Source organism: Podarcis liolepis (genome assembly GCF_965112155.1).
Source record: "Podarcis liolepis genome assembly, chromosome: 3".
NCBI classification, from domain to species: domain Eukaryota; kingdom Metazoa; phylum Chordata; class Lepidosauria; order Squamata; family Lacertidae; genus Podarcis; species Podarcis liolepis.
The window spans coordinates 31,259,571-31,505,152 of record NC_139557.1 but is presented as its reverse complement, the minus strand read 5'-3'; the positions used below and the strand labels follow the sequence as shown (position 1 = coordinate 31,505,152).

The following is a 245,582-nucleotide window of genomic DNA, read 5'->3' as shown; positions in this document are numbered from 1 at the left end:
CTCAGTACATAACAAATGGCATGAAAGGGAGGAGGAGGAGGAGAGGCAGAGGCAAGGGGCATTTAAGGTAACAGATAGGGGATCTTTGCCCAGATTAGCACTAGTGCAACAGGACTTTACCTCCTTCTCATGCCCCCACAGAGGCCTCATGCCATGCCCAGAAGACATTAAGGGGGTCTCCAGGGCGGGGGGGGGGCAGGCGGGAGACAGAAGGAAATAATGTTTTATAGCACAAGTAGAAATTCTTGCACTGACAGAACATTCTCCTTAGCAATCCTGATCTCACAGTGGCCAACTAGATGGTCTATGGGAAGCCCGAAAGAAGGACCAGAGCACTTGGGAAATGCTGTTTGTGGGCTTCCTGTGATCACCTGGCCTCATCCAGAATGGCTTTATTTATGCATACCTCCCAAGTGCCTGAAAAAACATCCCATTTTTTTGTGTGTGAGATTGTGGCAGCCATTTTGGGTGACATGATCTCGCATGCTGTTCTGCCGTACAACACTTGCCTCCCAAAAGCACTTTTTCGGGGTTGTGATCTCACACGGGAAAAAAATATATGCCCCCCAAATAAAGATGCGCTTCCCAGTTTTGGCTCTGGAGAAGTTGGAATATACGCTTATGTACTTACCGATGCCCCATACATATGCCTTCTCCCTATAGGCCCAATTAGGACCAATGCCTAGAAGGAGAGGGCAAAACAAGTGGCGGCAGCTTCTACATGAGAACTTAAGAAGGGCTTGCAGGATCAGGACAAAGGCCCATATAGCCCAGCACTTTGTCCACACAGTGGTCGAAAATGTTCATTCACTTCGCTCCTCTCATACTTCGAGAGGGCAGGTGGCAACAGCAAAAAAGAGACCGCAGTCAGGTCAGCAATGGACCCCTTGTTGGAGTTTGGGCCTCAGCAGCGACCCAGTGATGCCAAGAGCAACCCTCTGTAACACTAGCCATGAGTAGATTTTCAAGAAGCACGGAGCTACAGCCACGCTGTCTCCTTCTCCCGCCCTAGTGTCAGGGTGCTGTCAGTGGCTCCCGGCCAGTTGCCCAGGAAAGTATAAGGACAAGGAAAAGTTTCTTACAGTCCCTTTTTATTTCAAACTTTACAGAGAGAGGCTATAGTCCCCAGCCTCTTGGATAATGGCGTTCTCCCAAGTGAATCTCCACCCCTCCTTCTCTTCCACTTCCTCATTCATCATCATATGGGTGCTGCTAAGTGCCCTCTAGGGACGTGGGTGGTGCTGTGGGTTAAACCACAGAGCCTAGGACTTGCCGATCAGAAGGTCGGCGGTTCAAATCCCCGCGACGGGGTGAGCTCCTGTTGCTCAGTCCCTGCTCCTGCCAACCTAGCAGTTCGAAAGCATGTCAAAGTGTAAGTAGATAAATAGGTACCACTCTGGTGGGAAGGTAAACAGCGTTTCCGTGCACTGCTCTGATTCGCCAGAAGCGGCTTGGTCATGCTGGCCACATGACCCGGAAGCTGTACGCCGGCTCCCTCAGCCAATAAAGCGAGATGAACGCCACAACCCCAGAGTCGGTCACGACTGGACCTAATGGTCAGGGGTCCTTTTACCTTTAAGTGCCCTCTATCTTGAAGTTCTTTGCTCTCCTACTTTCAAGGTTTGCCAGGTTCTGGGAGATGGTGGGTCTGGAATGCTTTCTATTGACAATGTGTCAGCCAGCTGCTGCTCTGGCTCTGCCTGCTCCTCCTCTCCCATTATTTCCCAATTTCCCCCCTCTGAGTTGTGACCTCCCGCAAACCACTGTTGTAAATCTATCCTTTCTTCCTCTACCTCCTCCCTGGAAGTGTCAGGATGGGGAGGCAAGTCTATACCACTCCTCTTCCTCCTCTGCCCAGCTCCTGGCATCTAGTGACGTATAGGAAAACTTTAGATGTGTCATCATCACACTGTGTGCTGCTGCCAACAGGGAGACACAAGAATGTGTTTGTGCGTACGGATATCGCAGCACACACTGCGATATCAGTGAAGAGGAAAGGGAGAGGCACAGTGTGGTGACGTCTCTGAGTATCTCTTCCAACCTCTAGTGAAGCCCTCAGAGATCTCACTAAATGAGAGGAGGAGGAGAAAAGCACAACGGAGATCAGGGGGGTAATTTAATATAGCATAGCCTGCAACAGGAAAGCTGAGATAAGAAACACACACTTATACAGAAGCCAGCATATGGCATCACAGTTGAAACCCAGCTGCATGAGGAATTGCAGCCAATGTTATTGTGGTGCTTCATTCTTTCATGTGTTTATGGTTTTATTGTGCTGGCTGCTGTTATTTAATGAGTGCAGCGTTATTGTGTGTCTTTAATTGTGTTGCCTCATATATTGCCGTTAATTTTTGGTGACTTGCCTTGTAAGGAATTTTGGGGTTTTTTTGAAAGGCAGTTTACAAAACTACAAACTAAAACAAGAAATCTGTGTGTACAAATGTATTCAGAAGGTACACTGTAGAAACAGATAGCTAAACTTCAGAAGAACGGATGAAATACAACTGCATGAATAGTGGACACAACGGATGACTAGGGTAAAAGATGACTGGAAAACTTGATTGCAGCATTCGATCATGGGCCAGTTTCTGGAATCCATGACTGAACTAGTTTTCTTAGCATCTGAAAATGCCAATTTTACTTATAGTATCTGCCTCAGTGCTTAAGCAACCTTTGGAACTCCTAAAGGCAGTAAAGTTGCCAGCAGATGTAGGTCTTGTGGGGATCTCAGTGGCACCCACTGAATACACACTGACTGATTAGCAAGGTACAGTTTGTTGTGTAGAGTTACATAATGTGTGTTAGGAAGGAGTGTTGAGTCATACATCTGTAGTCAAAATTACTGGAGAGCTTGCAGTTGATTACAAAAGTTTAAACTAGGACATCGGTGATTCACTAAGCCTCACTCTTAAAAAAAAAAAAAAGACACAGCCACACACACCTGCCAGTATATTATTAGTCTGCATTTGCTTACGGTCTTCTTTCCGTCAAAGAGATCAGTCAAAGCCAATTCAGTTCCTTTTACCAGGTGCCAAAGTGCTGTGCAACTAAACAACAAAGCATTTCCGTTTCAGCGGATGATGTGTTCAAGAAAATAAAGGTGGCTGTTGTGAGGCTTTTCGTTGGCCTTTCGTTTTTCATTTATTTATTTATTTAAAACATTTCTACCCTGCTTTTCCTAGTGTCTCAAGATGTATTAAAAGAATGAGGAACAATACTAAAAACAAGCCCTTATAAAGCCTCAAATGACACACAACAGAAGCAATAAAACCATCCAGCATTACCCGCGCTCCCTTGAAATTATTCAAGCCTGAAAGGCTCTCCTAAATGACCATGGCCATCTAAAATCAGGAGTGCAGTACACGGTTCCAATTCCTAAAGGAGGCATATCCACAGTGCTGGGACCATCCCCGAAAAGGCCCTGTTCCTAAGTTCCCATGTCCTTAATGTGGAAATGTTCCAACTAGTTAGTGTTGAGTCAAAGATGCCGCCCCACTTTTGCAGCCCAGTTTCACAGGCCACAAAAATGGAGCAGCATTTTTAGCAATATTGCCAAGAAGAGGAGAAATTCTTTAAAAACGTCATTCTGTAGGATAGGGGTGTGGCTACAGTGGCTTTTTATCTGGATTATTTATTTAACCACAGCCACCTTGATGACGTCACCTCCAGCCAGGGAGCACGGTAGTCTGCGGGAAGCCTGCTCCCTTCCCAAAGGAACTCTGGCTATTAGGAGGATCTTCTATGGCCAAACCCCTCACTTCTAACAAATCTGCCTGGCTAAGCTTGTACAAATGACTAGACCTCTTTAGCAATGCTTCCCTCTCAAAAGAGGATGGCGGCGTTACAGATATTCTAAATATTGTACATTTATTTATTTTCTTTCTTCTGCCATGGGACTGGATCCTGTCCCAGGAGGTCTCTCATCCAAGCACTGACCAAGCTCAAACCTGCTTAACTTTTAGCAAAGTGATAGGCTCCTTTGCCTTCAGATAATACCTGGGGTCCACCTGTCATATCACATTATGTCAGACGTACGCTGGAGATGCATAAACCCAGAGATCTATCTCTTGTGCAGTTATTTCCACATTTGAGATGTTAGGAACTGGCCCTTAAGTATGCTAAGCTTGGTTCAGCTCATGGATATAGGACAACAATTTTCTGAACAGTGCCAGCCAATCATTTGAGGATGCTCTGCCCATTTAACCGGTGAAGGAGAAGAGTGCAAGATTTCTGCCAATGGAATGAATCCAGTTGTCGTCTAAATAATTTATAGCAACAGGTGATGTGGATGATCTTGCATGTCTTTGATCCTTCACAAGTCAATAATGAGTGGAAGTGATCGGGAAACATCATAACCACTTCCAATTTGGAATGCTCTTGGAGGTGGTGGTGGAAATCAGTGACTGCACATATAATGGAGATACTGTAGTAGGGGCAATTATGCCATCCAAAGCTTTTTGAGTCCTCAGGCATTTTTCATTTCCATAGCAGGCAACGGGGAAGGCCCTATCTGCACATACATATGGATGCCTCACTGGATTGCAGTCACATCTAGCAAATTAGCTCATACAACTGTTATTCACGCTCTGCTTGTGAAATTTCCCAGGGGAATTGGGCTCCCACTGTTATAAACAGGAGACTGCGCTAGACAGATTGTTGGGCTGATCTAGCGAAGCTCTTTTTTCATCCTTATGTCATTCAAGTATAGGTACTGCACGGACTGTGAAGTGAAACTAGGTATCTAAAGAAAAGAGAAACCTAATCTCTGTTGGCTCTAGACCCGAGCTCAGGTTTCACCAGTATCTCTCTCTTTTATTATTTATGAGTTCATTTGCATTTAATGACAGGCTTTTATATTTATAGTCTCTTTTTATTTTATGACCATTTGCTCGCATGAATTAATAGCCTGTTAATGTCTTCTATTTTTAAAAGTTATGGGCACCATTAAATAAGTTAATAAGCTGTGTTTGACGCTCTTGGGTGTGTGTCATTCAGCAGGTCTATGCGTACCTTGGGTGTGTTAAGTTCCAGACGTATGCATGCTGAAGGGCACTTCTTGCTGACAAGGTATATTTTTCACCTTTCTGTGCCAGGTGAGATCTTTCTGTCTTGGGCGAAACCTGCCCTCATTTTGCTGTCCACCGTCATAGCAGGCACATGGGATTTGGTATAGCACTGCCACAATTAAACCACCCTTCTCCCAACAGTAATGGCCTTGAACCTTTGTGCAATCTGTGCATGTGCGTCTTCATTCTCTTTCTTGGAAGGTGTAGCTCCCCTTGCATAGAATGTGCCCACAAACATTTTACACGATTAAAAATTGGGGCATGTCTGTGGAACTGTAGGAAGAGATTTAAAAAAGGAAAGAGAGTGCCCAAATATAAGTTAACAAATTGGTGTAAGGAGGGAAAAGTGCTCATCTCTTTGAATGCAAACCTGAAGCACACAACTTGTGCGTTATGGGGAGCAACTATATCATGGGTAGGCAAACTAAGGCCTGGGGCCGGATCTGGTCCAATCGCCTTCTAAATCCAGCTGGGAATCGGCGTGTTTTTACATGAGTCAAATGTGTGCTTTTATTTAAAATGCAGCTCTGGGTTATTTGTGGGGCATAGGAATTCGTTCTTAAAAATAAAAAAATAGTCCAGCCCCCCACAAGGTCTGAGGGACAGTGGACCGGCCCCCTGATGAAAAAGTTTGCTGACCCCTGAACTATATTAAGCACAAAGCTCCATATAGCTATCAAGATAACAGAAGACCAGAAACTGCAAAGTTGTATCATGACCACTGTTTGATGGGAGTACTGCTGATTAATGCTCTGGAAACAAAGTAGCTCAAAAGAAAAACCCACTGCCTCAGTTTTGGAGTTATTAAATTGCTATCTACTATCCACAAGAACCTCATTTTTAATGCACAAGCAACTAATCTTTACTTGAAAGTAATGCCTGCTCCAGGCAAAGAGCCTTCTCAGTAGTGGCGCCCTCCCTGTGAAACACCCTCTCTTCAGATGTCAAGGAAATAAACAACTACCAGATTTTAGAAGACATCTGAAGGCAGCCCCGTTTAGGGACATTTTTAAGGATGTTTTTAGATATGTTGTAAGCCTCCCAGAGTGGCTGGGGAAACCCAGCCAGATGGGCAGGTTATAAATAATAAAATTGTTGTTGTTGTTGTTCCAGACTGTTGCTATTTTCGGGTGGAATTTATTCATATATGGGTAAAACTCAGGTTATGCAATAAAAATTGATTTGGAGCCCTGGCAAAACTTCAGCAGTATGAGCTTGTTTCAAGATAAAAATAATAAATACCTAGTAATGGTGAATTCGTGCCCAGATAATGTTGAAAGTGTACCTACAGTCACAGACTACAAAATAAATAGGATTTGGGGTGATCCACTTGGAACAAAAATCACCCTTTACACAGGATCACCTGCAGTGAATCTAGCACACTGACTGTCCGGAAAACTCATTCCCTGATACTTCCACCACACACCTGTCTGTTTAGGGTGTGAATGGTGGACTTTTGGTAATGTGACAAACCTTTCCTTAGAAGCAAGTTATACTGAAACCAGTGATATTTGCTTTGACGTACATAGATATGTTCCGGAGAAGCCTGTTGTATAAGCAATAGCTTACCATGTGCTAACTTGCTCCTGCTTCCTTCTAATGTTCACCTCAGCTGCTCTCACTACTAAACCATTGACCTGCTTTTTAAAGTAAAAGTAATTTGATATGTCAGCACTGGGAATTACTGTTAAGGAAATTAAGAACAAACCTTGGGTGTTCCGGTGGATGAGATGTATACTGTCAAGGGCCTTGTGGCCACAATATTTACGCTTGTGCTCATGCCTTGTCCTACAGGAGTTTCAGATGTCAGCACAAATCTCTCTCTCTCTTTCTTTGTGCCACGTTTTGTAGTGCAAAAATGCCTAAGATTTTCATTTAAAGAAATGGAAGTGAGAACACCCAAGACGTCTGAGTATCGCCCAACTGTGGATTTTGCAATTATTCTCATGGGCCTAAAAACAACCTTTGCTTTTTCTGTGAAGGAAGTTAGTCTGCTAGTGCGTAAGGCCTTTTTGTAGGCTTCATAGTGCTCTGAACTTGCAGTTGTATATATCAGCACCATAATTGATTCTCTTATTTTTTGTGTGTGGAGGGGTGGGGGAGTTAAATTGAATTATTGAGTTTAGGGAAAATTCTATTTAATAAGCAGCAACAAACTGGACACCGGTAAGGAAGTCCTGTGTGGAAAATACCACACTGACTGGAAATGTGATACACCCATTGCAAGAGAGCTGCGACATTTTAACATCAATATTGCAGCGCTTCAAGAGACTTGAAGAGCAGGCGAGGGACAACTGAAGGAAGAAAAAGGAGGCTACACATTCTTCTGGAAAGGTCTATCTGAACAAGAGCATCGAATACATGGGGTAGGCTTCGCTATTGAAAACGGCCTTGTGAAGCTTCCAGAATTGGCCTCCACAGTCACTTACGGACTCACTGTTAAAACCGTGTTTATGGAAGACAATCTTACTCAGCTACGAGTAATCGCCAAAGAAGAAGACACCCATTGAGAAGAACTTACAGAAATCTGGTGGGAAAATCCTCTTTAGGGAAAAATATCGGGGCATTTCAGCCCCTTCCAATCAGGATGGAGCCTGAAGGCTCAAAGCCCTGTTCCATAACATTCTGAATCAAATCTAATTCTGATCCACATGCCCTTTTGGGGTTTCTAGACACAAGTTTACCTGTTGCTTGAGCTCTAGAATAATGCTGTACTTCATGATACAAGCAACACACAGTAGTAGTAGTAATAATAATAATAATAATAATAATAATAATAATAATAATAATAATTTATTTATACCCCCGTCCAGAATTCAGTATGATTTCAGGACAGCTTGGGAGTCATATTTATTCTGTCCTAGATTTCCCCCCTCATCTGTTTTGCTATACGAGAGTCTTCTACCATCTGATGCATGCCACCTCCTTATAACATCAGAACAAAACAAAACAAAAAATCAGTTGACAACAATTTCCTACATCACGAGACAAAGGTTCATCATATCGCAAGGCAGTTGCCATGGCAAAAGCTTTGTGCTATTGCGAACCCTCTGATGGTGATAACAGGAAATGATGTCAGCAACATACCTACCTAGAGCCCTTTATCAACAAGTATGTGCAGCTTGAGCTCCTTCAGGGCATCTTTCAAGCTTGCTTGAAAATGAAGAGAAAGAGCCTGCCTTACGACAGGACTACACATGTGAAATGTAAAGTGCTGAATCAAGCTTGACAAATAAAGGAGAGGGAAATGCAAAGCTATAGAAAGTACTGGGTTTTTTTGCTCTATAAGACTCACTTTTTCCTTCCTAAAAAGGGGAAATGTGTGTGCGTCTTATGGAGCGAATGCAGGCTGCGCAGCTATCCCAGAAGCCAAAACAGCAAGAGGGATTGCTGCTTTCACTGAGCAGTGATCCCTCTTGCTGTTCTGGCTTCTGAGATTCAGAATATTTTTTTTCTTGTTTTCCTCCTCCAAAAACTAGGTGCGTCTTGTAGTCTGGTGCGTCTTATAGAGCGAAAAATACGGTAGCTTCAAACGTATCTCCTTAATAATCCCTGCTTATTCAACTTTGCAGAGGTGTGGGGGAGTTGAATCAATCAGAATTTTATAAAGTCCTCTGAACTACAATATTTTTTAATCAACTTAAAAAAAAAACTTCCTACAATAGAAGACTATAAAGGTAAAGGGACCCCTGACAATTAAGTCCAGTCGCGAATGACTCTGGGGTTGTAGCGCTCATCTCGCTTTAAAGGCCAAGGGAGCCGGGTTTGTCCGCAGACAGTTTTTCCGGGTCATGTGGCCAGCATGACTAAGCCGCTTCTAGCGAAACCAGAGCAGCACACGGAAACACTGTTTAGCTTCCTGCCAGAGCAGTACCTATTTATCTACTTGCACTGTGTGCTTTCGAACAGCTAGGTTGGCAGGAGCTGGGACCGAACAACGGGAGCTCACCCTGTTGCGGGGATTCGAACCACGGCCTTTCGATCGGCAAGCCCAAGCAGCACAGTGGTTTAACCCACAGCGCCACCTGCATCCTAGAAGACTATAGAGATGCAAATATTCATTCGTAGTTGTTAATCACCCAAGATCAGCTACTGGGTTTTGCTTCAAAGTGTGCTGTGCTGTAAATCACCAAATTAAGATGGGCTGGGAACCCTTGTTTTCCCACCCACAAAACCTCCACTGGTTTAAAACAAGATGAGTAAATAAGATGGGTAACTAAGTACATCTGTTCAAAACAACTCCAATCCAGTTAGGGGTAGGGGAGTTCTCACTGTGAAAATGTTTTTTGAAAAACAAACAAGCGAACATCTACATCCATGTCCCCATGACGCTGCATAAAATGTTGCATGTCATACTTCATAAAGCTGTTTATTACCTTTCTCCTCCTCCTCCTCATCATACCAAGTCAAACCTGTGCATCTTTTCTCAGAAGATACAGGACATTTCCAGGTGACCTATTTATTGAGTAGTCATCCTGTTTCGTATGCTCAAAGTCTGGGGAGAGGTGAGGCAACTGTTTATCGAGCATCCATTCTGAAGTGTTTGCAAGGAGGTGATACTTGATATTCCAGGCTTTCTAGAACATTTTTTTGGGACTTTCCTTATCACGAAACGTCTGATTTTGGGGAAAGGAGGTGTACCCTGTGCACCAAATCAACTTTAATTGCGTGACCTTAATTTGCCAGTATGTGGCTGTGTGCACACTACACAGCTTCAAAGCACATTTCCCCCTCAAAGAATTCTGGTCACTGTAGTTTGTTAGCAGTTTATGGAAATTGGAGGAGTAAAGTACGGTGCCCAGAATTCTTTGGAGGCGAGAATGTGCTTTGACATGTACTTTAAAGAGTGTGTATACAATCCGAAAACAGCAGCTCTCTGGAAGCTGTATATATTTTTCCCCATGGGCAAAAGAAAGCTGGGAGGCAAGTGTGACTGGAAACACAGCAAAAGGGGAAAGGTGAAGCAGCTGGGTTGCCCCCCCCCCCATCAATGAAAATTTCTGCTTCAGATTCAGTCATCTCTCTGTTATTTGATCTCTTACAGACTTCCAGTCACCCTCTGGCAGCTTTGACTTTCAGACACCAAAAATTGCATTTGTTTCAAAGGGAATGGAAAAAAAACCCAACAACCAGGTTTCAAAACTTTATGGAAAGCACATGAGGTTAGTGGAATAAATATTTGTTTCTGGATGGATCTGAGCACTTTAAAACAGAAAGGGCAACCCCATACATGTTTAGTCAGAAGCAACTCCCACTATGTTTGATGGACACGCTTCCCCTAGGGAGTGTATTTAAAATGGCAGCTGCCTGACGTTCCTCACTGCAATATGCACAGAGCCAGGTATTTCCTTTTCGAAAAAAGAGAAGTAACTAAATAGCAAACAATGGCAATTTGTTTGACACTCTTCTCATACTTTGTCCCAGCAACAACAATCTTGTGGAGCAGATTGGAATTACTGACTTATTGCAGATATGAGGGAGAGAACTCAGGCTGAGAGATCTTACCTGAGGACATTTTTGGCATCCGTCTTGTCTCGAGAGACAATGGAGTGCTCCTCCAGGGGTGAAGTCAAACCACTGCATTAGCAGTGCTCTCTTCCACCATGTGAATCTGACCAGAGAAGACATCTGGGCTAATCACTCCAAGCCCAGACTGTGTATTTAGAAACATGACTAACCTTTTTTGCCTGTGTTTTCTTGCTGCTGTATGAAAAAGCACATGAATGTGACCTTTGAAAGGTTTGAAAGTAAACCATTTTTTTTAACTTACCAAACTATTCAGTTTTTTCTATGCTAAAGTTGCTTTGAAAGAGTCTTTAAAGAAGGTGGCTCAGTTGGGTAGAGCATGGTGCTGATAATGCCAAGGTCATGGGTTTGATCCCCATATGGGCCAGCTGCATATTCCTGCATTACAGAGGGTTGGACTAGATGACCCTCAAGGTCCCTTCCCACTCTACGATTCTATGATTCTAAAAACTGGATTTTTAAAGGTATTTGTTGTTGTTTAGTCGTTTAGTCATGTCCGACTCTTCGTGACCCCATGGACCAGAGCACGCCAGGCACTCCTGTCTTCCACTGCCTCCTGCAGTTTGGTCAAACTCATGTTAGCAGCAGACTATATTTCCACACTTTACTTCGCTGCATGTTTTGTGATTTTAAACTTCTGCTTGAGCTCTCTTATTGGAGAGTGCATGCCCCACGTCTGGATCCAGGGAATTCTTCTTCAAACCAATCATAACCAACAATAGCTGAGTGAGATTCGAAGCAGAGATATTCTTCATACTCCTAGTCCCTACACTACACCAACTCTGTACCTAACAGTTCCTGTGTGGTACAGAGGTTAAAGCAAGAGTCAAGTTCAACCCCCCCCCCCCAGCCATAGCTGGGTAACCCTGGGCAAGTTGGTACAATTTCTCAGCCTAACCTACCACACAGAGTTGTGAGGATAAAGCAAGGCAGCGGCAGGGGGATGGGGAGAGAGGATCAGTGTATGCTGCTGTGAGATTCTCGGAGGATGGATGGGATCAGATACAGATGGACTAAAGGAATAAATTGGTGAGAAAGTTCTTTCCAAAAGTGTTACGTGACACACTGAATTCCTGTGCGGACTGCTCCACATGAGGATGTTCGACACAACTTTTGCCAAAGGAACTGGGCCAGTAATATGTGTCTCACCTGCGTTGCCTCTCGTCTCGCCTAACAAAGAAGCAGCCTGTCCTCTGAAACTCCTCTGTAATGAAGGGCTGGATCAGGTAGCACTGGAAAGGCACACAAAGGGCAACTGATAACCAGGACTCCATGCAACCTGCACCACTCTCTTGCTCAGACCCCCATTTTAATTCTACTTCTGGGAAATCCAGTCACTACAAATGGTAAAACGGGAATTAAACACACTGGGCCGCATTTGTGCATTTCGTGTTACTTAGACTACTTCTAAGAGCCAGAAATTTACAGGAAAGATAACTTCATCAAATTTGGATCTCCGTGCCAGTTTTCTCATTAGCTGGACTTGCTTCTTGCCTCAAAGAGGATGTTTTGGTTCCAGTCACAGAGTTCAAAAGGCTTGATTCAGGCTGCAAGTGGGCATCCTCTGTTGTCAGGATTGTAAAGCAGAATGGGTAGCAGGGCGGGTTCAGTCCACACTCACCCACCTTCCTAGGACTCATTTTCTTATCTTTTCCACCCACGCCAGTAGCGATTATTTCTGATCACCCAGCCTCGTGGGGAGAAAAATGGCTGACAAACCTTGTTTCATAGGGGGGAGAGTTCCACAGTGGCTAGTGTCTTTGGGACTGGTAGGGCGGAAAGGCAGGTAGACCAACAGTAGGCAGGGGCCAGAGTGAATGACAGGTAGAGCCAATTCATTCAGGTTTTGTCTCAATCCTACCACTTGCTGAGTTCTACTACGAGAATGCAAACCCTAAGGACACTCGCCAGCTAATCGCAGTTCCTCTTGCTTCATGGGAATCACAGATAGATTACCGTAAATTGTGGCCTGCCATGGCACGTAAACCTAGATATATTTAAAGTAAGATCCTCACGCTTATAATAGGATGCTTCAAATGTATCATCTAGTCATCACTTGCATCCGTGCCCCCAGACTGCCTGGTGAAAATAAGAGGCCCACTGTACTGTGGGTGCGAAAGCCCACATCTGATGTGTTCTATGATTAGAAACTGGATTTGTTTGGCTTGACTATAAAAACCATGAAGCTCTGCGCCTCGGGTCTTAATTTTTGATCCACCACAGTACCATGAAACACTAAATCTGATTTTCACGGTGAAATCGCCTCCATCTATGTTTTTGTACGGTAGAAGCATCATGAAATGTTGGATCCATGCTATATATATATATATATATATATATATATATATATATATATAATTTGCCTTGAATTTCATGGGTATGCATGTGAGTCGTGGGTAGACAGCAGATCTGTATTGTCTGATCACATTGCCTCTGGAAAGTCGGTGGAGATACTGCTAGGCCCAAAAGCAAATTTCTGTTTAGTGCTTCAGATGCACTTTTATACAGTGCCTTTTAATTCTTCTTTTTTTAAAAAAGGTGCTGGTACTCACCATGAATGTGTTACTGTAAGTGCCACACTTTTAACATAGGCGGCGGGCGGGGGGGGGGGGGAGAGGTGCCAGTACTGCATATCGTTGAGTACCTCCAGTAAAAGTGCTGCTTTCGTAGAATCATTGAATTGTAGAACTGTAGAATTGGAAAGGACCCTGAGAATAAACTAGTCCAGCCCCCTGCAATGCAGGAATATGCAGCTGTCCCATACGGGGATCAAACCTGCAACCTTGGCGCTTAGACAAATAATATGTTAGCAGTCTTGTGAGCTTTCAAGTTACACAGAAGCCTTTTAAAATTTCCTGTCTGAAGAAATTATTATTTGTAACTCTGTGGAATGCGACACCAATGTTTGCACAGAATGCTTTCTCTGGTACAATTTTTAAAAAATTATTCTTAAAAAAGAATTCTGTGTAACTCTTCTTAGAAATCAACCAGCATCTTAGGTGAGGACGATAAAACACAGTATATCGCCCACAATGATCTGGAGAATTTCTTGTTCAAAGCCTGACTTCAGGCCAAGGCTATATATACAGTAAGTCTAAAAAAGACAGAGAGCGCAGATTCTTCAAAGTCCATCAACTCCTCCTCCTGCCAATTTTAGCTTGAAGTGGTTGGCTTTGCTTTAGGCCCAAACCAATGACCCTGTTTCCTGCATTTGGAGCATGACTAACCTTGTAGCTGAGGAAGCTGAAAGGAGGCTGTTGCACAAACACATTCAAAACTGTGTTGAAATACTATATTCTTCTTGGATTGTAGAAATGTAAAAGTCATAGGAAGGGCAACAGCAGGGGTCGACTTGTGTAATCTTTCGTAATATGGAATCTGCTGTGAGGCCAAAATTTTGCACCCCGAAATGGATCTTCAGAGTTATGGATCTTCTCAATTTTGCACCTGTCAGCTTGGTGACCTGTGCAGGGTTATGCCAACCTAGCAGTTCAAAAGCATACCAGCAAGAGCAGATTAGTAGGTACCATTGCGGCGGGAAGGTAAATGGTGTTTCCATGCGCTCTGGCACTCGTCACGGTCCTCCTTGCGCCAATAGCTACAGTGGTGCCCTGCAAGATGAATGCCTTGCAAGACGGAAAACTCGCTAGACGAAAGAGTTTTCCGTTTTGGAGGTGCTTCGCAAAACGAATCTCCTATGGGCTTGCTTCGCAAGACGAAAATGTCTTGCGAGTTCCTGCGGGGTTTTTTTCCTCCCCCCTTTTTTTAAGCCGCTAAGCCGCTTATCAGCTGATCCGATAAGCTGATAAGCCGCTAAAAGCCGCTAATAGCGCTAATCCTCTAATCCGTCAATGGGCTTGCTTCGCAAGACGAAAAAACCGCTAGACGAAGAGAATCACGGAACGGATTCTTTTCGTCTTGCGAGGCACCACTGTATTTAGTCATGATGGTCACACGACCCGGAAAGCTGTCTGTGGACAAATGCTGGCTCCCTCGGCCTGAAAGCAAGATGAGCGCCACACACCATAGTCGCCTTTGACTGGACTTAACAGTCCAGGGGTCCTTTACCATTTTACCTGTGTGGGGAACTGCCACACCGCCCTAAATATGGCCCTGGCAGCAGCTTGAATTATTACTAAGGAGGAGAAAGGCAGGTGGTAGAATTGTGTAGGGTGGCTCCAGAAGGCATCCAGTCAATTCCTTTGTTATTTGCCCCACAAACAGGATCATATATTTCCCCCCACAAAAACTATATAGGCTTTAAATTTGGAGAAGGAGGCGGACTTCTGTGCTGTTCTAGGCTGTGTATTATGTTAGTCAAAAAATGCAGCCCAGCTACCAGTCAAATTTCTGCCTCTTCTGCCATTATCCAGCTAAGTCCCCTTTTCTAAAGGTAAAGGTAAAGGGATCCCTGACTATTAGGTCCAGTCGTGACCAACTCTGGGGTTGCGGTGCTCATCTCACTTTATTGGCCGAGGGACCCGGAGTGCAGCTTCCGGGTCATGTGGCCAGCATGACGAAGCTGCTTCTGGCGAACCAGAGCAGCGCACGGAAACGCCGTTTACCTTCCCGCCAGAGCGGTACCTATTTATCTACTTGCACTTTGACGTGCTTTCAAACTGCTAGGTTGGCAGGAGCAGGGACTGAGCAACAGGAGCTCACCCCGTTGCGGGGATTTGAACCGCCGACCTTCTGATCAGCAAGCCCTAGGCTCTGTGGTTTAACCCACAGCGCCACCCCCGTTCTTTCTCCTTTGTACAGTGGTACCTCAGGTTACATATGCTTCAGGTTACAGACTCCACTAACCCAGAAATAGTTCCTCGGGTTAAGAACTTTACTTCAGGATGAGAACAGAAATCGTGCTCCAGCCGCGCGGTGGCAGCAGGACGCCCCATTAACTAAAGTGGTGCTTCAGGTTAAGAACAGTTTAAGGTTAAGAACGGACCTCTGGAACGAATTAAGTACTTAACCCGAGGTACCACTGTAACTGTCCCTCTTACAAACAGTAGAATCCCAAGTAAGAAGTGATGTGTTGTTTTAATCATGTTGCCAGCTGGACACTACTTACCCCATAGCTGTCAACCTTCAGATTTGAAAATAAGTGATCAGCAGCCTCACCTGTCCTGGGGACAGTCTACGGGATATCTAACAATCCGGGATAGCAGGAAACGGCACTGGAATAAGGGACTTTCCCGCAAAAAAAGGGAAGGTTGACAGCTATGACTTACCCTGATTGAACTTAATGGCCCAAGAAATGATTGTTTCAAAGCACTCAGTGCCTTTCCTTATTTTATTGACAGCACTGTATTTAAAAGATTTCAACTGCCCTCCTTTACACAGCTGCGGGGGGGGGGGGGTTGCAGTAACAAAAGTAGGCTATAAATGAAACATAGTGTGTGTATGTGGGAAAATATTATTAGCATTTCATTAATACATTAATTTAAACGTCTACACTGATCCTTAATACTGTACTGTATATTGATCCTCCCACTACTCTTGCACCGCATATGAAGGATTAGAATGCGAACGTGGAAGTGAAGCTTTCCTCCCCCCCCCCCCGCCCCACCTACACTTTCCCCTCCCCTTTGAAGATGGGCGGGGATGACCGCCGCATGTCTCCTGGCATGCCACGCTCGCCTTCGCCACCTCTTGCCTGACGTCATAATAGCGGTTGGCGAATGCCTTTGGCCCGGTCGCAGCCGAACGCGGCTGGTTTGAGCTGGTGCGTCGTCATGGCGACACCGCCGGGCCTATAAATACAGGCTCTGCGGGGCTGGCGGGGCTTTGTCAGTGAGGCGGCCACAGAAGCAGCAGCAGCAGCCGCTATCCTGCGCGGCGGGCGAGCGGGCTCCGGCTCCTTCTCTCCTCCACAGCGGCCGGTTCTTCCCCCAAGTCCCGCAGGGTGCGACTGGGTAGACTCGACCCGCCCGTCGTCGTCCCCCCGCCACCGGCTGCCGCGCAGGGTAGGAGAGGCTGCTGCTGCTGAAGGACAAGAAACCGCCGCCGCCGCCGCCGCCGCCGCCGTCTGAGGTAAGGCCGGCCTAAGCAGGCAAGCCGGCCACGTGGATGGTGGGGTGGGCGGAAGAGCAGCCGCCGAGCAGGCCGGGCCGCCCTGTGGATGGCGGAGGAAGGGGGGTCCGCGTGGGGCCGAATCGAGGGGTGAATGTGGAGGATTTTGGCGAAACAACGTGGCGTAGCCCACCGCGCTCCCGTAAATAGGGGCTTCGGTGATTATTATGATTATTATTAGTAATTATTATCATTATTAGTATTCGTTATGGGGCTTATTAAATTAAATGCTCGCACGCACATTTAATTAAGAACGATTGTTTATGGTTCCCCCAAATTCTGGTACATAATGGCCGTCTCCCAATTAACTTTATTAGCAGATTCGTCCCGTTGAGATTCTAAGCTGGCCTTAAAGTATTTCTTTTCTCTCCCACCCCATATTTTTTCTAACTTGCCCCCTCCCCCGGTGAGATTAGTAATGTATTGGAAGTTCCACTTTAAACCCCCCCCCCCTTTTGCCTGTCTCTTCCCCTCCCCCACCCATCTCCCTAATATCCTTGATTGTCGTTGCGGTAAAGAGGATGACTTACTGTTCCTGGTAGGGTAACTACCATTCCGAGGTTGGCCTTGTGGGGAGACGGTGTGTATACGGAACTGCGGGCTCTTATTCCTTCCTTGTGCCGGGTAGGGAGGGAGAGAGGAAATACTGCAGTGCTTTTCCCTCTTCGGCCTCACTGCAGTATGATAGTTCAGCACTGGTACGAGGGGGTAGTGGGGATAATGGGGTGAGAGAAACCTTTGGAAATGGAAATATTAATAGGGGTAGGTGCTAGCCTGAGCAGCTGCCGTTCAGGTGGGGTCTGGGGTGGAGGTTGAGAAGCTGGTTTGTTGCATGTTTCTGTCCTGAAAGCTAGCATTAAGGATGGCATGGTTTCAAGAAGTCAGTTTGAACTGGGTTACAGAGCCCCAGACTTGGGCCAACCCATTCTCATTCTCTTTCTCTCTCTCTCCCCACCCCCCTGCAATATAAAGGGCGACTGCAGATGCGGCTCTATTCTTCTTGATCTCTCTGCTCCACCCCCTTCACATGTTGGAGCTGGTGTGTGCTTCACCCTGCCACAGTTACCTTATCAGTTAGGGGAGGAGGAGAGAGGTAGCACTTAGTCATTCTTGGCTGCCACACATGCAAAAGACAAAGCCTGACCCTCCTCAACAGAATTTGCGAGGAGATCTGGCAAAGTGGTGACAGCTAGACATATGTTTAAGGCAAGAGGGAGGAGGAGCTGCTTGGGTTGTAGGAATTGTCTGCCGGGTGTACAGCTGAAGTTGAGTGCTGGAAAGGAGATGGCTTGTTATGTCTGGTGCTTAAGAGTAAACAGCATTTTTCAAATGCGAGCCAGTAAAGCTTATGGGCTGGCCTTCCTCCTCTGTTCCAAAGAAGGGACTCTTTGCCATCTTGATGGTGGTAAATAGTGACTGCTACAATCCTAGGAACAGTTAGTATTTAAACTAAAATGTGTATGCTGTTACTTAAAGCTGTTGAACAAGTATAAATGATACTATTGTGTGTTGGGTTACTTGGAAGAATTCTCCATAAAATGATGTATGGATTTATTTGGAAAGTTTTATGCACAGGGTTTGCTTCTGTGGAATTTGAAGTGGCATGTGAGCATGTACTCCTGAATTTCTGTTGATTTATATTTCTTAAGCAGGATCTATAGCAAAAAGATATGTTCAGTTTACTATGGGTTTGCCCACCATAAGAATTTAAGAGTTCAAATTCTATTGTTATACAATTGGAAGGCCATTGGTATTAGTGAAATAGCTTCCATTTATGCCCAAGGTTCAATGTTATTAGTGGAGCATAAGCATAAGGCTATAAAAGATATTGTATAATTGATGAAAGGGCATAGAAAGATTGAGCCAGTAGGGACATGCTAAAAAAAAAATTGCTTACCTTGCTCCTTCAGTAAAATTACTGCTTTTCAACATACTTAGTTGGTTGCTAAGATACACTTTCAAAATATGGGTCAAACATTGGAAAAGCACGGTGTATTTTAGAATCTTGTGTTCTAAAATCATTTGTGCAGGCTGTAATGTACCACATTAGTGACATCTCAGACATTTTCTCATTTGTTCTTTCCCTCCAAATCTTTTAATGGTGATTTCAGAGATGGAAAGTAGACTGAACTGAATGCAAATTAGGAATTCAAACACAATTAGTCATTTTAATGGCATCCATCTTGTTCCTTGATAATAAATTGAAATTTGAGTTAAATTTCAGGCCTGTACATTTTGCTCTGTTTAAATTATTTTTATGCTGTTTTTCAGAATTGTAGATCCTCCCTAAGCAACTTATAATGAAAGAATAAAAGATTATTAATTACATAATTAAAATCAATGCATATTAAATGCTTATTAAATATAAAAATTGATATCACCTTGTGAATTTTATTTGTATTTGTTAAGTCTAAAACTTTTACATCACTTTTCTCTGTTTCCTGTGGCTGTTTACAAAAGGCATGGTGGAATGTGCCAGTGAATTCAAGCACAAATTGTTTCTTGTCTGTCTTTGAAGCAAGTTGGACTGCAGAACTGCAGAGATTGTGCTAGCACAACAGCAGATTGTTTCTATGTTGCATTAGCTGCCTTGTCCCCAATTATGCCATTCATTCCCCTAGGATCTCTACATCTGCCAATTGTTTTACTGTTAAGGGCCTGGAGGTGGCAGGAATGTTTTGACATTATGCCCTGCAGGCATTCATGCAGGAGTCTGGCATCAAGCCAAACCAGAGTGGGTCAAGCTGTTTAATGCCATAATTCAGCTTTTTATTGCTTTTTATCACCAAGTTGTGTGAAAATGTGTGCTGTTATTCACTAGGAGTGACAGCAGAATTACAGTATAGGCAGCATGTTCCCACTGTCTTTAATGGAACTTACTCCAAGGATTTCAGCCTTAAATCTGTAGTGATATTAGAGCAAAGAAACAGGCTGTTTTCTCTAATGTTATACAGATTTTGTGTACACAGCTGCTGGTTCTTGACCCTTAATCTGTAGCTACCAGCTACTGCATTTTTCCATTTTTCTGCATTCTCCATTTTTCTGCCAACCAGTTTTCCCCCCTCTTGTCTGGGCTCCTGCCAGGAGTATATTTAAACTCCTTCTGAGTGACCAGCATGGACTGTGTATTTGGCAGTTGTATTTGCAATTCCTCACAAACACTTTTTCCGTACTCTAGGCTCCTCCTTTTAGTTGAGTCAAAGCAATACTACATGAAATTCTCAAGTATGACAACTCACTTGGCTTTTTGTAGTAGCTTAATTAAACTCCATGGAGAACTTGAGTTTTCGGAAAGCTGTGGAAGAAAATGGACACTTAAATTGTAGCAACTACATGCACCTGTAGACAGACTTCTTCTTTTATGAGTAAAACAGAAACAAACACAGGAAGCTCTGTCTGTCTTCTTATTGTTTGCCTCTTCTAATTTCAATGTTCACTGCAAGAAAGTTTGTTTGTCTCTTGGTACTGGTTTACTCAGGAAGCTCCTAGATCCAATTTCTTTAAAAGACACATTTTGGCATAAATGTTGCTGCCTAAAAGCCTTTTATAATCCAGAACAGTTCATGTAACTCTCATATGAAAATTGCTTAGGGAGCATAAAGGTTACTTTCCTGTTTCAGGATCTTCCTTTCCTGGAGAGACTTCCTTGGAGCACAACTAAAAGTAGTTGCCTTCAAAATTGCACCTTGAACTGTGAGAGATGGCTTTTTAAGTTGCTGTACAGTGGTACCTCAGGTTACAGATGCTTCAGGTTAAGACTCCGCTAACCCAGAAATAGTACCTCGGGTTAAGAACCATGCTTCAGGATAAGAACAGAAATCGCGCGGTGACAGCGGGGAGCCCCACTCGCTAAAGTGGTACCTCAGGTTAAGAACAGTTTCAGGTTAAGAACGGACCTCTAGAACAAATTAAGTGGTACAAGAACAGTTTCAGGTTAAGAACGGACCTCCAGAATGAATTAAGTTCTTAACCCGACGTACCACTGTATTTTCCATTTCCCTTGTCTCACTGTGACGGGTGGGAGAACTAATAAACTCTTTCCTGTGTCTTTGCAGTTTTTCACTGAAAATCACTTTGGTATAACAACATCAAGCAAGATGAATGACTTCTGTGGTGAGGAATTCAATTTTTCTTTCCTTGACGAAGGCTTTACTGCAAAGGATATCCTAGACCAAAAAATAAATGAAGTTTCTTCCTCGGTGAGTATGGTAGATAGATTGAATATTTTTTTAAAATGTTTTATACTAAACGTAGGGTTGTTCCTATTGTAATATACACTAGTAGGCAACTGCATATTGACAGATGAATGTTTTCTTTGTTTCCAGGATGATAAAGATGCATTCTATGTTGCTGACCTTGGGGATGTTCTCAAAAAACATTTGCGGTGGTACAAGGCCCTCCCTAGGGTATCTCCTTTCTATGCCGTCAAATGTAATGATAGCATAGCTCTAGTGAAAACTCTGGCTGCTCTTGGGGCAGGATTTGATTGTGCCAGTAAAGTAAGTGACTGCTTTTAAATGTTTTGATTAAATACTGTGTATTAGAAATGAAAATATGTCTGCCTTTGATTTAAATTGTCTTATTTCCAGAGAAACCATTTCTAGTAACTAATGTGCAAACTAAAAAAATGGATTTTTTCCCCAGACTGAAATACAGCTGGTCCAGAGTGTTGGTGTGCCTCCAGAGCGTATAATATATGCAAATCCATGCAAGCAAGTCTCTCAAATTAAGCATGCTGCAAACAATGGTGTGCAGATGATGACATTTGATAGTGAAGTTGAGCTGATGAAAGTTGCAAGAGCCCATCCAAAAGCAAAGTAAGAAACATTTACAATTTATTTTAGTACAATCTATATGTTCTCTCTAGGTAAATGTGAGGCCTCAGATAACAGACGGTGACCATTTAGGCAGATCTGTGCAAAAAACAGGTGGCTTTGCTGTTTTTGACAGAATAAAGGTAGCTCCCCACCCCCAACTATTAAGCTACTTTTTCTCAGAGCAACTACAAATGTGTGTTCTGAAATACATGTGCATGTGCTTATATGTTCTAAAATGTTTTCTAGGCTGGTCTTGCGCATTGCAACAGATGATTCAAAGGCTGTTTGTCGCCTAAGTGTTAAGTTTGGAGCTACACTAAAAACCAGCAGGTTGCTGCTTGAACGAGCAAAAGAACTTGATATCGACATAATTGGAGTGAGGTGAGCAGCCGGGTTGTGTGGAAGAAATTGCACACTTGCTACTTAAAAATTCTGCTTTTGTTAAGAAGGATGAGCAAAACTCCCACTAAATCAACCCATCTTTTCTAGTTTCCATGTTGGAAGTGGCTGTACAGATCCTGAGACGTTTGTGCAAGCTATTTCTGATGCCCGTTGTGTCTTTGATATGGGAGTAAGTACATTTTAAGAGCATTTCCTATAGCACTAACGAGTCATAGTACTGTGAGATTGCCAGAATGTGTCTGAAATACAAAATATTTAAAGTAAACTTGGGAAACCTACATTTTTGTGCTGTTGGTCTAAGATGCTAATTCAGATTAGTTAAAATTCTTGTTTGTGTCATTAGTTCAGATGGTGAAACTGATCAATACTATCAATAAAAGTATGATTTGAATCACATTTCAATATTTCTGCCTTTTAGGTTGAGCTTGGTTTCAACATGTACCTGCTTGACATTGGTGGTGGTTTTCCTGGCTCCGAAGATGTGAAACTTAAGTTTGAAGAGGTACATAACCTTAAGTGCTTTGTTTGTGAAGAGCATTCTTCAAACTTTGCTCCCCAGATCATATTAAACAACTCCCAGCATCTGCTTCCAATTGACATGGAGGGGATTTCACTATTATAGGCAAAAGATGTTTGTATAAGTTTCTTGAAGTACCAACAAGCACATGAGTCTATGGCGGCTGCAGGTTTCCTTCTCCCACTGAAGCGAGACTTGAAAGAGGCCTTTTGTTGTAGCCAATAGATTAGGTTGTAGCATGTGTGGTGCCCATGACGGCTTCTCCAGTTTGCAAATGTGCCTGTGAGTCAAAAAAGGTTTGTCAGCCTAAATTTAAGAGTATTGCTTAGAGTGAAGCCACCAGTTCAATTATTTCTAATATATATATTTACTTCATTACTTATACTACATAATAGATGTAGCTTATAGGCAGTTTACAAGTATAAAACAACTTGTACTAAGTAATAGCTTTACCTACATGAATAACTTTTACCTTGCCTCTGTGGAAGAGAAATCTGCATCATGATTTTCAAGTTGAAATACTTTGCTATACAGCAACATCAATTTCTGGGCTACACCGTGATACATTTTACAGCATAGTAGAAATTTACTTGCTATGTTGCATAGCCTCCATACTGCTAAAGTGGCAATACGGCCTGTGTTAAGCTTGAAAAAAATGCTTACAGGAACTCTTCCATATATGGCTATTTCAGTTCTGCTGCAAAACATTGAACCTTCAGTCTTAAATTAGACAGCTAGTATAAGTGAATACACTCTAGAATGAGTTAACAGTAGCTAAAGTGGGCAGGGTGAATGGAGGGATGGGATAACAATGGAAGGAGATAGCCGCTGCCACATCTCTCAACTCCATTGTTCACACTGAAGTGAGGGGGAGGCAAATTGCTATGCTAGCCTGGAGCTGATGCAGACAGTGGGGCTGACTGCCTGTCCCTGCCACCAAAACACCCGATATTGGGGCACAGTACAAACCACTGTGAAAATAATGTGATGCTGGTGTCGCTCTGGGTAGAGGGGACATCTCTGTCCCATTCTCACCCCCAACAGTGCAAAGGGAGTTTGGATTGCAGCCAAAGTCCTTCACATTCTAGTTCATTTGAGCAATCCAGATGTGCATAGCTGAAAGTTCACAAAAACTTTCTGTTGGCTTTAAATCAAGTTGAGATTGTTTGGGAAATCATGAACTGATTTTCCAAGTCATAACTTTTTTTAGAGCACTGTTGTGAATGATTTATCAAATTCAAAGCAAATTCAAAGCAACCTCCTTTCCCTAGTGTGGAAGTTCTATGTTTCTGTTCTAAATCATATCCAAGTTTTTAGTATATCCAAGTTTTTAGTAGATTATTCAACAAAGAGCCAATAGTTTGTTGCTGGGTTCCAACCCATCAGTCTCTTGCATTGAGAATGTAGTGCAAGCTAATTGTTTATTGGATATCCATGTTGCTTAACAACTCTATTAAACCCATTTCTCTCTCTCTCTCTCTCTCTCTCTCTTTAAAAAGATAACTAACGTAATCAATCCTGCCTTGGACAAGTATTTTCCTTCTGATTCTGGAGTGAGAATTATTGCAGAGCCTGGCAGATACTATGTTGCATCAGCTTTTACACTTGCTGTTAATATCATTGCAAAGAAAGTAGTAATAAAAGAACACACTGGATCAGATGGTATGTACTACTTAAATAACATCCTGGACCTTATATGTTAACTGCCCAAATACTCACAATTTATTTTTTTAAAAAATAATTTTATTGATTTTTACAATTTTTATCATCATTACAATCATTATTTCAAAAACAAAATACATTATAAATCCTCTGCTTCCCCCTCCCTCCTGTGACTTCCCTCAACTTCCTTTTCTGGTTCTTTTGGCATATTATCTCATCCTGTTTATTGGGTAATTCTTATTATTCTTCACTTATCATTTTAACATCTTGTTTCTAGTTCTACATTTATTTTGTAAATTGCAAGTGTTTAATCAAACCCTGCAAGTGAGTCAATTTTTTTATATTGATTCTGTATATATAATATAAATGGTTCCCAGTCCTTAAAATCTCTACTGTCTTTATCTTGAAGTCTTTCCACTAGTTTTGCAAATACTCATAATTGATGGTGGGATCAGAGGAGAGGTCCTTAGAGGGGGCTGGGCCACCCAGTGTAGGAGTGAAAGTCAGTGTTTTGTTTTCTTCGTAAGAATTTCAAAAGCAGGGGCTAGGCGGGCAATTTTTCCTGATGACAGTAACAATGCACAGCACTATCCCAGGTTTCTGTTGCTTGGTAATGGCATAGCATGACAAAGTTGGGAACTGTCTTTTAAATATCTAGCCAATTGCTCTATTCTAATATTGTTTTTTCCACTCTCCCCCAAATAGATGAAGAAGAAGCAAATGACAAAACTCTTATGTACTATGTAAATGATGGGGTTTATGGCTCTTTTAACTGCATCCTGTATGATCATGCACATGTCAAACCAGTTTTGCAAAAGGTACTATGTGTATATTTTATATTGTATTGTATTATATAGTGTATTTCTGTATAAAAGTATACTGTTAAACTTAAGCCCATTTGTGCTGTAGGTAACTGTTACTTGTCATTTATCTATGCCAGATACTTAAAACAGGAAAAACAAAAGGGCATCGGTTCTTGCAGAACTGGTATAATGTAGATCTAACTCAGCGACTGACTCCCCACATCCCCCAGGACCTTTTGAAAAATACTATGGGTCTTGGTGGAGCTCAGTTGTTGTTCTGCTTGTTGTAACAGCTGCAATTCCATAGAATTCACATTGTGATGAAATAAGATACAATATAAGAAATAAAAGCAATAAAATACAATTTAAACATCAGCATGACTATTCAGTGTGATGGATGTGCCTCCTCCCATCTTCAGCTAAAAACCCACAGATGACACAAACCACAGTTTGAGCAATCCTATTCTAACTCATCTCAGCATTATGTAGTAATGGAGCACATTCTAAATACCATATTATTCGTGATTGTCATATTGTTGACTGCTGTGGCAGTATGTATACAATAACTAAAATTTTAAATTATTTCCAGAGACCTAAGCCAGATGAGAGGTACTATTCTTGCAGCATATGGGGACCAACCTGTGATGGCCTAGATCGCATTGTTGAGCGCTGTGGCTTGCCAGAGTTGCAGGTTGGAGACTGGATGTTGTTTGAAAACATGGGTGCCTACACAGTGGCAGCTGCTTCTACTTTCAATGGATTCCAGAGGCCAACAATACACTATGTAATGTCAAGACCAGCATGGTTAGTAGTTCTGCTTTTAATGAAAGTACACTCTTAAGTTTGACTTAAGTGTGAGTAAACTCTTGTTTGAGAAAGGTTATGTAGATTATTATGATAGGATAGAATATAAGTAGACTGTGCACTCCACCCTGAGTGCACAGAACACATTCAGATTCTTTGGTTGACTTACTTAATAGCCTGCCTCACTAGCCAGTTGCCTGGTTTGCATGCAGTTTTAATCCATAGTTCATTTTAACAGTCATGGCTGGGGAAACCCAGCCAGATGGGTGGGGTATTAAAATTATTATTATTATTATTATTATTATTATTATTATTATTATTATTATTATTAATTAACACCACCACCACTCCTGACTGCCTTGGGAGGGAACAAGCCGGTTTGGTTTGTTACAAGTTGTGACTGTGGGCTTGTGTCTTTCAAACAGCATGAGGGGTAAGCTAAGAACAAACCTTGACTTCTGTTTGTAGAAGAAAATTAAACGCAAGCCAGGGTTCATATCTCACAACAAACAAGATAGGCTTGTTTCCTCCCACACATAGCAGGGGAGGAACAAAACCCTCATGCATGTTAAACCATAGTTTAACGTGAGAGAACTGGACAGCCAATTTTGCTGTCATGTTTTCTCTAGTTCAGGGGGGCTGCTGTTAGGAAGGCTAGCTTTATCATTATGACTTCTTCACAGTTCTATGAAAGTGCAGAAGCTCATGTTGAGTGCAGAATTCACCTGTTTGAGAATCTCAGCATAATCTTAAAAATAAATCCTCAAGGGTGTGAGTGCAGTGCTTGGCTAAAACTCAGAAGGCAGAGCATTTTCAAAATAAGGTTTGTGGTACATAGTTTTCACTTTCCCATAGCTAGGAAGTGCAGTGATTTGTACTGTTCGCAATCCTTTTTGGTGCAGAATCTAGCAAGAGATTAGTAGAGGGTACACACAATCATGGTTATCTAGGCCATCTAGGTTACTTACTCTATTTCTTTCTTTCTCTCCCCCTTATTAGGCAATTGATGCAGCGGATAAAGGAGCAAGGTTTTCAAGCTGAAGTGGAAGAGCAAGATGTCACTTTGCCACTCTCATGTGCCTGGGAAAGTGGGATTGAACACTATCCAGCAGCTTGTGCTTCAGCTAGCATTAATGTATAGATACAGTTTTGGCTAACATGCAAGTTTAGGAATGGATTTTTAGGGCTTTTGGGACCATTAACTTAATTCTTGCTAGAATTTTTAAATGTTTTTGAATGGCTAGGGTGGCGTAAATGTAACTTGAATAGACAACTAGGAGATGGGGAGGTCACATTTATCTGTGTTCCTATGGAAACTATTTGAATATTGTTTTATATGGATTTTTATTCACTTCTCAAGTATACTACTAAAACTGATCCTTTCTGCCTGTCAAGCATTGTAGCTTGCATATCTGGCAGAATGGTCTGGACGTAGTATTGTGACCTGACTGTTTTACAATAAAGTCTATTGAAATAACTGGGTAGCTGTTCCTTGTCTGTATATGAACAAAAATCTGGGCTGAATAGATTTTAAGATTTTGCGTTGTCACCAGCTCTGGACTTGAACATTATTTTGATATTTCTACATAATTAGGCCTTCCCAGAAAGCAACTAAGGTGGTTCCCCTCAAGCTGGCTTTCACTGTGTGCTGCTTTTCTTTTTTGCCTTTGATTTTTTTAACTACTTGATGATAAGACACACCCAAAATGAAGGGAAGAGACTCTTGAGATAAGGCTTGCATGTTGTAATTATGTATATACCTGTAGCATCCCATTTAAAGTATATGAAGTATCTTTTAGTTCTTGGCTATCTGAATTTTAATCCAATACAAGCCTGCTTCTCTCAAATTACAGAAATGCCAGTCAACGATACTTTGCATACAGAACTTTTGTAAATTGCCCAGGCATATAAGCTTGTATGGTTTCTTTGGTTTATTCTGTTGAACAATAAAAATGTTCTCTGCAAAGCATTTGTGTGGGAAAATGGCCCGTATGTAGCATTTAGCTAATGAGAACACTTTAAGAATCTGCTGAACTGCTTTTTCAAGGCAGGCATTTTAAAAAAAGTTTAGTATGAATCGTAGCTCAGAATTGGATTCCACTATAAAACATAGTCTTGAAAGTAAATGCATCTTGTTTCAGTGGGACTGATTTCAAAGTAAGACTTGGAAGCACAACAGCACGTTTGCAATCCTCATGAGAATGAGTTTTGGTTTTGACCGCTTAAGTGTAAATGAAATGCTGCTTTTGCCTTTGCCACATCAGAATCTGACTTTTCTTGTATGTCTCACCCTTTCGTGGTGGTGTTAGCATCACAAAGGGGGGGGAGTTGAGAGAGCTTTGCACAAGCGTCATCTTGATCAGCAGGAACTTACAAATTAATACTTGATTCAGATTCTATGATTCCTGGTGTTCTGAATGGTGCATATTAGCTATAAAACAAAATAACTAAAGCATGTTTTATAAAAACCAGGATGTAAATCAAACATTTTGAAAAGCAAGCTTTTTGCAACACAGTTTTTCCTTAATTTCAGCTATGAATGATGGGTTAAAGCCCAAAAGTACTTAGAGAGCATACTTAGGACAGCTATTAAGCTGGTAGAGAAGTAGCTTTACCTGTACTCCTGAGGATGAGCAGGTAGTATTGAGGAGCTGGGTGTCCTGCAGGGAAAGAGCTCACTAGAGCTGGCACTAGTATTCAAGTTCTGATTTTCCTTGGATCTCTAGGCAATGGAGTTCTGCAGTAGTTAGTCATGCATAGCTTTGCTGGTCAATTGAGTATAAATTACACGAGAAGAGGTTATTTCAGTTTTAAAATACAATGGAACAGGAAAAGCAGACAGATAACCTAAAACTGGAGATATTAAGGGTCAAAGTCACTACACCTTGATTAGAACTTGGAGCATAATAGCGTATTGTCCCACATGGTGCATTCTGTTCCTTGGACTTACAAAGTGAGCTATGATTATCCAAAAACTCTATCCAGCTGCCAAAAGCAGTTGCTTCCTACTTTATGCAGCACTGCAGTTACCTAAACATTTGGGGCTCTGCACTGGACAAGGTTAATTAAAAATGCATTCCATCTTCCATAGGTGTTATCTGCTATAGATATGCAGACGTTAAAAATATCAGTGGGTGCTCTCTCCCTTGCTCTATCTGCTACATTTGCACAATTACTGTTGTGGAGGGAAGGGGGCTATTTCCATACTTAATAAGAAAACCCAACTTCCATGCCAATGTTTTTTCTAAACCATACCACTGCTATCATTTAATATCACTTATACCCTAGGCTTATTATATTATTACTAAGTCTAGACAGTTTTAAAGAACTTTATTAAAACTCTGTTGCCACTTACCCCATCCCAGTTAAGCCTAACCAACACTATAACTGAGGACTTGTGTTAAAATCTGTTTCAACCCCTACTGACCTATTTAAGCACAGGTCTGCTTCTGCTGTACTATCCTGAAATCTTGTTCTGGCTCTACTACTACACACCAGAGCCTTGTCGGGTAAACAGCCTCAGAAAACCAGTATGCTTGACTCTTAATTAGTGCATGAAGGGGTTAAAACCATAGAGCAAGCTGCCCTGTGAGGCTTAGCCTATGTCACTTCCCCTCACCTTGGGAGGAAATAGGTAATCAAGCCTTTTTTTATCCCACTTCACCTGTGGAATTCAACATGTGAGGAGGTCTGAGGCAGCCAGCCTTAATGATTTTTCAACCAGCTTCTTTTGTTTCAGACAAGAATGGAGCTTGAAACTAGTATTTTTTCTATACCAATAGTTTAGAAACTTTTACCTTTTGTAACTAAGCAACGTTTTACAGCTGCATGGAAAAACACATGGATCTGACCTTAGAAGAATTTTGTAAGTAAACCATTTTATGACTTGCCAAGTGGGTGGTCTACCTCTGTACCAGGGCACATTTTAAAGGTTTTGCAGCCTCTATTTCCACACTTAGTTCTTTGCTGCATGTTTTGCAAAGTTAAATATCTGTTGTGGTTCTCTCACCAAACAGTTCTTGCCCCAAACTTGGCTTTCAGGATCTCAACAAGCCTAGCCTTCCAAACTGAGGCTCCCTCTCTTCTCCCTCGGTGCTGGAGGCTGGTTCTCCCATTATTTCTGAGCCAAGCGATTTGTCTACCTTTGTAAGTCTTTGGCCACCAAGCCACTTTTGCTCCCTTTCAGGTCTGCTTCCTCATTCCCCTTTCTCTGCTGCCGTCTATTTTTGGCTGCCCACTACAAACACCAAGCACCTACCAACACAGACTGACCCGCACTGAGTTGCTCTCAGGCTTTTATTATCTTCTTCTGGTTCTCATTGTCTACCCTCAGCCAATCACACTGTCGAACTGAAAATTCTAAACCTGCCGTTAACCAACCAGAGTGTGTCTTGCCTTCTGTCCTTTTGCATATGGAGAGTTCTATCTCCAAGGTCACCTCAGTTGTCAGTTGAGGTTCCTCAGCGGCAGTTAATTTACTCGGCTTTCCCCGTCAAACACATGACAATACAAATGACAGAATACGTGGCAATGCCCATTAGCCGTTTCAGCTAAACGGGGTTTCTTCACAAATACCACTATGTATGAAAACGGGGATGGACCGTAGTTAGCTCAATGGGGATAAAGAAAAGCGAGTGAGGCAAACAAATTAAATGAATAAATAAATAAACTAAACAAGGGCCTGAGGGAAAGGGGTGCAGGCGGAGAGACAGGGGAGGCTAGGAAAGGTGGGAAGATGGAGGGAGGAGGACGTAGGAAAGGAAGGGAAAGATGGGGCAATGGAAAGGGGATAGAGGAAGGTTTCTGTGAACCGTCCTGAGACCTCTGGGTATAGGGCGGTATATAAATTCAATAAATAATAATAATAAAGTAGGTGCCTGAGAGGAAGGGTGCAATAAAGCTAGTGGAGGAGAGATGGAGGAAGCATACTAAGGGGAAAAAGTCGAGGAAGGATACTGGAGTGCTAAAGGGGGTGGGGGGAGTGGAGCAATTGTTATCCTCAGCAATTGTTATATTGTTGCATCAGCTGTTTTGTAATATTTGTATTTATAACTTTTTCTTTTTGCCAAACCTGTCCTAGGAATGGTAATTGGCCATTTAAGGACTGGGTATACATTTCAGAAACAAAACCATAAATAATTATCAGGCTCCAACATTAAATCCTTAATTTCATCTGTGTTGGTTATATTACATGGCCAGAAACTTTTATTTTATTACATGGCCAGAAACTTTAGATACGCTCAAAAGTTACACCTGGGTCTGAGGGTGAACACCAGGAAGAGTAGACTTAACATACAAAATCGGTCTTAGGGCAGGAAAATATTGAGAACCCTTGAATTTAAAATAAAAAACTTTATTTTATGCAGTTTTGACGTCATTTGCCAGTAGGTGGCAGCAGTGCTACATGCAGTACTTATTTCTGTCTGCTCCTTGCTTAGCTATGGGCTACATTTTTGGAATCACAAACATGTTTTCCCACGGTTCATATCTTCAGCCAGATAAGCTCACCAATGATGGGAGATGAGAAGGCAAGAGCTTTAACATAGCTGAAGAAGTTCAATTTTGGGTGATTCCAGATGGGTGTTTTTATCATAGAATCATAGAATTGTAGGGTTGGATGGGACACTGTGGGATGCGAGTGGTGCTGTGGTCTAAACTACTGAGCCTCTTGGGTTTGCCGATCAGAAGGTCAGCGGTTTGAATCCTTGCGATGGGGTGAGCTCCTGTTGCTCTGTCCCAGCTCCTGCCAACCTAGCAGTTTGAAAGCACGTCAAAGTGCAAGTAGATAAATAGGTACCGTTCCGGCGGGAAGGTAAATGTTGTTTCCATGTGCTCTGGCTTCCGTCACGGTGTCCTGTTGCACCAGAAGTGGTTTAGTCATGCTGCCCCCATGACCCGGAAACCTGTCTGTGGACAAACGCTGGCTCTCTCGGTCTGAAAAGTTAGATGAGCATTGCAACCCCATAGCTGCTTTTGACTGGACTTAACTGTTTGACTGGACTTAATTCTTTATCTTTTACCTGTGGGTCCTCTAATCCAACTCCCTGCAAAGTCAGATGGCTTCATCTTACACATACAATTTTTTGGCAGCATCTACATGACACTGTTGTCATTAAAGTGCCACTTTGTATTTTCTCCCATTTTATCCTTTCAGGATGTAAATCAATAATGATGCCTCCAGACAACCTGTTTATTGAGCATTTATTCTGATTGGTTTGTAGGGAGATAAACTGACATTTCATTTCACTTTTAATTTGTATACCGCTTTTCTACATTACTATATGCAAGGTGGTTTATAAGCTGAAGAAACAAGACAGCAAAGTTAACACACGTAATTACAAAAAAGTCACAATAGCTGCCCCCTACAAAAACACATTTTAAAAGGGCATAGTTTTAATTTTATATCAAATAAATCAACATTCAATAATCCATTAAAATATAATAGTAAAAAGTAAAATTAAATATCTGCAAATTATTAAACAGTTTACACTTATCAATGATAATAAAAAATTAGTAAACTATAATCAATAAAAATAACAGCAAGTCACAGTGCATAAAATAACACAAAAAATTCAAAACCATGTAAATAGATCAAACTGAGAAACAAGGGCACACAACTTACAAAATTATTATTATTATTTATGTCCCTGTACTCCTTTCTTCCCAGCTGTTTCTGCTGTTCTCAAAGTAATGGCATGAGAAAGGTTCCTAGGCCTGGAGGGTGGGGCAAGGCAGGTGGAAAAAGCCATTGCCTGATGAGCAGCAGAAAGTCTCTCCCTTCACAGTTCTTCCTCTGGAGCAGCTCCTTCAGGGCTGGAGGGCAAATGTTACCCTACACTTTCCAGTGATTTTGAGGGGATGGAGCTACAAAGGAGGAGGAGGAGGAGGAGGAAGTAAAGTCTGTTGTGTAAGTGGAATGGCAACATTGGCTCTGTGTTGGAAGTTTCATTGTGAGGTATTATCAGTATGCTAATGACACCTGCTTCTTTTTCTCTTTTTCATTAAATACAGATGAAGCTGTGGAAATTCTGAATTGTCTGTGATCAGCATGGAGACCAGAAAACAGAAGCTCAATCCAGACCAGATAAGGTAGAGGTTCTGTGGGTTGGTGGTTCATCTAGTATTCAACCTGTTTTTGGATTACTTTGCACACCGCCTGTTACCTTCAGCCTTATCTACAGAAACTAGTGGGTTTGTCTGCAGCATAAAATATCTTTCAGAGGTCTGCATAGAACAGGTCCTTTTAGATAGAGATAGCCTAGTCCCAGTTATCTATGCCGTGGTAAATCTTGTTCAGATTATTACAATGTGTTGCACTTGGGACAACGTGCTGTACTTAGGACTATTGCTAAGGACCCTTTATTAACTACAATTTGTGCAAAACACAGTATGTACAGGGCATATCTCACCTGTTCTCAGGTCAGGGAGCTGCACACTGGTTTCTGGTCCACTATTCAATAAGCAAAGTAACCGTATACAAAAAACTCTTGCCAGGTTAGTCCCAGAAAACTGCGAAGAGATAAAATAGCTAAGGTGACACCTTTCAAGGGACCAATTTTCTGCATCTGTAATGGCATATAAATTGAACTAGCGTTACATCGATAAAAGCTGACCCACTGAAAGAGATGTGTGATATTATCTGAATTTCTAGCTTGGCTCATCACCTCTACAAACCAGAATGGGAAAATACTCTGATTCCAAACAAATAAAATGAACAGAAGCCTAGGAAACTATCTAGTTCAGTATTGTCTGAACTGAATAGCAGTAGCTTTCCTTTATTTTAGGCAAAAGCCTTTCCCAGCCCACCCTAGAGATGCTTGGGATTGAACCTGTGATCTCTGGAATATAAAGCACCCTACCAGTGAACTATAGCTGCTCCCTAAACCACTGTGAGAAACAAGACTGTAAAATGCTACTTTTCAGATGGCCTTTGAGACCTAAACCAAACGCAAAACAAGACTGTCTTACAAAATGTCCCTTACACTTCAGCATGTCAGAATGCAGGGGGTAGATTCAGAGGACCGCTTGAACTCTCATAACTCAGAGCTGCGTAGAGGGAGAAAGAATAAAATGTATTGGCTCTCATCCTTAGGGCACCAGCATGCCTGTTCATAGCAGCCGTGTGTGTCGGACTTTTAGAAAACAATGCAAGATTATCCAAATCCCCAGATAATCTGTAGAATGAATGTGGAGTCCACAGTAGGATTTCTAGATGCACAGCTGAATCCTAATATTAAAGCAGAAATCCTTTCAGTCCTGGGTAAGAGCACCATCTCCTACTAGAGTTCATTGGAAGCTGCTGTTTCAAATGGAAGGTCCAGTTCACTGAATGTGATGTAGTAAACCAGGGGCAGCCAATGTGGTGCCCTTCAGATGCTGTTCACATCAGTCCCAGTCCAATGATGAGGTGTGTTGTAGTCAGAGCTGTAGGAAGGTCAGGTGGTATCTGGTGCAGAAAATTTATTGTCACCCCCCCACATTGATTTTTTTTTTTTTTTTTGGCCTACAAAAATGGTTTTACGTTATTTCATATGTTCTTACAAAGGAATGTGGATTCTGGGCCTCTGATAATAAGTAGGCGACTATGGACAGATACTTAAATCTACAGGATGGATTGTGTTTTGGCTTGTGTTATTTTATTTACATTTATTGTTTGTTTATTTAATAAAATTTATTTTTTTAAAAAACCTGCAAAGTGGTTTACAAACAAAACAAAACAAAACAAAACAAAAACCACAGCAATAAAATCAAGAAAAATCAACTGTGTGCAGAGGCTGGGGCAAAGGCAAGGCAAGGCCTAATCTTCACATAGGCCGACTTTCCAGGACCCGGGAAGCCCAGTGGAGGGTAGGGCAGTAGGGTGATTCATAAAAAAACTTGTTTTAAAAAAGATGCCTGCTCCGAAGGTCTTATCTTACTAAACTAGGGATTATATAGCTATATCTGAAATTTCATGCATATCAGTTAACATCTTGACCCTGCTCCACTGAATTGAAATTTCAGCCTTCACGACATAGGAAAACGGCCATGTAAACAGCTATTTTCGTAGAGGAGGGTCAAGATATTAACTGATGTGCATGAAATTTCAGATATAGCTATATAATCCCTAGTGTAGTAAGATAAGACCTTTGGAGCAGGCATTTTCAAAAAAAGGTTTTTTATGAACTGCCCTAGTAGGGCAGTAATTGTTCCTTGATAATTTGTCACCCCCCTCCATGATGGCACCTGGGGCAGACCACCCACCCCCTTTCCTACGCCTCTGGTTGTAGTTCAGCAACATCTGGAAGGCACCATGTCAGCCAACCCTGTAGTAAACAGTAGCATAAAGTGCATACATGGGAGATGACAATTAGACTCTAAATCTTTTAAGATTCCAGCCTAAACCTAAGGCATTGAAAGTATGTTCATTAAACATTTCAAGTGATTCATATGTTGTTTGCCAACTGCTTGTCTGGAGACTGTTCCATCCATCTGTAAATGTGATTCTGTGAGAAAGAAAGAAAATTGCATTCATGCAGAAACACACAGGATGCAACGATCCCATTAATATGCAATGTATATACCATCCTGTGTTTGGTAAAGGTGAAAGCTGTTTGCTGGGGGGTTTTTTTAGGGGGGTGGTTGCATATAAAAAATGCAGAAGGTAAGTTGTGCACTCCATTATTCCACAGTCTCACACGGAAGCCTTAGCTTTGTCCTAAGCAAAATACTGGAGTGCACATTCCATAGCTCTGCATCAGAGCTAATGGATAATATTCAGACATCTTACTTTTTTATGTGTGTGTTATGTTTTTATTGTGGTCCCCTCCAGATGTTGTCATCCCTGACGATTGGCCATACTGGCTATGGCTGATGAAAACAAGAACATCTGGAAAGCACCCTATTGGTTACTCCAGTATTAGAAAGTTCAAACTGAAGCGTCTCACTCATATCCCCAAACCTCTTTCTTGCCCTTTCTTGATGTACTAACAATCTTGCTAATCTGTCCAGGTACACACTGAGCCAGGCAGAAAAGTCTGTTCTTTGTGGGGCCTTTCCGTCTGCCTCACTAACTCCACGCATATGCAACAGGAAAAAGAATTTTTCATGGGTACATCAAAGTGTTCATATTTAGTATGTCAAAAAGAAGGCTTGGCCAGCATTTTACTCCCTGGAATTTTTGAGATGGGGTTACACACATCATATATAAAAATGTTTTTACAGGAGTGAGCATTCAATCATAGGACCTCCCACCTGTGCTCTGAATGGTTTAGCGCTGCCTTTGACAACCTGGTGGTTTGGACTACAACTCTCATCTGCCACAGCCTACACAGCTGGAGCTGATGGGAGCTGTAGTACAAAAGAGCTGAAGGCAAAGAGTGGTTCAATACAATGAAGAAGACTATGTGCTATTTGTTCACATTTGCAAAAAAACAAAACAAAAAAGTCACTTCTTACTGAAGGCACTGTGAAGAGGTGGTTAAAGTTAGTGGTTTACTAAAGTGAAAGAACAACAAGAAGAGCAGAGACCCAGTTGCAATGTTTGAATTGTCTGGCAGGGCTAGAAATGGCGTACATGTGTGCGTGCATTCACAGGCCCCGAGTAAACGTAAAGCTCTGAGCAAGCACTATACAGCCCACTGACCAGTGAAATGCAATCAGCACTGGAGCAAAAAGCATTCATTATTTAACCATGTATAATGACACTATGCCGCTACATAGCAAGGAATTAAGTATATATTCTGGAGTATTTGGCTAGGGTACCTGGAACAAGAGTATTTAAATATATACATTTCAACCAGATAATATATATCTTACTCTTATAAAAGGATGCTAGCTAGCTGGCACTACGTTAAGATGTGTATTTCAAGTTGAATAGCAGTCTGGTTACCACAATTTGTTACGGACTAGAAGGACCTTTGGTCTGATCCGGCAGGTGTCTTCTATGTTCTTAGAACATGAAATCTCTCCATTCCCAGACCTATATTGGAGCCAGGATTATATGTGTCCTTTTCACTTGTATCTGGCCTCAAATGTTGCCCCGCAGAAGAAGACCTATTGTAGCATGATGAGCAAAGGTGGCTACTGAATGAGCTTTTGGTTGGAAGAGTTCAGGAAAAAACCATCTAAATGATACATTATGCATTGTGTATTTTACAGATGCGTACAATGAATATTTTAAAATCCATAGTATCCAGGCATTTGGGCATGGATGAACACACACAGGGCTCCTGTGCTGAATCATTCATGGAGCTTTTTGCATCGTTGACCCATAAGTTCCATAGGGTTGCGCCCACTGCACTGAAGGCACTTGTGTTTCTGGTCTTGAGGGACCACTCACAGTCCTCTCCCTAATTCAGGGATTGATCTGGGGCATACGAGTAAGGTGTTCCTTAAGGTATTCAGGGCTTAAGATATTCTGGACTAGTACAAAAACTTTGAACCTAGTCTGGTAGCAGATGGGAAGGTCTTTTAACACTGATGTAATGTGTTGGAGGCAATCTGTTACCATCACCGGTCTAGTTGCAGTGTTCTGCACTAGCTAAAGCTCTGGACCAGACCCAAGGACAGCCCAACAAAGAACACATTGCAGTAATCCAGTTGAGGTTATTGATGCATAGACTACAATGGTCAGGTTGTCCTTGTGTCCTACTTTATAGGGGATAATTCTCTATTTGAAAAGCTCCTCTGCTTGAAGAGTCTTAAGGAACTATAAAAACAGTGAGGAATAGGGGCCTAGAAGTTGCACATCAACAGTTAGCACCTAAACACCAGACCGAGTAGATTTACAGATCAGCTGATCACTGTCTTGCCCAGTATATAGTGAATTATATTTCTGTTTTAATTAGAGTATTTCTCCTTCAACTTGCTGCTATGCACAAACATCAGCATATGCAAATCTGAATCCACCTTTGCCCCCCTTTTTTGTATTGTATTTCCCTTTTTTGGGTGATGTGTTAATGGTCACACTATTTTGGGCTCCTGGACTTGGCTACCTCAACCAGTCATCTTATTCTTAGTAATATCATGTACAAAACAAATATTCTATTAGTGAACCATGCAGCATTGCATAGGACCGATCTGCAGAGAGAAACTTGCCTGGTGGTCTATGGCAAATAAGTATTGCTGAGCTTGGAAGATTTTGTTAATTAAAGAGATGTAAGGCCACCAATGCAGGTGCATTTCAAATTTTAGCGGCACCCTGTGCAAGGCCAAAATTCAGGGCCCCCTGCCTCTCGCCTTCTGTTCTGCATGTGCACTATGTCATAGTTGTGATGCCCTGCAGCGTGTCCCTTGGCTTGGGAACCTGTTGTGCTGCCCTAAATCTACCTCTGACCAAAGCATCACAGTTCATATATGATTATAATTTACTGCATTGGCAGTAAATCTAGATAACATTTTAGTAAGCCGGTAACTTTTATAGGCCTATTTGCAATGTTAGCATTGGTAGATTTTGTATGATATGCACTTAATTTAATGGATTTCACAATATTGGCTATAATCTGACACTAGTTGATGTTGCAGAGGGTACGGGGTTGACTCTCCTTACGTCATGGTGGGGTGTGTGTGCCCAAAGTCTGCAGCCTTTAAAGAGACTGTGGACCCAGAGGTGCATGACATCTACCACTAAGTTGCAAATAACCCCTTAGAATCATAGGATTGTAGAGTTGGAAGGGACCCCAAGGGTCATCTACTCCAACCCCTTGCAATGCAGGAATCTCAACTAAAGCATCCTTGACAGATGGCCATCCAACCTCTGCTTAAAACCTCCAAGGAAAGAGATTCCACAGCCTCCCAAAAGAGACCATTCCATTGTCAAACAGCTCTTACTGTTAGAAAGCCTTTCCTGCTGTTTTGTTGGAATCTCATTTCTTGTAACTTTGAGTCCTACCCTCCAGAGCAGAGGAAAACAAACTTATTCCCTCTTCCACAGGACAGCCCTTGAGATATGTGAAGATGGCTATCATATCTCCTGTCAGTCTCCTCTTTTCCAGGCTAAACATATCAAGCTCCTTCAATCATTCCTCATAATGCTTGGTTTCTTGGAGGAAATGGATTATCTAGTCTCATTCCATTCTGGTTTCAGGCTTGGGTTTGTGACAGAAACAGGTCCTAACTGAGGACCTTATGTGGAAGAAAGACTGTGACTCTATTGATTTTCCTAGTTCTCTCTGAAGATTTAGATATGGTTGACCATGGTATCTTACTGGACAGACTCTGCAGGATGGGAGTTGGGAGCACAGCCTACCTCTAGGATCTCTTCTAGAAAGTGGCACAGCAAGTGATTAAATGCTGAGGCAAATGCATAAAAAATATAGCATCAGGCTGTGGGCTGACTTTGTTGGATGCGGCCAGAGGAAGCTACAAGCTTTTGCTATTTTAACTGGCAAAGCTTCTGTAATCAAGACCCTATATGCTAAAAAGTACCAGGGCACTTATGAGTGAGCCTTCTCTTTGGGTATGTTCTGGTTGTTCCCAAACACGCTGTGCCTTCTGGGCTGTTATATGGCAATATTATCTGTTTATCTATGACTGTAGGCTGGTTCACACTTGGTGACTCAGGGATGATGAATGTGTGACCCAGCTCAGTTGTAAAACATTGTACTTGAGGCAAAATGAAGATTATTTCTGTTGCTTTTGTTCTAAGATGGCTGATTCATTCATTCTCTCTTTCACACACAAACACACACACACACATTACACAATACTGCAGCCATCTGGACATGAATGAGTAAATCAGACTCTAAAGACCTGATTTGTAGTAGTTTATTCAGTGGTGCCCACCATTTTCCTAAAACAAGCTTACTTTCCTACATAGCCCACTATTTGGGGAAAACAGCAGGCTAAAACAGCATTTCCCAAACTTGGGTCTCCACCTGTTTTTGGACTGCAGTTCCCATCAACCCTGACTACTGATCCTGCTAGCTAGAACAGGACCCTGTGCTGGGATGGATAGCCCACAATTTGATAAACGCCTGGTGCGACGCTAGTAAGAATAGTCCTAGTGAAAAACCCTAACCCTGAACAAACTGTATGTCCACACATCTCATTAGTTTTCCATGGTATAAAATGTTGGGACCATGGCCTATTTATGCTTCTTGGCCGAGCCATTTATCCAATTATGTATGCTCAGAGTACAGCCAAGTGAGCAGTTTCATCTAAATATACAGTATGCTGCATCTCCCATGTATTTCCGACATCTTTTCTTATGAACAATAGCTTTTATATCAACCAAAAACATTTGCCTGCAGGTGGTCCTCCTGTTCGATGCCAATATTTGCACAGGGAGCACTATGTCAATTGTTCCATCTGCACAAGTTTTCAGCTTGCCAGATGGAACGAGCCCTTCTCTTCCCCCTGTTCTGGGAAGTCTCCCTACCCCCTGAGGAAATTGGGGTCGGGTACCGAATGGGAAGTCCCATTGCCCCAGCCTAAGTCTTTGTGTGGGCTTCCACTAGCAGGACTATCTAGCTGATTCCTGCCCTCAGCATCACTCCCAAGAATGGAGAGAATAGGTTGACCTTGGAATATGAAGTATGGAGGAGAGTACTACGAAGTTACCTACAAAATCTGTCATCTCTTCTGCCTGTGGGAAATTGCAGTGATTTATGCAGAGATTTTATTGTGGTGAGTTTTGTTCATACAACTTCAGTGGTTGCATCTCTTGGATTTCCAACTGCACTGTGTGGGTGATGAGGCATAACAACAAATAAGTCTTCCTAGTTCTAATAATAATAATAATAATAATAATAATAATAATAATAATAAATTTATTATTTATACCCCACCCATCTGGCTGAGTTTCCCCAGCCACTCTGGGAGGCTCCCAATCAGTGTTAAAAACAGTACAGCGTTACATATTAAAAACTGCCTTAAGATGTCTTCTGAATGTCAGGTAATTATTTATCTCTTTGACATCTGATGGGAGGGCGTTCCACAGGGCGGGCGCCACTACTGAGAAGGCCCTCTGTCTGGTTCCCTGTAGCCTCACTTCTCGCAATGAGGGAACCTCCAGAAGGCCCTCGGCGCTGGATCTCAGTGTCCGGGCTGAACGATGGGGGTGGAGACGCTCCTTCAGGTATACAGGACTGAGGCCGTTTAGGGCTTTAAAGGTTAGCACCAACACTTTGAATCGTGCTCGGAAACGTACTGGGAGCCAATGCAGATCTCTCAGAACCGGTGTTATGTGGTCCCGGCGGCCACTCCCAGTCACCAGTCTAGCTGCCGCATTCTGGATTAATTGCAGTTTCCGGGTCACCTTCAAAGGTAGCCCCACGTAGAGCGCGTTGCAGTAGTCCAAGCGTGAGATAACTAGAGCATGCACCACTCTGGCAAGACAGTTCGCGGGCAGGTAGGGTCTTAGCCTGCGTACCAGGTGGAGCTGGTAGACAGCTGCCCCGGACACAGAGTTAACCTGCGCCTCCATGGACAGCTGTGAGTCCAAAATGACTCCCAGGCTGCGCACCTGCTCCTTCAGGGGCACAGTTACCCCATTCAAGACCAGGGAATCACCCACACCAACCCGCTCCCTGTCCCCCCAAAATAGTACTTCTGTCTTGTCAGGATTCAACCTCAATCTGTTAGCCGCCATCCATTCTTCCTAGTTCACTGGCATTACTAGCAGCTTTGTTTTTCCTTTTAGCCCCTTTGCTGTTATTTGCACATTTGCAGCAACTCAGAGGCATGTTGTTAGATTTTTTCAACTAGACATTAGTGCCTGTTTAAAAATGTGTACCCTTTTTGCTCAAACGGTCTCCAAACAGCTTACAACAGATTATAAACAAATACAATGCAAACAGTGTTTGACACTCCCATTGTTCTAGACACATTTTGTGACAGGGAATTTCATTGGCACGAGCTGCTTCTGAGCAGTTTCTGTCTGTGCCTGCACATGGAAGCTGCTATATAGGCAGACCAGTTCTCTGCACTAAATGTGTCTGACAGCAGCTGAGAATGTCATTGCTGTTTCCATCTTTTGCATAATGTATGTACAGAGTTTTCTGTCAGCGTCGCGTGGATAGGTTCTCCATTCATTTATTTTTGTTGGCTCTGTGGGAAATTGGGGAGCCCAGAACATGGTTGGTTACATTTGGTTGGTTGCAGCAAATTTTGTTTGTGTGTAAGGGGGTGGGAGTTGTTGAGTCAAATTAGCCATATCAATCTGTATACTGCCAGGGGAGTTATGCTGTTGTATTGCTGGGCTTTGTTGTATATGTAATAAAAGGAAGCCACACCAGGGTGAAGGCATCCTCTTGTCCCTGTGCTAATTTCAATTGATTGGTTAGCTTTTCTAGTATGGCTGTTTCCCATATAGTTTGGTACCAGTGGTCTATGTTCATTCTTGACAGGTCCCTCCAATGTCTAGTTAGGACACTTCTAGCAGCTGAGAGTAGGTGGCTCATGAGTTCTTTATAGCATGTGTGTGCATTGTTGTCTTGAAACACTGGTTTAGGCCAGAGTTTAGACCATTGGGTTTGTGGGGTCTTGGAGTAGTATTTTGTATATTGTTGATGCTAACCCCTTACTATGTCCCTCTGTTGTGTCAGAAGTTTTTCTAAGGTGGTTGGGGGTCTGGTGGCTGCTGCTTTTATTGCTGGATTATTTAAGAAGGCATATAGTTGGCGATGTATCAGCCAGAATGCCCCCTAGTTTGTCTTGTATTTCTTGTGTCGGCAAGGGTTTGTCATTTTTGTAGAAGTCTGTTAGGTGGTGTAAGCCTTTGGCTTGCCATGTTTTTATTTGGAAGCTCAGGCTTCATGGTGGACTAATGGGTGGTGGGCTGAGGGGATTAGTGGGAATGGGTTTGGGGACATTTTCTCTACTTTTTCTGTCCATGGACTGTGTGAACCTGTTTAATGTTGTGGGAATTTTCCTTCGTTTGTTTTGGAGGAGTGGGTGCACTTAGCTGGCGATGTAGTATAGTTCTATACTGGGAATTCCCCATCCTCCTTCTAAGGGAGCTTATTCATAGCTTTCTGTGTGAGAAGATAAATGTTTTTTCTGCCACCTAGAGTTGGGTTGGGAGAATCCAGATTGGAAGGGTTTGTTATAAGCAGGTCACTTTTGGGGAAATTATCATTTTGATCATGGCTATTGTGTCTGAGAGGTTGGTTTTGTTCCATTTATTTAAGTCTTTGTTGATTTCCTGCCCTAGGGAGTGGTATAGTTTGATGAGGTTTCTGGTTATTTGTACCCCAAGGTATTGAATTAGGAGCAGCACAGTTTATCTTTCTGGTGTCGGTGAATTCTTTTGGGATATGCAGGTGAAGGGTGTTGAAACACATAGCCTCAGATTTTGCGAAATTCACTTGTAGGCCCAACAACGTTGTGAAGATGTTGAGTTCTTTGGTTAAGGTGGTTGCTGTGTTTATGGGGTCTGGTGTTGTGACCATCAGGTTTTGTCTTTTATTCCCACTCCCTTGATGTCAGGGGCTGCTCTGAGTCAGAATGCTAAGGGTTCAAGGGTTAGGATGAATAGAAAGGGAGATAGTGGACATTCCTGTTTTGTGCCTCTTTGGATTGCTATGGTATTGGAGTCCATTCTGTTAATCCTGATTTTTGCTGAAGCTTTAGAGTAAAATTGTTTAGGGATTTGTAAGTTGGGGCCAAATTTCATATTGGTTAATACCTCCAATAGGTATTTCCATTCCAAACAAGCAAAGGCTTTAAGGAAGCCCAGGGACACGATCATCAGTGGGGATTTGGTTGTTTTGCTGTGTTCAAGCAAATCCACTAATTTCCTAATTTGCAACCGGGGACAAAGCCAGGCTGGTCTGGGGTTATTAAGTTTGTGTAGGAAGCATTTTAAACGGTAGGCCAGGATTGATGTGAATATTTTATAGTCTTGATTTATCAGTGAGATTGGGTAGTATGATTCTACTTTGAGACTATCTTTGAATGGCTTTGGGATAGAGACTGTTTCTGGGGACATGCAAGTTTTAGGGATGGGGACCCCTTTATGATGTTGTTAAACATGTGGATCATGTAGAGCACCAGGATTTCTTTGAATTTCTTGTAGATTTCTGCTGTAAAGCCATCTGTGCCTGGGGCTTTGTGTGGCTTTAGGTTTTTGAGGACCGTCTCCATTTCCTCTGTGGTATTAGGACTGTCCAGGAATTCTTGTTTCTCTGCAGATAGGGTTAAGATGGTCAGTCCTAACCCTAACTGCAGTTCATTTCCTGTTTGGTCAGGTTGTGGGAGGTATATAGGTTAGAGTAGAATCTAGCAAAACCTGATATTATTTATTGGAGGAGAATGTTACATTGCATCACCAAAAAGGATGGTAATGTACAGTGGTACCTCGGGTTAAGAACTTAATTCGTTCCGGAGGTCTGTTCTTAACCTGAAGCACCACTTTCGCTAATGGGGCCTCCTGCTGCTGCTGCGCTGCTGCTGCATGATTTCTGTTCTCATCCTGAAGCAAAGTTCTTAACCCGAGGTAATATTTTTGGGTTAGCGGAGTCTGTAACCTGAAGCGTATGTAACCCGAGGTACCACTGTATTCATGCTTGGAGTGATTTGCCCCCCTGCACCTGTTTGCTTATAGTCTGGAGTTCCCCCCTCCATATTTGTAAAAGCATTGTTTCAAGTATAGGATGTTGATCATTGTTTTATTAATTTCTAATGTGTCAATCTCCCTTCTTTTCTGTTCTATGAGTTTAATGAGGTTGTTTTGGTTTTTTTTGCTCCTGTTTGTTTGGTGCATGTTGAGAGGGCCATGATACCCTGTTGTAATTATTGCTAATTATGCAGGAGGTTTGTTTGTTTTTAAGGGATGCCTTTTCTTTTATACAGGCTCCTCTGGCAACTGCTTTCACTGCATCCCAGAGGGGGGGGGGTTGTTATGCTGGCTACACCATTGTTTTGGAGGGTCTTTGAAACTCTCTCTTGTTATTTGATTTGTGAGCAGTATGGGGCTAAAGAACCATGATGGGGTGGTTTGTATTTCCTCCCCTATTTTGAGGGTAGCTTCTACTGTGACATGGTCTGTGATTTTAACGTTAGTGATGTTTGTTGCTTCAACCAGGGGGATCAGACCTGGTGTGAGCAAAATGCTATCCAGTCTGGACATTGTGCCATGGTGCCCAGATTGGAATGTGTGGCTGGTGTTGCCTGGGTTCTTTGATCTCATATATCATATAGGTCTTCTATTTTTAAAAGCATTTTTAGTAGTCTATAGGGTTTTTTGATGGGGAGGTTTCTCAGAGGAATGTTGCCCATGGGGATGTGTAGTGGATGTCTCTCAGGGAGATGCCTCTCCCATCTAAGTTGAGGTTGCCTCTTAGAATTGCTTCCCTTCAGATAAGGAATTGAAGTCTATCTGTTTTGAGTTTGGAGCATATACAGAACCAATTGTCAGTTTGTTTTTTTCCACCTAGTGATCCCTTGGCAAAAATGAATCTGCCTTTTCCCCCCTTTTAATATTGTGGCTTTAAAATGTAGGTCTCTGCTGAGCACTATGGCTATCCCCCCACACTTTTCCTAAACTGGGAGAACGATATTTTAAACCAAGCATTTAGCTCCTCACAACTGGCCCTTTTATTGCTTTTCAGAGAAACCTTGCCATGCACAATCCTGAAACATTGAAGTATGACACAGAGAGACAAGAAAATCAAGTCTTTATTTTAATTAACATTTCTTGGCATTAGGCAGATATTAAATAACACTGGAATGCACAAGACTATTAACAGAGATGGACTGTAACAAGGTAGGACGGCCATAGCAAGTGTGTGTCAAATCACCTCACTTCACTCAAATGCCATTTTAAAAACGCTGCAGCCACAGTAAAGTGGCACTTCACTGATAAACACGTAAGGAAAAATATTCCTTTTAAATTTCATTAACACAGTAAAACGCTTGAACAATCAACAGTAAAAATGAACAAAGTGTTGCAATTGGTAATTAAACAGTGTTATTATCCACAAACAGCTAGTCATGCAGTGCCTTAATGGCAACCTTGCTATGCATAAATATCACTTAAAAAAAAAGATTTGAATAATCACAGACAACTAGAAGAAATGAAGCATGGATTCTACTTGATATATTAAATATGACCTAAATATTAAAAAATTTACTTCACCATATATATATATATATATATATATATATATATATATGAATGGAAAGACCATTAAGTAAGTGCAAGCAATTTTCCTCATAGCAGGAAACTGGTATCATGCTCTTTTAGAAAATTCTATTCAATTTATTCCACATTTTATATCCATTTTCTGGGAAGCAAATTAAAATGCCTGCCATTTGTGTTGGTCAAAAGGAACACATGGCATCTCTTTCTTAGGCGCTAACTAGAAAGTCATCTGTTCATATTAACCAAGTGATGTGCAATAAACCCCTCTTTAACCTGCCATTGTAAACATACCCTTCAATTATGTTAGATGTGTAGAGTGACTCATAAGGGGAAGAAACAAAGGACGGGATAGTGGAAGGAGGAATTTGCATCAATGTTGGTGAGAGGAGTGAGGCTCTTTTTCACTTGGATACACAGACAATCTGGCAGTGGAATCTCATCCACTAGCCACTGAGGAATGGTTGAGAAGGCATCCATTTACGAGTAAAGCTTGAACAAGCCAGTAATTTTCTTTGCAAACTGTCCAGAGTTTAATTAGAACTGACTTGCACTGCTTGGATCACATTGTAACAACCGCACGATAGAGGGATCACTCTTGGCACCTTTAATAAACTCTTCGAGAGATAGTTTACCTTGAAGGGAAACAAGAGAAAGATACAAAATCAAATCATTTTCTCTGCCAGTAAATGGCAGCCAAAAGTAACTTACAAAAATAAACTTAGCCTCTCAATTATTGGCTTTTAATATATCTAATTAGTTGCCAATGTGTTTAAAGATGAAATATATAATCTTGAAAAGATGACCCAGGCAATTATTGCAACAGATCTAACATTTCCCAGTTCAGGGTGCATTTAGATAGGATTGTGAACTTTGCATTCCAAATGATGGTAAACAATAATCCTAGTTCCTCCTAATAATCCTTATTCCAAAGATCCTAGCACACTGTTCTTGGGATGGGCTGTGTAAGGAAATCTTGATATGATGTAGACAAAAGAAGAATAATCAAGAGTGTGAACCAGATAAGATTTTCACATCTGTTTGTGTATCCCAAACACTCAAGACAAATGCAGATATTTTTAATGGAACTGACATGAAAAGCATATTTAATCTCAGTAGTGATTCACTGCTTCCTTGAACTGACACCTTGTAGAGGTGTGAACCTGAATAAATCCAGACAGCAGCTGAATCTCACTCAGACATATATGTTTTGGAAACAAATGTAGAACACCTCCCTTGCTCTTGGACTATGGCATACAAACCAGTGATGTTGATAATAATAATAAATTTTATTTATATTCCGCCCTCCCCAGCCGAAGCCAGGCTCAGGGCGGCTAACAACAACAAGACAGTACAACAGTACAACACAACACAACACAACACTCTAAAATCATTCATTATAAAATTAATTCAAATCAAACCAATGGCAACCATTGGGCCAGAGCTCCGCGAAGATTGCCAAAGGAGGGAGTCAGGCTGTGCCCTGACCAAAGGCCTGGTGGAACAACTCTGTCTTGCAGGCCTTGCGGAAAGATGTCAAATCACACATAGCCCTAGTCTCTTGGGACAGAGCGTTCCACCAGATCGGAGCCACAGCCGAAAAAGCCCTGGCTCTAGTTGAGGCCAGCCTAACCTCTCTTTGGCCTGGGACCTTCAAGATGTTTTTATTTGCAGACCGTAAGTTCCTCTGTGGGACGTACCAGGAGAGGCGGTCCTATAGGTACGAGGGTCCTAGGCTGGATAGGGTTTAAAGGTTAAAACCAGCACCTTAAACTTGATCCCGTACTCCACCGGGAGCCAGTGCAGCTGGTATAGCACCGGGTGAATGTGATCTCGCAGCGAAGACCTCGTAAGGAGTCTCGCTGCAGCATTCTGCACCCGCTGGAGTTTCTGGGTCAGTCTCAAGGGCAGCCCCACGTAGAGCGAGTTACAATAATCCAGTCTGGAGGTGACCGTCGCGTGGATCACAGTGGCTAGGTCAGGGCGAGAGAGGTAAGGAGCCAACTGTTTAGCTTGGCGGAGATGAAAAAATGCCGCCTTTGTTATAGCTGCAATCTGCGCCTCCATGGAAAGGGAGGTGTCAAAGATTACACCCAAACTCTTAACGGACGGTGCTGGCACTAATTGCGCCCCCACAAGAGATGGGATCTATTTGAAACTAAGTAGACATAAAAACTAAGTACTCTAGTTTAGCTTATTTGCATGCTTGGCTATCTGCATCAATGGAAATATTTGTGCTTCAGTAAATGGCTTACATTAATTCCAAATTAGAGCAGAACTACACATTATGAGAAACACAGGGCAACCTCTGAAAGTGACACCCTTGCTGCAGGCCCAGATTATTTGAATTCACTATGACTCATTGCCATACTTTGGATTGTCCTGAATACCACTATTTTGTAGCCAAGCCCCAAACCAAAAGTCCTGTTGGGTGCATTTTGGCTTGCCTGCTGATGAAATTGTGTGGTGATTGATAATATTGTCATTTATCTGTTTTAGACCCCTAAGCAGTAGCAGTTGCCAGGACATTAGCTTGTTCGCCTCTGCATAGTTCAATCCTTATTTCAGACATTATGGTAGATTACAACGTTCAGCTGGTGATGTAGTGCGATGTGGAAAACCAGGTATCACCTAACCATCACATGCATTGTGGTTCATGATATATTGCCAGGTCAAATATTATGAAGCTTATCACGATGTGAACTTCAAACTGGTTTTGGACAATATATCGCCCAGCCCTAGAAGTGATACAGTTATTTCTAGGATGATTTGGTTGAACACAGATATAACCTCCACAGACATCACATACTGTGGAGGCCATCTGTGCTTGATCAAATCATCCTAGAAATCCCAGGGATACAGCAGGACAGAAGTTACACAATGGAAACATGCATCTATTTCTCTCTCTTTTATAGCCTTTCAGAAAATCACAATTAAAAGTAGCAGGATCTCTGACTTAAAATTGTTATACTTGCCACAGTGCATCTTTCTCTCTCTAGTAGCATCAAGTTGTGGGAGAAATTAATTGATTTCTCCCACAACTTGATGCTACTAGAGAGAGAAAGATGCACTGTGCTTACTCCAAAATGCACTGGCGCCAGAAGTGTTAATGAAATGCTTGTAAACCTTGAGGAAGCTCTCTGAGCATTCAAAGAGTACAAATACGGTGCATCCAACAACTGTTACCCCACCTCTCCTAGGGTAGATGTTCTTCTAAGAGTACCAGCCAGCAGAGGGCTTCAGTGAAAACTGGGGAGTCAGCAAATGAAAGGTATAGCATAACTGCCAGCCAGGAAATCATAGAGCCTGTAATTCATCCCATGATTTCCTAGCGGGGAAAAGAAAAGACATTCTAGGCATAATTACTACTCTCCTGATTTTGGTGAAGTTATCCAATAACTGCTACCGTGTTCTCTCCTTCCAATTGAAGTTGGGGTTTTTGTTGTTGAGGAACAGGGTAGGAGCTGGGAGGACTGGGACGAAGCAGAAAAGTTGGGGAGGCTGCTTGAGATAGGTTGTATCTTGTTTTAATTCAGCTCACAGTGATTTGAGCAGGGGTGGTCTCATAGTTGAGCGCCTCAGTTTAATATTCTCACCCCTTCTCGAAATATGACTGTTTCTTAACAATGTCTACGTACTGCATAAGGTAGGGTTCTTCATTTTCCAAAGCTGTTTGAACACTTTACTAATAGGTACAATTTATTTTTAAAATTCACTTTGAATCATTGATGTACATTTGCATTTGGTGTTCTGGGGACAATTTTTAATTTATTTTTTTAAAACCCTACTAAGTAAAAAAAAAAAACAAATTTTAAGGCAATTTTTATCCCAGTTTTGATTGTTCCTATTATGAGAATAACTTCCATCACATTTATTTTGCCAGAGGGGAGGTTATTAATGTTGGAAGTCATGTAATACCTAGCATGAAGGGGCTTTGTTCATGCCATTGTTATCAACTGAGATGTTAAATCTTTGCAAGGCTAGGACACTTCTACCCTTGTGGGATTTTACCCTTCCCCCCCATTAAATATACTCACAGTTAGGTTTATGTTCTTCCTGCATTATAAATATTACTTCTTATTTTGATAACTACTATATTTTTATGCATTCTCTTATGCCATTAGAGAGGTAACATTTCATGGAATGAAAATCTTAGGTATTCTTAAGTCCTGCTGCAACAGTTATAATTCAGCGATTGCTGCATTAGCCACATGCTCATGTTATGAGCTACACTGGTGATTTATACCCAAATATGTCTTTCTTTATGGTTACAATCTCCCTGAAGGCACCACCAGTATTTGAGAATGGCTCCACAGTTTGGGATATGAGTCATGGGATGGAGAAACCCAATTTGGAGATATATTTTGAGATCCCACTGTCTGTAATTAAATACCGTATTTTTCGCCCTATAGGACGCACCGGCCCATAGGATGCACCTAGATTTTGGGGGGTGAAATAAAGGGGAAAAAATTATTTCCCCCCCCCCAGGCGCGGGACTGGGGCGGGGGAAGCTTGGGCTTCCCCCGACGCCAGCCCCCAGAACAGGGCCCAGAGCCATGCCGAAGCTGCGTGCAGCTTTGGCATCGCTCTGGGAGCTTGCGGGGCTGGAGGAGGGGCTTCCCCCTTCCCCCAGCCCCCAGAACGGGACCCAGAGCCATGCCGAAGCTGCGTGCAGCTTTGGCATCGCACTGGGAGCTTGCGGGGCTGGAGGAGGGGCTTCCCCCTCCCCCCTCCCCCAGCCCCCAGAACAGGACTCAGAGCCATGCCGAAGCTGCGTGCGACTTTGGCATCGCTCTGGGAGCTTGCAGGGCTGGCGAAGGGGAGGAGCATGCTTCTCCCCTCCGCCAGCCTTCTAACCAAGTCGGGGGGCAGTAGGAAAGGCCCGCTGCGCCTCCCGCTGTCCCCCGAGTTTGCGGGGCTGGCGGTGGGGCTCTCCTGAAGCCTGGAGAGCGAGAGGGGTTGGCACCGACCCCCCTCTCTCTCCAGGCTTCAGCGAAAGCCTGTATTCGCCCCATAGGACGCACACACATTTCCCCTTCATTTTTGGAGGGGAAAAAGTGCGTCCTATAGGGCGAAAAATACGGTACTGATTCCAAATCCCCTGAGGTTAGGCTGGTCTCAAACTGCGGTCTCAGAGCAGTCACACCCACTGTCCTATCAAATTTCAGTTCACTTCTTTATAGATGGGTAAGAATCCAACTAAGTGGCAACTGTCAAATAACATCTTGGTCCTTCCCCTTTTTCTTCAGGTCATTAACAAAACACCTGGAAGAAGACTGTCCCACTTCTTAATCAGAATCGGAGTCCTCCACCACAGCAGTTTGTAAAAGCAAAAAAAAGAGACACTTGGTGATGCAGTTGGGCTCTCCTGGGTAATGTATTGTTTGACTCGAAGTTATGACTGAATTGTTACCCTTTTCATATGATGCAGCACACTGACAGTTTTAACTGAGCTGCACTGGGTAAAATGGATTTGACACAATATTTTAACCTGTACAAGTGCTGTGTTATGCAAAAGAGTGGCTAACTAAATATATGTGCTAAAATGCTCAAAATACTGCAGTGAGAATAAACTGTACAAACGAGGTTAAAAGTACTAAAGGTAAAGGGACCCCTGACCATTAGGTCCAGTTGTGGACGACTCTGGGGTTGTGGCGCTCATCTCGCTTTATGGGCCGAGGAAGCCGGCGTACAGGTTCCGGGTCAAGTGGCCAGCATGACTAAGCCGCTTCTGGCGAACCAGAGCAGCGCACGGAAACGCTGTTTACCTTCCCGCCAGAGCGGTACCTATTTATCTACTTGCACTTTGACGTGCTTTCGAACTGCTAGGTTGGCACTTATGCCCTAAATTTATTTCAGTTGCAAAGCATTGCTTGGCAGGGACTGTGGTCCTGGAGGAGAAAAGTTAGGGCATGGAGAAAGGGTTAAAAGTGCATGCCCAGGCGTCACTCCTCACAAATGCTGCTTTAAGAAGACTACATTTCCTGCAGCCAAAGGGCTAGAACATGGTTTGGTTGTAAAAAATGGAAATGTAAGATTTTCAGGGGGTTTTTTTGTGTGTTTTTTTAATGTATTTGTCACAGATTGTGGCCATGTACCGTATTTTTCGCCCTATAAGACACAATTTTCCCCCTCCAAAAATGAAGGGGAAATGTGTGTGCGTCTTATGGGGCGAATGCAGACTCCTTGGCTTCAGCGATAGCAACGCGAAGCCTCCGAACCCTGCGCTCCGGAGGCTTTGCGTTGTTTCCGCTGAAGCCAGGAGAGTCTGCTCTTTGAGGCTGGCGGTGGGGAAAGCATCGCTTCCCCCATTGCCAGCCCCAGAGGATGGGGGGGAGCAGGAAGGCGCGCGACGCCTTGCCGCTACTCTCCAACCCGGCTTTGATGCTGGCGGTGGGGAAAGCATCGCTTCCCCCATCGCCAGCCCCAGAGGATGGGGGGCAGCAGGAAGGCGTGCGACGCCTTGCCGCTACTCTCCAACCCGGCTTCGAGGCTGGCGGTGGGGAAAGCATCGCTTCCCCCATCGCCAGCCCCAGAGGATGGGGGGCAGCAGGAAGGCGTGCGACGCCTTGCCGCTACTCTCCAACCCGGCTTCGAGGCTGGCGGTGGGGAAAGCATCGCTTCCCCCATCGCCAGCCCCAGAGGATGGGGGGCAGCAGGAAGGCGCGCGACGCCTTGCCGCTACTCTCCAACCCGGCTTCGAGGCTGGCGGTGGGGAAAGCATCGCTTCCCCCATCGCCAGCCCCAGAGGATGGGGGGCAGCAGGAAGGCGCGCGACGCCTTGCCGCTACTCTCCAACCCGGCTTCGAGGCTGGCGGTGGGGAAAGCATCGCTTCCCCCATCGCCAGCCCCAGAGGATGGGGGGCAGCAGGAAGGCGCGCGACGCCTTGCCGCTACTCTCCAACCCGGCTTCGAGGCTGGCGGTGGGGAAAGCATCGCTTCCCCCATCGCCAGCCCCAGAGGATGGGGGGCAGCAGGAAGGTGCGCGACGCCTTGCCGCTACTCTCCAACCCGGCTTCGAGGCTGGCGGTGGGGAAAGCATCGCTTCCCCCATCGCCAGCCCCAGAGGATGGGGGGCAGCGGGAAGGCGTGCGACACCTTCCCACTGCTCTCCAACCCTCCTTTGGGCTTTTGCGGGAGATGGGGGAATTCCCCCACCTCCCGCAAAAGCAGGCAAAAGCCGCTTGCTCTTTAAAGGGGCTCCGCGGCTTCTGCTGGCTTTTCTACAAGGGGGATTCCCCCACCTCCTAGAAAACCCCGCAGGAGCCGCGCACCCTTTAAAGAGCAAGCAGCTCTTGGGGGCTTTTCCCCGAGGAGGGAGAAGGGACTGACTGGCCGTTTCAGTCCCTTCTCCCTCCTGCGGGCTTTTGGGGGAGATGGGGGAATTCCCCCACCTCCCACAAAAGCTGTGCGCTCTTTAAAGGGGCTCTGCGGCTTTTCTAGGAGGTGGGGGAATTCCCCCACCTCCTAGAAAAGCCCACAGGAGCCACGCACCCTTTAAAGAGCGTGCCGCTCTTGGGGGCTTTTCCCCGAGGAGGGAGAAGGGACTGACTGGCCGTTTCAGTCCCTTCTCCCTCCTGGTCGAAAAGCCCGCAGGAGTCACGTGGGGCTCCTGTGGGCTTTTGCAGGAGGTGGGGGAATTCCGCCACCTCCCGCAAAAGCAGGGAGAAGGTCTTGGAGTAGCGCACAGGTTGCGTGCAGCCTGTCCGCTGCTCCCAGAGCTGCAGGGGGGGGGGAATCATATTTTCCCCTTGATTTCCCCCCCTGAAAACTAGGTGCGTCCTATGGGCCGGTGCGTCCTATAGGATGAAAAATACGGTAGATCTCTAGACCCTAGAGATTAAGGAGTGATGAGTACATGCATACACGTACCAGTGTTCCAATTGTGTTTGTTATAGTAACTTGCCGCAAAAAAACATACCATCATTGTTTGTGTCCATCTGTCTGAATATTTTGTCTGTTCGTTTCTCTGGAGTTGATTCATCCTCTGGCATTTTCATTACCGAAGACACCATTTTGTAGATTGCCTACAGGAACAGCAAAATACTGGAAGTCAGTTTTGCATCCTTGAAGGTAGTGGTGGAAGCTTATTTTGCAAGTTATGGGAAATAAGTGATAAACAAAAAGCAGAACATGTTGGTCGTTGTTTATGCTGTTGCAAAAAAAATCAGGACACTCACTATGATATGTACATAATGTATTCTCCAGATACTGCATTTGCTTGTTTATATGCCAACTTACATTTTTAGGCATAACAAATACACAGCCCTTATGTTTTCCTAGAAAATGCCCATCATTTTGATAGATTGTGTGTGTGTTTTGTTTACTCATTGGGAGGAATGATGCGTGAATGCAGAGGGCTGCACATTTGGAACTGGTTCTAAGATTTGTGTCTGTAAAATATATAATAAGTACCTAAATGTTTTCTGTTTGGTAGTCTGGTACAAGATGACAAGAATTTAATCTGGAATGTGCTTCAGGCATGTGGCACACTGATCAGGATTATGCACACCTTTAAGTGTTAAAATATGTAGTATGTATGTTTGTTAACAAAAGATACCATATATACTCACGTATAAGCCGAGGCACCTAATTTTAGAACAAAAAACCGGGAAAACTTATTGACTCGAGTATAAGCTGGTTCACCACACCACAAACCTGGTGGTGGCGGCAGTGGCGGAGGAAGCTGGCTGCTGGTTCCTCCTCCACCGCTGGTGATAGCGGCAAAGGCGGTGGTGGAGGAAGGAGCAGCTTGAAAGGGCGCCTTTCTCGCTGCTCGTCCCTCCACCATTGCCCACCTCTGCCGCTTATAAGAGCAGGCATAGCAGCTGCGATTGGGAGAGGCACAGCACAGCACAGCGCCTCTCCCAACTGTGGCTCCTGTGCCTGCCCTTGTGAGAGGCGGGTGGCGGCGGCGGGACCAGTGGTGAGAAAGGGCTCCTTTCGGGCCGCTTGTCCCGCTGCAGCTGCCTCACTCAAGTATAAGCTGAGGGGGGCATTTTCAGCATAAAAAATGTGCTGAAAAAGTCGGCTTATACTCGAGTATATACGGTAAATGAATTACACTGTACTGGGTGAACTTCCTGTGCCCTTCCTGTATCGATTTACTTACCTGCACTATCTCAAGCATTTCTGCACGGCTGATGTAGCCATTGCCATCAAGGTCATACATGCTAAATGCCCATTTCAGCTTCTGCTCAAGTTTCCCCCGCGAAGTGACACTCAATGCGATTATAAATTCCCGAAAGTCAATCGTCCCATCGCCATTGGTATCAAAAGTGCGGAACACATGCTCTGCAAATTTTGAGGCGTCGCCGTAGGGGAAGAAGTTAGCATATATCTTTTTGAACTCTTCAACAGTCAAATGGCCAGTCGGGCAATCTTTTAGGAAGCCTTTGTACCACTCTTGCAGTTCATGGTCTGTGAATTCTGTGTTCTCTCGGAGGTCCTGGAGCACTTCGGGTCTCAGTTTACTGTTCTGTTTCCCCATTTTGTTCTTGGTTAATGCCTAAGAGCTGCAACAACAACAAAAATCCGGTCATTCTTAAAGCCCCTGGTGACATACAAAACACTGTGTTTTAAACACAGATATTAAACATATGGGATGGCAGGAAAGGGTGATGCATATATACTGAATTTAAGAGAAAATGGATTATTTCATGCAAAGAGAGGGCACGTTTGATTTAAAAAAAAATTCAGAAGAAACAGCCAACATCCTTTCCACTTTTGCCCAAGTTTAGTTCTGCTGACTGTATCTCCTTCATATTCCACAGTGGCACAATGTGGATCACTATGCAATAGTTTCTTTCTCTTCCATTTTGATTGCGGGTGGTCTAAACCACAGAGCCTAGGGCTTGCCAATAAGAAGGTCGGCAGTTCAAATCCCCGCGAAGGGGTGAGTTCCCGTTGCTTGGTCCCAGCTCCTGCCAACCTAGCAGTTCAAAAGCACGTCAAAGTGCAAGTAGATAAATAGGTACGGCATTTCCATGCACTGCTCTGGTTTGCCAGAAGCGGCTTAGTCATGCTGGCCACATGACCCGGAAGCTGTCTGCGGATGCTGGCTCCCTCATCCTTTAAAGTGAGATGAGCGCCGCAACCCCAGAGTCGTCCACGTCTGGACTTAATGGTCAGGGGTCCCTTTACGTTTACTTGTACTGAACATAAAGAGTTCTGAGTCCACCCCCTCCATTGTGAGTTGCTTCCATAAAAATAAAAGAATCCTCCTCTGCTACTTTGATTTAGTGAGGTTCTTTTTTGCTACTTTCCACACTCCCACACTTTTCTGGAAAGTTTCCTAAACTCTCTGGAGCAGGTTTTTTTTTGGGGGGGGCCTATGAGTATTTCTCCAGCTGTTGTTGAACTACAACTCCCATTATACCTGACCACTGGTACTGCTAGCTAGGGATGATGAGAGTTTTAGTCCAACAACAGCTGGAGATTCAAGTTTGAGAAACACATGGAAGGAGGGGGAAATCAGCAAAAATCACCCTCCCACAACTTCCACTGGTGGAAGGCTTCAATGGGTCAAAAGTCTTTTCACAAACAGAAGAGCACAATTGGACATACAAACTTATTTTTTGTGTAACAAGTTACAAAAACCATTATGACAAACTATTCCTCAAGCATAGAATTTTGTTCTCCCAAAACTTTGTGTACCCAATCATGATGATTACAGTCCTACTGCTACTACTTCATTTGCCACCTCCTAAGAAGACCTATTATTTTTATTGCTTTTAACACTCTTGGGACAGTATTTCTAGACATACTTACTGCAGCTTCATCAGATCTGTCCTGAAATCATTTCCCATGTTTGTCATTATATTCAAGCCCAATTTCATATCTACATGTACATCTTTATCACCTCAGGTGTATGAACAAAGTGGCAATATACAGTATTTTACAGGAATTTCTAATACCCAAAGGTATCAACCAATACTGTCAATGTGGTGCCCATTTTAGCATATAAGTTTCTTCCTCCCATCATAAAAATATTGTCTAATATAGACATTGAACGTTGGGCTTTCTTTTCGCTCAACCTTCTGTTCTAGCTAAACAAGCACACAGTTGGAAGGCCAAAGATTTTAGAAATGTTTTGAAAGTTGATTGAAGAATTCCAAAACAAATAAGCAGGATACAGGAAGAACAGAAGGAAATATGATAAATTCACTGGGAGGCCTGGGCTAACAGCCACCCCTATGTTTAATGGGATTACTCTAGAGGAGCACTTCTCTCACACTCACTATCACATTACACAGAAGTTCTCAAGGAAAATTCATGTGTGAGTATTCAGAGCGATTAACCTGATTTAACATGTATTTAACAAGCCAGGATAATAAACCCAGGACCTGATCTATCCATCCTGCTTCAGTGCGACCACTAGCATTCTTTACAGTTTGAAAAGGAAACAGTAACTCTCTGTACTATCATCCATTGCAGGATGACAGTGTCAATTTGCGAAGACCATGCATCAAAACCCCTCTGAAAAGGATCTGTGAGAAACCAAACTCTGCCTGCTTCCAGGTTTTGGGGGGGTGTTCATGGCAGTGGGCCAATCTGAAGAGTCATAACAACAGACTGAGAGTGCAAAATAAACTTTTAGTAGCTTGCTACACTGAACAAGCATTTTTCCTAAGGATTAACTTGATTCATACATATCTACAAAAGGAAAACGCCACTCTCATTAAATAGGATTACAAATAGATACAAACACCTCTTTCTCTCTTAGCTGTGAAAATTTGCTATGTTCCTCTCATTCCCAAATCCAGTCCATTCAGCAACATCAAGGGGATTTGTGATTGGCAAAACCATCATACACGAATCATTTGTTTAAAAACCCCAATAAATATAGATTGGAGTAGCACTGAGTGCAGTACTCTTGAGCTACATTTGGAGAGGGGAAAATAAAGAGAGCTTTAATGCACACACTGGAATCATTGGAAATAATTACGGAGTGGTCTGTATGGACTCTGGTCATGAGTTGTCAAAGCAGCTAAATACTTTAGGATGCTAAGAGCAACTGTTCTTCCCAATGTCACGAGAGCCACAGTATTTACAGTGTATGCAAGCAGAGATTTGAAAAAAGACATTACATAAAGTTTGCATACACATTAGCTAGCAGCCACGGTAATATGCAAACTGAATGTTGGGGAAACATTACCTGCATGAAGAAATAATTAACAATAATAAGTCACCGCAATCTGAATGCAACCCATTATTTCAAAAGGGATGTGTACAAATGGGCTAGTTTGTCTGTGAAGTAGAATGTTTCAATCATAAGATAATGGCAGCCAGTGCAGTCAGGCTGGGAATAGGTTCAAAGCGACCTGGCCACCAAATTCTGAACCATCTTCAGAGGCAGCTCTATGTATAACGCGTTGCAGTAATCTAACCTAGAGGTTACCAGAGCATAAACAACAGCAGTCCCTGTCCAGATAGGGGCACAGCTGGAACACTAGCCAAAGCTGATGGAAGGCACTTCGTGACACCGTGGCCACCTGAGCCTCAAGCAACAACAAAGGATACCTTCCTTCAGATATAAGAATTCATGTACACAAGTGAACACATGTACAATCATATTTGAAATATAAAGCCTCATGAGAAACAAGTCTTTAAACAAAAGCAAGCTGCCTGTAAATTCTTTTCCTGCAGTCAAAATTTTGATTTATACTCCATTCCATGGGGCGAATGGGGAGTGTATGGGAAACACATTACATACTTTTAACCTGGATCTCTTTTTAAGGTTTATCATTATTTCAAAGAACTTTTCAGGTTCTTTGAAATTCAAGTAATTCAGCTATCAAGAAGGAATACATTTTGTGCCTGGTGCAACATTATGCTTGTAAAGCATCCAACTATTACATATACAGTGGTACCTCTAGATGCAAACGGGATCTGTTCCGGAGCCCCGTTCGCATCCTGAAGCAAACATAACACGCGACTGTGCGTCTGTGCATACGCAGGATGTCATTTTGAGCATCTGCGCATGTGCAAGCAGCAAAACCCGTTACTTCCGGGTCGCCGTGGAGCAGAACCCAAAAATATTCATCCCGAAGCTACTTCAACCCCGAGGTATGACTGTACCTTCTCGACAGTGGCACCTGCCCTGTGGAATGCCCTCCCACCAGATGTCAAAGAGATGAACAACTACCAGACCTTTAGAAGACATCTGAAGGCATCCCTGTTTAGGGAAGCTTTTAATGTTTGATGTATTACTGTATTTGAATACTTTGTTGGAAGCCACCCAGAGTGGCTGGGGAAACCCAGCCAGATGGGCGGGGTATAAATAAATAAATATAATAATAATAATAATACAGTGGTGCCCCGCAAGACGAATGCCTCGCAAGACAAAAAACTCGCTAGACGAAAGGTTTTTTCGTTCGTGATTTGCCTCGCAAGACGAATTCCCCTATGGGCTTGCTTCGCAAGACGAAAACGTCTTGCGACTTTGTTAAACCGTTTAAACCGTGCTTCGCAAGACGAAAAATTCGCTAGACGGCAAAAATTGCGGAACGAATTAATTTCGTCTTGCGGGGCACCACTGTAATTAGAAACCCGAGAAAAGCCTTAAAAGCAGGAAAAGCAAGTTGGGAAGTGTGATCTCTCTTTTTTAAACAGTCCATGTCTTCTCCTGATGGAACAGAATCACTTCCCCCAACACTTATCTCCAGTGTTGTGCTCTTTGTTACAATCACAGCCAAATCATAAAAAATAATCTAGATAACCACTCCATGGATATTGATATTGTTAGAACTGGGTTATCAGTGCAACACTAGCGACCCAAGTGCAAAAGAGTGCAAACTCACTCTCACATACTACCACACCATTACCGGTATTTACATACAGTTTAATACAATTTAAAAGACTATTTCAGCACCTTTTCTAAAAACCATCCTACACAGCTTTTCATCATAAACACCACAGAAAACACAAGCTTAAATTACACTATTAAAAATACCACAATTCTGTACACAACAGAACACAATATGCAGCTTCAGCATATTGTGATGGAACTGATTATTTCTCCACAATTTCCCACAAAATCTACTCTCCATTTATACTTCAAAGCCCAAGCTGTCTACTGAAATATTTATTTGTAAACATTTATATGCCACTTTTTGTTGGGTTCAGAATCCAAGGACATTAGTAAAGAAACAGCAATTTGAATGTGCTAAAAACATGCAGCACTAGATGGCGCCAGAGAGCAGAAAATGTTAAAACACAATTTTCCATAAAGAATTTTTTCTTTTGGTATAACAATCTAATTTCTGACTTATTTATAGCAGGTTTTTCCATTGTCTAGATCAGGCAACCTAAGGTCCACGGGCCGGATGCGGCCCAATCGCCTTCTCAATCTGGTCCGGGAATCAGTGTGTTTTTACATAAGTAGAATTTGTGGGGCATAGGAATTCGTTCATTTTTTCTTTTCTTTCAAAATATAGTCCAGCCCACCACATGGTCTGAAGGACGATAGACCGGCCCACGGCTGAAAAAGGTTGTTGACCCCTGGTCTCGATCCACCCTATGACAGTGTACAACAAAAACTAATAATACATAATTTATCCGCAACAAATATGAGAAAAGGCAGCAATTAAAACTGTTATGTAAGCTAAACCTTAGACCAGAGGTGGCTAATCTGTGGCTCTTTAGGTTTTAATGGACTACAACTCGCCTTATCCCCGACTACTAGCCATGATAGCTAGGGATGATGGGAATCAGAATCCATCATCTGGAGGGCCACTGGGTTAGTCGCTCCTGTCTTAAACAACATAACTGGGTAAATAAAGTCTTTTAACCTGGCAGCCAAAGGATTGTCGTGTGGGTGCCTGGCTAGCAAAGCCAGTGTCGTCACTGAAAAACAACAACAACCCTCTTTTATGGCTGGATAACATAGTCTGGATAGGGGAGGCAACTGGGTTTCCTGTAGAAGATCTTAAGACATGGCCAGGATGGTCTGGAAGAAGCTCCCAGGTTGGCAAGCAGTAAGCCACTCTTCTGCTTGACTCTTGGCCATCTGAAAGCTTGCACCTGTGTGCTCTTCTGCTGCCAACATTTGGAAGAAGCATTTTGGCAGTGCTACTGTGCTTCACTGGGATTTGGGGCAGGGGGGGGAGGGCAGAGAGAGAATGTTTTTAGATTACATACACATCACGTGAATTTGCTTGTATAGTCTGGGGCTCTCTACTATACAGAAACACATTCCTGGGTTTATTTCTGATTTCCTCACCACACCCTGAGTTTCTCTTGACTAACGGAGGGATTGACAACAGACTATGGGCCTGACAATCTCACAAACATGGACAAAACAAGCAACCCAAGACCGATGCGCATGTAGTTTCTTAGGCCAAGTTGCATATGAGCATCAAAAGTGGGGGGTGGGGCAGGACTGTTATCAAGAAATGGTGACATAACCAGAGTTCTCAGAAATGACACACTCTGGTATGCTATTAATACTCCATTTATTTTCTACCCAGCATTGGCGATACAAAATCTTTATCCTGCTCAGAAACAGAAAAAAAAAGAAAAAGTAGCCAGCTGCTCATTAATAAAACACATCAGGTTTAAACAGAAACCTGTGTTTATATCATTAGCTACTTCTGCACTGAAGGAAACCATAAACATCCCAGCCTCCTAGCTTTATTTCTATTCACTGTTTGCTCTAATGGAGCCCTGCTTGCTTCCCAAATGTTGAAATGTTTAAACTAAGCTCCCAGCTGGTAGAGCCATAAGCCATGTAAAGAGCACAGAGGAACTCTCCAGCTAATTGCACACATTGACATCTAGGCAAATACCTGGCTCTCTATCCTTTTTTCAGAATGCTACATAAGATGTACTGCTTGCGCAAAAGGGTGGGGAGAAGAAAGAAAGAAGCCAAACCCTTTCCATTCTCGAGTATGCTAAAGGGCAGTTGTAATTACCAGCCTCACTATGGAAACAAGGACAAACTTTGCATGAATGGGACTATCAGAGAGGCTACTTTAAAAAGACAAATAATTGGCATCTTGTATTTCCACACTCCCCCCCAGCATTTACTTTCTGAAGAAAACGGCCGTTTTTTTCTTTGTCCCTTATGCAGCATAAAACCCTGGGTCAGCGAAGTCAACAGCAACGCCTCACATTGGCCTGCCAACAGGCTCTATTGCTACCAATGCCACTGACTTCCACACTAGGCTGATCAGATTTGGCCCAGAGGCCATCAGTTGCTCAGAGCAAAAATGCCCTATGTCAGAGGTGGGGAAGTTGGGGCTCTCCAGACATTGCTTGGCTACACTCCCATCATTTCTGAAGGGAAAGGTCTTTGTGGATGCGATTCAATGGGATATGGATGTGGTTGTAAGGGACATGGCAGAGGCAAAGAGTGTGGCCACATGAGGGGTCCAATAGAGGGCAAATTGGGTGTGTGTGTAACAATGGCAAAAGAGGCACTAGAACTCATGCTTGTTTTTCCACAAGTATGGTGGAACAAGCCATTTAAGACATGCCTCCAAACAAATCTTTAGATCCAAAGAGCAACACTCTGTGAAAGATGTCCACTGTGTGCATTAGCAACTTGTAAACCACACTGAAATTAATCCATCTACCTATGTATCTATCTATATTACATGTCCAATGAAACTGAAATCATGGAACAGAAATGGGAAAGGAAGAAGAAACTCACCCAGCTTAATGTTCTCTGTTTGAAGCAATGGAAAACTGAAATGGGCAGCTGTCTATGAGAAAGACTTTTTCCGCTGCAGGATATCCCCTTTATTTTGTTCCAATTTTGCCTCACATTGTTAAAACACATTGGTCTTATATTGTCTGCTTTTCCCACGCTCCCTTTCCCAACACAGGGGTTAGTCAAAATAACTTAGGATATTCCTCATAGATCATACATACAAACATTTTCCAAATTGGCTTTTGTAATCATTTTTAACCTCTTGCAGTGGTTGCACTGTGTGGCACACTCATGCAATTCCAACACCTGCACTAAGTATGCACTGTGCATGTGTGATGTTGCACACCTAACATCCCCCACTGCCGTATTTTAGTTTGGAAAGAAATCACATGTTCAAGAAGGCAACTTCTAACGCTTCATTTTCAAAAACCTCACTACCTGGCAATAGTAATGTCAGTCCTTACATGGAAGTGTGTTTCTGCTAGATCGTTTCGATCAATTCACGAAATAGGTAAGAGCCACTACCTGAATATCAAAGGGCTGCTCCCCATTTTAAATATTGACTCAGCTGCAGTCACAAGTTCAGACACAGTTCGTGTTAATGGAAAAAAGAAGAATTCTGCATAGCTTGTTAAGAACATCTTCTTGCAACCTTACCTGAGCAGTATGCTTCCAATGACCTTACAGAATATTTAAAGTGCTCCCTGATTGGTCACAGGAAGACTCTGTAATCTAAAGAAACAGGAATAACACCCAGTGTACTTTTCATTGTTTAGATCAGGGGCCTATGGTCATTTAGATATTGCTGGATTCCAGCTCCCATCATCCCTGTCTGTTTGCCACGCTGGCTGAGGCTGATGGGAACTGGAGCCCAACAACATCTGATGCCACAGGTTCCCTATCCCTGGTGAGGAAAATGCCTAACAACTGAATTGTTTCAGTTGTTAACTTTGTACTCAGTGTTTTGTTTAAAAAGCCCTGGTTCTTTGAGTGTGATGGGCTTTAGTATTAAGCCTTCTGTTGTATAATCAATTTATTAAGAGAAATTAACCCATAACTGTTATTTAAATTAATTTATTAAGGCACATGTCATGCCCTTGAGCATAACTTGTGCTTCAGATAGTTCCTACGAAATTAAATGCCCCCAAATCTCATTAATTGTGACGAAGAAAAGAAGTCTTGCTGCTGGCATCCAAGTTAACATTTCCTTCAATAGCTCTAAAAGGCTTTTATCAAATCACTTCCCAGAGTTTCATTCTCTGACTTTGCCATAGCAACCCTTGGAAGAACACACCTATCCCTGCCCTGAAGTACAATTTATACAAATGTTCGGTGAACATACATGAAGATTGCAAAATACTTCCATTTTTCATGTAATGCATTTACTTAAAAACAAGGTTAAGGTTTTTTGTTTTATTTTGTGAGCTACACAGTTACCAAAAGGAAAGAAATGCATGTTAGCTGGGGGAGCAGGCTTACCACTGAGTATATTTTGAGGACAGAATCAAATACGCCAAGGATTTGTCCCAAGCTTTAAGTGCCATTCAAAAATATATAATTTTGTTTGAAAGATTTCAAGAAAGTGACAAGTTCACAATGCGAACTGGGCAGAAATATTTGATCCTCCTATCGCTTTTTTGTTTGCCTTTGACGTTATTGAAAAGAGCATGAAAAGGAGCATTAGCTAAAAGTAAATGCACAATAAAAGAAAGTGAATCAAAATCAAAGTTCCGTTGTTTGCTTCTCAGTTATGTTCAGTACAAGTTATCCATTAGATCATGGCAGTGTTCATATTCTTTCCATGCCAGATGTCCTTTAACTGTCAGAACCAAAGCCTCTTTAGGGCTTAGCATTCTTGTGTACAGGGTCAGTGGAAGAGCTCTGCTCACTGTGTATTTTGTATCTATGAGTTGCCAGCAACACACATCAAAATACACTGTGCATTAGTAAGAGATTTTCTGTGCTGTGCCACGCCATCTAGTACCATGGAGCATGAAGATATATAAAACGCATTAGTTCTCCTCCCTGCTTTGTTCTAAGAGGCACATTTCATATTTTATATTTAAAGACTTCCAAGTGTGTTCACTGTGATAAAATAACTACGACACATTCCTCCCCAGAACTACTTGTTACATGTGTACACAGTCTTATCATCAGCCGTCAGTTACCATTTTCCCCTTGCCTTTTAAAATTCCTCTGTCTTAAAAGAGAGTCTTCCTAGCTAAGGGAGCCAAGTTGCATGTTGTTACACTTTTAGCGGTGTTTACAGTTATTTGTTTCATTGCATAAAGCAGGGGTAGTCAACCTTTTTATACCCACCGCCCACTAATGCATCTTTCTTGATGGTAAAATTTCCTTACCGCCCACCAGTGCTCAATGGAAGGAGGATTCAGTTTGTGCCGTAGAACCCCCTACTGCCCACCTAGAATCCTGAAACGGCCACTAGTGGGCGGTAGGGACCAGGCTGACAACCCCTGGCATAAAGTCACACAGGTGAATTCACCTTGATCACATCAGAGCATGGCTACGTTTGCACTATACCCTATGTATAACAATTAATAAAAAACTTTGCAAAATCTTCCATTAGGATTGGAAACGGACTGGAAGCCAGTGAAGCTGGCAAAGCACGGGTGTGATGTGCTTATATCACCCAGTCCCAGTTAACAGTCCTGCCACTATATCCCCAACTGAAGTTTCTAGATCATTTTCAAAAACAGCTCCATCTACAACACATTGCATAACGTGACAACATCTTGAGAAGGGTTTAGGAAAAACATGACAAACCGAGTAGCAACCTCCAATGAGCTTTCCCCATGTCAAATGTGTATCAACTTCTCTACCAACTTCAGGCACAGAATAACTGTACTGTGTAGACCAGGGGGGCAGCATATCTAGTTCATAGGCCACACTTTGCCTGCTCAGGGTAACAATTGGCCCTTGAGGTCATTTCCCCAAAACCACAGCACTCAAAAGGCAACACAGGGCTGTTTGCAAAAGGACGTTGCAACTGCCTTGCCCTGTGCTTTGTGCTGTTTAGTCCCAACAAACAGGGCTTCAATGTGCAGCAGCATCCAATGACATCATGGCATCAGATGACAGCTGGATGGCCCTGCTCACTTGTCAAACTTGGTCTGCCAAAGGCTGGGCCAGGGGTTGAGCCTTTTGGCCAAAAGAGGTTCCCAAGAAATGTTCAAAATGACCAGTGGTGTGTCTGACTGTATCTCAACTCTTTAAGTTGCTGGTTATAAATAGAGAAATTAAATCCAGAGAAAATGGGGGAAATTGATGGCCGAAGGTGGTTAGAATCAGAAGCAGATCAATCACACTTCATTCCTCAGGCTAGTTCAACACACAGGTCTAGAAGAGGGCAGAACTTGGTCTAACTTATAACTTACATTTGAAAATGGCAGACTCTGCTATCCATATTATCCAAATATGTAAAAGGCAAATTCAGTAGAAAATAATGAGGACAATCAAGTGAATACTTGAGACATTTTATGATAATGCACATGCAGATGTTTTCAGAGGGGTTCATGCATATATGTGTTCACATATTCAACAGGTCTTTGTACTAATTTTTAGCAGTGCTAGTAGAATAAAAAATGTGAATTGGAAATTTCAGATCAAATGCTAAGAGATCTTGTCTTGTGTGTAGGACCTGACATTCTAGTTAACAAGACTCCTATAAATTAAGTTGCAGTGAGTCCATTTGCAACGGGGAAAAAGTCATTGTCTGTTATTATTTCCTTTTAAAATGAAAATACCAGCAAATCATAGCACCCATTGCCTTCTCAAGGAGATTAAGTAATGAGAGATATTCTTGCTACATTTCGCTGACAAAAATATTAATCTGTAGCTATCCCTATGGTTTCCAAGAACATTCCACAAGGAGCTCCGAAAACGTAGCCTAAATACCAGCCTGAAACCATTACTAGTTATCACAATATAGGAGTTCAATGGCCTGATGGTCGATGTTGATGATTGTTGTTATTATAGAAAACATGCAAAGAAAACAAAGAACCAGAAATAGAGACTCCGCGGAAGCTGAACATTTCCCTTCCAGAATGGCAGCACTCCAATGCACACAAGGTAATGTAGGGAAATTCCAAACGAGTGGCAGCTCCTTAATTTCAAAAGGGAAGAAAGAAGCAAGAGAATTGGGGTGGAAATTACACAGTTGTTCAAAATAGCTAAGCCCAATGCTCCAATAGGCATTATAAAACATTTTGTTTTAGACAAGAGAAGATATAAATCTTAGGACAAACTATGTACCCGTTGGAGCTTCTGTAGAGACTGGGATTGGAAAAGTTCCAAGCAGGGCTGGAGGAGGCAGGGAAGGGGGGGGCGCGGAATCAATGGAATTTGGGCAGAAAAACCTGCTGGAAGGAAATAGTTCATACTTCCCTTGTTACTTGAATGGAATAAAGAATTTTAAATAAGTCTCAATCTTCAGTGCTTTATGCCACCATGTCCTTCTGTTGCTTTGCCTTGAAAGATATGTGATATACAGGTACTTTCTGACGGGTTGCGGGGAGAAGAAGCTTCTCACAATTTCTACTTTATGCAGGGAACAGTAATACATCACACATGATCAGGGGCTTTTGAGCTCTTCTATCTTTCCTTTTCCTGCACTCCATTCACAATAAACAGAGCAAACACACACAACGCCCAGAGTTTCTCACTGAGAACGAAGTCATGATTTTATTATGCCAGAAGCATACAAAGGAATTTGAAGAAACAATTATAATCTACAACAGGCAAAGGCAAACTTGGCCCTCCAGATGTTTTGGGACTACAACTCCCATCATCCCTGACCACCGATCCTCTTAGCTAGGGATGGTGGGAGTTGTAGTCCCAAAACATCTGGAGGACTGAGTTTGCCTATGCCTGATCTACAAGGTCATGGATGTGAATGATACCCAATACACCACACCACCCTCCAACTATATATAAGGTCTGGTGACTTCTGTTTCAGTATACCTTGGTACCTTGGGTTACAGGCGCTTCAGGTTACAGACTCCACTAACCCAGAAATAGTACCTTGGGTTAAGAACTTTGCTTCAGGGTGAGAACAGAAATCGCGCATTGGCGGCACAGCGGCAGCTGTGGCCCCATTAGCTAAAGTGATACCTCAGGTTAAGAACAGTTTCAGATTAACAACGGACCCCCAGAACGAATTAAGTTCTTAACCCGAGGTACCACTGTATCTGAAGAAGTGTCCATGCGCACGAAAGCTTATAGAGACTTAGTTGGTCTCTAACGTGCTACTGGACAATTTTTTAATTTTTTAATTTATTTTGACCCATTACACCTGTAAGTAATACTATAAGATGAAAAGAGCCAGTTAAAAACACATCTTTGGTTTTGTTTCATTGTAAATATCTACATTATGTACCCTTCCTTCCTCACTAATTGTAACAAACATAAGCCATGTGGTTTCATCTTGAGTTACTCATATGCATCCAAGGACAAACGAATGTGCATCTCTTTACCTCCCTTTAGGCTGTTTTGCCTAAATGTACGTTATCTGGAATAGGCCAGGCACACGTTTGTTGCAAAATATGTCATCCTTCAATATTAGTATTCCTCCCCCCCCCCCCAATATTTTAAGTATTTTTTCCAACACATGTATAAACTACCATCCCTTGGTACTGAAATGAGAATGCTGAAGGGAATAAAAAAAGCTGTAAATGCATTACAATAAAGCCATTGTTAATTAGCCATTGCCTCTTTTATCTGCATAAATCAAAACTAGTTTTCTGCAATGATTTACAACCCAGTTCCGCAGAGAGTGCTTCAAAGCAAGGAATATAAAACAAAACTAAGAAATCATTTACTGTATATCTGGCAATTAGCATAAAATCCTGAGCAATTAACTAATAGGAGCTATATACAACCTAATGCACAAAGTCGTCCTGAAGAGCAGATGAGGGTATGCAGTCACAGTGAGTTGCCATTCATGTTTATGTACCAACAGTGAAATTATTCTGCTGTCTTGCTGAAGAGGGGGCGAAACTGACAAAGAAGAGAATATTTTCCAATAGTAATGACCTCAAGATTAAATTAAGCTAAAATATAAAAGAGACCATCTGGCAGCCAGCTTTCTAAAAGGAAGCTAATTTCTAAAAAGCCTGCTGAAGGCAAATAAAGATTACCAAGAGCATCACTGGAAAAGACTTGCAGCGAGAGAACACTTAAAATGGCGTGGAAAAGCACAATAGACACTGTGCCTTGTTTGGGTGACGATGAGAGAGATGGTGTTATGAAAGGGAGGCACACTTGGATGTATCTAGAGGCCGTGGATATTTCTTTACATATCTCCATGCTCAGTCATCTGTGATCTTGTCAGTACAGGGAGATCCAGCTGATCTGCTGACAGATCCTTTGGCTCAGATGACATAGGACATCTTTTTATGAGGCAACTTCCTGAGGTTACACTGACCTGGAATACACCACAGCCTCCAAGACAAATGTTCTCAATCTCACAATGGTTGTTTTCAAACAGATAGAGAAAATGGCGAGGGAGAGGTCAGCGTGGGGGACAAGTGCAAAAAAGGAGAATTCCTTTTAACAGACATAAAAGTTTACAGTTGGGATATAGAAAAAATGCTAACAGGTTGAGAGGGCTATGCCTTACAATTAGTATGTTCAACACACTTCAGCCTAACTGTGCTCTTAGACAAGAACAGCCATTTTACATCTTTGGGTAGACCTGCATACCGTGGTACCTCTGGTACATACTTAATTCGTTCCGGAGGTCCATTCTTAACCTGAAACTGTTCTTAACCTGAAGCACCACTTTAGCTAATGGGGCCTCCTGCTGCTGCCGCGCAATTTCTGTTCTCATTCTGAAGCAAAGTTCTTAACCTGTGGTACTATTTCTGGGTTAGCGGACTCTGTAACCTGAAGCGTCTGTAACCTGAGGTACCACTGTACAGGAGTTTGACAAATACATGTCTGTAAGCTTGTGTTTGCAGAGATAACAGTAACAGGATAGGAGATGCTTGCAGGTGAGAATCAGAAGGCAGGAAAGAGAGATGCTCAACCCTTTCCCTCCACCACAACTTCTCGCCTTGAGCAGTTTCTCCCCCTTGTGCTCTATGTGGCCAAGCTCTCTTTTGGTTTTGGAGTGCCGATGGCGGAAAAGAAAGTCTGATCATGGCCAGGAGGGGCATTTGCAGGACATAATTGACAGGCAGTAGGGGAAGCACCTCTCCTGACTTGCCAGTCCTCTCCTGCAAGTCCCCCGCCCCAACCATCATTCTCCACAGTTGTTTGTAATGTCTGCACTGGAAACAAATTCATTACAAAAATGTACATGCGTGCCACTTGCCAAACACCACAACACTAATACAACCGTGCTGGGCTCGTCTCAATTTGTTTCCCAGGAGATGGACCCAAGCATTGGCTGGTTGGGACCGCCCCCTGGGGAATCCCCGGACCCAGGCCTGCTGCTGGATCGTTGACCAGGCCGCAATGCTGCCTGACCGTAAGTAAATTTATACAACACTCAATAGTCTTCAAAGACCTGAATTATTTTTTGAGGCACTCAGAACCACCACCAACACTTGATTTCAGCTTAAGCCAGGTAGATACGAGATCCAACAAAATATTTAAAGATAAAAATTCCATTTAAAAAGCAACAAGATCTCCCCCCCCCCCAAACCAATCTTTATTGAAATTTTCTAAACTACCTCTGGCAAATATGCACCAGATGCACCAACAGTACTTGTTACCACAAAATATATATATATATATAAAATAAAAGAAGAGCAGAGATAAGAAAGCACATTTGATTTGAACATCTTTGTTTATGCTACAATACAGATAAGCAGAAAGAATTTACACTGAAACATCCTTTTATATTGCAATGCAGATCACTTCATCAGAAGACATTAGTATTAGTTTTAAAAAGGTAGATAAACTTAGGATTTACTTTTTTTTTTAAAAAAAAAGCTTTTCTGGCCTTTTATGTGGAAAAAAAAAGAATCACAGCATGAAAATTAATTGTTCTGGCAAGGTTTGATTTAATACTTAGCCAGGCCAAATCCACAAGATGTTCCTGAGACATCGCAGACCTTAAATAATTCTTAATTAGCTTAAGTTTGCTAAATGACCTCTCTCCAGAAGCTACTGTTGCTGGAATTGTTAACAGTATTCTTAAGCTAACACAAACATTTGGAAACAGGTCGGCAAGTTCTTGTACTCTGTTAACAAGTTCAACAGATCTAATGGCTTTAACTGTGCATTTACAAATGTGTGTTATGTGCTGTGGGTAAAATGTTTCATTTCTTTCCAAAATCATCTCCATTAAGGTCAGCAGGATATTGCTGTGATAGAGCTTTTCTCTCCACATCATTTACGGACATTGTGAGACATTTCCACAAGAAATCAATTTTTTCGGTCAACTGCTTAACAGCATTGAAATGAACGGTTAATCCTGCTATAACATGGTCTATCAAAATGTCAAACACACGTTTTCGGAAGCAGGCCTCTTCTGGAGTATCATCTGTGTCATTTCTTTCTTCCAAGTGAGCATCAGGTGTGCCGTAGTATACGGTAGAGTTTTATTTCTTGTTTCCAAGAGCTCTGTGAGAAGAGCTTCTATGTTTGCTACTTCAATATCCAGTGTGGCATCTCTAGCTTGAATGACCTTGTTGCATTTATGCCAGCTATTTTTTTTTGGGGGGGGGGTTGTTTGTGTGTTTTGTTATGCCAGCTAATATTTTGTACCACACGGCTGACATTAACACACAGGCAAAAGATGTCACATATAATAAAACTTCATGGACTTCATTTATTGTTTTGTCCATCAAATTTAGTTCTAGGGGGTATTCCAGTGCCAATTTCATGCCAAGCAAGTGAGTTGCAAAAGGTTTTACACATTCAACACAATCTGGTCAACATGTTTCAGACATACAATGAAAAGAACTGAACAATTTGAATTGTTCCAAAAAACATTTGCTTCATGTATGTCTTCAGCATCAGCATTTCCAGATAAGTTTAATGTGAGACAACTGCAAGGTTAAAAAAAATGCTGTTGAAATGCTGTTCTTGTCTCCTTGCTTGTGCTGTGTTGTATTTTCTGGCCATATTTGCCCCGTTATTGTAGGCTTGAGCTCTACAATCACAGAGAGGAACAACATGTTCTTCCAATGAATCAGTTATCAACTGAGCAATTTCTTCCCCTCTTTTGTTGCTACAATCTGCAAACCTGAGAAATTTTCCTTCAATCTCATACTGTGTTTCTTTTAAAAGTATACATCTGAAAAGAAATGCTGTTTGTTCAATATGGGTGGAATCTGGTGTGTGGAATATATACTATTACTGCAAAGTACTTTGCTGATTGCCTCTCAAGCCAAAATGTGTTGTTTTACAAGATTCAGGCATTCTGCAATAAATTCATTTTGTGAGCCAGGGGACAGATAATGAACTTCAAGCTGCTCACTCCTTTTCTTCTACACTTAGCAAGTTTTCTTGAAGGATGGGTCCCACCTAGAAAGCAGTTTAATGAGTCTAAAAAGTTGCTATTGTTTGAATCTCCAATTCTAGGGGATGAAACCAGTAAATGCTAGACCACGTTCTCTCAAGAATAGAACAACATTGATGATGCACTTTAAAACTTTCTACCATTTCAGTTTCAGTTTTGATTGATGCTTCTAAGATGATGTAAACACCTGTCTCAGACAGCAGGCACCTTTTTAGCACTCATCAAGCTAGGTAACATTCTCTGTGACTTATCTTTTTCATGTTTTTGGATCCTGTAGGGAAGTTTCTGCCACTTCCCACTAGAATCCCAGCCTTCAGCAGATACCAGTGCAGACTTAGACACAGAGGTCCTAATCTCAACTGTCTAAAACTGCCCTTTACCTGATCTCCCTCTGTTCCAGCTTTTAAAATGTTTTCTAGTCTTCACCATTCTTTCAGTCAGTTTCAGATTTGTAAGCAATATTATAAATATAAGTAAAAATTGCAGCTCCCAGCTGTGCTCGTTTGATCAAAATGACAACAATGCAGCAAGAGCTCCCCTGCAAACTTTGAAATAACTTGAGTTGTACTCAGCTGTAAAAGAGACTTCACATTTCCTTGTGTATTATATCTGAGCAACACTGTTTCTTAATTTAACCAATAATTCCAAATTAATACTCCTTTTGCCAGAGAAAGTCCAAATTAAAATACAGTGGTACCTTGGGTTACGTACGCTTCAGGTTACATACACTTCAGGTTACAGACTCCGCTAACCCAGAAATAGTACCTCGGGTTAAGAACTTTGCTTCAGGATGAGAACAGAAATCGCGCGGCGGCGGCAGCAGGAGGCCCCACTAGCTAAAGTGGCGCTTCAGGTTAAGAACAGTTTCAGGGTAAGAATGGACCTCCGGAATGAATTAAGTACTTAACCCGAGGTACCACTGTACACAGAGATGAATAATTATCCAGTCTTCTATTCATAGTATTAATGAAGCAGAGCACTATGAAATATCCTGGGTGGGTTTCTTTTCTTATTTTGAGTGGCCCCCCCCCTTTTATTATACCTTAACAAATATAACTTGAAACAATGCAACAACAACAACAACAACAACAATTTATTTATACCCCACCCATCTCCTGGGAGCCAGCGTACAGCTTCCAGGTCATGTGGCCAGCATGACTAAGCTGTTTCTGGTGAAACCAGAAGCAGCGCATGGAAACGCCGTTTTCCTTCCCGCCGGAGCGGTACCTATTTATCTACTTGCACTTTGATGTGCTTTCGAACTGCTAGGTTGTCAGGAGCAGGGACCGAGCAACAGGAGCTCACCCAGTTGCGGGGATTCAAACTGCCTACCTTCTGATTGGCAAGTCCTAGGCTCTGTGGTTTAACCCACAGCACCACCCGCTCTTTATGTAGTCTTACACAAAATGCAAATGCTAGTCTTCACACAATATATGCAAACGTTTTCTGAGGTCCCAGAAAACCTCTGGCTCCCCTCCTTCAGTTCCCTGGTCTCCTTTCGACCCCAGGCAGCGGTATGGTGAACCCCCTGCACATGCCTATGCCGGGCCCTGTAATTAAGTGCATAACTTCATTCTCATAAAACAGCATTTTAATTACATCCACACAGACAGAGTACTGATTCAACAACAATGAAATAAAGAGATCAAGTGCAAAATGTCTCCGACTGATGCAATGCATGGCTTAAGTCGCTTATGTAACTAAGAAGCTGCAGGGTGAAAGGGCAGGAGAACCACCACAGCACATATCTGAACAACAGCTAAAGTGTGAGCTGTGAAAAGCTCATAAAGAGCTTTTACTGGAACCAGAGGAGTCTTGCAAAAATAAGACTGAAAGTGAAGCCATGCTCACAGTCTGTGGTGGGGAGGACCTTGCTGTAATTATCATGTGCGGCAGCGAGATAAGGTTGCTGGCAACTGTACAAATAGTACATTAATGCCTTAAAATAACAGAGCATCAAAAACTGGCTTTGGCTTATCTTTTCACACATGAAACTATTAGGAGCCGCCAGCATATAGTGTTGTTGCGTACTTTCAAATGCTCAGCGTGCACTCATGCTTGCTGTATACTGTATTCATTCTACATAGGAGAGGCTTTTCTGTTTGTTCTGTGCTTTGCTATTATGTATTTTACTCATTATTTTAGGTCCTCCACACAGAAAATGATTAAGTATTTGTAGTAGGACCTCATTGAATACAGCGTCAACCTAAGTCATATGTCCAGCGTACATATAAATTCATAACTGCTGCCTCCTGAGTTGTTTTTGCTGCATTTGTAGCACCAAAGTGACCTCACCAGGGCGCAAGCCAAGATCGTGTGTTTGGAGGTTGTGGGCTGCCCAGACAACACCACACCCGCCTCACTGGAGTCCTTCTTTCCTGTAGACGGTCTCAGCACCAGCCTTATAAAATTTCAGCCCTGGTGCGCAAATTTCTTATTTGTTGGACAGCCACCACCTGCTGCCACTATAACCGACCCAGACCCTGCACTTGTCTTCTGAGGCCCTTCTCTTTGTCCCCCATCCGGGAAAGGTTTGGAGGGTGTCAACAAGTGAACGGGGCTTTTCTGTGTGTGGTGGCTCCCGACTGTGGAATGCTCTCCCCAGAGAGGCTCACCTGGTGCCATCATTACATGTCTTACATGTGTTTAGGCAAAAACATTCCTCTTTACCCAGGCCTATGGCTATTAAATCATCTATGGCCTGTGAAAATTTGGGGGGAAAGGACTGTTATTATGATGACTATTTTATTATTAGCCTGTCTGTCAGTATGCTTTTTATTATGTTGCTATTATGTTTATATCATTGATATTCTGCAATGTGTTTTTGATGTTGTACACTGCCCTGGGATCTTCTGAGAAAGGGTGGTATATAAATTGAAACAACAACAATAACAGTTCAGCACTAGCCCTGCTACAGCTTCTTCCTCTGGCTGCTTCATTTTAGCTCCTGCAATGCTGTGTCTGCCTTTTTATTCTCTTCAGCCAGTCTTTCAACCAAAGGTTATGCTCGGATAATGCAGTATCTCATTGGTTTGTAACTAAGGACCAATTATTTCAAATGGAATGTGCACTGAAGGATCTATCGCAGCCTGATCTTCCTGATTCCACTAACCCAGGTTAAAACAATGGTCTGTGATGCCTAACGATATAACAAAAAACCCAGAAACAAAGCTACCTCTTAACATCTGCACCAGTACACTTATTTCTTGGCAGACTGCTAAGTGAAGACACACAGGTACCATTATCCAGTTAGAAATAAAACAGCTACAGAGATGTGGCCATGTTTGGAAGGCTGTTTCTTGGCTTGGGTCATACGACACAAGGCCTGCTTGCATCTTGACTTGTAAGATACAATTGTCCAAGCAAGGCTATTCATTGAGCACCATGGCATTGGGTAGGAACTCTTAAGGCACAAATGCCATTTAACTTCACAAACTGCCCTATGGTGGATTATAGCCTTGAAACAACAGGTTTCCATCCTGTCTGCTTCCTGAAGATGATGAAGTACCAAAACCTGGATAAAGTAAAAGCAGTTCAACCCTTTTCAGATCTTTGCTTTGTGTGTCCATGATTCATTAAAATTTGAGCCAACGTCCATGATTCATTCAAGCTGGAGCCACTAAGTATACCACCACACCCATGTTTTCAGGGAAATTTTGAGTCTGAACAGTTAACCTGATTTATTTATGAAAGGTTCCCTTCCAGTTTGGCTTTAACTGAGATTTCACATAAAGATTCTGTTTAGGGGAAGGAGGGAAGAAAATATAGATTCAGTCCTCTTATAGTCAGGCCCTGTTTAACAACTTGTCTTAAATTTTACTCTGTCAGGTTAATTATGCACACGACACATATTACACAGAGCCCATCTGTCTTAGGGAGGCCAGCTGCCAAATTCAGCAGCAGCAGCAGCAGCAGTGACACATAGAGCAAACTACAGTGCTAAATCAGTTACTGCAAACAGAAGGGAAGTGGTTACTGTCCTTCACAGACTACAGTATTTGACAGATTTTGTTGCGGATACCCTATTATTATACCACTTTGCTTATTTGCATGGGCACAGAGATCAATCTAGTGTTTAAACTTCAAATGGAGAATCAAAAGCAGGCTAGAAGTTTCATTTATATCTTTTATTTTTTCAAGGCAAATATGGCAATGCACTTTGTGAGTTTTTTAAAGTATCTTTCCTGGCCGCCTTGGAAAATGGGTAGGTCATGGCTGAGGCTCAAGCATGAAATGCAGAATTCTATCCTAAACACACACATATCAGGTAAATTGCATTTGGATACTGACGTTAACTGGAGTCATAGTACAAACAGAATGACAAAACAGAAACAATACCTCAGCATTCATACCTTGCTCAGTCAACACACAGCAGAACAGGGTATCTAGCTTGCAATAAATTTTACTCTGAGAGCCAGTGTGGTGTAGTGGTTAAGAGTCACGTAATCTGGGAAACCGGGTTCGTGTCTCCACTCCTCCACATGCAGCTGCTGGGTGACCTTGGGCCAGTCGCACTTCTGTGAAGTCTCTCAGCCCCACTCAGCTCACAGAGTGTTTGTTGTGGGGGAGGAAGGGAAAGGAGAATCTTAGCCACTTTGAGACTCCTGAAGGGGAGTGAAAGGCGGGATATCAAATCCAAACTCTTCTTCTTCTTCAATAACACCCAAAGTAAAAAATTTCAAACTTACCCTATCTTTTGTCTTAATTTTGTACTTTTTATTGTACTATTAGTAAGACAAGGAGGGCCAGCATGCCTTAGCATGAGTGGTTTGTGGCTCTCAGCCACTTTAGTCCATTGATTCCCAAACTTTTAAGCTTATGGACCACTGGAAAATTACTGAGGGTCTGGGTGGACCACTTATTGATGTTTTTGCCTGTTGTAGCAATTGTTATGTGCTGTTGTGATCCATGGATGACAGTTTGGGAACCCTTGCTTTAGTCTAAAAGGACATAATTCTTAAAGCACCAAATTTCACCAGCTGTGCACTCTGCTTGTGCTGGGCAATGACAAAATATTTTGTGGGTATCATCTGAATGTCCATATCTATCCCACCTTGACAGATTATCATTATGGCTAGCAGTTTCATGGAGATTAAGACAGCCCCCATGTTACTATTTGACTCCAATTGTTTTATTGAATTCTCACAGAGGTAGCCAATGTGGTGTTTTCCAGATGCTGGTGCACTACAACTCCCATCAGCCCCAGTCAGGATGGCCAATGGATGATGGGTGGGTGTTGTAGTCCAACAACATCTAGAGGGCACCAGGTTCGCTATCCCCAGATTAATACATTTTCTTTACATCTTCTATAGTCTTCTTCACTCAAATGAGTAGGAAGCCAGTGTCAGTAAGCCAACTAATAATAAAAGTTGGCGAATAAGCCCTGTGAATCAAGATTATTAGCTGGAAAGTAAAGACTACTGAACTGCTTACCAAGATTACTGAACTTACCTTCTCACTCTCTCCTGAAAGAGACTAATAACATGGGGACTACTGAGCAATCAGTTTCCAAAGATGAGTCACCTGGCTACTGTATAGTAAAAGTACTTGTTTAAAAAACTTAATACCCTACCTTTTTTTCAAAAGTGAACTCAACAAGGTTTATAGCATAAACATAACTACATAAAGCCATACCCCAGAAACATTACAAAAAAACCCAAACAAAACATGGATGAACAAAAATAGAACAACAAAGCCAAGAGAATAAACTAAAAGCCTTCTGGTACAGACATGTTTGGGCAAGATATGCAAAACAATTAGGAGGGCATTCCACTAAAGTGAGGGCTACTACTCAAACCATCCTACTTATGGTGGGTACCCACTATATCTTGTAAAGCTGTGGAACCTGGAGTAAGCCTTCAGATGCTGAACACATTATGCAGGGAGAAACGTTTGTTAAGAAAGTGGCCTTGGAATACACAGCTCTCAGCCATTCAGGACCTAACACTTAAAGCCAGCACCTTGAATTGAGCCTGGACACAAATTGTCAGCCAGTGTGGAGTGAGCAAAGTGGTGTAATATGTTCTGGATACCTAGCCCCAAGTCAGCAACCTGGCTGAAATATTTTGTGTATTTTGAGAAACCAGCAGCTGCAAAATCCACATTAAACTCTGCTTTGGATGAGTCCTCTGCCAGGAAAGGTCATTGCTAGTTTACTAGGAAAAAGCACGCAGTTAAGGATGAGAAGGGCAGTTCTTGTGACCTCTCATACCTGAGCCATTTGCCCTTTTAACTACAGAATGAACTGCCAGGAAGTCTTTTTAGATCTACAGAAAGAAAATTAAATAGGTAAAAGGTAAAAGTACATAGGATAGATATGCAGAAGAAATAAAACAATGCAATAGGAGCTTGCAGGGCTTCAGGCTCACATCTCTCTCTCTCTCTCTCTCTCTCTCTCTCATGTGTGTGTGTGTGTTGTGTGTGTAGGTAGAATAGTGTTCAATGCAAGAAAGAAACAGCTTCCTCAGGAAGCTCTATGTTTGGCTATAACAGATTATTTTGTAACATATCTACTGTCATGCAGGGCTGCAAGTAGATACTTCGCTCCTCGTACCAATACCGTAAGGAAACATAATCTTTAATTACAGTATGTGTTGTGTGACTCAATTCTATATTTTTATCTGTCCTGAATCCAGTGCCAAACAATTTTATGGGATAACTCTTAGTTTCTAGCTTTACAAGGAGGAGATTCTTTTAATATAAAAAACTATCCTTTTAATAATTTTATCAAACTCCATCATGTCTCCCAAAGCTTTAACCTTTTCTCATAAGGGAAGATGTTCCAACCAATGAATTGTTTTCTGTTCTTTACTGTAGCCCTTTTATCCTTTTGGATATGAGGTGACCGAATTGTACACAGTATTCCAAATGTGTCTGTGCTCTAAGTAATGGAAAAAGGATTGTGATACTGGAAATTTTATTATCAATCCTTTCCCTAATAACTTCTGACATGCAGTTTGCCTTTTTCATTGCCACTGGTTATTAACATTTACGCGAGTGAGCTGTCCACCACAACCCCAGGAACTTTTTCTTGGGTGACTGACAGATTGATTCTTATGCCCTCCTGGAACGAAATCATAGGCGTAATTCTGAAATGGAGGGGAGCTAGATTTTTCAGATGTCAATTAGTGACAATCTGACAGAGAAGCATGGATTATGGAACTCTCCCTGAACGCAAGACAGAAAAAGATGGTGAGATGTGTTCTCCTAGGTAAACAACTAAGGTGCATGCCACTCTTGAATATTTTGAAACTGGATGAAATGATGTCTTGTCTTTGAAAGACCTTCTACTCTACCTTGAGATATTACACAGCAAGGAGAAGGGACAGAAGCATTCAGTTCACAGGGTGTGTCTATTATTTGGCATGGCTGGTTTCTCAAGAATGTTCATAAAGTGCTGCTGCTAGGATGGGGGGGTCATTGCCAGAATGGGATATTTAAAAGGTCTAACAGCCTATATTGGGCTTCACTGTGCTGCATGATTTTGTACTTTTAAACTCTGCCGGGGGCTCTCTCTGGGTGAAGAGCATGTTTAGTCACTGGAAAGACAGATCCTGAAGCTGAGGCTCCAATACTTTGGCCACCTCATGAGAAGAAAAGACACCCTGGAAAAGACCTGATGTTGGGAAAGATGGAGGGCACAAGGAGAAGGGGGCGACAGAGGACGAGATGGTTGGATAGTGTTCTCGAAGCTACTAACATGAGTTTGACTAAACTGTGGGAGGCAGTGGAAGGCAGAAGTGCCTGGTGTACTCTGGTCCATGGGGTCACGAAGAGTCGGACATGACTAAACAACAACAACTAGGATCTAGGGATCCAGTCAGTTCTTTTATTGTCCCACATGGGCGATATATTATCTATCCCCCCCCATCCCACAACTAGGACCTCCTGGTGTTCTGAAACCCTGGCCTGGGAATGGGGAGCCTGTGGCTCTTAAAAGGTTGCTGTGTTGCAGTTCCCACTGGTCATGCTGGTTGCAGTTGACTGGAGTTGTAATCCAACAATATCTAGAGTGAGGCAGGTTCCTCCTCCCTGCCCTAGACACTGTGTTAGAAGCAGAAATAAAATGCAAGGGATATTGCCGGCCAGAAACATTTTAAGATATGAAGCTAGAGTTGGTTTTTACCACAAGCAAGCTACAAGGGAGACAGATCGGCATATGTAGCTATTTAGGCTAAGTGGGTGTGGGAAGAAGCTTCCTGACTCCAGCACCATTCACTTCATACCAAATTGTATGCATGAAACCTAATCAGGTTTCTGTATGTGTCCTATCCTATCTTTTATATAAAAAGTAAAATACGTAACACTATCATAGCAGTAAACTTTATACGAGCTAATATAATTCTTCAAAGAAGTAATGCTATTTAACTTTTATATTTATAGCCAGTTAAGAACACCTTTACCCAGGAGGCAAACCGTGTAAGAGGACATGATCCAGTGTTAATATTGAGCATGCCAAGCACCATAAAGTGCCCTTCAGCAAGAACAGTTGGCTCCCAACATACTTTTACACAACTCTCTGGCATTTTTGTAGTGAAAAAGCCATGTAAACAAATTATATAAGTAGAAATGCTTCCAAATATTCAGACGTGGCAAATACAGTGGTGCCTCAGGCTACATACGCTTCAGGTTACATACGCTTCAGGTTACAGACTCTGCTAACCCAGAAATAGTACCTCGGGTTAAGAACTTTGCTTCAGGATGAGAACAGAAATCGTGCTCCAGCGGCGCGGCGGCAGCAGGAGGCCCCATTAGGTAAAGTGGTGCTTCAGGTTAAGAACAGTTTCAGGTTAAGAATGGACCTCCGGAATGAATTAAGTACTTAACCCGAGGTACCACTTTACACCAGTAAAGAAACTCACTTAACACTTTGATCCTAATTATTTTGCCCTGGGAATATATCCCACTGGGGATGCATCCATACATGGCTGATTTAGCCACACCCACTCATCATTCTGCTTTAAGCTGAAAGAGGAACAGCAACTCTATTTTCAGACTACCAACTCTCTGTTGCCAAGTGGATAGTCCCCCTTTCTTCAGCCCCAAATGTTGGAGGAGGGCAATGGGTGGGGGAAAGAATTAAACAGTCCCTCTCCCCACCACCAACTACACTCCCAGTTTTGACTGCACGGTGCAAACAAATTTAGAGTGACTGGTTTTCTGATCAGTATATTTACGACTGCAATCCTAACCATCCTCAGTTTTATCTAAACAGAAGCAGCACCCAGGCCAGTCCAAAGGCTTCCCACCTCTCCTCCGCCAATGTGTGCCCTGTGCCATTCCCAAATCTGACCCTGAGGTTTGGGGGAATCCCCAGAACAGATTTAGGGGGCATGTGTGGGAGGGTAATGAAAAAACGATCTGTTGCGCAGGGGAAATCCTTGCCCTGACAGAATCTTGGCTGTAGCGCTATGTTACATACAACCCAGTGTTCAAAATAAAAGCAATGCCCTCACAACCAAATTGTTCTCCCTCCAATTTCGGTCATGCTGCCCCCCCTAAAAACACCCTGGAAATTATTATTCTCATGTACAGATGAGGAATTGACACTGAGAAAAAAAGCGACTTGCCCCAGGCAACATATAGCAAGTCAATGTCAGAAAAAAACTTTTTCACTACATCCAGTATTATTTAACCAAGCTAAGAAAAGGCAGAACTCTACATCCATCAAAACTCAAAAGTGGGTTAAACTGTCAATTCCTGGGAAGTTATTCAAAACAAAAATCACAAAATTTGGAGAAACTAACATGTCTGTTCTGACTGGGTCTTCCTCACATTCTGCCCCAATGGAATAGACTGCTACTCTTCCACCACCGCCGATGGAGGAGGCTTTATAGAAGACTCCATAAAACTTTAGAACTTTGACTAGGCATGCCCACCAATAGTATAAAGTCTCTTCATGAAGCGGAACACTCTGGATAATTCAGCAAATGTTTGAGAAGGTTGCCATAAGAAAATCTCCCTCCCCCTTTCATCACAATGAAGAAACATGAAGGGAAAGAAAGATGTTCCCGCCATTCAATCACAGCAGTAATTTCCTCAAGTTTTCAGTAGCGTTTCAAAAGTAAGAACAAAACTATTGTTTGCAGAGATGTCTACAAACTTAAAATCCGCAAGGAGGCCCTTTAGGCAGAAAGCAATTTATAGAAAGTGTCTCTTCTCTCAGCCGCTCCTGCTATGCTATTGACCCAAAAGTGAACTCCTTAGGAAGAAGATAATTGCTGCCACAGATGGCAATATACAGCTGAATTTTTTAAAAAAGAAAGGGCATGACTTTCAGAATTGAGATTACAAGAATGAGGAAATGGACATACTATCTGCATGCTGCAGATTCTGTGGAAGCAGGAAGTTTACACACATCTTGCTTCTGTGTTGAACTCTGTGTGTGTTGGTGGGAAGACTGCTCAACGCTGGCATTCAGAAAGGTTTCCTTTTGGTCTCTTTATCCTCTTTCGATAAAACTGGCACTATATTTACATTACTAGTACCATTTTTATTATAGCTTATAGCTGAAGCAGACAATCCATCTGCTGCATCATTTGGGTGCTTTGCTGTACTACCTTCGTGACAGCAGTGGAAGAGGAGGAGTTTGGAAGATGGTCCAGACAAGTGAACCTCAGGCCTGGGTGTCAATTTTTTTGACCTAGGGATCCTCTCTAGGTCACAGCCATTCCTGGCCCTGCTCTGCAACCTCCTTGCACGTTTTGTTGCCTGGCTGGAATGTGAGTGTGCGTGGAAACTGCTCACTTCAGTGTCCAGCCCCACCTACCGAGGGCATGTGGAGCTCAGGATGTTGCACAAAAGGGAATGCATCCCTTGGGCTGCAAGAGGCCCCCCACCCCTCCCCAAGTTAGCCCCCCAGCAGCTCCATGGACATGCACAACCTATGAGAGATGCTGGCTCCCCATATTTCATATCAACATATCAAAGAGAAGGACAAAGGACTTGGCTCTTAACATCTGTTTTCAATTATCATTTCTAGGGTTTTTCCATTTAGGGTTATGATGGTATCCTTGTCCGTAAGTCTGCTGTGTGAGTATGGACTCTTGTGCAGTACAGTCGTACCTTGGATCCCCAACGCCTTGCGAGTCAAATGTTTTGGCTCCCGAACCCGCCACAAACCCGGAAGTGAGTGTTTCGGTTTGCGAACATTCTTTGGCACCCGAATGTCTGACACAACTTCTGTGGCTTCCGATTGGCTGCAGGAGATTCCTGCAGCCAGTTGGAAGCTGCACCTTGGTTTCTGAACGTTTTGGAAGTCGAGTGGACTTCCGAAACGGATTGCGTTCGATTTCCGAGGTACCACTGTATTTCAGAGAAAGCTGCCATCAAAATATCAGCCTTAAAAATATTAAAGTGGAATGTTACTAGGCTTTGTGGGTAGGGAGGCAAGTGTGTTGGAATTATTTGCATGTTCTTTATCAAACCTCAGAAGTGAGAGGTTATCTGGGAAGGCTTGCTGAGTTCAGCTGGTGTGGCTACTGTTATATCAATGCTTATCGACTCCTTCCATTTATAGCTTCTCCCTGACTTTTAATTATACTAGCTCTTCCTTTTAAATACTCTATGTTCTTTGAAAATCCATGCAAAATATTACGTTTTCTGCTTTAAAATGCAAAGCACACATTTATGAAGTTCAAAATTAGTAAGAACAATTGGTCCTCACCCCCATTTTTTTTGCAGAGTACATCCACTACCTTCATTATAATTCACAAATCACGTTAGAGGTAGCCCAAACCCAGACTTGTTAAAAGGACAAGACTCCAAATGCCCTAGGCCGCGTAGGTGTATATAAGGGGAAGCTGTGTGTCTGCAATACTCTTAATACCAGGGCTAAAAATAGACCCATCTGAACTGAAGTTTTATACACATTGTATTAAAGACGCTTCAGACATAATAGGATTTGCTGGGTAGCCCAAACCAGTTACAGCAGATTTCAGGTTGGCCTCTGTTCAAGGAAGGAAACAAGGCAGGAGAATGCCACGCCATTTACACGCCACTTCAGCACAGCAGCACTTTCCTGACTGATAATAAAATTATCTGTATTGTATACTAAGAGAATTCGTGCTCCAGGAAGGCCAATGAGTCATATCGCCCATCAAAACAAGTATTTTTTTTATAAATAAGACAAAGAGGTACAGGAATTAAGTAGTCTTTCAACTAGGGACTATTAAGAGACACAAGAAGCTCAATGTTTATCTTAAAAAGTATTTATATACTGTCATGTCATAAAATATCAAGGTGGTGTACAACAATGTGTATTCAATAAAACATAAAACACCCTTAAAAAACAGTACAGTAAAGGATAGCATGATGGTGAGAAGCCTAACCTTGATTCCAGCCTGCTGCAAGGAAGCAATAAGGTTCTCTGCTCTTGCACATAAAAGAAGGAACAGAAACTCCTGAGCCTTATTGCTTTCTTGGAACCTCTTTCCCCTATGGGCTAATAGGATCCAATATTTGTTTCTTATTAAGCATACTTTTCTTCAGGACTTGAGACAACAAAACAATCTAACCAGTGTCCCTTGGACCTTGCATGCTAGGAACATTTATATTACTCATACAGTTTCACATAAAGAGAAATACATGGTTACAGACGCTTCAGGTTACAGACGCTTCAGGTTACAGACTCCACTAACCCAGAAATAGTACCTCGGGTTAAGAACTTTGCTTTAGGATGAGAACAGAAATCGTGCTCTGGCGGTGCGGCGGCAGCGGGAGGCCCCATTAGCTAAAGTGGTACCTCATGTTAAGAACAGTTTCAGGTTAAGAACGGACCTCCAGAACGAATTAAGTTCTTAACCCGAGGTACCACTGTAGGGGGAAACTTGAGCAAAATATGGACTGAAGCTATGGCCTAAACAATTAGAGTAATTAAAAAATTTTTTATTAATAAATTGAGAATTATATAGTGCTTTAGAAAGTTCAAAGCACTCCCTCCCAGGAATTATCATAGTAATCCAAAGAACTCTGAAGTAAGCCAACATGATTATCATCACCATATTGTAGACGGTTAGCTGCAGCTTTTTAAGGCCATTGAGTGAATTTATGCTAGAGACAAAATACTTGCAAAACTGGATTACTACATCAACTCTTTATTCCTCTAATTTCCAATCACTCAACATTACAGTGTCAAATCGACAGCCAGTTCTGGGCTGGGAATATTTCTTGCAGGACTAGATATTCAGCAGCAGGGAATATCTAAGGACTGGAGGTAAACCTGTGATCACATTTCCCCCTTCCCAATTAACTGTTCTCTGCTTTGTTGCATTTTATAGAGAATGCAAGCCAACTCAAGAACTCTAGTTCAGGGGTCGGCAACCTAAGGCCCATGGGCCACAAGCGGTCCACGGGGGTTGTTTTACTGGCCCATGAGCCACCCCCGAACCGAGCCGCCCACTTAGCGAGTCCCTGCGCACTGCGCTAAACCGGCACAGCACAGCGCAGCACAGGGACTTGCTTTCGTGGCGCTAGAAATTGCGGGTGTGCACACTCGCGCGCACCCACAATCCGGCCCACAGAACCAGCCCAGGTAAGGTAAGCCTTGCCAACCACTGCTCTAGTTAGTAGGTGTGGTATAAATACTCCAAGACAAACCAAAAGGGCAAGATAAAATCAGCACCCTACAGAGAACATTAGTGATAACATATCCATTAAATATTAAATGAAATGTGAAGAATAAAGGCTGCTTCATGCACTGTGGTAGTAGTATATACATTACAAAACACACACACACACACACACACACACACTTCTGCATGGCAACGCCTCCACCCAAGGTGTCATGACATACAGGCAATGACCAATTAATGCACATCTGAAAGACAATTGATGGCGCATGTGCGCATGGCGCTAAACTCGGAAGTGACCAAAAAGTCACTCAACACATCACAAAAATGGTGTAATGGGGGCATAACAGGGCAGGGCACACTTATATGTGTTCTGCTGATGCACGCAGGGGCCAGGAACAGAACTCCCATACGAGTCCTTAACTGTATATTAAGAGGCTAACCAGTTGAATGGCACTACTGCAGAGAAATTCTACGCCACACCACCTTCCTGGGACTATTGTGGGGGCTTTTTTCAGTGGTAATCCCTTCACATGGGTTTAAAAGTTTTATTTGCAGACATGCTCTGTCTACTATGATGACTGATCGCCTCTTTGAAAGACATGCAACCTCTGTCACTAGAGCTATACATGGATGTACATTAGCCAATTATTTTATAAAGCAAACTGACTGGAACAGAATACCAGCTGGAATAGAATACAATTCAGACAATTAAGCATTTTGCATACATGCTTTTATTGTAGTACTGCAAAGACGTTCCCTGCCCTGTCCTCTTCGGCTCTGTAGCCTGATAAGGTTGTTTATGAAGAACATCACAATACTTTTAGCAAAGTTTGGTCTCCAGTGAATGGCTCTGTGAATGAATTATATAGATCCAACAGAATATTTCCCTCAATGAAAAGATTATCTCTATTCATAATTAGCTGGCATACCAATATGCTAAATCCACACACTGCAGGTTTAAGCATCTTTGGCATGGTTACCTCAAAGCATATTTAACTCAACAGGGTTCTTTCGTTTTTAAACACATCCATGTGTGCTTAGGAGCTATTTTGCTTCTAAACAAAAAGAAACATATGAGTGAACAAGCTGCAATTCATCATAATTCAAGCTAATTAGCTATGCAGAAAACCAGACTCCCATCTGTCAATTCTGTAGGGCTGGAAAAAAAAACACTTCATCAAATCCCTTCCACTGAAGCGCAATTCCCATTCACTCAAGGAAACCAAGTTTATCCTTTCTCTCTCATTTAATTTAACTTTATTAACAAACAAAATATGTACAACAATAAAAGAGGAAAATCTTTTTTTATAATACAACAAGTTACCCTCAAACACATCTCAAATGCTAACATTTTATTTGCATTTTCCTACCCTTGCCTTGCTCTCTATTTTTTTTTATAAAATCAAGCAGTCCACTCCAACACTGGAAATACCCAATTCTCTTTTTACATAAGTAGTTAGCTGACTCCATTTATTTAATTCTTCTTGCTAATTAACTGCATACTTTAGCATTGCTGACAATTTCATCAAGCTCAGCTGCTCCCAGATATTTTTGATGATATTCTGCTTTGTTGGTTGTATGCCATGCTTTGGCATATAACAACCTTGCAACAGTCAAAACATGTAGACTCTGGATCTTATATAAATATTGGGACTGTCTTTTTACAAAATTGTATAAGCAGACTAGGGGACTTAACAGGAGATCAATTTGCAGGTATTTTCTTATAATTTCAGCTACTGTACACAGTTCTAAAACACTTTGCTTTAATTCACTCATACCATAAATGGAAGAACTCTCTCGGTAATCTCTGCAGATTATTTTTTCCTCTGTTATTATTTTGTAGAGTTTAGAAAACATTTTCTTCCCCTCTCCTTACTAAATTTTCAAATTTTCCTGGTTCTCAATTTAAATTATACCTTTGTTCAGTATGTTCTTATTTGTACCAATGAAATAGGTAGATTAGATGCAACATCACCATACTTCCCCACAAACAAAACAACTGAAGACTTTGAATGCATTTCTTTTTCCCAACAATATTCTTTTAGCCCAAATAGTGTAAAAATAGAAAGAATACCCTAGACCAGTAGATATTATTGTGCCACACCTTGTTTTCAGATGTGCTGCGTGCTTCATGCACTTCTGTAATGTGCTGCATGCTCAAAGTATATATACAGTAAGTAGAAATAAAATTTTGCATCTCAGTTTCAATAGAAAGTAATAATGCTGTAGGCTTAGCTGTCTCAACTTGTTCTTCTAACACTGACAAATGCTGAAAATATATTTCATACCATAAAGGTCACATATTGGAAAGAGAATTGGTTCTCCTTTGATAGAATTGGTTCTCCTTTGATATAGGGTCTGATCCTATTTCAATTCTCTCCAAGCCTATAGAATAATAGGGGTGTATTTTAACATAGAAGGTAGGGAATTTTTTCCTTAAAACAGCAATGCTGAAGGATGCTATTTAGGTGCACTTTTAACTATCTGATTAAAAAAATGTAAATACATATAATATCTCTTTTTAAACTCCTGTTGACTTCCCAATTGCTGACTGGAAACTTAATTTATGGAGACTTATTGCACACAACTGGAAAGTTGACTGAACTGACAATCGTAAATGTTATAAAGTAACTATTTAATGGTTGTGTATTAACTTATTTCTTTGGCTGAGAAGGAGGGTAAACAAATTAGTATTGTTTTATTTGCGGAATTAAGCCATATATTACAAACAGATGTGACATTATATAATTTGTTTTTAATGCATCAAGTACACTTAACAATGGAACAGTTGGGTCTTGGAACCACACACGTGAACATCCCTCAGCACCTTGGCAACTGCAAACTTGCAGATGGGCATGGGAACTGGTTCCCTTGTGCTTGATCCAGAAGTTGCAGTTACTGCAGAATACTGCAGCGCAACTGCTGACGGGAGTGAGACCTGGTCAACATATAACACCTGTGCTTAGAGATCTGCACTGGTGGCCGATTTGCTGCTGGGCGAAGTTCAAAGTGACTGCTGGGCGAAGTTCAAAGTGTTACTATTAGCATGTAAAGCCCTTGGCAACTTGGGACCAGTTTACCTACAAGATTGCTTTATCCAGGCCCATGCAGAGTTTGCCTGAGGCCTGGGGCAGGAGTCTTGACAAGGCCACACTGAGAAGGTCTGGTAGAACTTGACAAACTGACTGGGAAGATCAGATATCTACGAGATCAAAAGTTCATCGAGGACTGGGGAAAATTAGTTGAATACTGGGAATGTATAAGTGATAATGGAATAACGCTAGTGGCATTTAGAGAAGCTCTGTAACAGTATAAGAAATATTGTAAAAAGGCAAAATAGAAGTGGGGAGGGGTAGGTATAAAGGCAATAGCAAAATTTGGAAATGCGTAATCAAAGAAGTTAGAATTCGGATGATTGGCAGAGAAGCCGAAGGAAGTCAAAAATGGAAAATTTAATAGAAATTGTAATGTGGTATGAATGTATGGAAAATTAATAAAATATAATTAAAAAAAAGAGAGAGAGAAGGTCTGGCAGGCACCTGGTGCCCTCCCCAGCCAGCGTAGCCCTCCAAGGGTCAAGGAAAGTGGCTCTCCACCCTGCATGGGCCGACTCAACCACTCTGATCAGCAGAATTGGCACTACTACAGGTGCCACATAATAATACCCATTCCGCCCTTGTAAAAATTTGATTGTTTTACTGTGGCAGCACTTGCACTTCGGAATTCCCCAACCACTGGAATCAAGCAGGCACCTTCACTCTACTCTTTTTGGCGCCTGTTTAAGCATTCTTGTTCAGACAAGTTTACCCAGGTGCTTACAAAGTTGAAGTAATTTTAATTTGTTTTAGCATTTTAACTTTCGCATGTTTTAAGGTAAGGTTGTGAATCTGTCTGTATTTTGTTGTTCTACCTTTCTGCTGTAAAGCGCTTTGATGTATTTATTTTATTTTTTACAATAAAGCGCTGTATAAATTTTATAAAATAAATAAATGAAGTGTTTGAGGAATTCCCAGGGGGCTCTGAAAGCTCTGATTGCTGCGTTTGATCTGTAAGCTTACTCACAAACGAGTCACTGCTCAATGTCAAATTGAGCTATGGATATAGTAAGGGGGAACTGACCTTAGATTTCTTTAGATGCATATGAAATAAAAAAAAATAAAAAATAAAATTGTCCAGTAGCACCTTAGAGACCAACTAAGTTTATTCTTGGTATAAGCTTGGTATGTGAAGAAGTGTGCATGCACACGAAAGCTCATACCAAAAACAAACTTAGTTGGTCTCTAAGGTGCTACTGGACAATTTTTATATATTTTTAAATATATTTCTACTGCGTCAGACCAACACGGCTACCTACCTGAATTTAGATGCATATGTTAATTTATGCCAGCCTTCCCCAACCTGGTGCCCTTCACATGTTATGTGGAACTACAACTAACATGATCCCTGGCTATTGGACATGCTTACTGGGGCAGATGGAAATTGAAACCTAACAACAGCAACAATTGGAGAGTACTGAGCAAGAGAGGGAGCTCCTGCAGCTTGTTCCTGATTGGAAAAACCATGGGTGCTTCAATCAAATAGTTTCTTAAAGTCTTTAGAGATCGAAACAGACAGGCTCTGTCAACACAGCAAGGTGGCAACATGAGACGGCAGGAATAGGTGATGAAAGGAAGTTGTGTCTGAATGGTGCATGTCTGCAAACATGACATGAAGGCTGGATGCCTTCATCTGCCCCAGCTCAACAAAACATGTCACTCCCATATCAGTCTCTACAGCCACAGCAGGCGCTGTAAGTCTCCAGTGGTTTGATTTCACCCCCAAAGACGGACTCCTCCATTGTCTCCCAAGACAGATGGATGCCAACAACAGCATATTACAACCACACACAAAAACCTTCCCTTTTTAATGTTTTCTTCATCCATGCTATCAGGGCCATCAACAAACATCCAAGTTATTTTCACTGAAGATTTCTAGAAGCCAACGTGGTGGGGTTGTTTCCAGGCAAAATTAATAAGGCAACAGAAGAATCTAGTACAAGGTCCTCAAAAGAGCAGGATATTTACAGTAAATGAGATTGATGACTATTCTTTTTCAGATCATGCCTCAACTATCCTCCAAGATGTGCTAAAATTAAATTCTAGTTCAACACAAAAGATCAACCATCTGTTGAAACAGGTATGTCACTGTTAACTTTGCTGTGTGATAATTGTGCATCAGTTACTCATTCGTCAAAGAGGGGATGGTTGAAACATCCTTCCCTAAAAATATTCCTGCTGTGGCAACATCATATTCCCCCAGTACCCAAACCACAATGTTTTGTTTGAGGGAAGATTACTTTTGAGTGCTATGTAGAATGCGGCTGCATGAATGTCACAGGCACCTCCCACTGAACGACTGTAACATGACTGACGATGCTTTGATCCCTTCTAAATATTTTTTAGAATGAGCATTCTTCAGTGTATCACCTCCCCCTACTAGCTTTTTGGGGCAAGGATGGACCAGAGTTGTTGCACTTTTTGGGGGGAAGGTGGACAAAAAAATTGGATTGGTTGGACATGCCTGATATACTGCATCCATGGCAATTTGAAATTGTGCTACTAGTGCTGGATGTGTGGCAATGCCAGTATGAATAGAAAACAGTGTAGGTTTTGGTTGTTTGAATGATTTTCATTCTACAGTGGTTGAGAGCTCATAGAACTCTGGCACATCATCACACTGAAAGTCTTTTCCATGGCTGTGTTCATTCTGCCCTGTTGTACCACACAAGCATGTATTTTATTTTGGGCAGACAATCTAGCATATAAAATAAAGTATCTCAGCCCCCCGCCACTGCACAGACAAAGGTTTAAAAATGTATGGGAACCAGAGCAAAGCTTAAGCAGAAATTCTTCAGATTGTGAGACGGAAATCAGGACTTAATACAGTGTTCTCCCTTATAATTAAAAGCAGATTTACTAAATAAATAGGTTTTCTTAATTCACAGAATTTATATGTAAATCTACAGATCTTTTATGCAGACCGAAAGATTGGCATGTGACTGGGAGGATTCCCTCCCCCCCCCCAAAAGTAGGACAGGACATTACATTTCCCCATCTCTTCCAAGTGAGATGGTCTTGGGAACATTGTTTGAAGGTCAGAGAAGAGAATATCAATGCAAAAAAGAAAGGATGGATGGAAGGAAGGAAGGAATGTTATAAGATATTTTATTACTGCCTTCATCATCCAGGGGTTTCAGAAGGCAACCAAATCTTATCAATTTATCAAGACTTTATGAATTTGATCAGCCTATCTACAAGACTTTGAAACATGCTCAAGGCCCCAGGCCACGAAACTTCAAACACTTCAAAGCGAACTCCCACAAGAGTTGTAGGTTCAATAGCTCCAACTCCTGCGAAATTCAGGAGTCTTGGAGGACTGAGTCTACTGAGCTAAGAAAGAGAACTGTCTTTTTATTTTTTTAAATAATATTTAGTATTTCTTCTTGACCAGCAGATCAAGAGTATCACCCCAAGTTGTCTACATGAGCAACGTTTGCATGATCCAAATCCCACGTTGTGAAATGGGTGCTGAGTAGCAGGAGGAAGTTCCCATAGCTGGATTATTTGTATTCCAGCATAACTTGCACATGGGGCATTCCTTATAATGTGGTTCCTTCCGGTAATCATCAGTGGTAGAGGAATTAAATGATTGTTCTATTGCCGTTTTACTTATTGACTAAAAATTCTTTGAAATGAAGCTTCGATAGGGCATTACTGGAAGAATGCTTGTGAGATAGTTGGCATATAACTGGGATGAATCCTGTCATGTGTTCATTCAAGTGCTGCAATACTAATGTACTTTTCCATTTATCACTTGGAGAGAGGAGAAAGAACCACTGACAAAAATCATTATCAGAAGCATTACACTATCTTCAATATAACCTACTCTAAAATCTCTATGAGATAGTTGTAGAGGCTGAAGATCCCTGCCTTCCCAGAGTTGCCTAAATCTCCTTCTCAAGCAATCTGAGACTATGCCAACGTGTCAATCTCTGCTACTCTCTCTTCATACATCTCATGGTCCTGGGAGACCAGGGTGGAGGGGAGTTTGTCACGACAGCAGGGGAAGACACCCTCACCAGCCTGACTCATCCCTGCCTCTTGGCCTCTCTCCTCTCCTGCTTCTGGACTTCTGTTCCATAGACTCTCCCTCCTCACTAAACCCTGTTACCTCCTCAGCTTCTGCCACCTCCTCCTCCTCGGCTTCTCCTCCTTCTCCCTCAGACTACTCAGCATTGTCCCACCACTAATTCCCGGGCTCTGGGCCTTCTTCCTTTGGAGGTTGCCTAGCTGGTGCCTCCCACCATTCCTCTGTGCCCAGCTAGTCCATGACACTCAACAACGCCCCTTCTCTAATCCATATTCCCTGTCTATTACCTAGCAAAATGAAGCATGAATCTCCACCCATTCCTAAGCCATTGCTGAACATGAAAGCATAGGAACACAGGAAGCTGTCTTAATAGAGTGAAGTTATTGGTTCATCTAGCTCAGCATTGTCTACACTGAATGGTAATGACTTGTCAGGGTTTCAGATGGAGTTTTCCCCAGCCCTACCTGGATATATACGGGATGAGTCAGAGACATTCTGTGTGCAAAGCAGATGTTCTAATGAGCTATGGGCCCTTCTCAGGTATACTATCAAAAACTATCCCCTGGTTTTACCAAGTGTGCATTTCATTTCTTAAATGCTGTTAAAGAACAATGGAACCCAAACACTTGCAAGGTGATTGGCTGAAAGCAACTCAGTTCTCATTAGAATTCTCAAAGCCGAGTTTCCTTTGTGAATTAACTATTCCGCCACACTTAAAATATGGGGAAGGGGGGGAATAAACTGGCCAAAGCAGCATTTTTACTTAATAACACAAACATAAAGCAATCTTAACTGGGGTGGTTGAGCAGCATTAACAGACAAAATGAATAAATTATGAGAGCAACTTAAAATCCAGTTGGCACTGCTGTTCCCACTATCACACACCAGATGAGCACTGAGCACCCCATGAACCGGCAGGTGCAAAGGCAGACAACTTGGCAGAGCATAGCTCAGTAAAACTAGCAACAAATGTGCAAGCATCCTTTGAATTGTTAATGAAATACTGCTTCCACTTAAGCTGGAAGAGACTTTTAAAAATATGCATCAAGTTGTTGAAATCTCTCTAGCATGGATCAACTCAGGTCCAGGACCCTTTCATTAGTACCATGGGAGAAAGGCAGCATTGTTATATTTATGCCTTCCTTAAGGATAGACATTTACTTACTGACAGAATTCGTACCCTAGTCTTCAGCCAAAAGGGGTCTCAGAGCAGCTCACGTTAGATAAAAACAAGCCACTCCTTACCCACAGGCTTACAATCTAAAAACCACAACACACAAGGGAAAAGGAACGAGGAAAGAGGACAAACAAAAGCAAAACTCAAGACACCAATTTGTTCCAGAAAATACCTCTTCACCGTAGCCTGATGAGTGATGCTATGTCATCAAGCTTCAGTTATTGTGAATGATAAACATTTGGGCCAGAATTCAGTGCAAATTTTAGTGTAGGACTGGGGGCAGCCAGACATCAGATTCCATTCCATTTTAGGACACCTGGATAAAATTGTTAAAATCCATTCTGACTTGGATGCTGTGCTTATTTATAATGGCTTGCTTCTCCTTTATTATTATTATTTTTTTATTATAATTATTAAGTAGCATCGAACTGGATGTCAATGGCATCATTCTATTAGAACTGCTTGAGTTTCAATTGCTGCACCTTGTCCATCCACAATCTTTGTTTTAGGCCCTTGTACAAACCGTTCAATTATAACAAGCCAAGAGAAGGCTCAGTGAAGGGGTGGTTCCACAGTTTAGGAAGCTTAATTTGAATTTTTCATAATCTGTATCGTTTGTATTTCATTGTGTGTGTTTATCCTTTGTGAACTGCCTTGGGGGTCTCTTTGGTGGAAAGGCGGCTTACAAATAAACAGTAGCGGAAGCAGACATAAAACCCAGTTTGAAGAAACCCCCCTTGGATTTTCTATAAGAACTTGGAAATTAAATGTGGGCTCAAAACATTTCATTCACGAGCAAGGTGATAAAGTGGATCAACTGCAATTTCTCTTGGGTGAAATGGATTATTTAGATCCATTTCAATCTTGGGTACATACAATTTAAACTTTAATACACTGAAAAAGATATCCATGTAGGAAAGTCCTTGGGGTCTTATAACCAGAGGGTTTACATTATCCTTTTTTCTTGCTCAGAGTTCATTTAAGCAAGAAATAAAGACGGATGGAACATTGAACACAATGCAAACCTATACTTAAAGGATACAGTTCAAGAGGTCAGTTAAGGCTGTCATGCTGCAAAGACATGCACAGTACTTACCTCTCTTTACCTAATGCAAATAAATGAATACTTGCAATGGATGTTAAGCAGTTTTGCACTGCCTAAAAACCATGCATTTATATCTATGCAATGGTAAGAAAATTTTCATTTTCATGCATTTCAAAAATTATATACACATGTTTGGGTATCTTAAGGAGTTTTCACTTCCGGTAGGAGGAAATGTTGCACCACAATTTCATAAAGGGATCTAGCAGTTCTCAACCTGTGGGTCCCCAGATGTCGTTGGACTACAACTCCCATCATCCCTGAGCTCTGGCCTTGCTAGCTAGAGGTGATGGGAGTTGTAGTCCAACGAGTTGGATCTGGGGACCCAAAGGTTGAGAAAGGCTGGATTAGACCATTGGCAGGCAAACTAAGGCCTGGGGGCCAGATCCGGCCCAATTGTCTTTTCAATCTGGTCAGTGGACGGTCCGGGAATCAGCGTGTTTTGACATGAGTAGAATGTGTCCTTTTATTTAAAATGCACCTCTGGGTGATTTATGGTGCCTGTCTGTTGTTTTGACATGAGTAGAATGTGTCCTTTTATTTAAAATGCATCTCTGGATTATTTGTGGGGCATAGGAATTTGTCCATCCCCCCCCCAAAAAAATCTAGTCCAGCCCCCCACAAGTTCCAAGGTAGAGTGGATTGGCCGAAAAAGTTTGCTGACCCCTGGGTTAGACTGTTCTGAGACCGTCCATCAGTGTTTTAATTGTAAACAAAAATAAAAGAGTGCAACTTCTCACCAACAGAAAGAAACTGAAAGCCCTAAATTCATGCCTATAATCTTCTCAGTTCTTGGTAGTGGCTGGATTTATTCAGCCATGTTCACTTTTATAAAAATAGCAAATCGCATTACCACTACACTGCAAGACCAAAGATGCCCAGCGATACCTTAATACAGATTAAATAAAAATAGTGCCACCTGAGTCAATCTGAAGATGATAATACGGTGTAATCCCATGCTATTAAAGGATGAGCATTGTAATAGCAGTGAAACAGCAGCACAGGCCTGTAGGAGGACAGAGTTCATCCTTTTCTTCCTTCTCATACACTCAATTTTGAAAATGTTCAGTATATGGCAAAAGGCAATCCCATATATTTGGTTTTAGCCAAACTTAGAGCATTTATAACAAGAGTGAACAACCAGAAGTTTATGTTCTAAACAGCCTTCATTTTTATTTTAAACTATTCCCATGAGGAGCAATGGGAACTGCTTTCAAGTAGACAAGTTTAGGATAATGGTACGAAGATAGAAACCTTCTATATACACAAATATGTTGATTAAAAGATCCCAAAGCCTTAGTTGTCACCTTTGCTTGTAAACATCTCCTGAAAAACACCAGTGTCCAAGAGATGTAAAATTTCCTCAGAAATGTTCAGGTTATATGAAATCATGTCTTTTAAAAGGGGGGGGGTTGGAGAGAAATGAGAGAACCCAAAATACATTGTGAGCACAATAAATGCTCTGTTTAGTATATTTATAAACCTTGTAATGACAATGATCCTGAGAATCCCGCAAGTATTTCTGTGCCTACAAGGGAACTTTGGGCTACATTCTGAAACAGTAGTTCCCCCTCTCACATGGAAAACTGCTTTTTGAAACTCGGAGACTTTCCAAAGCAATTTGTGATATATTTATTGCACAATTAACTTTGGAGACCAGAAAAAGTCAATAAAATTATGGAGTACAATAAAGCAATCTGGGTAAGTACAAAATTGCCTATAAAAAGATGCAACATTTAAACACACACGAAAAAGCAAGCTGGGTAAATACAAAACTACCAATATAAAAGATGCTGCAATTAAAACATGTACAAATTGCTCTATTTATCCACTATATTACTTTATTTTGAAACCTCAGAGGGGCTGAAAAATCACAATGGAACTGGTCGTGACTGTTCGTTCCAGGAAGTTTGAATATAATAAATGCACTGGAGCATCAGCTACACTTTATTGTATGGTATGCATGAGATCCAGAAAGACTAAGGCTGCTGGAGAAAGTGCAAGTTTTGCTCTACAGACACCCTGAATAGCTCAGAACCTATAGGACTTAAGAAACTGCTATCTACTCTATGGCTTGCTGCCATCTCCATAATGTGCCAGGAGCCCCTTCTTAAAATACACGTTCCTAAACTTGCAGCTATGGAATTGCTTCCACCTGGGAAAAGACCAGACATGCATTTCTAGCAAGTGGAATGGTCCAATGTTTTCTTTTGCAACTAACTTTGAGTAACTGGGGTTAAGTGGAAAGGAGACTCTCTCAAGTCTTCAGAGGTCTACATTTAGTTGCTATATTAGCCCTATTTTAAGAAGTACTGTTAGCAGCATTCACTAATAATAAACACTGAAAATGCTCTACAGGCATAAACCCACCACTGAAACTGGTGCATAAATGATACGCAGACAGGTAGAGCAGCAAACAAGAATTGCGACAGTAGAGTTGTGTGAAACGCACAGGCTTCCAAACTTTGCTGCAGTGAGTCAGCTTAAATACTCCAGTAGGGAGTGTTATGGGGGGTGTGTGAAATTTAATTTTTACAAATTTCTTCAGGGAGGAGGGGGTCTTTAAAAATATGTTTTTGGGTGTGAGAAATGCAGATCTGCTATTATTTTTGTGACTGGACAATATCCTGGTAAGTCTATGTCTGATGAAGAAACACATAAACTCCTTTCGGAAAAGCAAAGAATTTTAATTTTACCTTTTTGAAAATGCCAGGTAATGCTAAATAATAAAAAGTGCACATAAAAGAAAATAACAAAAAGTGCACATAAAAGAAAAATGCCCTAACTGCCAATTCCTGCATAGCAGGGGTTAAATGAGATGACCCTCAGGGTCCCTTTCAACTTTGCAATTCTATGACTCTATGCCACAATTCCTAATGCAGCAATGTGATGAAACAGCCATTATGCATGCACTTGAGGACCCCAAACATATATATGTATAAAAGCTAAAATTAAAGCTAGAAATCATCCTGTAGAATAGCAATAAAGACACATCATCATGGTCTTTCCTCACCATACTTCCCTGTTACAACATAAGCCCCTGTGGGACAGACATCCCTCACTGAAGATGGGTGCTGGCCAATATTTTGGGTGTGTTGATAGATAAAACTTCCCCTGTATTCACAAAGCAGAGTTCATTTAACTGTTTGTGGTAGCATTTACGATTTCACAGCAGAAACATTATAAACTTCTGTGAAGGATGCCCAGCATCCACTCCCCAGGGGCCAAAGGCTCAAAGTATGAGGAGGCACTTCTGGAACAGAACTGGATCATGGCGCACCGGACCATAGGAGGGGGAGAACAGGGGGGGGGGAACCTTTTTTTCTTGTTCTCCCCCTCTAAACAAGGTGCGTTCTGTGCATTCAAGGTGCGTTCACCCGAAGCCTCTGGGGCACAGCGGGAGTTCCCGCTGGGCTCTGGAGGCTTTGGGTTCCTTTCGACCTGCTCTTTGGGGCTGGCGGGGGGGGGAGTGCTGCTCTCCCCCACCGCCAGCCCCAAAGACCAGGTCGGGGAACAGCGGGAAGGCGGCGCTCCGCCTCCCCGCTTTCTCTCGAGCTTGTGGGGCTGGTGGTGGGGAGAAGCAATGCTTTCCCCACCGCCAGCCTCCAAACAAGGTCGGGGAACAGCGGGAAGGCAGCGCTCCACCTCCCCACTGTCCCCCGAGCTTGTGGGGCTGGCGGTGGGGAGAAGTGCTGCTTCGGGATGCAGGCTGCTATCCGCAAGTCTTGGGAGCCCGGCGGGAATTCCCGCCCAGCTCCCAAGGCTTGCGGATATCTGCCCGAAGCCTAGGGCGCGCTGCGCAGCGCTTCCCAGGCTTCAGGCTGCTATCCTCAAGCACTCCCGCCGCGCTCCGAAGGCTTGTGGATAGCTTCCTGAAACCTGGAGAGCGAGAGGGGTCGGTGCGCACCGACCCCTCTCGCTCTCCAGGCTTCAGCGAAAGCCTGCAGTCGCTCCATAGGACGCACACACATTTCCCCTTCATTTTTGGAGGGGAAAAGTGTGTCCTATAGAGCGAAAAATACGGTACCTAAAATCCTGTAGCCTCCAAGGAGTCATTAAATGACAGTGCAATGGTCTGTCATACTTTACACCCCCTTTTCCATTGCTATATAAAATTCTATAGGAAGTTTAGGCAATGTGAAGTCACAAGTAGCTCAAGATACCTGGTTCCAAGGCAGCAGAGATCTTACCTGTGCAGCATTCCCCACACCCAATGCCTTACTTAAGTTGGGCTCTACAATGTTCACAGACATGGTGCCCACCTAAGCACTTTATCTCTGACAAACTAAACTATCTACACCCAGAAGAAGTCACTTGGTTCAAAACAGAATCTTGTTTTGATGCAGAGGATCTCACACTGTTCAGATTATTACACAATCTATCTCACATTTAAACAACAGGCCTTGGGTTTCTTCAACCATTTGTTACTTGTAAGACACTGCTCTCATTATAATGACTTTCTCTTTCTTCAACCTGGCCAGTCCAATTTCCCATGTATGAAAATTATTCAGGGTTTTTGAAAAAACAAACAAACTCTCTTCTCTTTTCCAAGCCTTCAACTTTGTTCACATACCCCAAGTTTCCAAGTTATTTCTTTTATTTCTAGTACTTACTTTAGTTTTTGCTTGTCAGCCTCCTCATCTACCCTGTTAGCAGTAGTCTCAAATACAAACTATTTCAAGAGCCAAGCGTAAACCTGCAGAGCAGCTTAAAATCCATCTTGAGACTTATTTCTCATCACAGTGACAACTGAAATGTTGTAGACTTTTTTTTAAACCCTTGTCAGTTTTTATCATTACTTTATGCTGCTTGTTCTGGTCCCCTCAAATTCCCCTCTCTCCAATCTACTCATACCATTTCACATTACGTGCTTATTGCAATGGCTGAACATTATTATGTGCTACCTGAATGAATGACACTACAAAGTGCTTCCCTGAAACACATTACAAATACCCAAAGGGCACACTCTAATTGCACTTCTTGTTTGCAGCCAGCTACACAAAGAAAATCCGCAAAGAAAACTATGTAGGGAAGAAATCTCTTAGCCACAAAAGCTTCATTATGTATTATTTTAAAATGCAATAATCTAGGACACTACAAAACAATTTGTCAGGCGTGACTGTGTAAACATGAATAGTATAAACAAAACAAATAGGTTTGCTAAAAATTCCTATAACCTAATAATTAACAAGCCATATTCATGTTACGTTACAGCAGTGCACCTGTCAGTTTCACTGACCCCCCCACCCCAATTATTATTAATTGCATTTAGTGACTGCTTTCTACATAACATGCCTCAAAGCAACACAAATATAAAAAATACCAAACAACATGCCAACCATTTAAAATCAAATACTGTACACAGAATAAATACAACAGAACAATAACAACCTTCACAGAAAAGTGTGTCCTATTAACACACTTTACTGCCGGGGAATTAAATAAATTCTGGTATTTTAAACCCACCTCCATGGACATAGACATCAATAGGGACACGGGTGGCACTGTGGTGTAAACTAAGGTTACCAGATTTTTTTCAATGAATCCGGAGACACTTTTCAACTTCAATGGATTTTGTCAGGGGACTGATTTGTAAACCCGGTGACTGTCCCTGGGAAATGAGGACGTCTAGTAACCTTAGTCTAAACCACTCAGCCTCTTGGGCTTGCCGATCAGAAGGTTGGCAGTTCGACTCCACGTGTGACAGGGTGCGCTCCCGTTGCTCTGTCCCAGCCTAGCAGTTTGAAAGCATACTAGTTCAAGCAGATAAATACATACCACTGTGGTGGGAAGGTAAACATTTCACTTTAGATATCAATATCAATGAATTAAGTATATTGTTCTTGAAATCAGGGGGATATGAAGGCACAACACACATCTCATGTGTACAAACGCAATACAATTTTAACTAATTCATCATGGGGCAGGCACACAAAATCAAGAAAACGCAGTCTTTCCAACAGCAACAAATAATGCAAGTGATATAATTTGTTCCTTTAAAATGATTATTTAACATCAAATGACAGTACCAATTTGCATGGGATTGAAACAGCTTGTTATTTCTCCAGAGCAGATGCCATAGGAAAACAAAACTTCTTGAAAAGGGTAGTGTTAGTATTTCACTGACTTCCAGTAAGATAAACCGGCTATTAAGGCTTGGGTACAGAGTCTACCATGGCACCTTTGGAATATACAATATTCCCATAACAAAGGAGTAATTTTTCTGTAGTTTTTGACAGTTGTGTAGAAGAGGAAATCTAAAAGGTATCAGGCATGTGACTACTTTATGTTTCTCTCTGTGTGTGCACATGCTTAAAGAAAGACAGACAATAGTATGATTCACACGGTATTTCAGCAACACCAAATCTTGTTATTAAATATCCCATCTAATATACCTCATTTCAAGTCTGTTTGCTCTTCGAAAGCAAAAGTACAGTGTTAATGAATTTTAAACCAAAGCTTCTGAAAATGATTCATTAACTGTCTCCAGGCTGCAAATGCTCCAGGATGCAGAGACTCTAAGAAAATATCAAAAGCTAGTCTACTACACAGAAAGTTTAATAATTAGACTAAGACCCTTCCTGCAAAAATGTGCCCTCCAGCAGAAGTGTCGCACTTGAGGACACAAGAAGGGGATCCTTGGATGTGGAAAGTTTTTCCCAAAGAGGCCTTCTTGGCCCCATCTTTGCCACCATCTCAGCACCAGCACCAATATCTTCTCTCAGGCATTTAATTGTTGATTTTATTGCTGCAACTTTGAGGACATTTGTTGGCACTGTTATTTTTACAGTGATCACGCTGGGATTGTGGAGCTTAACTGTTTTTTGTTTTAGTGCACAGCCATTTGCAATTTTATTTTGCCTCTAGCTTTCGATTTTTGCTAATAAGACATTATGGCGTCTTCTTAGCGAACAATAATAAAATACTGCAAATCAATGGTCAATCAAACATTGATAAAAATTAAACAAGCCTTGGCTTTCAACTGTACCGTCCAAATACTGCTATAAAAACACAGAACCTCCCCCATCTTTGACAAGTTCATATAACATGCAGCTACAAGGAAAAGAGGGGTGGCTTCAAAGAGAAGTACCAGCAACATTCCTGCTTGGTCAGGCTCAAATTTAAGTGCGTTGAAGTAAAGCAGTGGAGGCCATATTGATGCTTATCCACGTTTAGCTTCATGAACTTGGGCAGGAAGCCCTTCAAGTTAGAAGGGGAGGATTGCTTCTTTAAGCTACTGTAAGATAACTTGAGTCAACACTACTAACAGATGCTTTATGAAGAAGAAAAGGTTAGCACGTAACGGCCCTTTTATGCTCAATGTGTTACAGCCACCCAGTGAAAAGATTTCTTGTACAGGTCATTTAGCCCCTAATCTAAAATTAACATTACATACTTAGGAAAAACCATCCATTTTTAAATAAGCACGTTATTAAAATGTTTACCAATTACAAAAATCCTGCGGCAAACATTTATTTGGAAGTATGGCCCAAGGATTTATTGGAGCTCTCTTTGAAGAGTGCATTCATAAGATTACACAGCTTTATGGAACTACTCCCATAAGAAACAGCAACAAATCCTTTAAGACAGACATGTGGATTTAGGCAAGCTTTATTCACTGCATAACTCATGACTGTTGAATTGTATAATCAGACATTCCACAGCAGCATTTTAAATAGACATGCTCTGACATCAGATACAGTTTTCTTATGCTCCAGAAGGGTAGGCTGACTTGTTGTTTACCATGGAACCGATCTTACCCCACAAGAGGAGGGGGGGAACCTGATGCATTCTAGATGTTGCTTGGCTGCAGCAGCATCCCTGACCACTGGTCATGCTAGCAAGCGCTGATGGGAATTTGAGTCCAGCGCCTACAAGGCCATGGGTTCCTCAACCTTGCATTATGTAATAAAATTCTGTGCTGCTGAATTCATCATCACAGCAAGACGAAATATTCAGGAGATTCAGGATGAAGAAACTCTGTCAACCTCTCCCGCTTCCTTCAAATTCCTCCTCAAAACCACATTTTTTGTGTGACCTTTGGCTTATCTTTCGGGACAGGTTTCAACTACATGTACAGTGGTGCCTCGCAAGACGAAAAGAATTCGTTCCGCGAGTCTTTTCGTCTTGCGATGTTTTTCGTCTTGCGAAGCACGGTCCGTCGCAACTGCGCCTCTTCAAGCGGCTTTAAAAAAAAGCGCAAGACGTTTTCGTCTTGCGAAGCAAGCCCATAGGGAAATTTGTCTAGCGAAGCAACGCAAAAACGGAAAACCCTTTCGTCTAGCGAGTTTTTCGTCTTGCGAGGCATTCGTCTTGCAGGGCACCACTGTAATGGAATTTGCACACGTTTTCCTGCCCCTGTCCATCTCTTCCTCCCAACCCCTCTTGTTTTCCTGTTGTTTAGAATGTAAACTCCTTGCGAATGAGGAGCCCTCCAGGTAACTTGAACTTGCATATACATTAACTGGCATGGTTCTAACATTGTGCAATACCACCATGGTCAGCAAACTCGGCCAATGGAATGCATTACATAGATTTCATAGTCTTCAAACATGTTCATCGGGGAAACAGGTGCTTGTACCTCTTTCTGCTCTTCTTGGGCGCTTAGCTCCATGATGTAGAGCACAAGCATTGCATATATAAATGCAGGTACAATCCCTAGCATCTCAGGGAACAGTGCAGGGGAAGATCTCTCTGAATGAGACCTCAGAGAGCTGCTGTCAGAGTAGAACGCTGGGGCTTGCTGAACCAACAGTCTGACTTGGAGTAAGCCCACTTCATATATTCATATGTCAAGCAGAGCGACAGAAGGAGTAAACCTATGCTAATATTACCACTAACAAAAAAACACCTCATTTCCTACCAGCTTTTCTCGTTGGTCTCTAAATATTTAGCAGTAACTACCAATAACCTTTCTGTGCCTGTTTTACTATGTGAAAACTGATTCAATATATTTTATGGTAACCCTCCACTTTTGCATTTAATGATGTTTCTATACCCCTTAATCACCAAAACTTCTAAGAGATTTACATAAAATATAAAAGTATAAGCCACTTACTACACCGAGTAGAATATACTGAACTTGATACTTCCCTCAAACCACTTTCTTCAATGTTGTAATGCTGCGTTACATTTCATTTAGTCACATCCTTCAACACGTGAGATTTATTATTTTCCTTCTTTCTCTACTAAGGCTACAATATATTTGTTAGTTGGCAGTTGGCAGCATACTGTAGCTCCTCACGAACCGTTCAGAGGTTTTATTTAAGCAATATTCAAATTCTGTTAAATAAATAGATCAACTACCAAGGAAGAAAGGGGGCCGATGGGGGAGAGTAAATAGGCAGCATACAATAGAACTGTGCCCAATAATTTGATTTTCCATTTTTTAATGTTAAAGCGTTTCCAATAAGGTTAACACAATTATATCTATGCACATTAATTACTCAGGAAGTTTATCATTTCCCAATCAACTGCACTTCCAGTTGCCCAGGAACCTAACTGCCACAGTTATTTCTTCAGCAGATAAAATGTAATAACAGCTTTGTGGGGAGGAAGAAATTGATGGAAAGTAGGAAATTAATCGGCTACCATAAAATTTTCCAAGTAGAATCTCAATTAAATAACATTTGAAAATTAGATTGAAAGGTCTAAATGAATTTCTGTTAACATGAATAGGAAAGTCATAAAAAACCAGCCATTTCATAGCTTGGAACATCTGGAAAGCGACAGATTTAAAAATAACCAGAGAGAACATTTCAGATGAGAACTGCTGAACAGAAGAAGATTTTAGAAAATGTTTGTGCCATGTTATTCACCTGCAGTATAACAGTACAGTATGCATGCATTTATAAACATATATTAAAGTACTCCACAGTGCTAACTGTAATGATTTTGCAATTAATGGCGCTGTACTCTACAATCTTGATTTCATCACAGAATTCTCTTCATTAAATTTGTACGACTGTAAGATAGTAGTATCCTATAGAAATGCAGGTGCAGTTTGGCGTATTTCAAGTGGATCAACTATTTCTGTGAACTCTTGTTCTCTCTGGACCTTGAACCTGCAGAGATGGGTGGGAATAATCTCAGCAGCTGCATGACAATGAATGTTACGAATGTGATATTGTTGACAAAAATGAGAGGCGAAATCATTACCTGTAGCTGAAGCCTGGCTGTTACTTTATGTGGCCTGCTAATGATCAGTTGCTACAGTTATAAGGAAGCTGTTGCAGGCCTTACTGGTTTACAGTCCAACCTATCAGCTTATATTCGAGACAGGAAAATCCCAAAGGTCAAGTGCTGATAGGCCACTTAATGGACACTCCCTTAGCTCATAGCTATAGGCCTGCGATCTGGAAACTACAGACATGTAGGTCAGTGGTCAGAGGGTCCTGGCTGAAATTGCAGAAAAGGACAATATGGTGTCAGCATGGTCTGTGTGATTACTGGGGGCATTTCGTAGAAGGAAGAGACTGAGGAAGCAGCAGCAGAATGCTATCCACACAATATCTGTATCACTGATGGTGTACTAAGGAGACACAGCATTACTAAAGGTTTTAGAGCGTCAAGTGAAATTTTTAGGGAGGAAAGTGTATTTGTAATATGTTTGAGGATTTGTAAACCAGGTCTTCCACAGTTAGGTGGATCCTCTACTGCAGTGTTCCCCAAACTTGGGTCTCTGGCTGTTTTTGGACTACAACTGCCAACATCCCTAGTTAGCAGGACCAGTGGTCAAGAATGATGGGAACTGTAGTCCAGAAACAGCTGGAGACTCAAGTTTGGGAAACACCGCCCTACTGTCTAGGAAGGGTTTGTGTATGGTACAAATGGGCAACTCTGCCTCTACTGCTATTTTTCCGCTCCAAAGCAGAAAATGTTTCAGGGAATGGTTTGGGCACCAGTTCATAAAGGCGCCCCAAATCTTCCACTGTGAGAATTCTTTCTCTCAACTCCTTCCGACAAGTAGTTGGAACATGCATTTCATGTTCACAATTGAACTTCTAAGACTGTTGTGGAAACCAAAAGCCGACAGGGGTGACGATGGGAGGTCTGAAAAGCCAAGAAATTGATAAAATTATTACACCGTGTGTGTGTGTGTGTGTGTGTGTGTGTGTGTGTGTGTGTGTTTTAAGATGTCGTCAGGATTGCTCAGTGAAGAGCAGACTGCATGCCCCGTCCTACTCTGTGGCAGGTTCAGCAGCTGCTATAGGCACATCTTTTAAAAAAAAAAAAACCTAAACAAAGACAAAAGGAGCTAGAAACAGCTAGTTCTGTTAGAGGAAGTTCCCACAGCTTTTGCCTATATAAGACTTGACCTTTCTATAGCACTCTCATTCCGCATTTGTAATATCACATTGCACCAGCCTTCTGGCCAAACCTGAGTGCATAAGAGCCAAAACCCTTTGTGCTACACCCTTCAGGCCAGTTTATTTGGCTGAACAGCTTTATTTGGCTCTATTAAATCCAACCACATTGGGGCTGATCCAAGCAGTGAGTTATTTGTTTTGAGAAGCTCATCATAATAAGCCTTTAAGGTATAATCTACAGCTGTCCTTTTTTTTTTTTGTATTCCTTTGCCCTTTGGGAAAGAAGTTAGGGTGCCTTTTATTTTATATATAAGTTATGCTTACTATCCTCCCTTTGCCAAATGGTCCCAGGGCAGGGTTACAGAAAACAGCAAAATTTAAAACAATATATAATTCATTACACTGGTCAACAACAAATTTGTTGTCTGAGTTTTTTCAGTTGATTTAGGACGAATCTGATGCGCTGAATGCAAAAATCACATTGGTTTTGCTCAATCAGGTCAAGTTTTTTGAGCTATGGCCACATGTCACTTTTTTACGTTTTTGTTCACATGTATGCTTGTGTGGAGCACTTTAGAAGAACTTGGTGGGGGTAAAATGCCATGTCGAATAATTGTTTTGATTGGAAATGATTATTTTAATGACAAGAAGTATTCAGGTCCGATAGTTCTGGGTGATTATGTCGAAAAGGGATCAGTTTGAAGTCATAAAACCTCGAAATCTTCCATAAATTGGTGCGGCAAAGCATAAAGTTGGGGGATCAAAACTAAGTTAATGGGGCAGCTGCCCCACGAAGTATCCTGATCTTCAATCAGCACGTCGTCCTGTAGCTCATTGTGATGAAATTCCAGTGCCTATCTTCGGAGAACTTCCTGACATTAGTGACGAAGATGCCTCCAGTGCTGAAGGACATGAAGAAGAAGAAGTGGTTCTTGAAGATGATGCTACACATCCATTTTCCCAAAAGGAGTTGAATGATCTAGTTCACGACCTCAGCTTGTCAAAGGACTCTGCCGAACTGTTGGCATCCAGATTGAAGGAAAAAAACCTCCTCTCTGACACCAGCTTCTTCCGCAACAGGCATCAAGAGTACCTCTGTTTTTTCTCGGAAGAGAAGGACTTGGTGTACTGTGCAGATATTGCGCAGCTTCTGCTCAAGCTTGGAGTGCCACAGTACAAACCCAAAGATTGGAGACTGTTCATTGACAGCCACAAGCGATCACTGAAATGTGTTCTGCTACACAGCGGCAACCAGTTTGCCTCTATACCCCTGGCTCAGTCGAGTACACTGAAGGAGAACTATGAAGCGGTGAAGTATGTACTGGAGAAAATTGGTTATGATCAGCATAAGTGGTTTATTTGTGTTGACCTGAAGATGGTGAACTTTTTGTTGGGACAACAGTCTGGCTTCATCAAGTACCCATGTTTTCTGTGCATGTGGGATAGTAGGGACTGTGCTCAGCATTACACGAAGACGGACTGGCCTGTGCAGGAGGAATTGGTGCCTTGCAAAGAAAGGAACGTCATCAACGACGCTCTGGTGGACAGAGACAGAATACTCTTCCCACCACTGCACATCAAGCTTGGCTTAATCAAGCAGTTCACCAAGGCTCTGGACAAGGATGGTGACTGCTTCACTTACTTGTGCCAGGCTTTTCCAGGATTGACCATGGAGAAGTTGAAAGCTGGCATCTTTGACGGTCCTCAGATCAGTCAGCTCATCAGAGATCCAGAGTTCAGAAACTCAATGAACGAAGTGGAACTGGAAGCATGGAAGGCATTTGTTCTGGTAGTGAAGAACTTTCTTGGCAACAATAAGGCCAGAAACCACGCAGAACTTGTCAACAACATGCTGACTGCTTTCAGAAACCTGGGCTGCAACATGAGCGTCAAGATGCACTACCTATTTTCACATATGGACCGGTTTCCTGAGAACCTGGGTGCAATGAGTGACGAGCAGCGGGAGAGATTCCATCAGGACATGAAAGAGATGGAGACCAGGTATCAGGGTCGCTGGGACGCAGTCATGATGGCTGACTACTGTTGGACTCTGAAGAGAGACCTCCCTGCCGCTGAGCATTCCAGGAGTTCCAAGAAACGGAAGTTCAAGCCCTGAAGTTTGAAAAATGGTGAAGCAACATGCAATTTACGTGTACTTACCTTTATCAATGCCCACCATTCAGTTTACAGTAAACCTGACCTGATGGAGAGAAACGGATGCCATTTCCTGATTCAGCAGTGCAAAAATACCCTAAATCAGTTGTAGAAATCTAGACAACATTCAAAAAGTAAAAAATTGTTGCCCAGTGTTATGCTTCCAAGGGGTCCTAACACTTGGGATGCTGCTTCAGCAGCAGCAGCAGCAGCATTCTAGGACATAATGGAGGCTCTGGGTCAGCCCTCCTTATTGCGAGACTCTGCTGTCCTCAGTGCCATGGAAGTTTAAAGGGAATGAAAGAGCGGTGCAGCCCCTCTGAAGAAGCACTGGGTTGATGGGGCCACGTCCTTTCATCAATCAGGCCTTGCTATCAATCAGGAGAAACAGGGCCATGAAATTTCAAAGAGGCTCTGAAATAATAGGTCTTCATTTTAAAATACTCAAGCCAATTCCAAAAACTGATATTTTTGACGGCGGAAGGTACTTGTCCATCACTGAAGAAAAGCAGGTTGAATGAGAAAATAAATGGAAGATGAAATGGGATGGGGCAGAGAAGAGAAATAAGCAAAACCAAATGTACTGTTACCAAGGCATGCAACAAAACAGTTTTCAATCAGAATGCAATAGCTGGTCAGTACTAGCATTGCAAAAGCCACTTCCCATACAAAATCTACACTGCAGAACACATGCAGGCTTTCCATACATGGATTATACTTTTTATCCAAGTTGGGAGTAATATATGAAGCATGGCAAGAGGTAGAAGCACAATGCTTAGGGTTGCCACGTCAAAAACTTCAGAAATGGAGTCCTCTCTTCTCTGTATGTGCAGTAAATCCCAAACAAGGGAACAAGGAGGGGAAAGGGATTGCAGGGACTGCATCTGTCCCAGAAAGTCTCCACAGAGTTCTATGGAAGGGATGGGGAAACCTGCAGCCTCACAGGTGCTCCAGCTCCCATCGGCCCCAGACAATATGGCTGATGGTCAGGAATGATGGCGGGGAGTAGGCCACAAGCACTTGGGAGGGCACAGGTTAGCCATACCTGTTCTATTGCAACCGAATGTACTGAGCTGGAATAAGGTGAATAAGCAGGTCATGGTTGTCCAGGGTGTTTTTTTTAATCACTCTGAGGAAAAACAATTTTTTTCTCCAAGGCCAGGGAAGGAGGAATTAATTAGTTCCTAATTTAAAGCATAAATACATTTCATTACCTTCTGGTACCACAATTTTCCTATTACATGGAAATAAAAAACAGTTTACTCTTCCTCCTTGAGGTCTGACTTAATTCACTATTACTTGGCAATACAGTAGCATTTGTACTGTCTTCAAAGTCAGATTATAATAAATGAATATTGACACCCCAAACAATGATTCTGGCTTTCTTCTGACTCTGCCTTTTTTCTTTTGGGAAAACATTCCCACACGCCTTTCCATCCACGTTTTCTTTTCTGGCTTCTGCACTAAAAATGCTTTCATCCCAAGCAACCACTATTAATTAGGAGCAAATCCCATTTTACATGGCGCTTGCCTCTAAGAGGCAGAGGATCGACGGCAACAGCCTGCCAATTCCAAGAACTTTTCTGAAACAGCCATTAACTGGGTCAGGAGTAGCCTTCCAACTTTTCACATGCTGAAATATTTACACGTCACTTAACTCAGCTGCTGTAAAATGTTCCAGGCCACTGGGACAGTTTCTGTTCCAGGATGCCAAGTAGCATGACCCTTAAGGTTGCGGCTGAAACTAACTTTAAAACAAGAAAGACTAAATATTTCAACAGCTTCCATTGCTATGTTTTCAGCTTAACCAGTAAGAACTTTGCACAACCCTACCCTTCGCCGCCTATCCAAAATTCAGGCTGCCCTATGAAATTGACGATTTCAAATTTAGTTTGAACAGACATGTCTGATGCCATTCTGGAATAAGGAACAGACGCAAAAATAAGGAGAAATGCTTGAAATAAACATCATATTGCAGTTCTAGGCAGAAGACCGCATAGCACAAGGGGTGAAAATGAATCTGATACTGAACCATGGGGCCATTTTACACACGACAATAAAATTTATATGCTGTGGAAACACATGGGCCTATCAGCCACATTTCCCCCAACAATATTTGGAACATAGGAAACTTTCCCTTAAGCCAAGTCAGACCAGTAGTCTTTCTACCTTAGTATTGCTTACAGCGACTGGAAGCTCTCTCCGGGATTTCAGACAAAGGTTTTTCCCAGCCCTACCCAGAGAGGCCAGTGACTGAATGCAAACCACACCGAGATTTGTCCCTTCCCCCTAGCAAATACTTCTGTGCGAACACAGAACTCACATACATAAATGTGAGTTGCAATTGCCTGAACCGCCTAGAACAGTGATGGTCAAACTTGGCCCTCCAGCTGTTTTGGGACTACAACTCCCATCATCCCTAGATAACAGGACCAGTGGTCAGGGATGATAGGAACAGGAGTCCCAAAACAGCCGGGGGGCCAAGTTTGGCCATCACTGGCCTAGAAGGATGCATCCCTCACGATTACATGCAAGTACATCTTGCATGTTAAAAAGGAAGAAGCTACAAATACACCTACCAGTTACCACACCCAGACCAAATTTTACCAGCTTCTCTGCAAGAATATCATGTGGAAGACGGCCAAGCAGTTAGCTCTTGGCTACAGTGCTCAGAAAATACTGTTTCAACAAGTAAATCATCTAGTGTAGACATTTATAAGATTTTACATGCCTACACATTTAGGAGGTAGCAGCAAAGAGAGCCCATATCATTATAATGAGTGTTTTGTTCAACATCGTGGGTATGTGGGGGCCATTATGCTGAAGTCACAGCATACCAAGTCCATAGTTCTCAATCCACTCATTTTCAGCAGTTCAACATGGACTGTTTTGCAAGGCAGTTGATTTTTGTGCTCCTTCCATTCACACTCTTTAACAGCTTTATCACCATCAGAGAAGGGGGTGCCAGAAAGGGGTGCTATTGCTTAATTATCTTCATTACACACAAACCCAGAAACTGTATACACTACAAATAATTTGTGGCTTTTAGGAAAACATATGCTCATGTTCCATCGCCTCATTTTTTTGAAAATGCATGCAGAAGCTCCAACTGCAGAAAATTAGAATGGGAGAAGTGAAAATGATGAATGTCACATTTTGTTTCCTATTTATCTATCAGAGCTGTAATCCTATTCACATTTATCTGTCGGAAAGCTCCACTATACCCAGCAAGTCTTACTTATGAGTAAATATCATGGGATTGCAGTGCAAGCAGAGTTCTAGGAGGCTGCTCCTCTCAATTTCCCATCCATCTTTCACTGCTCTTTCTATTCTGTGCTGTCTGTGTCACGGCAAGGTTTTGTAACGCTATGGAATCCTCAGTGGGGAAAGTGGGTGTGCATTCATAGATTTAACATATTGCAATTTTTTATATATATTAGTTCACTGGTCTTCAACTGGTAGGTCAGGATACACTGCTAAGCCATGGCCTGATCTAAGGTGGGTTGCAACAGGAGCGCTGCAACAATGCAAATATACTGTATGGGAAAAGTTTCAGAATGCCCCCCACGCATGTCTAGGTTAAAACCAAACAGTTTTGGGTTAAAACTGGGTGGTCCTGGGTATAAAAAGGTTGAAGACTGCTCTACTATACACTCACATTCCAAATCATTCTGTAACCTACGGTGAATTTAGTGCACATCTTAAGAGTCCTGGGAGGCATGGAAAGCTGTAATGACAAAGGCTTCAGGTAGACTACACTGATCAGCTGGGATTATGTGGATGGGATAGGCTGCCACGATGTAGCTACAGAAGAAGGCCAGAGAAGATGCAATGAACAAGAGGGTGAAATGGTGAGTATCCCTCAAACATACACAAGACAGTGAACTGAACCTCCAAAGGAGACCAAGCGGAAACAGCTGCTTTTTACCGTGCAGAGATATAAAATGCAAGGCCAACAACAACATGCAGAAGCAAATTCTAATAATACACTATTACAGAAAGGTTACTTAAAAGAACAAAATAACAACAACAACATAGCCAGCTGAGTAAAGTTAAGACTGATTGCAGATAGCAGCTGGAAACCAACTGGGGTTCTCTCACACATGTGAACAGTTAGCAAAGGAATTATATTTAACACACTTATGTTAAACTGAAATAAAGGGGGTAAAGCAGAATGAATGCTCATACCCAAAATGAACTTAAAAATCATGGAAAGCCAGGCTGACTTTGCTTTCCACCCACCCACACACCTGATTTGTGGCTCAAGAAGATGCTCTCCCTGCCTCTGCCCATATTCTCAACCAAAAACTCCAAATGGAGTTTATGCAATATAGTACATGCCGAAAATGAATGACCTCGGCAAAATGCATTTCCTTATCCTGGCCATTCCCTAGATCTCTGACTAAAAAAGAAAAGAAAAATAGTATCTGTTCTTTTGACAGAAATCTAGCTGCCAAGATTGCTTGCAGCAAAGGGTTTTTGTTTTGTTTTTTGTTTGTTTCTTAGAAGAGATCAAACATTACAGCTCATTTGCAGAGGGTTCAGCAGGACCTGACATGCAGATCTGATGCAACTCACACATGCCACCTCTCCGTCTATATAGCAGCCCAGCAAAACTGTCAGGGCAGTATGGGTGGCACACCCCAAACAGAAGGTGGTTGTGCAACGCTTCGTCCCATGTACTCCTTCCTGTTCACAGGCATTGCTTCCCACTGCTCAAGTTTAACACTGAAGCAGTGTATTGAAACTGCAAGAGCCTCCTCTGGTCGTATGTCCCATTATATTCAATACAAATGCAGAAGCACCACCGCCGAGATGAAAACTGAAGCCTGTTGTAATGTGTGCTAAATTTAATCAGGGACAGCCCAATAAATTTTGCCTGCTGAGGCAAAGGGTGAAATGGTGCAGCCCACCACCCAGTTCCATGTGCAGAATCTGACCAGCCTGGCAGATAAATCTTATTTCAATGCTGGTAATGGTGTCGTGACCCTGGAACTGGGAGGGCATGCAGCGCCAAACCATTGGATGAACCTGTGCGGCGAGTGTCCCACTGGTATGGAGGTGTGGCACTGCCATCCTCTGGACTCAGAGGACTCCAACGGAGAACCTTAAGGCAACCCAGGAAGACCTGCAGTAGGAGAAGGCTGGGTCCCTCATATACAGAGCAGCAGCTTGCAGCATAAATGCTGCCAACAAATAGGTGACTGCTGCTACTGTTACTTCTACCGCTTAGTATCAGGGTTCAGTTTCAGTTTGTTCCTCGCTTCCCCAGAGCACAGCCTGAACCCTACCTTGCCTCCAGCAAGGAACCTTGTCCCAACACCCGAGTCAGGCCTTGCCTTGATGCAGAGAGCACAGCTAATGGGAGAGAGACATCTACTACATCTTATGGCATCAGGTGCAGGCCAGGCTATGCGTGGAACATTCACGTCTCTCTCCTCTATTCTCAGCTGCCTCACTCTACCCAATAGTGGGCTGGCCCTGTGTATCATACAGGTAATCTCCCCTCCCAGCAAGATTTCCCTTTCTCTTGGTTCCCATGCTGTTGCCTACACATTGGACTCAGTGCAAGAGCCCTCCTGGTGTGTTATTTGAGTGAACGGGCAACACATAAGGGGCAATAAGTCTGGACATTTAGTTCTGCCCCTGAGGTTGCACAGCTCCTCAATATCCCCTCCAGGGCTGAAGGATAGCTTCTGAAGAAGAAGCTTTTTCTGTCAGTGAAATATTTAGAATCCTCAAACAGGGCCCTAAACCACACAGTGAGCCTACAGGAATAGAAAATGCTCCTCAGTTCAGAAATTACTCAACATGTAATGGGTAAGAGGGAGATGAGCAACCACATGGCCTCACAGCTCTGAGTAATGTGTGAAGAGAATCTGATTCAGGTCTGCTCATAATACGGCTCCCCACCCCCCGTTTAAAGGATGTGCTTGCAACAGTGTATGCACTGATATACAGAACTACTAGAAAATATGACTGACAGTCTTAAAATCTAGGTGTTTGGATTGCTACTAAAGTCTGAGGCATTTTGTGTTCCATGTGGTTTGGTTCGTTCACTGTTGGTGTGGCGTGGACTATTACTTAGGAGTCTGCTGTGCATTTTGACCGTTAGATACAGAAGTCTCCCATTTTTTCAACTTTTCTACTGAATCTCAGATTATTCTTTGCACACAACATTTCAACTTACTGTTAAAATTCCTATCAGTCACTCCCAGAAGTTTTCACACACACATTGAATATCTAAACATGTTGGTATTATACTGCATTAAGCAAACCTACTGCCATCTTGAAGACTAATCCAATTCATGTTCTGGCCTGCTTGCTGTATATTTACACGGAAGACTGAAGTTCAAGGCTAACCAGGCCCCAGATGTTCTACAGATAGGATACGCCATTAAAAGTGCCTCTCCCCAAACTTTCTTGGCTTATTGGTTCTAATTTTTTTCAACTCACAAAGTACACTACAGTGTGTTGCTCTGGCAACTAGGGATGTTGCACTTGGTACACAACGCATTTGGCTTTAATTTGAATTCTTTATCAGCAAACAATTGCAGCATGCACTTCTACTACTTTAAAATATTTATATTGATTATGAAACCACTTTAAGGCCACAGTGGAAGATTTCCTCCCTCTTACGAAATAGAGTGGTATGCCTTCCTGCCCATTAGAGTGGCGGCACCTTTTTCCTACCTAATCTCCTATCTAATTTGTGTAAATAAGATGTAACTTGTTGTGATTAGGAAGACTGTCAAACAATTTCTTGTGGATGGCTAGACTCCAATTAGGATGCAAGACCACAACAATTAAAGAAGCCCCTATAATCTCATTTTATCTTAAGCACAGAGGTATGCACAGCTCCTGCTTTGGTCAATATTGTTGCTTTTTTTACACCCATCAGATGAATGTACTTCCAAAGCTCTTAAGTTTGAAAAGCAAAGGCAAATCCCTGATCTTTTTATCGTGAGCCAAGGAAGAATGTTGCAAACTTGTGTATTTGTCTGCCTTATTTTCCAGCCTTTGATGTCTAAAATAGGACAGTGTGAAACTGCAGGAATGTGTGTGTGTGTGTGTGTGTGTTTGTGTTTCAAACTTTCAACTATGCTTTAATTTGTGTCCTGGTTTTCTGAAATAAATATTTTCCCCCAGTATTTATTTATTTTTAAATTTGGCCCAGAGTTATTCAGAACTCAGATTCCTGCAAAGTCTTCTGTTGCTTGTATACATTTGCCTTTTGAGCTACCGTATTTTTCGCTCTATAAGACGCACCAGACCATAAGACACACCTAGTTTTTGGAAGAGGAAAACAAGAAAAAAAACCATTCTGAATCCCATAAGCCAGGACAGCAAGGGGGATCGCTGAGCAGCGATCCCGCTTGCTGTCCTGGCTTATGGGATAGCCGCGCGCAGCCTCTCCCGGGCAGGGGATGAAGGCTCCCCTTGCCCGGGAGAGGCTGCGTGCAGCTAAGGCCCCCCCCCCAAGAGCTGCACTCCCTTTAAAGAGCGTGCGGAGTCTGTGTGCGGCTCTTGGGGGCTTTTCCCCGAGGAGGGAGAAGGGCAGCCCTTTTACATCCTATGGGGAAAGCCCTGAAGAGCCCCACACATGCTCCATGTGGCTCTTTAAAGGGAGCGCTGAGCAGAGCCTCCTGCCTGCATTTGCTCCATAAGACACACACACATTTCCCCTTACTTTTTAGGAGGGGGAAAGTGTGTCTTATAGAGTGAAAAATACGGTACTTATGTATTATTTCCAATATGACAGAGAAAAAGGGTCGCTGCTCAAGTGGTTTGGAAAGCCACGTAGAGTAACTGAGGAACATGTGCATAGAACCCTAGCGTTATTTCTTAAAGCTACTTTAATTAAAATAAAGTATATTATAACTGGAGTGAAGCAGTTAGAACTGAGTGGTCAAGTAAATTTGGTTACTCATACTCTTGTGTGTTTAAAAGTCACATGATAGTGGTTCTATGACTGGAGAGTCTGTTGGTCAACCAGAATGGTCCCCAACACCATCATAGTCATTTGAAGTTACAACATGGGGGAGAATGTGTTTTCCTCAGTACAATTCATTTGTAAGGAAGTTTCAAATGTCCCAACTCCCATTAGCCCCCAGCCAGGACGGTCAATGGTCAGTGATGAATGGAGTTTTAATCCAGCAAAATTTGAATAACCACAGGTTTCCTACCCTGCCTCTATTGACTGGGAAGGTGCCCATTTTTGTCTAGACAACAAAGTATTCTGTTTGTTAGACATCAGAGATCACAGAATTGTAGAGTTGGAAGGGGCCACAAGGGCCATCTAGCAGCCCAACCCCCTGTGATGCAGGAATCTTTTGCCCAACGTGGGGCTTGGACACAAGACCCTGAGATTAAGAGTCTTCTGCTCTACCGACTGAGCTATCCCACGTTTTGGTAGGCAGTTTGGCTTCCTGTAAGACTGATAGGCCTCATTATTCCAATTATGAGTAATACGTAATATTTTAGCTGGAACTACCTGCCCTAGATAGTGCACTCTGGGGGAATTAATGCACTTCCCCTATGAAAAAAGCTACCTAGTTTTCAGACATGAATGCCGCAGCACTAATGAATTCAGAGATCACAAAGAAGCACGTTCAGCCAAAATTAGTAGGCACCTGAAGGTTCCATGTCCCATGTGTAGCAATCAATCAATAGTTCTCCCTCCCGTTACTTTTTAGAGTTTGCTTTTTTCTTTACTCTTGGAAGGAGGGGAGGAAAGCATTCCACCCCCATTAATATTCTTTCACAATTTTTTCTTTCGCTTTTTCTCTGTAGTATGGAAGATGACAACTAGAGGAAGACTTTGGACTACATCAATCAAAGCAAGCAAGCACATGTAAAATCAATATGCCAACAGAGATTTGCAATTAGCAATAAGCTGCTAGAGTGAAGATCATTTGTTGTCTTGCACATTTGTTCGATTACAAACAGGCAGAATACCGAAAAATCCAGAATTAACTTAAAACATGCAATGCTCATTGAAGTTTAATTGATGGGTTTCTGCATGCAAAAGCCTTTTTGCATTGGTAAAGAATTTATAGCTCAGCCACCAGGGGTAGCCAACATTACCTTACTAATACGGTCAACTTGAGCAAGAGATAAATGACATCTTGCCAGCAGAAATTAACTCTACTGAGGGTTAAGCTCCCTCGCTTCTCATTGCCTCATATGCCCTAAAGGTATATATATATTTGACTCAAGATGAAGTATTATTAAATATCAGAAACTTAAAAGCTTGCCGAATAACAACAAAATAATTGATCTTTCAATCCAGTAACGAAAAACAATTCCAATTACTACAAATTAACACCCATAATACATCACAACTTCCCAGAACATTCAAAATCTTCTTTCTTAAGGAATTAATATTTTCCACAAGCTAGTTTTCAGATGGAATTCTATAATCAGTTATACAGCAGAAACCCAAACTGGTTTCAGTGGGAGTAAGTGAACAGAGCAGAATGCAAGGCTTTCATTTATAGCCTTTGCAAAATTAAGCAAGATCATAGGGATATAAAAAAACACATTAAGCAGACCCTAACTCTACTTACCTGGGAGTAAATTGAATTCAATTCAACTTGCTCCCGAGCACACATGCTTACAAATGCACTTTGAGGCTACATTCACCTGGGAGTAAGCCTCATTGAACTTATTTGGTCTTATTCCTAAGTGGACATGCATAGGACTGCACAATCACAAAGAGTTTTTCAGAGTATTCCAAAATTAGAAAATTACAACAGGATTTAATGGGGGTGGGGGGTGGGGAAGGATGGGCAATATAACCACAGATTCTCTCCCAAAATAGGTACTTTCCAGATTTGTTGGGCTATAATCAGCAAGTGTTTCCCTTGCTGGAAAGAACTGACGCTAAACTATTTTCTCCTTTAACTGACTTTGCTTTGGGATAAATTATCTTATTTCAGCAAGTAAATTGCAAATCCATAAGCAATGCTCTGATATCTTCTGTCACATTAAACTCAAATGGTTACTTTCTTGCAGTTAAAAACAGTTTTCAAAGTACTGGAAATGCTCATCAGCATCACATTAATAGGAGTCAAATACTTCTAACTAGCATTTCTGCTTCCGCCAGAAAAGAAATGTGACGCAAACTAATTTCTTTCTTATAGCTCAGGTCTACTTCTCTGGAACATTCCCTTTCCACTGAATCATGTACCCCTTGAGAGAAGAGGACCCCGTCATTCTTAAATTTGCTTGTATGATATGAACAGAAGCACCACAACCACTAAGTGCAAAAGGCAACTGACATACTGAATTATCAACACACTAAAATTGAGAATCTCAGGGTCCTCTTCATGTCTCTCCTGTAAAAGAATTGTTTAGTGCCAGTTATACTATACAAAACTCACACGTGACAGGGACCCTTCCCCCGGAAGACTTCACAATCTACATCAAGACTGGAACTAGACCAAGATCTGAGAATTTATGAGGAACAGGCCCCATGAGGAGGGACATCCAGGCAACTGAGGGGCAGGTGGGACAAGCCTAGGTTGGATTTTCCCTGATAAAAGGAGGATGTTGACTACTCAGTCAGTTAAACCTTTTTTGGATTGACTTGCACCCAGACAGTCTGGAGCTTGCAAAAGCACATATATATGTGTGTGTGCAACAGGCATGGGTCAGTCATACAAGCCAGAAAGCAGTTCTCAAAGACCAGTAGGCAGGGCACTTCAATGTCATAGCAGATTAACTGTTGTCACGGCTTTTCTTTTTTAGTGGCAGCAGGAAGCACTGACGGGACATTGGCAAGAACCCATGCAAGGCAAGCTTTATCACAATAATGGTTTACAGAACATTCCCTGTGCTCCCAACACTATAGCTTAATTTCAAACACTGGAAGGTTTGAGCTCAAGATGGCGCCTTAACTTGCAGAATGTGTTGCTAATGTAAGGACTGGACTAGTGAGCTGCCCTTTCATTGCAAGAAGCATTTGCACTGCCTGACATGCCCATTGGAAGCTTTTCTGTTGCTGCTGCCAATATTTCATGAACACATATTATGGATAACAATGCTATAAACACAGACTTGCCAGCAGGCTCCACTGATCTGAGCAGGACTTAATACTAAGTAAAATTACTCAATTACTGATGGATTGTTTTCTCTTTTTTTAATGATGTGAAGCACCGTGGCACTTTTTTGTGTGTGTAAGTAAAAAGCTGCATAGAAATCATTTAAAACAAACAAACAAGTCTTGATGGCTATGATCCTAAGTACGGATATATTCAAATAGTTTCCACTGAAATTAGTGCTACTTATAAGAAGCAGATGGGTTTAAGCTAGAGATATATCCTCAAGAGAGATGCAAAGTCATCTAGCTGTTATGCGAACTCACGAGGAGAGTGTTATTTCAGATGCTGACAGGTTACATTTTGCTGCTTATTCTGTCGTTAAATCTGTTTGTATGGAAAGTTGTTTGAAAAGGACAAGTGGATTATTTTACACGTCATTCCCTAAGAAACTCCAAATGTCAAAGATCTTTTCAGAAGCTCAAGTATGTTGTCTCCATAAACTATCTAGCCAATTCAACCAGAAACAGTTTACAAGGGTTCATTGAAATTTCCTTCGCAAACCCTAGATTTATAACTGTCTCTCTTATCACATCTGGAAGAAGTCAGATCAGTGTTTTAAGAGGAAGGGGGGAACAAGAGGTTTTGACAAGACAGTTTGGAAAACAGCAGCTAGGAGTCTTTGTTTTGAAGTTAGTAGCAGCTTAATATTTATGCATTTGTACATTGACCAGTCAAATATTAACTACCCTTAACACAAGCCTTGTGGGTACTGAATAACTTTAATGCTAGTATTCTTTTGCGGCATGGGACAGCTTGCATGCTCACAGTCACAAAAAGACCACACATTTCTATTTCCTACAGCCCAAAGCAAAGGACTGTCGCCTTTCAGAAAGCAGGGGGTGGGGTAGAGAAAGTGCCTCCAAATACTGGCGTCTACAAGGGGTGGGGAACCTATATGCCTCTCCAACTCGCTCCAGCCAGCACGGTCAACGGTCAGGAGTGATGGGAGTTGTAGTCCCAAAATCATCGGGAGGGCCACATGTCCCCCCCCCCCCACCCCGGGTGCAGGACGAAGTTGGAAGAGCCGTTCGTCTCCCTAGTGAACCAAGTCTCTCTCTCTCTCTCAGGAAAGAGAGAAATGTGGGAGTTTGCCTCAACAACCACGAATCACGAAGCGGCAGCCAAAAACACCACAGCGTTGTTGCAAAATGAACTGAAACCAAGCACACACCGGGGTGGGGGTGGAATAAAAGCTGCTCCCAGGAATCCTGGAAGGCAGGCTGAGAAGGATGTACGTAAACCTCTTTTCTCCCCGAACTGGCCACATTAATTCAAGTTGGCCCAGAGGCTTGTGAGAACACACCTCGCTCCATAGCGGTCAACCCCGCCTCGTCTTACGAGTCTGGGCATCTCTCTTTTTTTTGCGCGATACCTGCAAAAATGCAATGCCTCCGGTTCGAGTCCCGTGACATGGCTGCGAAACCAAGGAAAGTTCCCCACTCGGTTCAAAGAGTCGCCTTGGCGTGGCGAGGGAGAGGCTGGTCCAGAAAACAACCGAGCCGAGAGAGGACGAAGACCCCGCCAGCCCTCTCCAAAGCCCCCTTACCGGACTCGCGGCTGCTGCGCGCTCTTCTGCCTCGCTCTTCGCAGGGCGCGGTGGGGCCCCGAGACCGACCGGGAAGATGGGAGTTGCTGGCAACGGGCGAGTCCGCCTTTCGCTCGCTGGCTGGCTTCTGCTCTCTCGCAGCTGCAGCCGCGCCTCGGCGTCGGCGAGGGAGAGCGGGAAGGGCGAGGAGGCAGCGGCGGCAGCCGATGCAGCCTGGAAGGAAACGAGCGGCCGAGCCACCCAAGTGAAGGGAGGGGAGGAGGAAGCGGAGGAAGATAGAGAGAAAGAAAAGTGCGTCTGAGAGACAGAAGTTACCAGGCGCGTAAAAAGGACCGTGCGCCCAGCAGCGCTCACTTCCCCATAGCGCGCACAACCAAGCACTACCGCGCGCCGAGCCCTCGGGAGCCGCTCGCAGCCTCCGCGCTGGTTTACGCCCGACGGGGAAAAGAAGCCGCGCTCATATTGGATTAGGGGGCGGACCACGCGCGGCCCGGGAGGGGTAGCGGCTTAGCAAGGCGGCTCTCGGCTCCCGCGCGCCCGCTCCGCGTCGCTTTTTCCTCACCTGCCCTCCGTGTCTCCTCCGCCGCGGGAGGGCTCGCCTGCAGGGACGGGGCAGCGCGGCTCTGCCAAGCGGCCGGGCTGGGGCTCGGAGCGAGTTGGCGCCTCCCGCTGCTGCGCCGCGCTTGGTATCGCCCTCCACGCCCCGCAGATACCACGCTGCCCAGCCCGACGGCGGGGAGGAAGTTGCGAGGAAGTCCCGAGAAAAACAAAAGTGACTCGCTGCCGCCGCTCGAGTGGAAGGGCGGAGGGGAGTTGGTGCGCCGCCGCTGCCCGCGTGGGAAAACAAATGTGCAAGGAAGCGGCCGGGCAGGGGCGGAGGGGCGGCAGCGCGAGCTCGGCTCGCGCCCAGGAAGAAGCCCGGCTGCTTTCGACTCCGTGCAGAGGCAGCTGCGTTGCCTCGGAGTCCCAGCGCAAACGGCCGTAGCTTCCTCGCTCGTTAAGGTTGCCAGCTGGATAGCTCAGTTGCTTAGAGCACAGCATAGTGGTGATAGCGCCGAGGTTGCAGGTTTGGTCTCGTATTATGGGATAGCCGCTTACTCCTGCATTGCAGGGGTCGGACTGGATGATCCTTAGGGTCCCTTCCAGTGTTCTATGAGTCTATGTCAGTCCATGCCCTGTTACCCATGAATACTTATTAATGATGCTTCTTTATTGAGCTGTGCCCGTTCTGTGTAAGGACGGCGGTTTCAAGTTAACATTCTGCAAGGCAAATTAAAACAGAAACGGTTCTGCAGTGCTGCAATAGCGGTTAGCCTTTCTATTGCAGCTCACGTGCAACATCACACCCTCAGTTGCTGATAAGGATGGGAAATCTGTTGTCGTCATTCCTCCCCCCCCTCCATGTTTTTAACGCTCCACTCGCATCAGATCCAGCTACCAGGGCCAGAGGTCAAGAATAATGGGAGCTGTAGTAGTCTAACACCATCTGCAGGGCACCAGGTTGAGGAAGGTACCACAGGCAATGACACATATCGTGGATGAGGATTGTTCCCCATCCCTGGTTTACATGTTTACTTCCCACTCCACTCCACCGTGTTTCACCTTCCAGTCCAATACTCTGCGATACAGGGATCCAACCACCAACCTTCTGGTTAACAGTCAGATGCACTGACCTATTTTGCCACTGTAGCAGTATTTCTTCCCACCCAGTTTAATCCCTAGATTTACAATTTCCCTGGGGAAAATCTCATAAATTAAAAAAACCCAAAACCTGTTGCCAACCACTTGCCTGTGGTATCCAGACTTTCCTTAAAATATGAAGCTCCTGTCCAAAAGCTCTCTTAAGTTTAGCTGAGGATCAGAACTCAGATCTCCCTAGTTGTTAAGCAATACCCTATGGGGCTTCCAGAAGGGGGCTTAATATTGTAAAGGGTTGGTCAGATATTGAAAATGGGTGGTTGGCAACAGGTCTTTTTCTCAACTTAGGGTGCTTCCAGACTGTCACTCTTTTTGAATGGGATTTGATAATATACTGGCAGAGTCAGGTTTTGCAGTTGTAGTTGATTGGGAGGTCTCGCGCAACGAACTGGCTTTCTCGACAGATCAGACTTGTTATAACTGCACTAGAAAGTGTGAGGTAATACCTGCTTTTACACATTATCCTGCAAACAAATCAGAAGGAATTAAATAGCCAAAGCATTTAAACTCCCTGCAAACAAATCAGAATGAATAAACAGGTTACCTGGAAGCACCCCTAACTGTATTTTTCCTGGAAAGGGTAAATCTGAATTAAATTATGGGGGCAGGCAGGCTGGCAATTTGATGCTAAGAACACTGAATCAAAGAATAGACTGTCTGACTGCATAAATCAGAGATCTGCACTAGCTGACAGTTTGTTACAGGACCAAATTTAAGGTGTTACTATTAGTATATAAAAGCCCTCAACAGCTTGGAACTAGTTTACTTGAAGGATCACCATACTGTATAGATAAATATATAGATATATAGATCTAGATGATATAGATCTAGATGATATAGATCTAGATGATACAGATATAGATATAGATCTGCTTGACTAGTTCAGTCACTGGAGCCAGCATATCTTTAGGCACCAGGCAAAAATATTTCTCTTATCACCCTGAGGAACCCGACATTGAAGCTGCAGAGCACCCCCCCCCCAAGCATCACCCTTTGGAAATGTCCATCCAGGTAGGACTGGAACCTCCACAAAGCAGTGCCAACCACCCCTAACTTTAGGGGTGGACACCAGAAGGACACCTCAGGCAATAGTATCAAAAGCTGCTGAGAGGTCAAGGAGAATTAACAGTGACACATTTCCTCTGTCTCCCGCTCACATACTAGCGGACACAGGTGGTGCTGTGGGTTAAACCACTGAGCCTCTTGGGCTTGCCAATTGGAAGGTTTGTGGTTCAAATCCTGGCAACAGAGTGAGCTCCCATTTCTCTGTCTCAGCTTCTGCCAACCTAGCAGTTCGAAAGCATGTCAGTTCAAGTAGATAAATAAGTACCGCTGCAGCAGGAAGGTAAACAGTGTTTTTGTGCGCTCTGGTTTCCATCATGGTGTCCTTTGCACCAGAAGCGGTTTAGTCATGCTGGCCACACGACCTGGAAAGCTGTCTGTGGACAAACGCCGGCTCCCTTGGCCTGAAAGCGAGATAAGTGACACAACCCCATAGTCACCTTTGAATGGACTCAAAAGTCCAGGGTCATTTACCTTTTAGCTTTACCTACTAGCAAATTCACATTGCTTAATTAAAGTGGATTTTGTGCGCCTGTATAACAGACCCACTCCCCCCCCATCAAAATCAGACTTTTTGCAGTAAGGAAAGTGACGGGAAAGCAGTGGCATAGCGTGGGGGGTGCAGGGGGGGCGGCCGCACCGGGCGCAACATCTGGGGGTTAGGGTTAGGGTGCGCAAATCCATGGGTTAGGGGGCGCAAATCCACGGGTTAGGGGGCGCAAATTACTTGCCTTGCCCCGGGTGCTGACAACCCACGCTACGCCACTGCGGGAAAGTGTGGGATAACAATTGCTTGATACGTCATATAGCTCCCCTACAAACAAATCAGAATAAATGTTCACTAAACAGGTAATATTGTCTAACCTTCCCACAAACTTGTGCAGATGATGAATGCTCAATAAACAGGTTGTCTACAAGCTAACTCAGCCTCATAGACGCAGGCTTGTTGTGAAGGCCTGCATACTTCCTTGCCGCACAGCCCTCAGTTGTGCTTTGGAATTGCAATAATCTTGTAAGGCAGGTCAGTAGCAGTCCTCTCTCTACTTATCTAGGAAGCAGCACTCAGAAAGAAATATGGTATGATTTGTGCCCCTTCGCCCTGCACACATTGCTGGCTCTTCTCTTTGGCAGCACAACCTACAATTTATTATAGCTGTTGTATGGACAGAAAGATAACTTGAGGAGACTTTGCACAGGTCTGCGGGGCTTCGGGTGCACCTTGAAATATAAGGCATGAAATCATCTAATGAAACTTCTGTCAGAAACAAATTTTATATAAAACCTGACATTTGTTAAGACCACTTCTGAGAAGGGGATGTTTGCTTTCCGTTCTTTATATGCACCCCAATAATCCCAGTCTCAGAAAATTTTCTTGTGCAAAAACTTTTTGTACAAATCCTACACTAGTGGCACTCAGAGTAGACCCAACGAAGTTAATAGGCACGACTAAGGTTAATGCAATTCTTAAAAATTAGCTGAATGCAACCCTTAATTGAAAAATGTCTTCTTGCAATTTAATGCCCTCTTGCAAAATAATTTAGCATGTGGAGCATACATGCGACTATCAAAGAATCACTGGAGAGAATAATTTTCAAACTACACAAGCCAAACATCTGCACTATTCCTCATTTTCTAAAATTAGAGCAATCTAAACTGTTGTATATAATCAAGAGCACTCAGTACTAATATTGTGATTATTTGGCAGAAGTAGCTATAGCTAAGAGCTGATCCTAGGAATTATGCCAAGACCAATCTTGAAAAGGAGAACCATTTGGCTGTATACCATCAAGAGCCAGGGCAGAGGAAGGGGGGAAATGGAGGTTATGGAGCCTGGTTTGATTTTAATGAATTTCTAGGTTCTTTATTGTGTAACCATCAGAATTATTTTTTGAAAGTGTAGAAAACAGAGATACTGTACCAGAAATGAAGCCTAATGCTATGGAGTAAGCTCCACTGACCCCATTAGGGCTTATTTTAAAATAAGTATACACCAAATCGGAGGAAAGTCATGTATTTAAAAGGGAAGATCATTATATGACCTTATTGTAGTAGCTACAGAGAAAAGAAACTGGCCACCTTCTCTAAGTTTTGTTCCAATACCTTCTTGTTATATTTCTTCTAGAGTTGTGAGTTGAAGCTGTTGGCAAGCCAGGATAAGATCTGACAGATTAGCCAGCAGGGACCTCTCCATGAATGGCTGTTTGCCCGTGTGTTTCCCAACAATGGTAATATTAATAGAATTTTTTTGTATGAACAAATGAGGTTGGATTTAGTCACTAGAAGAGCATGCTTTTCGGTTAAAGGCTCTTGGATCTATTGCTTGTTCTTCTTGTTATTAGTAATGTAAAATGTATGTCTTTTCGCTTTTCCTTCTTGCTTGTTTGATCCTGCCATGTCCTTTTCTGAATTCTTACAGAACAGGGAAAGACACACACACACACAGAGAGAGAGAGAGAGAGAGAGAGAGAGAGAGAGAGAGAGAGAGAGAGAGACAGGCTAGTTGATGGTGCATAGAAAAGGGATTTTTTCTTGAATCCATAGATGGTGATCCATAACACCCACATGCTGCATGCATTGATCATGTGTCAACCCGTTTCCATAGTAAACACTGTAAAGTCTGAAGTGGAAGTGCATGTGTTCATGGGGCGACACATGGCATGAACCACAGATATAGAAGAGTTACACATAATCCAGTTTCTGTTTGAGCATTGCTATATAGAGTGCAGGAAATAATATGTTTTGGGGAGTCCCTCTAATTCCAAATCTCTAAAGCGCCCTGCCCCTTTTACAGTGGTACCTCGGGTTAAGTACTTAATTTGTTCCGGAGGCACGTTCTTAACCTGAAACTGTTCTTAACGTGAAGCACCACTTTAGCTAGTGGGGCCTCCTGCTGCCATCGCGTGGCCAGAGCACGATTTCTGTTCTCATCCTGAAGCAAAGTTCTTAACCCGAGGTACTATTTCTGGGTTAGCGGAGCCTGTAACCTGAAGCGTATGTAACCTGAAGTGTATGTAACTTGAGGTACCGCTGTATTTGACTGACCAGCTAATTCAGTTGCGAACTGAAGGAGTCACTATGGTTTAACTGAGCCAGCCACCTCTTCGTGTGCGCTGGTCCATTGACTCCACGCATGTGAACCAACTGGTCCTCCTATATTCACCAAAATAATTACAGTGCAGCAGTCATCCTAGGCAGGCTTCATTTAAATGAGAGAGCCAAGCTGCTTTTTAAGAAATGTGCAGTATAGGTAAAAACATACATGTATTTTCAAGCACGTGTATTCTACATTATTTGGCAACTGGTGTAGATTGTGGTTTCCTGCCAAATGTACAGTTAGCAGAAGACCTGGGTTTTGACCTCAAAAAGAATGAAATGGGGTTTTTTTTGGGGGGGGGGTTGCCACTTTTTAATCACATCTTCACTACTACCGTCTGATCAAATTCTGCAATGATCATTCTCCCTACTTTCAGATTACTCATGCAAAATTCTTAAAGGAAGATACTCTGGGGGATTTGAAATGTATGCCAATCAGCATCAGCCCATTTTTAGTGCAATGAAGTCAAAAGCATTCATCTTTAACGGTGGTGTTTGGGGAAATCTCAAGGAAGTCTGTCCTAAAAGCACCATTTTCTTCTGCAGGACAATATTTTCCTGAAATAATAGAACTAGATGAGTATTCAGTGTAAATTAACAAAATGCCTGACATTTGTTGCTGGCAGATGCTGATACTTGAACCTTTGCCCATTTCAGTTCGGCTCTTCAGCACTTCCTGATCGCTCCGGATTGCTAACCTGGGCTTAGAGTGTACATAAATAGGTCTTTGGGATGCTAGTTGCATATGTGGATTTTTTGATCAGACAGCAAATGTTAGTTTAGTGCAAGAAGAATTGGTGTCTAGCTGTAGTTTATCAGTTAAGCTAAAGGCAGGTGGGATTTCTGAAAAATTATTTGTTTGACAGCAGATGAGAAACAGCTAATGGGACTTTCATTTTTATTTCCCTTCAGCTCAAAATTTCCATCTGCAAGCAGAGACAAGCATGTTGTTTGGATGTAAATTCCACTGAAATGAATGGGGCTTGCTTACAATTGAATATGTTTAAGATCTGGTTACAGGAGCAGATGTGTTGTGTTTATTTCTCCTCCCCCAGAAAACCAGCTGCTTCTCATGGCAAGTTAAATATGCATGATAGTGAATTAGTTAACGGTAGAGTCTCAATGGGTCTTATTATCGTATCATACCTGAACCACATCTCTACAAACTCCCAAAGATTCTGTGAGGATTCACCAAATGTTAACAGATCCATGTTAAGCTGTAATGTTTTTAGTTAACTCCACATTATCCACAACGTAAAAGATTGTCAGTCAGAAAATACAGTGTTCGTGGTAATGCTTTATAGTGCACAGTTGCCTTCCTGAGAATGTCTGCCTGCCTCATTTTCCTCCCCAAGTTCTGAGAATAGCCACTGTTGTGTATTTTTTCATGCACCCAGCATGACACACGTGAGATACAGACTTGCACAGCTAGACAAAGAAAATAGGTTGCATTTCAGTCCCGACTTTTGTGTGAAAGTGCCCCAGGGGACACTGTCATGCGGAAGTATGAATATATGATAAGACCAAGCCATAAAGTTGCTCACAAAAAAGAAAAAGAAAAATGCTTTTCAGTTCAGTGATAAGAAATTGTGACAGTATCGAAAATAGAAAGTATGCCCATCCCTAAGGGCTTTCGTAAGATAACACAACAAACACATTCTGATAAAAACCATCAGTGCTGAGTAATGCTTGACGTTGCCATTCCAATTCACTCATAAGCTAGTCTGGAAACAAAATAGCATGGCTGGGCTCCATTCTCCAATTTGTAGGTATAAACTTGGGCTAACCTGAAATCATAAGTATCTGCAGGGGGAATGGGCAACAGAGGGCAACTGCCCTGCCTCACTGGAATCATATATAAACACAGAGATACACTACGGTTACCAAATTTTTTTCAATGAATCCGGGGACCCCTTTTTTTTTTTAAGCTGAGTAGCAACAGGGAGTCAGTAGTGGGGATGGTGAGGCAAAAGACCCTGGGCCCAAGCACACATGCATATTGTATAAAGGTGCAAAGCCCTTCTTTCGCAACGGTGCACCGCTCACCCATGACTCCCAAGCCTCCCCCGATCTTCTGCCCAATTCCCCCTTTGTTTTGACAGATCGGGGGAGGCTCAGGAGTCACGGGCAGGCGGCCGTTGCACAGGAGGGGTGCAAGGCTCACGGTTTCTCTGCCAAGCAAGGTGCAAAGCCTTCTTTCACACCCTGTGAAACATAAATGCACAGAGTTTTTTAAAAACTGGGCAACAGCCACCTGCCCGCAACTCCCGAGCCTCCCCTGTTCAGTCAAAACAAAGGAGGCAGGGGGAGGAGATCTGTACCGCCAGACGTCCCCGATTCCCCTTTGGCAGTGGCAGCAGCAGCGGCGGTCAGCAGCTCAGAGTCAGCCTGGTAGCACAGTTGGCTCTGGCTGGCTTCAGGAGCTGCTTGCTGCTGTGGTGTCCGCCATTATTCCTCACCAGAAGTTCCGGCAAGGGAAAATGGCAGGCGCCACAGCAGCGAGCAGCTCCTGAAGCCAGCCAGAGCCAACTGCGCTACCAGGCTGGGTCTGGGCTGCTGAGGCTGCCGCTGCCACATTTCCCGGGGACAGATTTGCAAATCTGGGGACATTCCAGGGACGGAATTTGTCCAGGGACAGATTTGCAAATCCAGGGACTGTCCCCGGGAACCGGGGACATCTGGTAATCCTAAAATACACACACTCACAGCCAGCCAACAAGAGGTTTAGAGTGAGCTCAGACCACTTCTACTGAGAGCGGGTGCCAGACAGGCTCGGCACTTTTCTGGAGAAAAGCCTTCCTGGGCCAGCAAGGAGCTGAGATGTAAGCCACTGCTTGTGATCGAATGATGCTGCTTCTGCAAATGTTCAAATGATATAAGCAAAGGAGTTGTGCTGGCTCTTGGTGATCAGGTGAGGAGCTTCAAGCTGCTGGAGGACCAGCCCTGCTTTATGAGGGGCGGGTGAGTGTTGGCCAAGAGTAGAAGCCAAAAGTAACCCAGCAGAAGAAGAGAAATCAAAAGTGCCGATGAGGCTCTCAGGAAATGGGTAGCGAAAATCCTTTTTGCTGAGCAGCAGAAGCTTATTGCTTCTGTTTTGAATGGTTGAAAGAAAGGCACAAAGGTGATATGTATAAGGTTGCTAGAGAAAGCAAAGAAGCAGAACTTTTTAAATTTGCTTAGCTGTGGATGTTTTCAACTACTTCAGAACTCCTGCCTTCCAAATTATTTCTGTCAAGTCGCACGTCTGAAATGGCTGCCTCTGCTTGCAGGTGGCAAACTGGGGTAGCCGTATGTTTTTTGTCCCAAGGCTTGGGTTTGGAGGGTGCCTTTGCCAGAGTAATGTTCGTAGGAGGCAGCTTCCTCTTCTAAATCATTTCATAAAAAGATGCCACCAGGGCGGTAGGGGGAAGATACCAGTTTTGGCCCCTTCTCCCTGAAATGGCTGCTCCTATTTCTGGAGGCCTGGAGGCCATGCCTACTTGGAGTGGTAACAGGAATCCATAACTAGCAGAAACCCAGTGCAGAAATGTGAGGTGGATGGAGGGGAGGGGAGTAAACATCCTTAGCTTCAAGTATTGGTTGTTGTTGTTTTTTACGAGCTGAGTGACAAAATGCCTGGGATTTTTTGAGACCTGTTTATATGCTTTATGGCAATGGCTGCTGGGCTTTATAGGGCAACTTAGCTTTTACAACATTTCTATGTGTGGCTCCTGAAGCGTGGAGAAGAAAATAAAGAGCCTGGCTAGATGCTGCTGTCCAGCTCCAGCTCCCTCCTCCTCCTCCAACTGTCCTCCAACTGTCACCCCAAGGGTTTTCTGAGGGGATGAAGAAGAAGCATTTGCAGTGGTCTTTCTCATTTTAACTTGTAACTTTTTTTTTAAAAGTGCTTCTTGTTATAATAACCTTATGGTTTTTTTAAAAAAATGATATTTATTACTTTTTCAACATTTTCAACACAACACTACAAACAAACAAAAAAAGGAAAAAACAATACAAATACAATACAAAAACGCTACATGAACTAACAAAACAAAAACCAACAAAAACAATTTAAAAACACCTCAAACATTTTCAATGTCTTATATTTCATTCACTTATTTCCAGCGACCTCCTCACACCTCCCTTTTTGTATTCCACTTCTATTAATTGTTTCAGCAATTCCTTTCCATCTTACTCTGTTTTCTATCCTATAATTATCTTAACACATTCTTGCCTTATTTTTCCTTTAATTTTCTGTTACCGTATTTTTCGCTCTATATGAAGGGGAAATGTGTGTGCGTCCTATGGGGCGAATGCAGGCTTTCGCTGAAGCCTGGAGAGCGAGAGGGGTCGGTGCACAGAGGAGCAGAGGAAGTGCAAGGTACACAGAGATTAGGAAATTGAACTGAGCGCTGTGTGATATCTACTGGTTGTAGGCTGTGCCAATCTTTTTTTCGTTTTGACTTTCACTTCAAACGTGGCATATTTGATGCAGCCCAACAAATTATGAGAAGAAATCCACAGCACTGAATATTTGCTTTGTTCCAATGCCAGTCGGTGCCCTTTTGCTTCCCTGGATCTTGTCATTTTTCATCTTCTTTTCCCTCATTGATAGTTGTGGACCTTCTGGTCCATGACATCAACTAGCCAGACAAAGCATTGTCACATCATCAGCAAAATAATTTGATTTCCTCCAGCCTAGAGGTGGATTTAGGGGAGCATGACTGGTTCACTCACACTGACTGGCACCAAGGCGAGACAGCGCAGCACAGGGTTACATATAGTTTCATATAGTAGTTTCATATAGTTGGAGATACGGCATACCTTACAGCCTAATAGAAAGGTAGAAAAAGAATAAAGAATCCCTTCAAATTCAGTCCTGGGACTCTCCAACACCATGACAGAGACCTCCTCTGCCAGATCAGTCAGGAACTGACTCAGTACACCAACAAGATCTTGGTTCTGTCCCTGCTTCCCAACACCAAGTACAAACTCTTGAATTCAGCTTCCTGATGGATTGGCCTCCTGGTGAGAACGATGGAAATTTTATGGATCACTGCTACGCCCCTTCCCTGTCCTTCTGACCTTGACTGCTGCTGCACTGAATACTCAGGTGGGTACAACTGGGAAGGTCAGAAACCCCAGGTCTCAATAGTACACACCAGGTCAGCCACTTCACCCACAATCAAACTAAACTGGTTGCATTGCTGTGTTTATGGATTACCGCATTTTTCGCTCTATAAGATGCACCAGACCATAAGACGCGCCTAGTTTTTGGAGGAGGAAAACAAGAAAAAAAATATTATGAATCCCAGAAGCCAGAACAGCAAGAGGGATTGATGCGCTGGCTTCTGGGATAGCCGCACAAAGCCTCTTCAGGGCAGTGGGATGAAGGCTCCCCCTGCCCTGAAGGGGCTAAGCCAGCTACGCAGCGATCCCTCTTGCTGTTCTGGCTTCTGGGATAGCTGTGCAGCTTGCATTCGCTGCATAAGACGCACACACCCTTTACTTTTTAGGAGGGAAAAAGTGTGTCTTATAGAGCGAAAAATACGGTACTTAATCCGAGGAACCCTGGACACCCCGAATAAAATAAAGCATGCCAAAACCTCAGAAACATGTTGCAGTGTTATCTGTTTCAGCTGGTTTCCACACAGGATCAGGCAGGCAACAGACAACAGTTTCATTCACAGATGACTTGCCTTACCGTGTATCACACAAATATTAGAAAACATCAGGCCAGCTCATAGCTTATATGCAAACCTGCTGAAAGATCCCATTGTGTCATGAGTGATGCTAGGTATCACATTTAACATCAAATAATATTCACATAGCCTGGTGCCTTTTATGCACCGTCTATGGATTTCCCTCTGTTTGTGTTGGCTGACAAGAAAGAAGAAAAGAATAATAATAAAAAGTTGCTAGATGGGTATCTCCCAAATTCTTAGCTGTATTACTCTTTCATATTAAGTGCTTCATGACACCTGTTTTGTATCCATTTAATGAACATGGTACCAAAGTATCTGACTAGAATACAGACTCTGGTTATCTCTCCCATGTAAGCGTATCGTCACAGAATGCAATTTTGCTTGCATTCGGCAAAGATTCCACAGTGACAGCAAAAAGAAAAACCAACCGCCATAGAAAATAGTGTTATCTTTGAAATGAAAAATAAATATGAGGCATGAAATAGATATTGTTCCGATTTGCCTTCCCAGCTAAGACTTACTGCATGACTTCCACCAGCTCACTTAACTGGTGTGTCACTAAAAATGGGATAGCAATCTTTCAGGCTGCAACATTTGTATGTGCTTTCCTAGGCGTAAGCCTCACTGAACTCAAAGGGGCTTCCTCCTGAGTAGGCATGCATACAGTTGGACTGCCTGTAATTCACTAGGACCATAACCTGAAACTAATTTTGCAAAGGCCACTTTTGGGACAGGGTGACCAGTTTCCCCTTCTCATCAAAGGAACTGTAAAAATAAAAATAAACAAGTTCAGTTGGCCTGATGTTCATTCTGTCCACAAACCACTTTTGTCTTCAAGTTGAATGTGGCTGTGTACACATCATACATTGATAGCACATGGCTCCTCCCCCCCATCAAGAATCCTGTTTATTAAGAGTGCCTGGAATGGTACCTCTGTAGTCAATAAACCACAGTTCCCAGGGTTCTTTGAGGGAAGCCATGTGCTTTCAATGTATAGTGTGCATCTAGTTCCTCTGCTCCATTTGCAATTGTTGGCTCCTTTAATATTTAGTGTGACCAGGTTATTCTGAGCTTTGTAGGCACGTATAATGCCCAGGCAGAAGTCCACTTTTACTTGAGCTCTGTTTGGCCTGAAACTGCTTTCCTGATAGCAAGATTAATTTCCTATTTATTATCAAAACAAGAAAAGAAAAGAGGAAGGGGGGGAAACAGTCTGAAGTGATAAGATTCCAAGAAGCAAAGCATTTGGCAGAAAGAGTTCCTTTGCTTGTTTTCACACAGATCCTGTTATGGCTGACTGATTCTCAGGTTGCATCATTTTTTTTATAACTGCGCAAGCATGAAGTAGCCATTTATACATCAACCTTGCGAATAGGATAAAAATGTTTACTAGCTCAAATACCAGAGAGAGGGAGAGAGCGAGAACAATCCACTAGTGCCAAAGCAAACGCTCACACTTTTCACCCCCATTTTGCCCTGACCAGGAAGGTCTGCACCCTCAGCCCAATTCTAAAGCTCAAAATAGCACAGAAGTCCCACTGCTGTTTGTGTCATACACATGACCACCCACTTAGCTGTTCTCTCACCATCTTACATCATTGCTGCAGTCTTATTATCTCAGCTGCGGTCATTCTTTTTTCCACTGCCACATTCTACGCATTCTCTCAATCACTTCTTGTAAGTCACACTCAGCCACTTTGGGTGCTTTCAGGCTGTTGCTATTTTCTGGTAAGAATTGGCCTCAGTAAATAACTCCTCAAAAACTCAGTAAATTACCCCGCAAATGCAGGGGTATTGCTCTTCCTGCTTTGTTCCTGTTTGCACTGGCTCAGTCTCTCCTGCACTGCGCATGCCCCCTTAAATATAACCGTAGTTCATGGGATGTTGGATAGGTTTAAATCTCTTCTTTTGATTCAATATGGTAGGGTCCCTAGGGACCAAATAAGCTTGTCTTGGAAGATGGATTTGGCCTTGCCTACCATACCTTTCCACCTACAGTTCCAATGAAAAGTGTTCCTGCAGCTGTTTTCGTTTGGTGCTGCAAACAGAATAGGTTGGACTGGAAAGAGTAGATTGACTTGAGAAACTTTATTAGAGTTGTTCTTCAGTTGGAAAGATGATTTCATAAAAATCAATGACAGTGAGGTAATTATATCTAGCAATCTTATACTGCAGAGATGCTATAAATGTTCAGATGATTATGACACATATATTAATCACAACTAGGGAAGAAAGGAGCTGCCAATTCAGTTCTCTCTGTTTCTTATGTTTTCAATCTTAAATTCAGTTCTTTGCATTTCTGCACCAATTTGCAATTTATTTATTTTTAAGAAAACGTCCTGAAAATTCTTCAGCATTTTAGTGCGAATTTCTCCCAATAAACTCATTTTGTGTTGTTTAGAGAAATGGACACAATCGCTAGCAATTTGTCCTAATATAATGCATTTCTCTGTGTTATTTGCAGTAATATATGCATTTCTGTGTGCAATATGTGCATTTTTGTAAACACTCGTTGGTTGGAGAATTGCATCTCAAAATTTGGTGACATGCAAATTTCAAAAGATGGCTGTGTTTAGGCTCTCATATTGTTTCAGGATGTGTGAATTTGATACATTTGGCTTTAAATGTGAACTTAATTGACGTTCTCCATCATTCCTAGTCACAACACATATTTTTTTATAACATTTTGTAATTTTTATAGTTGAACCTTGAATATATGCAAAAGGGGGTCTTTAGATCAGGCTGAATTGTGCTCTCTTAACAGCACCCCATACATCTTGTTCCCTCTCACTAAAACCCAAAACCTCACCAGAAGAATGATACAGCGATTTCAAAAAGGGCAAAGAAAAAGAAATTGGACATCTCCTGGGTTTGGGACTGTAAAATGGAACGGCTCCCAGCATTAGAGAGTGAGGAGGCTGGAAAGGCAATAGTACAGCATGCAGGTGCTGGCTATGAGGGGAGCAAAAGGTAGCTCACTCCCTTTCTACTGTGTGGAAAATCCAAGTGTGCGCCAAGCATCAATTCACATTAGTTAAAAGCACTGCAGTCCATAAGAGCAAGTGGAAAAAAAGCAGCAGCAAGCTTCGGCAGCCTGAATAATTTATTCAGAGACCTATTTTTAAAAAAACCTATCGGAGGATGGAGTTAGGGGGGAAAGTATAATTTTACGATAATTATAGCACGAGGCAGAAGAACACTCAGATCTAAGGAAGATATATTACCCATAAAGAGAAAGCATAATGGAATAGACATGCCTCTTTCGGAAATAAGGACCTACCTTAGGACCAGGATAAAAGTTACAATGCAACTGTATGGAACAGTCTCCCAACTTCATTTTTTTATTTTTAAAAAAAAATTAGAAGGGGAGGAGCAACTTAATTATCTACAGGAATCCTAGGGCATGATAGTTTTTCTACCCAGTGATTGGAGGGAGGAGGGAGAAACAGGATTGTCACACATCTGATTTGGGTCAGGAGAAGCCTTGGCTCTTTCAGCAGTGTGTCTGGTTGGTCCCGTGATGGTTAGCAGATAGGGTGGCAGCCTTAAAGGTAAAAGTAAAGGGACCCCTGACAGTTAAGTCCAGTTGTGAATGCCTCTGGGGTTGCGGCGCTCATCTCGCTTTACAGGCATTTGTCAGCTTCCTCAGACAGTTTTTCCAGGTCATGTGGCCAGCATGACTAAGCCGCTTCTGGCAAAGTCAGAGCAGCGCACGGAAACACCATTTACCTTCCCGCCGGAGCGGTACCTACCGTATTTATCTACTTGCATTGTGTGCTTTTGAACTGCGAGGTAGGCAGGGGCTGGGGCCGAACAACGGGAGCTCACCCCGTCACGGGGCCTCAAACCGCCGACCTTCTGATCGGCAAGTCCAAGTGGCACAGTGGTTTAAACCACAGCGCCACCCATGTCCTGGGTGGGAGCCTTGCTCTGCTTGTTACTCTCCTCAGCTTCCTTCATGTTTAAGCAGGAGGCCTTCCACCACAACACTTGGGCCAACCCAATATATTTTGCTGCCTGAGGCAGAACAGCATGGCCCCTGTCATCAAGTCAAGGCACACAGCGCCTATGGCTGGGCAAGTTATTTTGGCACCTGAGGCAGTGTCCCTTCCTAGGAGTAAAAATACAGCTATTTGGCGCTCTTTTATGAAACCCCATATTGGTTGCCCGAGGTGATCACTCTGTCTAATGGTAGGACCAGCCCTTGTCTAGCTGCTTTGGACATTTGCAGTGGGTCACTGGTAAGGATAAGGTCCCCACAACTCAATTTTTGCATTCACATGTAATTGTTAAAACAAATCAAGATCTGTAAGCAAACATCGCTTCAGATTGTGGTTTGCTGATAGTGAACAGATCTGCTCCTAGCATAGATGGGCCATAAGATCACCCAGTCCAACTGATAAGAAGTACTACAATAATATTGTAATGGAATTGACTGCAGAATATAAACAAATATAAGTCGCAGTGCGAACAGGAAATATAAATTAATATAGTAATCATCCATCCTCATGGCAACTCTTGAAAGAGTTTGGTTTTTGGGGAGGCAAATGGAATGACACTTGCATTCTTCAGTATGATTTTCTGTACTGAATAATATGAGGTCTGCAAATAAAAAATGCTGTATAAACTGTTACTTTGCGTGGTTATATTTAGGAGCTTTTTGTTCTGAATGATCGCAGAGCTCCCTGCAAACTATTTATAGGGAAAACTTTGCACGCTGTTGAAAAGCAGCATCTGTTGTGTGGCACACAGTGACCTCCTGCAACAACTTAGTATGGAGAGTGAGTAATGCTGTATTGTCATTGTAACTGTGGGGGATTTTATAGAAACAAAATTTGTACCAGAAATGGAAATAGCCACTGCACCTCTGAGGAAAGGAATGTAGGTCCTAGTCACAACAACAAGTAACTAATACCTTTTCTGGGAGTAATTACTGACTTCTGCAAATCTAAATAATAATGAATTTGAAATTGCTTCTTTATATAGGTATCTGGCATTCTAGATGGCACCACATTTCAGTTTAACCTATGATTTAGCTTGATGCTATGGAATTTAACTCTTGGGAGAAATTAGTTGCTCTTCAGACAGGTCACCTCTTTCACAGCAGGACAACCAGGGCTCTCATGGAATTTGAGAAACTTCTTTTCTCTTGGTGAATGTGAACAAAACAGGTCTGGTTTCCAAACTGTGAGGAAGTCTGTTAGCCCATGATACAGGAATTGAAGGAATGTTGGGAAGTGGACTTCCAGGACACTATAGGTGACTCTGAATGGAATGAAGTTTGCAGTATCATAGCCCTCTCTGATCTGCTCTGTGTTTACATGAACCAGAGATGTTGGCAGATCCAATATCCGGAAACAGAAATCAATCCCGGCCTGGGACAGTTTGGCACCTGAAGTGAAACACCCCACTGCCACTCCCGCAATTGGGGCAGAGGGGACACTCTGTAAAGGCTTCTCTTTTCTGCAATCCCCTCTTGGAAGGGAGAAGCCGTTGCAAAGCCCCACCACACTGTCAGGGGTGATGATGATGATGATGATGATGATGATGATGATTTATTAGTTATACCCCGCCCATCTGGCTGGGCTTCCCCAGCCACTCTGGGCGGCCTCCAACAAATTATTAAAATACCATAATACATCAAACATTAAAAGTTTCCCTAAACAGGGCTGCCTTCAGATGTCTTCTAAAAATCTGGTGGTAGTTGTTTTCTTTGACATCTAGTGGAAGGGCATTCCACAGGGCGGGCGCCACTACCGAGAAGGCCCTCTGCCTGGTTCCCTATAACTTGGCTTCTGCAGTGAGGGAACCGCCAGAAGGCCCTCGGTGCTGGACCTCAGTGTCCGGGTAGAACGACGGGGGTGGAGATGTTCCTTCAGATATACTGGACCCAGGCCGCTTAGGGCTTTAAAGGCCTTCCTCCTGGCGCAGCAGCAGAGCTGAGTGGTGGAATGCTTCCCCTCTCACTGGCTCGGCAGGAGGGGACACGTTCTGCAGAGCATTGCTGCCAGTCCCTCTCTGCTATTAGAAGCCAGGGAGACTGGCAGCAAAGCTTTACAGTGGAACAGGCATGCTACTCCTTGCAGGGTGCCGTCTGAGGCAGCTGCTTCACCCCGCCTTATGGGCCGGCTGGCTATGCAGCTGGACTAGAAGCTGGCAGAAGCCAGAAAGTGAGAGAGCTATGCTCGATTTCTGCTTGAATCCAAGGTTGTGACTACAGGAGAAGCATTACCTCTTGGGGTGTTAATGCTGTGAGCCTTTCCATTGTAGGCTTGCCTATACCAGGTTGTATGTATTTGTAAATAAACCATATATCATAGAGGCAGCACAGCCTCTGCTGCCCCTCATTCCAAGGAAACAGAACCCTGGGTAAGCACCTGTTACTCCTGGAATCTCTCACAACTTAGAGATTAGGATGGCGTACAACAATATGTTTATATCATAAAGAATAGAAGCCAAACACTGGTATCTACTCTGATGCCAGCGCAGCTTCTGGCCTTAGCATTATTTTCTGTTGACAATACTGAAATTTTCTCCAGAGCTTCACTTTCCCTTTGTTCAGTAATTTCAAAGACCCAGGATTTTGATAGGCTATATTCAATGTAGCTATTGTTTGTGCTAACTCAATTTTCTCCCATATTGATGAGTATCATCACCATTTCAAATGGGTTTCACCGCCTGCCCCTTTTATTTTCAAATATTAAATTTCTTAAAATTGTTTTTCCTTTTTTCATATAAGAATGACAATAAGGTCTGATATTGCTGCCTCACTTGGGGAAATGAGATATCTCAAAATATAAAAAATAGATGCAATTAGGAGGCTGTAAGCTCCCCCTCCCATAAAGCTGTGAAGAGTATCTGATGAAAAGACATAGACTTCTTAAAAGAACCTATAACTTATCCCAATATTCTCAGAGCATCAATATTGCATAATTGGGAGAGATGCATTTATGAAGAGATCCATGAATACGTCTTTTTATATGCATGTCATTGAAAAAAGAAAGTCTATTGTCTCAAAAGACAGCTTCAATCTCAGCAACAAACGCTTCTTAATGCCACATTTCTATATTGGTTAGATCTCTGTGCCTAAAATGTTGCTTTCATAAAAGGGTAATTGGTATGTGTGTGTGTACACATGGGGGAGAGAGAAAGAGGGGGGGGGAGAGAGAATGTGCATCATACCACCTTAAGGACAGACTTTGCAGGTTGGTGGTGACAAATTCACCTAACCAGGAACTTAATAAATAAATATATATTTTTAAACAGCATTCATATTAACCAATTGACACTGAGTGGCATGACTAGTGGTCCAGGCAAAAGTCAACCAACTAGGCCAGTGGTTTTCAACACGGGCAACACTGGCCTCTGCCCCCTTTCCTTCCCTCCCTCCTATGATGCTCTCTTGTGTCTCTGCCTCCCAAAGGCTTGCAAAGCTGTTCGTTGCAGCAGCCCTGACTACAAGCTTCCCAGGCAAATGGTGCCTTTGGGGTTGGCCAGGGGGTGCTTCCCAGGCCCTGTTTGAGGAGGCACCTCTCTTTGGGATGGGGGGGGGGCAGCTCAGCTGCAGCTTCCCAGTGGACTCCCTAGGTAGGAGAGGGGAGAGGAGAGGAGGCTGAGGGAACACTCCACAAGGGATGGTGTTTGAAAAAAGGTGAGAGGCTGCCAGCTCTGCAGGCAAGGGGTGACATAACTGGGCTCCTGGGCTCCACAGGGACGCCGCAGAAAGAATGTTGTTGGTCAAGTGAGTCATGGACTCAAAAAGTTGAAAACCTCTAAACTAGGCAATATGACAATCAAAGCATGAAGCTTCTGGATTAGCTAGACAAGGTGTAAATACCAGGGGTCTGATCTGATGTCCATTCAAAAGGACTAAAGCTGTTACAATATAAGACTCCTGGGATCTTAAGTTAGAGAAAGCAACCCCTAGATTGAAAGAAATACGACTGTATATAATCTCAGCCATATCATGGCAATACTGACTATCTTAGCTGGATAGCGATGGGAGGATCAAGAATACATAGATAAACACTGTGTATTGTGAATATGGCATTTTGTCTTTGGCTTGGTGGACATAAATGGCAAAGGCCTGCTAACATAAATTTGCAGTGCAATCACACCTCTGGCATTGTGCACTTTGAGCTCCGCCTGGTACCGGATACTCTATTAAGGGAGCTGGACATGAACAAGTGTTCGGGTGGGATGGCTATCAGGATTTCTTCTAGAAATGATTCGTTTTATTGAGAGCTGAGGGAGAATCATGGCTGTTGTTTAACAAAGATCCTCACACACATCTGTAGAGTCCACCCAAAGCTGCCAGGTAACACAACTGCGAATACCAGAAGGAACGGAGGCATGATAGTAAACAAAAAGCAGAAGAATGTAATGAAAAGATCGGCATCGGGGTTTGCAGCGGAAGCATCACAGCTCCAGGATGATACCAGGAGCCAGGGAAGCATCATCACAGTGCTTCTGGAGCAAGGGAGCCAGAATTATTACCATATCTATAATGTGGACATTCTGAATGTATGAGTTTGCTACAGCTGAGGTTTGAGAGATGCAGAAGTTCAGAGTACAGAAGGCAGAGTTCTCTGAATTTGCAATAAGACCGGGGATGTTGCCTGCAGCGCTTTTTACCCATGACTTGCTATTTCTGCAGAGAAACAAGCATAATCGGTTGGAGAGTTGTTGAAAAGTAATTTATTTTACGGTGGACTAGAGAATGCGTTTCTCCAACTTCCAACGAATCAAAAGCTGGAGGAAGAGAGAAAAAAACCTGCTTGTAAGTTTGGTTGAGAATTTAAGTGGAGTATGGGGAATATTGGGAGTACTGCTGGGGTAGAATAAACAGTAAAGCAAACAAGAGATCCCAGAAAGGGAAATGCACATAGGAAAATGTAATGCACAAACTGCAGAACAAGAAAAGCCTACAAATTACCTACGGTTTTTCTCAAACGATGTATTTTATATTGCTTTAAGCAAAGCACTGTATCTGTGACCGTGAGGGCACTATTATTAGTCGAGATATAGTTTTCTTTTCCTACCGTGGATAATACCACTTTAACAGTGAAATCCAAGGCCACGTCTAAGTCCCACTGAGTTCTCCGAAGCTTACTTCCAGGTAACAGTAATTTCATAGGATCACTATAGATGTACATGCAACTCTATGCACACACGCTGGGAGTCCTACTGACTTCAATGGGGCTTGCTCCCAAGTAAGTGGAACAGAGGAGTGCAACTCTAGTGGGAAGATGTTCAAAGCTTTTATTCAATAAATCCAGCAGGTAGGGTTGAGTTCATGTGTCTTATTCACTTATAGCTTTATTATGCTTATCGCATTTGAATCTGCCAGTCTTCTAAGGAAGTCAGGGCAGTATCCAAGCGTTTCTGCTATTGTATCCTCAGAACAGGTTAGGCTGAAAGACAGAGGTGACTCTGCTGGAGGCTACACTGTGAGATGTGTGGAAAAGCAGGAGATCTTTGTTTCCTCAGCTAAGTATGAGAAAAGCCCCTACCTATCCTAGGATGTGCCCTGATTATTATCATTAAAAAAAAATCAAACTCCTAGCTTCAGAGGTGCTCACCAATTACAATTACCTGCTTTTCAACCCCCCTCCTCCAGTCATTTAATTTGTGATGTTTTACAAATGATATTCACAAAGAACCAGAAGTGTGAGTACATCCCGCCCCCCTTCTGAAATCAGGTATTTGCATTTTAATTGAACCTTTGTCTGAAAAGGCCACCCTGTTTAGTTTATCAAAAGGGAAAGTGGGAAAGCTATTTCACAGCTCTTGGGAGGGAAAAGACCATTATCTACTTGAATAGTTATTAATTTCCGTTTCGCTTAGATTTATTAAAGAGAGAGAGAGAGAGAGGGAGAGAGAGAGAGAGAGAAGCCAGTAGGGTAGATTCTCGGCTGCTTTTGCTGCAAAACTTCTCAGACTTAACATAGCCCTGTGCCAATTTGCCCCAGCTGAGAAATCTGGCCCAGCATCTGGAAAGATGCCTTTTTAATAAAGACAAAAGGTCAGTGTGAGTTTTGATGTATTGTCTTCAATATTAGCACCTTGCAAGATAAAAGGGAGGACTCACTGTCTGTTATTGAGAGCCATTAACATGTCATTCTCCATCCAGGGAGGCAGGAAAGTAGCTCTCCAGTCTATGCTGGTCAGCATATCAGAGATGCAAATATGAAAGATTGAAGACAGGTGATATGTTTATCCTGTATATGAAATATTTTCTTTTCTTTTCTCCCCTGCTCTCTCTCTCTCTCTCTTTTAAATAGAGTGCCTTGACACATAATTGATTATGGACTCAGTTATGCTCATGCTCAGAAACCCACAGTGTCCACATAATGAGAGCATAATCAAAATTGCAGGCTGGACTTTTTCTCTCTTTAATTCAGATTTTCCATTACAGTGGAAAATCGATCAAGTAAAGATGTTACACATATGCAGTCAGTGCCGGTGTGGAAGCTTCTTTGTGCTTTTTTTGGGGGGGGGGAGAGCTTATATTACAACACCCTTGTGCTTCCCTTTACCCTTTGCATGAGCAGATTTGTGCCAAGGTGTGTAATCGAAACGAAAACCCTTGGGGCAGGGGTGCGTGAATTAAACTAATAATTCCTCGCTCTCAGCAGTCTTTGATGTTCAGCTTCAGTCTGAAGCACCTCAGGATCTGATTGTGTTGCTAAGAGTGGTAAAGGGAATCAAATCAGTCCCAATGAATAGGCTGGACTGGAACCCAGGTCCCAGTCTAAGTATTGGCCACACTCTATCCACTACAACAGAAGGGCTCTCTACTTAGGGCTGCCATACATCCAAGATTCCCTGGACATATCCAGGGTTTCTCTGTAGTAAATAGCGTCCAGGAGGAATTTTTGAAAATCGGTTGTAGTGTCCGGGGGAACCTGGTTGTATGGCACACAATGTTGGAACCGTTGATTTTGTGGGTGTGGGTGTACAGTGGTGCCCCGCAAGATGAATGCCTCGCAAGACGGAAAACTCGCTAGACAAAAGAGTTTTCCGTTTTGGAGGTGCTTCGCAAAACGAATTTCCTATGGGCTTGCTTCGCAAGACGACAATGTCTTGCGAGTTCCTGCTGGTTTTTTCCTCCCCCCCTTTTTCTAAGCCGCTAAGCCGCTTATCAGCTGATCCGATCAGCAGATAAGCCGCTAAAAGCCGCTAATAGCGCTAATCCGCTAATCCGTCAATGGGCTTGCTTCGCAAGACGAAAAAACCGCTAGACGAAGAGAATCACAGAACGGATTCTTTTCGTCTTGCGAGGCACCACCGTATTTCCTTAAAAATAACTCAAAATCTTGCAAAAAAAAGAGTTCAAAAACTTTTGTGTCAGGATCTTCACTTTTTGAAATATGCCAACCCTACTCTACATATCAGCCTGATGATATCTATAGGCAGAGGTGTAGCTAGCTGCTCAGGTGCCCGGTACGGCACACATGTCCTGCAGCCAGGGGCGGGGCAGTGCCAAGCCTGCAGGCGCCCAAGCACCCATGTCACTCCCAGGAGAGACGCGTGGCTCAGGCACACTGCAGGCCCTGCGGTAAGTGCCGGCCCCCGCGGTGTGGTGCCCAATACCAGCCGCATTTGGTTGCGTTTGTTGACTGAACTAAAGTTTCGTGAGCCTATTTTTTTCTTTTTTCTTTTTAAAACACATATTTTTTGTCATTTTGTAACACCCCTCCCAGTGATGATACCCAGGGTGGACCCCACACCCCACGCCCCCTTCCTCCACCACTGTCTATAGGTTAAACGAAGGCTGCACAAATACATCTGCATTTTTCAATTAAACTTAGGGCACGATTACTAAAAAAGGGGGGGGAGATAAAGGACCCCTGAACGGCTAAGTTGAACTGCTAGGTTGGCAGGAGTTGGGACAGAGCAACAGGAGCTCACCCTGTCGCAGGGATTCGAACCACCGACCTTCTGATCAGCAAGCCCAAGAGGCTCAGTGGTTTAGACCACAGCCCCACCTGCGTTCTAGCTAAATCATGTTTATTTATTTCAATGGGTCTACTCAGAGTAAAACTTTGCTAGCTACTACCCTATAAAATGATAATGCATGTATTAGCTGAATATTTCTCTTGTTCATGAAAAAGCAACATGCTCTGTTAAATAGTTGATCTAAAATGACAAAAAAGGGTATCTGAAAACATGCTCATAATATGCCATCTTGAGGAGGAAACCAGACCCAGTTTCAAAAAAGGGGGAGGTGAAGTAAGCTCTTATGCTGATGAGGATACCATAACCAATATAATCTCCCTGTCACTCCTGGGGATTCTGAATCTAGATATGCAGCCTATAAATATACCTCGCCTACCGCTCAATTAAGGTATATATATATATATATATATATATATGGCAGGCTAAAATGAGCTGTGATACCTGATACAGTAATTATAGTAACACCATCCAATCAGCATTCCTTGTTTTTAAAATTGCTAAGCTCCTCATATCTAAATAAAGCACCAAGTTGTTTGTGGGCAAAAATTCTAATAAGGCATGTATCTAAGGTTGTGTTCAACACAGTTGTTGTAATTTACATGATAATCAAAGAATATGTTTTCAAAAAGGTAAACACTATTAACTTACTAAACTTAGGCCTTGTTGTCATGGATCCTTGAGTCCATGATGAACATGGGGGAAAGGCATTGCTGTGCTGCGGAGAGATGAAGCCTTGTGGACCCATATTTCGGCAACTGTAGTCATCACAAATATAGAGTGGTTTCTGGGTGAAATGTTTTATGAAAGCGAAAACCTGCATTTGGTCAGCAGCGCAATTTTGTATGCAATTTTGCCCGGCATGCACATTTTTTGCAAGCGGTTATCTCTAATATATTGTGCTTTGCGTTATTGTCACTAATATCTGCATTTATGTGCACTATTTCTTCTACTGTATATATTTTTGTATGCATCATTTGGTTGTTGAAACATTTAAGGTGCCACAAGACTCTGGGATGGTTTTGCTGCAAACAGGCTAACACGGCTTCTGCTCCGGAAATTCTGGTCAGTATGGGTGCAGTTCTGATTCTAAATCCTTGTTAACCCTCCATCGCTATTCAAAATTATGATTTAGAATGTCAATTTTGGTCATTTCCCTCTCTACACCTGGAACAGGGAGATGAGTCTTTCTATTTTTATCTTTTCCGTAGCTGATTTCTGTAGCTGAGAAAGATGGAACGACTCCAGCTGTAAGACTCTGATGGGAGGGACACACACACACACACACACACACACACACACACACACACATTTAGAAAGGCATCTTTCCTTTGATTTGGCAACGCTTACCTGGAGGCCTTCATTTTTCACCATCCCTGCTGCTTGATACTGGCACTTCATCAAACATCCTGCAAAATGCAGACACAATGTTGTGTTTCCTCTGTATATTGCAGCTGGTTTTGCAACCAATAATTATGATAATTATTATTTGCATTCCATTCCAAGACAATAAGATAATGGCCTAATTTCTGGGAAACATGTTTCTGTCTGGAGTGATTTTCCATTTTTAGAATACAAATTGCTTCTGTTGCATGTATGGTCCTAAAGGGGCAAAAATAGTACACTATCTGAGAGTACCTTTTTTTTTTATTAGTTTGTTAGGAGAACATGAGGCTATTTCTCTGTGTTCTCATGTCACACAAGCTCAGAGCACACAAGGGGTAACATCCATTGTGGTGCCACCTTTCACTAAAGTTCAACTGGAAACAATGCAAAGTAGAGCCTTTTTGGTGGTGGCACCCAAGCTTTGGAACTTCTACCCCTCTGAGATATGACCCGTACTGATTCTGCTGAACTACTGGCACCTATTAAAGACCAGTGCTTTTTTGCCCAGGAGATTAATGTCAGACTGGAGGGTCATGGGCATTTTTGCGGGGGGCAGGCCTTTTGTCGGAGGAGGGGAAAGAACCTCAGTTTGCTATGTATTTTTCTTGATTTTTGTTGATGGGGGGCAGCTGCCCCTCCCTGCCCCCCTTGGCTGTGCGCATGTGGAGGGTTGTGTTTTTTCACTCAGTTGTGATTTATCTGTTTCATTTTGTTGTCAATGTGCTATGATGTGCCAGGGCTGGCGTGGCTTAAGGCGAAACAGGAAGTGTCACGCTGCCCTGCCGGTGGCAGAGAATCAGAAGAGCCAGTTTCCAGTGAGATCTCACCAGATCTTGCAAGAGCTCACACATTATGAGATCTCGCAGAACTTGGGTGAGATCTCACAAGATTTTAGCAATACCTCACCGGAAATCCATATCAATGCTAGTGCCGCTTCTCTGTCAGCGACAGAGGCAGACAGATGAGGTGGCCATGGATGAGCTGGGCCTGTGATGTGCGTTTTAGCTACATTTTACTTGTAATGCATGCTGGAACTTTTCAGTGAACACTGGGTTTAAAATGTTTTTATAAATAATAATAATAATAATAATAATAATAATAATAATAATAATAATAACAATAATAATAATTTATTATTTGTACTCCGCCCATCTGGCTGGGTTTCCCCAGCCACTCTGGGCGGCTTCCATAGAAAACAAAAATACAGTAAAATATCACAGATTAAAAACTTCCCTGAACAGGGCTGCCTTAAGATGTCTTCTAAATGTCAGGTAGTTATTTATCGCTTTGACATCTGATGGGAGGGCGTTCCACAGGGCGGGTGCCACTACCAAGAAGGCCCTCTGCCTGGTTCCCTTTAACTTTGCTTCTCGCAATGAGGGAACTGCCAGAAGGCCCTCGGCGCTGGACCTCAGCGTCCGGGCAGAACGATGGGGGTGCAGATGCTCCTTCAGGTATACTGGGCCGAGGCCGTTTAGGGCTTTAAAGGTCAACACCAGCACTTTGAATTGTGCTCGGAAACGTACTGGGAGCCAATGTAGGTCTTTCAAGACCGGTGTTATGTGGTCTCGGCGGCCGCCCCCAGTCACCAGTCTAGCTGCCGCATTCTGGATTAGTTGTAGTTTCCAAGTCACCTTCAAAGGTAGCCCCACGTAGAGCGCATTGCAGTAGTCCAAGCGAGAGATAACTAGAGCATGCACCACTCTGGCGAGACAGTCTGCAGGCAGGTAGGGTCTCAGCCTGCGTACCAGGTGGAGTTGGTAGACAGCTGCCCTGGATACAGAATTGACCTGCGCCTCCATGGACACCTGTGAGTCCAAAATGACTCCCAGGCTGCGCACCTGGTCCTTCGGGGGCACGGTTACCCTATTCAGGACCAGGGAGTCCTCCACATCAGCCCGCCCCCTGTCCCCCCAAAACAGTACTTCTGTCTTGTCAGGATTCAACTTCAATCCATTAGCTGCCATCCATCCTCCAACCGCCTCCAGGCACTCACACAGGACCTTCACCGCCTTCACTGGTTCTGATTTGAAAGAGAGGTAGAGCTGGGTATCATCTGCATATTGATGGACACCCAGTCCAAACCCCCTGAAGATCTCTCCCAGTGGCTTCATATAGATGTTAAATAGCATGGGGGAGAGGACGGAACCCTGAGGCACCCCACAAGTGAGGGCCCAGGGGTCTGAACACTCATCCCCCCCCCACTTTCTGAACATGGCCCAGGAGGAAGGAGCGAAACCACTGTATAACAGTGCCCCCAGCTCCTCTAGACAGTCCAGAAGGATGTTATGGTCGATTGTATCAAAGGCCGCTGAGAGATCCAGCAGAACCAAGAAACAACTCTCACCTTTGTCCCTAGCTCGCCGGAGATCATCAACCAGCGCGACCAAGGCAGTTTCAGTCCCATGGTGAGGCCTGAATCCCAATTGGAAGGGATCCAAATGGTCCGCATCCTCCATGCGTGCCTGGAGTTGTTCAGCAACCACGCGCTCAATCACCTTGTCCAAGAATGGAAGATTTGAGACTGGGCGATAGTTGGCCATACTGGCCAGGTCTAAAGATGGTTTTTTAAGAAGCGGTTTAATGACCGCCTCTTTCAGCGGATCTGGGAATGTTCCCTCACAAAGGGAAGCATTCACCACCCCGCAGAGCCCATCGTCCAGCCCTTCCCGGCTTGCTTTTATTAGCCAGGATGGGCAAGGATCAAGGAGACAGGTGGTTGGTTTCACGCGTCCAAGCAGCCTGTCCACATCCTCGGGGGTAACGGATTGAAATTGATTCCATGCAACTTGACCAGACAGGGCTCTAGCACTCTCCCACCCCGGCCCTGCTCCCACGGTGGTGTCTAGCTCCTTCCGAATATGAGTGATTTTATCTGCAAAAAACTTAGCAAAATCGTTGCAGGAGATCTTGGGGTCTTTACAAGGCCCCGGTGGTAAAGGTGGTTCCGTTAAATTGCAAACCACCTGAAAGAGTCTCCTGCTACTATTTTCTGCAGATGCAATAGAGGCGGTGAAGAAAGTCTTCTTTGCCGTTGCTATCGCCACTTGGTAGGCTCGACGTTGAGCTCTAATAAACAATGTTGATGATAGTCAATACAGTTGTGGTACAAATGTGCTACTGAGACAATATGACTTGGTGGGGGAGGGGCAGTATTATGCACGTGGCTTTGAGAAAACCCTTCCTTACCTTATCCTTAACACATTTTTATTCTGAATAAAGCATTTAAAAAACAACAACAACCCAGTCTCTTTGTGAAAGTAGAACTCTACGTTGCTTTGCTGGTGTTTTAAATTCATCCCACAATTAAGAAGAGCATAAGAAAGTAAACAAAGAAGTTCTTTAAAAGATACTTCCCTTTGTCGTGTGCAGTCCTGCATAGCAAAGTTCATTGCATTGGCAAGATCCACACTTCATCTGGTTGCAAGTGACTTATGGGAGTAGTAAGTGCTATTTTACTAGAAAAAGAGGTGTTTGAACTCATCATGAACGCCTCACTTGTTCTCTTATAATGGCAATTGCGCCCACTTGAGAGGTGCCAGAACTGAGTTCCAGTGAGTTCCGGCTGAAAAGAAAGCCCGGGGGGTAATGGTTTTTCCTTTAAAAGAGACTTTGTGGCGGGAAGGGGGGAAATGTCAGTAACTTCTGAGAAAGAACAAGAGAGAAAAATAATAACCAGCCTCTACTTTTGTCATTCATGCACATCTATAATTAGCACGTTCAAGTGGGATGCAAAACCCATTCTGAGGAACAACTCAGTTCTTAACAGAAGATCTATTTTTTTATATAATAATAAAAAAACCCCTCACACTGTAACTGCATCATTTAGGTTCCGGCTACTGAATCTGCTATTCTTCCACTTCCTCTGCAATTATGCAGCAGGTTCTTACAGACCATTCATCAATTGTAATTGGCTGAGATACTGCACTAGCTCTTACCAGAAGACTAACCCATTATTTTGCAGCCTCCAATTCCTGTATATCACCCCTCTTTTGTCCTCCCTTGAACAGAGAAGTGCTGGGCAGGAAATAGCTCTCTAAGTCAGACTCTTCTCTGTCTGCTGATTTTTAAAAAACTTTTTTTTTAAAAGAAGATGACAATGCAGAACTTAAAGCTTAAGAAATACAGCATTCAGTCCTATTGGTGAATTATTTACACCACACTTCGACTGTTACCTCAAATCAATATCACAATGTGATGCAATGCCATTAAAGTTATTTTGGTGCCATTTGGCTTTTATCAAATGGGAAAGTTCAGCTCCTTCAAAATCAAGACCAGTGATTTCTTTGAGGGCTTCCAGCAGTCAAGAAGCAGCCCAGTTGCCTTCCCCTGCTTGGGATACACACAAGAGACCTGAGAGAGATGAAAAGGCTCTGATTGGGGAATTGGAGGAGAATCTTCCGTGCATCACTCTGAAGGAACAATTGCCTTCTGTTCCCCCAAATGTTCTGCCACTAAACAACCCTGAAGCTCTTCCGAAGCTCCTCTTGCCTTCACACCAGTCTTACAACTCTGACAACTTTGAACTGCAAAAATGTTCATAGTTTGTGTGTGCATGTGGCACATGATGAGACAAGACAACAATGTACAAAGTTTACTTTCTGGGTAGGGAAATGCCACAGGTATAATGCGTTAGGGCTTAAGCAGACAGTGGGGGTGGTGGTGTGTGCATGGTTGCTGCTGCTGCTGAGCCACTTATCACCCATATGTCTCCCCAGCAATGACAGATAAAAGAAATATCTGGCCCTGATGTGCCATCTGAAAGTGCTGTCTTTAATTTGCCCCAGTCAGCAGGAAGGTGTTAAACAGATAAGGCCAGAGGCTATTCCCAGTGAAGTCAGTTTGGGGAAATTATTTAAAATCCATTGGCAGAAAACCAATAAATGCATTTTAATCTATGAGAGCTATAAGCATAAACCTACACAGGATATCAAAGGAAAATAAAAAGTGTATTGTAAATAAGTGAATCTTAGGGATGGGAAAATATAAGAGGCGGCGCATCCTGGCATGAGGCCTTAATGTATATGCTTTACTTCTTTCTAAGTGCTTTATACCAAATCACTGTTTACTGAGTTGGGTTGTGGGTTTAATGAGAGACCTATGGAAAGAAAAAGCCCAAGAAGTCCAGTATAAAATCATAAATATATTAAACTGACTCAGATCCGTGTTTATTAGATTTACTGATTTCTACAACTAGGAAGAAAGTGTTCGCCACACAAAATCCTGATAATAAATAGCCTTGTGTCTGTTTCTTTACACAATTCTCATTTAAATTTTCTCTTGGGCATACTCAACTAGTTTCTGATATTGCCAACTGACTTTGCTTGTCAGCAAAGTCTTTTCTTTTTTCTTTTCATTTCATTTCATTCTTTTCATTTTCCTTTCGTAAAGGTTACTTGGCTTTCTTCCAGTTGCTATGGCTTTCCTGCAAGCTTTCTAAATATTCTGCTCATGGATACAATATTATCTGTATCTTGATAAAGGTTAGAGAGTAAGCATGGGAAAGAAATAATAAGCTACTATAAAGGCACAAGTGTGTTGCAGAAAGTGCTTCAGAGCTGATACGAATCTGGAATTCTCCTCCAGCAATGTCATCATGTCTTTCACATGCTAAGCTTTAAAATTTAATTTACTATACAGGAAAGGTGGGGTGGATTAAAAAAAATAAATACAAATGACATTTCCTAAAAGAATGTGTACAATTTCGCAACTGTGAAGAATTAATTAAATCTAACAAGCAAGCAGCTGCAAGAACATGACTGCAATCCTGCTTGCCCCATGCATATGGGGCAAGGCGCATGGGGCAAACAGGAACTGTAAGCTAGCCAAGTAACCTAGGGAATATTATGGGAATGGCTAGGCCTGTACAAAAGGAGCCGGATTCACTTCAACCAGACTGTTGGCATGTGAAATAAAAAAGCCCCCGTTTTGACAATCATAAACAATTTCGTTTTCACCCCTTAGGGATGATTTTTTAAACAAATATTTAATATTTATTAAGTTTTCAAAGGGAAAAAAATTACATAAGTAAAAAGAATAGAAAACAAGACACACACAAAAAAAGAAAAATACAAAATACAGAAAAAAGATAAAAAAAACATTTAAAAAGAAAACACATCAATCTTTCCATATCATATATTCATATCCTTGCTTCCCTGGCCTCCTCACACCTCCCTTTTTTGTATTCCAATTTAATTAGTTGATTCAGCAATTTCTTTCCCTCTTTGTTTTTATCTTAATCCTTTAACTTAATATAATATAACTTTGAGTTCTCACCTGTTAATAATCCATTTTTCATACACCTTTAAAACATTGCTGCTTAAACCACTTAACTTCATTCTAACATCATTCTAACATTCATTAATTTTACAATATTTCTGTAAATAGTCTTTAAAAGGGATGATTCATCCCAATCCAGATGCTCATCAGTTTCTGTTAGCTTACCCCCAGGGGTCAGTTTAAAAGCTGCTCTCTCTTAATACTGCAACCTAGGGCCACTGAATGAAGTTGGATGGACAAAAGTACTTATTGACACAGTGGGTGGACTCTACTACAATCAAACCTCGGTTCCCAAACGCCTCTGTTTTGGAATGTTTCGGCTCCCGAATGCCAAAAACCCAGAAGTAACTGTTCCAGTTTTCAAATGTTTTTCAGAAGCCAAACATCCGACACGGCTTCCGCTTGAGTGCAGGAAGCTCCTGTAACCAATCAGAAGCTATGCCTCGGTTGTTGAACATTTTGGAAGCTGAATAGGCTTCTGGAATGGATTATGTTGGACAACCAAGGTTTGACTGTACCACAAGATGTGGTGATGCCCCCCCCCCAACTTGGATGGCTCCAAAAGGAGGTTAGACCAATTCATGGAGGCCACTGGTCATGCTGGTGTGGTGATCACACAGGGTCCCCGGACGTTTCACCATCTATTGATCCCTATGCCACCACTTTATTTCTCACTGCCACCACCCAGGCCCCACCTGGTACAATACTGAGTCCAGTCAGGGTTAAATTGGAATACAAGCTTCTGTTTACTTATTGCGGTTTAACAAGCATGTGGTTTCATAAACACTATCGGTCAATTACATTCATGGGGTGCCTATCCAGGCCTATAACTTCCACTACCTGCTCTCACTCACTAAACCACCTCTCAGATATTTACTTGCCTTCCTAGCCCCTAACTGTCCCTGACTCAGCTTATTTCGCTACACTAACTCAACCTACCCACAAACTCTATCCCAATTCACTCCCACTCCAACCAACCATCTAGCTCCCAACGAACTCCTCCCTTTGCCACTGCCAGAGCTGGTTTTATAGTCCCTCTGACTCCACCCCCCAGGTCCTGATTGGGTAACCTGTTTAACTATTTCACCTCCAGCACTCTCATATGTTAACATCACAGCTGTCTGTGTCTGCTTTCAGTATTGGAGGCGAATGCCGGGTGCTGGGAAACACAAGTGAGGGGAGTGCTGCTGTACTTACGTCTTACTGCAATGCTTTCCTTGGAGGCATCTTGGAGGAATATGGACTAGACAGCCCTTGAAAGACCTACACTGGCTTCCAGTATGTTTCCGAGCACAATTCAAAGTGTTGGTGCTGACCTTTAAAGTTCTAAATGGCCTCGGTCCAGTATACCTGAAGGAGCGTCTCCACCCCCATCATTCTGCCCAGACACTGAGGTCCAGTGCTGAGGGCCTTCTGGCGGTTCCATCATTGCGAGAAGCCAAGTTACAGGGAACCAGGCAGAGGGCCTTCTCAGTAGTCGCACCCGCCCTGTGGAATGCCCTCCCACCAGATGTCAAAGAGAACAACAACTACCAGACTTTTAGAAGACATCTGAAGGCAGCCCTGTTTAGGGAAGCTTTTCATGTTTAATAGGTTATTGTATTTTAATATTCTGTTGGAAGCCGCCCAGAGTGGCTGGGGAAACCCAGCCAGATGGGTGGGTATAAATAATAAATTATTATTATTATTATTATTATTATTATTATTATTATTATTATTATTATTATTTGCAGAACTCTCCTTGAGGTGGTACACATAGTGGGTTAGTCTGAGAAACTGTGACAGGTCAAGTGTCAACTAGGTACATTCAAAGTTAACTAGGGATGAGAACCTAGATCTTACTCCAAGTTGTCACCTGATATTCTAGCCAGTATATCCCACTGGCTCTAATATCAATAATAACAATAGAAGAGTCCTAATGATGGGTCAGACTAAAAGTTCAGGATATGCCTTCCCACAGTAGCCAGAGGGATTACAGATACCCACAGAAAGAGCATGTGATAGACAGAAGTGAAAAAAAGAGGAAGAGGAACCAGGGGAAACTCCCCAAAACCTTTGACGACCTCCAAGAAAACCTAGATCTAATTGACATCTGGAGGCTCAAAAACCCTACAGAAAAGCAGTTTACACATTTTTCAGGAGTCCATCAAAGCTGGGGTAGAATAGACCAGATTTGGGTCTCTAGAGAGCTCTCTACAAGATCGGTGAAATGCGAAATAGACCCTAGAACACTCTCAGACCACAACCCTATATTTCTGGAAATAAAATGTAAGTTATTAGGACCTTATAGATGGAGAATGAACGATTATTTATTGGAACAGGATGACATCATAGATAAGGCAAAGAACACGGTGAAAGAATATTTTGATCAAAACCTGAACAAAGGGACAAAAATTGAGGTGGTCTGGGATGCAAGTAAAGCAGTACTCAGAGGCCTCTTGATCCAACAGAATAAATATAGAAAGAATTTGAGAGAGGCCAAAAAGGACGAAATAGTTAAACAACTAAAAGAAGTGGAGAGAAAACTAACAAAAAACCCTGGAGATGAGAAGGCTAAACAACTCGATAAACTATTACAAACTCAATACTCAACATTGATAAACCAAGAAATAGAATGGGGAATAAAAATGATGAAACAGAAATACTTTGAGTCGGCAAATAAAACAGGTAAATTATTAGCGTGGCAATTGAGGAAAAGGAGAAAACAGAGAGTGATTAATAAAATTAAATTGGAAACCCAAACAATAGATGACCCTAATGAGATAAAGGAAAAGTTCCTCCAATATTACGAGACCCTGTATAAAAAAAAGGAAGATGAAGATCCAAATGAGATAGGAAGGTATTTGGAAAGTAGTAGAGGCGAACAACTATTAGAAGAAGAAAAGGCACTTTTAAACGAACCAATAACGGTGGAAGAGGTCAGGATTACAATTAAGAAAATGAAACCGGGGAAGGCTCCAGGCCCGGATGGCCTCTCTCAAAAATACTATAAAACTCTAGAGGAACATTTGGCCCCGGTCCTGTGCGATGTAATGAACAATATTTTACAGGGGGGGGAAATACCAGATTCATGGAGAGAGGCATATATCACGGTAATTCCGAAAGCAGATTCGGACGCGCTCGATATAAAGAACTATAGACCAATATCACTGCTCAATGATGACTATAAGATCTTTGCAGGAATAATGGCGAGCAGATTAAAAAAATACTTGAATAGAGCGATCCATAGTGACCAAGCCGGATTTCTGCCCGGCAGGCAGATTAAGGATAATGTAAGGCATATAATAAATATAATTGAATATTTGGACCTAAAAATTGATATCCCCGCAGCCTTAGTCTTCATAGATGCCGAGAAGGCCTTCGATAATGTATCCTGGCACTTCATCATAAAGTGTATGGAGAAGGTAGGAATAAGAGGGCCATTTCTGAAAGGTATAAAGTCGATCTATTCAGATCAGAGAGCGAAATTAATTATTAACAGTAACCTGACTAACTCATTTAAGATTACCAAAGGTACAAGACAGGGGTGCCCCTTATCACCCCTGTTATTTATTTTGGTCTTGGAAGTCATACTAAACAAGATAAGAGAAACATCGGAAATAAGAGGGATTAGAATAGGCACAAAAGAATACAAAGTTAAGGCTTACGCCGACGACCTAGTAATTTCATTAGAAGACCCCGCAAAAGGGATTAACACAGTGATTGAGTTACTGGAAGGGTTCGGTAAACTATCTGGTTTTAAACTGAACAAAACTAAAACGAAGATGTTGGTAAAAAACGTAGAGGAACAACTAAAGAACAAAATCGAGTCCGAATCCGGGATAATGATAGCAAAAAAGGTTAAATACCTGGGTATTTGGATCACCCCAAAAAATATAAACCTGGTAGAAGATAACTACAATAGAACTTGGAGAGAGTGTAAGAAAGACTTGGAAAGCTGGAGCAGATTAAAACTCTCTTGGGAGGGGAGAATGGCTGCCATCAAAATGAGTATCCTGCCAAAAATGATATTCCTATTCCAAAATATCCCAGTAGTCAGGGGCACAACAATGTTCAAAGACTGGCAAAGGACCCTTTCCAGATTCATCTGGCAGGGTAAAAGGGCCAGAATTAAGTATAAGTTGCTCACTGACAGGAGGGACAGAGGGGGGTTCGCTGTTCCTAACCTGCAATTATATTATGAGGCTTCGTGCCTTTGCTGGACCAAGGAATGGATAGTTTTGGATAATACCGACCTTTTGGATCTGGAAGGTTTTGATGCTAGACATGGGTGGCATGCATACCTGTGGGAGGACAAGGGGAGAGTACACAAAGGCTTTTCTAATCACATTATAAGAGGAGCGCTGCTGGAGGTGTGGAATAGGTGTAAAAGATTAGTAGAAAAAGATACCCCATGGTGGCTGTCACCCGTTGATATTCTAGTCACCAAGAAACTAAACATGGAAGGTAAAAGGTGGACATATGCTGACCTCCTAAGAAAATCGGATAAAGGATGGGAAATCAGACCCTACGAAGAATTAAAAGATAAATTAACGGGATGGATACAATACCACCAAATCAATGCTGTCTGGAGGGAACATAAAAAAGCTGGAATGAGTAAGAATAAATCGAAATTCCAACTAGAAATATTAGAAGGAAAGTCTAAACTTCTAACTAAAATGTACAATCAGCTATTAGAGTGGGATACAATGGACGAGGAAATTAAAGACGTTATGATTAAATGGGCCATAGATTTAGGCCACCCCCTAGAATATGAAAGATGGGCAAAACTTTGGACTAAAGATATGAAATTCTCAGCTTGCGTCAGAATTCGAGAAAACATGGGGAAGATGATGTACAGGTGGTACATCACCCCAATAAAATTAGCCAAAATGTACAAAACTGGTGAAAAGACGTGCTGGAAGTGTAAGAAGAAAGAGGGAGACTTCTTTCATATGTGGTGGTCCTGTGAGGAAGTAAAAAGGTTTTGGGGGCTGGTTTACGATGAGTTAAAAAAGGTTCTAAAATATACATTCCCTAAGAAGCCCGAGGCATTCCTTTTAGGAATGGTGGGAGAAGAAATAAAAAAAGACGACCAAACCTTTTTCCAATATGCAACAGTATCCGCAAGGATACTGTTAGCACAGAGCTGGAAAACACCTAACATTCCAACGATCAGTGACTGGCAGAACAAATTAATTGATTATATGGACATAGCAATGATGACTCAGAAAATCAGGCAACAAAGAAATAATAAATTTATTAATGATTGGAATAAATTTCTCTCATACATGGAATCGATTTTAGGAAATGCTAAAGTCTCAGTCGGTATGATATAAAAACCGCGAGGTAGGAACAACGTTAGGATGAAGACACTGCTAAATATATTGCTGAGTTATGGTTCTCGACGTGGTGGTGGGAAGTCAAATAATGTAATGGATTTGTATATGGTTTACGTATTTAATTAGTAAGGAACTTAAATTTGGTTTGTATATTTTTATTTTTTTTTCTGTTTTTGTTTTTATGGAAGATGTATATATGTTTTTTTAACTCTTGGAATATAATAAAGGTTTTTTTAATATTAAAAAAAAAAAAGAGCATGAACAACAGTCCTCTCCCTTTTCATTCCCAGGAATCTGTAATGAATGGCATATTGGAAGCGGGGTGGGGGTGGGGCTGAGGACGAAGGAGCTACATGAGGAGGAGATTAGAATGGGGCAGGAAGTGAATCAAAGAATTACAGAAAGAGGGAGAGAATAATTCAATTGTAAAAGACTACTTAAGTGCCTCAGTCACACTGGGGGGAAACCAGCCCATGGTACATTCCTGCGCACAGCATTTATTCCTTGCAATATATCTGAAAGAGACTTTCTTCCAGATCAATTCATTATCAATTCTAATTAACATCAAATGATCAGCATAGGTTAATGACACACAAGATTTTGGAAGACATTTTTGTGACTAATCAACTGTTTAGCCAAAGCATTTAAAAATACCAAGGAAGAGAGAGACTTTTCTTTTTCTCGCCTATAAACAAAATTCTTCTGCGCCTAAAGCAACTCTCTCATGAGTATGGAATGTACATTAATCATATGCTGCACAGGAATAAAAACACAAGCATCTTTTACATCAGAGATGCCATGGGACATCCAGATGACTTACTTAATAGGTATCTTTAACATTCACTGCCACAGATGGGGGATGGGGGAAATGGAAAAGAATTCAGCCTTTAACTTTCATTGCTGAGCCAACATTGCTTTAGTATAAAAGTGTTATTCTTTCACTCTCCCTGCACCATTCCCAATCTACTTAGTGCTAATGAGAAAAGTTAGGTCTAACTTTTAAGGAAGGAATAGCAGAGAAAGATATTCTGCATGGAAGGAGAGAATATGTTTTTTTTTTTTCTTTCTTGCCGTGTTGCCAGGTTTTCATTTGAATCTTCTTCTCCTTCTCCTTCTCACAAATTAAGATATAGGTTTTGACAGATATGGAAAACATCTGCCTTCTGGCAATCCATTTGTAAGTATGAATTATTCTAAATTAATCCCAAGAGTTTCTCTGAAGCCTGCTTTTATTTTTTATTTTTTTAATTAAGATACAGAAAAGCACACTTTTACTGACTCAGTCTCTCTAGTACTACTGTCTTTTCTGACAGCCAACTACCGTATTTTTTGCTCTATAAGACTCAATTTTTCCCTCCTAAAAAGTAAGGGGAAATGTGTGTGTGTCTTATGGAGCGAATGCAGGCTGCTCAGCTATCCCAGAAGCCAGAACAGCAAGAGGGATTGCTGCTTTCACTGCGCAGCGATCCCTCTTGCTGTTCTGGCTTCTGAGATTCAGAATATTTTTTTTTCTTGTTTTCCTCCTCCAAAAACTAGGTGCGTCTTGTGGTCTGGTGCGTCTTATAGAGCGAAAAATACGGTACTCTCCAAGATCCCAGGAGATGATTTTTCCAGGTGTGCTAACCAAGGAGCCTCTTTTAAAACGGGAGGTGCCAAGTGCTAAGGACCAAAATACCTTTAAGCAGACTCCCACTATTTCACCCTGGGGTCAATTTCCTAGCCCAATAATGCACAGGGAAATATGTGCATCTTTCTTCAGTGGAAGAGACACCAACTTCTTCCATTGGAGGCAATCAGAAATGGGATGCCTTATTCCCATACAGGAGAAAGAGGAATTGACTGCATTCAGCCAAGAGCAACAAGATGATATATCAACTTGGGAGCTCATGTATGTAGAAAGTGCTGCCTTCACCACACTGAACAGTACACTTTGAGCTATCCTCCTTTATTTCATCCGACATGCACAGCCAATTGTTTTTTATGAGAATTAAAAGTGATTTGTGAGATGCTTCACTTCCCGTTGTAAACACATTTCTTTCTTTTACCCCATGGATCCACCTGGTCAGACAGATGCAGGTTTTTGAAACAATACATAAACCTGCAAAATCTGTTAGACCAGTAGCAAAAAGCTAGATGAAAGCTTTGTTTTTCAATTTGTCACAAACAGCAGATTCCTTCTTGCTCCACCGATCACCACAGGATGTGTCCCCTCACTGTTGTACTCTATCCACAGCCCAGCCCAGCAAGCCATTTCCTTAATTTCTGGGTGTTGTGTTTACCCTAAGAGTGCACATTTTCTATATTCAAGTGTTTTAAGATTTGGATGCTCACAAACACCCGGATAATCCCACCATTGCTGAATTTAAGAGGGTCTTACATTAAATCATACTTGTCCTAAGCCTTTCTGGAAGACATTCAAAAATTTTGAATTTAGTGTGATAACCATGAATTATAATGATTGCAAATGGTTCTTTGGAAATAACCATTAAAAGACATTTCAGAGGATTAGTTTGACTTCCAAGATCTATATTGTGCTCATTTTTTATCAGGTTTTGACATAAGCTGCAGGAGGGATAGACAGGAAATAATGAAGAGTCATGACATTCAATCCCACAGTTCTTCAAAATCCCTTCTATTGATCTGATTTGCTCAGTCCATTATCCCCCTGCTGGATGCAGCCAAAGGACTGACCCTCATTCTTTTGAGAGGTAGCGTTTGAAAATCCTGCTAAATGCTATGAAACAGAAAGGTAGATTTAATCATTAAGGTCATCAGGGACCCCTAGATGGACCAATTAGAATCCTGCCATCTGGCCTGTACTGCTTCTAAGATTTTGTGAAATATTAAAGTAGCTTGGTAGCAAGGGCAATGCTGCAGGATAAACATCTTTTCATAATCCAGGAGGCCATGGGAACATTAAGGACATTTTATTGAATGCAGTTATTGCAGTAAGGCAGAAGACGAATTTGTTCTGTAACAGATAATGGATGATATCATAATGCTTTATTTATTCCCTGTTGTTCAGTGTGGTGGTGAAAATCTCAGGACAGAACAAATTGAGTTGCTGTTTGGCTGAATAAGGAGGATGAAAGGAGTGCTAATCATAATGTGCTCTGTGGGTCATGCATTTTATGGAAATTGTGGACCTTAATTAAATACAATTAAATGCAGACATTAATTAAATGCAGAACCCCCGTTATCTGACCCTTAGTCTTCGATATTGTCCTCAAATATGTTTTGAGGAAATGGAGAGATATCAATCTGCCATATATCAAGGAGACAGAAACGAGGACACGTAGGTGAGCTCTTCCCCTCCTGTACTATTTCGAAATGAAATCAATTAATGCAAAAATAAAATAAAATAAAATAAAATAAAATAAAATAAAATAAAATAAAGTATACTGGCTGCAGGTCGTGGAAGCATTGCTATCTGAGTTGCCCAGAGGGGAACAAACCCCAGAACAGAGAACTGTAATTCTAAACATGCATAATACAAGTCTCACTGGATCAAATGAAAGTAAACATCCTTAAGATCAGGCATCAGGATAACCAGTTTAGAGATTCCTTATTTTCCAAATGCCACAGTGCAGCCCCCCCCCCCAACTTGGTGCCCTCCAGATGTTGTTGCACTACAACTCCGATCGGCTCCAGGCAGCACGGTCAATGGTTAGGGATGATAGGCACTGTGGTCCAAAAATGTTGTTGCAAGGACCAGGCTGGGGGTGCTGCCATATCAGGTCGGTGGTAGTTGAAGTAAGACAGCAGGAACAGCAACAGCAGGTGATACTCTTTGACAAAGTGCCACTCTTTGACAAAAACAGGACAATAAGGATACAGAAGTACAAATGCAGCACCCTATACAGTGGTACCTCGGGTTACATACACTTCAGGTTACAGACTCCACTAACCCAGAAATAGTGCTTCAGGTTAAGAACTTTGATTCAGGATGAGAACAGAAATTGTGCTCTGGCGGCGCGGCGGCAGCAGGAGGCCCCATTAGCTAAAGTGGTGCTTCAGGTTAAGAACAGTTTCAGGTTAAGAACGGACCTCCGGAACAAATTAAGTACTTAACCCGAGGCGGAGAAGCAGGTTGACTTGGTTGGGAGATCCTAAACATGAGAGGTACTACTAGAAGACTGCAGAGTGTGAAGATTAGAGCTGTCAAGCAGCAAAATAACTTCTAGTTGATTCACCATCTATGCTGTAAGTTAAATCAGTTTGCATGTTGGTGTCATTTTTATGAGCCAGACTTGAGCTTTAGAGGAGTCTAGGCATGATTTGAAATGGGTTTAGGGTTGGGTTGAGTCTCAGAATTAGCTTTCTGAACCCCGCTAAACTCAGCCCCCACCATTGCATACATTCAAATAAACAAGAAAATAAGGAAATGCCACCCTCAATTTTCTTTTTCATTCCCTATGACAGCTGCACATCAAATCAACAAGAGAGAGAGAGATGAGGGTGCTATTTTTGTTTTTAAGTGTGCCTTTGACTCAGAGCCTCGTTGATTAAAATTTGTCCTCACGATTAGATAGCGGTCCTCACAGATGAACGAATGACAGGTTGCAGCCCTCAAGAAAATGACAAAAGGAGCATGGAACACAAACTTGAGCCCAACAATATAATGGAGGAAGAAAAAGAGGACATGGAAAGGAGGGATTTATTGTATATAGACTATAAACAGTTTCCTGCAGTTCTCCTGGCTGTGTCAAGATCCAGTGTTTCACAGCATTTTCAGAGAAAGGGAAGCGGGAGGGGGAGTCCCTCATCTGTTTCTGACAGGGTAACTAAGATACCGCTTTGGGTAAATGTTGACTTTTCAAATGGCAACAGCCATGATTGCGATGGGAAATCACAAGCAATAATTCTTGAGACAATTCATTCTGCTCTTTGTTTATATGTGAGAGAATCTACATTAATAAACTGCTGGAAAACCTCCCTGTTTTGAAAGCATTAGTTTAAATGTTATCACTCCCTGATATTACTGCTGCTTTTTGAAATTAATGCTAATTTACAAGTTCAGTTGCTAATGTGTTGATGTGTTGTTTTCTAAGCAGAGTAATGGTATAAAGAGCAATTTTTGGTTGTTACTGAAATAATTTGACAGAATTATCCCAAGACTTTTTGTGTCAGAATTAAGCACTAATGCAACATCACATCAGTAAGTCTGGAAGAAACATTCATGGAATTGTCCTGCATGGGCGCATAAACTCTGTGCTGTTACTGAACCACATATAAAAAGTACTCCACTGTTTCCTGCTGTTTGGTTTTATGAGCCTTCAAGTGCTTAAAGTTCTCCTGTCCTCTAAGGCTGAGGTGGCTACCTTTTTGAGGATTGAGGGCAGCATTGATCCATGGTCAACTGTTGGGGGTGTGGCACATGTCAATGTGGGCGAGGCCAAAGTGTAAAAATGGGTGTGGTAAGAACTGCATTTCCCAAGGCTGCCTTCCAAAAGGCTTTCCCATTAGAAGGCCCATTAGAATAAGTTTTTATCTTTTTTTACAAGTACAACCTTTCATTTCGCATTTTGTGAACCGTGATATCTAAGGCTGCTAATGTGTCATTTGGCACTGGGATTCTTTTTTTTTAAATTTAAAAAAAGTACACATGAATCGGTGCAGAACTACCTCTATGCATTGCCAGGGTGGAAATTGGGGAATGAATTGCCAGGGAGGAATGATGGAGAGGTGGGACCAAAAACAGCCTGGATACATTCCATCAAGTGCTGCCCAACTGATGAGATGGGAAACAGCAGAATAAAGAGTATGATGGCTGGAAAAAATTGGAGTGTCATGTGCCAGTTGCACAAACAGAAAAACTGGATTTCAGCGACCCATTTGTGTAAGATAACATCTCCATCTGGGAACTGAGCTGCGGTAGCCGCCGGGCCTGGAACTAAGTGTGTATACAGAAGCACAAGCCCAAATGGTTTTTATTGCTTCACATACTTGGATTCATATTTGGAATAAACCTCAGCCTGATATGTGTCTCTTGGAAGTGGGGCAAACCAAAAATCACTACTCGAGAGCCTAAATTTGAAAGGCAGAAAATGCACATTTCAATATCCTCTCTACATGATTAGGCATTTAATGAGGCCATAAGATACTCATGCTAGATATTCATCCGCTCACAGCAAGACTTATCCTTCCTTTGTGTTATGTACTGAGTTGAATAGGATCCAAACTGCAGCAGTCTGATTGGTCCTAGAACAATAGGATCCAAAATGCAGCAGTCTGATTGGTCCTAGAACAATGCAGCAGTATGATTGGTTGGCAGGAACCACCCAATCCTGCTCCAGATAGAAGTGAATCCACAACCTGATTGGCTTACAGTAGAATTCCAGAATTAGCCAATCATGTGCAGCCCATTGTGTAAATAATGCATATAAAGCAGATACTGTGAGGGGACTTTCATTCATTCCTCCTCACCACTATGAGCTGAATAAAGAGCATGAAATCACTTTGCGACTCTGAGTATATTTCACTTTGGTAAACACACAGATTTAGGCAGTGCTTTTTTCTGGGGGGACGTATAACTCTAAACATTTTGTGAATCTAAGTTTGGTGTCATTGAGGGCAGTATTTCAATATGAGTAGGAAAATCAGATTACCCCTAAACATTGTTTTAGAGGGGGGAAAGCACTGGATTTAGGCTACTCTCAAAAAGATAGGTGCAGTGGGCTGGGCAGAGCTTACTCCCCACAGGGAGGCCATTTTGTGGCAATATACTACCGCCATGTCTGTTTCACTCCACACATTTTAACTTTCTCCTCTAGTCCCTTAAGTAACTGCAATGCTTCATCTTGCCTAACATTTGTGTGTGCACACGCACACACACAAGAGGAAGTAATTCATTTACTACCATACCCAGGGACTTGAATCTGTCAGAATCTGACCTTTAAAGGGAATAATGGAATGTGACTGCAACTTAACTAGGAGCTACTGAAGCTTTCATTTTGGTGGACTCGTTTTCCCTTTCGTCAGACCTTTGCTGCTTGACAGAAAAATAATTACTTTTGTTGTGTTTTCTCATCTTGATCTTTCTGGGGATAGTATCTTTAAGATCATCAATCATTATCTCTTAACAGTTACCTTTTCACTGCAGCCTGCCCTGTTGTGTCTGATTTAATGATACAGGAATATCAGGCAAAAGGAAGTAAAGGATTTCTGGGTAACTCCTGGTAATTAAAAGTCCTACAGTAACTGTAGCCCACCAATTGTGGCAGGAAAAGGAGCCAGCAACTAGAAATACAGAATTACATGGTAAGATTTTTAAGAATGGAGGTGGGGACGGAAATCAAGAGGTTTGCCTTACATAGGCACTATTCCTGTGTTGACACCAGGTGTTGTAGGTTTGCCATTCCTTGCTTTTATCCAGGAAGTATAAGATTGTAGTTTTTACAGAAAGTGCGGAATGAAAAATGATCCCTCTTGTTTTGTAAATGCCTGCCTAGAGAAATATACTGTATCACCATGGTAAACATTCAATGAGTTTTGGATCTGTCCCTAAACTGCCAAAATAAAATGGACTGCATCATCAATTTTGCAAAACTAATTTTGTGCTCAGTTATACACATTGGTGGGTTTGTTTCAGGAGCTCAACATAATTATGTTTTAAAAATAATTCTGAACTAATCATTTTAAAAAATTAAAACTCAATGGCACTCTTTCATTCATACACTATAGACATTTGTACAACCGAACAAATATTTCATTAACAATAAAGACTGACAGAGACAAATTCTTCATCCTATTTTGGAACAGGATCTCTGTTTCACAGCCAAGATTTCATTGTGCGAGCTATCATTGTGTCAGTAATAATATTGCAATGAACAAATGAGGCACTGTTGTAGAATAAAAACCCATCTGCATATTGTTTACACTTAAAGAGTGTTGGTTGGCTCAATAATACTGCGATATTATATTAAGGCACACAAAATGCACACATCCTCTCTCCTCAATATACACCATAATTGCATATAGCATAAGTTGAACTGGATATTAAATGGTGTTATCACACATGATAAAGCCCCAAAGGCTGCTTATTCAAGGTAAAACAGCTTTAGGAGGGGTCATCTGTACTGGAGAAGAAGAACAGACACACTAAAGGTCAAATTACACACTGTACATTTAAAGCGCATTCAAACCACAATTCTTCCCTCAAAGAATTCTGGGCAACTGTAGGTTGCTTAAATTTAGGTTAATATCCAATGTTAGCAAACCCTCTAGGTATCACTATTTTCCAGGGACAGTCCTGGATTTACAGGATCCCAGTTTATGATTTGATCCTCAAATGTCCTGCTTTTCCTTAGGATGTCCCTTTTTTCATCAGAGAAATGTTGAAGGGTATGTGATAGTTGTACTCAGAATAGACCCATTGAGATCAGTGGACTTAAGACCCTTGAAATGATCAGACCTACTCTTGAGTATGAATTAGCTAGCGATCAAACAAAAGTTGTCCTTGTGCCTGAGTAAGCCATTGTCTGCACGTATTAGATAGTTCATCAGATATTTCTGTTTTGCTCTATCTTATGCACTGGGGCTCTTAATATATTAAAAACATTTTGATCATATATATCAGGATCAAGCTTTTTTAAAGTCTCGCTGATTTCAAACAGATATTTAAAGGCTTTTAAGTCTCACTGAACTCATTCTGTTTTAAAATCTCTTTTTGCATAAAAATTCATTTGCATTAGCTCATGTGGGACAGCATCAACATCACACAACAAGCATTGGGAGGAGGCCAAGTTTGGAGGCAGGGGGCTGGGCTCCATGCTCAGCTTTGTACTTAAAAAAAAAGTGAAACCCCATTGGCCCCAGCCCCCCATTTCTTTTCACGCTCTGTGTGTGCCACATTCACCCCAGAGCACCCATTCCTTGTCCCCTGTACTGACGTAATGAATGTCCCAGAGGCCGGTTTGAGTCGTCAGCACAGCCCAATCCTCCCAGCTAACTCTCTTCAGCAGGGCAGTGGTAGAACCCATATGCCCCCTTTCCCAACAAAGGAGGCCGCCTCTGCCCCATCAAGGGCTCAGCCCCATCCCAACAGACTTTATGTGGCTGATGACACCTCAGAGCTCTACAGAGTTGGTGCCTTTGCCTGGGAATATCCCTTGTCTGAAATCAGAATTTCAGAGCCTCTCCAGAGCCTCTACCAGCCATCTGTGCTAGATGCGCCAGTAGTCTGCCTCAGTATAAGACAGCTTCCAGTGTTCCTATGTGGGGCAATGAGTTTACTTGCCTTTATAAATGCAAATTTGTAAATGTATGTTTACAAATGGGGAAAAAAATACGAAAAATATTATTGCAAAAATGCAGAGATCTCTTCTCTAAAAAGAAGCCAAATTTTGATAAGTGCCATCTTTGGAACTTCTTTTTTAAAAATCCACACAACAGGCCCCAGTTAACTTGTATGACGTGAGGTTGGGGTTTAGAAGGAAAATGAGCTGAGGCTTGCGAATTAAATGCAGGCAAATGTAAACTTACTTGACGGCTTGGCCATCATCAACTATAAATAAAACAGCCTGCACTGATAGTTTCAGGGAAAGGACAGACTGGATTGGATGACAGTAATGGAGTCGCACATGGATGGATGTCTTGCTTTGTTCTTTAAGGACAGATGAGGCTGGTAGAATATGAGAGCACTCCATGTCTTTTAGGAAGAGAAATGCTAGGGGAGGCCCAATGGCAGACCAACTCTGCGCTACAAAGATGTCTGCAAATGTGGCATAAAGGCCGGCAACATCAAACCTGCCGTATGGTAATGCCTTGCAGGTAGGTGGTCACAGTGCCTGGAGACCGTCAGGTCATGCATCCATAGTAGTGACCAGAGGAGAAATGACCGCTGGGGAGGAGCGTAGAGAAAAGAAACGCCTTGGAACACCTGCATCAGCACAACCAAACGCCTGCTGAGATTTCCATTCCACCTTAAGGAGCAGACATGTGGAACTGTTGCGTGTCACATGTCTGTTTACATTCCAGCACAGCTTGCTGGGAACTTCCGTTGTGTATAGCTTTTGCTCTTTTCCCCTTTTTCTCTGAGACGACGAGAGAGAGAGAAGACATGTTTTTTTGTCCTGATGTATGATTAATAAATCTGTAGTTGTAGTATGCTTCCACAAGCCTCACACCTATTCTGTGTGCACAGTTCGCTCTGCTGATAGTGTGCCCTGGCTTTGAAGCCCGGGTCGTTGATTTACATCAGAGCAGAGGCCGATGGTCTTTGCAGTGGGAAGACTGGAAGGAGATGACCCAGCTGGCCTCCCTGCCCTCTGCATGTTGACAACGCCTTCATTGGCCCCATTTGCAACCATACTGGTCTCTACAGCCACAGCAGGCACTGTAACCTTACAGCCATTGGACTTCACCCCCAAAAGCGCACTCCTCCATTGTCTCTCGAGACAGACGGATGCCAACCAACAACCAGCTATGGTTAATTCAATTTATCATCTGAGGATGCCTCTCCCTCCTCCATTCTATATCCCCTTAGGGACTTTTTTTCACTGCAGGATTCCAAAGCATGTTCACCCAGTGATCTGAAGTGATGAAACGGCAGGTGGATAAAGATAGTGGCTTTTTGTTTAAAAAAACTGGCACCAGAGCTCAGTTCTAGGCATTTGCCCCCTCCTTAGCTATGCACATGCGCAAGTCACTCAGCTTCCCTTTGCTTCAGGTTTCCCTTTTGCCAATGGAGTAATTATACTTTCCCCGTTATGCCTGAGAGAGATACAGCCTCCCTGAATAATTCATGTCTATTATATGTGGTCTGAGATCTTCAGATGAAAGGTGCCATACAGGAAAAAATGGAGAATTGTACAGTATGAAAAGTGAGGAAGAAAAACGGAAGAATAAGCTAGCATTTTGTGTCTCATTTATTCAGTCAGACATTGTCTCGGATGAGAGGAATGGGGGTGGGGGAAAATGTTTTTGGAACATGAGCTTTCAGCTGACCTAGACAAGGAGGAAAAGTGAAGTTTGTTTTGGAAAGTGATCTGGACAAATCTGTTTGACTGATTTAGCGGTGAGGAGGGCATTGGGTCCTCACCATGACAGGCTTTGAACAAGTCAAACAATATTATCTTCCTTCTTTTAAATATAATACTTTCTATGCCATTCACTTTCCGAGGAAAGTATAGCTTGGCAGACAGACTTCTCTATTCTGCAAGAGCCGCATGATTTGAATAAATGGCTCACTTTTTAAAAACACATATTGAAAATATTGCAGGAAAGAAAGAATAAATTTAAACACAGAGATTTAAACAAAACAGAACTCTCTTGCAGAAATCCGGGGGAGTTAGGTAGTCGAACAAGATTCTTCTTGACAAGTGAATAGCATAGAAAGTTCTGTATTCATTGCATTTTATTTATACATTTTCCATCCCACCCTTTCTCCCAAAGTTGGCCATTTCAAACAAGGATGATCGTTTTCAAGGAATTCAACGTTGCACTAAGGAGATTGTTCCATCAACATAAGCATTTAGGCTTGCCAGACAGAACAATTTCCCCAAACCCATGCACTGTTATGGGGGATCTGAGTAGATTGGGGGGCGTGCGGGGGCAAGAGAGAAGGGAAAGCCCTGCTTCAGTCCTGTTCCACTAGCAGGAGGCCTCCTTCAGCAGCCTGCCTGATCTCTCCCTCTTGGCCCCCCTCTCCAGCCTCTGATTCTGGACTGTTCTCTGCCACAGACTCTTCCTTCTCACTAAACCCTGTTACCTCTTCAGGTTCCAACACCGACTCCTCCCAATCTGCTCCCTCTTCTCCCACTGACCACTCCTTGTCATCCCACCACCAATCCCCTGTCTCTTGTGGGCTCCCCAGCTGGTGTCTCTGAACATTCCTCTGCATCCAGTCAGTCCACGACATACTATAACTTAGCACTGCAAATGACAAGAATGTTTCTTCAATAACTTTCCAATGTCATTATTTTAAACAACAACAACAACATGTCAAACCTCTATGTTGACAATCTATATTTTCCTGCTGACAAATACTACACCATATCAATACCATACCATAGCAGATAAGTGTTCACCTTCGTAAAGTTTAGCGGAATCCTGAACATCTCCCCCAAACTGTAAACACGTTTAAATGAAATTGTTAATACTAAGGGAAAGAAGGCGAGTGAAAGATTGCTCTGTACACTTGTCTTCTCTGTTTCCAGAAGCATAATGTTTCCGTCTCAAAAACATAGTTTTAAGAAGCTGAACTTTCTACTCATGAACTCAGAAATATAAGGTCACTCAATGTCGCTGTCATTCTAGCTGTAACCTGAGATGGCTCGACAAAGGATAAACCTGACTAGCTGATACGTAACTCATTATTTTTTCCAAACTCATTTTTCAGTAAGGATGCTACACCTGATATCTTGGAAACAATATCTAGGAGGCCCCCCCTTTTTTTACACAGTAATTATAGTGCAGGCACTTCACCTTTTCTAAAAAATGAAGGTGATGATGGTGCATTATGGAATGAATAGCAATGGGGATTATTTCAGCTGCTTTGTACTGCTAATGACATGAGAATAAATAGAGTCATTATCTATACTTAAATACGTGCTTTTAGATTACTCATTATCCCAGTGCACTGGAAAATTGGTATTCAAGCATGTATATGATCCTAATGGTGCTTTACAAAAAGGTTCCAGCTTTGTTTATTAAAATGTTGTTTTAATCATTTTATTTTGCTTAGAAGGGTAATACTGGGTGGAAGCCATAATGGGCTGCAGCTTCGGAAGTACAGCTCCTTTGTAAAACAACAACAACATGACAGGTTTTTCAAAGTTATAGAGTTGAAATAACGAATCCCTTTTATCATGTGATAATTAGCATTTTCAAAGTATATTAATAAGAAATGGGGAAAAAGCTTCCAAGAAGGTTAGGCTGATTTGATCAAGATATAGACAGCCTCCAAACATTGGGAAGAGATCATTGCTTCTGAGACCATTGCATTGCAGGGCATTGGATTAGATGACCCTTGGGTCCCTTCCAACACTATGGTTCTATGAGATACTGCCACTGAGAAAAGCCCACAAAATGATTTTTGGGAAGGGATAGGCTTTTCAGAAATATGTTGCTTCCTAAAACTAATAAAAACAACCAACCAGAATTTACATACATTTGTGAAAAGAATGAGATCTGCCAAGTCTTCCATTGTGGCTGTTATCGATTAGTTACAATCCAATACAGATGCTTTTGAAGAAAATAATATGTTCTGCACAGGTATAAGGAGTAAATTGCAGCCCATTCTGGCCAAAGAAAGACAGTTAAAGAAGGTCCATGAGCTTTCATGGTTTGAATATCTACAATTATGTGAAAATAACAGGAAGATAAAAGCATGTGGCTGTCAGCTGCATAGATGTAGTGCATTTGCAATTATGTATTTGTCAGGTAAGGGGGGGGGGAATCTCTGTTGTATAAAACTGCTAGGCATTCGCTGTGAAGAAGAGGGATAATTTAAAAATTATATATAAGCTGGGAACAAGATATAGGAAAGCCTCTTTTGATATCTGGGAATACATGTGAAAAATCTGAAAATATTTTTCATTATGTGCTAAGACGTTGAGTTGGTTGTATTGTATGGAGTTTGGGGGTGCCAGGCCCCTCTAAACTCCTGGATCCAGTAAGTGTTAGAATTTAATCAAGGCTTCGGATTTCAAACTGGGTGCCAGACACTTAATCCCTGGACCCAGCAAGTGTTAAGAACCAATCAAGCCAAGCTAGTAGTCACCTGGGTGATGGGCCATTAAAGAAAGGCGATGGACCATTAAGAAAACAAAAGAGACGGGACTCTGGGCAAGATAACAAATTGGTGGGGGCCCTTCTCCAGCTATTAGATAGTGGCATATAACAGTATATTACATTGAAGGAACAGCATAAAACATTTAGTGGGATCTAGTTCCCACACACAAGGGATGCGGGTGGCGCTGTGGGTTAAACCACAGAGCCTAGGGCTTGCTGATCAGAAGGTTGGCGGTTCGAATCCCCGCGACGGGGTGAGCTCCCGTTGCTCGGTCCCTGCTCCTGCCAACCTAGCAGTTCGAAAGCACGTCAAAGTGCAAGTAGATAAATAGGTACCGCTCTGGCGGAAAGGTAAACGGCGTTTCCGTGTGCTGCTCTGGTTTGCCAGAAGCGGCTTAGTCCTACTGTCCACATGACCAGTACGCCGGCTCCCTTGGCCAATAAAGCGAGATGAGTGCCGCAACCCCAGAGTCGGTCACCACTGGACCTAATGGTCAGGGGTCCCTTTACCTTTGTTCCCCCACAAACTGATAACAATACTTATGCTAAATTTAACCTATTATATTAGAATGAAAGAAGGGGGGAGCATTATTACAATCATTCCCCACCCCAAGGGGGGAAAAAGGAAATAAGTTTGTTGACTGCTGGCAAATTAAGTAACACTTTGTAAGGGATGTGGCATTTATTCCTGCCTGCTGCAAAAAGTTGAGATTTGTTTTTGCTCCCCAAAATGACCAACCTTGTGCCTAGCTCCTGCTGAAAAACTAAATGTACCGAATGTTTCATGTTTGCTCCTCTTCTTGAAAGTGGACACAAGGATACGAGGCCCTATAATGCTGGTGTTGCCATGGAGCTTTTTCTCGACAACTGCTGGTAAATTGCATGTAAACAGATTCACGGCTGGCTATCCTGACTGAGATACAGATCCTTTGAACAAATATTTTTATTTTAGATAAACACAGAAGTTCTACATATATGAACTAACATTACATTTCCCCTAGTTCCTGTTTTCCTCTCTCTATATATATTTGTACCGGGGTTGTGTCATTGCTTGCTCCACTTGTCAACCACCCTGCCACCCCCCACAGCAACCCCATAGAATTACTAAGGTTGCTTTTCATCTTCCCAACCCCATTTCTCTCTTCGGTCCTGCAGCCCCACTTCGTACCTGTTTGACCTTCAACCCCAGGTCCATACTTCCTCTTCTTCCTTCTGTGCATCACCCTTGCACACAAACCGTACCCATAGGAACCTACTGCATTGTCCTCCCCACACACATTACAATTACTACACACCCTTTTCATTGACTGCCCAATTATGAAGTCACCATCCCCTCCTATTATTCATAACCTCATTTTCATATTCACCGCCATTTTCATGCCTATTCCCTCCTTTGTTGCAACCCCTTTTGCACCCTGTGTTCACCTTCATTCCCTCCCCCCTCACTTTTCTCAACTCTCCCTTGCACACAGATCATCCCCCATTTCTATGCCTAATCTTCTCTCTCCTATTGCACAGCCCCCAATTGCACACAAATCTGCAATTCCCAGAGTTTCCTGGGAAGAGGGTTTGACTGTTCAACTGCTCTGGGAACCAACTGTAGCTTTGTGAGGGATCTCCTAACAACTCTCAGCTTCCTTAACAAACCACAGCTCCCATAATTCCTGGAGAGAAGCCATGGCCATTAAAAGTAGTATCATAGCAAACCTTAGACAGAAAAAATGTTCTCTACTTTTGATCTACAGCTTTATGGTAAGGTTACCAGATTTTTTCAATGAATCTGGGGACACTTTACTTACTTACTTAATTACTACACGTTCAGGACGTTGATGCTGCAGTGATGGCGGTGGCAGAGGGGCGGCCGCCACCTTGACCTCAACCGCCATGTTTCCCCTGCCTCCGAGGCTTCTATCTCCTTTCTCCATGAGCCTGGGCAGCCCCTGAGTTGTTGGTTCTTCGGTGGTGGTAGTGGTGGGGAAGCGGTGTGTGGTGGGTCAGGCATGGAAGGCGGAGGAGGGCTGAGAGCAGCGGCAGTGAGGCTTGGGCAGCGCGGTGCCACCCTTCCTATCAGAGCAGCCCCAATCCCATTCCTACTTGCGTGCAAGCAGGAGGGGTGGGGAACCCTCAGCTGGGAAGTGAGGCTTCACACTGCCTTTCACAGCAGCCCCATCCCAACTCCTACTTGCGTGCAAGCAGGAGGGGGCAGGGATCTCTCAGGCAGCGCAATGTCTCCTTTCCCATCGGAGGATCCCCAATCCCATTCCTACTTGCATGCAAGCAGGAGGGGACGGAGATCCCTCAGCTGGGAAGGGAGGCTTCCATTGCCTAACTGAGAGATCCCTGCCCCGCTCCTGCTTGCACGCAAGTAGGAGTTGGGAGGCTGCTCAGATAGGCAGCATGAAGCCTCCCTTCACAGCTTAGTTGCTGGGGTCAGGGAAGGTGGAGGCAGCCCGGAAGCTGTATCTTAGAGCCCTTGCACCACCATCATATGGGGACTTCCGAGCAGCTCCTGAAGCCAGCCAGAGCCAACTGCTCCAGGCTGCTGAGACTGCTGCTGCATTTCCCGGGGACATTAGATGAAATCCGGGGACATTCCGGGGATGGAATTTGTCTGGGGGCTTATTCGCAAATCCGGGACTGTCCCTGGGAAACGGGGAGATGTGGTAACCCTGCTTTTTATGGTCAAAGTCCTTGGTATCCCCATCAAACAGTAATTCAACCATACACCTGGTTGATGGCCGTAGAAACTGTGGTACCCTCACATTACTAAACACATCCTGATTAGCTGAGGCATTCCAAAGGATTATATGTGCAGATGTCCACAAAAAGCATTTTATTTTATTTTATTTATTACATTTACTGCACCTTTTCCTCCAAGGAACCTGAGATGGTGTACATGGCTCTCCCCTCCCCCATTTCACCCTCACAACCACCCTGTGAGGCAGGTTAGGTTGAGAGGCAGTGACTGGCCCTAGATCACCCCGTGAGCTTCATATTTAGTTCTTAAGTTGAGTTTTTTATGTGCTGTACACGCTGCTTGGAAACCTTTTGTTTCAGTGATCTATACATAAATAACGCTATTTACACATGAGCAGCTTAAAACACTGTAAGGTCACCCCCCCCCACACACACATTCCTTGAGTTCCAAGAGACTATTGTGCATTGCTTTATATCTTACAGAGGTATCAGGGATGCACATTGCCTGATTTGTTTCCCTGTGCCAAGCTCCTGTTCAATGAAGCTGTCATCTGCACATGCTCATTGGCTATCTCAAACGTACGCACCTCAGCTTAACTACAGGTTAGGCCTTCATAATTATTTCTCAATAAACTGTAGGATATATATGGATTGTAGCTAAAGTTGTGTGTACTTGGCTTCAAACATCAGTGAGAGAGCACTGGAGCCAGAGTAAATAGTATTGGGTAAAGGTAAAGGGACCCCTGACCATTAGGTCCAGTCGTGACCGACTCTGGGATTGCGACGCTCATCTCGCTTTATTGGCCGAGGGAGCCAACGTAAAGCTTCCAGGTCATGTGGCCAGCATGACCAAGCCGCTTCTGGCGAACCAGAGTAGCACACGGAAACGCCGTTCAGCTTCTCGCCAGAGTGGTACCTATTTATCTACTTGCACTTTTGACGTGCTTTCGAACTGCTAGGTTGGCAGGAGTATATTGGGTACACAACCCAATTTTTTTTTAAAATGGAAAATATTCACTTGGAATCTTATTAGCTACTTGATCAATGTCTACAGAAATACTTGCATCAAAGGATGGTGATAGCTTGATTGAAGGGGAAGTGACCCAAAGGGTGTGGGTATCTTTTTTATTTTTTGTTACTATTCTTCTTGTAGAAACACATGCCATTTTGCTCTGGAAAACCTAATCTCTTTTATTTAATGTAGACAAGATAGAAGCTTTTGCGTTCAGAAATGTCTACAGCCTTGTTATTACAATGCAAGCGCATCTCTTTCTCTGTTATCACTGCCATAGTTATTAAGTAGTGTGCCTGGACAAGAATTTTGAAAAGAAAAGAATGCAGGTTAGAAATTACTTTTCTCCTTGTCCCCTACTGCCAGGAAAAGAGGTCTAAAACAAAAAAGTAGTGAGTTTGAAATTAATAAAAGAATATAGTTTTTTTGCCCAATTTGTAGTCAGACTGTGGAAATCAATACAAGGTGCCATTTCATAATGAACCGTAGCTGCGTACCACTTTGGCAGATGTGGCTTTCTATCCCTGGTGATATTTCGAGGTGTCTGAATGCATGCTGTCATAGCTGTCTAGAATAAAACACAGCCAAATCAAATGTTTCAGCTTCAGAATCTGTGAACGCTTTTTGAGCAGTTTCTCTAATAGGCAGCCAGTTCAGAGGATGGAAATTAGTTTGAAGCAAGCAGCATCTCATTGGATAAAACACTCTACTTGCCTTTGTGGGTCAAGCATGTTATTGTTTTGCTTTATGCTGAACACGGCCATCACTAATTCAGAGCCATACTAATAGACTTGGTTATCATATGCTGGCCAATGTTCCACATAGAGCTTCTGGCTGTGAGGGAGGACTGCCCTATGATACAATCCACAAATGTATTATGTATTAGGGATCCATTGCTTTGTAGATGTCCAAAACGAGATCAAATTGCTGTACTTGGTGAAAAGTAGACCTCAAACCAGGGGCTGTTTGGGGCACAATGCTAACCCACAGATCCTTTGGCTCATGCCTTACCCTTTCCTGCTCCAATATAGTGTAGGCTAAAGGAGGAGTTTGGAAGTGTCAACTTCCATTTTAGATTAATCACAGTTGAATGTGGTGTTGCTCCCACCTCAATCTCTGAGCACTACAAGATTTTAGGGGTTCCAGGCACTTACCCAGGATTTGTGTTTCCTGTTGGAATGAGGTGACTGTGTTGTCTTTATGATATGTGGTTTATTGACACATATATACAACCTGAGTCTATGATGGAGGGGCTCGCAGCATTAACTCCCTCCTTTGGCAATCTTTACAGAACTTAAGCTTAATGGTTGCCATCAATTGGATTTTAATTAATTTTTACAATGAAATGTTTATGAATGTTGCACTATTTTATTGTTGTTAGACGCCCTGAGCCCGGCTTCGGCTGGGGAGGGTGGGATATAAATACAATTTATTATTATTATTATTATTATTATTATTATTATTATTATTATTACCCCAAGAGGGCCTTGCTCTTGAGCCAGTGTGGTATAGTGGTTAAGAGCGGTGGACTCATAATCTGGGGGACCGGGTTTGCGTCTCCGCTTCTCCACATGCAGCTGCTGGGTGACCTTGGGCTAGTCACACTTCTCTGAAGTCTCTCAGCCCCACTCACCTCACAGAGTGTTTCTTGTGGGGATGTCTCCTGCAAAGTTGAGTCTAAAGAAGAAGAAGAAGAAGAGGAGGAGTTTGGACTTGACATCCCGCATTTCACTCCCCTTAAGGAGTCTCAAAGCGGCTAACAATCTCCTTTCCCTTCCTTCCCCACAACAAACACTCTGTGAGGTGAGTGAGACTGAGAGACTTCAGAGAAGTGTGACTAGCCCAAGGACCGGAGGAATGAATTCGGGGCGATGCTGAAGTTGGGGGGAAGCACCAGGCCTTGATGTTATCACCCAACAAGCCACAGCCTTGGATTCAAGCATCAATCAAACACTGTCCTGTCTCTCTCTTTCCCCCTGCTTGCTGCTTTGCCTCTAGCTCATATCACTTGTAACTCTGTGATATCAACCCTGGCTTAGTCTTTTTAACTACCCATGAGTTGAGGGAGGGACTCCACCCATTTACTGTCTCACAGAGCGCCCCTTTCCCCCTTTCCTTTGTTTCCCTTAATGGCCCATCACCCAGGTGATCACCTCATCAGGAAGCTAGCCTGGCTTATTTTTTTAACACTTTCTGGATCCATTGGTTAGAAGAATTTCGGCCTATGCCTGCCCCCACCCCCACCCCACAAACTCATAACAGAGGCATCTTAACCCTAAACTATGGTTAATCTCAACTATGAAGCTGGCTTGTTTCTCCTAACCACAACTAAGAATAGTTACACTTTAGGGTTTGGACAGCACGCCAAATGACGGTTATTCTAAAATGGAGATGGAAGCTTCCAATATCCTCCTTGTGGCTGCACCAGAGGGAGCAGGGAGCATGAAAGCCCAAGGCTCATAGAGGTTTATTCTCATAATGGCAGATCATGGTTTAGCATTACATCTGAGTACAGCCACTAAGTCGTTAATCAATAGCTTACAGCAGTCAAGATAGCTCCATGGTGTGCTTGAACAGATATCTTCCTTCTTAGGAACTACAGTAAAATAATTGTCCATCCTTCAGCTTTCACTTTTAGGCTTTTCTGTAGGGCTGCACATCCAAGAACACTAGCTACCTCTTAGCACTTGATAGCCTGTGTTTATAAACTGAGTAGTTACAAGAAAAGTAAAAAAGGGACTCTCTCACGTGATCCCCAAGGCCTCCAGCCAGTCTGTACAATATATATATAACATCCAAATGGTAAATTATTAATCAAATATCCCAAGGACAACAGACAAACTTTCCCCCTTAAAATAAAACACTTGGCATGACCACACAGAATGAGTATGCTAGGCAGATTCCAGTGCTTTGCATTATAGTCAGATTCTGCCCTGCGGGGTGGAACAGAATACTAAATTAAATATGAAGTTGTTAGTTTGATTTGTTAATTTTACAATCCAAACTCTGTCCATTCTGAACTTTTTCGTATCCTGTACAATTTTATCCAATACAGCCCTGTGGAACGCTAGCTGACTTGCAAGGTCTCCTACCTAAAATTGCTGAAGTTCCACAGTGCCATAATAACAATTCAGCCAGATGCTCCCTAAGTCCAAGGGAATTTAAAGGTTTAACTCATTAGACATTCTCTTCTCAGCTGCTACAAGAACATGTCATTTCACTTTAATGTATTCACCACATATTATGCAACGAGTTATTTATGAACCTCAGTTTAGCTTCTGATTAATGTAGCAACCAGGTTGGCGGAGACTTTTCTATCTAATTTCTTTACTTTTCTTTCTGTCAAACAGTATCATAACCATATATTTATTTATAGGCTTTTAGAAAGATGCTCCTTCCTAATTAATTCCCCACCACCACCACCAAGGCTGCAATCCTAAGCCTCTTGAATCCCATTGGCTTCAATGAGATTTAAGATGCCAAAGTGCAGGCAGGGTTGCAGCCCAAAAGGTATTTTCTTACCTTCAGGGTGAAAAATAATCACTGGTGGAGATGAACTAAGCAATTTTGGTTTCTCTCAATTTCTCATTTTTTCAATCTTAAATTTCAATCAGACTGTGAACTTCTTAAAAAATGTTTGCATGGAAATGCAATTTTTGTGTGCGTTTCTCCTAATATATGCATTTTTTGCAAATAATTTCCCCAGTTATAATGCATTCTTGTACATTATTTTCACTAATATACACATTTTGTGTGCACTCATTTGCTTAATAGATGGTGCCAGGGTGGAAGAAAGGCAACAAGATCTGGCTGTGGACAAGGAACTGGATTCAGTATTGGCTACCAGTAATGCTTGTTCCCAAAGCGGAGCCCGAAGTCTGGAAAACTGCTTTCACTGAGCCTGTCAAGGAAACTTTGGCAGGGCTCATAGACCTCAACAATGCACCTCTCTCTCGGGCACAGTAGACAAAGAGAGGGGCATGTTAGCTGGTGAAAGTTTCCATACACCACAAAAAGAAAGGAGGGAAGAAGGCAAAAAGAATTAAATGTATTTATTTAAAACATTATTTGGCTGCAAAACTCAGGAGAATGTTCCGAATGATGTTGCCCACTGTAAAGATCTTGAATAGGAGGCAAGAGCCCCAGTAAGTTGAGCATGGGCATTGTGCGTGGGTAGCCAGTCTTCCCAAACACTGGCTTATATCCATAAAAGTTTCAAAACGATGTTTACACAGGCTCAAAACTCATTATCCGTTCCCTGTACAGATACCATAAAGAAGAACCCTTTCCCCCAGATTACCATTATGGCTCCTCTTTTTATTTATGCTAGGCAGGTGTTTAAAAATAACTCACAAAATTAATTAATGTTGTGTACACAATATCTTACATACACATACAAAATGAGGGAAGTCACTACCTTGCTTAGGAAAAGCCAACTCATAAGAGGACACGTATTATTTATGTTCTATTCTGATGAGTCATTCTGGAGGAAATTGATCTGCAGGGACCAATGAGTCAGAACCCAACACCTACTGTATATTCTTCCATTGCTTCCTCCCACCTTACCCATAAAAAAAACACCAAAAACCATTGTTTTGCTATCCAAAGGTTATTTCCCCTTTCAAGGAAGCTGAAGCCATAATGCAACAGTATCATTTGTGCCCCAAAACTGTGGGAGTTTTTGAAATGGACAGATGAGTCAAATTCCCAGCCGTGAACCCTCATCTCGAGACTTTCATTCTTGTAGAATTAAAACTCCTTCAAATCCCAGTTCACAACAATAATTGAACATCTCAGTCAATAAACCCCTGGTTAAGAGGTAAATTGATCATGGGCTAATTGGGAGAAACCTGATTTGACACATTACGGAGTTCATTTGGAATACTTTTGACAGGTATAGTCTCATATGTAAACCATGGCCACGTAGTGTGGTTATTCAAACGACAGGTGGGAAATTATAGCTTTCCCCCCAAGGAACTGAAGGCAGGATGGCTCCCTATGCTGTGTTTCTGGAGACTGACTTGCTATGTTAGCTTGCCAGCTTCAATTACTAAAGTAGTTTTGCTGGTTTATCTCACCTACCCATATGAATCCTGGGAATGTCTACGTATAAAGTGGAAAGGACTGGAACAACATAGGAAACTGCCCTATACAGTGGTACCTCAGGTTAAGAACTTAATTCGTTCTGGAGGTCTGTTCTTAACCTGAAACTGTTCTTAGCCTGAAGCACCACTTTAGCTAATGGGGCCTCCTGCTGCCGCCACACCGCCAGAGCACGATTTCTGTTCTCATCCTGAAGCAAAGTTCTTAACCTGAGGTAATATTTCTGGGTTAGCGGAGTCTGTAACCTGAAGTGTATGTAACCTGAAGCGTATGTAACCCGAGGTACCACTGTACAAGGTCTGGCCATATGTCCAATTAGCCCCATATGTCTAAATAAAAAAGTTCCTTCCAGTAGCACCTTAAAGACCAACTAAGTTAGTTCTTGGTATGAGCTTTCGTGTGCATGCACACTTCTTCAGATACACTTCTTCAGTAGTGTGCATGCACACGAAAGCTCATACCAAGAACTAACTTAGTTGGTCTTTAAGGTGCTACTGGAAGGAACTTTTTTATTTTGACTATGGCAGACCAACACGGCTACCTATCTGTAACCCCATATGTCTGTTAAAGAGCAGGGCCAGGCTGCTTTGAGCAGTCAAGTAATCACAAGGATTTTTAAAACAAACAAACAATGTTTTATGCATAAATCATATTATGTTCATAAATAAATAAAAGTGGAAAAAAGAATGAAAAAACCCTCAACCATCTTGTATTCAAATAGATTTTCTTTTTTTAAAAAAAAAAATAAATTTACTTCCCGCCCCCCAAGTTATTGAACATCCACACACACACTTCACCCTCATTCACTGGGGAGGATGGTCCCACTAAAACGAGGACAGGATGTTTCAAAAAACCCTTTACAGTATGTACTCATATCATCCTTAACTGAGGTGTGAATGGGTGCGTGGGGGAGCTGAAGACATGCTTTTGCCAAAATGTCTCCCACCTGTTGGAGATGTCTCTAGCTATGTCCTAGTAACCATGTGATACTGACTTGTAATTTTCCTAACAAAACATGTGCCTGGCAATAGGCCTGCTGACCATTAGGAAATATTAGCAGTAACTTGGGCCCACGTTAATTCTCTCTGCCCAATCTCCCAAAAAAATTCACAACAGGGTACTTGAATGACTGACTTGTGAATCATTTAATTTCTTTTAACAGGGATTTCTTTTAAAAAAAGGAACGTCTATCACGACGTTGCATCAATCTGCATTAAAACATACACTTACACACCTGGCAATGCAGACTCCTCATCACTCATATGTGCATCATGAGATATGTGAAAGACTTGTTTACTTAAAAACTTGTTTACTTAACTGGAATGCATTCTCTGATATTATATGTATAGTGAGTGCAGATCAGTGGGGGGGTGAGATAAAGGAAATCTCCAGTCTTGCTCTATTAAAATCTTTTTAGGTCATTAGAGCATCTTTGGGAGACACACTTAATGTTCCCTGTTTGCTCAGAATCTATAATGGTAAAATGGGGTGGCAGCTTGCAGCCTCTGAGGTCTATGGCTGGTAATTTAAGGATTTAATAATACCAAATGTGATATTTCATGTGTTTTGGATTTGGTCACATTTCCTCTCTTCCTAAAAAGCCCTTCAGGGAACTCAACAGTGGCAGATCGGAGGCAATCAGAGCATATTCACCATCATAAATAGTGCCCTAAGTGATGCCCTCAGGTGAACTGTTTCAATCTACCGGTATCTCCTCTCAATACAATGCCGTGTTTTCATATGGCACCTTTTATTTGGAGAGCTCAAACTGCTTCACAGTGAGATATAAGATAATGAGAATGCTTTCCGGGGTCAGTCTGAGCAGTTTATGCACAGATGTCAAGCCTTAAGTGGTAAGCAGCAATGTGTCATAATAAATAGAAGGACAAATTATAAAGTGTTGCGGGCACTTAGCAGCTTGGGTTACTTTCACAGGAACATAGGAAGTTACCTTATACAGAGGCAGGCCATTGATCCATCTAACTCAGTACTGTCTACACCAGGGGTTGTCAACCTGGTCCCTACCGCCCACTAGTGGGCGTTTCAGGATTCTAGGTGGGTGGTAGGGGGTTCTATGGCACAAGCTGAATCCTCCTTCCATCGAGCACTGGTGGGCGGTAAGGAAATTTTACCATCAAAAAAGATGCATTAGTGGGCGGTAGGTATAAAAAGGTTGACCACCCCTGGACTGGCAGTGGCTTTCTGGGATTTCCCAGTCCTACCTAGAGATGCCAGGAATCTCCTCTCCACCTCTCACTTGGGAAGATAAAGCCCTTTCCAACCAACTTGACCCTCACAACCTCAAAGGGAGCATCCTAGTCTATAAAATAAGATTTAAACAAGTCTCTTTTAAAAGAATAATGAAATATTGATAACGACGGCTCTAGAACAACAAATTTTACAAAGGACAAGCCTCCCAGCAAGTTTTATTCATGGAGGATAAGGCTATTAATGGCTACTAGTCATGATGGCTAAACTCTGCCTCCCTGATTGGCACGGTAATGTTCCTGAATAATGGGGCGCTGGTGGCGCTGTGGGTTAAACCACAGAGCCTAGGGCTTGCTGATCAGAAGGTCGACGGTTTGAATCCCCGCAACGGGGTGAGCTCCTGTTGCTCGGTCCCCGCTCCTGCCAACCCAGCAGTTCAAAAGCACGTCAAAGTGCAAGTAAATAAATAGGTAACACTCCTGCGGGAAGGTAAACGGCGTTTTCGTGTGCTGCTCTGGTTCACCAGAAGCGGCTTAGTCATGCTGGCCACATGACCTGGAAGCTGTACGCCAGCTCCCTCGGCCAGTAAAGCGAGATGAGCGCCGCAACCCCAGAGTCGGCCATGACTGGACCTAACAATCAGGGGTCCCTTTACCTTTTAATGTTCCTGAATACAAGTTGCTGCAAACCACAGGAGGAATGAGTACTCTTGTGCTTGGATCCACTATTGGTTTATTCTGCTTAATCCACTGAAGCAAAGGCCCTAACTCACCATATGAATCAGCTACCCTCCCCTGGTTTAGCTGGCCCATTGAAGCCATTTTCCGGTGCAGCCTCTGTCACATGCTGAAGCTTCTAGGGAGCCACCAAAGGGGTGTTGGAGTTTTAGGGGAGGGTTTGTACCTGTACTGGGGGACACGTCGTGCATCTTCTGAGGTGGTTTGTCCACCTTTGTCCACCCTGGCTCAGTTATGGTATGCTTATTCTTAGTGTTATTCTTTACAATTTTCAGGCCACCTATGAACTATTTGCATAAAACAGACAAAGATTCCTAGTTGCTCTTATCCTTGAAAAATATCAACTGCAGGGATTATTACTTTGCAACACTAGGATAAACTAGACCAGACAGCATGCGTTCATTCTGCTTTAAATTCTCCAAACTTCCTTCTTAACAAATGCCTTCCACCAACACTTTCTGCCATTCTAATATATGGCTTGTAGGTGTTACTTTTGATAGTGGTTTAATCGTTAAAAGCAATGCTGAGGTTTAAAGGAATCTACAGTATTTGAAGTATTTGGTAAATGCAGACCCCCAGTTCTATATTAAAAGAACCACATGGCAGCCCCAGGGATGGATTTAGGTTTGATGAGGCCTTAAGCTACTGAAGGTAATGGGGCCCTTTATATGTCAACAACAAATTGTCGCTGTTTTTTGTGTTGAATATATGCTATATGGTAATTTATGGACCTAATAGGTATCTAAAGCCATTTCCACAAAAGAAAATATTTTTATTTTATTTGTTTTTTATCTTATATTTTGGAAATGTACATCCAGGATTTTTTTCTTTAATTTTTTGGGGGGGCCCCAAGAGAGTGGGGCCCTAAGCTATAGCTTGTTTAGCTTATATGTAAATCCGGCACTGGCCAACCCGTCGGTCTTAATGACTGCTTTTCAAATACATCTTAATATGCCTCTCCACTTGCCTGATCATTTATTTATGCCAGCATGTGCCACTATATGAAGCTCATCAAAGATCATTACAGGCTCTTGTTTGTCTCAGTTCTGACCTCAAGAAACAAGGTCTTGTCTTGTTAACTGTCAGCACTTGAGAAATACTGCAGGTGTTCATTTAGCAATTCAAACTCTGTTATGTTCCACACACACGCCCAACTTTTTTCTTCCAGCAGAAAAGCTGAGTACACATATTAAAAATAGTATCGCTATCGTTATCCAAGTTGCATTTATTCTTTCCTGGGATTAAGGAATCACAGGCAGCCACTTGAGTTTTCGCAAAAGAAATGGAATCCAAATAGTTTGATACAAAACAGCACATTTTACCATACGTTGGTGACTCAGAGTACCTGGATCGGTGGTATCTCATCTCCAAACTAGAGAGGGTGCAGAAGAGATCAATGTAGTGGCCGTGTGGTAAACTGGGGCCGTTGTTGCTGTTCAGTGGGTGGTAACCAACTAAGTTGAATGCAGAACAGACCCCACTGAAATCAATAGACATAAGTACAATTGATTTCAGGGTTGTTGCTTTTTACTCTGACTAATGTCACCCAGTGTGCATCACAGTTGGTCCTTTGCTTCACCATCCAACTCAAATCCTTAGTGAACACATGAGGAGCTGTGTGCTTTCAACTCAAAGTTCAATACTGGCAGGCAAGTGGATGCTGCTGCAATGCCATGCAAATTAGTCCTCAGGCACCTGTGATTCTTCTTCAGAGAGAGATATAGGTCCCAGTCCACTGTTAGATGTGCATTTTCCACAGTAGGTGCCGATACCTTGACCCTTCTCCCACTGGCTCTTTGATCACTTACGTAGGAATTGTGGAGAAAAGCAAAGAGTTGGAAGACAGTTTATATGCATATACGCACATACCTTGCTGACTCACACTGACCTTCCTTCCCAAGCGCTATCACCATATATTCACACACAGGTGCCTCTCTAACCATAAACATGCCCGTGCACAGACAACTAACCCTAACCAGGTGGTCTTGAGAGAAGCCAGCTGAAACATGGAGTTGTCGTATTGTTCCCAATGTACCCAAAAGTTCATAAAGGCATAACCTGTTCCACTTTAAGCTATGTCCAAATCCTTTAGCATTTAATCTAACTTCTATTAGAGTGGTGTCTTTGCCCACATATTCAGTCTCATTATCAACGGCTACTAGACATAATGGCTATGTTCCACCTGCACTGTCAGAGGCAATATGCTTCTGAGTACAAGTTGCTGGAATTCACAGGTGGTGAGGTGTGTACTGGGTTAATATCCTGCTTTTGGTCTTCCCATTGGCATCTGGTAGGCCACTGTGAGAAGAGAACGATGGGCTAGATGAGCCCATCATTCTCTTCTCACAGTGGCCATGCACAACTGGATCCAATGGCCAGATCCAGCTGTGCATGAAGGAAGCAGACTCTGCAGTAAACAATGGACTCTCCCCCCCCCATCCACTAGCAATTACCTGCAGCAGCAACCCCATATCCATAGTCAAACAAAAGCAGTGTTTGTGTACAGGAATGCATGGTGTTTACATATCCACCTCTGCAAAAACCCCAGACAGCTAAAACAGCTTCTCTAAACTTGACGCAGTGGACACCTATACAATGCCAATTTCATCAAACATACAATAGATAATAAACCATGCGAAAACAACAATGACGACACCCAAAGTAAGCATACGCAGAACACCAACTTGAGAACAATTAGCTCAGATATACCTATCTGCTGGTTCTCTGTCAGACCCCCCTCTATCACTACTCCTCCAAAAGCCTTGTAAGCTGTACTCGTGGATGGCCGATGGAAGGTCCCCAGGCCCTTTCTGGTGGGCCTTGATCTGGAAGGTACCATATGGGAGAAAGTACTAAAGTTACTCTGGGACTGCAGGATGCTAGTAATTTGGTTTTGTATGCACCTTAAAAGACAAAGAGCCCTACTTATGCCCCTACCTCTTTGTGCTAGTAACACAGATCTTGCTCCCAGAAAAGCAACTTCCCTCCCACTTTTACTATTTCCTGCCCATCTACTCATCCAGTTTTTGCAGGCTTATTTCCTGGACAAGACATTCATTTACCTAACTAAAGACACATTTAAATTGATCTTACACTGTTTTCCCCGCCGGAGTGCATTTCACAAATATTGTGTGTGTGGTTGCTGAACTAAAAATAACGCCCCCTCACCCAGCCCTTTTTGAGCTGATATATTACCACTTTTGTTTTTCAGTCTCTTGACACATTCATATTTATGGAGATTAGTTCCCTTGGCTAGGCTTTCCTGTGGAGAATGACAAGAAAATCCTTGTGCTGTGTTGAGACAGGGCGGGCAGGAGGGTGGGGAGAGACCTAACAGGATAAACTCTGCTGTTGTCAAATCACAAGATCCTGGAGAAAGAGGATTATTAAAATAGAACACAATGTGAACTTGGACAAATAAACTGCAGGCTTAGTGACACATTGAGATGAAAAATGATAGCATGATATGACAGCCACCATCTTGGCTGAGGCACCAGAGATCAAAACTGAGACAACAAGAAGTAAAAACTCATGTCATTACAATGTGAGGTAAATTAAAAACTGAAAAGACACCCTGACTTCGTAACCTCTGCAATGACTGCTCATATCTACTGGGAACATGGCAGCCCGATAGAGGGCAGGCAACCTACCCTTTTACTTAATGTACAACAGCAACTGCAAGCCCTCTGTCAGTCGGACTGTTATAAACAGAAGCCATTAATGGATTAATTTCTGTCATTAATCAATTGACGGCATCTTAAAAGGTTGAAAACAGAGCTCTAATCGCCACCTGGGTGCTTTGCTTCAGCTTTCGCCTCTTTTCTCCTCCTGTAGTCTCCCCCAGCATTCAGTCTTGCTGAAGGGGCTGCTAGAAATGGGGGAGAAGGCAAGAATGGGGAAATGCTAAGTCACTGGCAGAATGCGTTCCCTGCCTGGTGACGTCATATAAATCACAAGTTCACATTGGTAGTGGTAATAATGATGATTATTGTCATGACTTCTTGACAGAACTAGTGAGCGGGGAAGAAGGAATGCAGTAAGAGTGTGGAGCTAGGGAGCCAGGGAGAAACTGAGTAATGCAGAGTGTTGAGGTTGACACCACGGAGGAGCAAAGCAGTCTGACAGAATATGTCACCGCCCAGATAGTGCCAGACATCCCAGCAGAGGAGGGAGAGCCAACTGAACCAGGCCCTGCCCCATCTCCTACTAGTTTGGTGTCCACAGCAACCAGGGAGATGCCTCAGCCTGGAATAGATCATGAAGTGCTTGGGCAGACCCTACCAACCTCATCTCCAAGGGTGCATGGTCAGACATATTGTCGCAAGCAGATCCAACCAACTCACAGGAGTGCTTACTCACTTGCCTAGTCCTGTCACTTGGAACCCAAAATGTACGAATGACTGTGCCTGCCCTGCTCTTCCAATGGAAAGCAAAGGATTGTTTCAGGTGCTGAAACAAAATCTTAGCATATGCCCAGCCATGTACCCTGGAACTTTGCTTTAAAACACAGAACCATGTAACCTGTAACCCAATCTATGTTTAGGCTGTGTAGTTATTTTTGGAATAAAATCTTTGGTAATAACTGAGCCAAGATTCCAAGTACCATGTCCACAACTGGGAGCCAGGAAAATGATGATGATGATCATGATATTGTGGTTCCCCTTTTCCTTGGCTTGGACTCATGCTTGTCTCTGCATCATGAGCCCAAGCCAAGGAAAAGGGGAAGCACATTATCCCTACTCAATAGATGAGTGGGTCCCGACTGCAGTCTTAGAATCAAAGGTATAGAAGAAAGTAGGGAAAGAAGAAGGCAGGAGGAGGAAGAATGCAACTAATTGAGGGAACCCACTCACATGACACCTATCCTTATTATCTAATCAGTCCAGCCATTGGGCCTCGGTCCAGTATACCTGAAGGAGCATCTCCACCCCCATTGTTCTGCCCGGACACTGAGGTCCAGTGCCAAGGGCCTTCTGGCGGTTCCTTCCCTGCGAGAAGCTAAGTTACAGGGAACCAGGCAGAGGGCCTTCTCGGTAGTGGCACCCATCCTGTGGAACGCCCTCCCACCAGATGTCAAAGAGAAAAACAACTACCAGACTTTTAGAAGACATCTGAAGGCAGCCCTGTTTAGGGAAGCTTTTAATGTTTAATAAACTATTGTATTTTAATATTCTGTTGGAAGCTGCCCAGAGCAGCTGGGGAAACCCAGCTGATGGGCGGGATATAAATAAATAAATTATTATTATTATTATTATTATTATTATTATTATTATTATTATTATTATTGGGTTATGAGGGAGAAATGCCCCTATTATTCATTTCTCCCCTTCCCTTCATATTGGCCTCATTTTTCCTCATGGTTACTGTGAAGAGCAGTGAGGATACCTGCTTGAAATGGGTTATGAATAATCCCTGAAATAAATAAAGAATCTTGGGAGGAAGGGGCTGACTCAAGGTTAGAGGAAGCTCTGGAGGCTCTTTAGTGGGTCTTCTCATTGGTCAGAGGGTGCTAGTGGGCCCACCTGGAGCTAGCCACCATTTTAATTTCCCACAATGCACCAGAGTGTTGCTACAGGTTTTAGGAAAGCTTCCATCTTCATGAAGGGGAGATTTCAGTCCAGTGCAAATGGCAGGTGTGTGGGGCCCCAGACTGGACTGAAATTGCAGAGGAGGGGCAAAGCGTTTAAAACATCCTATATTTCTCATCAGGATCCTGAACTGGGATGGAGTGGGTGGAGCATGCCTGCTATTTACACTTTAAAAACCATTCATGCAACTGTTAATATAATTTCTGATTTAGTGTACTTTGGCCTTGAAAGTAAGGCTACCGAATGCTTCCTTCCCTCTGTCAGCCCATAATGTGTTTTGCCTGTTTGTTTAAGTAAACCTCATAGCAAAGATGGGATGAGGATTAGCCCAGGTGACCACTGATCTTTGCTCCTCTTAGGCTCAGTCATCATCACGACTATAATGATTTGTTCCACAAACAATGCAAAGCAAACTTCCCTTCTAAAAGATGTGCTGTCCCTTTACTTATTAAGCTTATTGTGGTACATTTAAACATGGAGGTTCCCTGAAGATATGACCATGCAATAATGCCCTCAACATCCTTTTTCCAAATAATTTTCTAATAAGGTAAAAGGTGAGCCAGGAGACACAGCAATCAGATGATTATATAACCCAATTTTTCTGGACCCTATCTCTTTGCCTAGTGATCTCTATTTCAGTCAACTCTTTTCTTCAAAGTGAGTCATTTTTATAGGCTCAGAATGCAGGATTAACATAATTATTGTTTGGGCAGATGGTATCAACAGAAGTAAGCACCTTTTGTCCCTTTGAAAAGCAGGAAACTGAGGATCTTATTCATAATCAAATGTGAAGTGCAGAAACCTTTAAGGATTGTGTGTCATTTCTCTTTTCATGAATAGTTCTTTTACTTAACTGCAAAAAAAGAAAGAAGTTTATTTTCCTACCGGTTGATGGATGACCAACAATTTATGTTACTATATTTCTTTACCTTGGCCTGTTCTAACAACTCCCTGTGGTAATAACACTGGATACTTTTTATGTTTATTTTTCCCCCTTTTGAAATGCAATGCTGCTAGATCTAGCAAAGTCTTATTGATTTTACATTTCAGTTAATAGCAATAGCTGAGTAATCTATGCTTGACTGAGTATAAAATTCACAGCAAAATGAAAATCAAGGGTTTTAAACTCACTTACCAAGGAGCAGAGGAGTCCTGTTGAACACAGTGGGGTGTACGTCTGAGTAAACAATATTAGGTTTGTACTGTATATATTTGAGAACCCATTAAGCTAAGCTCATCTCCTCATGCAAAGTGGGATTTCTTTACTAGAGCAGAGAAACTAGCAAATGCATGAGTTTAGAAATACAGGTAGCTGTATTATAATGACCAAGTGAGACCACTAGTTCATAAGGACGCTGCCCACTCTATACCTTTAAAACACATTTGAAGCATAGTCTTTCAAAAGGATTATGGGCAATGTAGTTTGCTGGGAATTGTAACTCTGTCATACAATAGTGAGCAAGGATTGAGTCCACCAGGTTGGATGTTAAGCAAAGTAGTTGGTGGGGAAGGTGATTAAAAGTCTGGCTTGGTGTTGAGGCTATAATGTCTACATTGGTCAAATGTTCATTTTTGTTGTGTTGTTTTAGAAGCGGCATGATTATGGTAGTGAAGCTAGCTATGGAGGTTCTCATGAAGAATGCCTGCAACTTAATACTGCACCACTGGTTCTTAGGCAACCAAAGAGCATCACTGTGCACATGTTACAGCAACATAAGAGGAGGTGATGAAGTGAACTCAGTGCCTGCAGAGTGTCCAGTAGTGAACAGCACATGTCAACTCCATACTGTATTGAGGCATTTGCACAGGCTCACTTGCCACCATTTCCTGTCCCCACTGATGACAGTTCCAGGTAGGACTATAACCAGCAGTACTTGAAAATAGGCACACAAGCTCCCTCCTGCTTCAGTTAACTCTGAGCATGCACAGTGTAATTTTGCCTCGCCACTGAGTCAGTGTGTGGTGTATGACATGTTTAGCTCATGCACTGACTCAGGCTGGATCTACATTGATCTATAAAAACGTTGTTGAAAATAATGTTATATATTGTTATATATCGCTCAATGCATTTTTACCATTCCTGGGGACTCGCAGCTCTGCAGCACCCTCTCGTGCCAGATTTTTATAACGCATTTCTAATGTTATAACCGACCAGTGTAGATTAGTCCTCAGTGATAAATTGAAATCAGCCTCCACACACTGGGAGCAGACAGGCTCTGCAGAAACCCTCAGAAATCTACACCTCATTTTGTGTGGAAAACCAAGTGTGGGATTTAACTAAGTTTTACTCAGAGTAGTTCTGTTGCAATTAATGGGCACAACTTAGTCATGTTCATTAATTTCCATGGGTTTACTCTGAGTAAAGCTTAGTTGAATGCTGCCCCAGGAAACCAATTACTGGTGAAGACCAAATAAGTAGATATTTAAATTAGTTTTGGCATTACAGCAAGTTTATGCTCAAGCAAACCAAACTGACTCAACTGTTATTGAAATGGGAGTGCTGTGCTAAGGGCAATATTCCATCTGTAGGAATTTTTCATATATTTAAAGAGTTTTGAAAGTGTAACTCTTTATAACAGAAGGTTTTTCTTTGCTATGCCCAAGGCAATACCGTTGCTAGCCAAAAAAGTGGGGTTGGTTTTTTTCCTTCCAAAAAATCATTTTCGAGTTTCTCAACCCACTTAGCAAATGCCTCAGGATAACTAGCACAGCTGACTGGCTATAAAAATAATGGAGCAAGACTATAGACAATATGCTACAGAATAAAATTCCATGCCAATGAAGTGTTCAGTATTGTAGATTATTGATAAAGTTATTTTTACTATGAAAAGAAGCATCCTATCCAAGAAATGATTTTTATGAGTTTACCAAGAAACAGGGGGATGTTCCAATTGGCAGATGCCTTGAACTTGACCATCATACTGAAAACATTTTTCTTAGGGATTTACAAACTTCAGGTCTGGGGCAGGAAATCTGTGGCCCTCCATTTGTTGTTGGACTCCAACTCCTATCAGCCCCAGCCAGTAGAGTCAATGGTCCGGGATGATGGGAGGTGGAGCCCAACAACATCTGGAAGACCACAGATTCCCTGCTCCATGGCTGGCATCTAAAGAACCCCACAACTAGCTTTGCACCTGCCTACAAGACAGTTTAGATGCTTAGTTTCTGCAGTAGCAATTCCCTCCTAGGCCCAGTGCTACATAGATGTTGCAGTCAGCTGCTGACGTTTTCTTCCAGGTGTCTCCGCCATTTGAAATAAGGCAGGTGGAAACCAGGAGGGCATTTCCAGCGGTGGCTGGTGCCCATTGGGGCTGGGAGGGCAGAAGGCAGAGAGACCAACAGTAGGCAGAGCTCAGAGTCAATGACAGGGGGAGCCAATTAGTGTTGTCCCCATCCTCCTCCCTGCTGAGCTGTACAGTGTAAATGTTGAGACTAAGGGGAAGGGGGAAGCTGACAGCCAGGGTCAACCCCGTGGGCTGATTGTAACTACGAAGGCAGGCAGCTGGCTGAGACCAGGCTGAGGATGGTGGGTCAGCACTCCATATGCCAGAATGGACCAGCCTTTACAAGGTAGGTTTACAGGAAGGCTTGCTAGGTGCTTATGCTGCTATCTTTTCAGCTTCAGGAAAACAGTTTATAAAAGCATTTTATGGTGAAGGAGGCAGGGGAGAGGTGTCTGAAGGCAGTTCAGCTGCTATATCGAGCTGACAGCAAAAAAAAAAAAAAAAAGTGAAGAGGGAGGAATGGTCTTGCATTCCTGTGTCTTTTTATAATTATTATAATAATTATAATTTATTATTTATACCCCACCCATCTGGCTGGGTTTACCCAGCCACTCTGGGCGGCTTCCAACAGAATATTAAAACACAATAGTCTATTAAACATTAAAAGCTTCCCTAAACAGGGCTGCCCTCAGATGTCTTCTCAAAGTCTGGTAGTTGTTTTTCTCTTTGACATCTGGTGGGAGGGCGTTCCACAGGACGGGTGCCACTACCGAGAAGGCCCTCTGCCTGGTTCCCTGTAACCTGGCTTCTCGCAGGGAGGGAACCGCCAGAAGGCCCTCAGCGCTGGACCTCAGAATGTATTTTTCCCCTGGCTTTTCCCTCCCTGGTTTCAGGGTGTGGCAGGAGACTGGGGCAGCTTTGGAACCAAGCTCTTTATTGGTCCTCCTTGGCATGCCCCTGGTACCCTGCCCCTGTGGTTCCACTGACAGGAGTTCCAGTGTGGACTGGGTGGTGGCGAGGGGAGGTGGGGAGGCAGCTCTGCCTCCCACATCAGAGCTCTGTTTCCAGCACCAAAGTGGGGTGTCTGCTCTAGCCTATGGCTCTTGGGATGCCCACTTCCTCACACACACACACACCGACACCTTATGGTTGCACCTTAAAGGACTTTCAGATCCAAATTCTTTCTGTTTTAAACTGCTGCTCCTCCCCCCCCCCCAAATTAGGACGACTCTTCTCATTGTATTTGGGACCTCCCTCCCCCCCCAAATAATAACAAAGTTGAAGCATAGTAGAAAGACCTCATAACAAATAAAATAACATGAACGGAGTTGTGCCGTATTAATTTGTGACATGAGAGGGCGGAGGCTGCAGCTGAAAGGCAACACATTTTTTAAAATCTGACGTGGCACATTCAAAGATCTTGGGAGCACATAAAAAAGCTCTTTTTGAATTACCGCCTATAAAATTGACTTAATCACAGACTAGTAAGAGTTGATGAAAAACTCCAGTTATCCTGGTTAGGAAGGACCTCCACAGCGGAATATTTTTCACTTCTGTTTTGTTCACCAAATACCTTAGCTCTCTCTCTTATCTCTACCTCAGAACTCAAAAGAAAGACAGAGACTGATGGTTCTTTTTAATTAGGCTGGGAGTGGACAGAGAGGAAAGGAATCCGAAATTCATTTACAATGCTGCTGAAGGCACTGGTGCGCTATAGATCAAAGGGGAAGGGGTTAATGAGGTTGTGAAATAGAAAGATGTGATTGCACCGCGAGATCCACCTTCTGCTCAAAACGCTGCACCCGACTCATCCATTATTGCTGTGCTCTGTCACGATGCCCACCACTGAAAAGCTTCTCTCATGTTCACAGAGCTGCACTTTAACAGCAGCAACTTCACGAACCACTTGATTCAGGTGGTAATCAGAGGGTTCTGGTGTGAGGAATTGCTGGCATCTCAGGAGACAATGGAGGAGCGCACCTTTGTGGGATGAAGTCAAACTGTTGTAAGGTTACTGCTGTGGCTGTAGAGACCAATGTGGGAGAGACGGGTATTGTTGCAGCTGGGGCAGATGAAGGAGTCAGGTTGTGCTGCTGCAGATGCAACCATCGTGTTTCCTCTCTCTGCACTCCTCACAGCAATCATTCCAGTGGTTGCTGCTGTGGATGCACAACCTGACTGTCTGTCTCCAGGCACTGAGGTCATCTTGAAGGGATTAAACTATGTGGTTCAGAAACCCAGGCAGTTGCCACGTATGTGTGTTATTGCTGCAGAACAAAGCCTCAAGCCACGTAGGAGCAGTTTTGTAGTGGCTCCAGAAGCATTAGCATCTTAAATCAGGCCTTGGGACCACCAGCACATAGGGTGTGTGGAAAAGGTGGGATCCTGCATCTCTGTTATTCGACACAATACAGAGATGTGGGTTTCTCCCTCCTTTTTGCAGGATACATGAGTTCCTTCCTTTTATTCATTATTCATTTTCTTACTCATTCCACAGGATAATAGACCTGGATTCCCATTCAAACAAGATTTAAAACTTCTAGAAAAAAAGAAAGGGAGGTGGAAGAATGAATTGTTCTAAGAGCTTAAACTGAGGTTGGAGCAGGCTGTCTAAGACTCGAGAGTGCTCATTATTTAATGCTGACCTCAAAAAACCTTGTTTTGCTTCAATATTGGCTGCCGAAAGCCTTTCCATTGAAGTTGGATTTGGCCACAGGAGGGTCAATTTTTCACTCACAGCAGCTGCTCCATGAACCTGGGCCAAACCGGTTTCCCATTGGCCTGATGACGTCACATCAAACCACCACATTCCTTGTGGAAGATAACCTACAATTAATCATCAGGAGTGACTGAAGCCAAAGTGTTGAATATCGACAAAGCTGGAAACAGAGCTCTCCTTCATTTTGTTCTGACAGAATAATGGAAAGCTCTGTGAGAGAACTTGGACAGCTCTTTCTGATATCCTGTTGATTTGGGCAACCACAACCTGTTCAGAGAAAAACCTCAAGGTGCATACCAGCATTCTCCTCTAACTTTGCCCCTCAAATTATACATGTACTTGTTCAGGGTTCAGCTTTGATTTTCTCTTCCTCTTTGCCCCTCTTTCTTCCATTTCAGTTTCAGGTCTTTGAAACTGAAAATAAAGTGCCTCCCATGTTTATTTGATTAAACCTTGTTCACTGCAAAGACTGCGTATAAGTTTTAACAAACAGAACAAACTCGTCTGAGCAGGGCTGTTGGGAGAGAGGCAGTTGCATGATTGTCACAACAGCCAGCTTAATCAGGGTCATGCAAAGCCCTTTGGGCTTCAGACGGGAGGGATGGGTTTCCCCTGAATTCAATCCTTTGGAGAAATTATTACAGCTGATCAAAACACACTATGCATGCTTCCACAGCAGGTTCATAGCCCAGATTATGTACTTCTCAACACACCAGATGTTTAGGGTGTTTTTCTTTTTGATAAATGCATCAGTTCTATCCACTGCCAAGGAATGTCTGAGCCAAACAGAATGGACTTGTGGTCATCTAGCAGAAGTAATATATGAGCCAATGTGCATATGCACCTTCCTAATGTGAGCTCATTTATTATCACCCATACTCACATCAATCACTACCAGGAAGCTGGGTGAAACTATTGGTTCATGGTTGCCTCCTCACGCAATTTGTTGTCTATAGCAGGCATGTCCAACAGGTAGATTGTGATCTACCGGTAGATCACTAGATGTGTGCAGTAGATCACTGGTAGATCATTGGCTCCCCCCAAAAAGCTGAACTGTCGCCCCTAAAAAAGCTCAACATTTTACCTCCTCCCTGAAAAAACTCAACAACTTTGACCTGAACCCCCCAAAAGGGGGTAGATCACTGCCAGTTTTTAACTCTGTGAGTAGATCACAGTCTCTTGGGAGTTGGCCACCCCTGGTCTATAGCAATGGGGAGAAATTTGATTTTGCTTGCATTTCAGTGAGAAACTACCTGATTCAAACTTGTCATAAATCAACATGTAAACTGAAAAACAGCTGTCCAAAAGTTGCACTTTGAATTTTGTGATGTGGTTCTCTAACCATCCAATGTTATTAAGGAAAAGTGTATTTTATAAAATGCATGTTTTCATGAAAATAACATGAAAATAATCCACTCCAAAATACTGACAAATTTTCAGGAGGATTTTTTTAAGAATGCAAATTACAGTGGTGCCCCGCAAGACGAATGCCTCGCAAGACGGAAAACTCGCTAGACGAAAGAGTTTTCCGTTTTGGAGGTGCTTCGCAAAACGAATTTCCTATGGGCTTGCTTCGCAAGACGACAATGTCTTGCGAGTTCCTGCTGGTTTTTCCCCCCTTTCCCCCCTTTTTCTAAGCCGCTAAGCCACTTATCAGCTGATCCGATCAGCAGATAAGCCGCTAAAAGCCGCTAAAAGCCGCTAATAGTGCTAATAGCGCTAATCCGCTAATCTTTCAATGGGCTTGCTTCGCAAGACGAAAAAACCGCTAGACAAAGAGAATCACAGAACGGATTCTTTTCGTCTTGCGAGGCACCACTGTATTCTGAAAATGTGGAGAACTGAATTTAAGATTGTCCCAATGTTGTCAGAGAAATTGCTCCACATATTTTAGCTCATATGAACCGGGGCTGCATGGCTTAAGTGCAGCTGGAAGGCCTGCTCCTTGCCTGGAGCAAGGGTAATGAGGGTATATTCAAACTATGCAAGACCTTATATAGCATCCCAGAGGAGGAAAAGCTGGGGTGTGATGTGATCCTATCTCACATCCATGAAAGGCTGCATTGCAAAAGATGTACCAACTTCAAGGACAAGATAATAATCAGTACAGATCTCCGTAAGATAAATAACACTCTGCTGCTGGCTTCCACACACACACACCAGGAATACAGAAATCACCTAACACAAAAAAACCCCAAGTTTCTATCATTTCAGCTCTCAATTATCAATACACTACCTGCACTAATTAGAAATCAAAAAGGTCAGTTTGCCATTTGACCCTAAACTCTGGGCTACAGTTTTCTATGTATATTGAACAGAAGTAATATCACCCTGATCTGCAGGCAACAGAATGAGATGGTAAAATTCAAAGATGGTAGAATGGACTGTATCTCTTCATGCTGTGGATGACTGGAGAAAAACATCTGCAAGTAGATCTAGTGCAGCAGGGAACCGGCTGGGCTTGAATCTTTCTCACCAGGTGTTGTTGTTTTTTTAAAAAAATTGTAGGGAGATTAGCTTGTTTTAATGTGGGAAAGCATTCAACAATGACATCCTCACCTGCGTTCTGAAATGCAACAGTCTGCTCTGCCACACCAGGAATCTAATGCCTCTTTCTGCTGCATGTGTAGATGTTGTCAAAGAGAAAGAAAATGTCTGACAGCCCTTTCCTGATGTAATGTCCACATTCTACAATGCAATAGAAGATGACAGGCAACCCAAAGGCAGGTTCAAAATGAAACAAAAATGGGGCTCTGTTATAGCTCTTACATAAAATAGATATCTTCCTTGAAGCCTGCGGTCTAAGATACCCCTCCATATACAAAAGCATAACAGTCCTGGAACTTAATTATCTGAGTCTTCCAGCTACCCAGTTCAATAGGTTTCTTCCAAACAACCACTTAACCATAATCCTCTGCTCTGTTTATCCAACTTGCTCATTAATTAAAAAAATATTTTGGATGTTGGAATCTTCTCCTATCCACTTGATCAAACGAACTTGTATTTATCAGAAGATGAATTATATCTGTGCATCTGCCCCTTTTGGGAGTTGGCACTGAACAGCTATTTTCTCATTTAGGCATGAACACAAGATGGAAGCTCATAGGAAAAGATGAAGAAAGTCAGAAACAGAGAACATAATGAAGCAGAATAAAAACAGGCACCAATAAGTTGTGAGGAATATTAGTGGTTTAGCTACATAAGAGAGTCCTCTCCTAGCAGAGGGCAAGTGGGGCTTTCTCCTCTCCTAAAATGGCCTGAGTGTTTGGTAATAACTCAGACCAGTTTGCTGAACTAAGAGTTTCAGTTGCTTTTACTGTTCTGTTGAAAAAAAGTTCACTTCTGTTTCTATTACCTCTAGCTATGCTCTCATTTAAGTTTTAGTGCTATTTTATTATCTTATATAACACATATCTCAATGTTGTTTATAAGATTCTGCATCCCTATTGTTTCCTCATAAATATTGTTTCATAATATTATTTTTTGAAATTATTATACTCTAGTTTCTTATGCTATTCAGTCACGTTTGTTATGATCTATTTCTTAGGTCACAGGAAACTGCTTTATATCAGTTCAGTTGAATGAAGTTCAGCAAGTTACTTCAAAAATCTCTGAACTACACCTAAAAGTATTTCCCATAATTTCTGGGTGAACTAAAGGCGAATTAAGTTCATTTTGGGGTAGAACTTTGAACAATTTCCAGTTCATCTTCACATTCATCCCAGCAACGACGCCACTCCAGCAGGTCTGGACTCAGTTTTCCTTGTTATTATTTTTATTATTTTTAAAAGCAAGTCAATTAGACATCTGTAAAGAAAGTTAGAAAGCAAAATGTGGAGGCAATGTTCTAAGGTTCATTAGGCTTATTGGAGTGAGGATGCTTAGTCACTTAATCATTGTTGCTAAGCAATCAGAATGAATGAATGTGAGACATTTCCTGTATCTCCTCTGCTGAAGAAATTCACAACAGGAGTAGCTTGCAGCAAGAAAGTAAAGGAAAAAAGCGAATGATGCCTTATGCCTTTAACAGCTGTGTGGCTGGCACAAATTAAACAAGGCAAGCCTTTTCTATTATGGAAATATAATTATGGGGAAAGTTTAACCTGTCAACATGGTGACTGTCAGACATGGTGTTACCTGTTGGTGTCCCCTGGTTTATTTTTTGACCCTATAGGTCAGCACAGCAGCTTGTATACTGGGGGGGGGGGGAATGGAGGATTTCACCATTTGGATGAACTTGACTAGTTCATTTTGTAAAAGGACAAACTTGGTCTAAAACTATTTCCTTTTTAGACAGCATGAATTTAAACTAGAATAAATTTCTTTTGAAAACAAATACTTCCAAGCGTTGATATGACCATTTGTCACAGAACTTCAGCCCAGTACTGTCAAGTCTGATTGGCAGCAGCTCCCCAGAATTTAATGCAGAGGTCTCTCCCTTCACCCAATACCTGTCTTTTTAAATTAGAGATTCCAGAAAATGACCTGAGACTTTCCAGATACAAAATGTATGTTCTGCCACTGGGCTATGGAGCCTCCCTTTTCCTAGCATCTACCTGTTACCTGAAGTACTGTTTAATGGCCAAAAACTTGAGGCCTTTATATCAGATCTGGGATTCTATATAATCTCATTCCAACCACCCAAAGATATTAGCTGAATTCAGAAGCATGGTTTTTCCCACAGGCTATTGCAAAGTGACTATTTACAGACCTCTTCCTTTAACTTCATTTCTCGCCTCACTGAATTTGTTGCTGTTTCATTCTGTCAGCTATGATCACTGTCAATAGTTTAGAAAAATATAAGTGAACTTCAGTTGTATACACAGTTAGTTTCCCCAGTTTCCTTTGAGACACACAAATGGAGTTAGTCAATGTATTACTGTACCGTAGAGATAGGAAAACATTAGCAGCCATACTTAAGAGGCAATGAAACACAAAATATGAAATACTGAGGCTGCGACATGACAGGTTCTGAGAATGAAGGAAACTACACACTACAGTGAAACAGTAATACATTATTCTATGAATATTTTTATTTATTAAAATATATGCTGTACTGCCTTTCATATGCAGTCACAAAAAGCACCGAAGTACTGACAGAAGCTGCTCAGTCAACAACAAATAGGCTTAAAAGAAACCAACTCCAGTGGTACCTCGGGTTAAGAACTTAATTCGTTCCAGAGATCCATTCTTAACCTGAAACTGTTCTTAACCTGAGGTACCACTTTAGCTAATGGGGCCTCCCACTGCCCCCATGCCGCCGCCACGCAATTTCCATTCTCATCCTGAAGCAAAGTTCTTAACCCGAGGTACTATTTCTGGGTTAGTGGAGTCTGCAACCTGAAGCGTCTGTAACCTGAAGCGTCTGTTACCTGAGGTACCACTGTAGTTGCCAGCAAGGCCTCAAAAAAAGGGGGGGTCCCCAGCAAATCCTGAAATTGCATCAGTCTAGGTGTTTGCTGCAACTCAGAAGGGAGCTGAGTAAGTCATCCCTCTGGTCCATGCTAAACGAGCCTCTGCAGGTTGTTGCATTCCCAGGAAGGCCTCATCCAGTCAACTTAGTGACCAGGCAGGTTGGTACATGAAAAGGTGGTTCTTCAGGTAAGCTGCTCTCAAGTTTTTTAATATTTTGTAGATCAAAACGAAAACCTTAAGCCTGTTCCAGTACCATCAGATGCCTTGTGAAGACATCACTTTTTGATCAGGCTGATCCATAAATAATCCTTGTTATTTCCAAATTCCTGTTTTTATAAGTTCCTGTTTTTAGAATGCTTTTTATTGGTTTTTGTGAACTGTTTTATTGTTTTTATGTTATTTAGGTACACCACTTAGATTTTAAATATTAAGAGGTTTAAAAATGCTTTAAAATAAATAATAGAAACAAATATTGAAAGCTAGTGCAGCTCATTTAAGAATGCTGTAAGATGTGCACAGTAAAATTTTGCACTAGTTTCAGGCTTGTACCCTCACCTATTTTTTGAGAACTAGCTCTGTCGCTTGGAAGTCTCCTGCGTACTGTGGGATTAAGAACAAAACCACATGCTCATTGAAAATATTGGACCAGATAAACGAAGACCAAGGTTATCAGTCACCATGCTTGACTAATGGTAAATAACTTTGCTGTGAGAAATATCATGAGGCAACACCCATGTTTGTTCAATTTCACTTGTAAGTGTAAGCACTGAAATGTTCTGTTTGGACCATGGGCATTCTAATGTGAAAAAGTTGCCTTCAAATTCATTTTCCCATGACAGATCAACCTAATGGAAAATCATCCCTATTTAGCAAACATGCTCAAACTACAGGTAAGCATGGAACCTAGAGATCTTTCTGTAGACAGATGGTCATACTTAATTATTTTGGAAGAGAACGCTTTTCACTGCCAAAATTCATGGGAAGACATTTGGGAAGCTCTTCATTTGTTTAACTGCAGTGATTCCAGCCTATAATGTTTCATACAACACAAACTTATGAGCCAGGGGACATGTTTTTGCTGGATGAAAGGCTTGCTGATCTACAAAGCTTGGAACCTCTTCCACCAACAGACCTTATCTAAAGTACTCCCCCCCCCCTTCTTATTTTCACATGTTACTCTGGTAGCTTTGTGCCAAACATTTGCAAGCTTTGACCAATACCTCCAATCTTAAACATTTCCCCATTATATCTTAATACATTTTGCCATTGTAGAAATCTGCTCCACTTCCCAGTGGGGAGGAGTTGCACTGGACCGCATGACCACCCACTCCCCACTGGCCTTGCTATGGACTTTGGTTGGTCGCCTTGGTTGTCCGAGGGGCCTGGTAGGAATTTTTCCACTTGGCAAATTGGCTCCGGCCACTTGGTTTTCGCCTACCTCGTAGCAATCGTCACAACTTTGTTAGGGTTGCGGTTAGGCATTGTTTGACCTTGTGTGGAGGAGGGGAGGTGTGGCCATCACCTGGCCCTCCATGCTTAAGGGTATTCCGTTAAAGGAATCCGGGGGTGTTGATCTTGTCCGAAGCCCGGTCGGGGGCTAGGGCCATGACACAACCCTGCCAGGAACACCAGGGGGAGCTTGAGTTGGTACGCATCCACAGGGCTCCCACTACCAGATTTGACCCTTACCGGACTTCCTGCACAGTGGGCAGGAGTCAGATATAGTCGGGTCCAATCAATGCCTAAGCCAATACCGCTCACACTCTGTAATACAATAAAGTTGTGGCCAAATTTGCCCAATAACATAAACCTAATATCTGTGTCCTTGTGTGAGTTATTTCCCAACGAAGGGGTGGCTGTGGGGTCTTGACACGCAATGACTAATTTAACTAAGTGTGCAGGAGAGGGATGTGCTGTCTTTTGATCTTGGAAATGTATGGAACACACTATGAGCAGTCAGAGCTGCTCTGTCTATTATTGCTTCACCGGCAAGGAACTTGCTTTCAGTACAGCAGCCATGGCTGATATCTTGGTTGTATCTGCCCACAATACCAAACAGACCACCATTTTTTGTAGAGTTGTATGAGAACCTCAAGCAGGTTTTCGATGAGGAATCAAGCTTATTTTGAAGCAGGTAGGTGTGTTTTTGTAAAAAAAAAGATTTAAAATGCAATCAAGAACACTGAATAGCCAATAGAACTATATATAAAAGCCAACTTTTTCTAATTCTCTTTGGAAATTTGACGTTTTCTGCAATTACCGGTATATCTCTTCCCTTCAGCAGATTCAGAATTTATCCTGAAAATTAGTTGCTCTTTCCATTGTTACCAACTCATCATATTATTCACATAACTCCTCCCATTTGCACCTCATCCATTTCATCATTGTGTTCAAAGTCCAATCCTCCCCTCCACTGAATCTCATCTGCTATTGGGCCTTTTTGTTAAGAATTGCCCAGTTTGATCGGGCTAAGTATTCTGGGTGGCGTTCTACTAATTTTATTCAGACTGGACCCACTAAATTAATGAGCATTTCTAATTTAGGTCCATTAAACTTAGTGGGTCTACTCTGAGCACAAGTTGGTTGAACGCCACACAATATTTCCAACAACATCCAGTTAGGCATTTCTTGATGCTCACAAGCCACCCTCCGTTGTTCATCCTCAGCATCTGATATTAAGCAGCAAATTTTCTTGGTTGCTCTTTTGTGGGTGGGATTCAATTGCATACCAGCAAATTAAGGCTGCACAATGAAGATGGATTTGGTACTCTTGCACAACAAACTTGCTTCCCCCAAAATAGGAGGGGGTTTTTGGTAAGGAAAGTGATGAGAAAATGCACTCAGAAGTATGGGATAGCCATTGTTTGACATGGCATCATATAACCTCACCACAAACAAATTATAACGGATGCTCAGTAAACAGTGAACTGCTAAATAAATTCCCTGCAAACCTTATACAAACAAATCTGGTTTATTGCTCAATGAGCAAGTTATCCGGAAGCAACAGTAGTCACCAAGTTCTTTTTTAAAGCGACATCAGCTAGCATTCCACTCTCCACCTCCCATTTCCATGTTTTTTGCTGCACTATTCCCTGCAGGTTTCTTCCCCATCTCTCTTCTAAAGAAGCCAATTCTCTTTCAATTCCTTCCTCAATGCTCCATCCTTCTACAACTTCATTTTGCTTGTTCCTCATCTATGCTGCCACTTGTTAGTCTACTTTGTACACCGTTCCTTCTGTTCATTTGTCAGCCTACAACATTTTACTAAATGTGAACTTTTGTTCGTCAAACATTGATTGTAAGCAGAGATTGTAAGCATCCCTTCCCTATTTTACACAGTATTTAGCACGTGGCTATGTAAATTGTAGCAACAACCAGCTGTAGCATGAACAGGAGAAGCACCATTTTGAGTTCCCCAAATCACGGTAATACTCCGTCCACAGACAAAATGTTCTCAGAGATGGAAAAAGCTGTTTCGGATAACCTTAACCCCCACATTTATTTTTCTTTGGAAGCTCTGACAAACCATTTCTGCAGCACGGACTAGGGGGAAAGCTGTTATCCCCCCTCTTGGCATCATTTGTGCTATGGCTATGGTGATGATACACCTCATCCTGGAGCAATTTGCTTGTGTGTGTGTGTGCGCGCGCGCGTGCAAAGTGAGGGATAATCACATAGGCATTGTTGCCTATGTACAAAAAAAAGGAGAGTCAGTCTGATGCATAAGGGGAGAGGTAAAACTCACTTTAGGCTCCTCCAGACAACCAGCTCATTGAGCGTTGTTTGCACAAAGCTTAGGTGGAGGTCGTACAATGATCACTCTTTATTGTGCATTTGTTCTGATTTGTTCACGGGGGGGGGGGGGTTATACAATGAGCATCCACCCTGATTTGGGCAGAGCTTATTCATGTTCCTGTCAAATTGATAGTTTCTGAAGCTTTTTAGTGCATTTCCCTGTCACTGCCTTAACTGCAAAAAGTCTCATTTATTTTGTTTTGAAGTTGATTTGTTGCACCAGAGAGCTTTTAATGATTTTAATTGTGCAAACCTAACATTCCAATATGCAGTTGAATCCCTTTCACGAAACAGTGGCAAGACTACAGGCAGCCCCAGTGTTCATGGGGGTGGGTGGGGGTCAGACTCTGTCTGATGCACAACGGAAGTGGTAAAACTCGCTTGCGATCCAGTGTTTGACTTGCTGGTGAGCATGTATGTGCCACCACATTGTGGGTGATGAACCTGCCGTGGCTGCTGAAACAATGCTTCATCTGTCTTCGCCTCTTGTTCATCTAAGCTTCTAATTATTCAAGTGCATTGGATGTAGTCCAAGTCATTCAGCTCTCCATGGCAGTACTGTTAAGCTTTCTCTAAATACTTAGCACACATTCTAAACAGATAGTGACAGCGTTTATGACTTTCTATACAGTACCACAATTCAAAAATTGCCAACCAGATTTAGAATATATATATTTTTAAGCATACCCAAACAGTTTTTGGCTTAGCTAACCCCACACACATGCACACACACACTAGACTGGTTGCTAAATTAACCCAGATGTCTCGGAGCAAATGTCAGGCTCACAGAGCAACAGTGTCATGCTCTCAGTTGCTAATAGCTACATGACTGGATCAACCACATAATGCAATCAGCAACTCACACAGGCATTTGCCAAAGAAAAGGAATGCTCACACCCACAAACTGTAGTCACAGCAAAAATGCAAACACGCTAAAGCTGCTTAAAGCACACACCTGACAAGCATGCAGAAGTGAGCTGAGTGTAGCAGCAGTGTTATCTAATGGATTTAGTGTCCTCAGGTGGCAATACCATAGATCCCTCCTTCCCACACATCTTGTAATCTGCTGCAGGCGGGAGGAAGCCGTTGTTCAGTTTCAGCATTCAAGGACATTTGCACAGCAGTTGTGAACCCACTGCATCTTCCTCCTTTGGAGCAATTGTCGGGAATCATGGTGCCAGAGCACACTGGGATGGAAGAAAATGGGGAAAGGGAGCCATGTGTGCATTTTGATCCATTAGCACAGCAAGAATAAGTATCACTGGCCATGAAAAAAGCCAGCCTTACAAGCCCAGAGGAAGTATCTGCTAATTGCCTGAAAAACGAGGACACTGACAACCCGCCAAAACAGCAGTTTTCAAACTGAACACACACACCAAAACTACTGGATTTCTTGGAAACTTATCTGGGGTTTTTTTTAATGAGAAGATCAATCACAGTAGAAAGGCTTCACTTTAAGTCAGCTTGCCCACAACGACTGGGTCTTCTCCAATGTATAGCTACAGGGGATGTTGGGTGGTATTCTGGGCTGGGCTGGTGGTTCACACAGGGAGATAGAGAAAGCCTAATCAGTACTGTGGTTGAACTGAGAACAGACCCTAGGAACACCCCACCAGAATCCTCTGTAAGCTCTGGGGCACATATGCTGGTGGAAATGGTCCCTGATGGGGAAAGAGGAGCAAGCCACTTCCTCCTTCAACTACCCTCCCATCTGCAGATCTGGAGAATCCTCAGGTCCATTGCCACTGAGAACTAGAAGGGCTGGGATACTGGTACATGTGTTGAATCATATCATCCCGAGAAGCTTTTGTGTAGCCAATATGAACACCTTGGTGATTGTGCAGTGTGATTACATTTGGTGAGAGGATAGTAGAGAGTGTTACATGGAGACTTTTAGGAATGACCCTCAGGGAGGGAAAGTTGGAAAGTAAGAGGCACTTGAATAACAAGTGCTATAAAGGAAGACGAGCAATGAGTAGGAACTGCTACTTTGAGTAAGATGAATTTAAGCATTACTGAATTTAGTACACAGAAATATTGAAAACAGTTTAGTTTTGGTTTCTTCGAATGATTGCCTCTTGCTTTTCCATTAAAATAATCTCCGAGGCAGCTTTCAGTAAACACAACAATGATATACCAAAACAATAACATAATACAGTATGCCCATAAAACAATAAACAATGAAACACGCAATGTTAAAATTTCACCAACAACATCATAAAAGCAGCAGATCACAGATTAAAACTAGGTTGAATTTTAGCAAGGCTTTGCCATCTATTAAAAGACAGAAGAGGAGCTGGTGAATCTCTACCAAGACAGAGTTCCGCACTCAGAGTATTATTATTCATTAGATTTATTAGTCACTTGTTACTAAGATATCTAAGCAACTTACATTTAAATGCACAAAATATAAATACCATATATGATGCCATTAAATATTCATATAAAACATTAACATTATCATACAACACCTATAATTCAAACACACACAAACACACACACACACACACACACACCAACAGATGAGATACCAACATCAAGAAGGCCCTGTCTAACTGCCTACATTCCATGTGCGGGTGAGCAGGGCAGAGAACAAGGCCTCCAAGGCTGGACAGGTTCACATAGGAACAAAAGTTTTTCAGGTATTCCAGTCCTAAGCCTTTCATGGTTTTAAAGGGTGGCGCTGTGGGTTAAACCACAGAGCCCAGGACTTGCCGATCAGAAGGTCAGCGGTTCAAATCCCTGTGATGGGGTGAGCTCCCGTTGCTCGGTCCCTGCTCCTGTCAACCTAGCAGTTCAAAAGCATGTCAAAGTGCAAGTAGATAAATAGGTATCGCTCCGGCAGAAAGGTAAACGGTGTTTCTGCACGCTGCTCTGGTTCGCCAGAAGCGGCTTAGTCATGCTGGCCACATGACGCGGAAGTTGTACACCGGCTCCCTCGGCCAATAAAGTGAGATGAGTGCTGCAACCCCAGAGTCGGCCACGACTGGGCCTAACAGTCAGGGATCCCTTTACCTTTACCTTTACAGATTGAATATGATGCAATGTCTATGTGCCCATCTTCAAGCACTAGACAATAATCTGGCAGCAGTATTTATCACCAGCTGAATTTTCCAGAGTGTTTGGCAACCCTGCATTGAGAACATTGCAGGAATCTAGCCTGCAAGTAGCCTGCAAGTGGATTATTAATGCCAGGTCCTCTGTTCTCAAGGAAGAACAGCATCTGGTAAATCAGATGAAACTGGTAAAAGGTATTCCTAGTCACTGCTTCAGGAACAGTGTGTGCAACCCTGTCCAGAACTAGCTGAATATCACCCCTCAGTTCCCCACAGCAGCAGAACAACAGTACTTGCATATTATATTTGAGTTCAGTTTCAATTTCTTTACCTCAGTGCATTGCTGAATTCCTCTGTGCCACTGTCACTTGTGAAGGCTAGAGGACAGATAGCATCATCTCAAAGATGGACCTTATCTACATTCTTACTACCATAGTGGTACTTTACATGAGGTTCAGGCACTGATTTCTCACTTCTACTTCCCCCTTGGGATCAGAGGATGGAGATGAAAAGTATAGCTACAAGCCACCAGAGTACTTGATGGCACTTCAGCTGAAACCTCTGAAGGACTCTCCCAGTGGTTTCATGTAGATATCAAAGAGCATAGGAGACAGATAGAACCTAGTGGAAACTCAAAGGCCAAAGACCATGAGATAAAACTGCCATCTCCCATGACAACTATCTTCAGAAATGATCAGAACTACTGCATAACAGTGCCCTTTAACCTCATCACTGTAAGGCAGGGGTGACTAACCTTTGGCCCTCCAGGTGTTATTACGCTCCAACTCCCATCTGCTCCAGCCAACATGTACATGTTCACAGAGTATGGGAGCGAGAGCTCAGCCACATCTTAAAGGCAACAAATTGGCCACCATGGCTGTGAGACATCCCACAGCCCACCCAGTTGATAGTACAGTGGTATCTTGGGTTAAGTACCTAAATTGTTCCGGAGGTCCGTTCTTAAACTGAAACTGTTCTTAACCTGAAGACCACTTTAGCTAATGGGGCCTCCTGCTGCTGCTGCGCCACCGGAGCACAATTTCTGTTCTCATCCTGAAGCAAAGTTCTTAAATTGAGGTACTATTTCTGGGTTAGCAGAGTCTGTAACCTGAAGCGTATGTAACCCGAGGTACCACTGTATTAAAAGAAAAATCAGCAAGGTTAATTCTTCCAGTCCATCTTCCAGCACAGTTCCTCCACCAAGTTGACCAATGAAGTTTCCATTCCAAAACCAGTCCTGAAGCTAGACTGAAAAGGAGCCAAATAATCATTGAAGCAAGAAACTGCTTAATAATGGACTGGTATTTTTCATACTGAAATTGTGCATGAGCCAATTGCGTAGGTACTGTTTAGTCACATAAACATCTAACAAGATGAATTATATTTTCAGAAACTTTATTTATTTAATGGTTTTCATTAAAAAGGAACTGACAAGTTCTTTTCATATTTAGAAAATATAATGAAGGAATTAATTTAGATATTTGAATTGTAAATGGATGAACATAAATATTTCATAGTGAATGTAGTTGTTTTTTAATATCACTTGATGAACACTAATATTAGTAGATGAAGTTTGTAATGTTCTTTAATAAACTGTGTTCATTGAATTTGGATACAATTGGGAGGTATTCATCATGAAGGATATGTGTTAATTATATGAATTATCTGCAGATGAACTGAAATATCTGATTAGAAATCGAGCAGAATTTAGTTTATATAAATGGGGAAATGGTTCAATCACATAGAGGGGTATGGTTATGGAATGTTTTTTCCCACTGAGTAATGGAACAATTAAAAGTTGCACATGTAGATAGCATGAATAATCCAGTTAAAACAAATAAAGATATGTTAGAACAGATAGCGATGATTTAATATATTTACAGAAAACTCATCTGAATAAAAGGAATGAATGTGTAATAAACATTTTATTTACAGCAAAAAGATATATATCCTCTGCAAAACTTAAATTGAAGGAATGGTGATGTTACGGATGTTACATTCTAAAGAATTTTGCAGTGGTGGATAAATTAAAAGATGAAGATGAGGGATGTTTTAAAGGGAGGAAGATTACTACAGAATCTATATGTGCTCCCAATCAATGCATATCAAAATCAGTTTTTCAGAAATTGAATATGAAAGTTGAGTGATTTTATTAGACTAGATTTGGCTATGAAAGGGGGCTGTAATAGAGTTCCAAATTCAATTATGGATACAAGAGGACAAACTTACAAAATGTGGCTGGAATCCTTAGTTAATTTAAAAGAAAGCTAAATGAAAAAGCGATTGGTGATGGCGATATACAGAGATTCTATCATTTGAATGTGAAAGATTACACTGCTTGCCATTACTCATACTCAATAATAGATTTATTTATTTATTTCCCCCTCAAGATTAGATAAAGTACTATGAAATGACTGATAACCTTATTAACTTCAGACTGTGCTTTGGTATATATTAAACTGTGGGTGAAATTACAAAATAAGGATTGCTTTTGCACAGAAATTGCATCTACTTCTTCTGTGAGATGACAGCATAAAAGAGAAGACACAAAACGACAGGTTACCCACCACCACCCTCCATTATTTAATGGGTGATTTGTATGGGAAACATTGCAAGCGTACATTAAGGGCCAGTTTCTGAGTGCTGCCTCATTATCTAAAAAATAGAAAGCTTAGGTTGCCATCCGATACACAGTTGCCTGGAAGGAAGTCTTATTGATCACAGTGGGACTTGGTGCTGGGTAGACATGTATGTTATTCTGGTTGGACCTCTTCCAGAGAAAGAGGGTCACATTAGAAGGGATGCTAAATGAATCTCTCTGCATTCCATTATTTGCAATGGAATCTCCTGCAGAGATGGGCCAGAGTGCAGGGCCCTCTAAGATGACCCTAGGGTTTAGGTGTTTTGAAGGTCACCTGGCCCCAGGAGCTTTAGGACTCTAAAGAACAGGCTGAATACCAAGGTTAGCCAATGCAGTGCCCTCCCAATACTGCAATGTCCATCAACCCAAGCTAGCATGGCCAATGGCCAGGGATGATGGGATTTGTAGTCTACATAACTAGGGGGCTACCATATTGGCTACCCTCTGTTGTGTACTTGCATCCAGATCATCAGAACTCCCCACCAACAACAGACTGAGAAACAGTAAATGCTCATGTCAGGGAACATGAAGAAATATATTCTGGGCTGGATAAGAGTGAATTAGAAGAGTTGGCTGTCACTGATGGTACAGTAGTGGATGGGTGACTCTCACAACTAGGAACGGTCGATTTCGGTTTCTCTGCATTTCATTTTGTTGTTCTCCAAATATCCCCATCAGTTTGCAATTTTGTTAAAGCCCTCATGAAAAATCATCTGTATTTTAGTGCACATTTCTCCTAATGTGCAATTTTGCCTTGTATCCTTTTTTTCTGCAAATCAGTTTCCAAAATGCATTTTTGTATGTTGTCGTCAGCAATCCGTGCATTTTCATGTGCCATGTGACCATAGCATGTGCGTTTTTGCATGTGCACATTACTTGGCTGGACAACTGCGTTGCAAAATTCAGAGAAGTGTGGATTTTTAAGGTTGACTGTTGATTCATGGTTAGTGTGAATGAGGTCGGTTTGCCTTTAAATGCAAACAGAATTGAATTTCTCCCCCATCTCTCCTCAGAGCCTTTAAAATTGGAAAAGATACATGGCAAGGTTATCCTCATTCCCACTGGTTATTTCCCTTGGTTATTTACAGCTTTTAGCTATGTACAAGTGAAATATTTGAGAAAATGAGGAGATAAAAGTAAGTAATAAAGTAGTCAATATATTTTACACAAATGATACAAGTGTCCAGTGTCACCACTGGGGAAACAGTTGGGTTTTTAAAAAAAACAACAACACAACAACATTTCAAACCATATCTAGTTTTCAGTTCCTCCTCCACTTTTTCACCAAAATCAAAGCCTATTTTATTCCTCTGAGTTTTACATCCAAATACAACCTGTGAATCTTGGCATATATTTATCAGAGGATTTGAAGACACAGCTTGTGAATAAGCATGAGCCAAATAGTAAAGGTTCAAAAAGGCCTAGAGAATTGGGGATAATTAACATTATCACAGTTTGGGCGGGGGGAGTTGGTTATTTTTATTTAATGCCATTCCCATATGTTTTACTACATTTTGTATTATGAAACTGGCAGAGCTTATGGGGATATCTAGAATGCTTTAAAAGTAATACTTTTAAATACTTTTAGAATGGTGGATTAGCAGTTCCAAACATTACTTTGTGTTTGTGAGACAGTAGGATTACCGTGGATATCCTTGTGGATTTACATGGACAAAGATTCAGAACATCTTTATGTTTCCTTTTCTTTCCATGCTTGGTTATGGACAGATAAGTAGATTTTGAAAGTGGGTGGGAGGGAAAAGGTGATACAAAATCAAACTTTGATAAATATCATCATCATCATCATCATCATCAAACCTTTTATTGGCATCACATACAAACATCCAAAACAAATCAATACAAAATTACCACTTCCCCAGTGGCACAAAACATTTGCTAAAAGAAAGGAGGCAGAGCAGTCTATTGTCACATCTCTAGGTCTCCAGGGAGATCAGACGTCTGCAATGTATTAAGATGACAAAAAACCGTGATATTTAGCCACTAACTTGGTGAGCTCCTGATCATTCCCCAGTAATAGAAAATGTATGTTGATAAATATAAAAGGAGCGTTAATTCTGATATATAATTTCTAGAATAATGATGGTGATGATTTCCATCGTAAGTCAACACCCTATTTCATTTAGAGCAGGGGTAGGAGGCTCATGGCTCTGCAGATGTTTTTGGACTGCAGCTGCCATCATCCCCAATCATGCTGCCTGTGACTGATGAGAACTGGCCTCCAACAGCGTCTGGAGAGTCACAGGATCCCTATCCTGATGCAGAACAGGAGAAGATTGAAAGATGGGGATTATTTATAGATGTGATAGAAAATAATAAATTATGTATGGGTGCACCAGAAGAGCATTGATGGGTTGTTGCTTTCTCTATGTGATACTTAGCAATTTAAACAGTGAGAGGATTAAATGGATTGATAATTTGTTATGTTGAAATTGTTTAATAACTTTTTAATAAAAAATGAAATAAAATAAATGGTGAGAGGGGAAACCAATAGTGAATAACTGATTCAGAGGAGTTCGAGTAGAGCTATGTGCACACAGAGTGGCTTTCATCTCCTGTCACCCTACTGAAGCTTCCTTGGAAATCTCCCCCCCCCTGAAAAATTTAATAGATTTTCCATAATTATAACAAATATCACATAACAAAATGACACACGAAAACAAAAACAAGAAAAAAAAACACAAAAAATACATCAAAGAGAAAACAATAAACAAATAAACAATAAAAACAAACTTAATTCTTTAAAAATCCAACCTTATAAACATCTTAATTGACTTCCTCCAGTCCCTCCCTTCTGAATCTCCTTGTAAATGAATGTAACAGCTTTCCAATATCATTATTAAACTAAAATATATCCAATTATAATCCAACTTATTCACTTTTCTTAGTATTGAAACCCCTTTTATTTAATTATATCCTAATTTAATCCGAGGCCTATTTGGTACTTTCAAGTGAAGCTTCCCTGGAAATCTGCTAAAGTCCAGGAAACCCTCCATCGGTGTCAGTGGGCGATTTGGGGTGGTGCTATTGTGCTGCTGCCATGGCTGTGATGGCACTGCTGCTTGCTGGGACCAGGATGGGGTGGCAGCAGCGGTAGGTGCAACCACATATACCTCTGTAGCTGCCACTGCTGCCAACCTGGTGTTTCTTCCACCCTCATCAGTACACCGCTCCGTTCCACCCCAGCCTCAGCCAGCGGCAGGCAGGACGACAGTGCAGCTGCTGCGCATCACTTCACAGGCCATGGCTGCCCTCCAGAATGGGATGGGAATAATAATAATAATAATAATAATAATAATAATAATAATAATAATAATAATAATAATTTTTATTTATACCCCGCCCTCCCCAGCCAAGGCTGGGCTCAGAGGTATAAGAGGCGGCAGCAGCAGGAAAGAGAGGAATTCGGAGTGCAGGGCACCTTGCACATGCACAAGTACCTTTGTCCTTGCACAAGGCTCCTTTGGATTCATACAGTATGACAGCATATGTAGAAAATGGACAGAAGATCACAGGTTTTGTATCACTTTTCCCTTCTCCAATATTTCCAAGTGCAGCACAGTTCAGACAATGAATGCAGGTTGAAACAAATCACTGCTACAACTAAGAAGACAATAATATAAAAGCTGTATGACATGTTGCTAGATTTAAATTGGTCAGATGTAGAGTCTAAGTTGAAATGAAACAGAGAAGTATCGTTAATATCAAAAGAGCTCAGGGAGAGAACCGTATAATGCTGTTGGCAAATCGGTTGACTTTAAGTGCAGATTAAACTGATCCACCAGTGGCTTTTAATTCCCAAGAGACTGAGTAAAATGTTTCCGCCAAATGTATATGGATGTTATAAATGTAATTTGGTTAATGCAAATTTGCTGCGCTTTTGGGGGACATGATTAATGGCATGAACACACCGAGGAATGTTTTTTGAAGTTATCAGCATTAAAACAGGAACTGCATTTAGAAAAAACAACAACCTCATTTAATGAGGACTCCCAGAAGATACTAGAAGAGATTTATTATGAACTTGTTAATGGTAGCCGAAAAAGCAATCCAATCCATGCCCACTCCAGGCTGAGGGAGTAGGGAGTTCTACTGAATGGAAACATTCGTCTGCTCAGCTGACTTCCCATTAGCCACCATTGACAAAGTGGTGCAAACATCACTCCCATCAGCTGAATGGGTGGCTGGGAGGCCTGCTGGTGTTATCCTCACCAGTGGAACCCAGCAGAAATCCCTGAAACAGAGCATTTTGAGGGCAAGGAGGGGTGGGGCTAAGCTGACCCACCTCAGGTTGCTACTTTAAAAAGTCCTCATGAAAATTCATCAGCATTTTGTTTACTTTTTTCCTAATATACTTGTTTTTGCAAGCCATTTCCCTTACCTTAATGCACTTTTGCTATATTCTCTCATACAGGCATTTTTAGGCACCTTCTCCTAATAGCTCCATGCTTGAACATGCTGTTTGGTTAGAGAGTTTCATTGGAAAATTTCAACAGATATTTCAAAAGGTGACTGCATTCTGGTTTGCAAATTTCAAAGGCTAGCTGCATGTAGGTTTGTGTATCGTTTCAGGAAGTGCAAATTAGGTTGGTAGGGATTTATGCCCCATCCCTAGTTACTGGTACGTGGAAGTAGTTGCATGGTTCCTTGAATCTTATCATAATTTCTGGGAGTGTTCAAATGACACCACCATCATCATCCCAAACACACATTCATCTTCAACTTGAAGGAGTGGGGTCGCATCTGCCAGCTGCACACTCTGGTAGCCATCCATTCAACATTCATATGAAGGGGTCCTCTCTGCATCCAGATGCACAAGTGTAGAGGCTCCTTCATGTGAACAGAAATGCTGATTCAATAGGGAGTATTGCCAGGGAGCATGCCGGCAGCAAGGCATGGCTACCAGGTGCAATCTTATTATAATAATTTATCATTTATACCCTGCCCATCTGGCTGGGTTTCCCCAGCCACTCTGGGCAGCTCCCAACCAAATATTAAAAACACAATACAGCATTAAACATTAAAAACTTTCCTAAACAGGGCTGCCTTCAGATGTCTTGTAAAAGTAAGATAGTTGTTTATTTCCTTGACATCTGATGGGAGGGCGTTCCACGGGGGGGGGGGGCACTACCAAGAAGGCCCTTTCTGCCTGGTTCCCTGTAACCTCACTTCTAGCAGTGAGGGAACCACCAGAAGGCCCTCGGAGCTGGACGATGGGGGTGGAGATGCTCCTTCAGGTATACAGGACCGAGGCTGTTTAGGGCTTTAAAGGTCAGCAGCAACACTCTTCATCTTCCTCTTCACTTCATGAATGGGGCAGAGGTTGTGTGAACATCCCTCCTATCTTCAGTGGTGATGGACAAGAGGAGTTTCCTGAAGCCTGGAAGTTTGAAAATCAATGCTCTAAGCCCACATCCACATTACATTTCTGTAATTGGACAGCTGGATGGATATAAATGACAAAACAGACTAGGCCACAAATTCACTGCATCCCACTGGGCAGCTATGCCACTGGCTGCTAAGCTGAAAGCGGCGCTTCAATTGCAAAATTGTGCAGGAAAACAAAAGGTGTTCTGCTTTACCTTTGAAATTGTAGGCATAAAACTCCAGCCTAGTTCAGCCTGGTAAATTGATGGGAAGCTATGTGTTTATATCAAGATGAATAACCATTAATATAAAACGCTGAAGTAAGATGAATGTCCTTTAATTTAAATGAACCAAAACATTGTTGTTGTTTTTTCATTATTCATTTAAAGGAATGAGGGGCGGGAGGGATTTTGTCCTTGTTCTACAGTGGATGTAGAAGCAAATACAAACTGACAATTTATTTCAAAATACCCATTTTGCAAGCAGCAAAAATCGGGCATGGCTTTGCCAGGAAAGAACCACATTATTTTGTCATTAGCACTCTCCCCCAGAGAAAACATTTTGATGAATCAGAAAAGGCAGAATTGCTGAGACAACAAAACATTTTTTCATGAAATCTGAATTACTTTTGTTATCTTTCAGATGTTCCTTCATTGCTATAATCCGGGGGGGGGGGGTGTTCTTGAAATTCCTGTTGCTAGGCTGATAGGCAACTTTGAAATTACATTTCTTTTTCTCTCTTCAGCTGACAACTGCTTTAAGAAACATAAATTAAACTTCAGAAATTAGCAAAGGATGCTGACCTGTCTCCCCCCCCCCTTGAATAATATTGATTAAATGCATAATTATCATGGTTGGCTGTGTTTCTCATGGAAGAATGAAAGCATTTGTGACTTTGTAACCTCATTTACTGACTCAGTGCAATAAATAATTCAGTCATCTCTGGGAGGATTTCTGCTTTCACTCTCTACAAGAGACAATGTGTGTTCCCCGGGAATTCAACTGAGGCACTACCCATTTATATTCCATACCTTAGCAATTGGTTTAGTTTTATTCAACAGTTTCCTTTAAAAGTGGGGGGGGGGGTCACAACCTCCATCTTTAGTACTGCAAATGCTTTGTTCACATATCAAAGTGAATGATGAATTATATTTTGTTAGAGGAGCCATGTTCTCACATACTATGTAGGGATGGGGAAGAATTTTGATTCAGTTCTCATGTAAAGGTGAACTCACCTAATTCACAACTTTCTGAAACAATACAAGAATGGAAACACAGCCCTTGTTTGAAATTCTCAGACTTCTGCAGGACAATTTTCCAACCATATAATGTATGCAAAAATGCATATATTAGAGGCGAGTGTGTCTATAAAAGCAAATGTTGTTGAAAATAACATACCAAAATGCATTATACTGGGGTAATATGCTATGCAAAAATGTGCATATTAGGCAAAATTGCATACAAACATGTATATCATGAGAAATGTACACTATGAATGCTGATGAATAAGAGACTTTTAAAATAATAACAATATGCAAACTGATATGGAAATGTAGAGAACTAAGCTTAAGTAGGGTTGCAATATTTCAAAAAGTGAAAATCCGGACAGAAAAGTTGTTGAGGTGTGTTTTTGTTCCTTTGGGTGGGGGGCCAAAGTTGTTTAGCTTTTTTTAGTTTCCCCCAAACCATAACAATGTATGGCATCCCTAGCTTAAGACTGGAGAGATGGGAAAGTGAGGTGAACCTGAAATTGAAAGATTTGCTGATCCCTAGAAGTTTCTAGCTAAAAATTAGTGACTGGGGAAACCCAGCCATATGGGCGGGGTATAAAGAATAAGTGATAATAATAATACTAATAATACTAATAATACTAATAATAATACTTATTATTATTAATTATTTTATTATTATTATTATTATTATTATTATTATTATTATTATTATTATTATTATTATTATTATTATTATTGGAAGACAATGGCTACCTGGCATGGACTGCTTATTGCTATAACTAGCTTGTGGACTGGGGGAGCAAATGGATTGAGGTTAGTTTAGTGCAAAGAAGCAAGCAGCTGAGGAGTCTTCTTTCATTGCCACTTCTCCCCCCTTAAGCTTTCCTTCCTTCAGACCCTCCAAGTGTCCCTATTTTCCAGGGACAGTCCTGGATTTGCAGAAGCCATCCAGGTTTCTGATTTGATTTTGGAATGTCCCGCTTTTCCTCAGGACAACCCAATTTCATTGGAGAAATGTTGGAGGGTTTAGTATGATGTCCCAATTTTCATCGGAGAACTGTTAGAGGATATGGAGTTATACGACCCCTGAGCCATCTGAGGGCAGCTCTGTATAATAATAATAATAATATTATAATAATTTATTATTTATACCCTGCCCATCTGGCTGGGTTTCCCCAGCCAGTCTGGGTGGCTTCCAACTGAATATTATAGGGAAGTTTTTTAATGTTTAATGTTTTATTATGTTTTTATATATGATGGAAGCTGCCCAGAGTTTTTGGGGCAACCCAGTCAGATGGGGGGGGTATAAATATTATTATTATTGTTGTTGTTGTTATGGAATAGGACGTCCCTATTTTCATCAGAGAACAGTTGGAGTATATGCTTCTTTCAGGTTTTCTTACACACATTTATGAGTAACATTTAATGCCCCCCCCCAATGTTATTCCCAGGAGGGCATATACATACTCGCCGCCCTATACCCTCAGGTCTCCCTGGGGAGAGCATTCCACAAATGGGGAGCCACAAATGGGTTTTTAAATGCGGGAAGGCTTCTAGATCCACACTATACATTTAAAGCATATTAAAGGCACATCTATAGCACATGACTTCCGCCAAAAAATCCCGAGAACTGTAGTTTCGCCCTCACAGAGCTAAAATTTCCAACAAACTATAGTTCCCAGGGTTCTTTGGAGGAAGCTGTGTCCTTTAAATTGCCTTTAACATGATTTAGATACATGGTGTGGATCTAGAACTGATATTGAACTCCACAAGGAGAAAAACAAATAATCAGAAGCTGCTCAATTAATGTGATTATTCCCAAACATCCTCTCACCTACACCCTGTCCTGACAGTTAAGAAGAGTTGCCATGTTTTTGCTCTCAGTTCCTCTGATGAGGTTTCTCAGCTGAAGCCTGGCACCTTTGTAACTAACAGAGTTTAACAACCAGCTGGCATTAAGCTCTAATGAGCAAAATCTAACTCATGCCTATTTGGTTAATTAAGTAACCAAATGCAACCAATTATGATGAAAAATCCATAATTGAAAGCACAAATTTCCTGCCTGCTAATGGATAGAATAGCATAATATACTATTTTCCTTTCAACGAGTCCGAAAACAGACAGTCATTTCTAAGAGCACTGAAAATGGATAAAGATTTAATTTCCTCTGGTATACACCCATATTACTTTTCTACCAACATTGCCTCTGATCAAACAGGTTTTGCAGGTTTTTAAAATGGTACAAAACCTGTAAATCTTGTTTATCAGATATGAAAGCAGTGATCCTAGCTTCATAACTCCTTCCGTTCTCCAAAACAAAAATAATCATATATCTCTACTCTGATTTACTTAGTTATCATATTTTTTTCTATACCGCTTTGCGTCCATAAAATATTGCAAGGTGATTTGCAACTGCTTCATTGGGGCAGAGCTACCGTAGGTGAGTTGATGTGCTCATTAGGCCTGACATTCCTGTGTTGATCGTGTTTTTGCTAATAAAGAGTTAAACTCCAACTTGCACGGTGTGATTTATTGCTGGCTAACTCCTGACATACCCCAACCCCTAAATTCCAAACGCAATCCAGAAGAATACAAAGGCCAATGGTATCAAAAGTCACTCAGAGGTCCAGGAGAATCAATTGAGTTGTTCTCCCTTTCTCTCTCCCAACAAGTAGGCCAATCAAGGAAGTATCCCTCCAAACAGGGTACAAAGCCTACATTATACTTCCGGGCAAAGCTGCAAGCAATAGTTTACGTCTATTGAATGTAACGGCTGTTTGGGCTGACCACCCAATTGTTCAAATCTGTGCCAAGATTTCCAGCATCAAACTTCCATATAACTGGCATAAGATGAAAGGTCTTCAAACTCAGGCTTTGAGCAACTCGGGTCTTTGGAAGTGGTATTATGAGAATGGCAGGTGCAAGTTTTCTCATTTAGGTGTCAAAAATAGCAACCAGAAACTCTAATCTCATGAAGCAAACTTAGTACTGGAGAAATGTTAATGGCGCAAAGTCTCTCTGTTTCTTCTTGAAGTATCATGATTGCTTCGGTCAATGGGATAACTCCTTTGCCCATTTGTTGAAAAGGATTTAGGCACACATTTGAGAAAAATAGATTTTGCCTTGGGAAATACAGAAATATATCCCTTTAATGGGTTTTCTCCCTCTGTGTCCAGCACTTTCTGTTGAAGTGGCTTTCATTGGCATTTGCTTTCTTCGTTCTCATTTACAAGAGCAGCTCTGTCACCTGATTAATCTGGAATCCATTTTATCCTGTCCCTTTCCAACTTGTTATTGAAGTCTGCACTTGAGAATATTTGCAGCTGCTGTGCAGGCTAGAAAATAAATGTCTCTCTCCATTTTGCAATTAAGCTTTCCTCCCATGGAAATGCTTTAATTTTTGCAGCTCTCCCCCTGGATTATATGGTGTGCCTTCACTGCTACCACTATACAACCTCAGAATCAACAATAAACAATAAAGACTCCTGATGCAGAGGATTCACATATGACTGAATCCATTCTTTTTGTTTGATTATTGATTTTGGACCCTCTACAGAGGGTCCTGCACTTTGTGTATATCTTATGTAAACTAAAGATTTAGAGAAAGAGTAAGCCTAGCTTTCTCTTAGGCTGTTTTCACATTCCTGTTTACTCTGTGCTCATTAGGTTTCCACTGATGGGCTTTTACTCCACATCCACACAATATTATCTTGAATGCATATGTAGCCTGTACTTTGATATAAAATACTATTTTTAGATGTGTTTCTCAAACCAGCTTCACACCAATGGGAGTCCAGAGAGCATTCCTAATCCTTCTTTAGCTAACACAACACCCTCCTGACATATACACAAACAGAAACAAATCTGATACTAAGGTAGTCATGTCAAAGCTCACCAAAATGCTGTAAAGGATGCACCTCCACAGGCACATACCTCCACATGTGGTGGGAATATCCCAAAATCCAACTCTTCTGGACATCAGTCCTACAAGAAATATGCAAAATAACTGAACAATCAGTGTGTTTTTTTCTAAAAAATAAAATGTTAAGGGGTACTCTCATTCCGTCTGAGAATCAGGAAACACTGACAGGAAATGAGGCCGCCATTGGGGATAGCAACAGAATGGACGATTCACCGTGCTATTCAACAGAACTTACAATTCACCATGCTAGAGAAGAAACTATTTTTTTTAAAAAAAAAATAGTTTCTTCTCCCGTTAGGTTCACAAAATGTTTAGGGGTCTGCATACCCCCCAGAAAAAAGCACTGTAAATAAGTATTAGCAGTCACTGGCCCTACTAAACATCTCCCAAGATAATAATGCCGATGCACAATATAAAGAGCTCATAATCCACCTACTCTCAGCAGAAACATCATAGCCAGACACTGGAGAGACCTGTCAGGAGTAAGCATGGACCAATGGTATCAAATAGTATGGGTAACAGCCTTGTTAGAAAAACTAAACGATAAGCTGAAACTGACACGGGGACAAATAGAAGAAGACACCTTCACCCTGGTATGGTTCCCCTTTATCACATATGTAGCCCTAAAATACAACACAACAACAAGAATCCACTGACAGCATACGAATCAACCTGGCTAACCTGATCCAAAAATACACAGACACCCCCCCCACTCACACACAAAAATAAATCTCACTACAGCCAACCAAAGACAACCAACCACACCCTAGGCCACCCCAACCTCTTTCACCACCAAGGAAATACAACAAGCGAACAGTAAGAGAACCCATACAAGTGACGCTGACACAAAACCCCACACATACACTAAGCAGAATAGAAGCATAACCACCCCACCTGACCCCACTCACCATTCCCCTCCCCCTCTTTCCTTCCTAACCTAATACTGCATGCAACACTAATGTCTCACAACAAATGAAACTGATCTGTAGAAAACACAACTTGAAAAAAGAGACAATGCATGTATTTTTGTAAATGATGAAATCATATGTGTGTGTGTAAGAGAGAGAGAGAGAGAGAGAGAGAGAGAGCGCTAAGCCTGGAAGGACAGCTTACTCTATGGTCTTAACCCCTTCATGCATTAATTAGACTGAAGCATATTGGTTATATGAGGCTGGTTATCCCACAGTACAGTCTCAAGGGGGCTGTACCATATGATTCTTTTGATGGTGTAGATCAGCCCTTATTCTGTCATAAGTACTTAGAATGCATGATGGAGCAGTGCAATGCTCCATACTAGTTACAACACTTTTAGAGTCAAAATATACAAAAGGTTGTAAGGAGGTCAACGTTTTAGTGAAATGAGAATAGGAGCAGAAGCAGGATGCAAGGCAAGTATCAATGAGAATGTAATACGACTTCATTACTAATGGTTATTCATGGTGAGACAGAACCTCAGCTGTTTTCCATAGCCCAGCTTGAGTCGGAATGGCAGTGAACAAAGCTAAATTGTTTTAAAATGTGAGCAGAAAAATAATCAATTCACAACCCCTAACTAAAGCATGCTCCATCTAAAGAGGGCATTCCTTAGAAAGAACTATTGTAGCTGTGCAAATGAAAATGTTTATTAATAAGCAGTGTTTTAAAGTATTTATACCAGATCAATATTTAATATTTTGGACAATATTTTTCCATGTATAATTTATCAAATGTATTATTTAGTTTTCTATTTATTAAAAATTTATCTGGCATTTTCTTCCCAACCGTCAAGAGGCAATAAAATATTAAATTAACATTTGTTTCCTGAACACCATTTACAGTGATTTCTTAACCAGTGTCTATTACTCTTTTTGTGGCCATTTACCTGGCCATTCTTCCAACACAATGCCTTATTGACACTCTGCAACTCCTCCCTGAGAGTGACTTTACATGAGCCAGTCCACCAAGAGGTTCTCCTGGGCAAACACCAGTGAAATTAATGGCAGCTGAGAACTGAATGGAACATGTGTTCAAATCTCTCTTCAACCATCTCTCTTTATCTCACCAAGTGGCTTTGGCCAAGTCCTACTCAGTCCCTCTAACACAGGAATGGGGAACCTCTGGCCTGAAGGATGATCTTGGCCCACTTTCCACAAAGCATACCCACCTGTTCATCAGCTGGTGGTGGGAGGGCTAGATTCATTCCTGCTGAGATCTCCTTCCCAGCAGATTCCCTGTAGGTGTTTTCTTCATGTTGGTGAAACAGACCCCTGAACCCAGCAGGGTTGAACCCACAACTCATCACTTGTTGAAAGGAGGGTTTGATCCTTCGGGGCACTGCTTCACCAGCATGTTTCCAGCAGGTTAGCAGAGGGTTCAGTCCTGCTTGGCTTGGCTGTGCACTTCTATTCCCCTGCTGGGAACAGGCACACAGCACAGTATGGGGCTTTTTGAAAGCCCTTTTGCAAACAGCCTATGCTGTTCTTTAAACCTCCAGTTTTCAAAGGTTGAAAGAGCTGTTTGCAAGAGGGCTTTCACGGTTCTAGTATAATGAGAGAGGGGGGGAAAACTTTTCTCTGTCCACATTCTCCACATCATACATAATTTTATTGTGATCCTTCAGGTTCATTTCCAAATAATAACACAGAAGCACAAAAGGGGAAACCTGAAAGGGAAAGCAAAATAGTATAAATGAACTGGAGGGATTACTCTAATTGGCGTGAGTTGAGAACACTTGGGACTTACAGGATTATAGGATTCATACCTATGTGATGTTAAGACCCACTGTGTAAAGTTGGGTGAGAGGCATTATAAGGGCTCTCTAGTGCTAGGGGGAGAAGGGAGGACCTAAGATTGCATTTCAAAAGTAGGAATCACTCTATGCCTGACAGCAAATGAAAAGTGAAACAGTCGAGGAGAAATTGCCCATAATGAGGTCTCTTACACTGCAAAAAATAATGGTTTCTGAAAGGAATGAATGGTGCTCCCATCACTTGAATCATTTTACTGCACTTGAAAATGTTTGGCCATGTGGGAAATGGGCAGCAAGACTAATTGGCATGCTTTGCTTGGCTCTTAGTAAATCAAAAATACAGAATATCACCTCTAAGTGGAAGAAAGTGGATGTGACAACCCAGGGGGGGGGAAATGAATACAGAGCTTCCACCTAATTGGTGAATAATGCCACCATATCTCTCTGTCACTGTACCGAGTTCAAGAGAGACTGAAGTGCAACTGATATAAATCTTGAATTTCTAGACGCCGCAGAAATTGGTTGATAAGTTTGAAAAGAGTGGATTTGCTGGGTATAAAGATGTAAATGCCCTTGCTCCTGCATAGATCTTGTATCTGTGATCCTACATGTATAATTGTACTGCTAATGGATGAGAATGCCCGTTAATTCAATGTGCATCCTTTTTAAATGACCAGAGAGCTGTGTGGTGTAATAATTCATATGTCTAGTCTGAACAATAATCTTCGTCATTTGAGTGCCCTTTTTGACCATTGCTCTCTTTTTATTTATACATACTGCTTGTTTTATGTTGCTATGGCTGTTGGCTAATGCGAATACAGTTTATCTATCTATCATATGTCTAGTTAGAAGTAGGCCCTACTGAGTTAAATGGGATTTACACCCAGGTAAGTGAACATGGGATTTCAGCCTGAACCACTGAGGAAATGTTTGACAGAATCTCCTACAAGTTTCCCATAATTAAAGTCTGCAATACTCTTCCCTGCAACAAATGCTACCTGAGGGTATAGCTGAAACTTTGGTAAAAGGGAATGAAATTGCCATTGTAAGACAAAAAAGAGTAAGTTATCAGGATAAAAAAGTGTGTGTGTGTGTGTGTGTGTGTGTGTTTGATACATGATTTCTAAACATGTGTTTCTCCTTAATAATAGCTTGCTATTCTTTTCACTGACATAGGCAAGTTTTCAAACGACACCACCTTTTTCAAGCTGGTAACACCTCAAAAAAGGGTATCTCCAAACTGCTTATGTCGACAACAGAATGGCAGGTGAAACTCAACGAAAGGTCAAAGCGATGCATACTGGGATGAAAAATGTCTAAATTGGCTATAACCACTCAGAAAAGGGATCTTGAGGTCATGCTAGGAAGGTTTCTGAAAATGTCAACTCAGTGTACCACAGCAGAAGGGGGGAAACAACTTCTGTGTTTGGAATTAACAGGAAACAGCTCTGATCACCTCATCCTCTAAAGAGGAAAGACACACAAACAGGCAACTAAAATGAACAGGAGCATGGGAGTGTCTTTCTTATAAATGAAAGGGGGTTTTTTTTGGAAGAAGGAACAAAAGAAAAGGGGACATGATACACAATGTATAAAATTATGTATAGCATGGAATTTTTTTAAAAAAATTGTTTTAATTGAACAGCATAAATACAGTGGTACCTCGGGTCACATACGCTTCAGGTTACATACGCTTCAGGTTACAGACTCTGCTAACCCAGAAATAGTGCTTCAGGTTAAGAACTTTGCTTCAGGATGAGAACAGAAATCGTGCTCCAGCGGCGCAGCAGCAGCAGGAGGCCCCATTAGCTAAAGTGGTGCTTCAGGTTAAGAACAGTTTCAGGTTAAGAATGGACCTCCAGAACGAATTAAGTACTTAACCCAAGGTACCACTGTAAACAAGAAATATAGAACAGGAACAGAACCACCAGCAAAGCCAGAATAACACTGTACTACTAACCCACAACAGAATTGTCAGTAAAATTTAAAATTGCAATGTCGTAAATCCACAATTTGCATCCAAGATGTATTTCCTAAACCTGTTACACTGAATAAAACACATCTATTACCTCCTAAACAAATGACTAGCATAGCACATTAGCAACCTTCTTGCTCCACAATTCTGTCTGAGACTGGCCTGCTTACAAAGCAGTGAGAATTGAATGCAACTTCCTCCACAACCTCTGTCAGCTGATCCTAACTGGCCCAGGAGACCCAATACTCTCCTACTGCTTCCCAAAGAGCCACATGGACAGCTGTGTGGGCTGCTTGTCATTCCTTCTTAGGTCTCCTGGCTAATCATGTATGGAAGCGCTCCAACCACCAGAAAGCTTGAGTTATGTACCATACATAGGAATCTTTCTAAGCCAGATAACATATGTGAAGTGTTTTGAGCACTCAGAGAACTGGTATATACACTTTTAAATATTATTAAGCTCCCCACCTCTGTGTGCGCGTAATTTTGATAAACTAAGGTTCATGCATGCAAAGACCATGTACCACTGATGGGATTGTGCTAAGCAAACCACAATTTAATACAGAGGTAGAAATTAAAAAAAAATACAAAAGTAGAAAATCCATACAAGACTAAGAGAAGACTAGAACAAGCAGAGACATCACACCACTTTCTAATATACATACAAAGAAGCATTTTGTCCTGGTAGATAATTAATGTAATCCATAATCCAATTTTGTGGCCAGATGTCTTTCCCTAGTAGCCTAATTCCAACTTCTGCAAAAAAATAATAATAGCAGTAATAATTGGCAGATACACTGCTTTGAGTGCTTGAAACATCAGCTCAATAACTTCATATCTATTTTATTCCACAGAGATCCAGAGCTAATGTGTGGTTGGCAAATGAGAGAAGTGATTTCTCTGGCTGCATTGAAGTTCAATCTCTTTCTTTTTCATTTCAGTTAACTGAGGTTGACTTTTGAATGGCGAGATCTGTCAAAGGAGATTTCTGAGAAAATGAGAGGTTCAGCCAGTGGCGCTCTTAGAGAAAGGGCAAAAATTAAAGCACATTTCTGTTGTGCCACTCCAAGTCCAAAGGGCCTGGCAGAAACTCTTTGACAAGAATGAATCCATCTTGGCTGTGCTTGGCTTGGGCACATATTCCACTGAGTTGGATGCTTCCCATAATAATAATTAAACTGAAGATGCATACCATCCAACTTTTTCAGACCTAAAACCAGGACGCTGTGCTACTGGGCGAGTCCAGTGACCCACACCTCGCTCTCGCTCTCTAAAGAACACTTTCCTTGGGGTGAGATCTTGTGGGGTGAGAGTGAACAAGTGTGAGAGGAATGGAAAGAAAGCCTCACAGCAGACGCGAAAATATGAGGGAAGGTGCATGTATTTGTGAATGGAGCAGAAAAGAGCGATAGAGGGAACTGAGTGAATCATGCTGATGCAGAGGTAATGGGTTGTGACTGTGAGAGGAAGGAGGAAAGAGAAGGGGATGAAGAAGCAATGAAATGAGGGAAGTAGCAGAGAGACTACAGAAGGGATAGAGTCAGGGCCGGCCCACCTATGAGGCAAGGTGAGGCAACTACCTCAGGCAGCAAGATCCACAGGGGCAACAGATTCTGACGTAGATCTTTCTTCCCCTCCCCTTCTTCCTGATGTAGATCTTCCCTCACCTCCTTTTCCCTGGTGGGGAGTGGGCTGACATTTTGGGATCTGCCTCAGGTGCCAAAATGTCTTGGGCCAGCCCTGGTTGCAGTGAGGGAAGTGTAACCTATAAGGGCATTGGTAGTGTGGTTGGTTCACAGGCTCTGGCCAGCAGGGTTAGGAAGGGAAGCAGTAGGGAAGGAAGGCAGAAAGCTTTTCTCCCAGTGGAGGGCCAAAGGAGCAACAGCAGAAATAGAATCATTACAGCAGAACCATGACCGCATTTTGAGGAACAGGGTGATAGGAACCTTGAAACTGAACAAACTGTTCATAAAGCATGTCTGAGGATGAGAGGCCTCCTGAGCTTGCCAGAGGAATAAGCTTACCAGTTGTCTCTGAGAAATAAGAGGCACTGGTGCTCTGAAAACATTTGCACCCTAAGAAAGTGGTCACATATGGCTTAGTGTTATGTGAGAACCCTGCTCAGAAGCTTAACTATGGTTTCTTTACTGCCAGCAGACTACAATCTGAAGCTATGGTTTGTTGCTGGGTGTGAAGTTCCTCATCTTGAGCTTGAAGTTTGAAAGCAAGAGGTGTGTAGTTATGCCCCAGGAGGGTGAACTGGGCATCATGATCCCATGCACCATTTGAATGCCTGATCAAAAACATGTCAGGGGTAGAAAAGAAGGAGCCTCTGGACTTAAACCTACACAAAGCAGTTCCCTAACGACTCACTCAGCCACAAGAATCAGGCATGCCATGAGATATTTGTCTACCTTCAGCTTCCACACCAAACCTAATAATAGGAACATGTGGCCCTTGTGGTGTAAAAGGTAGCTTACATTTCACATGCAGAAGGTCCCAGGTTTGAATTCAGCATACAATCTCACACTAGGAAGCCTGAAGTGGGAGGGGGTGTCCTCATCCAGGAACACCTGAGCCAAGCAAGAGGAGTGCTATATGGGCCAATAGCCTGACTCCTGCAGTGGATAACTTGGCCCTGCATGGGATAGCTCACACTCTCCTACTGAAAACATACGTGACTTCTCTCTCCCTCTCTCCCTCTCTCCCTCTCTCCCTCTCTCCCTCTCTCTCTCACACACACACTTTTGTCCCAAAGTCTTCTTCTGGATATTTCTCATGTACATAAGTACCCTTAAAATGTACAACTAGTAGACCTAGAAGAAATATTTTAGCCCAATTCTTGAATAATTTTCCATTTGCAGGTCATTTTTAAGACAACTTTTTTAAAAAAGTGATCACCCACTTGCAGTCTGAAATGAAGTCTTTTGCCACCTAATTCTGATGCATATGTAGACCAGGTCTAACCCCCCCCCCCCATGAGAGCCCTAAATTTTACTAATTTTTCTTTCCCCTTCTCTTCCAGCCAGCATGGTTTAAAATCATGCCCTTTCTTATCTACATGGCATATCTAAAAGGTTAATCAAACTATGTTTTAATAACAAGTCTTTTCTAACCCACTAAACATCCCTCTTTTTGGATCCAGTGTTTGTTAGGACTAATTGTGCTTTCCAGATAAAGTCTTAATTTGCTTGGGAAAAGGTTAAAAGATTGGCTTCATCAAAGCATTGTAAGTAAAGAACAGTAACTAAATAAAGTGTGAGGTAGTTAAACAACTGAAACGTCTTGGTAGCCAAATCTGAAAAGGAAATTGTCAAGGCCAATTGTCTTGTGCCTTGAAGGCATGTATGGAGTCTGACAACTTGTGAAGTGAAAACCAAAATGGAACATGAAATGTCAGATTTAGAGAGAACTTCTAAAACTCAGCCAGTCCAAAAACATCCCTGTATGGTTGTTAATGCGACTAAGGATTTTTAATGTACTTTTCGTAAGTGTACTGCCTTGAGGCTACAGAAATTCCCAGAGCAAATATGAATTTTTAAGAGAGAAGAGACTGAACGTATCTACTGCCATTCCAAACGATAAAAAAAAGACAAAAGGAAGCAATTTTCTGACTCATCAGTGTTTTGTTTTGTTTTGTTTTTCAGAGATGTTGTAAAAATAGTTACTCTGAAAACAAACATACATATCATTTTGTAGGACACAAAACTATACAAGATACAGACTAGACTGGATTAAATAGATGGCTCCTATACTGTATACTTCTGCCAGACACAATCCATTCAACAACTTACGTGAATTATTATCAGAGTTGTCACCCAGCTCAAGAAAAATGAGGTAAAAAAATTGTATAAGTTTCAGTCAATCAACTGTATTTGCATAAATGTGAATAGACATAAAACCAATCGTTCTGAAAGAAAAGAGTGTGCTTTCAGGGCCAAGTTTGGAGGAATAAAGCCCCACTAAGAACAATGAGGCTAACTCCCAAGGAAAATGGAGGGAACTGCAACCCCTTCCTCTTGCTCAAACCCTGGGGTTGAGGGGTAGAAAATGACAGGTACCAACTCCTAAAAGGGGGATGTGAGAGAGCTCTCGTTGATTAATCAGACTGAACAACCTGCATGCAATGCAATGTTCCCAGCCAAATATGAACTAAAATAAATAATCTTAAGCATCTTTGCTCAGAAAAAAGTCCTATTTAAATCCAATGGGGCTTGCTCCCTAACAAGTTCTCTCCCTAACTTATCTGTGTCCAGGGCAGCTGTTTACCAGCTCCATCTGGTACGTAGGCTGAGACCCTATCTGCCCGCGGACTGCCTCGCCAGAGTGGTGCATGCTCTGGTTATCTCCCGCTTGGATTACTGCAATGCGCTCTATGTGGGGCTACCTTTGAAGGTGACTCGGAAACTACAACTAATCCAGAATGCGGCAGCTAGACTGGTGACTGGGGGCGGCCGCCGGGACCATATAACACCGGTCTTGAAAGACCTACATTGGCTCCCAGTACGTTTCCGAGCACAATTCAAAGTGTTGGTGCTGACCTTTAAAGCCCTAAACGGCCTCGGTCCAGTATACCTGAAGGAGCGTCTCCACCCCATCATTCTGCCCGGACGCTGAGGTCCAGCGCCGAGGGCCTTCTGGCGGTTCCCTCACTGCGAGAAGCAAAGCTACAGGGAACCAGGCAGAGGGCCTTCTCGGTAGTGGCGCCCGCCCTGTGGAACGCCCTTCCAGCAGATGTCAAAGCGATAAACAACTACCTGACATTCAGAAGACATCTTAAGGCAGCCCTGTTCGGGGAAGTTTTTAACGTGTGATATTTTACTGTATTTTCGGTTTTTATGGAAGCCGCCCAGAGTGGCTGGGGAGGCCCAGCCAGATGGGCGGGGTATAAATAATAAATTATTATTATTATTATTATTATTATTATTATTATTATTATTATTATTAGTGTACTTTAAGATTGCAGCTTGGAGGCTGCAACCCAGTGTACCACAGTAACCACTTGGTTCACTATTCTAGAACAGTTGTGGCTTTGTATATGGCTGCAGTTCCGTGCTGTGTACCACTGGTGTCTTCAACTGCCAATGCATCAATTACATTAGTTGGACCGATCATATAGTACAAGGTGGTCCAACACGCAGCTGGGATAATAGCAAAAGAGGGCCATTTCTCTAATAGCAGGGAGAACTTTCCTATTGCAAGATGCACACATCTAGACTCCTTGCCTACATCCAGTTTCTTTGCAATTTTCCCCACAGTGTGAGTCTCAAATGCCCAGGCAGAAATTCAAATTTATGTCTTGCAGGAGATCTTGAGCTGGGTATGTCATTATTGCTTGGATTTAAACGCCTGGCTGAATAAATTAATAGGCACCATGTATCTTACTCTGCCTTCATTCCTACTATCACAGTGCAGGAAATTATTTAACAAGAGCAGTTAGTACTAATTTGCGAGACTTCTGATACCAGAGGGCTGCTTCAGAGATTATGATTTTCCTATTAAAATAAGAAAAAGGGGGCTTGCTGTGCCCTCACCATTACAACTCGCTGCCAACTCTCGCTGTCCTCTCAAACAGCTTAACCCTTGGATGAATGAGTGTGGGCTGCGTGTTTGCTATATGTACATGTTATGTTAATTGGCTGTCTTAAAGGCTAAAAGGAGGGGAGATTTCAAGGGCTCTTTGCCTGCTTACTGGTGTGTGTATGCGTCTCTGGATTTCACACCATAGCAAAATGCGGATTCAAGCCAGTCTATCTCCCCATTAATGTAGGGGCATCCATATGATGTCCTCCCCATCCGAGTATTATCCCAGATCTCCCCCTCCCTTAAACGTGACGTTTTTTTCATTCTTTGGAATGTCCGGAAATGGCCAGGATTGAAGGTGGAAAGGAACTGGAACAGCACTGAGATGGAGTCCAGTGTGGACATGCCCTTTGACCTGTGAAATAAAGCCTCTCATCCTTTGCGTGGACAGGCGGAGTCCCCAGATCCCAAGCGGTTGTCCCCCCCCCCCGTCATGTGGTATAACGACTCAAGACAACGTGCTATGGGATTAAATTGGCCACAACTTTATTAAATTTCAAATGTGGGTAGACCTTGGCTCAGGCATTGGGCGTTCTCTCCCCCCCCCCAGCCCCCAGCCGGGGACCTAGGGAGCATCAGGGTTATCCAGTCTTTGTGTGGGGGATGGGCTGGCTCTGGAGAACATATGTTTAAGCAGAGATAGCCGCCCCCGTTACGCCGCCGCCGCCGCAGGGGAGAGCAATGACGACCTTTTGGCCACCGCAAAGAGGAAGATGGACTAAAGGCCTGATACTGCCACCCGAGACCGCAAAGATTGCGGTCTCGCCACCAAGACTACCTACATCTGAAAAGCCCCTTTGCCATCCTCCAACCAGTCAATCAGGCCATGCCTGATGTCGCTCAGCCAACGCTCGTTACCAAGGTCCGATAGGTGCACACCATCGGGCCGAAATAGCTCCTTCATGTAAACTTTAATGTTGGGGTGTTTCACGACCCGACCTCCCATGTGAGTGCAGAGCGCACTGCCCTATTGATTTTTTCAACAGTGTAATTAAGTCTAGTGAGTTTGATGTTGCCACGCCAATGCAAGCGTGGCAGAAGTTCTGACCAGAAAATCGTGATATTGGGGTGAGTGGCATGTACGCTTTCCAGGTCTGCGATCGCTGTTTTGATCAGAATTATGCTTTTACGAACGACCAAGTCATTTTCACCGAGGTGGAGCACAACCGCATTTGGTGGGTGGCAGAATGCAAGCTCGTGGCGTAACCGAGGGAGCAGGGCATCCCATCGCATTCCACGTTGTCCGAACCAGGAAATGGAGACCTTTGGCTGCAGACCCAATGTTCTCTGGCTGGACCGGTGGCGGCATGGGCGGCCGCCCAATGCACTATGCTGTGGCTGAAGATCCACACATGTTTGGGGGTTGAGCCTGAAAGAAAGGATTATATGGTATCTGTCAGTGCCTGCTGGTTGTATGAAGTTGCATGCAGCCACCGGCTCTGGAGCCAAGTGAGGATTCCTAGGTAAGATCCTCCCTCTATTGTGTGGGCAGGTAATCCCTCCCCTACCTGGCCTGGTCTCCTTGGCAACGCTTCCCCCAGGTGGGATTGGACAACTGACTGAGGTAGGCAGAGACCTCCAGGTATCCCACCTGAGGGAAGGCAAATCCAAGCCTATGCTGATCCAGGGGCTGCGCGCGTCTACGCAAAGGGCACCCCCCGTTTTAAGCGGGGAGCGGTCATTCCCAACAAGTCAAACTAGAACACCATCCGCAAATACATCTAACCCAAGGATGGGGGAACCTGTAACTCTCCAGATGTTGTTGGACTCCACCCCTCATCATCCCAAGCCAGCATAACCAATGGTCAGGGATGATGGGAGCTGGGGTGTCCAGCAACATCTGGAGGGACACAAGGTCCTAAACCCTAAACTTAAGTCTGGTGCTGGGCATGTGTGAATGCATTCAAATTCAGTGTCATATATTTGGCTAAGTCACTTTGCTTAGTGACAAAGCACATGCTGTGTTTACTAAAAGTCCCAGGTGTCATATCCATAGAATCATAGAATCATAGAATCATAGAATCATAGAGTTGGAAGAGACCACAAGGGCCATCGAGTCCAACCCCCTGCCAAGCAGGAAACACCATCAGAGCACTCCTGACATATGGTTGTCAAGCCTCTGCTTAAAGACCTCCAAAGGAGGAGACCCCACCACACTCCTTGGCAGCAAATTCCACTGTCGAACAGCTCTTACTGTCAGGAAGTTCTTCCTAATGTTTAGGTGGAATCTTCTTTCTTGTAGTTTGGATCCATTGCTCCGTGTCCGCTTCTCTGGAGCAGCAGAAAACAACCTTTCTCCCTCCTCTATGTGACATCCTTTTATATATTTGAACATGGCTATCATATCACCCCTTAACCTCCTCTTCTCCAGGCTAAACATGCCCAGCTCCCTTAGCCGTTCCTCATAAGGCATCGTTTCCAGGCCTTTGACCATTTTGGTTGCCCTCCTCTGGACACGTTCCAGTTTGTCAGTGTCCTTCTTGAATTGTGGTGCCCAGAACTGGACACAGTACTCCAGGTGTGGTCTGACCAGAGCAGAATACAGTGGCACTATTACTTCCCTTGATCTAGATGCTATACTCCTATTGATGCAGCCCAGAATTGCATTGGCTTTTTTAGCTGCCGCGTCACACTGTTGGCTCATGTCAAGTTTGTGGTCAACCAAGACTCCTAGATCCTTTTCACATGTACTGCTCTCAAGCCAGGTGTCACCCATCTTGTATTTGTGCCTCTCATTTTTTTTGCCCAAGTGCAATACTTTACATTTCTCCCTGTTAAAATTCATCTTGTTTGTTTTTGCCCAGTTCTCTAATCTGTCAAGGTCGTTTTGAAGTGTGATCCTGTCCTCTGGGGTGTTAGCCACCCCTCCCAGTTTGGTGTCATCTGCAAATTTGATCAGGATGCCCTTGAGTCCATCATCCAAGTCATTGATAAAGATGTTGAATAAGACCGGGCCCAAGACAGAACCCTGTGGCACCCCACTAGTCACTCTTCTCCAGGATGAAGAGGAACCATTGATGAGCACCCTTTGGGTTCGGTCAGTCAGCCAGTTACAAATCCACTGAGTGGTAGCAGAGTCAAGACCGCATTTTACCAGCTTCTTTACAAGAATATCATGGGGCACCTTGTCAAATGCCTTGCTGAAATCAAGGTAGGCTACATCCACTGCGTTCCCTTCATCTACCAGGCTTGTAATTCTGTCAAAAAACGAGATCAGGTTTGTCTGACATGACTTATTTTTCAGAAATCCATGCTGACTATTGGTGATCACAGCATTCCTTTCTAGGTACTCACAGACTGTTTTCTTAATGATCTGCTCCAGAATCTTCCCTGGTATTGATGTCAGACTGACTGGGCGGTAATTATTTGGGTCCTCTCTTTTCCCCTTTTTGAAAATAGGGACAACATTTGCCCTCCTCCAGTCTGCCGGGACTTCGCCTGTTCTCCAGGAATTCTCAAAGATGACTGCCAGTGGTTCTGAGATCACATCTGCCAGTTCTTTTAATACTCTTGGATGCAGTTCATCTGGCCCTGGAGACTTGAATACATCTAAACTAGCCAAATATTCTTGTACTATCTCCTTAGTTATTCTGGGCTGTGTTTCCTTTGCTGAATCATTTGCTCCAAATTCTTCAGGTCGGGCATTGTTTTCTTTATCGGAGAAGACTGAGGCAAAGAAGGCATTGAGGAGTTCAGCCCTTTCTGTGTCCCCTGTTTGCATTTCACCATCTTCTCCTCTGAGTGACCCCACTGTTTCTTTGTTCTTCCTTTTGCTACGAACATACCCATAAAAGCCTTTTTTGTTGCTTTTAACCTCTCTAGCAAGCCTGAGTTCATTCTGTGCTTTAGCTTTTCTGACTTTGTGTCTACACGTGCTGGCTATTTGTTTGAATTCCTCTTTGGTGGTTTCCCCCCTTTTCCATTTTTTGTACACATCCTTTTTTAATCTTAATTCAGTTAAAAGTTCTTTAGATAGCCACCCTGGCTTCTTTAGGCACTTTCCATGTTTCCGTCTCATTGGTATTGCCTGACGTTGTGCTTTTACTATCTCCCTCTTAACAAACTCCCAGCCATCATGAACTCCCTTTCCTTTTAGTATTGCTGTCCATGGGATCTCACCCAGCACTTCCCTAAGTTTTATGAAGTCGGCTTTCTTAAAGTCAAGAAATTGAGTCCTAGTATGCTTGGCTGCTCCTTTCCGCTGTATAGTAAACTTCAGAAGAGCATGATCACTCACGCCTAATGATCCTTCCACATCTACCCCACTAACCAGGTCATCAACATTGGTTAGGACCAGATCTAAAATGGCTGTTCCTCTTGTTGCTTCTCCCACTTTCTGGACAATGAAGTTGTCTGCAAGGCCAGTGAGGAATCTGTTTGACCTTATGCTCTTGGCTGAGTTTGACGTCCAACAAATATCCGGGTAATTGAAGTCCCCCATTACTACTATCTCCCTTCCTTTTGCATGCTTTTGCATGTATGCATCCACTTCATACATTTAAAGCACATGACTTCCCACAAAGAATCCTGGGAACTACGGTTTATCTTCCGCAGAACTACAGTTCCCAACACCTGTTACAAACTAAAGTTCCCAGGATTCTTTGGATTAGACCACTATTCCTTGCATCTCCGTTAAAAAAACCAATAACAATGCTCAAGTACAGGCTGGGAGGACATCTGCCTAACAACTTGGATATCCACCGGCAGTCAGAGAAGACAATATTGGTCTAGACTCTAGATGGACTGACTATCTGACTCAGTGTCAGGAAGCTTCATACGATCATCTGAATAAACCCCAACCTGATGCCCCCCAGATTTTTTGGACTATGACGCCTATCAACTCCAGCCAGCATGGCCAATGATCAGGGATGATGGGAGTTTTATCCAGCAACACCTAAAGGTGACTGATTGAAGCCAAACTCCATGACAATTTTAACTTCCATCATAACATCAGGTTGGTGGTTTTAAAGTGCACTCCACTCCTATATTGGATCCAGGCCATGAAGCATATGAGCTATTAAAGCTTTGGTGTGTCTTAATAATTGGATTGTACAACACCTAGTCCCTTTTGCTATAAGTGTGATGCTAGATAATAAATATGCAATTTGTCACTTCCGTGCCCAGAACAGATGTACCTCACAGGGACTTTAAAATGCTAGTTATTTCCTGCATTTTCATCTTGTTTCTTCTCAGGAGGTTAAGCAAGAGAACTACAGAATCTTTTGTCAGGGAAACGAGTTGCAGAGAACCGAAAGCATGTACAAAATAAAAGCAGTGTGGAGAAGGGGGAAGTTAAATCAGGATGTTTTTGCTGTGTGCGTCAATGGTTGTACTATGTGACATCTTGCCAGATTTTGTATCCTTTTTCATAGAGATCGGCAATTTGTTATAAAATGAATTGCATAGGAAAGAGGGTGAAAGGGATGAATATAGGGAAAAAAGAAGAGAGCAAGAAACTGAATGGCAAATAAATACAGATAAAAGATCCCACATTTGTTGTCCAGAGACAAAGACATGCTCAGTAGGATTTGCTCCTTAGTAAGAATATTTAGGATTACAGCTTTAATGAATTCTGTCTCCTCTTCTTATGAAGATGAATACTGTAGTCTGGTGAGAGCAAGACTATGTATTCCAAAACCGTTTGGTCCTTAAAAGATTTACCAGGAAGATTTACAAGGAAGTATCAGTTAATAAAGGACATTTGGGGATAGCATTCCCCCTCCCTTCATGTTTGTTTTTAGTAATTTGATTAAAGAATAAAAGGAGAATTCCCTGGACGCTTAGATCCAGGTTTGGGGCAAGTACTCTTTGGTGAGAGAGCCCCAGCAGTGATTTAAAATCACAAAATGTGCATCAAAAGTAAAGCATGGAAATACAGGGTGTTGGACCTTTAAAATATCCCCTTCTAAGTCTCTTCCAAAGTTACCCACTTCCCTTAGCATAGAAAGAGACCACACATTTGGTAAGTTAAAACTGGTTTACTTTCAAACTATTCAAATGTCAGATTTGTGTGCTTTTCTACACAGCAGTAAGAAAAGACAGGCAGTTTAACTTACAAAAAGTGGTAGGTGTTTCTATGTTACTTGTACAGAAACACAAAGATGGCTTGCTAAAGCCATGCAGTCTGGGCTTCGAGCAACCAGACCCAGACCTCCTTTTTGGAAGGGTTACATGTTGGAAAGAGAGAAAACAAAGAGTTTGGTAACCCTTCTTCCGAAGGAGGAGGAGGAGAGGAAGAGGAGGAGGAGTATGGCTTTGATATCCCGCTTTATCACTACCCGAAGGAGTCTCAAAGCGGCTAACAATCTCCTTTCCCTTCCTCCCCCACAACAAACACTCTGTGAGGTGAGTGGGGCTGAGAGACTTCAGAGAAGTGTGACTGGCCTAAGGTCACCCAGCAGCTGCATGTGGAGGAGCGGGGACGCGAACCCGATTCACCAGATCACGAGTCTAACGCTTTTAACCACTACACCACACTGGTGAGGGGGTGTAGCCTAGCAAAGCCTGGCAGGACAGCTTACTCTATAGTCTTAACCCCTTCATGCATTAATTAGAGTAAAGCATGTTGGTTATATCAAGCTAAATCTAACCCAAAATTCGGATCACATGTGATTATTTCTAATCAACGTATTAGCCATATACATTGAATAACTGTTAATGGCTTATGGAATAGGTATGTGTCATGAACCAATACTCAGATTCCTGCTCCTTTTAGAAATGGTTTTTGAAGTCCTTATCTCTTCAGAGCCATCATCACCAGAAATGACCATGAAAGCCAGTCCTCCTTCAGCCTGAGAAAGTAGCCTCTAGGTTAGATTACTGCAACCTATTATACTGTACATGGGGCTGCCTTTGAAGACGGTTTGGAAAGTGTAGCTGATGCAGAACTCAGCAGCCAGATTGCTGACCAGGACAAGATGGTTTGACAACATATCATATATAGCATCTATCCTGACTCAACCTCATTGGCTACCAATTAGTTCCCAGGCTCAAATTAGTATCACTAAAGTGGGTTTTTTGGGGGGGCGGCGAGACATTCTTGCCAGCCATGATCACACAATGATTCCTTACTTAACACAAGACCATAAATTTATCTCCTTCCTTCATCAAACCTATGATTGCGGGCTAAGATGTGTTTCCGAAAATGTCTTAGTACAGCAGTTTCTGGTTGAAAATTACCGTAATTCATTTAGAATTGTCTACTGCCAGTGCTGTTAACGGCACATGTGTCGCACAATGGCATTCTCTGTGTGGAGTCTGGGTTTAAAATATTCATCACAAATTGAGACAAATATCTCCCCAAATATGTAAACCTATCTGAAAGCCTAATGCAAAATATATATTTGTTAAAGCTCATTTGACATCCCTGAGAACTTAAATTATTCATTAACAGCATTCATTTTCAGAAAATGCTGCTCATTTCCTCTTGAGGCTGGCATTAAAAAGGGGAAGAAAAATATAAAAATGCAGCAAAGCAGGAGGCAGTATTGCAAATATTATAAGAAGAGATACCAGAGGGAGAAACTGGTTCTCAAAAGTGCCAGCTGCTGATTTTTAGTGTAGCTCAGTGCATTTTGGAACTGAAGTGGGAAGACTTGAGTCTTCCTCCTGATTTCAGACAGACAGGCCAACATTTGTGCGAGTTGCTTCAGAAAGTCTGATCTTGCTCCTGAAGAAGGGACCTCCGTTCCAAATAATGGAGTTACAATAATATTAATAGTGGTTGGGCACTTCTGAGAACTACTTTTGCCTACTTTTCCTCTTTTTGGACTCTGTATACACCAAAGATTTAAAGCACATCCCCCCCTCCCCTAAAAAGGAATCATGGGAACTACAGTTTCTTAAGGGTGCTGAGAATTGTAGCCCCATGACAGGTTCCTAGGATTCTTGGAAAGAGGGTGTGCTTTACATGGATGAAGCTTATGTAGAATTTTGGTGCCTATCTTCTGGTGTGGGTTGATGTGCTTCAAATGTTGTTTAGTCGTTTAGTCGTGTCCGACTCTTCGTGACCCCATGGACCAGAGCACACCAGGCACTACTGTCTTCCACTGCCTCTTTGTCCATGGAGTTTTCTTGGCAGGGATACTGGAGTGGCTTGCTGGTTCCTGCTCCAGTGCTTCAAATATTATCGCCAAAAAAGAGAGAACAAGCTTGATCTAAGTTGATTGCATGCATACTCACTACACAAGCAAGCTGATTTCTGCTCGGGAGATAGGAGGCTGCAATGCTCAGAACATTTTTTAAAGGGCTCATCAGGGATATATTTCATAATAGCATCATTTCGTAAATGCGTTTGAAGGCTTGTTCCTAACAAGAGCTGGCACAGTTACTGACACTTGCAAACCACCCGCAAGCTGATAATCAGTTTCAATACTGACCATCAAGGGATCTTTGTTTGCCACATGGTATAAGTTCATGGCCCTTTTTCCGTAGCTCATATATATGGGTTCAGCAACCTACTCTCCCTAAACCCCCCCCCCCAAAAAAACCACTTTTTAAAAATTTTGTGACACAGTTGCCTGTTCAAAAAACACATTAAAAACATGCATTTTGATTTGAAATGCATACCAAAAAATGTATATTTTGTGAAAACAATATTTCAGAAATAATGCATCTAAAAAAATAAAACTGGAAGTAGAAACAGCATGGAATGGATTTTGGAATGAACACACATGAAACCGCAATAGACTGGAATTTGGCATATTCACCCCCTCTACTGTTGATGGACCTGGCTAGGCCTTAGATGGTGCTGTGGTCTAAACCACTGAACCTCTTGGGCTTGCCGATCAGAAAGTTGGCAGTTCGAATCCCTGAGCTCCCATTGCTCTGTCCCAGCTCCTGCCACCTTAACAGTTTGAAAGCACACCAGTGCCAGTAGATAAATAGGTACCGCTGTGGCAGGAAGGTAAACGGCGTTTCCGTGCGCTCTGGTTAACCATCCAGGGTCTTTTAACTTTTACCTTTATCTTTAAGTGTCCCTACAAAGAACTGAGTAAGGGTATTAAAATGACTTCCTGTAACTGGGTGGAGCTTGTGACTGGCCATGGACAGGTAGACAAAGTTTCAACAGGGAGCCAGCCTGGAGGAGTTAGCTCATAGTGGGATGCAACATCACACTATGACAAGTATTCCATTTGCACCAGCAAGCATTTCAGCTTCCCAGATGGGACAATTCTCCCCCTTCTCTCCCCCCCCCCTGGCTGTTCTAGGCGTTCTCCCAACTTCCCCAGAGCCAGTTTCAGGATATGTGGGCAGATGTGGGTGAGGGAACCCAGGTGCACCTTGGTGCAGGACTGACGAGGCTTGTTTTATGAATCCCGCTTCATATATTTTCCCATCTTGGTGAAGCTTTTGCCTTGTTCATAAACCTATGTGGTCTCAGCTTCTTTTAAATGCCCTCTAGCCTTGAAGCCATAAAGCGGTACAGGTTGGTTGATAAAGGGCAGCATAGTAATAAAATCCTCTCTGATCTGGTGGCAGCAAGTTCTTAAGCAGAGAGGAAGGGGGTGTAGACAGACGAGTACACTTTGTTGTGGCTCCATCTCCCAACCCCAGGCAGCACAGGACCCAGGGGTGGCTGGCAGGTGGCCATCACATATTCTATTATGTGACATTGTGACCCCTCCAAATGAAAGGTCACTTGCAATATAAGGCAACTGTACGTCACATATCATTTCTGTGCATAAAGCAAGGCAGCTCAAAGTTCATACATAATTTTCTTTTAAAAGCAGGAAATGGGATAAAGCCAGCTTCATCTATTTTGTATTTACAAAGCATTCATTCTTACTCACAGAGAAGCAACATTGCTGGTGCTGTTAATTTGTGCGACCTGACTTTCTAAAATGGCAGATAGTTAATCATTATATTTTTCCCCCAATTCCATTTATGACATTTAATAAAATTGTTGTGATTCAGCCTTCTTCTTCTTTTAATTAACAGTGCTAATCTCGCATCTTCATAACACTTCACAACCGTTAATGAGTTCATTTCCCCAACACTCCAGTGCTTTAGATAAGGATAGTTACTAGTAATTATTTCTAACCATCGCACAGCTTTAGAGTCAGGCACTTTGACCAAGGTTAGCTTAACAACGGCCGATGCCTAAGACTCTGCCTGAACCTGAACACTGAGCCTATTTATGCAAAAAGCATAATAAATGAGAGGCTGATGAACAAATCTGGGGGCTGGGGGGGGGTTCTTTTACAACACAACACCTCCCACAATCTGCTTTTCAGACCCACAAAGTTCCAAGCAGAGGTTGCCCTTGGGGACCCCTGCTATTAGATTGCCATCAGCCAACCAAATGGACAGATTTGGAATACTCCAAAGATTTTACTCCTTGAAACTGTTATGTACTGAAGTTCTCACCCTGTGCCAGCAGGGGGATACTGCAGATAGTTTTCACTCAGGTCCACATATGCAAATAAGGAATTGAAAGTGACGTTCAGTGATTGGATAGTTACAGAAAGTTGTTACTGTTGTGTTGTAGTGGAGCTCTATATAAGCAGGCTGGCTGAACCCTTCAGTTCAGATCTGTTCTGGCCTGTGAATAAACAAGAGCTGTTTGAAGAATCACTGTGTCGTCTGATATGTTCTCCCACAACTTAACAGAAACAAATTAGTTAAGGTTCCCATTTAAACTTGAGACGACTTCTGCAATTGCAAGAATGGCGCAGGAGACCTGTAAGGCCTACAAGAAGCTCACAGGCAGGACTGAGTGCAATAGCACTCCTTCTACCACCTGTAATGCTCAGGGGTTATTCCTTTGCTGGTATTCAGAAGCATACTGCCTCCAACAGTGAATGTAGAACATGGCTAGCAGCAGTGCTTTTTTTCTAGAAAATGAGGTGCAGGAACCCATACCTTTCTGAGATGGACAATCCTAAGTTGCTGAGCTTTTTTGTAAGGAGCATCAAAGCTTTCAGCCGTCACCCTACAACGCCAGCAGCAACTATAAAGAAGTTTTCAAGACTGTATACATGCCATGCATTTAAAGCAAATCCCCGCCACCAAAAAAAGAATCCTGGGAACTGTGTTTGTTACGGGTGCTGGGATTGTAGGTGAACTACAGTCACCAGGATTATTTGAGGAAGGTGCTTTAAATGTATGGTGTGCATGCAGCAGGGCTGGCCCAAGACATGGGACCTGCTGCCTCTTTGGATCCTGCCACCTAAGGCAATCGCTTCACCTTGCCTCACGGGTGGGCTGGCCCTGGTATGCAGGCTGAATGTTTTCCCATGTTCTTAATGATTTTCCATTCCCCCCCCCTCACTTATATATTCTTTGACTTGATCGTTTGCCACACTTGGCTCCTTTGGGATAGAGAGTGGTGATCACCACCGCGATCACCATCACTTAAAATTTCCTGAGGGTCTTTTCTATCTGTTGTAGCAAAATGGAATAATGCAGTGGGCTGGGTGCCATGAATTTTTTAATTGTATTTTTATAGACTTGCTGTGGACCACTGGTATGAAGCTCACAGTCCACCAGCAGACCACAGACCACAATTTGGGGAACCCTGGGGCAGAGGAAATGAGGGATAGAAATAAATTTATTTATTTATGTATGCATGCTTGTGTTGGTTCTGCATATTTTATGCATGGTGGTACCTTCCACATTTTTCTCCACAGAGGATCATACTGAGTAAACCTGTGTCAAAAAGCTACCTAAAGCACCAAGCCTCAGCTACAAAAGCTATTCGTTTCAAAATAAGTTCTTCTGGGGCATGCTAACAGTGTATATGAAGGCTAAGCTCCCTTTGAGTCATTCATCATCTCAGATGCTAGATGTCAACTGTTCGAAGGCTCTTTTTTCCCCCGTTTTCTTTTTTTGACAAAGGTTACCACACACAATCTCTTTTCCCCTGAATTGGTTCTCTGGTTACAGCGAGAGAGATGTGTCAGGGCTGCACTTTCATTTTTATTAAACTTTCTGCCAAATGTGACAAGCTGGGGGAAAGTTCTGGGTGCAGCTGCACAGTCAACTGATTTTTTTTTTATCTCCTCTCCCCCACTTCCTCCTCTTTAAACCTCCATCTCTGGATGAAAGTTTTCTGTGTTTGTCATTAAGAAGGAAAAAGGAATAAAGACGGGTAACTGAGCTCCATTTCAGATAGCCTGATTAAAACCTACTGATGTCTCCAGCTTTCAGCCCAAAGTCAACTCTTCACCTACATTCAGATGTCAGGTGATTTTTTTAACTTTTTTCATATATCAAAAATCTACTAAGAGCAGTCAGTCTGCATCAAATCACAAAATAAAGACCACAGTTTGCTTCCTGCTAGTTCATAGGAACTAGTTATCTTACCATCAAATTCTATAGTCTCCAACATAATAGAATTGTTATAGGTTTGGGGGAGGACCCCCCCTACCCGTAGAAATTAATAAATGGTAGGATTTTGATGATTTGGGATATTAAGGGAGAGATACAAACTGCAGAGGGCTTCCTGGGCTAGCCTATGCAAAATGACCTAGCCAAGGTAGGGCCATTAAGAAACAATAGAGGGCTACTGAGTCTAGTGCCAGCTCTGTTTCAACCAGACCTCTCTTTGTAAAGTAGGACTTTATTCTTCCTACATTTCAGATACATCCATCATCACAGCCCAGAGCTATGATCTGAAGATATGTGTTGTAACAACTTTGCTGAAGCAGTTCTGGGTATGGTCAGTACCTGAATGGAAGATCACCTGGGAATCTGATCAAGCACAACTTGAGGAAAGGTGACATACAAATAACTGATGTAATAACTTTACATCCATATGCTAATGAAGTATATGAGATCTTATCAAGAGAGAGGCTTTATGACGCAACCAAATGGAAACCTGATTACTCAGAATCTGATTCAATTTCTTTGTAGGTTTCAAATTCAAATTGACGTTTTGCTTTCAGGTAAACCCTGAAGATGTGGAAGGGGGAGGGAGGGGAGAGAAAGAGAAGTTGTCAGTGGAAATGATCTGATTTAAAGTGTTATCAAAAATCAGAACAAAAGTACAAGAACCGTTCTCTGCACAGGGGCTCAGTGACCCAACAGACTCTTCACACTATGATACCTGTGATTCTACTATTTCCCCCCCCCCCTTTTGTCGTCTGTAAAGCGACCTTTAAGAAATAATTCCAAAGCAGAGGTGCTTTGGTCAAATAAAATGGCATGCTATGAATTTTGCCCTCCCTTCTGCCAGCATCCTAGCAGAAGTGAGAGCAAAAACAATGCCGTCTAATTGGCTGCAGGTGTAAACAAAATGAATCCAGACCATTCTGTGATTTTCAATCACCTATGCAACTAAAATTGCCAGAAGCTACATTCCTTTTACGTTTCCATAGCAACAACCCATCCTGCAATTGTCAGTAATTAAAATTAGATCCACAATTTAGCATAATTCCACAAGGCTTTGCTATATCGTATAAAGGTAGTGGAGATGATGCCCGATTTGCAAGTCTAACAAACACAATTGGATCTCCTTCTTTGGTAGCTCTGTTTAAGTCAACTGAACATCAAGTATAAGAAGCTGTGGGTGATATTAGCAACTCTGGAGGAACTGTTCAAAATATTACTTGAGATGTTAATCTAAGCATTGGGGTAATCCTTTGGTTGAAATACTATGCAAGTGGATACCTTTAAGGGCCAAAATAAATGATAGAATGGACACATGTATGCATTTAATGTTTCAGATTTTTGTTATTTATAGAGCGATCACTGGTGGGGGTTGCAGTCTCAGGACTGGGGCTGCACCAATGAGAGGGCTAATTATTTCCTCTGTGTTAAGTTGTGGGCAAACATATTAGACGACACAGCAATTCTTCAAACAGCTCTTCTTTATTCAGATGCCAGAATAGAACTAAACTGAGGGGCTCAGTCAGCCTGCTTATATAGAACTCCAGAACAATGTAACTGTTGCCATTTTCTAAAACTATCCAATCACTGAACGTCACTTTTCGATCTTTCATTTGCATAACTATCTACAGTATCCCCCTGCTGGCCCAGGGTGAGAACTTCAGTACATAACACTCTGCTCCACAGTTCTGATGAAAATCAATGCCTCCCCCCCAGCTGCTATTTAGGCCAGCACTAGGAGGGAAGCTTCCATTGGCACTAAGGAATGAACTTGATGCCAATGGAAGTTGCCTTCTGGGGCAAATAGCAGCTGGCAGGGTTTATTATTGTTATTATTATTAGGAGCCTGCTGTGGCGAAGAAGTCTTAAATCCCATGGTCTTGATCCTGTGCCCTGAGGTTGCCTTTTAAATAGCCAAGATCAGACATATTAAGTGATCACATTTGACCGTAAGTTACCACTGACACAACCTATGCTTTTTGTTAATGGGATCACTGCAGGCAACTGTAATCAGGGTATTATTAAACAGCAGCTCCAACACCACCTCCAACCTCCACACACAGGTTGTTCTTTGTGTACAGAGCCAGCAGTGTCTGTGCAATCTACAACCTCCAAAATTGGAGTCTACGTGGCAGAGGCCCACATGCACACAGCCACCTGCTTTATTCAAAATAAATGCTCAGAGAGGGAGGGTGTGCTCCACAGATATGGTGCTGTCCCCCTCCCTCCATGCATTGATTGTATCCTATCGTCAGTCCTTTGCACAAGGCCATTGAGTATTTCATCGTTTTTAACCTCTCTCTCGTTGCAAGTTCTCCCGTGGAACGGAATTATGGACAATGGCCAATTCAGCTTATTGTTCATCTTCCAGTGAGGAGCAAGCTTGCCAGCCAATTTAAAGAGGCTGCAAATGCATCTGAAGAGCAAAAGGAACAGCTGGAGACCTGGAAAGGTTTCACTGGCCTGATCCCAACTGAACATATGTTCCTGCTACCTAAGGGCTTCTCCAGATGACTCGTTTATTGAGCATTCATCCTGATTTGCTTGCACAGGCTTACGTGGTACTTAGGCTGTATCAGGACTTTATTGAGCCGTGGTTCTGATTTGTTTACAGGGCAATTCTATTCCATCCATCCATCCATCCATCCATAAAGGTAAAGGTAAAGGGACTCCTGACCGTTAGGTCCAGTCATGTCCGACTCTGGGGTTGTGGCGCACATCTCGCTTTATTGGCCGAGGAAGCCAATGTACAGCTTCCGGGTCATGTGGCCAGCATGACTAAGCCGCTTCTGGCGAACCAGAGCAGCACACGGAAACGCCGTTTACCTTCCTGCCAGAGTGGTACCTATTTATCTACTTGCACTCCGTGCTTTCGAACTGCTAGGTGGGCAGGAGCAGGGACCGAGCAACAGGAGCTCACCCCTTCACGGGGATTCGAACTGCCAACCTTCTGATCAGCAAGCCCTAGGCTCTGTGGTTTAACCCACAGTACCACCCCGTCCCCCATCCATCCATAGATTTCATAAAATTAAGAAAGTAAAAAGAGCCTGCTG

The 245,582-nt window shown here is 42.5% G+C and overlaps 3 protein-coding genes and 6 long non-coding RNA genes across 10 annotated transcripts in view; 4 read left to right on the top strand and 5 right to left on the bottom strand.

Moving 5' to 3' along the window:
• The first annotated feature begins 8,540 nt into the window (after nt 1-8,540).
• LOC310703460 lies at nt 8,541-12,394 on the top strand. Its single transcript, XR_014524149.1, has 3 exons — nt 8,541-9,571; nt 10,111-10,228; nt 10,491-12,394. It is a non-coding gene; the product is annotated as an uncharacterized lncRNA (long non-coding RNA).
• Nucleotides 12,395-16,184: 3,790 nt separating this feature from the next.
• ODC1 (ornithine decarboxylase 1) lies at nt 16,185-27,143 on the top strand. 2 transcript variants are annotated; one of them, XM_083495655.1, is made up of 11 exons: nt 16,185-16,622; nt 20,717-20,860; nt 20,987-21,160; nt 21,306-21,478; nt 21,725-21,859; nt 21,968-22,049; nt 22,299-22,382; nt 23,897-24,059; nt 24,765-24,877; nt 25,452-25,666; nt 26,666-27,143. In XM_083495655.1, the coding sequence occupies exons 2-11, from the start codon at nt 20,759-20,761 to the stop codon at nt 26,805-26,807; spliced, it is 1,383 nt and encodes a 460-aa protein (XP_083351781.1). In that variant the 5' UTR covers nt 16,185-16,622; nt 20,717-20,758; the 3' UTR covers nt 26,808-27,143. The 2 variants fall into 2 exon arrangements, with proteins under 2 accessions (XP_083351781.1, XP_083351782.1); XM_083495656.1 differs by lacking the exon at nt 16,185-16,622 and adding an exon at nt 16,668-16,819.
• Nucleotides 17,486-20,716, bottom strand: LOC310703457. The gene is made up of 2 exons (XR_014524146.1): nt 20,608-20,716; nt 17,486-20,557 (listed from the first exon to the last, which is right to left on the bottom strand). It is a non-coding gene; the product is annotated as an uncharacterized lncRNA (long non-coding RNA).
• Nucleotides 22,474-29,797, bottom strand: LOC310703431. The gene is made up of 3 exons (XR_014524104.1): nt 29,557-29,797; nt 28,282-28,403; nt 22,474-22,677 (listed from the first exon to the last, which is right to left on the bottom strand). It is a non-coding gene; the product is annotated as an uncharacterized lncRNA (long non-coding RNA).
• On the bottom strand, nt 24,133-24,758 carry LOC310703495. The gene is made up of 2 exons (XR_014524192.1): nt 24,493-24,758; nt 24,133-24,332 (listed from the first exon to the last, which is right to left on the bottom strand). It is a non-coding gene; the product is annotated as an uncharacterized lncRNA (long non-coding RNA).
• LOC310703429 lies at nt 28,337-64,109 on the top strand. Its single transcript, XR_014524101.1, has 6 exons — nt 28,337-28,415; nt 29,797-30,300; nt 32,678-32,755; nt 50,978-51,100; nt 57,165-59,040; nt 59,276-64,109. It is a non-coding gene; the product is annotated as an uncharacterized lncRNA (long non-coding RNA).
• Nucleotides 45,248-121,769, bottom strand: HPCAL1 (hippocalcin like 1). The gene is made up of 5 exons (XM_083495776.1): nt 121,527-121,769; nt 120,965-121,177; nt 54,841-55,243; nt 53,650-53,755; nt 45,248-46,363 (listed from the first exon to the last, which is right to left on the bottom strand). Exons 3-5 carry the CDS (start codon nt 55,216-55,218, stop codon nt 46,266-46,268), a joined length of 582 nt encoding a protein of 193 aa, XP_083351902.1. The 5' UTR covers nt 55,219-55,243; nt 120,965-121,177; nt 121,527-121,769; the 3' UTR covers nt 45,248-46,265.
• LOC310702417 (uncharacterized protein) lies at nt 107,595-170,346 on the top strand (the record flags this gene model as incomplete). The annotated part of the gene is made up of 2 exons (XM_083493895.1): nt 107,595-108,467; nt 170,336-170,346. The coding sequence occupies one exon, from the start codon at nt 107,595-107,597 to the stop codon at nt 108,273-108,275; it is 681 nt and encodes a 226-aa protein (XP_083350021.1). The 3' UTR covers nt 108,276-108,467; nt 170,336-170,346.
• A 60,443-nt stretch (nt 170,347-230,789) lies between these two features.
• The window catches only part of LOC310703491, a 63,640-nt gene continuing 48,847 nt past the window's right edge, over nt 230,790-245,582 (bottom strand). Inside the window, exon 3 of the long non-coding RNA XR_014524188.1 lies at nt 230,790-231,568. This is a non-coding gene — a long non-coding RNA (uncharacterized lncRNA). The remainder of the gene's footprint in view (nt 231,569-245,582) is intronic.

What these genes read in the sequence shown, in the direction of transcription:
- ODC1 (XM_083495655.1), top strand. Translation starts at nt 20,759, where the DNA reads ATGAATGACTTCTGTGGTGAGGAATTCAATTTTTCTTTCCTTGACGAA. An exon ending in AGAACACACTGGATCAGATG is followed by an intron (nt 24,060 to 24,764) that starts GTATGTACTACT and finishes TCCCCCAAATAG; the next exon opens with ATGAAGAAGAAGCAAATGAC. An exon ending in GTAATGTCAAGACCAGCATG is followed by an intron (nt 25,667 to 26,665) that starts GTTAGTAGTTCT and finishes CCCCCTTATTAG; the next exon opens with GCAATTGATGCAGCGGATAA.
- HPCAL1 (XM_083495776.1), bottom strand. Translation starts at nt 55,218, where the DNA reads ATGGGGAAACAGAACAGTAAACTGAGACCCGAAGTGCTCCAGGACCTC. An exon ending in AAATGCTTGAGATAGTGCAG is followed by an intron (nt 53,756 to 54,840) that starts GTAAGTAAATCG and finishes CTGTTCCTGTAG; the next exon opens with GCAATCTACAAAATGGTGTC. An exon ending in GATGGACACAAACAATGATG is followed by an intron (nt 46,364 to 53,649) that starts GTATGTTTTTTT and finishes TTTCCCTTCAAG; the next exon opens with GTAAACTATCTCTCGAAGAG.